Raw genomic sequence first — 288,358 nt, forward strand, 5'->3', positions numbered from 1 at the left:
TTGCGCGTACAAAAGTCTGGCCGCTGCTGTCATATAAAATAGCAACGTCCTGTATTGTGCTGGAATGTCCTCAATTCCCAAGTTCAGTAGCAGGAGTTCTGGGTTCTTATTAACTTGAAATTGTAAAATCTCACTTATTACTCTTATTACTTCCCCCCAGTACTGCCTAGCTACTTCGCAAGTCCACCACATATGATACAAAGATCCTTCATGTTTTTTACATTTCCAGCACTTATTAGACGTATTCAAGTTCCCTAGCGCAATTTTCTTTGGTGTCAAATACCAACGATAAATCATTTTATAGACATTCTCTTTAATATTGGTGCATGTCGTGATCTTCAACGTATTTTTCCACAAGTGTTCCCACACCTCCATTGTTATTTCTTTGTTAAAATTTATAGCCCACTTCACCATTTGCACTTTAACTGTCTCATCTTCAGTGTACCATTTTAACAACACCTTGTAGACCTTAGAGATTTCCTTTTTGTCTTCTTGTAAAATTACTTCCTCTAATTCCGAGTTCTCCATTCTTATCCCTCCCTTTGCACAATCGGAGTTGTAAAGATCTCTAACCTGTCTATATTGAAACCAGTCATAACTTAAAGACAACTCTTCTTGCGTCTTTATTCTTAATTTAGAAAGATCTGTTCGTGTTATTTCCTTGTACTTTAAACATTGTTGTTCATTATCAACAGTTCTCGGGTCTATTACTTCGTAAGGAACCACCCAGGAGGGAGTTCCTTCCTGAAGGTAATCTCTATACTTCTTCCAAATTGTGAAGAGGCTTCTCCGGATGTAATGGTGCAAAAACATAGAATCTGCTTTTACTTTTTCATACCACAGATATGCATGCCATCCAAATATTTTTTTGTATCCCTCTAAGGCCAGTAATTTGCGGTTTTTCAGTGTCATCCAATCTTTCAGCCACACCAAGCAAATTGCATCGTAGTATAGTCTTAGATTGGGCAGTTGCATTCCACCTCTCTCTTTTGCGTCCTGTAATACTTTCATTTTCAGCCGAGGCTTCCTGCCTGCCCAAACAAAGTTCGATATTTTCCTCTGCCATTTTTCAAACTGCTTAGAGTCCCGGATAATTGGTATTGTCTGTAACAAAAACATCACTCTTGGCAACACATTCATCTTGACTACTGCAATTCTTCCCAACCATGACAAATTCAATCTATTCCATTTAATCAGATCTTGCTCTATTTGAGTCCACAATTTCTCATAATTATTCTTGAATAGATCTATATTTTTTGCAGTCAGTTCAATTCCCAAATATTTCACCTTACTTGTTACTTCACAGTCTGTTATTTCCGTTAATAACTGTTGTTTTTGTTTAGTCATATTTTTACATAGTATCTTTGACTTCTTTTTATTTACATAAAAACCTGCCAGATCTCCAAATTCTTTGATTTTTTCTATTACCTTAGGCATGTTCTCGATTGGATCTTCCACAATTAACATTATATCATCTGCAAATGCTCTGACCTTATAGGAAAAGTCTTTTATTTTTATTCCACGGATCGCATTATCTTCTCGAATCTGTATCATCAAAATTTTCAAAATCAAAATGAACAACAATGGAGACAGCGGGCAACCTTGTCTTGTACCTTTGCCTATAGTCAATTTCTTAGTCAGCTCGTCATTCACCACAATTGCTGCACTCTGGTCTCTGTAAATTTCTTTCACTGCTCTTATGAATCTTTCTCCCATTTGTAGCTGTTCCATAGTGGCAAACATAAAGTCCCAGTTCAAATTGTCAAATGCTTTTTCAGCATCCACAAAGAACAAACCAACCTCCTTATCACAACGCCTATCATAATATTCAATAGCATTTATAACTGTCCTTAAATTGTCTTTGATTTGTCTATTCGGTAAAAAACCAGCTTGTTCTTCTCCAATAACTTCGGATAACCATCCCTTTACTCTTTCTGCCAAGATCTTCACAAAGATCTTATAATCATTATTGAGTAAGGAAATAGGTCTATAATTTTTAACATTAGTCAAGTCTTGTCCTTCTTTGGGGATCAATGTTATATTAGCTTCACTCCAAGTATCTGGAATTCTTTGATCTCTCAAAACACCATTGATCACATCTTTTAGGAATGGTACCAGTTCATTGACCATTACCTTATAAAATTTAGCTGTAAGTCCATCAGGTCCTGCCGCCTTTCCCAGGTTTGTTGACTGTATTGCCTTCCTTATCTCTTCCTCTGTTACTTCACTATTCAATTTGTCTCTCCAATCTTCCGAAATTGCTGGAAGCTTCATTTTCCCCAAATATGTCGCTATTGAGTCTTTATTCACTTCTTTTTTATTGTACAGTTTAGCATAAAATTTGTAAAAGGCTCTACTAATAGCAGTCTGTTCCAAATGTGCTTTATTGTCCTCACATATTTTATTTATTGTCTTCTTCTCCTTTCTCTTCTTCAATTGCCATGCCAGGTATTTCCCAGGTTTATTTGCACCTTCAAACGACTTTTGGTTCATTCTCTTAAGATTCCATTCCAGTTCTTTGTTATTCATTGCCATCAACTGCTCTTGAAGGATTTTAATATCCGGATAGATTTTCTTTTTCCCTGGTCTTTTCTTTAGTTGTATTTCTTTGGCTTTTATTTTCTCCATAATCTCCTGTCTATTCTCCTCTCTTTTTTTTCTGGCTCTTCCATTTAAGTCCATTAGTGTGCCTCTAATTACTGCTTTGTAGGTATCCCATACCTTATTGGTTGGTACTTCTCGATTCATGTTATGTTGTATGAAGAACTTAGTTTCCCTTCTCAACATCTCCATATTTTCTCCCTCTTGTAACAAATCCTCATTTATTCTCCATCCTTTCCTCTTAGTTCTTTTTCCGAACTTCCACATAATTGGATTATGATCTGAGCCTACCATGGGCATTATTTCCACATCCTTAGTCCAAAGCACTAAGTCCTTTGAGGCCCAGATCATGTCAATTCGTGATAGAGTGGAGTGTCTTGCGGAGAAAAATGTATATTGTCTACCTTTGGGATTCTGTATTCTCCATACATCTTCCAAAGTTTCCTGTTGCATTAATGCGAAAAAAGTCTTTGGTAATAGTCCTCTTTTCTTTTGTGCAGTTGCTGATTTTTTATCCTGCTCCAAATTTGTGACTCCATTGAAGTCTCCTCCAAGAATTATCTGGTCATAAGAAAGTTCATCTAATTGCTTCCTCAAATCCTCAAAGAAGCTCTCTTTTGCTCCGTTAGGTGCATAAATTCCAATCACCAACACTTTCTTTAAATTCCATGTACATTCCACTGCTAAAAATCTGGCTTCCACATCTCTAATCACTAGCTTTGGCTGTAGCTCCTCTTTTATATATAATGCCACTCCCCTTTTTTTCTTTTTTGAGGCCGCTACAAAATCATTGCCCAATTTGCTCGATTTAAGATATTTTACATCCTGTTTTCTAATATGAGTCTCTTGCAAACACACAATATCACATTTCTGTTTTAATAGCCAGTGGAAAATACTTTTTCTCTTATTGGGTGAGTTAAGTCCATTTACATTCCAAGATAAAACTTTACACTCCATATTCATAGCCTTGTTGCTGGTAAGTCTTTTTCATTGTCTCTCAAAAACTTTTCCATTTCAGATTCAGATCTGATGCGCTTTTTCACTCCTCCAAACTCAAATGACAATCCTTCCGGTAATTCCCATCTGTACCTTATTTTCATGTCCTTCAGAATCTGGACTAAAGCTTTATATTTTTTCCGGTCAAGCAACACCGATCTTGGTAGCTCCTTCATAATAATAACCGTCTTGCCATCAACCTCCAATGGGTCTTGAAATTGCTTACTCACCATCATTTCTCTTATATTTCTAGTTGTAAATTGCACAATCACATCTCTTGGTAGTTTCCTCTGGGTCGCAAATCTTGAATTTATACGGTACACCACATCTAGGGTAGCCACAGTTTCCTCCTCCTCCTTCCCCAGGTATTCTGCTAACACCTCGGCAATTTGTTCTTGGGCTATCTTTCCTTCCACTTCCGGCAAGCCACGAAACCTCAGCTGCTTCTCCATATGTTTACTCTCCGCAACTGCCATTCTTCCCCTCATCACCCTCATCTCTGTTCGTTGCGTGTCTGCTAGGTTCTCCACCGCATTTTCCACTACCTTGACTCTTTGCTGTGTCACCTGCAGGTCATTTTGTATTGTTTCCATACCCTTCTTCACCTCTGCCAGTTCATTCTTTACTGTCTCTTTAACCTCTTTCACCAGCTCAGGTTTCATGTCCTTGAGCTCCTTAATCGCTTCTGAAAGTTTTTTATCCAAGTTCTCTATCACCATTTGCCACTCTTTTTTCAACATCGTGGGGCTTGCTTTACCTCGCTCCCACGAGTCTGCTCGCTTCCTTAACTCCGTGGCGTTTGGCTTGGCGTTCTTTTAATTTAATTTAAATGTCCCGCTTTTATAAGGAAAAAAAAAACGTTTAAAGAGTCCAAAATGTCGGGCATCTTTTCTCTATGATTTTTCTATAGTTTTTGTAATCCAATATGGCCTACTTCCTCTCCTGCTGAAGTCGAGACTCTTCCCTTTTCAAAGATGGCAATTCCCTTCTTCCTGTCCTCCAGTAGGGGCCGTCTATCTCCAGCAGCTCTATTGCTGTTACGTACTTCCTGTTTCCTGACTCCCCACAGCAGCTCTCGCGATGGTAAAAACTTTCTTACAGCCTACTATCTCCTTGTGACCACAGGTATGAAAAACAATAGTCCAATTTCTTTAATAACTTCGTTTAGCTTAGTCCTTTTTCTAATACAATTCTTGCCGAATCTTCCCATCTTTATAATCAATCTGTTGCAGTTTAAAAGTCCACTTTAATACTTCGTTACTTTAATTAATCCATCCCATTTCAAGAGATAGTGATCTTTACCTTTTTAAACGTCTTTCTGGGTTGTAATCACTGTTTCAATCTCAGATTCTCCTTCAGCTTCTTTCCCCCTGTTGAAGCTTGGGCATGTAGGTCTTATGCCAGCCGCATTGGCTCCAGGACTGCCGCAGAGATTTTAGCCAACCTGTCTTAGGGTGGGACCTCAAGGGTCGGGAGAGAGTCCGTTGCACAGGACCCCCCCTTGCCCGAAATCAACGCGCCCTGAGGTACTTAAGCGTTCTGTGCCTGTTCTCCGCCTGAGAACAGTTGGCCGCGAGCGTGTGTTGCCCCGCCGGCCGTTGAAACGGCAGCCCGGTCAGCTCAGCACTTAGAGCTGCGTTAGACCTTCATGGATCCCCAGCCGGAAGTCACAATTCAGACATAATCAAATCAGGCCCAGGGGCTTTCGCTGGCTTTAATTTCCTGATTAATGTTCTTATCTCCACAGGCAAAACTCTAAGCCAAGCTGGGAGCGTCCCTTGTTCCCACAAAGGCTTTTTGTTCATTAGCAGATGTCACAAACCCTTGTCTCAGGCTTGGGCTGACCTTCCCCTACCATGAAGTAAAACTTCTCCTCTCTAAGCCTATACTGGGCTGGGAAGCCTTTAATAGCATTTTTGATGTTAAGCTTCAACTTTATTTCTTATCCCACCCTTCAGTAATATATAAGTAGTATGGTTACCCAGCCAAGTCCTAGTAGGGGAAAGATCAGAGGTTTTGCGCTTCCCATAAACAGAAACTAGCACACAAGGCTTGGGGAGATTCAAAGTGTAACAGAAGGTTTATGTTATAACGTAAGAAGGCAGGTAGGCAGGTGTTTGAACTGAAGTAACAGAAAGGTTTTTGTACAGAAACTTCACTGGTGTGAGACACAAAACACTTGTTATGATTCTGGGTTGCTGGCTTCTTTGAGAGATATTGATGTTATTAGTCTTAAAGATGTTAAAGTGAGTTCTTTCAGAGGTTGGGAGACTCCTTTCTACCCACTTCCATGGCCCACTATAATTCCCAGATCTCTTGAGTCTACACAGGATTTAGTGCTGTCTTTCCCACTTTAGTCCAAGGACTAGAAGTTCTTCAGGAACGTACTGATTTCACTTTTTAGGGAACGCCTTCCCTTCCTTCCTCAAACAGAGGACTCTCTGGCTGACCCTTTCTGGTCAGAAGCCAGACTCCAACTCCCTTCACTCATCTGTTTACTCCAACTGTCAACCCCTCAACATTCTATCACCAACTGCCATTTCAGGCTAGCCACAAGTGGGGGGGGAACATGTCAATTATCCTCTTTACTGTCTGGCAATCCCAGCATTTGAAGCTGAGTCCATCACAGCAGACCATCAAGAAGATTAGCGTAATATTCTTTCCAAACAGCTGAAGGAAATCCATCCCTTTCCTTCCTCCCATAGTACCAGAATTCAAGGACCAATTTTTTTTGAAGCATGTTTTGAGAGGCAAGAATTAGATAGTGTATTTATTTATTTATTTTATGTTATTTATAGTCTGTCTTTCTCACTGAGACTCAAGATGGATTACATAGAGTAAGATTAGCGCAGTCAATATCAAGGACATTTCAATAAAAAATGCCATAGGATAAATAAATGCAAGTTGATTTTTTCATACTTTTTATCGCTGACAACATGCTTGAATTTCCTTTTTAGCTGATTTAGCTCCATGTAGCTATAGGTTCTCCTCAGCTTGCAATGGGCTTGAGTTATTTGACATTTGAGGGGTCAACATTCCTTGTCAAACCAATTATTACTACCAGACAAAAGTTGTTTCATATTCACCCTTAGGTCTCTAGAAAGGACTGGTTTTAGTAGTTCCACAACCTTATTCAACATTCCCGAAAGGAATTCCAAGGAAGCATCCTGATATGTAATACATTTCAGAAAATCTAGAGAGTCTAAAAGAGCAGCCACTTTTCCTTCCACATCTGCATTCCATCGGACTGGTCTGGGTATATTCTGGGCCCTCAAGCCTAATGTTCTGGAAATGATTTCCCTGACAAATCCACCAAGAAGAGTGTAACCGGCAGGTGGTCACTGCCAAGGTACGGCCCCACCTCTAAATTATCCGCAAAAGTGAGTAATGCAGGGGAAATAAGAAAATAGTCAATCAAGCTACACCCTCAAGGGGAAAAAAGTATAGTCTCTAAATTTATCTATTCCCCTTCTACCATTGAGCTCTACCAGACCATGTCCCAATATTAAATTCAACATCCTCAGTCCTCCTGACTCCTGACTACTTGATTTTACAGTCCTTAGAACTTCTGTCTTTAAAAAAGGGGTATCCTATCTCCAGGAAATCTAGTTTTTCCATCTCTCCTTTCAGCAACCAGTCCTTCTTCTTTAAGTGCAACCGGTCCTTTAAGTGCATTAAAAAAATCTCCAGCAATTATTAAATTAGCCTTAGGGAAAGATTGACTTAAAAAACTTTAAAAATTCCCCATATTAGTCGAACAGTTTTTCAGCCTATCATTACTCAAAAGGGGGGGAGGTAGGTTGATACTACAACAGGAGGCAGTTCTAGGATCTCGAAAGATACACTACAAGTACCAGAGGGGGGAGTTCAAAAACCTGGATGCCTCCTAGGGCACATCCCTTCTTCACCCAAACCTAAGTGCAAGTCTGGATAATTAACTTCGAGAAATTGATTTCCACAAGATATGTGATAGCTTTAAAAAAATGACAAATTAATGCAGCACAGAACAATCAAAACCTATTAAACGTGTTAACTAACTGTAACCTCCATATACAGGAAGAGGTACATTTCCCTAGCTCCCTAGATGCTAGGATAAAGAATAACTGACGAACATCATTTTCATGCTCTTCTTGTTAATTCTGGATGGGTAGTCTAAAACAGCACAATAAAAGTCACTTTAGAGACTAACAATTTATTCTAGTTTAAGATTTTGTGAATCAGAGCTCACTTCTGAGTGGATTGATTACTTTTTTATTGCATCTTGTTTTAAACTGGCCTTTCTAACATCTCACCCACCCCATCCCCCACCTTTATATTATTTGCAGCTTTTAATATAAATTCATCAACCTTCATGCTAGGGCTGCCAACCCTGGCTTGAGAAATCCCTGGAGATTTGGGGGTAGTGAGTGGAGAGGGATGCCATAGAGCCCGGTCTCTGACACTGCCATTTCCTCCATGGCAACCAATCTCTGTAGTCTGGAGATTTGTTGGATTTGAGTCCAGTGGTCTTAGAGACTACCAAGATTTTCAGGTGTAAGCTTTTGAGAGTCAGAGCTCCCTTCTTCAGACACCAGATCTGTTGTAATTCTGGGAGAACTCATGTATCAGATGAAGTAAGCTCTGGCTCGTAAGGAATAAATTTCTCATGCTGGAATAAATTTCTTTAGCGTCTGCCAATGGTCTCCTGTTTTATTTTGATGCTCTTCTTGTGAGCTTCCAGAAGGTTTGGCTGTTGAAAAGAATTTTGGGGTCCCTAGATGTATACTCCATAAAGAACATCTTTCCTGTACTCATCAATAGCAGGCAGCAAGCCAGACATCTTTGCTTGAAGCTGTTTCTGTTTTGAGTTTTTTTCAAAAGCCCTCTCCCCCAGAATTTTAGAGCATTCATTAGTACTCAGAGGAATTTAATAGCCTTAATACAACTAGTAGTCTGAGATGAAGAAGTTATCAGAGAAGGCCATAAAACATAGTAGTAATGTTGACTTGCCCTGACCTGGATATTCCAGGTAAGCCCAATCTTGTCAGATCTTGGAAGCTAAGCAGGGTCAGCCTTGGTTAGTAATTGGATGGAAGACCTCGAACAAAGACTAGGGTTTCAGAGGCAAGCTATGGCACACCACCTCTGTTAGTCTCTTGCCTTGAAAACCCCATTTTCCACCACAATGTCTATCCAAAGCTCATTGCAGAGAGGATCCAGAGAACCTGATACATAGCCAGGAGAAGAATAGGGCCTTAACAGAATTGCAAATGATGTCAGGAAAATCTCAGGCATACAGACAAGGTTTCTGGGTACTCTGCTCAATATGAAAAACTCCTGTTACTAAGTAAATGGTAATTTGAGGATATTCGGTAAGTTCACATGGGGCTGTTGGATACTGAGAGAAAGAGGCTGGATACTACTGTGAATACTGGTTTTAATTCCAGTCCTCATTCCAGTTGTCTACTTTTATGGAGCAAGAACATCAGAGACAGAAATAGGTCTAGCCTATTATTTTCATAGTTCCCAGTATGTTTCGAAGCAATTTGATACTGGAATTCAGACTAAATTTTTCTATTATCATTTATAATATTGTTAATTATTATTTTGCTATTACTATTCATTATTGTCTACTATTCATTTTCAAAAATACATGTCATGCCCCAAAATATCTGAGTGCATTTACATAATTTAAATCACAGATTTATTACAGACACAGGAGACCTCATGCATTCCTAGAGATTCCTTGCTTCTCCATTCATTTCGATGGAGACTGTACAATCTGTACATTTCTGCATATGGAATGTACTGCTGAGGACTTTGCCATGAGTACAGGCAACATATGACCTCTGGAATGAAGCAGTACTGTGGATTATGAATACAATATACTAGAAAAGAAAAGCTTAAACCAGAAGGTCCATTATCTGAAGTTTATAAAAGACCACAATGGATTTGTGCAGGCACAGAGTTCCAAAGATGTGATCATTTATCTACAGCACCCCACTTCCCTTATCAAGAAATCATACCTGCAACCATTTCCTCCCGTGTTTAAGGGAGAAAAAGCACGGCAGAGTAACATGCATCACTAATATGCTGAATCATGTACTTCACCTTTCCTGCAAGCCATAAGGGATGGTTAACAAAAAGAGGGCCTCTTAAATGTCTTTCTGTGCTATATAAATAATTAATAATAATAATAATAAATTATGAACGGTGTGTGCTGAAACCTATTGACTTGTGGGAGTAGGCCTAACAGAAGAATGAAAAAAATAGTTAACCAAGCTAATTATATGCATGGAATGGGGGACATTCTGAGTTATGCTAATAGCAGCATCTGGGGAAATTACATCTTCATTAACAGGTCTTGATTGCATTGCATGGGTTGTATTCCTGAATCCTGACATTAGCCCACAGGACAGCAGTGGAATGCAGCTGATGTGCAAACACTCAGTGGTCAGCCTAATTAATTCTCCCAGGAGCTGATAGGGTAGGACTGGTAGGTCTATATTACCTTCCTCCCTGTAGCTGGCACAGTGTTGTTTCTTAGTGGAATCATTCCTTTTCCTTAACTGTTCAGTTATCATTAATATTTGATTTTAAAATTGACACAATTGGAACAGGAAGGTCACACAAAGAGGATAGATTACCCTCAGCTTGTGATAAATGAGAAATTCACATTGATCGGCTTCACAAGTGTTTATGCATTCTCACATTTTTCTTCTTGTCTGCTGTTACAGTATTTTCCTCAGTTAATTTGTTGAACCCAAAGGGTTTTGTGCTCCTCCTGTTATCCAAACAGTACAAAGTTCCAAGGACAGCCTTTTATACAGGGTTAGTTTCATTGTGAAAAGAGATTACTGGAGAATTGGTATGTGTGTAGTATCTGATTATTCTCATATACACCATGAACAGTGGGAAACAATGGATTCTTAAGAATGTTACTGTTATTGAAACCTCAAGATTATAAACATTGTCCTGGCTGCATTTTTACTCTTGCATGAGAACATGATGAGACTGGTAGATTTCTTGAGCTATCGGTGCAACCCAAGATTTAAGGTGTCACCTGTTCTGGACAGGGTTGCACTCCTCTTGAAGGAACAGATCTGAAGCTTGGAGATGCTCCTGGACTAGGTTGCCATATGTGGCTGGTGGGAGAAAGAAAAAAATTGCCGTAGGTGATGGCATGATGTCACTTGCAGGAAAATCAGGAAGTTACGCCTCTCTCTAGTAAAACCATAGCATTTCCAAAAATCGCTAAAGAGGTATGATATCACTTCTGTGCTTTCTAGCAAGTAATATCAAACCATCATTTCAGACCACCCCCAATCCCCACCTGGGCCTAGGAATATGGGTGGATAAGCAAGTGATAGCTGCATCTAGAAGTACCTTTTACTAGTTTTGACTGGTTAGCCAACTGCTGCCTTTCCCGGGTAGAAAAGATCTGTCCACCATAGTGCATTCCCCAGTAACATCTACATTAGATTACTGCACTATGCTCTGTTGGGGCTGCTCTTTAAAAGGGCTAAGAAACTTCAATTGGTACAAAATGCTGCAGCTAGAATGTTGACTGGAGTGGATCAAGGGGACCATATAACTCCAGGCTTGGCCATCTAAACTGGCTTCCCGTTTGTTTCTGGGCCCAGTTCAAGGTGCTGGTGTTGACCTTTTTAGGGAACTTGCAAGCATATCTTGTGACCAGCATATCTGATGGACTGCATACTCACAAACCTACCTAACTTCTAAAGCCATTTCTGAGGACTTCTGAGATTAGGTGGGTAGCAATCTGAGAGAGAGAGAGAGAGAGAGAGAGAGAGAGAGAGAGAGAGAGAGAGAGAGAGAGAGAGAGAGAGAGAGAGAGACTTCTTGGCCGTGTCACAAAACTATGGAATTCTCCTCAGGGATATTCATCTGTCCCCTTTGATCTCTGTCGCCTGCCAGCAGATGAAAACTTTTTTGTTTCATTTGGCATTCCTTCAATAACCCTCCTTCTTTCCCTATGTATAACAGTTTTATGTCCTGCTCATATGTATTTTACTTTTTGTTTTAACTTTTTTTGCATCAGCATTCGTAGAAGAGAGGCCTTCTCCATCTTTGTATGAATCTTTTTCTCCCCTTATCACTAAAACCAATATGGCAACCTAACCCTCAGTATGAGCCAATTGAGCAAACAAGGAAGCAAACAAACAAACAAAGCTAAACAATTTGGTCCTCTTGTGAGTTTCTAACTGCATCCTGATCCATAGAAATTAGTTAAAGCTTTTCACAGCATGCAGATAATCATCATCACCTCCTAAGTTTTGTAGCATAAACTATTATTAAAGGCATAGGAACAGAAAAAATTAAGAAGTTGGCAATTCTAAGCATGAGGAGGATTTAAGTCTATGACATGTTTGAATGAAGACAAGCAAAATCAAAGAAAAAAAGAGGAAAGCTGTCAGCAATGAAAAGTGGGGTGGAGGGAGATGAAGAATGATTTCAAAAAGACAGCTAGCTACTCCATACTCTGCTGACACACATTTGGACAAAGCATGTCAGGGAAGTGCCCTCAAAGGGCCCCTGTGCCTGGCCACCACTGAATGCCAACAAGAGAAACTTAGTGATTGTAGCTGAAACCTTGGCGTCTCTTTCAGTTTCAGTCAATGCAGCCATGGCTAAGGAATGCCAGGATGTTTCAGTGAACTACAGCTACGTGGAAGAAAGTGCCAATTTTAACTAGGGCAGGGGTCCTCATGTTTTTTGGCAAAGCTCTGAAGGAAAATGCAATACAGCAGGATGAGATAACAGTGTACCATGCCACAGGAAATATGATAAAACTGACTCAACATGTGGCAGTTCTTAGAAACTAGTACATTGGTATTTTCTTGTTTCAGGCTGCAATACAGCTCCTGCTGCTGAGCTCTACACTAATACAGCACTATTTTTCATTTGTGTGACAGTTTTTTAGGTAGTTCAGCAAAGCCTTTTTACTAATTGGATTGAATCTCTTTGCCAGAAAGAAAACAAGTGGAGCTGTTAGCTTCAGTTGAGGGTGGGGAAGCCATATTCTCTTTCCTAATGTTCCTAAGTATATCTGAATAGCTATCCCATGAGAGGGGTGGGGGGAGGTGAAGGTCACTGCAGTAAGGATATGAGAGGATTTACTGCACAAGAGTAACTTAACTGTTACCAAGGAAACACAAATACATTCTGTTAATGTTGATGGATTCGAGAAGGCAGCAAAGGAGAAATCCTTGTTAAGAGACAATTTCCTACTAGGTCAGGCTTGCTGGCAATTGCAGGATGTTCTCTATGGTATATATTAGGTTAACATGTGACTTGAATGCTCCTTGTTTAGATTAGGGGTGTGCAAAATGAAACTTCTGAGCCGAAGATATCCACAGAAATTGTTTTTTTGAATCATTACTTTGATTCTCAAGAACCATAGCACAAATCCAAGAAGCTTGGGAATAGTGAAACCCCCTCCCCCAAAAATAAGGGTTTTTTCCCCTCCCAACTTCCAGCGCTTATCACTCAGGGCGCATGAGCACATGCTTTTCTTTGACTATATCGATTTCTTGGAAATGGCATCTCTCCCTTCCAATCAGACCCTTGCAAAGGAGGAGCACAGACCACTCCCAGCCAATCCCAAACTACTTCCCCCCCCCTCTTGTGTGGGGTGAAGAGTTTGTTCTGGAGCCCATAGAATTTAAACATTTTGTCCAATTTGCTTGAAACTTGGGCATTCTTTGAAGGACAGGGGCAAGCCACTCTGCTGCAATTTTGATGATATTTGGTTGAAAAACAACAGCTCTAACCTCCCTGAAAATGTCACTCACAAGGAATAATGGAAAAATACCAATCTCATTCCTTCCTTTAGTAAACAAATAGTTTACCAAACTACTAGGAAGCATACCAAACAGATAGTTTTCAGTGGAAAGGTAAAAGTTTTTTATTATCACTGTAAGAGTAAGAAAACCAAATGAATGAAGACAGGGGTGGGGACAGCAGTATGCCGATGCCTAGTGTGAAGCTCTCCTGCTTGGCTGCTGCATTTAAAAATCAGTAGACCTAATTCCAACTGTGCAAGAGTCTATAAAATTAACCCCCTTTGTTCAATCTGCTTGAAATTTAGGAGAGCTTTAGATTAGAGGGAGGACTATATTCTGTGCAAATTTGGTGCCATTATCTGTATAAACAGCTGCCCCGGACCCTTGAATAGATTTCTTATTGAAAATAATGGTCCCATAGGGGGGAGGGAATGGATTTGACTTCTAAACCAGTAATATCTTACCTGAAAATAAGTAATCACAGTGAAAAATTTCCCCTGAAATCCAGATCAGAAATTATAACACAAATTTTCTCATTGCATATCTCTGGTATAGATCCAAATAGGCAATATGGCATAAAAAAGATTGTCTAAAAGATTGTGTCTTCCCATAGGCCCCCTTCCCGCCTTCTTGTTGTTCCCTTATTAAAGTTGGCCCACCTGACCTCAACAAGTGCCCATGGTTTGTCAGTGGCTGCTTCCGTTTTATGGAAGAGGCTCTCCAAGGAGGTGAGGGGAGCATCATGCTTTGAAAATTTCAGGAGGCTCTAAAAAGCTTTTAGTGGAATGCAGATTGGAGGCATTTTATTTACTTTTTACTTTATTACTTTACTTATCCTTTATTAATACTGTGTTTTCCTCACTGAGACTTGAGGCAGATTGCAAAATTTAGCAATGCAGTAGGAACAATATAAGATATATCAGAAACACTGTAATACAATTGGAATACAAAATCAGAAAACAATGTAATAAAAAGACATAACACATGATACAAGAAATGCAAAAACTGGATTATAGAAATTAGAGAACAATATAGTAAAAATAAGAAACTACGCCATGAATGCAGCTCTTGTCTGTTTGTAAAAGTGTCCTGAACAATATAGTAAAAACAAGAAATGCATGCCATAAACGCAGCTCTTCTCTGTTTGTCTTCTTGAACAATTCCATTTTACTACAGTCCCATTTCCTTTCTAAAGTGCCCTTCTGAAGATTCTGTTTTACACATTCTGCAGAACAACATAATTTTGAGTGCCTCCCTGACCTCCTCATGCAAGCCATTCTAAAAAGTGGGAATCATAACAGAGAATACTTGGGTACAGGCAGCTGTTGATCTTACCCATTTGCAAGGTGGCACCTTCAGCAGACTTTGCCAGATAAGCACAGCTGTCACAGTGAGGCATATGAGGAGAGGCAGTCTTTTAGAGATATGAGTTCTAGCCCATGAAGTGTTTTGTAGTTCAATATTTTGAATAGAACTTGGAGGCTAATTGGTAACCAATGGAATGATTGCAGAACAGATATAATATTCATACTTCTCCTGTTTTATGGTAATAATCAAGCTGTGGCTTCCTGTACTAGCTGTGGTTTTCAAGTTGTCTTTGATGGCCGACTCATGTTGAGTGAGTTACAATAGTCTAGCCTTGAGGTTGCTGTGGCATGGACCCACATGGCCAGCTCAGCCTGCTCAATGAAGGAAGCCATCTTCTGAGCTAAATTAAAATGACAGAAAGCATTTTACAACAAAATTAACTTGCTTCTCCCACAATTATGCTGGGCAACTGAGTCAGCAAGGGTCCTCTGAACCCCATACCACGTCTCCAAGACCTTCCCAACCAGTATCTTCTCCTCTGTTTTGTCCGGATTCTGTTTCAGCTTTTTCACCTTCAACATTTACCACAGCAGCCAGGCACCTCTACAGCACTGATGGCAATTTGAACAAAAAAAAAATAGAGAGCTGAGTGTTGTCAGGATATTGATGATACCCAATTCCCTAGCCACAAGTTATTTCTACTAAGGCCTTTACAGAGATTAAATTGCATGGGGGACCAGACTAGGCCTTCAGGAACCTAGACCAGGACTAGGCCTTCAGAGAACAAGTCCCACACTGATGAAAACTGGTATCCAAGAGCAACCCTCTGAACCCTCTAAAGAAAAATTTAAACCATCCAAAGTACATCTCCTGATACCTACTTCTCCTTGAAATGTCTCAACAAGATAGTACAGTCCACCATGTCAAAGCTAGCAATTAAATCCAATCTGAGCAAAAAGAAGCACAGCCCTTCAAACAGAAATCAGCTAAAGCCACCAGTGCCATCTTCATCCCAATAGTCTGGCTTGAAACCAGACTAAAAAGGGCCTAAGTTCAACAAGTCAACCAGGAAGACCTGAAGTTTTTCTGTAAGCTAACTTCCAATCATGTTGCCTAGAAAAGACAAATTAGAAACTGGACGATAGCTGCCAAAACATTCTTCTTTAGTGATGGTTTTTAAAGTACTGGATAGGTAACAGCCTCTTCTAAGGACTGAAGAAAGTGCCCTGAGTCAGTGACTGATTTATGATAGACATCAGGGGTTCATTTATATGATACTTACATTTCAGCACCAGGATAGACAGGGATCCAAAGTACAAGTGGTGGCCCCAAGATCCCATCAATGTCTCTTACAGTAACTGAGTCCAAGTGATCTATAAATGGAACAATTGGTATACTGGACACACCTACTGATTCAGCTATGTTACAACTAGCATTCAAATCAGTATATATTTGAGAGATTTTCTTGGCAAATTGAGTTTTATTCTTGTTTGATGTTTTATTTAATGTAAGCCACCTTGCGCCATGGGAAAAGACAGGATACATGTTTTGATAAATAAATTTTAAAAACCAAGCAGTTGTACAAATCAAACCTGCATTTACATCAGAGTGTGTGTTGAGTATCTGGGTTCCATATTAATTTATATGGAGACAGAAAGGTGGACATGACTCTTTTATTAACTATTTTCTACCTCCTCAACCTTCCCATAATAAGGACCCTTCTTGAGGCACCCTGAGATGTATTCCATTACTGATGAATTTCAAGAATGCTGCACCACTAGCACAGTGTGACTTCATGTTCTAGTGGTTTGTAGCACACAGTCTGGATCACATAATATCCAGAATGTGTACTACAAGAATATTAAGCATAAAAGGAAAAGACTATCCAGAATATTAGGCATAAAAGGAAAAGACTAAATAATGTTGTTGTTTTGTTTTCCCTCTTCCATACTGGTTTTCTATACACCTTCAAAGGAATAAACAAGGGAAATTATGACTACATCTTTGCTATGTCTTTGCTGGCCCCACATACCATTGCTAAGTGGCGTTATGGCACTTAAACCCACACTTAAGAGTAGTTTAGATCACTTTTATTTTGGCTAATTTGATACAGTTTACAGTTTTAAAACCCTAATGCCTTACACTGCCATATTATTATCCATCAAAGCTAAAAATAGTTAAGCTGTTAACACATTTAAAACAAACACTTTAGAATCCAGTTCAATTTAAACAGAGCAAACCAAAAATCTACTTTAAAACTCTAGGTCAAATTACTGTGTCTATGGTACATCAAGTCTAACTGAAAAAAGGTAAGTCAGTTAATGGGAAAGTCAAAAGGGTCTGCATCTGTCTACCTAGCCTATTTTTATCCTGCCCAAGGAGCTCTGGTCAGCTTATGTGGTTCTCCCCTGCCTTCTCCTCCATTTTGCACTGAAAATAACCTGATGAGATAGGCTGAGAGACTGTGAGTGACCCAAGGTCTCATGCAGTGCAAACAAGGTTGTCACCTCCACCCCTGCTTGGAGCAGAAGGGATTCACGTCCCGTCCCCCCACCGGTCAACTGGCCAGCAGGAGGGGAGGTGTCAGGATGTGGGCTGGAGCCACCAGAGCACGCACCAAAATGGCATGTGTGTGCTCTGGGGGCATTCTGCAAATATCACTTCTAGCTTAAAATGGAAGCAAAGGGGCTTAATGGAGCCAAATCCTCCTGATGCATGGTACAACTGTGACTTAAGGTTAACAGCATGAACTCTGTGCCTGTGAGTGTGAGAGGGAGTACTTGGAGATGACACCACTTTTTCTTGTAAATGCCAGCTGCATCACTCACCCCAGATGGCATCTACTGTATGCTTCTCAGCTGGGAGGGGGGAAAGGAGCAAGCTGGGCAGTGGCCAGGTGAAGCCTCTTCTGTCCAGGAAGCTGTCATAGTACAGCCTGAGCTTGACGAGTCCTCAGAGGAGGAGGAGCTGGAACAGCTGATGCTTGCTGACAGCCTTGCTCCTCCTGAGGAGGAGCAGCCTGTCTCCCAGCAGCCGACCACAGCTGAACGGTCAGATGCTGAATCCCAGCCAGAAGCTCCCCTTCCCCACCCAGAGCCACCAGCCCAGACGCAGCCAGCTTCCTTATCCCCTCCAACATCTCCAGACTATCGAGAGCAACGTTGGCGTAGCAGGGACAGAAGAGACTTACAGACCCGACGTCAATCTGCACGCCTCTGGGCTCTGAACAGGCCAGCCTTCTCAGAGGAAGGAGGGGCTTCAGAGGAGGAGACTTGAAGCAGCTGTGTGAGCTGACCGAATGCTCTCAGAGTATAAAAGCCAGAGGGAGGGCTCCTATCAGTGTGGCTTCAACGTGTTCTCTGAGCTGCTACTGTGCTGCCTGCGTTTGGTCCTTGGAACTGTCTCTCTGACCTCCGACCCGGCTTGTCCTTGACTACTCCCTTGATTTACGGACTTTGCACATTCCTCGCCTGGCCAGCTGGACCTTGTTACCTGTCAGCAGCACTCTGCAGACCCGGCAGCTGCTTGAAGCAGGACAGAAGTAGGGATGCTGCTACAAGCTGCAGAGCAGCTGGCAGGTGAACAAACATTCATCCTTTTAGCAGGCTTGCAAGTTGTCCCTCGCTTCAGGTTTCAGTCTAATGCCCTTCCAACCAAGCCATGCTCCTCACTCCAGTCATAATGCCACAGAACCCAGCCTCCAAAGTAGTCATTTTCTCCAGGGGAACTGATCTCTGTCATCTGATAGAGGAAATCTCAAGGCCCCACCTAGAGGCTGGCAAGTAGCATTCCCTCCCTCTACCTGTGCAAATAGCTTTTCTACCCTGTGGCCTGCTGCGTCATTGCTGGGGCTGCTGCTTGTAGTAGCCCCCTCCTTACTATTGCTGACCCTCTTGCTATGCTATGCCCACAAACATCGACAGTCCTGTGGAAATTGGAAGATGCATGCCCAGCAAGATGCTGCTAAGGAAGAGCTGACTATTTTCCAGCAGCATATCATCTGCAATCCTGTGTGCTTACAAAAAAGAGTAAATTCCGGGTGGAAAAGACGATTTCTAAAGTATATAAGATTTTGTTGAAATGGTTCACAGAAGAGGAAGTTGTGAAAGTTCAAATGGTTAAATGGGCAATAAATTGTAATAGAGATATACCGACGGAAGCCTGGGAAAAGTTGTGGAAAAATACAATTAAGATTTCAGCATGTACCACTGTGAGAGAGAATGTATATAAAATGATGTATAGATGGTATCTAACACCAAAGAAATTAGCCAACGGTAATAGCCAAATGTCAGATAAATGTTGGAAATGCAAGAAACATGAAGGTTCATTTTATCATATGTGGTGGACATGTGAAAAAGCTAAACAGTTCTGGGGGGAATTATAGAGGTTATGTCAGATGTTTTACAGAAAAATGTGATTAGAACCCCAGAATTGTTGTTATTATGTATGAACCTAGAAGTGTTTGACAAAATGGATAGAGAAATGGTGTTTTATATGATTACTGCGGCTAGAATGTGTTATGCTCAACTATGGAAGACTCAAGAGATACCATCAGTGGAAGATTGGATTTTGAAAATATTGAACATGGCAGAAATGGACAAGCTAACGAGGAAATTGAAAGAACAAGATACACTGGAATATGCTTTGAGTTGGGAGAAACTTAAGAATTACGTGAAAAAAACGTGGTACATGAAGGGTAAAATGTGGTCTTTGGATAGCTGTTAAGAGGGGAAGATAGATCTTTACTTGATATTAGTTAGAGATTGAATTATGATATTGTATATTTAAGAATGATATAGTATATTTTATAGTAATGTGGAAATCTAAATAAGAGATGTATTTCAAAATTAGTAGATGTATACTATATATTACAATGTAGAAATAGGTGTTAATAAAATAGGAGATAGGGAAGTAGTACATATAAGGGGAATGGAAAACTGTTGGAAGTCAACTGAAAAGGGGGGGAATTGGTGGGATTATTATAATGTGATGGATATTGAAGTTATGTATTATGATTGGTGTACTTTGACCCATCCAATAAAAATTCTTTTTAAAAAAAACAAAAAAGAGTAAATTCCTTTGAAATAAGTGGAATCTACTTCTAAATATACCTGCTTAAGAATGCATTGTAAACGTTTTCTGTAGATGTTCTATGATTGCATTGGTGTAACAGCCCAAGTGGCTTCCCATGGTGGCGGCAGCCCCACCCCCCCGAAAATTCCTAGTAACTTTAATGCCAAATCCACCTTTTGCAAGAATGGTAATAATTTAATAAGCACGGGGACATTGATTATAGATGATGAATGGTCTTAAAGTTGGAGCAAGAATAGTATGTTTTGATGCAGTGGGAAAATACCCAAACCGGAAAAGAATATTTATTTTATTTACTTCATTTATGTCTCAACCTTCTCTCCAGTGGAGATCCAAAGTAGTTTATATACTTCTCCTCTCCTTCCTTTATCCTTACCACAAAGCTGTGTGATAGGAGGTTAGGCTGAAAGTGTGGGACTGACCCAAGGTCACCCAGCGAACTTCTGTGGCAGAGGGGCATTTGAAGCTGCATTTCCCAGATCTGAAACTCAGATTTCCTAGTCTGAAACTCTAACCGCTATGCAACACTATGATGAAAGGGATCACATGATCAGCTTACAAGAACCATCCCTTGTTGCTGCATGTTGCAATTGTTTATCAAAGAAAACTCCTGCTTTGCCACAGCAATATTTTCAGGAGCCTTAACATGGGATGCTTAACATGGGATGCTAACAGCATGGGTCCTAAGCAGAGTCTCATCCTTTTAAGCCCATTGATTTCAATGGACTTAGAAGGATGTGACTCTGCTTTGTTTGTACTAGAGATGGGCATGAACCAGAAAAACAAACAAACCGTGCAGTTTGTGGTTCGTCACATTTCACGAACCACAAACTTTCATGAACCTGTCCCAGTTCACGAACTGGTTCGTTTAGTTTGTGAAAATGTCACATCCGTGTCAGCAAATCGTTACTTCCAGCTCAACAGAAGGTCACTTCAGGGCCAGCAGAAGGCCACTTCTGGATCAGAAGGACTGCAGGAAGTCCATCCCCTGTTGCTTAGGAAACTGATTGATCGGCGCCAAGCTGTCCGCAGTGACGAACCAAAAAACAAACCAAATGAACCAGCCTAAAATTCGTGGTGGTTCATCAGAAATGGGCTCTGACAAACTGCTGGTTCACGAACCACAAACCGGCCCGGTTCGTGCTGAACTTTGGTTCATATTTCAGTTTGTGCCCGTCTCTAGTTTGTAATATAAGATCCACTGGATATTTTTTTCTTGTCTGCATCACATTTTGGGTCCCCGCAATGACAATTTTATTCAAGGAAAACAGACAATGAACTAAGTACCAGTTTAGATTAAATGGAGAATTTGGCAGCCAGTTGGGATGGATTTTTAAAAAATTTTTTAGAAAGCCATGTAGATGAATGTCAGGACTGTCAAAACCTTCATTTTAAATTATTCCAACCAAGCTTTATGGTACGAAGCAGCGCATAGTAGCTTATTAGCCAGCTAGAAGTAAAGGATGTAGCATTAGCTTTCTCCATAAAAGGCAATTAGAGCTGGGTGAAGATTCACATTGCCTTTATAACATGCCTGCCAAACCTATCTTTATGGGGGTGTGTGTGTCAGAACTGCTTCATAGTAAAAGTAAATCCCTGCTGAGAACCTTTGATTAATTACTTGTGGGTAAAAGAAACAAATGCAAATGAGACCATAGAAGAATATCACAGGAGCAAAAATTAATTGGGAGACAACTAATTTATAACATGAAATAAATCTTAATAAGTAAAGTGTTGTATCTTCATGGGAGCAAAAGGTATACAAAGGAAAGGGGTCAATTCTAATAGATGTGAATTTTATCAAAATAGTCATAAGCCAGCAGGGAAGTTTAACTGTTAGGATAGAAATTAAAGTATTGTTTCTCTCTGAGCAGATATCTGAATTTAAGCAGTCATGGGCTGCCTTCCTAAAAACTCTTTTCTGAGACTAAGGCCCACTGAATAAAATATTACTTACTTGTGAATAGATCTGGTTAGAATTGCTCTTATAACTCACTGTTGCATGTTAGATTTCTCAAATAATGGACAGGAGATTCAGGCCATATATTCACATATAACCCTGCTGGAATGGTCTAATATGGCCTGAGGATTTTTTTTTTTGCTGAAATCAATATATGGAAGGGATTGCATATGCTTTGACTAATGGGCGGGGGGAGAAGAACAGAAAGGAGGAAAATGGCAGACATGCAGGTAGAGGAAGGCAAAGACGGTGTAATTAATTAACAAAAGCTTCTACCTGAGAAAACTATGGCCCAGTTGTGCACTGTCAGTTGCAAAGTCAGGCCCTGTACATGGTGGGGATCCTGTATCGCCTCCCTCCAAATATTTCCCTTTTCCTTCCTCCTCCTGGTCAACCTCCGTACACTCACTTTTCCTTGCTTCCTTCTTGCCTTCCCACCCACTCACCCACCTACCTTTATTGGGTCCCCATGTTCGGCTATATTTATTATTTTTTTATACCTGTCTTTCTCCACAATAGGGATATGAAGCAGCTTATACCATTCTCCCTGCCACCATTTTATCAACAAACCTGTGAGATAGGTTAGGCTGAGAATTTGTGACTGGCCCAAGGTCACCCAGCAAGCTTCCAGGGCAGAGCAGGGAATTGAACCTGCATCTCCCAAATCCTAGTCCACCACTAACCACTACAGAACACAGCCTTTCATGGGAGGATGCTATTGAACTGTTGTGAGCAGTGGAGCCTGGATGAGTCTCACAAGTCCTGTAGTAGTAAGTTGTTGCCAGGCTGGCCATGATTCCTCTAAGGAACAGACTGGCCATTACTGGTACCCAGACACCTCCCAGTAGGCTAATGCCCCCCAGCTGAGCCAGTTCAGCTGAGTGGCAGAAGGTATTTCTCTGGCTCACTTGAGCTCTACATAATCTAGGAAAAAGTAGTACCCAAGCCTCACACAAAGTGAGGGGGAGTGGTCTGGCCTACCCTAGCCCCACATAAGGTGAGTCACCTGGCCCAGCCCCACTCAAGGCAATGGCAGCTGGTGCCCAGCCCATCCAAGGTAAAGGAGATAGTACCCTGCCAATTGGTGGGTGGAGCAGGCAGACTGTCTCTTTCTCTCCACCTCCCTCCTTGGGTGGGGGTTGGTCAGGATGGGCCAGAGATGGGGCCCTTTCCCAGGGTCATTTTTTCACTCCCATTCTGCCCCTGCTTCCTCCCTCAAAGCAGCCCTGGGAAGGGCCCTGTTTTTTAATGACAGAAACCAAGGCTGGCAGGCTGGCAGAACAGTACTGTGTGGCTGTCTAGCAATGGCCACCGTGGGCATTCATTTCTTAGAGCCACAGGCACTGCTTCTATAATTTGGGCTTTTTTAACCCCCAATGTGGGTGTGTGTATTTATAACCCCCAATGCATGTATTTATATGTACACTAGATTGATGCCCATGCTTTGCTATGGTATTTAACTACTTTAAATCCAGTTATAATATTTATGGGTATGTATCATTTTTTAGTTTGTGGGGGGCGGGGTTGAGTTGGTTTTGTAGTATAATAGCATATCCAAGCTTCACAAAAGTGTTTGAATAAAGTGAAGCGTGTTCATGCCGAAAACTGATGAAGTGAATTTCAAAATGTAACATTTATTGAAGAGATTTTAAAAGGAAAAGATTGTAGTGCAATAAAAAAGTGAAAAAAATACGTACAATCTTTTTTTTTCTACTGAAGGACCTCTTTGTAGACCTCATTGGTGGTTTCTCCCTCAGCTGCTAGGATCACCAGGCTACTGGGTGAGCTCACTCTGGAGCAGGCCACATAGAACTGCCCATGTGAGAAGCAGTCCTCCCTCAAGTCAATTCTTACCACCTTCAGTGTCTGCCCCTGGGACTTGTTCATCGTCATAGCAAGACTAAACCTAAATGGGCCCCACTAGATAACACAGTCAAATACTACCAGAAAAATGCGGTGTTCAGGAACTCAAAGGTTCCACAAACAAATTCCAAGAAATTAATTTTATGTATTTTTATATATATTTTAAAGTGCAAGGTGCTAGTAAAGTGCAAGAATCAATAAATCCAATACTAATTAATTACATATAACAACAGAATCAATCAATATTCATCCAAGTCCAACTGGTGGAGTTCATCAGTCAGTGTTCAACAAGATCAGTCAATACTTATCAACGTCCAACCAGTGAAGGTAAAGACTCCAATATTTCAAATAAACTTCAAGTCGATGACATCCAGTTCCATTATTCAGCATAAGAGCTGTAGCTGAGCGTTTCTTCAAACCATCAGCCTACGGGTTCCAGTCAGCACATTCCCAATACCCGTTTCATACTCATAACTTCCTCACAGGTAACATTGTCTAATGGATGGTCACAAATTGCACATTAGCTCATCACTCAGTTGGCGTATGCAGATGGAACAATGCCATTCACTTCATGATCTGGGGGATCAGAATGGCATGCTTGCACAGCCAGTCCATGGACTTCTCTGTGATAGTGATGATATCAGGGTCTATTAGGTCTGCTAGGGTTGTCAGTACTGTGCCCAGGCCTGCAGGGATGGTCACCTTTCCTTTGGACTCAGGATACGCTCCGTCCCCTATTTTTAATAAGAGTTCTGAGAATTCCCCAGCAGACACCTCATCTCTCAAGTGGACCCTCATGTTCTTTCTTAGTGAGAGTTTCCTGATGAGGGGAACAGATACGACACCTTGACACACATGGTAGCCTCGTCAGCTTGAGTTCCCCTTAGGACTACTGGCAGAGTCTGCCAAAAGTCTCCAGCCAGCAGCACTGTGACTCCCCCATCGCTCTCTCGTTGCCCCTGACATCTTTGAGGGTTATGCTCAGTGCCTCAAAACACCCCTTAAGTGCCATGGTGCTCTCATCCCAAACAATGAGTTTACAGTTCCACAGCACTTGGGCCATGTTGCTTTGTTTTGAGATGCTGAACAGGGGTGTTTCTGCATGGATGAGGTTAAGAGGTAGCTTGAAGGTAGTGAAGGATCATCTGCCATGCCTGAGTGAGCCTTGACCTTCCATGGAAGTGAGCAGCTCTCTAGTTGTCTTCCAGGATTGCTTTGCTCATAGACTCTGCAGGTCTGTGCACCTTGGGGTGATCTTGCTGGTATTTGGCCACTGCTGTTTGGTGCACTGCAGGAGCAGGACGTGCAGATTTCCTTGCCACATCTCTAAGTTGCTTACTCTTTTTAGTGTTGGTGTATCTTGCCCGACATCTGCCAGAAAGCTTCTTGGTGGCAGTAAGAGGTGATGGCTACAAGAGGTGTGAGGTGAAGTTGGACTGAGGGAGGGGTAGTAAGGTGTGCACTTTGGCAGGTTCATGTGAGAGGCTCGCATTGAAATGGCCCCTAGAAAGGTTGTGTACCATCTCCCCATGAACATTTAAGAACTCAGTTGTCATACTGACTTTTATATAAAATCCCTATTCAGGAGTCCTGTACTGTCTTTCTTCAACTGTCTGCAGTTTCCTTTACCTGATTTTTACCTCAGAACACAGAGTTCCACAGCTGACCCATCAGCCTGCCAGCCACACAGGAAAGCCAGGCCCCACAGGGAGATTGGCAACCCTAGAAGGGCAGACTGGGAGGTATATTTTTACCTCGGAACACATTCAATCACTGGGAGCCATTGAATGTGTCCTGGGGCACTGCATGTGTCCTTCATACCGTTTAGAAAGTTGGGATGGTGACTAATCAAGGCCGCATATGCAAATGACCTCAGGGAAGCAGAGTTTGCAGTTGGCGGGGGTGGGGGAGGAGCACCCTGCCAGCCACACAGGGAAGCTGTATTCCTATGGGGAAACACATTTTACCCCTTTTTACCCCCTTAGGGGGCAAATTTCTTAAAATCCCTTCTTAGTGAGCCCCTACATCACAAAAGGAACGTCCTGCCCAAATTTCACGTTTCAAGGTCCAGGGGTTTGGGCTGGGCGTTAATGAGTCAGTCAGGACACTTGTCTTTATATATATAGATAAGATTTCAGATTTTTCAGCAAACCTGGGAAGTTTTTCAGATTTGTAGAAAGATTTTGTCTGTTCACAACTCTGGATTTAAGTATCCATAGACTTGGCCATGTTGAGGATTAGATATATTGATCAGTATTAGCTATGTACAGTAAACATGGCTTACTCTGGACATCTGGAAAATTTATTTCAGGCTACAACCACAGGAGCATGCCCCACTTTACAAAAGGGTATGCACATCATGGTACTCTTTTTTTTACTGGGAATCCCATTTAAAAAGACTAGACCCAATGGCCCCCACAATCCAATGCAATGCACTATGATGCACATTTAAGTGCTAGTGAAATCAACAGGGTTGAAGTATGCCTAACTTCGATGGCAGCCAGCATCATTCTGTACTGTTGCTGCAGGTAAAGCAAGAAGTGTAAAAAACTGCAGAGGACTGTAACCGTTTCTTACTGCCTTGTATAGTAAGGCTTTTGCCAAGATAATTCAGCAATATATCCCCTGACAAGAACAACTAGTAGTTCACAGGACATTAATCCCTTACCCTTATCCTTCTTGACAATTAATTCAACTTCCAAAAAAAGGGGGAGCAAACCCTTGTAAGCCAGAGACCATAAAAATATGTGCCTATTTCTTCCACCCATTGATTTCTTCCCACTTTCTCTGGTGATTGGCCAGAGTCATTTATCAATGAAACCTGAACTAACCAGTAGAGTGGTAAAAGATTTTCAGACCTGCTATGTTATAGACAGCATTGGATCCTACCAGGTGTGTACAGAAAGCCTTCTTATACAGTTGATTTTTAAGGAGTTGCTTTGCAAAGACCCTCATCAAGCAAATGCCAATGGAAGGGAGATATGAGTTTTTGTGTGTTTGTAAACACATTGTTTGGTGCTTTTGAGAACAGATGTGTTTGTGAACAGATGCACATAACAAACTCCGGGGGTAGCTCAATAGATAAACAATATAGTGCCTACAGGGAAAATGGTATTTTTCAGCTAATTAGCATGACACAATTCTTGTGTTGCTTTTTATCTGTGTGGATAGAGGAAATAGGTATATGCATCAACATGTCTGTAGCAGTAAGGGATAACTAGATTGAAGTGATTTCCTCTAGACAAAAATCAAAGCCAAGCTTTTGGGATGTTAGCATCAAACTAGAAGCTTGGAAGAAATCTCTACCATCACCCTCCGAAAACTGCTAAGAACAAAGTAAGCAAGAGTTCTATCATACCATTTCCTTTGTGAAGATATTGTGGTATATGCTAGTCTGATTATAGTTGCCTTCTGATGTGCAGATAGGTGGGGAAGTGATACCAGGCATACAAGCCTTGGGAGCTTCAGGGGTGCTCAAGGAGAACATCTGATTCTGGATTAAAAACACCACCACCACTCTGTGCTGCTGTGCCCTGGATTTCTCTGAGTCATCTATATTTGGCATGTCAATAGGTTATGTGGGGGATATGACAATACTAGTTTCAGGTGGGTAGCTGTGTTGGTCTGTAGTTGGAGCAAGATCCAGGTCCAATAGCACCTTAGAGGCCAACTAAATTTCCAGAGTATGAGCTTTTAGGAGTCAAAGCTCTCCTTGTCAGACAGTGTTAATGTAGTATAATGGCTCAGAACATGAGCTATAAACCTCTCGTTCAGACCCTGGCTTAGCCATGAACTTCAGGGATGGTGTCTCTGCATCAGAAATACGGGAATAACAACAACACTGACCATTACTGCCAGAAATATTATGTGTGAAGTGTGATGTACACTAAGTGTTATTACCGCTGTATAATTTTCATATGCCTTCAAAGTATGGATGCTATTGAAGCACTGACATACTTTGCTGCTATGCTGTGTGAAAACTGAGTTTTTAGAAAATGCTACAAGTCTATATTTAGTATGGGAGCTAAAAAACCTCGCAGACTACATTTCTCATTAGGTCTTTATTTTCAAGACGACAAGTATGCCGATGCTAAACAAGCCTCACTCTCTCCAACAAAAGCTGAACCATTAAACTGATGACTTGTGGATTTAGCACACAATCTAGCAAATCATTTGTACAAATGACTGCTTGTGTGGAGCCGGCAATACCGCCTGGATCCTTCAGATCTACAAATGCTGCAGAATCGTTATTCAATACAGATGTTGTCCCTGTGCAGTGCAATTCTCCAAAGTGTCCTTCAGTTTCACTGAGAAAGGCTTTGTAGTCAGTGGTTCCTGTTGGGTTTGTTTGCTGAGACTGAGGCAAAACCTTAAAGAGATTTTGTCCAAAGGGGATTTTTTCCAACTTTTTTGTTTTGATGACTGCAAGATTAGATTCATAGGGCATCAGTTTGAAGCTCTCTTCTGCATTCACTTGGACTTTTTTTCTTTTATGTGAGTCTTCAAAAGTCCTCTCAGTTTTATGAGTTCCAGGGACTCTGTGTTCGATTTTATTTATCTTCTGATATTCTAGATATGCAGACATAGCTGCATTTAAGTATTGAAGATTGGTTTCATGGGATGTCACTTCAATCTGTAATATAAAATATTAACATATTCAGACATCAAGCTAATATCCTAGTATGCTTAGTACTTACTTGTACATTTACTCCTCCTCAACTATGTTCTTTGCTTTTACTTTATTTGAATACCCTTGCTGTCCAAATCATAATGTCTATTTCTTTTTCTTAATTTGGGAGGTTTTACATTAGGGTTTACCAGCAGACATCCAGTCCATTCAATCTTTCCCCACTTACAGGAAGTATTGCCAGATTCTCTTCAAATAACATGAGTGTATCAGTCATTCTTGTCCTTATTTCCAATTTACTTTTTCTTTTTCTGCTTCCTATTTTATTTAGACTATGAGCTAGTAGGTAGAGGGTTGTGTGATTTTAAAACTTTTGCATGGTGTCTGGCGAGCCAGTTTGGTGTAGTGGTTAAGCGTGTGGGATTCTAATCTGGAGAGCCAGGTTTGATTCCTCACTCCTCCACTTGAAGCCAGCTGGGTGACCTTGGGTCAGTCACAGCTCTCTGGAGCTCTCTCAGCCCCATCCACCTCACAGGGTGTTTTGTTGTGGGGATAATAATGACATACTTTGTAAACTGCTCTGAGTGGGTGTTAAGTCATCCTGAAGGGTGGTATATAAATCGAATGTTGTTGTTGTTGTTATTATATAGTTGTAGCCAAAGAACTATGAACAAAGAGAAGATAGTTGCTACTCTGCTTGCACTTATGCTTGGGCAAGAGTTCACACAGTGAACCTACAATAGATAAATTCTACAGCAACCTTACTGCTTTTGGAGACTCTTGGGAAAGTAGAAAAATATCTTCAGTTTTATTTTCACTTTTCTACTGCACTCTTCTAGCAAAATGTGTTCAACAAGGCTTCTATGAGCAGAAGACATTTTCAGCTTATAGAAAAGAAGAATTAATATGGCTGTCTCCCAAAGTGCTATCCTATGCAGTTATATTTTTCTAAGTCCACTGAAGTTAATGGGTTTAGAAAGGTGTAACTGCTTAGGATTGCACTGCTAGGTAAGCAAATCTTCATCAATTAATTGTATGAGTTTTACAGTGCAATCCTAAACTGAGTTACATTCTTCTAAATCCATGGGTTTAGAAACGTGTAGCTTTATTTAGGACAATAAATCACATTTGCACACAGAAAACAATGATCACAGCAAGTGTTCTCTTGAAAGAGGCATTCCTTACTTCCTTTATTCACAATACTTTTTTTATAAAGATGTAATGCTGAATTAATTAAGGATACCTTTTTAGTTCATCAAAAGTTTTAAAAATCAATTAATCTAACAGATTAAATTTTCAACTCTAATTACTATTATGAGAGGCACAGCATGCCTGATAAGGAAAATCATTAAGGATTTTAACTCAGGTTCTCTGATAGCATGAAGCCCAGAAATATGTAATTAGCTACATACACTGACTTGTTTAGAACTGGCTCAACATATTAGTATCTTCTGTTGTCCAGAAGTTATTTGCAGGTGCAGGATATCCCATGTGTACATGCCGTTTCCATCGTATAATACTTTCCTATTCAACTGATATGGCACACCCCAAAAACCACCACATGGATTTTTTAATTTCACAGAAGTAAATGAACAAGCTGCTTAGGCAAGAATTTCATGAGCACCCTGTTGTTCCTATGGAACTTTGGATGCAATGTGTCTTAAAAGTGCAAAATCCTAATCTCCTTGAAAAGTGTCCCTATACCACAGTAACATGTAAAGGTGTTCAGTCAAATCCAGACGGTTCTTTTTAAAATGGATCAAGAGTGCACTAGATGAATAGCTTAAGTTCTTCATGACACATGCCCTGAGGTCTTCTTAATATGATATAATTCCCTGTCCTCCTCTCACTGCCTCAATATTCCTCTCCCTAGGTATCTGTGTCTATCTATCCATACATCTATAGAGACAGAGAATTGCAGTCTACAGCACTGAATTTGTGATTTTGGTGCAGGAATAGACATGATGCTTCCCTCCTAGATTTATGGTTTTGACCTGAAGAGCCAAACCAAGAAGATGGGGAGCAGCCATACAGCATTACCTAGAAATGCTTTAAAAATAATTTTAATACTGGATGTTTACCAACCATGAGAAGCAACAACAAAAAGGAAACCTAACCTCTGTGGGATTGAGCCAGGACTCGGAAGCACTGAGGCGGTCTGCAGATTTGATTGCACATATCAGTGTTCGAGTTATTGCCTCTTCCACACGAGCCTCATGATCTGTATCCTGTACAAAATGAAAGGTAATGAAAACGTGGTAATCAGCACACATCCTTGCAGAAACAGGGTGGACTTAGGAAAACTCCTACACATTGCACTGATGAAGGAAACAATATTCAGCACCAAAGGGGGTTTGGAGCTAAGGTGTGCGTGCATTTTTATTCCCCCCACCCAGATCATGTTCCTCACAGGTTACGTGGTACCATTGCTTGACTAAGATAGCCTGCATAGCGAGGCAGAATTGCAGAGTCAACACAAGTGATGAAGCTGACCATGTATACAAGACACAACCCACTGACAACATGGTATATTTCATTTTATGGTACAAATTTCTGGACTTAACAGTTGTGGAAAACTTCCCTTGTGGGAGATGTTCTATGGATGGGGACAGGTGTCAGTCTTTCTAATTCTTTTTTTAACAACCCTCCTTTCTAAAAGAGATTTCACAAATTCATACTCTAAGGCGGAACAGACATAAACAGTAAGTTCTGGTTTGATGTCATCAAACCAGAGCAACTTATTTAAGTTCTTTGCAAGTTTATAACATTTTTCATGAGAGAGAGGGAAAAACACTAAACCATACTTGGAGACCCTGCACTGACCTAGAACAGTCTCCCTTCCAGATTCCTGCACAGGAAACTGTCATAGGAAACCATCAGAGCCTTTGTGATATATGAAGCCATTATAGCAATCCTCACATTCCTTTCAGATCTATATGTATGCCTAGCAACTAACATACATATCATACAAAGAGCTGAATTTTCTAAGTTTAGCAGGCACGGAAGCAAGAGGTCAGGATCAGGAATCCATATAGGCATCCAGAGGTGAGCAACAACCTGTGCAGGCATTCCATACACTTTCTACCATTGACTTGAAATTCTGATGAGATATAATATCTCACAGTTCTGAAGAAGCATGAACTAGTTCCAGAGGCTTCATAAGAACTGTATCATATGAACATTAAGTGTTCAGGTAAAAAAATTCTCATTGCAAAAAGATCCTTAAAACAACTGGTGTGGTGGTGGGGGGGGAGAGGAATTAATGTTTCTTAGTATTATAGCTGAGCTTTTATTATATAATATACCCATAAAACCCCTATGATCAAGCAATTACATTTTTTCTAATTGGTCGACAATACATTTTATTAGCTCCTTGTTAATTGAGGCTTGTGGACCTTAATTTATACCACAGGGATGCTATCTAATATATAGGATCTTTAATTTAGGAAGATCAAAAAGGCATGTCCGAAATTGTTTCTTCAAATGATTTAAGATCTTAAAACACAAAGGATATTACTGTCAGGCAGCAAATGCCTTGGGAACTATTACTGATACAAGGCTAAATTATTTTAAATTCTAGGGAGCACACTGTCATTTGACAGTAATGCCAGCCCACTGATGTATTATTGCAGTCTTAAATAGCAACAGAAGAAAAAAGCAAATGTTGTCTTTAACGAAGGATACCAGCACGCAGCTTTTAAAGATGAAACAAGTATCCCATAATTGATTCTTACACATTACAAGCCGTCATGCCTTTCTTGGTGCCTTCAGGCAGTGAAACACAAAGACTAATTTAGAATTTCATCAGGATGAGGCAAAGACAGAGCCTTCCTGTTGGAATGAATGGCTTGGATGTGGGGACTGTTTCAGAAGCAAAGAAAAACAGATCCACAGTGTGACATGATGCTCAGGCACTAGTCACTTATAAATTGAAGATGGCTGAAGAAACAGGGCTTGTTTGCCTGAGTTAAGATACAAACTTGGTTACATTCAGTTCTTTATAACTTCCCCAAGTCCCCCTTTCTCTACCAACAGAACCAGCCTGGTTCTCTTCTGCTGTTTTATCATTCCACTAAAAAAAAAGGATGCACTACAAAGAATAAGCTGCCAGAATTGCTGGTGAAGCCATGTATGTACGTATTTATTTAAATTATTTGTATGCTGCATTTCTGCCCAATTAGGGCTCTCAAGAGAGCGAACAAGTAAAAAGATATTTAAAAACAGTTTTTAAAAACAAACAGCAAAGAGGATAAAACAAAATCTTCACCTGCTGGTGAAAGACAGTGATTGGAAGGGAGGGATGAATCTCCCTGGGGAGATAATTCCATTCCAAATCAATCATACTTGATTGATTTAATTCAACATTATCAAATTATATCTCCACCGTTTATTCTGCTTCACTCTCCAAGATGTAGAATCTTGGTTACAAGGTTTAGCCAGACCACGGATTCCTACATTCCTGATTCAGCAGTCTGAATTCCTTTATTCCCAGGAATTCCCACAATGAACACAGAAAACCTGTAATACAGGCAGTATAGCCCATGCTGGTCCTGGCTGGGTCAGTAACTATCAGTCATATAGGTCAGCTCAGGATAAAACACTGAAACAATGGCTTAGACCCACAGAAACATGTCTGCGGATGAAGGAAGGTAAGGATTTCTGTGAGCAGAAATCCTTACCTTCCCCCTTCTAGCTGCAGCCCAAAATGTCCCCGCAAATGCTGCTCCTGGGAGGAAGTTTGGACTGCAAAGAGAGGGGAAGAAAGTTTGCTCCATGGGCAGAAATGCTTCTGTTCATGGAAATGCTCTGGCCGATCCAAATCAGGGTTTTGAATCCTCAGCATTAAATATAGTTCCTTTGGGTGTGTGTCCTTAATTAACAAACATAGGAGACACTACTTTAATGAGCTCAGAAGCCCTAATAATATAGAGCAAAATCAAAATTTTGGACTCATATCAAGGCAGCAAGATTTGAGTCCAGTAGCACCTTAATCTTAAATCTTGCTGTTCTCCTGCAGACCAACATGACTACCCACCTGAAACTATCAAAGCAGGGTAGTTATTCATAGGATTTCCATGGGACTTCAGGTTAAAAGTCCATTATGCAGTCTGACTGGAAGTGAAATAGACCTGCAGGAAAATATCTCTGATCTGTACCAGAAGCAATCAGAAAGATGGGTATTCCACAGAAGTTGGTATTGACCTGGGACAAAGGACTTCCAGATGGAATTCCTTCTGAGGTTTTCACACATCCTTAAACTCTTTAACTTTCAAGATTATTATAACAGAGCATCACAAGACTGCAAGACTTTTGGTTTATTTATTGCTGCCGTTTTAAAATATGCACATTGAGGCCAACTTACCTTGAGTGTATGAAAATTGTTAAATCTCAAGGTGTTGCAACCCTGGGAAGTTCATTTAGCCTCATGGAATACATGAGCAACATCAGTCAAAAATTAGGAAGCAAGGTGGGAGTACGTTGAAAACAAATTAAAAACCTTTCTCCTCTTATTGTAAGGTCTCCACAAAATAATTAATTATGTCAGTAGGGCTATTGAAGCTGGCAAGACAAAAAACTCTCACGTCAGCATGATGACAGCTGGCTGTTGCTGGAAGCTATGGAACTGCTTCAATGAATAATGAAAATGTTCTTGATACTGTATTTTAACATCCGTATCACACATTATTTTCCCAAGATGGATAGCCCCACATCTAAAATGTAATGTCGCTGTCATCTCCAGGGATAATAGGGTATAGTCAACTGTCACCAGTACCACAGAGGTTACACCCAGGCAACCCTGAGGCTAAACATAGCCACACATTCAGTTTAAGAGCTCAGATTTTCCACACTGTTTATGAAGCTTCTAATTTGGGGAGATTGCTTCATAACCTATGTCCAGCATACTGCCCTCCAACAAGGAATGGAAATGTTAGAACTCTAACAGTAGGCTATGAAGAAAAAGAAGGATCAACAAGATGACATTCTGTGAAGAGCACAATCATGGTTTCAGGTTTAAAGTATAATAACACTTTCAACTCCAACTCATACCTAAGACATCATTCAAGATAAAATAGTTTTTTTCATATTTTGTTAAACTTAAAAGAATACACTGCTTCCCTGTTGCTTCCTTCCATTCTATACAACCAAGGATCTATCTATACCCTTTTTATCCTGTCCTTTCTCCAAAAAGCTCAAGGTGGTGTGTGTGGTTCTCTCTTCTCACAATTTTATTCTTGTAACAACTTGGTGAGGTAGGGTAAATTCAGAGACGGTGCAATTCTAAAAACACTTTCCTGAACAGGCCTCAGTAGGATTCTGAGTAGATGTGCTTAGGGTGGTACTGAGTGACTTGCCAAAGCTTGATGGACAAATGGATATTTGATCCTGTGTCTCATTTTGAGTCCTACTCTGAAACTTTAAACATGATCCACCATATTGGCTGCCACAAATTCAATCTTCTGATCCAAGAGCACAGCATTCGCATATTAGGCTGCTCTGGTCTTCTTAAGTAGTTTCAGGTTCGTCTTAAGCAGTCACTGTGAGAAATGTCACGAGATGGCTGAAAATACACGTATAGCTTTTTAACCATACAAGGACCAAATTTATAGCAATTTCTAGCTCTATTAAGTTTGAATAAGTGTACACTCTGCTTTAGATAAAGTAAGTATCAACATTAATCTGTTATATCAATAAGCTTAAATGTAATTTGAGCCTAGCAAATGGCTAGTTAGCTTTCCACATGACCCAGGGCCAAGCTACACATGACGAATGACACTTGAATGGCAAGTGTATTTCTCCCTGTTCACTTGCCCTCCACTCAATCCACTTGCCGTTCAAGTGTCATTCATCATGTGTAGCTTGGCCCACAGTCTTTCAAAGATGATCATGCCACCCAGAAGTCAGGCAACCCACTGACAGATTTACTGTACTTGACTCCTGGTTCAGCACTGGGGAAATTGAAGAAAACAGGCCAAGCAGTGAAGAAATGGAAGCCCAGTGTAAAAGTTTTCAGTTCTGCAGTTTCCCTGATCTTGAGCACAGATCATCATTGTCAATGGGAAGAGCCATGCTATTCTATGCTTAGGAATGTGCTCTACAATTTTAACAGATGAACAGCAATAATATCATGAGGGGGGTGGAGAGAGTTACCAGTTCAATCCAGGAGTTTATGCTCACAGTGATGGGGTCAAGGGATTCTACGTAATGCCACCAGTGCCTGGGAACAAACAGGATCTGAAATTACAGGAGGAGAAATTACAATTGTCACAGCAATCCTTCTACTGCAAAAATATTGCATGTGATTGAAACATTTCCATTACATTTTTAAAAGCCACAATTTAACGGTTCTACCCTTCTACACTAGATCTCCCTCTATATTTTGCTGCCTGTTGTACAATGTGTTTAGTCTGTCTGACCATGATAAATTTAGATCATCCTGATTTTCCATTACTAGGTTGAAAATGCAACCCCATTCCCATACTTTTAATGATTTGCCAACAGGCCCACTGTGAAAGAGACCATGTGGAAGATATCAGAATGCAGCACAAGGGAGAAACTCCATCACAGCCTACATTTCTTTTATCTTGGAAAGAATGAGCATAGGGACATACAAGAATAGATTAGGTCAGGTTTCAATCTCTTGCGGAGAAACTAAATTAATTCTTTGCATCGATCTTCACCATGGAAGATTCTGAGCAGATACCTACATCTGAACCAGCCTCCCCCCACCCCCCACACACACCAAGGGTATCTGAAAAATCAGATCAGATGGTAATAGTAAGTCAGCAGAACCAGATAGTACACACCCAAGGGTTTTTAAAAATCAGCCTCCCTATTGGAGTACTGGAAAATAGCTAATATTACACCATGTTTTTAATAAAGAGATTGGAGGGTATGGACATTATGAAATTATAGAATCATTAGTTCCAGTAATTAGGTGGAAAGTATCAAGTGACAGAAGAACAAGCCTCGCTGAGGAAAATTAGCATGGCTTTTTAAAAGGGAAGCCCAGCCAGCTTCTATTCAATCACATACACACCTATGCTTGAAAGCTATGTGGCTTCTGGCAACAAAGGATTTCAAATGCAGTCATTCCTGCCCTTGCCATCCCTTCTTTGCAACCTGTACAATTACTGCCCATAATACTGTCCTACCCTTCTTCTACAGATTGGCCATAGCTAATACCAGTCCTTTATACTTGCTGTTCTATGCCCGATTCTTTGTTTTTCTTGCTTCTCTCACCACAATACCTTCCCTAGTATTGTTCATTTGGATTAGCAATAGTGGCTAAACCTTGTTTTCAGACTCAGCCTGCTTTTTCCTGTTGATCATCTCCCTTTGGTTACCATTTTAAGATAAGCCAAAATTATATTGAACACTGTAATCTCAGGTTCCTTTCCCAAAATCTTGTTTCTATAAGGACTTGTATTAATCTCTCCCCCTTCTACTGAATGGAAGTGTTGGTCCAAACTTAACATGGGGGTGCCAGGTCCACCAGAGACCAAATCAGGGTGCAGGGGGTTGGGGGGGGCAATGCCATCATTTTCTGGTGTACAATATCCAAACAAAGAGAGAAACATGGTAAATAACCTCAAAAGCAAGAAAGACCCACGTAGACTTACTAAGTAAGCTCTTATGTAAGTTGTAATAACAATCTTGCTTTTGAGATCATTTTCCGGTGCAACATGGAAGCTACGGGTTGTGGCAGGGGACAAGCTACTAAAATTGTTCCCATTAGTGTTGATACTATTTTGAGAAAACAAAAATCTTATTGCCAGTATCAGTTTCACCTACAAGTATGCAAACATTTGCAGAACTTATATAAGCAGAACTTATATAAGCAATGTCAGCAGCAATAGTCACAGGAGCAAAATTGAGGTATGATTTGACCTATCAGATTATAAATTGCTGTCATAGTTTACAAAAGTAGCACTGAGAAGTGGAAGGAAGAATGTTCAATAAACTTTTGGGCAGTATCTGGCCTTTGAAAATTAACTCTTACCAAAAAAATTTTTTTACAAGGTTTTATTCTAATTTAGTTTGGATTAGAATTCTGGATGCTCGACTTTACCTTGGTTTTTCTATTTCTTAAGTAGAATTATCTCAAGCCTAAAAAACGCCCATAGCCTTGTTCTACCAATATTTATTATAGAGGGTGAACAGTTCTTGATAGCTTTACAGCCAAAATCCTCTTATCTGGAACAGAATGACAGGACATAACAGAACTATTTCACACAGAAGTAAGGATTAGAAATCATTAGAAAAAAGTACATAGCCTGGAGAGGCAGGGTAAACTTTTAGTAAAGTATTTTTTTTCAGCAAATAAAACAAATCTAGTCTGCTCTGTTCATTACTTGTTTTCAGTAGTTTTTGTAATGCAGCAATCCTTTCTTATCCATTAATAAAGAGCTGGTTTCAATACATTTTGTTGTGCAGAGTTCATTTAGGATTGTTCACATGAAGTAAACACATGGAAGAAATTATGTGCTGAAAATCCACAGGGATTTTTCAGGAAATATCCATGAGCAATATATTTGATTCCTGCCGGATCCAGATAATGTAAAATTTTTAAATGGTGTTTTCTATTAAGTTTGATATCCTGTTTTCCATATGTTTTCTTACACGGATATAAAACAAAACTCAAACATTAAAGCCACAATTCACCCCAAATTAAGTAGTTTTGGATTCTACCATATTCATAGAAAGATACTTCTTCATTTCAGTGAGTTGTACTTACTTGAATCTCACCCACAGAAATCAATGAGATTTTGTGGTACATACATAAATACAATACTATTCTGAGGCACTGATCTCTAACCAGTCATCAAAATCTCATACTTTTAATACTTTGCCTAGTCCTGTTTACAATGCACAAGGTGACTTAGATCACAACAACAACAACACGACTGTATCCTATTACTGTGCTCAGTTAATAACAGCATCTTCATGTAATTGATTAAGATACTGGTAATTCCGAGCAGAGTAATAGGATATAGCCCAACACCTCTTCAACTAAGACAAAGAAACTATAGTAGGGCACTCAATTATTTAACTTTTAATGTCCCTTGTTCAATAAAACCTCGTACATCAGTGGGCACTCTGCTAGCAGAAGTTAAAGGAGATGTGCTATCTCCTGTCCCATTGTATTTTGTTCATTGTTTGTTGTATTTTGTTCCTGTGTTTCTGAGTATCAACTTTTTGGATGTCTCAGAAAGCTACTGAGGAAAGGGGGAGATGGGAAAGAACCATGTCTGAGAGTATCCTTGTTTTTATGGTATGTAGGGTCTTATTTGAATATAAGCATGATGTGTGAGCTATGTCAAGTGTAATGACAACTACAACGAAGCAGTATATTTCTGGATCTGGTACAGGCCTACGTAACTATTCCTTATACAATTCAATACTCTGCTGCTGGAGGGTTCTGATTTATTTATGATGCTTGGTTTGCAGTCAAGAGAACATCTGGGCCTAAAAGTAAGTGTGTTAAAATAAGAATTTATATCAGCAAGGAATATAAGGTTATTGAAAGGTGAAAAGGGGGGAAATGGGAGGGGGATAGAACAGACAACTAAATACCAGTTCCTTCCCCGCCCCCAAGCCCTAACCAAAAAAGCCAAGTCAGCCACCATCTGAAAAGGGACGGGGGTAAATCATTTCAGGATATATCACATCATTAGAAAGCTGTAAATATTTCTAAAAATAGAAACTGAAATATTTACAAAATCAATTTTAAGTATGAAACAGTGTAGAACAGAGGAATTTCTTCCCAAGCCCAAATGCTTCAAAAGTAATTTTTTTAAAAAATATCTTTGGTTATGGTAAGTTTGCAATCTTAAAAACAGTTCTATCTTGGGGAATAAGTTTTGTTGAATGCATGTAGTCAGATGTATGTCTGTGTAAACGCATGCAAAAATCAAGCTGCAAAATAGAGAAGCCCAAACATCATTTTTTAGCAAAGAATCAATTGCTGCATATAAGGCTTTGGCATGGAGTACAATCAAGAAAAGTTAAATACTCTGAAGTCCCATTGATTTCAGTGGAAGAAATTTAGGCACATAATATTGGAAAATGTGCTTAAATTGGGCAGAAACATGCCTAGCATTTGAAAAGTGACGATCCAACGACGAAGCATTTATTTTATTTTTATAGATAATATAAATATTTTATATAATGGTTGTTGTGGGTTTTCCGGGCTGTATTGCCGTGGTCTTGGCATTGTAGTTCCTGACGTTTCGCCAGCAGCTGTGGCTGGCATCTTCAGAGGTGTAGCACCAGAAGACAGAGATCTCTCAGTGTCTCTGTCTTCTGGTGCTACACCTCTGAAGATGCCAGCCACAGCTGCTGGCGAAACGTCAGGAACTACAATGCCAAGACCACGGCAATACAGCCCGGAAAACCCACAACAACCATCGTTCTCCGCCCGTGAAAGCCTTCGACAATACATTTTATATAATCTTGTTTGGCATACCGCTCAGTAAACTCTTATTGGCCTTCCTCCTTGTGTGTGTGTTGTTTGTTTATAGGTTCATATGTTTATTATTCTATTTACATACACATTTTAAATGTTAATGTTTTAAGGCACACTGCCTTGGGGATACTGTTTGGTTGGAAACAGTTGGTTTTAAATAAATAAATAAGGCATCTTGACTTCAATGGACTTAGAAAAGTGTAACTGTTTCAGAACACAGCATGAGCAGTATATAAATATATTAAACAAACACATCCAGAATAGTTCTATGTTTATTTAGGGGACAGGCTGATTTTTGTGATGTTAAAAAGACATGTCTAAAGATATGAAGTTAAACTTTTCAAAGAGTGAGCTGAAAATTGATTACAGTCTACCTCAGCGCCACACTTTTTTGGGCAACACTTTAATTACCACATTTTTTATCCTGCTTTTCTGCCCAGGAACTCAGGGCAGTGTACATTAGTTCTCTCCTGTTCTGTTTTATTCCTCCTCCCTGCCCCGGTGAGGTTGTTAAGGACAGCAGGCAGTCCGAGGTCACCCAATGAACCTCATGATTAGGTACAAACTATTTCCTCTGAGGGCTCTACTAGGGATTTGAACCTGACAGCTGTGGGCAAATGGCTGAAAGCTAACAAATTGAAACTGAACCCAGACAAAAGAGAAGTGATCCTCATTGGGAAGGCAGAGATCTTGAAGGCCATTGTGCTCCCCACTTTCGATGGAGTTTGTCTGACCCTTGCAGTCTCAGTTAAGAGCCTAGGGGTTACACTGGACCCAGCACTATTGGTAGAACAGCAAGCTAAGGCAGCTGAAAAATGCTTTTTACAACCTCAGACTAGCCTGGAAGATGGCCTCTTACTTTATGTATGTATGTATGCCTGCATGCATGTACGGGGCTTTTTTTCAGCTGGAACGCAGTGGAACAGAGTTCCGGAACCTCTTGGAAATGGTTACATGGTTGGTGGCCCCGCCCGCTGATCTGCAGACAGAGGGGAGTTGAGATTGCCCTCCGTGCCAAAGGGCAGAGGGCAATCTCAACTCCCCTCTGTCTGGAGATCAGGGGGTGGGACCACCAGCCATGTTACCATTTTCTCCGAGGACAACCTACTGAGTTCCACCACCTCTTTTCCCAGAAAAAAAGCCCTGTGTATGTATGTCATTTATAGTCCACCTTTCTCACTGAGATTCAAGGCGGATTACACAGTGTGAGATTAGTACAGGGAGGAAGGTGGTCCTGTAGGTATGCCGGACCAAGGCTGTGAAGAGCTTTGTATATGATAACCTTGAACTGAGCATGGTAAGCGATAGGTAGCCAAAGGAGTGATTGCAGAATGGGAGTGAAGTTCATGTTCCTGCTCACTCCTGATAACAGTCGAGTCACAGCGTTTTGCACCAACTGGAATAGTTAACTTAGACAAGAGACAACCAATCTGGACTCCTGGATCCATGCCATGGCAAGACTTGATTACAGTAATGCACTGTAGATAGGTCTCCCCTTTAAGTTAACTAAGAGATTCCAGTCGGCGTAGAATGCTGCAGCTTAGTTATTACCGGGAGCAAGGAGAAGCATGAATATTACTCCCATTTTGTTGTCATTGTTATGGTCTCTGACCCAAATAAATTCATTCATTCACTCCCATTCTGCAGTCACTCCAATAGCTATCATATAAGTTACTGGCCCAATTCAAAGTATTGGCTATCACATATAAAACTCTTCATGGCCTTGGCCTAGCATATCTATGGTACCGCTTCTCTCCCTATGTTCCACCATGACTGCTTCACTCATCTGAACTGGGCCTCCTTCAGGTGCCACCTTGCATATGGGCAAAATCAACAGTACACGTTAATTATCTATGGTGGCACCTACCTTATGGAATGGCCTACCTCAAGAGGTCAGGATAGCTCCCGTTCTCCTGGCTTTCCACAAACAATGCAAAATTGAATTATTCACAAGGGATTTTTACTCAGGAGGGCTGTACTATATGGAAGTGGTCTCAAACAGATGCATTAATAAAGAGATAGGGCACATAGATTTTACTACTATGTACTATCTGTTGCTTTAAGTATGATCCTACTGGGAAATTCTATATGACAGGCTTAGAATTGCTGATGCTCTGTTTCAGCATTTCTTCAACTCTGTATTTGATTTCTGCTGGTTTTAAATCTTTGCAAATTTGCACTTATATACCCTCTTACATTGTTTATTGAAATGTCCTTGAAATGGACTGTACTCACACTGTATAATCTGCCTTGAGTCTCAGTGAGAAAGGCAAACTATACATAACATAAATACATAAAATAAATAAATAAAGCTTGGATCTCCCCAGCCTTAGTCCTATGCTCTGACCACTATATCACATTGAATGTATATGAATGGTATAAATTAGTAAAAATAAACAGACTTGGTTTGAAAAGAAATACACGGGCAGCTCTGCATATACAGGTTTTTTTTTTTGCTTTTGCATTCTTTTTAAAGTCAGGTAGATAGCAGAGGCCAATTTGCTAAAAGTAGAGACACACAAATGGATCTCTCAATTTACTCCTGTCATTTTGAACACGCAATTATACTCCTCAAATCCACAGGCTCAAATTATCGCTTGCAGGTGCAAGTGCTAGACAGAATTAATTATCCAGTAACTTGGCCATCACTGATAGTATGACATTTCAAACATTTAATTGCAGATGCAAGATTTAGGGTGCCATGTTAAATCTCCTCAAAAAAGTAGCCTACATCAAACTAGTTAAATATTTCACAATGAACTACATTCAATGCAATGTCTAGTGCTGTTTGTGCAGGGTTAAGAGCTAAAGACCAAGGTTGCATTAAAATGTAATTACAATATATATTGAAACAGTTATCCCAAATGTCTTTAATATAACAGAAAGTGGTGGAATAAGACCCATCGGCCAGAAGATGGCATTAGGCACATTAAGTTTCTTTTAATATTCAAAGCCAGCATCCAGCCAGTAGGCAGCTGCTTTCCTGAATACCAAAACACACCTTTATCTTTATTTTTCAATTCTGCATTATTACAACATCTTAATCCAAGGCATGTGGTTTTTGGCTGAGCAAGAACTGGAGATTACTATAAATTACCTCAGAGCGAAACTGACTGCAAATCCTCAAGTAATTGTATTTGCAATACATGCTCAATCTTTGCTTTCAGTTAGAACAATGCCTATTAAAGAGGTGCCTTCCTCTGCTATCTAAAGGATTCTCTTCAAATTGCTTTGCCACATCCTTCCCAATACTAAACAGGCTTCACTACAGCCAGTAGGCATTACTCTTGCATAAAGCAGAGACAAATGGGACCTGTCCTAAAGGGGCTTAAGCATTCAGCGTAGCACTTCTTCAGCATTCTATATTCAGAGGAATCACTCAATACAGTCCTCCTGAGACTAGAGCACTTCTGAAGAATAGGAGGAGTAGGGCATATGACTGAATGCTCTTTCCAAATTAAATACACAGAGAATTAGCATGTCAGATGGAAGGCTAGGCTTTTCACATTCCAGCTACCTCTGTGGGCAGGGATTTTTCATGCAGAAATTATCTCCACAAGCATTCCCTCCACCTGTGTTTTGAAATGGTTCAATCTTAGGAGGGCTTCTGAACATGTAGTCTGCCTTCAAGTTACTCAAGTGGGTATTTGTTGCGAGAGATCAAAATCTATATCATTATCCACTTTGTAATAGTAGTACCTTGGAGAACTACTAAAAGTGGTCTTTTTTATTCTTAAGGTTAGACTTCTATTGGTTTAAGCTTAATTAAAAATAGTGATTGTGTTACTTCATTATCATCCCTAATCTCTGGAACTGAGTGCCTACATTGAAATCCCAAACTTAATTGAAAAGTGAACACAAGAGAATGCCACATTATAATAGTAGTAATAGTTGTAGTAGTAGTAGTAATCATTCATCATTCTGTTATCATCATTATCAATATTATCATCATTATGAATGATTGCATCAAGCGTAAGAAAGAGAAGATGATGGCTGACATTTACAGAGAAAGAATAATTAAAGTTAAGGTTAATATAGGAAATAAATGTTGAAAAACCTAATGGAGGCATGGCAAAGCAAAACACAGCATGGCCAAAATACGATGAATACTGATGGTAAAGTTAAGAGTAACAACTGGAAATAGCTAATGCAAGGGATATTAAAAAAAAGAGAGAAGGATTTATATTAGCTGCGCAAGAACAGGCATTAAGAATGAAATATGAAAACTGAACAGACCCCAAATGACAGTAGCTGTAGATTATGTAACAAGGTGGACGAAACAGATGACCATGTCATCAGCGGGTACAGTAAGGACCTTAAAGGACCTTAAAAACTGCCATAATAAAGTAGCTGCAATACTACATTGGAATGTATGCAAAAAGTACAAGCTATTGTCCACAAAATACTGGTAGGAACATAAGCCCAAGAAAATTGTTAAAAATGACAAAGTTAAGATCTTGTGTCTTACGATCTTAAAATCTAAACGATAAGAGGCTAGAACATAATACTCCAGCTATTACTGTGGTTGAAAATAAGAAAGTCAAACAGATTGATGTGGCAGTCCCAGGTGACAGTAGAATTTAAAAATAACTCAATAAAAGTAGCATACTGTTTAGGGGGGGAAATTGTGGATTCAATTAATTTAATTTTTGGCATTTGTAAGACATTCACCATGCGGTACAGAATATTAATGTGCAGTATCATGCAATGTATAATGGCAACAGCTTTAAAAGTCCCTTAAATCTGAAAAAAACCCAGTCAATTTAGCTATATTTATAACAAAGAAGTAATTAGTTCTGGTGAGGAGAAATCACATTTGAATGCATTTGGAAAGAAGTGTGTTAGTGGAATGGTCCGGGAATTTTGATGTCAAAGCAAAACGAGAGAACCTTGACAGGGCTACTAGTTGGTCACCTTCGCCTCCTGCCCAGTAAAATGTGATTAAACCAAGTTCTGCACGCTCTTGTTATAAGACTTTGATATCCGCTATTGAAATACTAATGCATATTGTAAATACTAGTGATGCAGCTAGCTGCGCAAATGTTTCCATTATGGAAGGTAATTCATCACCATGAAAGCATAAATAAGATCTATTTGCTGGCTCTGCACACTTATTTATCAAGTGCACATTGTACAACTTACTACTGGCAACGCTCTGATGGGTTGTACCGCCACTCCAACATGCTCTGTAGACGCTTGTATATTCATGTGTAAGAAGTCAAACAGACTGTTAAGATGGTCCCCTCACAGTTCTCAGGTAAGTGAAGCAACATGCATTAGGAGGCTTTCACAGCCAGAGAACTGAGTTAAACATAACAAGGTTTGGCAATACTTGAAGGGGTCAATATAGCTTCTCCCCAGCCCTGGCCCTACTTGTTTGATACTGCTCCCCTCACTACATCATGTTTCATTGAAACTCCAAGCTGAAGGAAAGTACTCATTCTGAAATTACCTGTCCAGGATTGAGTGTAACTGTATGGGCTTGTGCTTTCTTAAATTGTGGAAAGAGTTTCAAGTCAGGATTGACTACATTGACTTTGCTGAACACACTGGATTCTTCATAAGGAATTCTGGTAGGATAAAGAAAACTTGAGTCTTCAGGTGGGTACAGATGCCACCTTTTCCTGGAAGAAGAAATTATATCAATTTACTTCCTGACATTTATGTTGAGCAACTGAAAACAATGAGTTGTGAAGAATAGGAAAACAGGTAGTTATTATGTAGCCTGAGTCATAAACAGTTACACAACACTTTAAAGAAAAAAGAGGTTTAGATTTTTTAAAAACTCTGACTAGATTTGCCTGGATTTTGCTGGGGAACAACACAACATGCACAACAAACTTCAGCGGCTTATTTAGTGCCTCTACTTTTTCAGGAACCACCTCGGTCGGCATCATGGCATATGGTTAGCCAGATGAAAGTTATATTATTTTTATGTACACAATGCAAACGATACAGGGTAATTCCTATGTTTACTGTAGACACATACAACATATTTTCAAGAATATGTTTATTGTTTAAATGAGAATAATTTTGGCACCAATTAATATGTTACAATGTATTTAATGATAAAACAGGGTTGCACTTACCTGTAATTGTTGTTCATCTAGGTCTTTGTGAAGGCAAACATGAGGACTGTACTTGCGCACACTGGCCACTAAAAACAGGATTTTTTTTAGTTTTTAGGCTACTGAGGGGGTGACCCCGCCCCCCCCAGACCACTTCAGAGCAGTTTTCCCCACCAAAACGATCATGTGGTATAAAGAGGTCGCCCCCTTTGCCTTCATTTCCCCTGCGCCCCTGCGAAACCCTTGACAATGTACTGCAGAGAGCTCACAGTGGGGCACAAGGGAGGGAATGTGTGCCTGCACAGAGACCCAGATGAACAAGTTACAGGTAAGTGCAACCCTGTTTTCATCCACAGTCTTCAGTGCAGTCCCACATTGGGAGAATAGCAAACTACTTACCAAGGAGATGGTGTGATGTTCTCAAGTGAAGACAGACCATAGGACTGCTTGACCCACAGCTGTCTCTCTTCTAGAGTTAACATCCACTGTGTAGTGCTTGTGAAAGTATCCTCCAAAGACCATGTAGCTGCCCGGCAGATGTCCGTCAGCGGCACCCCTCGAAGGAACGCAGCAGTGGTAGCTTATGCTCTTGTTGAATAAGCATGAAGAGTAAATGGACAAGGAACTTGAGCAGACTTCTAACATATTTTAATGGCCAGTACTACCCATCTGGATATTGTCTGAGATGATAAAGCCTTTCCTTTAATGGGGCCAGAACGGCAAATCAAAAATGCAGAGTCCTTATGAAAGGATTAAGTTCTGTCCATATAAAATAAAACAGCACTCTTTACATCTAATGTGTGTAACGTGCGTTCTTAAGAAGTTGTTGGATTGGGAAAAAAACATCAAGAGGGTTATGCTCTGGAACACATGAAATCTAGACACGAACTGCAAACTAGTACGCATTACCACTTTATCAGGATACAGCTGCAGGAAGGATCCACACTTAACACCCTTAACACTTGGAGCTCACTGACTCTCTTAGCTGATGAAATAGCCATTAAGAAGACCACCTTAGAGGAAAGGAGAGGTAAAGGGCATGTTGCCAATGACTCGAATGGCTTTAACATCAGTCCAGCTAAGACCAGTTGAGGGATCATTGTAGTACCACAGGAGCCTTCAGTGGGTGCAAATTATATAGTTCTTTCAAAAACAACTTTGACAAACAGTGTGAAAATATTGTTTTCCCATCAATACCAGTATGGAAAGTGGAAATGGCGACTAAGTGGATTTTAACAGAAGAAGAAGCCAAAACTGAGGTTTGCAGGGATATTAAATAATGAAAGATATTAAAGAACAGGTGCCAGGAGCTATTCCTTTAGCATCAGCCCAAAGCACAAGCCTGTTCCACTTAAGGGTATAAGATCTTCTCGTAGAGGGTCTGCAAGTATTTAGTAAGACAAATGTAACCCTAATGTTTGAAGAACCATACAATCAGGTGTAGCCTAACTAGATTGTGATGCAACGTCTGACCAAAATGAAGAAATTCTGGTACCAATGCTAAGTGAATATAATTCCCCTTGGTCAAGCACTCAAACACATGGAATCAGGATTGCTGTGTCCGGAATGGAGCTATGAGGATGTACCTCATTAGGTCTGTCTGGATTTTGCATATCGCCTTGTGTATGATTGGGATGGGTGGGAGGGGGAGGGCAACATTCCTGTCCACTGAATCTGAAAGGCATCTCCTAGCGAAGCCCTGCCACTTCCTCCCCTTCAGCAGAAGCGAGGGACCTTCGTATTGTCCTGTGTGGCAAAAAGGTCGATTTCCAGGAAGCCCCTTTGCCAGAAAAATTGATGGATATGTCTTTAATGACCCACTCGCGGTGGGAACTGCCCAATCTGTTGAGCCAGTCTGTCCTGGAAGTTTGGGATCCCACAATATGCAGGGCATACAGAGTAGTACCATGGGATATGGCCCACTCCCAGAAGCAGATAGCCTCTGTGCAGAGCATCTTTGAAGCTGTGCCACTTGGCTTGTTTATACAGAACACACCAGTTGTATCGTCTGTCAAAAACTGGACTTTCTTGTGGGATACCATATCTGTGAGAGTTAAGTGCATAATAAACTGCTTGTAATTCAAATACATTAATATGGCAAGCCTGACCAAATACCATTGAAAGAAACAGCATCACAATGAGCTCCCCACCCTTCCAGGGAAGCAACCGTAAGGGTCACTTCATGACAAGGTATACCAAAAGCAACTCCTCTTAGTAAATTACTTGCTTCTAACTGCCACCACAACAAAGAGAGCAATACCCACCTTGGGACTGAGTCAGGGGAGACTGGCAACTAGGATCAAAATGTCTAAGAAACCAAAGTTGCAAAGTTCTCATCTTAAGATGAGCAAATGGAATTACCACCCTGGTGGAGGCCATGAGTCCTAACATAACTTGAATAGATATGTGCAGACTGAAATCTATTTGCGAGAAAGTGCTGCACCAAAGTTGTCAGCCAGACAATCCTATCATTAGGCAGTTGCACTTGGCCTCCTCCCAGGTGAGATAAGGGGAGGAGTATGAAGAGAGGTGGAAGAACTACCGTTCACAAAGAGAAGGGGAGCAGAACTTTCTTGCTTAGCCATTTCCACATTGCTGAATAAGTTATCTATGTTACACTGAGGTCCAAAGGCTACATGGTTTTGCAAGGAGAGTTGTTTTCAACTGTTAAAGAAAGACCCCAATACTATCAAGTTCAAATTTTGCACCATGTGTATCTGAAGGCTAGCTGATGCTGCCAACAATGCACCTGTCTGCTGTGCACCCTGTTCTCACCTAACTATACATGAACACATGCAGCGGCCTTATACTGAGTCCGACCACTGGTCAGTCTATCAAGGTCAGTACTATTTACTATGACTGGCAGCAACCCTCCCTCATATCACCTACTGCCTGTTCTTTTAACTGGCGATTCCTGACTGAACCTGGGGCCTTCTGCATACAAAGAATATGCTTTACCACTGAGCCATGTTTCCTCCCCGACCATGTGGAGGTTGATTCATACCATGTGGGTGTGAATCAAACTTACCTCTCACCTACATGATATTGCAACCTATCTGTGTAACAAAAACCCATGAGCATTCCAGCAGTTAAAGTGTTGGGGAGCGGAAAGAAAAGGCAAACTCCTTGTAACAGTGGGAATAGCTGCAACGAAAAGGTAGATTTGCACAAACTGTAAAAAGGTAGAAGAGCCTAATGTTCATGTTGTGGCTATTTTGCAATCTTTCTGCATGGTTACAGTTCCCACTTTTAAGAGAGGCTGAATCATACTACATGGTCTCTACAGATGCAGGTATACTAATGCCTTGTATTCATGATCATTGCTTACAATAGCCCTATAGTGAATGCGTGTCCATTCTGCATATCTATGTGTGTAACATGAGAATTACCTAATGCACATTTTAAAAAATCAAGTGTACACTATACACAGATCCAAGTACTGTTACATCTGAGAGACCAACTAGATTACCAGGGCAGCTGGTCTCTATGGTGCAACTGAAATCAAAAAGAGTCCAGTAGCACCTTTAAGACTAACCAACTTTATTGTAGCATAAGCTTTCGAGAATCACAGTTCTCTTCGTCAGATGCATGCAGGGCAAGAAGAAACTGGTCAAATATAGAGGAGGAGAGGGGAGGGCGGAGTAGATGCAAACAGCTCCTTCTGATATGTGTCAGGTCCAGTGTGTATTTAAACTGTACTGACTCCATTTTCTAATGTTTCTAGTGTCTAAGTGCTTTCCCCGCAGGTGCACCAGTTCCCAGGCAGCTTTCCCACCGGAGGAGACTGTTTTGTCTAACACCGTTCCACCAGGCATTGGCCTTGAAGGAGAGCAGCTTCCCAAGACTGAAAGATGTTGTTTTGAGAACTGTGGGGGGAGGCTGATGCAGATGGGAACTGTTACTCTGTACCTCATGCTTTGCCCTTCATTGGTAACAATGACTGTGTACCATCCTGAGTCTCCTATTCAGGACAGTGGACTATAATGGACCTTTTCTGCAGTAAAGTTTCCTTATTCAATCAATGGACTCTTGTTTGCTTTTGAAAGGGAACCTGTAGGAAGAGCCTTATCTAGCCACAAGCTGACATTTTGTTACCAATCATGCCTGAGTCGGGCCCAGCGGAATCCAAGGTAGTCCCGGACAGGGATCCTTTGTTTGATCCGTATGCGTCCCCCGACAGTCAAACAGCGCAACCCCAAGAATCTCAGGTGCCAGCCGGGGCCGGAGCTTCGACTTCTACACCGCCTCTCATCGACCTCGGCAGTGAGGGGACAAGGCCGACGGCTGCCGCTCTCCCCTTGATCTCGCTACCCACCCCGTCGGAGTGGGGAGCCAGACCCCGAGAAACGCGAGAGCGCCGGGCCGGAGGGCTACATCCAAGAGTTTCGATGGACGGACGCCGAAGCCTAGAGACGGTCCCTGAGCTGGATAGCAGCCAACCGTGGCTGTTTTGGAACAGGACGGCCGAACAGACGGACGGGAACACATCCCGCCGCGGCGCCCTGAGTTGGGATTATTCGGAACTTGCCCCATGGAAAGAGCCAACGGAAGTTCCTGAACAAAGTTGGGTGCAAATGCAAAGTCGCACCCATGCTGTAGATTCCGGCATCTCGGCAGTGACGGGTCTAGCCAAAGGAATTCTAGCAGCGAGATCGCGAGTCGATCAAGGAGATCCTCCGCCTTGGGGGCCGTTTTCCCCGGTGAGTACAACCGAGGGAGGTTCCGTGATGGGGCAACCGGGTCCTAGCCGAATGCAACAGTTGGAAGCTAGGCTGATCGATATGGAGGAAAGTTTGGCTCATGCCATTCACCTAATCTCAGCGATGGGGGCAGGAGAGAGAATCTCACCTGAAGAAATGGCTGTACAAATCGCCACCCTCCAAAGTGTTATGTCCTATCCAGTGGAGGACGCCCCGCAGCAGCCGCTGCCTTCGGGAGAGGAGAAATCCTACCCTGGAGAACCGGGAGAATCGCCCGCGGAACTCCCTAGAACAGACGAAATTCCGCCTAGCGGGGATACTCCAGCTGAGGTGCCTGGAGAGACTCCAACGGAACCCCCTAAATCGGACGGGGATCCACCTCCCGAGGAGACTCCAGCTGAGGAGCCTAGAGAAGGGGAAGAAGGGCCAACCCGTCCAACCGAGACGACGGTGATACCCCCTCCCGCTTCTCCAATAACAGTTCGGCCGGATCAGACGGAAGAGCCTCCGGCCCCTCCTGGGGAGGAATTACCGCAACAACCGCTAGAAGTGGGTCCCATTCAGCAAACCCCGAGGGACGGTCTACCGGCGCCACAAGACCAGCCTCTGCTTCCCAGAGTCACGACGCCGGGAGGGGCAAGCCCGCGTGGCCCACCACCCATCAGGCCTTCGCCGCTGCGGCCCCTTCCGCTTCGACCGCAACTAACCCCTTTGCAGCAACCGATACGTTTGCCACTTGATCAGCCCGTATTACCACCTCCGAACCAACCGGTGGGGCCTACACCACTACGACCCCACCAACCCGCCCCTCAGCGGCCGGTCATCACTCACCCGCACCGGCCACCTCCACCTCAACCGCTACTGCCAGCACCTCCGGTATTGCCACCACCAGCCCGACCAAGGTTGCAGCCGCCTGCCCGACCACGGCTACAGCCACCGGCCCAGCCGAGGGCACCACCGCCAGCCCAGCCGAGGGCGCCACCGCCAGCCCAGCCGAGGCCACCACCCCCAGCTCAGCCGGTGATGCCGCCGCCAGCGCAACCAGCGCCGCTACCACAACCGGGTCCCCCCGTACCTCAAGTGCCATTGATGCTTCCGACGGACTTCTACCCAGCACCGGCTCCGAGGCAAGACCTCCCGATGGGCTGGGTGAAACTGGAAGCTACTTTTGATGGGGATCCCTCCAAACTGGGATTTTTCCTAGTGCAAGTCGTGCAATTCTTCAACCGGTGGGGACACCTCTTCGGCAGCGAGGCCAGTCAAATTGAACATCTCGGCTCCCGCTTACAAGGCAAAGCAGCGGACTGGTATGTAGGACTATACAATATCGGGGCCCCGGAACTCAATACTCTCCAGGGGTTGGTGGATGCTATTCGAGCGCAATATGAAGACCCCTTAGAGGAAACCAGGGCCCGAACAGAATTGCAAACCATTAAACAAGGCAGCATGTCGGCGAGAGACTATATCACGAAATTCCGACAATTGGCTGCCAAATGCCCTAGGTGTGAGGAGTCCACCAAAATCATCCTGTTCAAGCAAGGGCTAAACCCGAGACTTCTGGACAGAGCCCTTATGCAGGACAATCCCCCTACGTTGTTAGGTTGGATCCAACTTGCATGCGAAGTTGAAAATCGCATTTTGGAAGTCCGTTTGGTTGAACAACAACAACAAACGGGACAAAGAAGACCCTTGACTTTACAGAAGGGAGGACGGGGAGCTGGGTATGCCACTCGTGGAGCGAGAGATGCTAGATGGCAACAAGGGCTGTGTTTGCAATGCGGACAAGCCGGTCACTTTGCAGCACAATGCCCCTACCGGCCTGTGCAAAGACCTCCGCTTCAACTACGGCGTCCAACCCTTGCTCCATTTCCTACTCTCCAACGCCCGATTCCCGCGCCACGCGCGAACAGAGGCCGCGGCGCTTCCCAAAGGCCCGCCTCAGAAAGAGGACTGGAAGCGGAAGAAGTTATGGAATACGACCCCGCTTCCCCAAACGCAGAGGTAAATCCAGAAAGCCCCCAGTCGGGAAACGAGATGGATCTGTCGTAAAAGGGCCCAAACGACAGATCCGCCCCAAGCCTGTCCCTGCACGGAACCGGCCACCTGGGTCCATCTTATTCATGCCAGTGACTTTACTTAACCCGGAGAGGAAGATGCACATCCGAGTGCAAGCCCTTATCGACTCGGGTTGCTCGAGAGACATTATCGCCCCGGCCCTAGTCAACGGACTAGTTCTACCAACTCGTGAATTGCAAAATCCAGTGATTTTTGAACAAATGGATGGCACCAATATGAACCCTGTTACCACTGAAACCATCCCAATAATCACCGGCATGGGCCAACACTGGGAGAAAAGGTCTTTTGTCATCAGCTCCACTGCCAAATACCCGTTAATTTTAGGCAGCAAGTGGCTATGTGATCACAATCCCTACATAAATTGGGCAGAAGGGTGCATCACCTTCAGTCACTCCAACTGTAAAAACCATCGCTGGAACCAAAACTGGGGCAGTGATCCAACTCACACCGAAAAGGCTCTTCTCACCCAAGAAGAAATAAACCAAATTCCCGAACCGTACTGGCCCTTTCTGAATGCCTTCTCCGAAGAAGAAGCTGATACTCTACCCCCGCACCGACGAACTGACTGTGCGGTGGAAATTGTACCTGGAGCCTCATTGCCCAAAGGACGACTCTATCCCATGAGTCTCCATGAACGAGAGGAGCTCCGAAAATTCATCGACACCAATCTTCAAAGAGGGTTCATCCGCCCAGCCAATAGCCCCCATGCCGCTCCGGTACTCTTCGTGAAGAAAAAAGATGGGGGACTTCGACTGTGCACGGACTTTAGAGGACTTAATGCTGTGTCTACCAACAACGCCTATCCCATCCCACTCATCCGAGATCTTCTCAACGTCGTGGCCCAAGGTAAGATCTTTACAAAATTGGACTTAAAAGATGCTTACTTCCACGTCCGTATCAGGGCTGGGGATGAGTGGAAAACCGCATTTAATACACCCCTCGGACAGTATGAATATTTAGTTATGCCCTTTGGATTGGCGGGAGCCCCGTCTGTATTCATGTCCATGATAAATGAAGTTCTACACGAATTCCTCTATAAAGGTGTAGTGGTGTACCTTGATGATGTATTAATTTATTCAGACTCGGAGGAGGAACACGTTCAAATGGTGCAAAAAGTCCTGTCCACTTTGATGAACAATAAACTTCCCATTAAGCTGTCCAAATGTGAATTCCACAAAACTGAACTCACTTACCTTGGGTACTGTATCTCCCAAGAGGGGTTAAAAATGGATCCAGCCAAAATACAAGCGATCCAAGAATGGCAAACTCCCACCACCCGCAAAGAAGTGCAGTCCTTCCTGGGCTTTGCCAACTTCTATAGAGACTTTATAGCGAACTTTGCTCAAATCACGCTCCCCTTAACCGAATTGTTAAGGACAAAAAATAAAGGGGACCAGGCTAAAAAACCCTCCTCCAAAATACAATGGACATCCGATTGCCAAACTGCTTTCGAATGCCTAAAAGAACAATTTGTAACGGAACCCATCCTCTGCCACCCCAACGAAAATTACCCTTTCGTAGTGCAAGTCGACGCCAGCGATGCGGCGATAGGAGGGGTATTATTGCAGAAGGGGGAGGATGGGAAACTACGGCCTTGTGCATTCCTGTCAAGGAAATTTTCAGAAGCAGAAAGGAATTGGAATGTGTGGGAGAAGGAAGCTTTTGCAGTGAAAGCGGCCCTCACTAACTGGAGACATTGGCTGGAGGGGGCGCGATATCCCTTCGAGGTCTGGACAGATCATAAAAATCTGGAGGCCCTTCGCAGCCCTCGCAGACTGAACGCCAAACAATTGCGATGGGCAGAATTCTTTTCCAAATTCAACTTCACTTTAAATTACCTCCCGGGCAAAACTAACTTTCTTGCAGACGCCCTATCGCGCATGCCCCAACACAAGAGCAAACGGGAGGAGACTGTAGACACGGTCTTCTCCCCTACGCAATTGGGAGGCGTGGTAACTACCCGCAGCCGCGCAAGACAGCCCCTCCCGCATAACCAGGAGTGGAAATCGAAACTTAAAGCTGAGGTGGAAAAGGAGGGGGGTAAAGCGCCTAAAAGCAAACTGGCTCAATCTCCACAGGGGGACTGGCTAGCTGGAAGCAAATTTTATGTCCCAGACAGCCTCCGACGGGAGGTATTACAACGATGTCACGATGCCCCCACTGCTGGTCATTTTGGGTATCTGAAAACGTTGCACCTAATACAACGGCAATTCTGGTGGCCGGGCATGCGCAAAGACATTTCCCAATACGTTAGCTCCTGCCCCATTTGCCTCAGCGCCAAAACCCGGAAAGGGAAACCTCCAGGCCTCCTACAACCATTGGAGACGCCTGACAGACCGTGGGAAATAATATCTATGGACTTTATCACTGATTTACCCCTTTCGAAAGGACATAATTGCATTTTAGTCGTGGTAGATCTGTTCTCCAAACAAGCTCATTTTATTCCATATACTGCTATACCCACCGCTCGAAAACTAGCGGATTTATTCTTAAAACACATCGTAAAATTACATTCTTTTCCGTCCAAGGTGATTTCGGATCGCGGCGGACAGTTCGTTGCCAACTTCTGGCGGGAGCTTTTGCGAATGTTGAATATTGAGCAAGGAATCAGTTCAAGCCACCACCCACAAACCGACGGACAATCCGAAAAAACTAATCAGATTTTAGAACAGTTCCTTCGTTGCTACATTAATTTCCAACAAGATAATTGGGTGGACCTTCTTCCTTTAGCCGAGTTCTCATACAACAACAGTGTGCATGCTTCCACTGGGGAGGCCCCTTTCAAAATTGTATATGGAACTCACTTCAATCCCTTCCCGTTGGACACTCCCCCCCTCCATTCCTCTAATTCGCCCAATGTATCTTCCTGGTGGGGGGAGGCCAAGCAACAATGGACTCTTATTAAAAAACACCTCGAGAAAGCCAAACTGGATTACAAAAAGTACGCAGATCGCCATCGTGTGGCCGAATGGGATTTACAACCTGGAGATCATGTTTATATTTCCACCAAGAACCTGAAATTAGCTCAGACAAGCCGCAAACTAGCATTAAAGTTCCTTGGGCCTTTCCCTGTGCGCAAAGTAATTAATAAAGTGACTGTTGCTATAAATTTACCCAAGAACTTGCGCCATGTTCATGATACATTTCATGTCAGTCTCCTTAAAAGAGCTCCCACCGACGACAAGTGGCACATCAAAGCTCCACCCATTCCAACTTTGATAGACGACCAAATACACTACGAAGTGCAACAAATTTTGGACTCTAAGATCAAACGGAATCAGCTTTTTTACCTCATTAGGTGGAAGGACTTTGATTCTGGATACGATGAGTGGGTGAACTCTGTACATGTTCATGCTCCTAGATTAACCAAAGCTTTTCATACTCGTTACCCATATAAGCCAGGGGGGGATCTATTTTAAGGGGGGCAGAATGTCAGGTCCAGTGTGTATTTAAACTGTACTGACTCCATTTTCTAATGTTTCTAGTGTCTAAGTGCTTTCCCCGCAGGTGCACCAGTTCCCAGGCAGCTTTCCCACCGGAGGAGACTGTTTTGTCTAACACCGTTCCACCAGGCATTGGCCTTGAAGGAGAGCAGCTTCCCAAGACTGAAAGATGTTGTTTTGAGAACTGTGGGGGGAGGCTGATGCAGATGGGAACTGTTACTCTGTACCTCATGCTTTGCCCTTCATTGGTAACAATGACTGTGTACCATCCTGAGTCTCCTATTCAGGACAGTGGACTATAATGGACCTTTTCTGCAGTAAAGTTTCCTTATTCAATCAATGGACTCTTGTTTGCTTTTGAAAGGGAACCTGTAGGAAGAGCCTTATCTAGCCACAAGCTGACAATATGGAGATCAGTTTATTTCTGTAAAGGAAATCAGTTACTTTTGATAATGAGATAACCATTCATAGTCCCTATTCAGTCCCAGCTTGACAGAGTCAAATTTACATATGAATTCCAGTTCAGCAGCTTCCCGTAGTGCAACTGGACTCACATCTTGCTCTTCTACTGCAGATCAACATGGTCACCCACCTGAAACTACACAGATCATAGGTGTGTTCACTGAAATTTGCAAACAGGGCTAACATGAACAACCGCACTGGAGGAACTCAACAGAGCAATCCTAAGCAGAGTTACAACCTTCTAAACCCATTGTGGACTGCTTCTCTCTCTACCCACTCTCATTTGAAAACATTTCTGTTTCTTAATAAAGAATCCAGATCCCCTAGATCTCTAAAAAGCTGATAAAAATTAAAGCATCGTGGTCAATTTTTTAAAAAAAAACAACTCTCAGGAAATCAGTCAAGTTTGGTTGTAGAGATGGTAACTGCAAATTACCTTCCTTGCAGTTGCAACACTAAGTTGCATCCATAGGAATCCAAATGACAAGGAGTGTTTGCTCCCAATGAGCCAACCCACAGAGTGCTCTCCCTTCCGTCTCTTCCAGGAAATCCAAAGTCAGACCACCTCACGTCCTGTTGGAAAGAAACTTCAGGTAAAACTACCACATCATGAGTATCCTATTAACCAGGCCACAGCCAACCTCTCCGATTCTCTCTCCTTCTCTGTTTCTTCTCATCCTTTCTGAGTAGCAGACACAAAAATCTTTGATCAATGAGGTAAACAGAAACTTCAAAATTAAGGTAGGTAACTACCCATAAAGGAAACAGCTTTGAAATTCTTTCTCAGCTAAGAGCCATATACTTTTTGAGATCCGATACTGGGTTGGCCATTTACCAACTTTCCACAATGGGCATTTAACTACTTGATAAAACTGGCTTCTTGTTAGAAAAAACAGGTGAGGATGGTGGTAAAGAGTACATTTTTCCCCAGCTTAATCTCGCGTGAAAAGTGGCTCCCTTTTTAAGACTCAGCTAGTCTTACCATACTGACCTTGAAGTTAGACTATTCTAATGTGCACTATATAGAACTTTCCCTGAAAGCCAATCTGAAAATTTCAGTTGGTTCACAATGTGGCAACTTGTTGGTTAAATGAAGCTAGCAGCTACATCCATATTAAACCTCTTTTAAGATCATCACATTGGCTCCATGTTAGTTTCTGGGTCCCATCCAAAGCACTGGGTCCTAGGCGATGAAGGACCTATGCAGTCCTTCATAGCCTAGGACCTATATACTTGCAGGACCACTTCCCTCAATATGTACCCAGTTGGCAATTACATTTATTCAACCAGAATTTGTTCTTATCCATTTCTGCAGGCTTATCAACTAAGCTTTGGTTCATGCATGGGCTTTTTGGCAGGGACACTTCCGTTGCAGAATGGACTCCCTGATGATGTTGGGGGGCATCTACTATGTTGCATTTCCACATGCTGTGCAAGGCCGAGTTAGTTAGGTATGTCTTTAACTGATCATAACATCAGATCATGCTGTTGGGCAGGGGCAGCACTCACAGGGCAATCCTATGCAGTTACATCTTTCTAAATCCATAGACTAAAGGACTTAGAAGGTCAGAACTCTGTTTAGGGCTGCACTACTGTTGACTGATCAACTACTGCTCTCTTAGCTTTTTATAATGTTGTTATTACATTTTAATTGTTCTCTGCTTTGAACATTGGATTTAAAACGACTTAATTAAATGTGTTATCCTCCATAATCTCCCTCCCTGTATCTTAGATATGCTTCATTTAAACAGCTCTTGCCCAAAGAAAAGTTCTTGATGAACTCCCCTCCATTTTATTTCCCCCATTGTGAGTGTTAGCCTTTTATATCCTAATACTCGACTTCCTATCATTTTAATCAGTGACTAATCTACAGTAAATTTCACCCAAGCATCTGTGGCATCCCATGGCGAGAAGAATTTTTACCACGTCCTTGCTTCTTATCAGAAATCCAGACAGACAATATTCTTCTGTTCCTAGGGCAGCAGCCTCATGGGGTTATATATCCACTACTGCAATTTACAACTTGAATTTTATTTTCATTGCCTTCCATATAAAAATGGACTATTTTATTAGAGGACAACACAGGACATTGGTTGCTACTTGATTCTAGAAGCATATAATAAATTAGATAATCTAATATTTCTTGCAGAGGATGGTTTAATATTTGAATCCATCAATTAACAATATGCTGATATACAGTCTCATTTCCTATAATCATGTTATAAAAGTCTAAAAGCAGAACCGAACTTTTCCATTTGCTCACATGAATTTGGAGAAACATTCAAATATTTAAATAGCCACTCACTGTAGTTACTGGGGGGCATTTGTATTTAGTAGGCTAACCAGAAGAGGGGACATATCTTAATTTTTCCAAGGAATGTCTAATCATATCTGCAAAATGCATAATATTTAATGCATAAATCTTTTTTACATTGGAGGAAGCCATAATTCTAAGTTATTGGAACCAACCTGGTGCCTATTTGAATGGAAACTGTTTGAACTGTCAGCTTTTGCTGTGCCTCAGATTTATAGAAGCACTTCTGATATGTTTAGGTTGACTTTATGTGCTTAATTTACATATCTATTAGTTCTTGCGTACCTGGGCACTTTTCATTTCGTTCTGTGCTATCCTAGCTAATACAATTAATCTAATGGATGGTTGGTTCAATGCCAAATCGCCTAAAACAATGCCCACAATTTGTCCTAAAGGACAGGTAATCAATTACCAATTTATTCAACAGGATAGTCAAGCCAGTGGTAAATAATTTCAAAAAGAATAAAAAAGGGTACGCCTACCAAAATGTATGGACCTTATTCTCTCAGAATACAATCACACCCAGCATCTCCTATGAAAAAATGGAGTTTCTTTCACAGGCCTGTACTGGGGAAAGGATGATGTGTGCTTCCTCTATTGCACATCCAGAATGATTTTGGTCAGTGGGTACATCTTAGATTTAAATATCATGGGGAAGAATTTTAACACATGGATCAGTGCCTAGTGGTGGTGGTGGTAGTGGTGGTGGTAGTAGTAGTAGTAGTAGAGACAGGACGTTGATTGAGAATCCAACAATGTAAATTGTTAAACTTCAGCTGTGATGTTGATGAGGAAAAAGGGGAGAAGCAACATTAACAATGTTAATATTTATAAATGCAGCTATATGTCCTTAGCGTTGTATCAATTTGGGATGAGCTAGATTCCCAACGACTTGAGGAGATATGGGATGTTTCTTGTGCTACCTTACAGAGAGTTTGCATAATATGACCCAAAGAAAAATTCGGAAAACAAAAGCTACTTCATTAGGACCAACCAAAATAGCACAAAAAAGTGTGCAAGCTTTTGAGTTCTCCAGAACTCTTCATCAGGCTGTATGTTGAAAAACAGAAAAAAGGTGGTAGATGGGAAAAACCTGTTTCAGGTCATGATATTAAGGCTTCTTATCTGTATCTTGGGTAGAATATCAAGTAAACTTGAACAGATATGTCTTTGAAGGAACTTTACAGGCAGGATCCAAAAGTGCTGCCTTAGAGTTCATTAACAAGTTCAAGACAATTATCTGAAATCGATTATATTAGTCTTTAAGGTGCTACTTGACTCCTGTGTAATTTTGAATATAGTGTGTTTGGAGGCTTGGATTGTGTGGCAAAATAGAGGGAGTCCCAAACATAAAGAAGTTGCCCACATCTGCTGTATAGAAAGGCTTTTCCTAATTTGCTTAACTCATCTACAAATTCTTCTTTATTTATTTTAGTTACAGTCCACCTTTCTCACCAAGACTCAAGGCAGTTCAAATCAATATAATGTATGGCTGGGACATTGAATAAACAATGCAATAGGGCTTGGATCACAGAAATCTGAAAACATGCTGAAATCTGATGTAAAGCTGAAACAATGCTGAAACGAAGTATAAATAATTAAAACATGACATGTTAAAAGATGTATGCAGAAGCATACTTACAGCAACAGACAGTATACAGTAGTATGTTCTATAGTTCCTATCTCTTAAGCAAAGCATCTTTCGGAGCTATTTCCTTACAACAGTTAATAATATTAAGTTTTGACAAGCAGGAGAACTCCAAGGACTTGTGAGAGGGCATCTCATTTTCTCTCCCCCCACTTCATTTCCCATTTCCTTTTCCTGAAAGCCCCAATAGCCTCTCCCCTTTTCCTGCTTCCCTCTCTCCTTCCCATCCATCACTCAATCTGCTCCCCTGTCTTCAGCTTTCCCTCCTTCCTTTCCCCTGGCAAGCTCTACCCAGGACAAGTCTGGCCCAGTTGCATGATGCCAGCTGCCGGGCTGAACCAAGATTTCTGGCACTGGCCAGGCTGGACCTAGTTGCATGGTGAGGAACTTGCAAAGACTTGCGGGGGGGGGGGGGCAACTCACTTTCACCTGTAACTCCCTCCTCACACTATTTCTTCTCTCACTTCTCCTGGCAATCCACATATCCTTTTCTTGCTTCCTTCTTTCTTTCTGACCAACAAACCAATCAACCTACAGTTTATCTCCCCCTCATCTTCAAATATATTATTTATTTATTTCATCTATACCCTACCTTTCTCCACAATGGGAACCCAAAGCAGCTTTCACATTCCCCCTTCCCTCCATTTTATCCTCACAACAACCCTGTGAAGTAAGTTAGGCTGAAAAATGTGACTGGCCCACGGTCACCCAGTCTGAAACTCAAACCACTACACTATACTGGCTGGGGGTGGGGGGGAGCTGCTGTTGAATAGTACCAACCACAACAAAGGGGGTTCCCTGGACTAGCAGGACTACTATATACACACAACCAGGGGAAAAACAATTACAAAATGTGTGGATTTTATAAGCATGCAAAGTGCAAAGTGCCAAAGTCAATAATTTAAGTATACACACAATCTAATCAATCAATGCATAATAATGTCATATCCAACAGGTAAAGTCAAAGGTCCAGCCGATGAAAATCCGATGAAAATCCAACTGGTGGAGAGTCATACAAGAGTCAATAATACTTGATCATTTCTTTCATAAACAAAATTTTCCTTCAGTTCATTAGCAAATTCCTATGTATTGACCATCATACAGTCTAGAAGGATTCCCAATTTGGTACGACTCTGTCATTTTTCCAACTGTGGAATGTGTGTGAACTTGATTGGTGACCATCTTTAAAAACTTTGCCTGAGAGGAAGTGAGAGTATGAAACGGGAATTGGAAATCTGCTAGCAAAAACCCGTAGGCTGTCTGTTTGAAGGAACGTCCAGCACTTTCCTTCTAGACTGCATGATGGTCAATACATAGGAATTTGCTAATGAACTGAAGGAAAATTTTGTTTATGAAAGAAATGATCAAGTATTATTGACTCTTGTATGACTCTCCACCAGTTGGATTTTCATCAGATGGACCTTTGACTTTACCTGTTGGATATGACATTATTATGCATTGAGTGATTAGATTGTGTGTATACTTAAATTATTGACTTGGCACTTTGTATGCTTATAAAATCCACACATTTTGTAATTGGTTTTTTCCTAGTTTGTGTGTATATAGTAGTTGAACAGTACCAGGCAACTAGTCCTGAATGAGTCATGAAAATCATGTGGTATCAAGTCACCTGGTGGTTGCTGATGTGCCTGGCCCCAGCCATGGAAATGGCCCTGCCAACTCCCCCTGCCTTTTACTGACAGAAGGTTTGAAGGCTGACAATACTGTTGTTTTCACTGAGATGATTTGCATCTTAAAGATGTTACTTTTAACACCTCACCCCCATTAAAAAAATAGATTCCAGATTTTTCTGGAAACTTGGGGTGTTTTCAGGTTTGTAGAAAGAACTGTCTGTCTGTTCAAGGCTCAGATCTCTGGATTTAAGTATCCAAAAACGTGCCCATGTTGAGAATTAGATATATTGATAGGCTCTAGAGATTTATACAGTTGCACTTTGATTTGTTTTATTTAAATTGTGTTATTTTAGTTTTTAGATTTTTCTTCAGACCAATTCAGCTAGCTGCCTCTGTCTGTTTTGGAAATACTGAAGTTAGCTATTAAAGGAAACTACCATATGCACATTTACTAGGGAGTAAGCCCCAATGAACATAACTGAACTTACTTCAGAGTAGATAAGCATAAGACTGTGCTGAAAGAGAGATTTTTGAGCTGGAGGAAGATGCCTGTGCTTTTGGAGTTTCTTGCCCCCGCTACTAGACAACATTACCCAACCTGGCTTCCATCATCTAAATAAAACCTCCATTTTGTTAAGTTATAAGGATACTATGCTTTCTCTTCACTTTTGGCCTTTTAAGGAACCTGTGTGTTACATTTGGTGCTAGAAAAACATTTGATCAGCTACTGGTTTTTCAGTTATTTTCAGTTGGAAGCTGCCATTTTTTCTTCTTTTACCCCAAAGGCTGAAAAACAGCTCCAAAGAGCATCTAGGGCATTACACACTGGATGCAGACAACAGGGCTTAAGCTCAGGGCCTGAACCATCTATCTACCCCCTGCTTTCTGCTTTAAAGATTTCTGGAGCGCTCAAAAGCCTGTATGCTGTTCTATATTATTTTGGTGAAAGGTATCTGGGGGGGCTCAACATGATTACTGGCAAACTTTCTACAGGGTAGCATATCTTTTTCTAAGATTCAATACTAGAACATCATCAAGCTGAATGATAAACTTCCAAGTGAGTAAGAAAATACTAAAAGATGACTTGATTTATAGAAAGAAATACAAAAGCCTAATGAAAACATTTGTCAGAAACTTCAAGAACCCACAAAAGAAAAGTCGTTCTAGCTTTCCATAATCATAAAATTTAAAATCCAATGTAACTATTTCAGTGATAAGGTTAAGGGTAATAACCATTCCTGCACTTTAATCTCACACCTAAGTAGTTTCTGTATTCTGTCAACTTAAGTAGAAAGAGAGAGAACATAATATCAGATTTAAAAAGAGCTTTGTGAAAATGCTGCAGCCTCGATAAGTACCAAATGTGATTATGGGCAAAATAGTTTTTAACCAATGAACTGAAAAGAAATTGGCAAGTACTGAAATCCTGGCACAATGGGCTCCTTTTTTACATTAAAAAAACACAAATCTGAAAGAGAAGCAGTTTAAAAGTATCCCAACCATAACAGATGGCACATTACTTGTGAATTACATTTATTTTGCTTGCTGCTTACAATGGAGCTAATATACCCATATGTCAATTTAAGAGGTCTCATTTCTATTTAAGCTTCATGCATATATCATGCCTCTGATTTATAACTCAGAATTCTGTAATGCAATATCAAGTTAACAAAAAAACCCTGTAAGAATTGAGATACTACTCATATGTTAAAATAATGGAATCATTACGTTAAGCCACACAACTGTAAATGATAAACAGTGCAATCTAAATTTCAAACAACTTCTAAATGGCTCTATTAATCACGATAAATAAAAAAAGCATAACTAGTCTTCTTTTACCCTTCAAATCACCTTAAGAAAAAATCCAAATAAAATCTAAATAAAAACAGCAGAGAAGCACAAGAATTTATAAGGAAAGAAAATCAATAGATGCAAGTCACTCAACACATACAGCAACGTTAAAAAATCTCTTAGGGTCTTGCTCTGACACTTGAATGGTTCTCTGTGGCACAGACAAACAAGTTTCCAGTGTCAGAATATAATCTGTGAGTTACACGCTCAGTGGTAATAATTCTGGCATGCTTTGAAGTTAGCTGTAGTATTATCCTGGTCTACTACTGAGGACTATTTTGTGAAGTATGCAATTACCAGTGTTATTCATCCTCTGGAATAAAAGACTGCAGATCCAAGAGACAGATCTGGGCCAGAACACATGCAGCACATCAGTGATAGTGAGAGAATATTAATACCATATGGGTGCCATCTTCAGCCCATAGCAGGGGAGGGAATTCTTTTAGCAGTAGTTCATTGTTAAGGTGTAACATCTACAGCTAGATTTCTCACAGATCCTTGAGGCTATACGGATATTTATTTGTTATATCTGTATTCCATCAAAGATTTTTATCTAAGTATTACCTTGGTCCAGATCATTTGCCTTGAGAAATGGAATATCAGTACGGTGCCTTTAGAGCGCTACCCATATGGCTTGTGTATGTGTGTGTAGTTTCACACAATACCTCCAGTACTCCATAAAGTGCCAGAAGGATACAAAGGAAATATTTCTCTTCTGTCTTTAAAAAAGATTTCACTCTTACTTTTTATGAAGGGTAATGAGGATGAAAGCACAGTCTTTCTACAAATAGTGGTTGGCAGCACCCCATTTCCAAATATTCATGCTGGCAGTTCTGCAAATGTATCTTTTTTATTTCAAACAATCCAGCCTCTTCCTAAAGATACTGGCTTGGATCCCAACAAAAATTTCCACTGATGAAAGGATACCCATCAGCAAAGTATGCTTTCCTCATTTCTTCCACTCCCACACTGCAGCCCAATATGTCTCCCAAATGTTGTTCTTGGGGGACAGGAGAAAGTCAGAGGAAAGACAGAGAACTTGACCAAAATCCATCCCCTTCTATTAGTAGAAATCCTCCACTGGAGCCAAAGCACTGCACATTTATTTAGTGCTTTTTCTAATTAATAAATTAACACAACCCATACATTGTCTATGGATAGTCCCATTTCACTGCCCTACTGACAGCCATATTGATAGAGCATGGTTTGCTGTTAGGAGCCTGTAAAAAAAAGTGTGTATGAGGGCAAAAGGTGATTAGGAAATTCCCAAAGCATAATAGATGAATAGGTTCCTATTCATCTAGTCCTCACAACTGCAGTCTAAAACCATGCCTCAGCTGCCAGGACTACTAATGTTTGGAGCTAGGTAAACAGGAAGCTACTCACCTAGCACCTACTACTACTCACTAGCTACTCACCTAGCAGTTGCTTCGCTAATGAGTTACGACCATAGACTTCACTACGTTGCCTTGCATATTATTTATTGCTCTGAATATGTACTCCTATATACTACCCGTGCTTCATGTTATCTAAAGTCAGCCCTAGAACTGATTATGTTCTGTTTCAGCAGTTCTTCAACTCTGTATTGGATCCTTGTCTTTGTAAAATCCTATGACATTGTTTATTGAAATGTCCTTGATACTGATTGTACTAATCTCACACTATGTAATCCACCTTTAGTCTCAGCGAGAAAGGCGGACAATAAATAAATACATACATACATACATACATACATAAATAGCATGGTGTATGCAGTTCAAAGGAAGGAGGAAGTCTTTTTACCTCTCTATCCCCCTGTGTTACGGGAAAGTCTGGGCGGGGGAAATTGGAGCTTGCAATGCCCATCTCATGGAACACATTCCCTCAAATTTCACTGCCCATTCCAGGATAATAAGCTGTTTCAGGTGCTAATGCAGGATGTTATAAGGGCTCTGGGACCCTCAAGTCTACTATTAGAAACAGTGATTCCAAGGAAAGACTAGTTTTATTGGTTTTCATTGCAAATGTATCATGAATTAACTTCCATCATATTTTGTTGTAAGATATTCTGTGTGTTCATTTAATCATGGAAACACTGGATATACATTTCCAATTACAATAATACATAAAATAAAGAAAAAAAGAACATGGTGGCTAGGGGATTAAGCATGAGAACAGCAGGTTGCTGTAGGGTACGGTTCATGACTGTAGGACTGGAAGGGTGAACTTTCCACCTCAAACTCTTAGCCAGTATGGAATAACAACTAACTCTCCACCAAAACATCATCCAAGAATAAATATTTGCTCTAGGGAGAGGTTGGAAAATGATCAGCAGATTTCTTGGATATTCCTACCCTGTTTTGAGAAGATTAGAACATGTTAATAATGTACCTTGAATTGTTCCGGATTGTCTTCAAATAGTTTAGCAATATACTTATAGTCAGCGTAGGTCCAGTATTTACATGAGTCATAACCACTAAATGGTCCAGAAGAGCAAGAAGGCTCTCTTAAACTCCAGGCCAGAAACTCTTCAAGCGTAGCTTCCACATAACTGCACTCAGTTTCAAACTGAGGAGCTAAAGCAATATAAGAAGAGACAACATTACATGCACACTGAACACAACACCAATAATAAAGAAGAGATACAGAGCCTAGCAGTTTAGCAGAGAAAACAATAACTTTCTGTCATGGCTCAGACTGCTGGTTAAATGCAATATAAAACTACAAATGAAATTACAACAGCTTGGTTGTCTTGGCTGAGAAACCTTCTTACAATTGATTGTTATTTACAGCAAAACCATAGCTCAGGTGGTTAGCATTTCATTTATGAGATACTAGGATAAAACATCATATGAAGAAACAGTGTAAAGATCTCTTAAGTGAAACATTCAGATACTACAAGAGATAGTGATTTTCTTTGTACTAAATTTCACCACCCCAAACCTTGAATTGTGTTTAACTGGCAGGAAAGAAGCACAACATTTTAAAATATAACCTGATGCTTAAAAGACTATGCTGATGGATGGCCCTTTTCTCAGCCTAATTTATCCTATAGTGTCACCATTTCTCAGCCGAATCGTAGGGTTGCTGTTGGATATCAGCTATCTTCAAGGTGGGAATTATCTTGCAAGATTCCACAGGGTGCAATCGTATCCCCCAACAGTTATTCAAGCTTTATTTAGCATTGGATTTGGATGCTATCAATATGCAGATGATACTCAGCTGTGTCTCTATCCAAATCCCTTGGTGATGCAACAGAGATACCGAGTTGCTGCTTGACAGCTGTTGTCAAATAGCTGAAAAGCAACAAATTGAAACTGAACCCAGACAAGTCAGAAGTGATGCTGATTGGAAAAGTAGAGATCTTGAAGGACATTGTGCTCTCTGCTTTTGATGGGGTTCAGCTGACTCTTGCAGACTCAGTAAAGAACCTAGGGGTTATATTGGATCCAGTGCTGCTGCTGGAAAAGCGAGTTAATGCAGCAGCAAAAAATGCCTTGTACAAACTCAGTCTAGCCTCGAAGATGCCCCCTACCTTGACATGGCCAATCTAGCCATCTGGTTCCATGGCACGGTAACACTGAGACTTGACTACTGTAATACATTGTACATTGGTCTTCCCTCAATTCAGAGACTCCAGTTAGGGCAGAATGCCGCAGCAAAATTATCATCAGGAACTAGGCGGAGTATGCATCTTATTCCCATTCTACAGTCACCCCTTTGGCTACCCATCAGTTGCTGGACTCAGTACAAGATTTTGGCTATCACATTGAAGCCCTTCATGGCCTTCGTCCTTCCTGTCTACAAGACCACCTCTCTCTTTATGCTCTGCCATAGCGCCTTCATCTGAACTGCCACCCTAAAAATGGGCAAAATTAACAGCTGCCTGCACACATGCATTCTCTGTACTGTTCCCCATCTTATGGAATTTAATATATCATGTCAAATTGCTTGTTTTGTTTCAGCATCGTTTCAGCTCTGTAGCAGATTTCTGCTTGTTTTCAAATTTCTGCTATCCATACCCTATTGTACTGCTTAGTAAATGTCCCAGCTGTTGATTGTACCAAATTACACTATGTAATCTGCCTTGAGTCTCAGTGAGAAATACAGACTACAAATAAAAACAACATTAAAGATTGTGAAGATAAAATTAAGGGTGAGAACTGGGTATGCCACCTCAAGTTCCTTGCAGGTATCTAGGAGGCCAGATGGTCACCTAAAAACTATGATTATTCTCTGTCTTAATATGAATGTACACATACTATGAATTCATATTATGTACACATAATATGAACGTACACATATCAGGAAAGGGAGTGTATGAAGGCATGAGCTGGTGCTAGGATCTTGTGACCCTTTCTTATATGCCCAGGGTACTGCTGATCGCCACTTTGACATCAGGAAGGAATTTTCCTCCGGGCCAGATTGGCCATAGAACCTAGCGTTTTTTTTGGCTTCCTCTGGGCATAGAGCAGAGGTCACTGGAGGAGGTGAGGGGGTAAATAGCTGTGAACTTCCTGCATTGTGCAGGGGGTTGAATTTGGGGTCCCTTCTAGCTCTCTGTTTCTATGTGCACCCAACAGCTCAGCATGCTTAGTCAGACTCAGTTTCCCTTTACCTCATAAATGGCTTTTGAACATTTCTTGAGCTTCAAAAGGGGTTCATCATGCTGTTGTTTCAGAAACATTTTCAAATCCCTCTTGAGTACACAGAACTAGCTGCATCTCTGTATACAGAATCCTGAAAATGCTCCATTTTATTTGTTCAAAAATCCATGACAAGGAGTGGCAGTGGGATTTCTGGAGGATCAGGCATCAGTTCATACCCAGCTCATTTATTCTTAAAGTTGCCAAGTGACCTGGAGAAAATGTTCTGTTCCCAACAGAAGCTCAATGAGATATTATTTACAAGGTGATATAATTTAATCTCATACTGTGACAAGCTGCAACTGCCCACTTCCACATTAAAGCCTCTATTAAAGGGACAGGGCATCTTCTCCGTGCCTTATGGCAATCCTATTTATTGCTTCTCCCACATGGCCACAGCAATGGAGTTGGTTCACATGGGGGATCTTTTTAAACATGCAAACTAGGCCTGAGCTCAGATTAGCAGAGGAATCTCATCTTCCTAGGAAACGTATCATTTCCCTGGTTGTAGTGATTGGCAACATGTAATATTAAACTTGCAGCCTGAGATGCTTAGGATGCCAGAATTTTAAGTGCTGGGATTGTATGGATTAAAAAATTCTGGCAGGTTAAACATATCTCGTGCCTGTCTGAAGGCGCCCTATGTCTGATGGTCCTTCCAAAGAACCATCTTGCTGTATTCAGTGCCAGTTACATATGAATTCAATGCCTATTGCTTCATCTGAACCAAGCACTCATTTCCCAGAAAACATATTACAGAAACCTTTTGGTTGTATACCATCACAAGAGATATCTGTCTGTTTGTGAAAGCAATTTAATCTCAAAGCCAATTTTTAAAAAAATTAACCAAACACATACAAAAACCCTAACAAAACACATACACAGAACACCATGAAACATACTCTGAGATATAATGTTAGCAATTTTATTGTAGCATAAGCTTTCGAGAATCAAGTTCTCTTCGTCAGATGCATGGTACAGAAACTGGTCAAATATAGAAGAGGAGGGGGGAGGAGGGGAGGAGAGAGAAGATGCAATTAGGGGGGGAGAGGGAGGATGCAACCAAAACATTCCTTTGCTAGTACATGTAAACATCTCCTCTTGGTATGGAGATTAATTGGCTTGTGTGAGGCCTCACACAATTGGTTAAAGGTGCGACTGGACTCTTTTTGATTTTGCTACCACAGACTAACACGGCTAACTCCTCTGAATGTTAGCAATTTGTTTTACATATATTGTTGAAGGCTTTCACGGCCGGAGAACGATGGTTGTTGTGGGTTTTCCGGGCTGTATTGCCGTAGGAACTACAATGCCAAGACCACGGCAATACAGCCTGGAAAACCCACAACAACCATTGTTTTACATAATTTGACCACAGGGATCCATGTTTTAAACATTGCAAATACTTCAAAGATGTGTAACACATGATAAAAACATGCACATTAATTGGTGACTGGGACTTCAGCAAAGTAATTCACATAAGAGAAACTCTTTGAAATAAAAAGGGTAGAATGTGTTTTGGGACCCAGTAAGATAGTTTAAAACCTATACCAAAGATTCTTAAAAGTGGTTTGCTCTATCACATTTCTTGCACTAAAGTTTTGTCTCTTTTCCAAAGGTTATTCCCAAACTGAAATTATATGAATGTTAATATGTATTTTATAGATTGGATCTTGAGGACCACAAGTAGAGCTGTGTTCCCACTGCACCCTGCTGTGCTCTTCATATAGCTCCTGGAGCTTTGGGAATACCATGGTGTATAATGTATCTGCTATGGAAGAAATATATATAAAAAAGAGCTAACGAAACCAAGACAAGATTTTTCTTCTCCTGGGATTTCTGGCTAGTCACATACTCCTCATTGCATCAGACAGATAGTAAAGTGGCTGGATCCTGTACCAGTCATGAATACAGCCAAACTAGGCCACAGACAAACTCTTTACAAATTCAGGAAAAAAATGACTTTGTAAATTAACCAAAAAAGTGGGGGAGTCTCAAAACATCTTGATAAGGATGGAATATTGTAGGAAATTTGACAGTGGAATATACATTAGCAGGAACAGACTCTGTTCTAGGTGAACAGATGTAGCGAGTTAAAGCAGGAAGAGTAGGAAGCAGCTGAAACAACTTTTCTTTCTATACACATCCCTGTATGTGCCCCAGAGAGCACTTCGTTCAACCGGAAAACATCTATTGGTGGTCCCTGGCCCTAGGGAGGCTTGGCTGGCTTCTACCTGGGCCAGGGCCTTTTTGGTCCTGGCCCCAACCTGGTGGAACTCTCTGTCTGAGGACACTCGGGCCCGCCAGGATCTTGTAGCATTTAGGCGGGCCTGTAAGACAGAGATGTTCCACCAGGCATATGGTGGAAGCTAATTTTAGTCCATCATTGCCGAGCCTTCCCCCGGTCTCCCTCTACAAGGGGTATGGAGAGTCCAGTCACGCTGGCTGCCCCGAAAGGGGTACAGTATTTTATCTGTTGCTGTTTTTATGATTGATTTTAAGTTGTATTTTAATCAATGTTGTACGTCGTCCTGAGCCCGCTTGCAGGGAGGGCACGTTAAAAAATAAAATAAATAAAATAAAAAATAAATAAATACTGCACCCAAGTGGCTGCACACCACGATCCTTTGCAATTATACTAGGGCCTAATTCCAAATCCAGTGCTACTTCACCCATAACATTATTGCTGTCCCAAATGCTTCAACAATTGGACTATCATTCTCTTTCAGCACTATGTTCCTAAGATCCCTTCGATCCATCTCTGGCTTTGCTTGCCACAAGTTGGTTCACACCTATTTTACTAGGAAGGAAAGATTTGTTTGCTGCTTCATGTTAACTGCTTTTATGCATATGGCTATTTATTAAGATAGTAGAACCACTTGCAACTGAATGATATTGCTCAAAGGCTTCAGGTATTTTGGTGATTCATCAGGGTATGAAAGTATGTCAAGATTAAATGCTGGAGCAGTGCTGATGATTGTGTATCATTTAAAACCACTTGCAAAGAAAGGGGGGCGGGTTAGAAGCTGCCATGCTCTGGCAGCTGTATCTGCTGGACTGATTTTTTTTCTTTGACCAGTTAAGAATTTTAAAATTCTGAGGTTTTTTCTCCCAATCTGTTCCTTTCAACTCCATCTTGCTCCTCATAAGTCCATTTATTCTATGATCTTACTTTTTAAATTTTGAAGCTGCTTTGAAGACTCCAATTAGAAAGTGGGATATAAATTGAAAAATAAAATACCATGTTAGGATAATGCTGCATATGATTTGTGGTTGGATCCCCTGCAGTGATTGAACTTGTTCATTTTTAGATTGTTTTCAGCACTAAGACACTATGTAGTTTTGTGTTCTTTGAAATACAGAAGGCAAGACATTAACAAAGCTACATTAGTATGAACTCAACCACCACCATTTGTTCCTGGTACAGTCAACTCTGGCTTTTCATTATATCACATTAGGGTGGAGGTGGAGATATGGCAGTGCTTTTGCCTGCATTGTAGCACATATTTCCTGTGTCTAATCAGAGACCTTCATTTGTCATCAGAGCTAGTCCTTCCACCGAAAAACATAATATATAAAATTACATATTGGACCAAAACCATTTTTATTGGAGAAAGAAAATTGCAAGGGACTGCTTGAATGGTAATGACAGAACAATCATTTACCCTTCATTCTGCTACTCATGTGTGGCTGCTTAAATATGGACGCCTTTCATTCTTATGCGCCAGGCAGTGCTCCGAGGGCATTCATTCCTCACTGCTTTGACTCTGCACAGGAATTGCAGCCATCATGATCTCATACATTTGATCTAATTTCCTTCAGGCAAAAGAACAAACCCTTATCACTGTCATTTTCTATTTGACCAGCTTGGATATCAGTTCCTCTATTGAGTTCACCATCAGGTTTATTACTAAAAATGTTAGACGAATGTGGTACTCAGCAGTGCAAGATTCAGGCTGATGCTGTTTTAAGATCAGCTCCACAAACCACATCTCCATCCCAAATAAGATATGTACACAGAAATTCACCTAACTTTTGAGATGTTTAATACATGCCTCAGGTATATAGGCAATACATAATGGTGGACATGCTCCTGTATCGATCATATTTTTATGTTGCCCCATCTCAGTGCATATTTATTTATTTATAATCTGCCTTTCTCACTGAGACTCAAGGTGAATTATGCAGTGTAAGTCAATAAGATCAACAGCAGAGACATTTAATAAACAATGCAATAGGGGATGTGAATTCAAATTTGCAGAAATTTGATTACAAAAAGAAATATGATACATAGCTGAAACAATCCCAGCAGTAACACAAAGTATGCAAGGAATGCCTTTGTACTCTTGTTGGAACCCAATCCTTAGTTCTACTATTAGAGAAGACTCAACTGTATATTATACTAATTTTGTGGAAGGAGCTCAGTGCAGCAACTACACTGGCTTTTCTATCACTATGCTTGCCTTTGCTGCAGCACTCCTTGGGTAACTTTTAATACAGGTGAATACTGTTGTTAGCAGACCCCCTATTGACTTGATCCATCTGCTCCAAAAAAAGGTTGAGCAAATTCTTCTACAAGCATCTACAGGGCCACCTCTCCCCATATGTGCCCCAGAGGACGCTCCGATCAGGAGATAAACAACTATTGGTGGTCCCTGGCCTCAGGGAGGCCCACTTGGCCTCAACCAGGGCCAGGGCCCTCTCGGTCCTGGCCCCAACCTGGTGGAACTCTGTCAAATGAGATCAGAGTCTGACAGGATTTGCTATCCTTTTGCTGGGCCTGTAAGACAGAGATGTTCTACCAGGCGTATGGTTGGGGCTGAGCTGCGCATCCACTGGCCGAATAAAGGAGATCAGGATTCCTCCCTATTAGAGGCATCCACTGTCTAGTCTCTTTTTAAATGATGGTTTTAGGTGGTAAACTGACTGTCCCTGACTGTCTGACTGCTGCAATTTTTGTATTCTTTTAAATATTTATATTGTATCGCTGTGTTAAACAGTTTTAAAGTGTGCAATTGAATGTAACATTTTTATTGAATGTAATATGCCCTGAGCCTGCCTGTGCGGAGAGGGCGGAATAAAAATCGAAAATAAATAAATAAATAAATAAGCAGGTCTGAAGCGTGCTCTGATGTATTACCAAAAAATCTGGGCTATGTGCAAACTGGCATTTAAATTCTGGCACCCAATTTCATATGTTGCAGCCCAGCACTGCCCCTTGATATCCAAACATGAATGAAAGATGCATTATTTTGCTAAAACATGGAACCGATTAGACAAAAAATGTGCTAGTGAAGGAAATTCAAACACTTGAATTCTTTTGAGAAGAACAAAAGAATGCTTTTAGCATTGTTCCTGAGATAAGGCAAATATTTGTAAAAATCAGGAAATATGATCTCTCTCACTTGAATATTTTATTCATAAAATTCTTACTATTAGTAGAGGAGGCAAAAGGTTGTACAGCTGGTTCCTTGATCCTCAGAGCATGCACTTTTGATTTAATTTATCTATGATTCAGCAAGAAATACAAAATTATTCATTGGGCTCTTAGTGAATAATTAAAAGCTATCTCCAGCACATTCAGCCGATGATAATGGAATAAGTAAATCAGAAAAATGTGAGGTATCTTTGAAGCATCAGCTCATTTAGAAAACTGGAATGAAAGGAACCAACAGGGCAGTGCATCTTTCACAAGAGCAGTGCATAAGTATATTGTGCCAATTTAGCCCTCTTTAAGAAGTTTTTATATTCTTCTAGTGTAATGTTTTCTTGATTGCAGAAAGGCACACCTAATGACTTCTTAAGCTCAGGCAGGTTTTCTCTGAAAATGTCTTCAAAGTATTTTAGCACATAATGGTGTTTGCCCCTTAGACTGGATTTTTCAAATAATAGACAGAAGCCACACAAATACTTTGACCTGAAGATATAAACCTTTTTCCTCAGTGGAACCCATCATTGCGGACTGAAGGCCATTTTTATCAGATGGCTGTTATCAAACTCACTGGATGTCACTAGTAATCTTTTTGTTGTTTTCTTCAAACTTTATTTGCAGTTCTTAAGAAAGATACCTATAGGATATCCAAGGCTGGGTACTGGAAGCATTCTTCTCCAATCCCCCCTTTCACACCTCAAAAGTATCAATGAACTCCTACATTACTACTCACAATTATACATGAGCGGATAGATGCAGTACATTACCATGTCTCAGAACACTGAGGGTGGTGTTGGTGGAAGGCAGACACAGCCTAGATCACAATTTGCTCTCCTGTCTGCTACAAAAAGCATGAGTGTGCCTGTCAAAGCCATAACATCCCTCAAACAGTTTGGGATCACATTTTGGGAATCGGGTATCCCACATTTACTCTACGTAACTGTCAAGCTGTGGGAAGTGGCATATTTGTTACAATATTTTGGAGTGAGAGATTAATCTCTATTTTCTTATCAGAGCTCTGATATCCTAAAGTGAATCCAGAGGATAAAAGATGTTATTTATATTGCCAATGTCAAGTGTTTCCATGAATGCTTTATGCAGTATCTTCCATCAAAATATTTTGAAGTATTTAAAAGCTACATAAAATCTCTAAGAAACTGATGAGGTATATTTTTAGGAACAGAACCGCCACTGGCTAGTTAATGATCCTCAATCTCTGTCCACAACTATGCTGCTTCATGACAACATCCTCTCATCCTTCAGTGACCCATGTGTACCCGGGGTCCAGAGACTGCCTGGCTCAGCTGCCATGTAACAATGAACAATAATTCTACCACCACTGACTAGTCCTGTGAGTTCTAGCCTCTCCAGTTCTGACTACTCTGGCCGATCATAGCAGCAGAGGTGATTGTTTTACAGAATCGTACAGTCTGCCAATTCCAAGTATGCATGAAACCCACCAATGCTTCAGCTGCTTGTGCATTGGTGAACTTTTGTGGGAATGTGGATTAAATCCTCCTAATTAAAGAATATTCCCTCTGTTATAAACAAAACTCTCAAAATATGAGTAAGTCAGAAACATTTTGAAATGTGACAATCCCATTATTGGAATGTCTTGTGAGAAAGCATGATTATCTTTTTTTTCCTGAATACTTCCTGCATTCATGAAGCAATGCACTACAAAGGGAACTGCTTTGTGGATGTGCCCTAAACCTGTAGTACAACAGTGATACATAATAATTGGCCTAGAATGCAGAAGACTGATTAGTTATTCATGTTGTTCAAAGGAAACACTTGAGTCAAAAAATCTCTTAAGAGATTTCCAAATAGTTCCTGGGTAAAAATGTAAGTGCTGATTCTAACCTATAAAGCCTTGAATGGCCTAGATATTTTCAGATGAATAACACATCACCATGTAAGATTCTGCTCTGAATGCCTCAGCAATCTCAAATCAGGTTTTTGGCTACAAAAAGCAGGATTTTCTTCATTCCGGCATTCATTTTGTGTATTCTTCCCAGGGAAGCTCATCTGGTCTACTCTCTTCTATCCCTCACTTCAGGGACTGGGGCTCAATAGTAAAGACTTTACATATAAGAGATACCAGGTCCTCCTAACATCTACAGTGAAACAATCCAAGCTTCCACTACCACACTCACTGGGCAACACAAAATTTGTTACTTACGCTTTTTCAATACTCTTAACTACTGGCTTGTATAGGTTTTAAGGTTGTCCAATGTCTTTAAAATTAGTTTAAGAGATAAGTTTGTATTTTGGTTTTGATATAATCATGAAGTGTTTTGTAGGTCCTATCATAAGACAAAAAAGGGAATATTAATGAAGATGAATAAAAGCTGCAAATGTAGACAGAGGTGAGGGAAAAGATTATACATTCTACCTGTGCCTGTGTCCTTCATCCCTACCCTAAAAAGGATTCTTTTTCCTGTCAACAGCTTGGCAAGGTAAGTAACATTCCAGTGAAGAGCTGGCCAATCAGAAGCCATGTTGTAGAATACAGCAGGTTTCTGCATAGACATCACAATTTCTTTGGCTTCTTCTGGTGTAAAAGGCTTGACTACTTCACCTAGAAAAAAGGAACAGATTGTGAAGATGATTAATCATTTGAGAACAATTATCTGTCATCTCTTGCAGCGCCAAAACATGAATTACTAAACTCTTCTGATTAAGGTTGATTTTTTCCCTTCCCTATTCATTTCAAACATTTTGTTTCATCACATTTTTGCTATAGTAGTGACAGGTTCATTTTTTATGCTAAACAAGATTTTAAAGCAGCACATTACCATCTGGAATACAAATAACTTGGTAAATATTTATGCTTTTAATTCCCCAATGTGCAGGATAGCCCTAGTGATTTAGCATTAGTTTGACATTAATCACAAGTTCCCTAATTGATGAACATTTAAAGGACACATTTGTGGTGAACTGAACATACATTTGATTGCAGAAAAAAATTCACCCCACCCTAATGCAAGAAAAGGTTTCTTGCAAAGACAAGACATATAGGATATTACCAAGATATGGACATGGCAGAATATGTCTGATGCAGCCAGTTTTAGTTAATCAATTAAATATTCTTTGTGACGCAAAGTGAAGATACCTATTTTTTTTAAAAAACTTTTTTTAAAATTAAAAAACAAGAAACATTACAAACAAGGTGTATGCTAATCTCACATTTCAATTTATCCCTGAGATTTATAGGCTCCACTGAAATTGTAAAGGTGGAACTCTGTATCTACTGATTGTAAAACAAACAAAAAACCCTGTAGCATTCATTCATTATCCCAATCAGTGTCTAATAAAAGAGGAAACAGGTCTTGATTTCAAGCTTGGACAACTTTCAGAAAGGGGCTGTGTTTCAGTGGTAAAGCATTTGCTTTGAATACAAAAGGTCCTAGGCTCAAACTTGGAATCTGTAAAAGTATCAAGCACTACATGGCGCAAAAGACTTCCACCTGAGCCTTGGAGAGCTACTGCCAGAGTAGACAATATTGATCTTGATTAATCAATGGTTCATGTATACTCCGATAGTTGAGATAAAAAATAAAGGTACTAGAAAGTAGTCCTATCCCCCTTTCCGTACACCAGGAGTCCCCAACCTTTGCTGAGCCTGTGGGCACCTCTGTAATTCTGACACAGGGTGGCTCGTGCACCCACAAAATGGCTGCCACAGGAGCCAGACCCACAGGCACAGAGGAAGCCTAAGTGCTGGGAACAAGAGAGATAATTTTAAAAAATACATTGGGAGAGAGAAGTGAGAGAGAATAAAACCAAAACTCTGGTGGTAGCTGCCATGGAAAAATGTTATTTTAATCTGGCTCTGTCCAGCCATTTGGATTTCTAGTGGCCAATCAGAAGCCCTGCTGCCCCACCCACTTTCTAGAAACACTTGGTGGGCACAAGGAAAGATGTTGGCGGGCACCATAGTACCCATGGGTACCACGCTGGTGATCCCTCCAATACATTTTTCAGATTCCTGTAGGAAGTAGACAACAATAAGTGCTTATCATCTGCAAAATATATTCACTATCAGAGCAGAATCTAATGCTTAGACTTATTCCCCAAACTTGGCATCACAAGCACCAGGAAGATCCCCTGAAAAAGTGGCAAAACTATACCAGGATTGTGGCTAGATTAATATGCTATTTAATAATCAGTGCATAGTAGACCTACTATTCTACTTGAAATCCATTAAGCTCAACAGCATGCAATTGCTACAAGAAATTCTATGCAAGCATCAAGGAGGTTTTCATTAAATACCCATGGTAGAGCTACACTCTGATATTCTCACTGAATCCAAGACTCCTTTAAAAAGTTCATAAAGAAGGATCCTCAATCTTGTTGTACCTGTGTGTGCTTCTGAAATTTTAAGGACAGGGAGAGGGTGCCATCACAAAGTGAGTGCTATGGAGACCAGGGCCAATCACAACATATTGGTGGGTTACAAGCCTAGCATCTTTTGTCAAGAAAAGAATAATTTCTGAAGGAAAATCAAAAAGAGTCCAGTAGCACCTTTAAGACTAACCAATTTTATTGTAGCATAAGCTTTCGAGAATCAAGTTCTCTTCGTCAGATGCATGATACAGAGTCTGGTCAAATATAGAAGAGGAGGGAGGAGAAGGGGAGGAGAGAGAAGACGCAATTAGGGGGGAAGGGGGAGGGTGCAACCCAAACATTCCTTTGCTAGTATATGTAAACATCTCCTTTTGGTGTGTGGATCAGTTGGCTTCAAAGGAGTTTGCCCTGTTAGTTTGTAGCAGCCAAACAGCTAGACCATCCAATTCCAATGCAGTATGGGCCTTCGATAACCACAGCTCTCCTTGCCAGATGCATCTGACAAAGAGATCTGTGGTCCCCGAAAGCCCACGCCAGGTGCCACTGAGCTCCCCCAGACCCCGCCTCTGTAAAGGAAATCTGTTACCTGTGATAATGTGATAACCATTCATAGTCCCCTCCCCCCTAATTGCCTCTTCTCTCTCCTCCCCTTCTCCTCCCTCCTCTTCTATATTTGACCAGTCTCTGTATCATGCATCTGACGAAGAGAACTTGATTCTCGAAAGCTTATGCTACAATGAAATTGGTTAGTCGTAAAGGTGCTACTGGACTCTTTTTGATTTTGCTACCACAGACTAACACGGCTAACTCCTCTACATTTCTGAAGGAAGTTATAGCTTTTCTTTGCTCTTTATATTTAACAACAGGTGCTGGTTATACCTTTAAGTAGAAACTGGTCATTCCATGAATTCATTCCATGGTCTCTTAATTGGGCATTGGTTGCAGCTGGTATGGATGGGAGGGGGGAGTTGGCTTTTGGAGACAAGGTGATGATTGGTGGAAAGGGCTCAAAAGCGTTACGGCCAACGTTTCTATAAATGCTGCTGTTTGCCAGGTCATGGTTGCTCCATTTTCCTTTGGTCATTCCCCTGCTTTTTTAAATCCTTTGTTATGATGCTGGGTATTTGCAATATTGAGAGACAATATTTGTGCTGCATAAGTCTTGTCGAGTAAGTGTATTTAGAGAGTTAATGTTATTGTTTTTGTGCATTTCAATTTGCCATTATTCTATTGTTAGAAATTCTTTATTAAAATTTCTTTTGATAAAGCTCTTTTACTTTAAGGTAATTTTGCTGTGAGCTTGCTGGTCAAAACCCACAGTAATTTAAACTATGTTAACAACAGAGAGGTTTGCTTCTGAGCTCTGGGTTGCGGGCAGGGGAGGAAACCTCTCAGGTGAAGGCAGGTTGCCTTGACCTCCTTCTACAAGGGTACTTCTAAATGGCTATCCTTTACCAACACAAAGGTGATACCTCTTGGTTTTTCTGAAGTATCTTCAGGTCCAATAAGGTGAAGAAGAGGCAGGAAACTCTTTGCTCTGGAGAAGAAGTGAATGGGCACCAGGAAATCTACAATGTCCTAAACCCTCTGAATTCTTTTCAAAGAACTTAAAATACTAGCATGAAACCGTTTATTTCAGCAGAGCAGGCCCAGAATAATCAGAGCCAGGGATCTTCATCTTTAAATGACCTTGTGACAGACTGCACTTAACAGGAGGTTTCCACAGTGCAGCAATATCAGAGAACTGGGAAGGGAAGGGTTAACTGTTTCCTAGAGCAGAGAGCTTGAGTGACAGCCTGCTCCCTCTTCTCTGACTGGTCAGTTAGAACCAGTCTGAAGGCAGTCAGTTGGTTTCTGATTTGGAGTCAGGAAGTTTGACAAGAAAAAGTCAGACAGGTTCACTTTTAGAGTGTAGGGAGAAGTCTCCTTTGCTTTAACTGTAGTATTACTGTCCTGAGGGAGACTTCTATCAAAGAATTCAAAGTGTCAGCATAAGCAGACACCAGAGAACTGGGAGTGTGTTTTGGGGGAAGAGTGATTGGGCAATGGGTTGAGACTCCCTTTCAAGCCAAAAAGAAGAGGGATGACATCTTCTGAAGGGTTTGGCTCTGAGAAAGACCACAGGTCTGTTGTGAAGGGAAAACAGTTCTAGACTACTCAGGAGATGGAAATACCTCTAGTTTCAGGAAAGGAGCATGTTAGGTACACAAAGAAAGTGACTCACTCTAGAAAACCTAAACTGTCATAGGACACTTCCTGAAGAAACATTGTTGCTGTCACTAAATTTACTAACTAAAACACCTCTCACTGTTAAGAACTAAGAATATAAGCAAATAAGCTTCAAGGATACTATTTTGTCTGTTACACTAAGTTAATTCTGTAATACCAACAAAATTTTACCTCTGCACTTCCATCCCCTGCCTACACTTAATTCCTGCCTGTTAAATGATGTTATTTCTTTTTTAATGTTAAACCATCTCTAGTGCCATTTTCAAGCACACAAGGAAGAGGGCTCCTGCTTTCCCCCATCAAATTCCTAGGCTGGGCTAAAAGCCAAAATTATATCTGCATGTCAGGGTGGGTCAAACAGACTTTCTAAACCATAAATATTAACATGCTACTTGAGGCACTTCAGTCAAAGCAGGGAAACTGTTTTGGTGGGAAAATCTGCCTCACAGTGCAGAGTGTGAAAGGGGATCCATCCAAGACCTCATTCCATAAAGTTTGCCCAAGATCTTCCACTCGCTCAATGCAAATGAATATAAGCTACTGATATTTTTTAAAATGTAAGCCTTTTACCCAATCATTTTATAGGTCAGCTTTTATTTTTATAATCTTTTATGAGCAATTGGCTACTTGACAGCATGACATTTCTAAAATGGAGGAAAAAAATGGGACTTATCCTTTAGCTTTACCCTCTGCTATCTTATATGGCCAAGGCATATGGAGGTCTCATAGGAGCAATATCCTTTGCTGTATGTTGTTTCTTAACAAAGGGAAAGCTATGGGTTATCAGCCAACAGGCTGAACACACAGAAAGCAAGATCTGCAAGTGTATCCAGCTGTGAGCACTGATTGCAGAAACAGCTGACTGTACAGGAAAGCTGACTTTCAGGATTGATTAACGGGCACCTACCGATCACATCTTTGCAATGACCATCAGTCAAGGATCAAGGATATTTCTTCTATTGCTACATGGGCCACAGATGATAGATCAAGAGTTGTGTGGACTGAAAGAAGCATTTCAAGTCCTGAGTCCTTCCCTCTGAATGCATAAATGCCTAATACAATTTTTTTAATTACATATCGTGCTTTTCAGCACTCATTTATTTTAGTACAGTAAAGCATGGAGTTAGCCTTCTAAGACCTGACAGCTGTGCTGGCCTGCTTCTTCTTTCATATTTTCAAAACACTGAATAAAACATAATTTCTAGTTAAACTATGTTGATCGTTGCACAGCTATTCTTTTGCCCATTTTAGTTCAGAAGCCACCAGTAAATCTACAAAACATTCATACTTTTAATTTTAATTTGACCTTCAAGTGGGCACAATCAAAAGCTCCCCATACATGTCTATTCTTTGTGGTTGCCCCTATCTTATGGAATAGCCTGCCTAAAGAGGTTAGGAAAGCTCTTACTCTCCTACCTTCCTACAAACTGTGCATCAGGCTCAGGCGTGTCCCGCCCCTCACGTGTCTCTTTCTGCAGTGGTGGTGCTCACTTGCCACCTGCCTGACTTCTGCTTCTTGGCCTTTGGGTCTACTCCACCACTGTTGGCCCACTGACCCCTCTTAGCTGCAGGGATATTGTCTCCTGAAGGTCTCAGAAACAGGGTGATTGGGCCCTCGGTACTTCCCAGGGGGCTCTCTACAACCCTGAGTAGACTGACCTCCACTCCAGGACCGACCGACCGACCGACCGACCGACCGACCGACCGACCGACCGACCGACCGACCGACCGACCGACCGACCGACCGACCGACCCTCCCGCTCACCCCACACCTCCACTTGGGGGTGGACCTCCCTTTTATCCCCTCACCATTCCCAGGCACCACCTCCTAGCCCCACCCCCCAACAGCTTAGCTGCTACCCTGGCTGCCTGAGGTAGTCACAGCTGTGCCTGTTTTGCCCCCAGCCTCTCCTGGCCCTTTTCCATCCCCTCTAGCCTGTTTGCTGGGTTTCTGGGCTGTAGCTCTTCCTGTGCCTGCCACTGGGTTGGGGTGCGGCCCTGTGCCACAGGTGCTGCCCATGGTGGCATGGGCTGGCTGTCTCTGCCCCCTGTGCCCTCTTCCTCCAGCTAGGCTGGGCTGCTCTAAGGGCCTGGCTGGGAAGCAGGCAGTGGCTAGGACCCAGGAGCTGCCATCTAGCCTGCCTCCTGCTGACGAGAGCTTGCCAACACCTTGGCCCTCTTTGGCGGTCCAGTTCTCTGTTGGTGCCTTTGCTGCCTGTCTCCTCCTTGCTGCTGCTTGTTTCCTCCGTGTCGGGTGAGTGCCAAGGGTGGCAAGGCTGGATGGTGGAGCTGCCAGTCTGGGTTCTGGGTGTGGCTCTGGGAGGGTTCCCAAGTTCGGCCTGGGAGGGTTCCCAAGTCCGTCCTGGTCGCTGGACACTGTGCAAAACTAAATTATTCAGGAGGGCTTTTAAACACAGATAATAAGGCTGTGCTGTAAGGAAATGGTTCAGAGAGATGCTTTGATAAAGGGATAGGAAGGGACTGTAGACTATACTGCTGCCAGTAGGAACATACGTACAGTAATTTCCACGTTGCTTAATATGTCATGTCAAATTGCTTATGTTTTGTTTCAGCACTGTATCAGCCCTGTATCAGACTTCTGCTTATTTTCAAATCTCTGCAACCTATACTCTATTGATTGCGTTCATTTACTCTGTGTAATCCGCCTTGAGTCTCAGTAAGAAAGGTGGACTATAAACAACAACAATAGTAAACACTATGCAAATATGTATTAAAATGGCAAGTGAATTGAAACAAGTTATTTGAAAAAGTAGAGTTATTTTAAGGCCTTTTTTCTTTCTCATAGGCCAGGATCCTGCCCCTGTTGACTGCAACTGCAAGATGTAGACTCTCCCACAGATCAATATTCTCTGCACTGGCAAGCATGACAAGTACCTACCCCTCTTCTGATGAGCTTGAAGCCAGGGAGGAAGATGGAGGGAGAGTCGACCCTGTGCTCCTACAATATGGATGATCTTGCCATTCTACTTATCTTGGAGTAGAAGAGGAGGTCCTCGTGTTGCATTTCAGAAGTGCTCTGAGTATCTTTAACACTGAGCACAATGTCAGATCCCACCTCTCTCCCAATACAGTTCTTTATACTCAATAAAGCTCCATATGTTGAAGTACTCAAGTAGTAGTTCAAAAAGGAGATACTTGATGAGGTTGGAAAGACAGTTGCTTTCTATGCACAGACAATGGGCAAGGGTCATCAACCTGTACCCAGTATAAGCCCTATTAAACAAGCTATCTGAAAGGTGACTTCTGCAAGTTTAATAGCCACTATGCCTCCAGATAAAGAGGTAGTTCCAGCATGAAAGTGATTATCGTGAAGAATATTTTCTGGATATCAGCTTGAAGGGTAATGGAATATAGTTCAACTATAAAAGGTACAAAACTAGTTAATATGTCCATGCTATCCATATTCCCACCTGGCCATTTTTAGTTCAGCAGAATTCACTGGAAAGGTTCCAAGAACACAGGAAATATTTGATAGGGATGCAAGTGCAGTATACCATATTATAGAGAGAACTTAATATATAGATGAACATATAGTGTCAAGACAATATGTTTTGTACATTCCTGCTTATTCATTCACTTGCACCTTCCTTCTATATGTAATATTTCTATATGTAAAGCTTTGTATCCTGCAGTCGCACCAGAGCTGGATGGCCTTGAATCATGAACTCTGCATCTCTAACCAAGGAATTCTTCCTGCTCAGAGGCAGTGCTTGCCAGAAAGTGCATTCACTAAAGCTGCTTCCAAGATGTCATAGAAATATAGTACTGGAAGGAATCCCAAGGGTCATCTAGTCCAGCCCCCCGCACAATGCAGGAAATTCGCTGCCGCCGCCCCCCCCCCTTGCCTCACCCTGCTCTATTCCTAGAGGAGAGCAAAAAACCTCCAGGATCCTCAGCCAATCTGGACCCCAAAGTGGTGATCAGCATTAACCTGGGCATATAAGAAAAGGCTACAAGAGCCTAGCACTGGCTCATCCCTTCATGTCCTCCCTCTCACAATCTGAGTACATTCATATTGAGTCATAAAATCCTCATTGCTGTCAGGTGACCATCTAACCTCTTCCTCAAGAAAGGAGAGCCCACCACCGCCTGAGGAAGCCGGTTCCACTGAGGAACCACTCTCTCAGGAACTTCTTAATGTTTAGCCGAAAACTCTTTTGCTTTAATTGTAACCCACTATTTCTGGTCCAACCCGCTGGGGCAACAGAAAACTCTGCTGCATCTCTATGTGGCAATCCTTCAAATACTTTAAGAGGACTATCATATCAGACACCTCCTCTTCAGGCTATACATACCCAGCTCCTTCAACATTTCCTCATAAGACTGAGTCCTGTGGACTTGGATCAGTTCCTACTTCCTAAATCAAGGATTCCAAGTCAGAGCAAGGGCCACACACAAACAACAGGCAATAAAATCACTTCTTGCTACTTCTAGATTACTTCCCTATATAGTCATCAGTACTCACTGGGCTGTCTCTGTTGTCTCTTCCTGTTGGTATACCCAGCTGCTTTGCTCCTTCTTATAGAACTCCAAATCGCTAGATGGATCTCATGATGACTGACTTCAAATTATACTTGATTTAACTAAATTATTAATCCATACAATTGATTTTTCAGGTTCAACTTGCTCTCCCTTACCCAAGCTGACTCCCTTAGGGCCCAATGCAAAGCCAGAGCCTTTTACATAAAGCCTCTCTTTTGATGCTTCTTTTCAATCTACAGTTCAGGATAAAAGGACAATTCACCAGTACCACTGCTGCTGCCACTGTACCCATCCTTTGCCATTTATTTAGCATCAACACTCAGTGGGATGCTACGGAAAACACAGAAGGGACAGAGTACTAACCCAGTCAACAAACTATATTAAGTAAGCAAAACAGGCTGAAGGGAGAGAATAAGGAGATGGAACATAAAGAGATGTCTAAGCAAGGAAAACCACTGACAGCAACATGCCTTTGGGCCACTACATAGCCAGGTTTGCCATAAGTTCTACCTAACTGTCCCTCTAAGAATGGAGCAGAGGAAATACAGAAAGGAATGAGGCCACACAGCTACAGTTATTGCAGTCCTCTAATAAATTCACCCCAAACTGGATAGTCCAGGCAAGCCTGACCTTGGCAGATCTCAGAAGCTAAGCAGGGTTGGCTTTGGTTAGTAACTGTATGGGAGACCTCCAAAGACAACCAAGGTTGCAGAGGCAGGCAATGACAAACCACCTCTCTTAGTATTGCCTTGAAAACCCCAGCAAGATTCACCATAGATCAGCTATGACTTGACTGCACTTTCTACCAGCAATAAGTCCACAGGCCACACAGATTGTAGCAACAGATCTCGCTCTCACTGTCACTTTTATTGGAGAACAATTAGCCAAATGTCAAAGATTATAACTAGTATATTACTGTAATAGACATTTCCAAACTGAATCATATCTCTCCAAGTCAAACACTCATCAGAATGGTTGATAGCATTAGAAAAGAACCACACTGCATACATGGAGCACTGGGACATATAGCTTCTAGGATGTCTGATGTCCACAAGTAAGGACTCCAGTGCACAGAACTACACTGCCAAGGGTCAGTGGTCCCTGTGACCTGCTTATACAGTGTTCAAGATGTCAAGGAGGGAGGGAATAAGAGAGACTTCATAGAGAACAAGCTGACTTCACTTCTATTCCCGCTTTTAGACAAATCTGAAGGGAAATAAGGAAGTGACGGCCAGCAGACTGTGAGGTCTTAGGGAAGGCATTTGTACTCTGTCATTTCCCCGATTATGTGCTTGCAAGATAGGATCCAACTGGTTCTGGGAGGGGAAATGAGCAACTTTTTGATTCCTGCCCTCCCCTCAAATAAGTCCATTTGCCGAGCCCAATTACAAGCGGAGGAGAGTTTGCTCATCATCAACTAAAATACCAGTTATGTTTACAAGATGACTTGATAGCTGAAGATTATTTTGACTGTCACACTGCGAGCAAGTTCAAATGGGTTCCAATGACTGCTCTGCAGCAGGCAATACTGAGTCTGATTTGAGTTAACCTTGCCTCAGTGAAAGAAGTGGTCACAATTCGAACAAGGAAATAAAGGCAATGTACCAGTACTTGAATGACCACTTACTATAGTTTCACTCTGAAGTATTATATCACATGGAATGCTATGTGAGGTTTGGCCAATTTCTACTGGAAATTAGTGACGGGCCTAGACCCTCTTCTGATCTGCAAACATTGGTATGTAAGATGTCATCCTTCCATACTTTCTCCAGGAAATTCACCTCATGCTATGCTAATCTGTTTCTTCTAGTCTGGTCAGAACAGAAAGGGAGGAAGGAAATAAGCTGATGGTAAAATACAGAACAGCATTCTCAATTAATTGCTGGGTGTTGTGCAGCATTGGGGAAAATAAAAAATGTAGCACAGCAGGATTTCTGTAGAAAACTAGACTTGAAATTGTTAAGAAGTTAAATGTACTGTCAATTATTTAGAATAATTTAGCAAATTAGAAGAATTCATTAGATGTCAGCAGTTGTCTTCTGCAAACATATCCTGCTGATTAAATATGGGGTTTAATTGAGGTTTCAAAATTATTTTCCAAAGAAAGAACCAGCCTTACTAAAATAACAACTTATTTTTAGTGTATCCCCCATCCAGCTGTTTTTCTAACAAGAGCATAATAATTTATCAGCCTAACATCTTGAGGCGAGGAACAAACATAGACAACTCTTCAGTTTTTCTTTTCTTTTTAAGCTGGGTTTCTTCTTTTAAAAAGAGAAGAAAGGATCTAGTGTCAGCCACAGGGCTACTAAGAAACATTAATATCAGATATATGACAGTGAAAAGGTAACTGTAAATCTTCCAATAGATTTGGCAATGAGCTTTCCACTGAGATAGAAGAATCTGAATGCTACCTATAGAACTTAATGTAACAAGCAAAGGCAATCCCCGGTAAAGGCTAGAAGACAGAATGGAAAAACCACCCGGGGTTAACAGAACAATATGAAAGTGTACTAACTGAAGACACTAAATAGTGTTTAAAGTGGCAGTGCTCCGTTAGGGAAAAGAGCTCCGAGATCATAAACGAGGTAAGTCTATAATATCAATGTTCCAAATATATTTCTTTTCTTTGTTGTTGTAGGTATCTTCCTATTTTTCAAATTGGAGATTCTTCAAGGTGGTAGCCCTAGCTGAGGCCGGCTGAACGGCAGATTTCGTCACTTGGACTTCATCAGGGGCTGTAAGGACCACTCTGTTTAGTCTCATTATTTCACTGAACCCGGAGGGTGACGCAGATCAAATAAACCTTGTGTTAGTCCTCTGACACAATTTTGAGAGATACTATTGTATGAACTATGTTTATGTAAATTGTATTTATTGAATTTATTGTGAGCATTATTGAATATGTTTACATAGAGCACTGTCACTTTAAACACCATTTAGTATCTTCAGTGAATACACTTTCATATTGTTCTGTTATCCCCAGGTGGTTTTTCCATTCTGTCTTCTTACCTATAGAACTTAGGCAAAATTCCATTTCTGCAAATTATGCCCAACATGGAGGGTGCTTTTTCACCATGAGGCCGTAACAGGTTTTCTTTCTATCTATGGTCTCGAGGGTTGTTTTCCATTTGTATGTCTTGCCCACATATAGTTAATATAATTTTCTTGCCCCTGCACCAATCTAAGCTTGCTACCGCAAAGTAATCCATATAAAAACATTTAAAGGCATTTCCAGAAGATGGTCAAAGGACCTAGAATACAGCACATCAAAGCACAAAAAAATCCCACTGTTCTAAATAAACAAAATGACTGTAAATGGGCAGAAAGCATTCAATTATGCAACTATAGTTATCCTTAAACATTTATTTGTCCTAGGGAACCAACTCTTCAACATTAAGATATGAAATCCCACCCTGTAAAGCAACCAAGGAAGACAGGCTTATGTTCAGATAGAAATGAGAACAGCCATCAATTAGTTTAGAAATGTAATGCAAGCTCATTTCAAATTGTTTTTTTTATTTTGCAGCAGGAGAGAAGCTGAAAAGCATTTCAGGTGGCCTGCATGAATTCAGTCTTAACAGAAGTTGGTTCTCAGCACTGGTCCCTGCATAAATCAGCCTGGCAGGGATTGAAGAGAGAGATGCAAATGCTTCTTTGTGTGCCTATCCCTTTTCTTTCTCCAACAGATCTTTGCAAAACACTGTAAGATCACAACCACTATCTAGTCACCCAAGTTGATGAGAGGCTTTCCTGGAGAGTTGCCACTTTTTTCTTGAAGGGCCTCAATGGTTTTAATAGTTGGAGGCAACAGCTGCAATGTCTCTATTATTTAATCAATGACATGAAAAAGAATTTCTGCTTGTTGTGCAGCAGTGATTATTTATATAGATAAAATCCAATGGACCAGGAGAGCTGAAGCAGAACTTCCCAAATTTCCCATTCTTCCTAGTAACCCTACTGTGAATCCCCAAAACCCTCGGGGCTGGGAGTTTCTCTTAAATAAAATGCCTTGTGGCTTCAGGGCTGGGGGTGGGGGGAGGCTTCAATAAAGAGGGGAAATCAGGCAAAATTGCTGCCTCCCTCTTCTACTAACAGAAAGCTTTCTCCCTCGACTTCCTCTACTGGTGACAAGGGAGTCAATATGCCCAGTTTCCCCTCCTTACTGCCAGCCATCCTGCCTTTTTCTCTATGATGGTCCCCTACCTCACCAAGGGGAAGGCAGGAAGATTCAGCTCGACAACCCCTATGCACATACATTTTTACATTTGTAAGACCCAAGCTTTCCTGACAATGAACACTTGTAGGCTAGGAGTGGAGCTTTCCATTGTACCACCTTCACTATTCATGAGATGTCAGGTGAAAAGCCCTTATGTGTTATATTTTCCTTCCCCAGTGGTGCTAACCTCTGGGATTACAGTGTAAAGAAGTGTAATGTAAAACGAGATCTCCTCCCATTAATATTATAATGTCAATGAGAATGGTAAAAATGTCACCCAACTAAAGTAGGTGTGAAATTAGCATATTGAGATTTATTAATCCCATGAGTGAAACAATGCTATCAGCTTGCAGCAAGATAAAACTAATTTGACTTGCATTTATCAACAATGCACATTCCTACACATTAATTAATTTACATGTCTCTGTATCTTGTAATTTACATGGAATGCTATACCATCTTCAATTAACTGGGGAGGAAAGGTCACATCGCTACAGAAATCTGTGTAGGCAGACACTGGTGCTATGAACCAAAGCAATCTAAGATATTGTAATTAAAATAGTTATTTCAATTATGATTTTAATTCATAGGAAGTTAATGCGAATAACAATTTCCGTCCTAAAATTTTAATTATGAATGAAATTATGTAATGCCAAATTCTATTAAAAATTAAAGATGGCTTGCTCTAAATGACAGAACAAGTATTAACTTATTTCATTTGAATATTTATGTTGCTTTTTTCTTTCTTAATAATAGAGTATTTATGGCATGGCAATGGAAGGTTTTACCATTTTTCATATTTTCTTCACTGTAACTGAAAGAGATTGGGTGGGTCCAAACGAGAACCTGCTTTATCAACAGATGCACATCAGAAACTACATCAACCCCCACCCGCCACCCCCCACAACGGATGAGACTAAGCAGGCTGTGAATTGTACTGTGTGGATGTTATGGATTTCTGGAAATCACCTAAGGAATTTGAAGTGTTACATCTATACAACTGGATCTAAAACCAATCTCTATGTATTAGTCTGTACAGAACGCTGCACTTCATCCAAACATATGATGATGGGAAAGACATCATAATGCCAATTAATCTCAAAAGAAAAAAATAAAAATAAATAAAATACAACTTGTCATGTACACACACAAACACACACAGTGCATGTATTTATTACAGAAAAATATAAAAACGATTACAGGGCCAAATATAGCCTTAATTCAGATTAAAAATCATACAAAAAACCTCAAACAAGAACTTTATGTTACCCTGACCAAACACGTTTCAGCCATGTGGCCTTCTTCAGTGGTCAAGCATAGTTATTACCAGGGCTCATTTGGAGGGGGGACGCATCGGAACGGCGTTCCAGTAGCTCTGAAAAGTGATCATGTGGGTTTTGGCCCTGTGATTCCTTTTCCTCAACGCTGCCTCCCTGCTGCCCGTCTCTTTAGCAGCAGGAAGTGGAGGCAGCAGCCGGGCTGCTGGGGCTATCTTTGTAAAGGAGGGGAAGCTGCTTTGATTTCACTTGCTTTACTTTCATTCGTGACTCCTGTGTGAGTGAGTGAGTGAGTGAGTGAGTGAGAGAGAGAGAGAGAGAGAGAGAGAGAGAGAGTGAGTGCCTGCCTGCCTGCAAGCCAGGCTGCTGCTGTAAAGGAGGGCAATCTGCTTTGATTTCACTTGCTTTAAGTTTCATTCCTGACTCCTGAGTGAGTGACTGCCTGCAAGCCGGGCTGCTGGTGTGAAGGAGGATAAGCTGCTTTGGTTTCACTTGCTTTACTTTCATTCGTCACTCCTGACTGAGTGAATGCCTGCCTGAATGCTGGGCTGCTGGTGTAAAGAAGGGTAACCTGCTTTGATTTCACTTGTTTTATTTTCATTCGTGACTCCTGAGTGAGTGAGTGAGTGAGTGAGTGAGTGAGTGAGTGAGTGAGTGAGTGAGTGAGTGAGTGCCTGTAAGCCGGGCTGCTGGGGCTGGCTTTCTAAAGGAGGGTACACTGCTTTGATTTCATTTGCTTTACTTTCATTTTTGACTCCTGAGTAAGAGTGTGTGGACTGGAGGGGGAGAGAGAGCGGGGGAGAGGGAGAGAGAGAAAGAGTGTATGTTTGTGTGTGTGTGGACTGGAGGAAGAGAGAGAGTGGGGGTTGGTATAGAGAGAGAGAAAAAAATCAATCCACAGAACATGAATACAAATATCCACAGATCTCGAATTCATAGGCTCAGCTCTACTGCTTCGGTTATCTACCTAGCGTGCCACTTTCCTTCTTGAGTTGCCCAGTAGCAGTTGAGGTCTGAACTGTGTTAGAAAGCTCTGTGCTGGCCTAGCAAGTGCACAAGGTGGCCACTTAGAGAGGATTGTAGAGTTAAATGACTTACAGTGCAATTTTAAGCAGAGTTACTGCAGTCTAAGCCCATTGAATGGACCTCTCCCGCAGTTTGATCTTTGCCACTGCAAGGACAGGGTTGTTCCTTAGTGTGTTCCACTGTGTAGTGACTTTTTTCCTCTGAGGTTATTTTTTGTCATTTTTTTATTGTTATCTGTTGATTGTCATCTTCCAGAAGGGCCCTAGGAATACATATCTGTATTCCTCTGGAGGAAGAAAAAGGGCACTCTGGAGCGTGATAAAGCCTCCCCCAGTGATGACAGGGGGTGGGGCATATGCAAATCAGTTATGCCAATGACACTTCTGGTGATGGCAAGGGGTGTGGCCATATGCTAATGAGTTATGCTAATGAGTTCCTGCAGTTCTTTTTCTACAAAATGACCCCTGGTTTTTACATAGTAACTCCAGACAATGCAGTAATAGGACAATAATTAATAAATAATAATATAGAACCAAGTTGGAATTATGTCCCAATTAATATCAATGACTCGAAGAAGGGATGTGCTTAAAAAGCCTCATTTGGAATCACCTGTCCTAGTCAGGAGCATGTATCTTGAATGGTAATTAATTGTGTGCCTTCCTGTTCTGGTACAAGAAAATCAATGCTCCAGACACATTCAGTCAATTAATGGAGGTTGTGTAGAGGGCTACTGAGTCAGACCACTGGTCTAATCTACAGCAGTATTCAGAGAAACTTCATGCATAATCCATACCTGTGGCATTGTGTCCCACTAATTCTCTGCACTATAGACATCCCCATTTCAAAATAGTCATTTAGCCAAGCATAGCACAGCCTTTGGTTTAACCAGTCTGTGGCAATCCATGTCAAACACAATCATAATAATAATAATAATAGGATGGCACAGTGGGATATGCATGCTCAGCATACTATTTTATGTCCTGTGTCTGAATAGCAAGTTTACTGTTTTTCAAAGTGGGAAGTAAACCACAAAATACAATTATAATACCTTCCAACAGAAAACATGATGAGCTCATACCAATCAGCAAGCCAGCAAAACTAGGCCTGCTGCAAGTAAAGCAGGGATTTCTGCAGATTCTGAGCCCCTGCCCAATTAACTCCCATTGCCCCCAGTTGTGGCCATTGCCCTCTAGAAACCAAGAAATTTTGAGAGCAGTTGAGTGTCAGTTAAATTGGGCTGGTGGGGAAAACAGATGAAGAGAAACTGGCCTCATAAAATCAATACTGGTGAAGATATTAATTAGAATGTACATGTGCAACACTCATACATGGACTCCCTCATTATCCTCTTGAACACTGAGACATCAGGATGAAGACTGGTGCTCATGCTTAAGAAAGCATTCTATTTTTCAAATGCAAAACCACTGCATAAAGAACATATCTGTTTCAAGGGGGTCAGGAAAGAAGCAACACAAAACACATCATATCTTCATGACAGACTGTGAAACTGGAATTAAAGTTGCTCTATGTTAGAACCTCATTGTCTGTTTCAAAGAACAGCTTGATTGATGCACCAGTTTTCAAAGGGGAGAAGAGAATGCAAAATCAATTGTAAAACACTGTACTTCACTATTAATTGATGAATGAGTTGGTGGTGAAAAGGAGAAGAATGGATGAACTGATGATACCGATAAAATGTCATCCACTGTGTACACTGAATATAGAATATGCCTTTAAAACAACCACTTAAGAGACATCCTGCAGAATGCGCACAATGAACAGAGGATTGCATATGATTTTGCATGCTTTCCAGACAACGTGATAAGCCTTCAAACGATATCAGGTAGCATCCAACTATCAACAATTTATGTCATACAATGCCTTTAGGATATATTTATCCTTCACCTGGAAACTGCACATTCGTTGGAAAGGTGTTCGTGTCAGAATATAAACTCACTTGCACATGTGTAAAGGCTGTCCACTTTACTCACCCTGTCCAATGTAGACATTAACCAGAAACATACACAACTCCTTCTTCATCTACACAGTATTTGCATGTTCTCTATGAGCTCATATGAATGTGCATTTAATTGACATTAACCCCAGCACGCATACCCCATTCAGTACCCTGACAGTCAAAGAGAAAGGTAGGAATTAGTATGGAGGCATTCTCCTTTCCTTATGACCAAATTATGTGACTACTCATTAGGTTTGCCAACTCTAGGGAGGAAAATTCCTGGAGACTTGGGAGCAATGCCTGGGGGGGAGGGGGAATGGAACTCAGTGGGTACATAGAGCCACAGAACCCACCCACTAAAACTGCCATTTTTTTCCACGGGATTTGATAGCTGAAATATGGAGACGAGTTGAAATTCCTTGAGAACTCCAGGCCCCACCTAGAGGTGGGCAACTTTACCGACCATTGACTAGATGGAGCTCCATACTAATTTCTGCTAAGTTTGGCCAGTCTCCTATTGTGTTCATGAATACATTCGCCGTGCCTTGTATTTTTCCATCTCCTCCAACATAGGAGGCTTATTAGGCTCACACTCATAAGCATGTTTACTTTGCCGTAAATTGCACTCACTTCAATAGAACACTTCCTAGTAAAGTGGCTTAGGGCTACAGCTTGAGAGACTTGAGTTTTATTTCACTTAGTGCAAGGTGGCTCAGCAACAAAGACGATTATTTATCTAATTCGTCATTTGCATGCCTGCCCGTGTCGATCTAGACGTGCTTGTGCAAAACTGTACACAGATGCACAACACGCCAGAACAGCTTCAGTCCTTGGGAGATTGAAAGACAGACACACCTACCAGGCTGTGAAAGATCCATAGCTCCTGCTGACTCTTGTGCCATTTCGCTCCCTTAATCCTTTCTATTCCGAAAGAGAAACCGGGATAGCCCTCCCCAATTTAACAGCGTCCCATGTTTTTGGCGTCACAACAACCAACCGTCCCCTTCGCCAGGATCATGTGAGAGACCAGCTGAGCGCAGTCACGTGGCTATTGTTGTGTGCGAGTATAGGAAGCGTGGCGGTAGATGGGCTGCGTTTCGGGTTATGCGGGGACGCGCTGGGCAAAGCAGTCGGCGAGCTGCTTGTTTACTGTCCTCGTTTGGTCGGGGAGCTGCGCTTCCGACACGATCGCGGCTTCATTCCGAAAGAGGGTGCAGCAAGGCTCTTACTGAGTCTAAAAGAGCAGACCTGCCTTTGATTTTAATGGATCAGAATTCTAGTTCGGTTTTTATTGGCAGGAGTACAAGAAAAAGAATTTTCTTCTCCTTACCAGAAGAAAACAGTGAACTACATTAAACTAAGGGAGTAAAATGATTGCCCTAAATAAAAATGGCTTTCTTTCTTCTGTGGGGGTAATAGTTCCGGTGCAGCTCTGATCTGAGAGTGTTAAAGAGTGTTGCTGTAAAGGTGGCATATCAATTGACTAAATAAATAACATGGAGATTCTTCAGAATACATTCTGAATAATAGATCTCTTTGAAAGAAAAACTTAAATTTTATATGTAACATGGAATTGAGTAATATGTTTATTGCACAATCTGTTTCCAAAATTGTGGAAGAGACTAGTGATGGAACAGTGACAACTGTTTTTCAAGCCTGTGTGTCCAAGGCTGATGTTTCATGTCTAGGGCTAATGGTAACCAGTAGAGTGTTAATCAAAAACAAAGGAGATTTTAACAAGGAGAGTGTTAAACATGTTTCTATAAACAATAGGGGCATGTTGGGCAGATCCAGACAATACAGGTAAATAAGGTTTTTTTTAAAAAGCTGCACAAAGGTTTTTCAATATTAAACTGAAATCTTGTGGCACCTTAAAACACTAAAAAGCTTTCACTCTAGTGCAAACTGTAATAGACTAGAACCCACTTTGTCATAAGCATGTAGTATTTTTGATAGTCAGAGACATGTTCATGAGTTTGCGCATATGAAATCATGAAAAATACTGTAAACTGCAAGTTCAAAGTACAGGATGAGAAGTAATGAAGTAAAATTCAAAAGCAATCAAGGAAAGTCTAGAAATCATTCATAATAGCAGAAAACTGTAATGGTGCCACCTCCCTTGTTTTATTAAACTGGTTTAACTCCTGTGAGGAATCCACGGCCCCTCTTACGTCTTCAGGAGATGGCATCAAGCTTTTTGTAAAACAGTTTTATGCTGTAATTTCTCTGATATTTTTGTTTGCTGCTTCTGTTGCTGGAGAATATTGACTTTTAGATCAGTAACTGTGTTCTGTTCATCTACTTAAACAAGACCAGTGTGACCCGAATGGTAATGGAAAAGTTAAGATCTCAGGGGAGACAACTTTAAGATACTCCTTCCCAAAGGAAAAAATGCAAACAATTGCCATATCTGGTGCTGATTTAGTGATAATATTTGTTACTTTCTTTTATATTTCTTATATAACAATAGTACATATATTGTTATAATCATTCTGTTTATGTATGTTTTGTTGGTCTTTTAAATCAATGGGCTTAAACTGGATTTCAGTTAAAGTGTTTGGTACTTAGAGGGCAGCTAGCACTTATAAATACGTCTTACAGAGTAATCAGAGATAGAATTTGCTAATGTGCATGTGTTATTTTGGTATCTCCCATATGAGCTTGATCATAATAAACTGAGATGGTCATCCATTCAGATGAATGTCATCTAGACCTGGTCTAAAAATGCAAGGTCTTCAAGGTATCAAAGAAAGCTTTGCATGTGTGAGTGTGGTAGAACCAACAGAAACTTCCTATCACCTCACACAGTATGCTGCTACTTCTCAAATTTAGTTGGATTACAATACACACGTGTGCATGAGCAGACACCCATGACCAAATCTAAAATGTTATATAATCAGGGGATGAGAATTTAAGGCTACATTTATACATGCAAAATAAAGTGGCCATGCTCAGACTCTGAGGTGGTCGAAGGGACACTCCAGGCCACAACTGATGGGATTCCATCTTTGAATGTTCCCTAGCATTAAAAAAGGAGAAGAAAACAAGCAAAGCAGGGAGAAAAGATCTCTTTTTATCTCTATCTCTTTCCTTGCTGAGCTGATTTTCTGTTTGTAGGTCTTTCTTTCTTTCTTTCTTTCTTTCTTTCTTTCTTTCTTTCTTTCTTTCTTTACATTCTAAAATGCCCATTCTGTCATGAGTTGTGTCGCCTCATTCTTCAGGATGTGTGACTTTACAGGGCTTCAGTCACAAGTGAACAAGCCCTGAGGAGACGAATGCAGTATCCATTGACTCCCTAAGGTGTAGCATTAAGAGACAGGGCGAAGCTGGAAGGCCCTGTGGCCATCTCTTCCGCCGAGGGATGCGGGGTCTGTGGGGAGTGAGTCATTATCATCATCAACACCGCCGCCCTGTTCCTTCAGCCGCGAAGACTGAGGCAGCCAGAGGAGTTTTGACGGCGGGTGAGGCCCGATTGAATCGCGCATGCGGCTGGGCAGGGCTTCCCTCGGCTGGCTTGCCTCAGCCGCGGCGCTTGTTGTGGGTTAAATTAGGTTAGAGCGCCAGGCGGCCTGGACTTCTCTGCTGCCGTCTGGCCGGCGATGGGCTTAGACTGGAGCAGCCCGGAAGAACGGGAGCCCCTCTTGCCACAGCCGTCGCCCGCTTTCCCCTCGCAGCCTCACTATCACCAGCATGCCCAGCTCCGGAGGCCGGCGGCAGCGGCGGCGGGCGCGTCTCGAGTCGTGCCCCGCGGCCGAGCACTGCCACCGGCGGGGCCCCCTCGCATGGCCCCGGTGCCGGGCCGCGTCTACGGACGGCGGTGGCTGGTGCTGCTGCTCTTCTCGCTGCTCAGCTTCGCGCAGGGCCTGGTGTGGAACACTTGGGGCCCCATCCAGAGCTCGGCCCGCCAGGCCTTCGCCTTCTCCAGCATGGACATTGCGCTGCTCGTCTTCTGGGGGCCCATCGGCTTCGTGCCCTGCTTCGCCTTTATGTGGCTCATGGACAAGAAGGGTAAGAAAGGCAAAGCCGGGCAACCAGCTGCTTCGCCGGTCGGCCCTTTAGCGTCGAGCGCTTGAAATAGAAAGGAGCGCTTGACAAAGGTTTTCCATCTATTTGCCGTCACAACGAACTTGTGAGGTAGGCAGACCGGAAAACGGAAGCCTGTCGCTACCTCTTGTTTACAGCTTTAGTCTCTCTCGTGTCTTGCACATTTCCAACGAGAAAAACGCTTATAAAGTGAACCAGTCTGTGAAATCTTCCCTAGACCAGTTTCCACATCTAGCATGTGTTTATGTAGTTTTTACATTCTTAGGAGGCGTCCTTGTCAGATAAAACTGCCTGAAGGCTTGTTGTTGTTTTGTTTTTGCTGTGTTTTTGGCATCATAGTATTAATTTTAAGAAGAATATTCATAAACAATGACAGAACTCGGTAAGAAATTCAAGGAGCAATCCTAAACCAATCTGCTCAGAAATAAGTCCCATTTTATTCAATGAGGCTTACTTCCAGGAAAGTGGAAGTAAGCACTGTCACTTTGATTGCTTGTATCTTTCTTAGCCATGATAATGTTAGGATGTCAACAAAGTTTTCTTGTTTAACCCTTGTTGGTCAAATTTAGTGTAGTGTGATAATAGTGACAGAAATAAAATCTACATAATACTTCTCTTCCCCATTACAAATATTTTATTTATATGTGGAAGACTGCACTGATCTCTTCTAATATCTGTATTTTGCAATAACTATTTTCCTTGGATATGTTAATGGCTGTAACATCTTGATATGACTATGATTTAGGAAGAGTCCACATGTTGTTGCGTATTGTACTGTTACAATTTCAGGTGGGTAGCTGTGTTGGTCTTCAGTTGAAGTGCAAGAGCCAGGTCCAGTAGTAACTTAAAGACTAACTTGATTTCCAAGATAAAAAACAGTAAGAGTGCAACAAAAAAAAACCAATAGAAACAGCAATAAGTAAAAGTAAAGTTGCAACAATGAAATAAAAACAAGCAAAACAGTAAGAAGAATCAATAAAACATCAATCAAAGTCTAAAATTGGAAATATCATGGCAGATAGAAACCAGTTATTCAGAACCCCTGCGAAGCAACATAAAAAAAATCTCCAGAAGAAGACTCATAACATACTAATCTTTTTTTAGGGGGGAAACTAGTGAACTAACTTGGGGGATGGCAATGAAAAGGCTCTTTCTTGGGTGCCTGCTAACTTCCCACAGTGAGGTTTTTCCTGCTGGTCCCACCTAGATCCTTGCATGTACTTTGTACTTGAGTTATTCAGGACTTTAAAGGTCAAAACTAGCATTTTGAATTAGGTTAGGGTATAGTTCTCTAAACGCTGGCCTTCTTTGTTGATTTTGTGAGTGCTGGGTTTACACCCATTGCAAAAAGCCAACAACACAATCCATGTAAAACTTTTTACTAGGATCAACCCAGTGACACATATCAGTGTGCAAGGTTTTGGGTTCTGCAGAACTCTTTATCATGCCAGATGTTACAAAATAAAAGGGGAGAAAAAATCCAGGCCATGATTTTAAGATCTTTGTCTGCCAGAACATCCACCATATACTGGTATGAAAAGGTATTATGCGGTAATAAAATGTATTACATGGTAACAAAAGGTCATCAAAGATATTACATGGATTATGTTCTTAGCTTTCTGGATTTTACTTTTAGACCAATATGGCTATAAACAACTTGTGTTCATTGGTCATCCTAGTTCTAGGTTATTTAAAAGATTTGGTAGCCAGTAGACTCTTGTTTGTCTAGATGTCACAGTGAAAACCTGCCTTGCTTCATGTTGGAAAATTCCTGTGGGTTCTAAATGAACCTAGAAAACATTTGGTAAAAAATGTGATTTTAAGTTAGTTTTTTTGCCGTAATTTGGAAGTTCAGAACAACATTTATTGTTTTCATCATTTGGTCATTCTCTTTGTGCAATTATTTAAGCATGTACATTGCATTAATTTTGAAAATAGTGTCTCTTTACACGTGCACTAAACACGAGTTTGATTGGGGGAAACCCCAACTCAAGTTGCTTTTAACATGTGACCAAACTTACATTTAAAATAGGGGGGGGAATTGCCTCCCATGTGCACATGGAGGCAGGAGAAGCAACTTCATTTCCTCCTTTCCATCCTGTATGCTTTAACTAGCAGAGAAAGACCATGGCGGGTGGGGGGGGGGTGTTATCTGTCTTGCTACCAGTTACATGATTTGCTCAAGCATGATTAGATGATAAGAGCAGATCCTGGGCAGATGTGTAGAACCAGCTGTAAGACAAATAGCCTTCCCCCATGGCACTTCTCTGCTAGTTTAAAGTGTGCAGGTGGAAAGGAGGGAATGAAGACACTTCTGCCTCCCTATGTGCATGGAAGCCAATTTGTCCCCTTCTCCCCCATTTTAAAGGTAAACTTCGAGTCACATTTTAAAATCGAGTTGAGTTGGATGTTTATCTCAAACTCATGTTTAGTGCACGTATAAAGAGACCCACAGTTGTTATATCTTCTTAGCATGCATAAATGCAATGAGACAGATGTAGTCAATCAACTATCTTTGTGCTTTTTTCCTGTGCAAAAGTCCTTTCTGTGCAGAAAGTGTGAGCATGGGTGCTGCATGGCTTATGAAGGAGTCCTGTCATTCTGTAACCCAGCAGATAGGACCTACGTGTCTCTTTTGGTGCTAATGTGGTTATAAATGCCTTCCAAACGTAGATGTATGCAATATATTCCACCTCTGAATAAATTGATGGTATTTGTGGTTTGCAAAGCTAATGGGGTTGAATCTAGTGATCTTCGCTTATGAAATGGAACTTTCCTGTCTCCCCGTCCCCTTTCTTCTGTAGCTCTCCAAAGCATCCCTAGGATTTGGGAGACCCCCATGAATAGTGGTAGATGTGATATGGGAGTCTGTAGGGGGAGTACAAAACTGACAGAGTCTGTCAACTGAAGTTTCTTTGAGGTGGTGGGAAATGTCCATAGAAAATGAAATGTTTGAAATGCTTGCCCTCTCCAGAACCGCTGATTTCGGGAGGAGTGTTGAAAGACTTGAGTCAGATTGAGGTGACAAGAGAGGAGGTCCTACGACTGATAGACAATTTAAAAACTAACAAATCACCAGGCCCGGATGGCATACATCCAAGAGTTCTGAAAGAACTCAAATGTGAACTTGTGGATCTCCTGACAAAGTTATGTAACCTTTCATTAGCATCTGCCTCCATTCCTAAGGACTGGAAGGTAGCTCATGTCACCCCCATCTTTAAAAAGGGTTCCAGAGGAGATCCAGGAAATTACAGGCCAGTCAGTCTAACGTCAATACCGGGTGAGTTGGTGGAAACCATTAATAAAGAGACAATTAGTAGGCATAGTGATGAACAAAAGCTATTGAGGAAGACTCAGCATGGGTTCTGTAAGGGAAGATCTTGTCTCACAAACCTGTTAGAATTCTTTGAGGGAGTGAACAAACAAGTAGACAAGGGGGAACCAATAGATGTTGTCTACGTGGACTTCCAGAAAGCTTTTGATAAAGTTCCTCATCAGAGGCTGCTAAGTAAGCTCAATAGACATGGGATAAAAGGACAAGTCTTCTTGTGGATCAAAAACTGGCGAACGAATAGGAAACAGAGAGTGAGTATAAATAGGCAATATTCACAGTGGGGTGTGGTAAGCAGTGGGGTACTGCAGGGCTCAGTATTGGGTCCGGTGCTTTTTAACTTGTTCATTAATGATTTGGAGTTGGGAGTAAGCTGTGAAGTGGCTAAGTTTGCGGATGACACTAAATTGTTCAGGGTGGTGAAAACCAGGGAGGATTGTGAGGGACTCGAAAGGGAACTGTCGAGGCTGGGCAAGTGGGCGTCAACGTGACAAATGAGGTTCAACATGGCCAAGTGAAAAGTAATGCACATTGGGGCCAAAACCCCCAAATATAAATACACAATGATGGGGTCCAAACTGGCAGAGACTGACCAAGAGAGAGATCTTGGCGTTATGGTAGATAACTCACTGAAAATGTTGATACAGTGTGCGACAGCAATAAAAAAGGCCAAGGCTATGCTGTGGACTATTAGGAAGGGAATTGAAAACAAATCAGCTAGTATCATAATGCCCCTGTATAAATCAATGGTACAGCCTTATTTGGAATACTGTGTACAATTCCGGTCACCACACCTCAAAAAGATATTATAGCACTGGAAAAAGTGCAGAAAAGGGCAACTAGAATGATTAAAGGGATGGAACACTTCCCCTATGAAGAAAAATGCTTGGGGCTCTTTAGCTTGGAGAAACGACAACTGAGGGGGTGACATGATAGAGGTTTACAAGATTATGCATGAGATAGAGAAGGCAGAGAGAAATATTTTTCTCCCTTTTTCACAATATAAGAACTCGTGAGTAGAGATGGGCACGAACTGCAATATGAACCAAAAAAAGCCACGAACAGCCCAATCTGCTGTTTGCGAACAAGCTGTTTGTTAGACCCCATTCTAAATGAACAGGTGGTCGTTGCAAGCCTTGTTTGTTGCTGTTCGTCTTGCTGTTCGTCAAGCCAGACAGTCTGGCACCTGCAATCAATTTTCTTGGCAATTTAGGCAGGGATTATATGAACTCTGTCTGAACTCCTGCTGTTGCCCTGGAAACCCCAATCTAAGCCCAATTTAGCTTGATAGGCAGGTCTTCCTTTCAAGTGTGGAGCTCCAAATTTGTTACAACAAGGGAGCAAAGAGCAGGGGGGAGGAGGGCTCCCAGCTCTGGCTTAGTTTGCAGACAGTGAACAGGGAGAGACAGTTGCTGTTGGCATTTTGATAGAGAGAGTGCACTGGAGCTTGAATTTTCTTTGTGTGATGAGATAGGGATCTACCCCTTCAAGTTCCAGGGCTGCTGCCAGGCTCTGGGCCAAGCTATTATTTATTATTGGTACCTTTCCTGCTGCCTGCTCAGGTCAGGTTTCTGGGAGTGGTGCAGTAAGGATCTACCCCTTCAAGTTCCAGGGCTGCTGCTAGGCTCTGGGGCCAAGCTATTATTTATTATTGGTACCTTTCCTGGTGCCTGCTCAGGTTAGGTTTCTGGGAGTGGTGCAGTAGGGATCTTGACCAAACTTGGATGATGGCTGGAGGAGAGCCTGCTGGCCCCCACAAACATCCAACCACGAACATGTTCATGAACAGGGCCATGTTCGTAAGTCCCTGTTTATGGATGGCAAAGAACAATGAACATCATGTGTGTGTTTTTTTCTGTTCGTGCCCATCTCTACTCGTGGGCACTCAATGAAATTGCTGAGCAGTTGGGTTATAACGGGTAAAAGGAAGTACTTCTTTACCCAAAGAGTGATTAACACGTGGAATTCACTGCCATGGGAGGTGGTGGCAGTTTCAAGCATAGGCAGCTTCAAGAGGGGATTGGATAAATTTATGGAGCAGAGGTCCATCAGTGGCTATTAGCCACAAGGTATAGATGGAACTCTCTGTCTAGGGCAGTGATGCTCTGTATTCTTGGTGTTTGGGGGGGGGGCAATCAGTGGGAGGATTTCTAGTGTCCCTTCCCCACTGGCAGACCTCCTGATGACACCTGGGTTTTTGGCCACTGTGTGACACAGAGTGTTGGACTGGATGGGCCATTGGCCTGATCAAACATGGCTTCTCTTATGTTATGTTCTTAAAATGTAACTAAATTTAAACTAGACATTTGATGTTTAGAGTCTTGTCAGTCTTGTTCATGTTATACCCTTGTTGAAAAGTTTCTTTAACATAATATTTCATAATTTTTTTATCTATTCTGATATGTATGTATTTATTTAAAATATTTATATACCTCCTTTCCACCCAAAATAAAATCCCCAAGATGGTAAAAAACAAATATTAAAAATTTAAAACATTAATTTAAAACAAGATGGTAAAAAACAAATATTAAAAAATTTAAAACATTAAAATAACATTTTAAATGAATACACACACACACACACACACACAAAAGACATATAAACAAACTCACAAAGAAACCAGAGAAGAGGCCAATAAAAGTTTACTCGGAATTCTCCAAACAAAACAAAAAAGCCTCCACCTGCTATTGGAAGACAATGACAGAGGGAGACAAGCGAATCTCCTTGGGGAGGGAGTTTGGAAACTTTGTCCCCACAACTGAGAATGATCTCTTTCTGGTTGCCATCCATCTAGCCTCAGATGGCAGGATCACCAAGCAAGGTGTCTGAAGATGACTGGACTGGATGAGTATGTTCAAATGGGAGAAGGCGGTCCTAAAGTTATAGAAACATTGATACATCTGGAAGGCACCCCAGGTGTCCTCTTGTCCAAATCCCTGCACAATGCAGGAAATTCACAGCTACCTGTCTCCCTCACTCCTCCACCCTTCCATGACCCCTGCACTGTGTGCAGAGGAAGGCAAAAAAACCTCCAGGATCCTTGAACAATCTGGCCTAGAGGAAAATTCCTTCCTGACCCCAAAGTGGCAATTGGCATTACCCTGAGCGTATAAGAAAGGGCCTCGAGAGCCTAACACTGGCTAATCCTTTCATGTCCTCCCTCTCCTGATCGGTGTACATTCATATTCAATCATAGAAACATCATGGCTGTCAGGTGGCCATCTAGCATCTTCTTAAATTGCTCCAAAGAAGGGGAGCACACATCTTACAAGGAAGCCTGTTCCATGGAGGAACCACTCTTAATTGTCAGGAAGTTCTTTCTAATGTTTAGCCAAAAATGCTTTTGCTTTACTTTTAACTTTTTATTTCTAGTCTGGCCCTCTGGGGCAACAGAAAATAACTCTACTCCATCCTCAATGTGACAGCCCTTCAGATACTTGAAGAGGGCTATCGTATCACCTCTCAGTTGCCTCCACTCCAGGCTAAATGTGCCTAGCTCTTTTAGCCTTTCTTCCTAGGACTTGGTCTCCAGACCTTGTTAAATTGTGGTGCCCAAAACTGAATACAGTACTCCAAGAAGGGACATTTTTTCATATGTGGTGGACATGTAAGAAAGCAAAGAGTTTTTGGTTGCAGATACAATCATCAATTCAGAAGATTTTGAAGATTAAACTTCAGCTGAAACCAGACACTTTTATGTAGGGAATAACGGACAGCCAGTTGGAAAAAAGCTTTAGGACACTGTTTTTATACTTTATTATAGCGGCAAGAGTACTTTATGCACAAAAGTGGAAAACTACAATATTGCCTACAGTGGAGGAATGGTTGACAAAAGTTTTGGAGTTTGCGTCAATGGCAAAACTTACTGCATTGATTAGAGAAAGGACATTAGTTAACTTCTTGACTGAATGGAAACCGTTAATAGACTTTTTGCATGAAATGGATAACAAGGATTTGATGACATCTGCATTTATGGATTAAGAAACAGGAACAATAGAAAAAAGAGGGGTTTTGTGACTAACCTAGAATAAGTGTGACTCTAGAAACGATATATACTTGTTGCGGAGAAAATCGGAACTCAATCTGTAGTGTAATCTAGGTTTTTTGTTGTTGTTTTTTTCTTTTCCCTTTTGTTTTTAATTATATAGATACATGTATTGTTAGTGTGTCATGTTTAGAATTGTGTGTTTTTTCTTATTCTCTATGTTTATTGTTTATTATGTTATGGTGTATAGTTTATAGTTTAAATAAAGAAAATTTTAAAAAAGGAATGTGACAGCCCTTCAGATACTTGAAGAGGGCTATTGTATCACCTCTCAGTTGCCTCCTCTCCAGGCTAAACGTACCCAGCTCTTTCAGCCTTTCTTCCTAGGACTTGGTCTCCAGACCTTGTTAAATTGTGGTGCCCAAAACTAAATACAGTACTCCAAGTGAGGTCTAACAAGAGCAGAATAAAGCGATACCATCACTTTGTATGACCTGGACACTGTACTTCTGTTGATACAACCTAGGATCGCATTTGCCTTTTTAGTTACTGCATCAAAATGTTATCTCATGTTCAGTGTATGATTTACTAAGACCCTAGATCCTTGTCACATGTGCTACTGCCAAAACAGGTCTCTCCCATCCTATAGTTATGCTGGTCCCAAGCCTTATAGGGCCTTAAAAGTCAATACCAGCACTTTAATTTGAACTCCGAAGCAAATTGGGAGCCAGTGTTTGAAGCGATATGGTCTCTATGACCCACTCCAGTCAGTACTCTGGCTGCAGCATTTTGTGAAAATTGCAGCCTTCAGACAGTATTCAAGGGCAATATCACATAAAGTGCATTGCGGTAATCCACTCTGAATGTTACCAGGGCATGCAGCACAGTGGCAAGATCTTTCTTGCCACGGGCCACAACTGGCTTACCAACCAGAGCTGGTGAAAGGCATCCCTGGCCACCAATGCTTTTCTCTGCACTGGGACCCTAAGCAGGTCTCAAAGCCATTTTATAAACATGCTGAATGGCTATATCAGTCACAAATCTAAGAACTGTATGACTTGCTCTGTGCAACACTCTGTGCTCTGAGGTCCGGATTTATTTTTCTCTTGAAATATTACCTAATGTCACAAGGTAAACTGCTTTTAAAATGAAAGTCATGTAGTATCAAGCCATGTGGTGGTGATTTCTGGGCTAGCCACAATGAGACCTTGCTCAAAGGCCAAAACAGCTTTGGAAAGGACCTTGCCCCCTCCTGGCTGCCTTTTCCCCACAGAAACCAAGCCTGGAATACTGAGTCAGCTGTTACTTGGTTGTCTAGCAACAGCCACTGAGGCCATCTGGTTAAAGCTATAGGAGCTCCTTTAATCATTTTGGTTTTTATTTTAATTCCCCAGGGTTTTTTTTTTAAAGCTTTCAGGACATTCAGTGAACAAATGCAATATGATCAATAGCTAGAACATTCAGTGAACAAATACAAAGGGTATGGATTGCAGAAATTTGAAATGGGCATAAATCAGAAATATAGAGATGAAACATTGCTGAAACAAAATGTAAGTAATTAAACATGACACTTTAACCATGCAGAAACTACTCAGTAGGACCATATCTACAGTACCCAGTAGAATAGTCTACAGTCCCTGTCCTTATCCAGGGCGTCTCTCTGAGGCCATTCTTATGGCACAGCAATAAGATATGTGTGTTTCTGTAATGAGAGCAAGCAATTTAACTGTCCTGCTTGCCAAGTACTGGATGCTGCTGTGTATCATAGCATTTAAAGCGGCATCAAAAGGTGTTAGATGATTAAATAGTAGCAGAAAGGTACTTTAAAGCTGAAAAGAGTTAAGTTGATATTGCAACATGCTACTTTCCTATCTAGACCAGTGTTTCCCAACCTTTTCTCTATCGAGGAACCCCTTGTTAATTTTTCGGAACATGAAGATTACTGTTAACTTATTATCAAGATAATATATTTGGAAAGAACTGTTATACACACACACACATTTTGGAATTTTTCACAGTATTTCAAATTTTTTATTTGTTGCACAATTTCTTGCAGAATCTCTGTCCTGAGGAAACCCAGTGTTCCGCAGAACCCTGATGGGGAAACACTGAATTAGACATTACTGCTTCCACCCTCTTCCATTTTCTTCCTGTTGGGAGGGCTGTCACTCCTATGTCTCCAAACTTTACAGTATATTTCCTATTCTTACTGTCTGTTCCATCTACCCCAGATTCAGTAATAATCTCTTCTTTAAGAACAGGCAGATGGTATAGAAACAAAAAAAGTAGTGTGAATTATTAAAGCTGGAATAAGCGGTATGCAACTACCTTTATCTAGAACTTCTGGTTTGTCTTTTGCAGCAAAGGATCTCCTGGCCCTGAAGAGTTTATATAAGTTCTCTTGCACATGAGTACTAGAAGCATTCTGGCTAACTTTGGAAGATAGACCAGACAAAACAATCCTGCATGGAATATTTCCTTATGTTGCTATTTCTACATTCACATTCCATATTCATTGACAGATTTATCTTTATCAGAAGAAAGCAGTTAATTGATTTATCCTGGGCTGTATGTGGGTAGGTAACTCTTGTCTGTCTTGACTGTAATTCTAGGGGGATAAATAGAACAGAAGTTCAGTTGCACGTTTTAAAGACTATCAACATTTATTCTAGCATATGTCTTTGTGAGTCAGAGCTTGCTTGGTCAGATGTATGGTGTCTACATCCACAGGAGATATAAAAGTTACAATCCTCAGAAAGGTGGTGGTGGGGGGGAGATATTACAAAGAGAGGACAGTTAGAAACAACAGTCATATTTTTCTTTCAGTAACCTTGGGTGGCAGGCTTACAACCCCCTCACCCAAACACATAGCTTCTCACTTACAACAATGGACCATGCAGCAGAGAGACAAGCCCAGGAATCAAACCATACAACAAATTTAGATGCCAACTGTGGGCTCATATATACAGGACCTAGTAACAGCAGGTGCACCATCTGCTTAGGCTCATCAACTTGCTCACCCTTCAGTGCAATATATTGCATCTTGTATTAACAATTAAACATCCCTGCGCAAAAAAATAGATGGACAGACATCTGACATTAAAAATGGTAATATCTAGAAACCAATGGGGAAACACTTTAGATCAGGAGCAATACATTCTGGAAAGTTAAAGCTATTCCTCTCCTACAGGATGACTTCAAAGGAAGAAACCAACATGGAAGTGCTAAATTAGAATTCATCAAGTGATTCAAGACTTCACCAGGCTTGCAAAGGGACTTGAGTTTCCTCACTCACTATAGGTGAGCTCCGGTAGCTCAGTATGAACCACCCTCGATAGTAATTAATTCTGCTTGTCTTGTCCCATGCTACACCTTCCTTGATTAGATCTTTTTTCATGTTTATCCTACTCTGCATATCTACTAACAGTTGTGAGTGATCCTCACCCACTTCATTGGTTATTGTTTCTAACTGGCCTCTTAGTAACTTCACCCCACTTCCATCTTTCTGTTGCTTGCAACTTTTCTTGACCATCCACAGGAAAGTTTAGCTTGTAGAGAAGAGACTCTCTGAAGTGTAGAGTAGAAAAAGAACTGGACTGGAGGGTGAAAAATTGGAAAGGGATTTAGACACTGAGAGCAAAATGCTCTTTTTATTGGGTTCTGTCTCTAGGCATTCAGGTAGTCAGTTCTGAAGAAGCTCAAGGATTTAATGAAAACTGAATAGAAATAGGGAAATATATGCCCTGCCTTGCCCAATGCAATAGATTCAACTTTTATGATGAAAGTTTTGGGAGAATGCTGATGGTTTGGTTTAAAGTGCAGGGGGGGGGGCGGAAACAGTTATGCTAGAAACATCTTGGAACAGGACATTCTTGTTCATCCTGTAGAAATAGCCAACAATATTTAATAAATTTTAATTGATAAGGTTATCTTCCCCTATCTGAAAGGCTTCAGGTGGATTATGGCGTTTAAAAAGTAAACGCTTAATAAAATATAGTTAAATAACCCTAAATGCTTTGAAAGATTATTAGAAATGGGATTATACTAAATTTTGTGGAAGACATTAACTTCACTAAAATAGGACATCTTAAAAGAAATGAGGTTTCTTATGAGTTATTAAAGAAACAGTTAAATAGGTACATTTTAGTGATTCTTCTGGGCTGAAGGTAGCTTGACATCTTGGTTTTGCATTTTTATGTTGATTTACTGTATAAAAATATTTTTATGTGACTATGGGAAAACATGAAAAGGGCTCAGTGCTGAAATTTGCACATGTAGGAAGGCATGTTGGCAATCTCCCTTTAAGTGAAAACATCCATAAAGCTCCAGTAGATCTTAACTGAACTGCATGATGATTGTTTGTCCATTGGTTGTCAGTAATGTGAGAACTAGCACTCCCAAACAGGCTCTTTGTTGCATGAATTTTATATAAACTGGACTTCTCTAAGATCCTGGCCCTAGAAGACTTGCATTTTAAGACTGAGATACGCTTTTATACAAGCTAGAAAAAAATTCACTGGAAAATTCACAAAAATAGATTAATAGCATTCAACCTTTTCAAAGCAGGCCCTATCAATCTTAATAATATTTGCTGCTCTTTATTTATTTACTTGACTTATACAGCACTTTTCAGTGGGGACCCAAAGTGCCTTATAACACACATCCTTCTCCGTTTTATCTCCACCAACCCATGAGGTTGATTTGTTGAGAGTGTGTGATTGGCCCAAGATTACCCAGCAAGCTTCCATGGCAGAGTGGAAAATCAAACCTGGGTCTGAGTTCCTAGTCTGATGTTCTAACCACTATACCATATTGGCTCACTGAGATGTCTTATTCAGCATGCTAGAGAACATATTCAAAAAATTAATATCTTATAGGTATAGAACTTTAAATTTGTTGTGCAATTGGAAATCCAGAAAGAAAGTAAAATAATGAAATCATGTTAATGAATAAGGCTCAAGAATATTAAATTCTTTATACTAGTAAATCCTTCCCTTGCTGGCCCCCAGATAAATGCTGAATGTTCTGCAATTTACCCTACTATTCTTGATAATCCCAGGTTTCTGACCCATTTGCATGCGTGTGTATACCCGCATGTACACACACATAGCCCTCTTATGGCCTACTTCTATCTTCAGAGCAGGACCTTTGGGCCCATGGTCTGGGGAGAAGCTAAAACTACAGGAATATGTTAACTTGGAATTGCTTAGTGTTCAGGGCACAGTGATAGTATGCTAGTTATGTCCACCTGAGGTCAAACATGGAAGGAATGGACACAGCTGAATGCTTGCTTGGATCCCATCTGCCCATGGAAAAGAAATTTTATGCTCTGTATCTTTAAAAGAAGATCATACAAAAGTGGAATGGAACTATTAGATACAAATATGGGCTCTGTTAATGTGTGACTGTATTAGGAAGGACCAGTACTAAATAACAGCCCTACTGTAATAAGATTTACTTTATCTAAATCAACCAGGAAATGAAATTATATTTGACTTACGATAGCAGGAGATGTAACATTTCCTATATTAATATTCCGGTACATCTTAGAATTTTTCATCTTAAAATTCATGGAATTTCCAGATTTTTAACATGAGCAGAAGTGAGAACAAAGACAATTTTGTCACTTAATTTCACTAAATCAGAGACCATTAATCTTAACTTGGTCCTATACGGAATTTAAATTAGGCTATTTGGTAAAGCATTATCAGGAATTAAAATTAGGCAGTTACAGGTACTAGTTATTTGGTAATAAAGAATGTTCAGTTTGTTTGCAGTCTGTAATCTAACTTTAGAGAAATCACATTAAAATAAGTATACTTTTGAAATTGAAAAACTGCACAGAAGTGCTGTTGAGCAAGTCAGTTTTTCATTATTAGAAACATGCAGTATATTACACTTAAATATCCATGAAGAAGTGCTGCAGCATCCTAAGACTGCTTGTAGTCCCTGTATATTCTTCAGTCATAAAAGGAATTTTATTCCATTTTGTTTTGCAGTGTTTGAGGTTAATCCGACTCAAACCCAAAAGAGAATGTGTTTTGAAAGGGAGAAATATGGTTTTGGAAAACTTGTTGAACAGCTTTATTAATCAGTTACACATAGAATGCTTACTTCAAGCTACCACTTTATTTTATTATCATGATTTTCCATTAAATTCTGGAAAGTAGTGTTCAGGTAAGAAATGTCTGTAAATGAATGAAGTGGGTATAGAAGGCAAGGGTTGTATATATCAGCCTCGAAGCTAACACAGGGTAAACTGGAAGCTCAAGTACCAAGAACGTTTCCTGTGTTGACATGTACCTGATTTAAATGCTGCCAATTTTTAAACAATGGTTAAGAAAAACAGAAATGCGTCATGGATTTGTGTACTCCCTCTTCTTCTTTCCCATGTGAATTCTCCTTCCTTTTTCTTCTTAGCAGTAGCCATGGTTTAGCATTACTTCTGCACTGGTGATAATCATAGTTAATGTTAACTGAGTTCTCTCTTATCCAGGATTAACCAACCCTGTCCAACCTCTGATTTCAAATTTCTGTTTTGTGAACTAGAATGAAGCACTATACACATGATCAGCAGGGTTCAAAAGTTTATACCCTGGAAACTCTTTGTTGATCTTTAAGGTGCTACTGGACTCAAACCTTGCTCATCTACTGTAATGACTATCCACCTCAAATTATACACATGATCAATTATTCTAGGGTGACATCTTCCTGAATTTGTTTTTATATTATCTGTGAAACTTTTCTTCATTGCTCAAAGTGGTTTACACTAAAAACAGATTCAAAACCAACCAGAAACCTGACGTTTTAAAACGAAGTTGGAAAAAGGCCTTCTGACTTGAATGAGAGACAAAGATAGCCCTTAGTTATTTTCTGATTTGTTTTCACTTTCAAAGAAATAATGGGGGCGGGAATACTCATACTACACCTAGGCATGACAGGGTGGATTGATTTATATGATTTAAATTTGCCTTTTCCCTTGGTGTTTTAAATCGAAGATTTAAATCATGATTTATTTGAATAGAAAATGTCCAATTATTGGCCTGTATTGGACTCTTTTATGACCTGAAGCCAGCTTTCTTTTGGCTGGGTTGGGAGGAACATGACAAGTGCTGGTTAGAGAGTTAACTAGCATCTTGTGCTGCTTTTTTCTAGAGTTTTCAGCTTTAGTTTGCACCTTACCCTTTTTACTGCCCTGCTCCACAAAAAAAAAATCTTAATCATATGTAAGGGCTGGTGATGGTCATATTATTATTATCCATGAGATGGAGGGTAAATATTCATGGTGTTTGATTGGTAGGTAGAGTCATTAATATTTTACAGAGTACCACTGAGCCATTTGCTGAGGTCAGGTAGCTCCCAGACATAAAATAGTTGTATAATGTCACCTGGTTGGATCAGTGGATGATATTTGGGGTGAACTGCAAATTAAGCCATAAAAAATTTACATAAATGGTTATGCTGTATGGCGACTAATAAAACTACTTTCCCCACAGGCTTTCCTTACAAAGAAAGGGAGCTTTTAATTGTAGAACCAATTGCATTAAATTTAGATTTCATTTTAAATTAGGTTTACAAGAAGAAGCTTATTAAAGCTGAAACTAAAAAAAGTTTCAAAATATTTTTAAAAATGATTTTTATTAGACAAATAATGAGTTTGTACTGAAGAGAGAAATTTTAGAAGTGGTTGCAAGTTTTGAGGGAGGGAACAGTGTGAGGAAAGCTTTTTAGCCAAGGGCCACAGAGAGAAACAAAAACAAAGTAGTGGACTGACTTGGCCAGATTAGCAGTAAAGATAAAAATAGGTGTTCTGCTTCACTTGATTGCTTAATTCATTGCATTACCCAACGTACCATCCTGCTTTCTCTGGGGCATTAGCTACTTCTGAAAAGAGATCTCATATTTTCATTAGAATCACTGGACGTATTCATAGTATGTCAGATTGAATAAGCAATTTAAAATGTATTGGTATTCTCTGCAACTGAAACAATATTAAAGATTAAAGACTGAAAGATACAGATTTTATTGAAAACAATAAAAATTGTTGTGAGTTTAGCATTTGAGTTGATTGATTCCTACTACTTAGCTTTGTACATTATCCATGCAACAGAATTTGGTTTCTGGAATAATGAAAAAAATTTACAATGCTTGCAGTAATTTGTGATTTAGGAATGAATTTTTTTAATAGGCTTAGCTTACTGCATGTTTTATAAGCTGCAGGTTCCTGTTATTATTTGTATACCAGAGGGTTATGGGATATTTAGTGGAAAAACAGAGTAACTCCGGTGCTTGTAAATGTAAAATTGTATGTTTCTAGAGTCTTCTAATACATTAATAATGTACTTTAAAAGTTTAATAGAGTGTTACTTAAATGCTAAATTTTCTTTTACAAATTAATTAAAATGCAATATATAATTTATATTTAGTAAGTGAAGTGAAATGTTTTTAGCATAGCCTATAGGAAAAATCAGTAGTGTGAAATTATCTCTGGGTATTGTTAGTTGAAGTTGCCTTTTGCCTCTGTAGTAAATGTATTTTGTTAGCTGAGAGCTGAAAAGTAGCGACTTAAAAGCGTGCCTGTAACCAGGGGTCTGCTAATTGCGGCTGAGCTTGGTAATCAGCAGTTGTTTTCTACTAGCCAAATCCAGAGACCAGTCCCACCCCAATGTTATTTTTAACAATAAGATATTTTCTAGACTAATCAGACCTTATAATAACTGTGCTAATTTGTATTTGTATTTTTTAAAAATAGGAATGTAAATTTTTGAACTTGTTATACAATTTGTGCTTGTTGTTAAAAATACCGGTACAGTGCTTACTGCCCCAAAGAATTTACAATGAAACAAGTTTTCCAAGAACAAGATGTTCTGAGGCACTTTAAAGGCAGACACATTTTGTTGGCTAGAGTTCAAAGACTAGAGTCCATTTTTTCAGGTACAGTTTTTCCAGATAAGGAGAGTGACTGTAGCTTTGTATAAAGAAGGTCCTTGGGTTTAGACACAGACATTTCCAGGTAAAAGGATCCCAAGCAACAGGACTGGGAATTATATCTGATTATGACCTTGAAATCTACTGCTGTTCCCATGAGAGAGTGCTGGACAAGATAGACAAATGGTTGGTATAAGGTAGCTTCATATAATCGTGCATAGCCTTAAAGTGTAATCCTATGTACAGCTGTGTGGGTGTGAGCACCATTAAATCCAGCCTAGCTTGTTTCTTGCACAAGCTCTGACTGCACATCACTGAAACTCTCTGGCCGCTGAGTTTAGAAAAGCATTTTAACAGGAATCTTTTAAAAAAGAATAACTCTTACCTTTACATTCTAGATACCACAGAAGCAGGGACAAAATGAGTGCTATTAACATTGATGCTGGATGAGAAACTCAAGAATCATTGGGAGCTGTCCCTGACCCCCAAAAATAGATAGCACAAGAAATCAGTGTGACTGACTGGGTCAGTTTAGCTGCTGCTGTATTCACAGCCCTATCAATCTTACTATCCAGCATTTAATGAAAATGGGGGTTCTTTCGACTTGTAAGCCCCCTGTTGTTGCACAAGAATCACTACCTGTAGTATATATAGTTTTGTGTGAAGTTGAAAGTATTTCAATTATTTGTACAGTAGAAATTAAATTCACTCCAGAATGTATCTGTAAAAAAACCCCTTAGATTCTACTGGCAATTATCTGTACTTTAAAAAGTAAAGGACTTGAAGCTTAATGCCTATAGTAGCAACGTAGTAGTTACAAAAGGATAAGAGTTGGTGGATCTGTCATCATAATAATAGTAACCGCTTGAACAATTTAAAATTTAATGCGGTCACTTCTAATTATTGGGGTGGGGCCAGGAATTGAGGTCTAATGTCAGACTTCATATCTAACAATATACCTTTTAAAACCCACAAACACAAATTATGATGGCAAACTTCGTATCTAACAATATGCCTTTTAAAACCCACAAACACAAATTATGATGGCAAACTTAAAGCTAGGGCATTATTTACTTTAATAAGAACTGTAACATCCAAAGTTATGTATAAATCAAAAAAAAAATCAGTTCTGCAACTCAGGAGACATAACTGAAGTTGATTAATGAAAGAAAGGGTGATATTGGTGAGAACAAGAGGATTTGCACGAAAGGAAGCTATCCAGTCTTTAAGATTGCAAGCCTGCACTTGTTACGTAATTCAAAGAATGCTCACTGTTCCATATTCATAAACATTAATACAGAATAGTATTCCGTCAACATGCATGTTGATGAGCCAGTTTGGTGTAGTGGTCAGGAGCAGCGGGACTCTAATCTAGAGAACCAGGTTTGATCCCCCACTCCTCTGTTTGAATCTGGCTGGATGACCTTGGGTCAGTCACAGTTCTTTCAGAGCTCTCTCAGCCCCACTCAGAGCTCTCTCAGCCCCACCCACCTCACAGGGTGATTGTTGTGGGGATAATAACATACTCTGTAAACTGCTCTGAGTGGGTGTTAAGTTGTCCTGAAGGGCAGTATATAAATCAAATGTTATTACAATATTATTATTATGTAATGGGAAGAAAAAAAATCACCCTTTTATTACTTTGTTGGAATGTATTAACTTGGACTCTCCACCCCCCTTCATAATAATTAGTAGAGATTTGCTGTTCTATTTAATATAGGCACTGATGGTAGGTTCTGTATATAAAAGGAATAGAAGGCACAGAATATTATTAATTCTCTAGATAAGGTACTTACTGTCAGGAGGTGTGAGACAAAGATTGGAGAATAAAGAGGTGGGGTGGAGACAATAATTGAGGGAGAATGAAGGTCTATCATTTTATTTGTTTATTTATATGAAAGGAAGAGAGAAGAAAAGGAAAGATGTGGGCTAGAGGGTCGAACAAAAGGGGGAAGTGAAAAAACAGAGCGACAAAGGTATAGCAAGAAAGGGCAAGGGGTATCTGGGCATATAAAGATAAGTATCTAGGTGAAACAAAAGGAAGAGGGAAGCAACAGATTATGCCTCACTATAATCAGTGTTCACTTGAACTTTAATTGTCAAAATGCAAATTCTGGTCGCAGCAATAGCGCCAGAAAAAACATTAGGAGTTAGACCAGACTAGAGGAAGAAGAGAAATCCTGGACACACTAATGGGTTTGCATGAGTCTGTTGCCAGTAGTCCTGAAAGGCATTGCAGCTGGAGGCAGTAGTGTGGCAGTCATTACTGTAGAAGCTTTCAGCTGTGATGTCTCACGTTCCTCCAGTGTTGAATAGGAGCTTGTTATGGCTTGGTTTTTCTAGCATTTTGTCGTAGAACCCTAGAGCTGGAAGGAGCCCTGGGGACATCTAGTTCAGTGGTTCCCAACCTTTTTGATATGGTGACCCACAAGTCCATCCAGGGCTGGCCCAAGAGACTGAGAAGGTGGGAAGGGGTTGAAAAGATGCCAGAAGATGGCAGATGTTGGCGAAGAGGTGGATGGCAAGTGGCTCAGTGCAGTACATCCCCCACAGCAGGTAGAGGGCAGTGAAGGACTGCGGGGGCCTGCTCCTCTTCTCACTTTTCCATGTGCTGAACAGTTCCTACCTACTCTATAGAGATGGGCATGAACCGTGAAAAATCCGAACCATGCGGTTCATGGTTCATCACATTTCACGAACCATGAACTTTCACAAACTTGCCCCAGTTCACGAACTGGTTTGTTTGGTTTGTGAAAACATCATTTTCAGCACAGCAGAAGGTCTGCAGAATAGGGGTTTGCGCTTCCAGGTTCCCCCTTTTAAATACCTGCCACTTTTCAGCTGATGGGAGGGGGATCCCCCATCAGCTGAAAAAAGCTGCCAGCTTGAAAACAGCAATATTTGCATGGCAAGAAAAGTGTTGCTGCTTTCAAATGCCCACTGCTTTTTTCAGCTGAGGGGAGGAGCATCCTCCTATCAACTGAGGTCTTTTTCGCACTGAGACTTTAAAGCGTTTCAATATCAGTTCTGCTTCCTATGTTTGCTTATTCCCTGCTGGCTTTAAAAGCCAAGAAAGGGTTAAATGGCTGGTTTTTCCCTTCCTCCTTTGGAGTATACACTCTCTCTTTTTTTTCGAAAGCAAGGAAGGGTTGTACTGTCGTAACGTTTCAACATTGTAATGTTACTGCACATTCCTCCTGGCTTTAAAAGCCAGGAAAGGATTAAATGGCTCCTTTCCCCTCCCTCCCAGGCATGTTTCAGGCTTTGAAAAAAAGAGAGAGAAAGCAAGTGTTTTGTTTCCAAAGTGCTGGTGGCAGGCATTATACACATAGGAAAGCAAAGCACAGTCCTGATTACAACATTTTTTCCATTTCTCCGTTTCACCCTTTCAACAACCATGTTAGGTAGATTAAGAGAGAGTGGCTGGCCCAGAGTCATCCTACAAGCTCCCATGACTGAGTACAGATTTTAACCTGGGTCTCCCAGATCCTAGTCCACCATTCTAACCACTGCTACACTTTGCCTTGAGTTTACAGATTAGTACAAGAGCCACGTGGGAGGGGGAGTAGAAGAAGAAGAAAAAGATGGAAATCAATTTGTTAATACTATATCAAAGTGATTGGATCCAGCCACCCATCAGTGGAAGATATGTAGATTTTAGCTGTGTTCACTTGTTCCTCCTGTCTGCAGAGCTATAGTGTTGGAAGAGAGGAGTGCCTTCCTTTTGCTGATAGGTCACTTGATGCACCCCATTCCATTGGGATTTAGGGGTGTGTGAGTCTGTATTTCCCAAGCCAAATATATACCCGAAAAATGCCTATTTGGTATTATTTTGGTTTATCGGATATATTCGGGTATTTATATTCCTGAATAATCAGGATTTATTTGGGAAAATCTAGGAACCTCATTTTAAAGATTGTAACACCCCCATAGGCTTCTCAGGCAACAGGAGGAAGGCAGAGGGTGGCACCATTACTGTGCGTCTGCATCTGCATCAGTGTTGCTTGCTTGCCGTGTGGCATTGCCAGGTCTCACTGCTGCCTTGGTATTACTGGCTTGCTAGGTTGGATGCTGGGATTCTGTGGTTTGATGTTGGTTCTGTTGGGCTTTCATTGGCCTTGGGTTCTGCCTGGTATCTTTGGATGACTGATTCTGTTGGGCTTGTAACAGACTCCCTGTTTTTGGTTTGGCTTTGCTGGGATTCTCTGGTTTGATGTTGGTTCTGTTGGGCTTGTTGGTTCTGTTTGCATTAGGATGCTTTTGGTCATTGGTTGCTGTTGTGTGTTGGGCTCAGTCTTCCTGTGTCCTGGAGAAAGCCTTGTATATCTTCCCCTACAGGAAACAATGGAGAGTGGTTGGGACAGCCTGTAGAATTTGGTCCCATTCACTTAAAAAACTTGGGGAGTCTTTAGCGGACAGGTAGGACTAGCTTCCCTGCAATTTTGGTGTAGTTTTCTTGAAAAATGGCCCCTGCAACCCCGTAGAGAGATTTCTTCCCAGGGAATAATGCAGCCAAATATAGTCAAAATTCCAGAAAAAAAACCAAATTGAATTCTATACCAGTATATTTTTAACCAGATATTTGGAATACTGAATATATATGCTGTTCTGGTACCCAAATCCAAATAATACCACTTTTTAAAAGTGCCGCTGTTGGGATTCATTCTTTTTCCTGGATTTCCAAGCTATTATGATAGTGAGGGGGGTGATGCTAGCCTCACTCATATGGACAGAGATTACAAACATCTCCCGTATGGCAACAGGCATCATGTGGCAATTTTTAAATTGTAATATGTTGGGGTTGTGTTGATAAATTATAGCCATGCTACTGTCTGCTTAAAGCAGAATGTACTGTATACATAACTGTTTCATTACCCTTCAGGCTTGACATGCTAGAAATTTATCATAGACATATATAAGTAGAAATGAAACATCATCACCATAGAAATGTATGATGGAAGAGACTGGGAACAGAATGTTTTGAAAGCAGAATCCAATATTTAGGTCTCACTTCCTAATCAGCTTAATTGTGGATGCCTTGGTGAATGAAGAATGTGTAGTTTTTTAATTCCTATGAAGTGTGGTGCATTGTGGGAGGCAGCAACTATAAAGAAAAATACTGAACCCCATTGGTATTTGAAGTCTTAAATTTAAGGCTTTAGTCTGATGAAGAGTACTGGAGAATTTGGAAGTCTGCACACTTGTTTTGTATTATTTTGTTTAGCCCTAATTAAAAGATATTACATGGCTTTTGTTTTTGAATTCTTCATGTTGTTATTAGGCATAATTTTGGCAGAGAGACAATTTATAAATACAATAAATTTGCCTTCAGTTATTACTTAGTATCACAAGCCTCTTTCAAGACCATTATATATTTGAGTGGTTTTACACAATATACTATATACATATACCTTTTAAAAGATTATGGCACATAGTTATACTGCATGATTAATCTCTTGTGTATCATTAATAACCCTCCAGTTTAATCACTATGCTTTCTCTGACAAATGATACTTTCTATTTCTTATACCATTTATACACTAAATTCCAAATATTATGATTAACCTGTGCTGTGCAGTTGTAATCTTCATGAAGAAAACATATTTCTCTTTTTGTAGTATTCATCTCTAACCAAAAGGGCCTTTTAGAGCTTTTGTATGCCACTTTACAACAAAACAAAGCAATGATTTTGACTGCATGATGTTCCTGAATTTTGAAAACCGTGGAAAACCTTTGAATATACACACACACACACTGTATGGGCACCTGAATTTTCATGTTATGGTGGACTGACCTTTCCACACCTGCCACCTTCCCTAAACCACCCTGTACAAGTTTGGGGGCCTCCCATGCAGTAAAGGGCAGTCATCACACATCACCTGTCTAACCTCTATTATCAGGCAGAGAGTCCTGACCCAAATACACACAGGGTCTCCTCTCTCAGAGGCTCCACCAGGCAGCCAGCCTGTTCCTTCTGTTTCCTCTCACTCAGCTACAGCCCAGGACTATTGGGGAAAAGTAACTTAGAGTTTACTTTCCCTTATATATGCTGCCATCATTTATTTAAACTTTGTCCATTTAATGTGACCAGTGTTTGAGGTCTATTTGTGTGTTATTTTCTCTAAGCCAACAGCTTCAAATTAACCAGAGTTAAACAAAACAAAAATAAACTTTATTTACAAGATGGAACATAGAAGTGAATGTTTTAATTGAATTGAATTAAATTTATTGCATTTCTAGCCCGTCTGCCCGTAACAACATTAATAATATTACAATGACAGAAAATACAATATAAAATCAATAATACAATATAAGATATAAACATTAAACCAAATCCAAGCGGCAATGTGTGATGTTAATACACCTCATCAGGAATTCACTAGGGTAGAGGGGGCCGGTTTCAGATGTCTCAACAGTGAACCAAGGCCACAACAGAGAGGCCAACCAAATAACCTGCCCAACCCTTAACCACTACCACAGGCCTGGCAGAACATCTCCATTTTACAGGCCTAGTGGAACAAGTCCTTGCATGGCCCTAGTCACGACATGTTCTAGGGCCGTGTGGATTTAAAATTGTATTTGAGTAAGAACCAGGCAGCTGCAGGTTTCTTCCATGTACCTTTTCTACAACATCCTTCTATAACTTAAGAGGTTCGGGGTTTCAGAATGTAGAACTGATTCAGAAATGTTTCAAGTGTAGATTATGTGAAGGATCAGATGCTGTTTTCATAATTTAGTCATATGTCTTGTCATTCTGCTTGGCTATGCATAATCCTGTTTAGATTTTGGTGGTTGTTTATTAATACTCAGCTGAAATCACACCATGGGCTACATGCCATTTGTAAGGAGTGGTGGAATGCCTCTTGTTTTTGTTACTTAAAATAACAGAATGAGTAATAACCCGTGTGATCTGAAGTTTATTCAACTCTGTGTTGTGTCATTTTTTTTAAATGTCATTAAGATAGGAAGGAAGGAAGAAGATCAATATTCCTAAAGTGTGTTATGCTGTTGGTGTTTATTACTTCAGCCAACAAATACCTTATGTGTTCATTACATCACATATGTGTCATGCCCTGTGGAATAGCAGTAGTTTTATCTTCAGTGGGAAAGTTTTGTTTTTCCATTCACTATCACCATAAGAACTGAAATTAGAAGTCCTATAAAAAGGGTTCTTTTTGATTAAAATGCTTTAGTTCCTTTATTTCTTTAAAAGTAGCCTCTATAGAAGTAATATCTTTTTTAAACTACACAGATGCAAAAGGTCTATAGATAGAACATCGTATATCATAATTAGAGTAATTGATAGGTCAAGTATTTCTAAAGCTTTAATTTTATTAGATCAACCAAAGAAGATACTGTAAATAAACTGGCTACTTTTGCTAATTACACAAACAGATTAATTAACTGTTGTGAAACTATAGATAGGATCCAAAATAGCAACACTAACTTCTATGCAGTTCCCAAGAACTGCATCGTTTTGGGGTTGATTTTTTGGGGTGGGTGAGATCCTGCAGAAGATAGTGCAAAGTACAGAAGATGTTGCAAGAGAAGAGGTCCATTGTTTGTATAAATGTGAATGATCACAGAAGTGTTCTTTTCTTTTACTTTCATTTTGGAGCGCCAAGGTCAGCCTTCAGTTTCAGCATTAAAAAGTGAAATAAAAACAAAGGTACCAACTATTTAAAAAGAAGTACCTTTTAAAGGCAGATATGCCAAGTAGGCAGCAGTCCATTTATTTCAGAGATGCCAACAGTCACAGCAGATGGCTAGGAGAAGCTGCTAGGCCTAACCTGGCTGTTGCAAGGTTCATGGGCAACCACTGTCCTCACTAACAAATTACACTCAAATGAAAATCCTAAAAACCCTCGCTAAGTATACATTGGCATACTTAGCTTTATTTCCTCATGATCACCTAATAGGCAGGCAGTTAACAATATTTAACAAGTCAGTTGAAAGTAGTGCCAGGCTTCAAGTCTTTTCATGCTTATAAATACTAGACATTTTCTTCAAAACTTACATAGCAACTTACAGGGTTTCCTACAGCTTTGGTTTTCATGTCACAGTCCAAGGTCTGGTAATGTAATCTAAAGGCAGGTCCAAAATCATCATCTAGGGTCAGGTAACACAATCCAAAAGCAAGTTTGGAAGGCAGTCCAAGGATCAGCCAAAAAGGTTCCAAGACTCATCAAAGCCTATCAGGCAACTGGTTAACTAGCCGGCAAAATTGTAGACAAGTTAATTTCACAGTAGATCCAGCCTCACTGTAGCCTGTAAAGGGAGTTTCTCCTACAGGTGCGGCTGGATTTCTCATAAGGCTCCTTTCTACAAACTGGGTCATCTCAGTGGCTCAGTGGAATGATAGCAAATCCATCTGGGCCCTGGTCTCCTTAGACAGAGCGTTCCACAAGGTTGGAGCCAGGACCAAAAAGGCCCTGGCTCTGGTCGACGCTAGGTGGGCCTCCCTGGGGCCAGGGATCATTAGTAGCTGTTTATCACTAGATCGAAGCATCCTCTGGGCCACATATGGGGAGAGGCGGTCCCAAAAATACGCAGGTCCCAGTCCACACAGGGCTTTATAGGTTAATACCAAAACCTTGAATTTGATTCAGTACTCTACTGGCAACCAGTGCAGCTGGCACAATACCGGTGTGATGTGTGCTCTTCTAGGCACTCCGGTGATGACATGCGCTGCATTAAAAATTCAACTGGTTTTGAATTTCTGCTGTATGACTGCAGTCCTGATAAGCCACTCATTAGAGAGTGTGACTGATACAGCATCTCTTTTTGGCCTTGGGAACTAACTCTGACCTTTCTGTATTATGGCTTTAATCAAGCTACCTGCTTGACATTTTAAAAATGATTTTTCTCTTCATGGCAGTTCTTGACTTGTATGACATTATTCTTTAAATATAATTTTCTAGGTATACGTGCATATTAACAAGATACAAAAGGTTGTAAAAACCATCAGTGCCCCCCCCCAAAGCAGTTTTATAATATGTAGCGTGGAAACCTAATGGCTTACACTGAAAGAGCTAGGCCTGGAAAAATGGTCAAATAAGTTCATCCTGATCTAGGAGGCTCTTTGATGTGTATTCTGGCTTACCTGAACAACCAGCCAAAACACCTGGCTTGAGAGATTAAACTGGTACAGGGTCTTTGAACATCACACAAGCCAGTATGACTGTGGAGGCAAGCCCCTACGCTCCTTATCAGATGATAGCTGCGTAAGTAGTGCAGGGGGAGGCAGCTTCTCCTTGTAGAGTCTTGCTGCCTTCAGAGGCTCAGTATGAGGTTTTCTATTGAGAGTTTCTTTAGGAGTAGTTCTAAGGACTAGTTCTTTAAGGGGAGACATCATTTCACTCCCTCAAGGATGATTGTATGGTTTCTTGTACCAACAAGATCAGTTTTGCTGGCTGTTCTTCTCTAGCCTAATGTTGAACTTATGAAGCTGCCTTATATTGAGTCAGACCAAGGTCAGAATTGTCTGTTCTGACTGTCAGTGACTGTTCAGGATCTTGGGTAGAGGTCTTTCATATCACCAACTACTCAGTCCTTTTAACTGGAGGTTGTTTCTGAAACCTTCTGCATGCAGTGCTCTCCCACTGAGCTGTGGCCTCTCCCTATCTTGTTTTTCTCGCAAAAGACTTGTTGTTGTTGAGGGAGCTATGTGTATTTGCTTTCTGGATCAACAAAAGTAGCATGTTAAGAGTCTGTAAGTATATTTATTGAAATGAAATTATAGAAGATTGAATGTTCTGTATCTACCTGCTTCTACTTTCTCAGAAGCAGTTTGTCAGGAATGCGTAAGAATTCATTGAATGGCGCAGTAATATTTTTTAAATGCTATGCACAGCACCTGGCAATTGGACTGATATAAAGCAATTGTTTCTACTCCTTTGCAAATCCTTCCAATGAAGAAATCATTTTTTGTTATTAAATTAAGAACATCACTTTAAAGCAAATCATAGCTTTAACTGTTTCAGAAAAGAAAGCAAAATACACCCATTTGTCTCTCTGAGAGAGGCTAATACTCAAATTTTGAGTACCTAGATTTAATACAAATATGATTGTTCCTTGATTTCTTGTAGATATTTATTGCATTTGTCTTCTGCCTTTCTCCCTGCAGAAACACAAAGCAGCTCACAAAATGAAAACCAAATCCAACTGATTTCAGCAAGTATAATAAAATCAGAGCACAAATCTATTTGGGGCTATTCTTATTTGGTGACACTTCCTTATACATAGGCACTAGACTGTTGAGCTCTCAGCAAAGAGCCTTTTAGCTCACACCCAAGGGCTTGCATCTCTGGACCTGCCTACTCTATTTGTACCTACAGGAAAATAAGAACAAATTCACCCCCATGTAATTCAGCTACTACTAGCTTGCTGCCTACAGGGTCTCCCTTACTTCTTCCCTGTGTGTCCACAGTGCACACAGAGCTTTCTTCTTTCCCGAACCCTGACTTCTGGTTTCAGTATATGAAACTACTCTCTGTGCTTGAGGACTATCTACATGAATCTGCCTTCTCTATCATAATGAGTGGGGAAGTCTGCTTGTGTACGTAGCATAATCTGGTACTTTTCATGTACAGTAAAGCTTCAGTTCAGCATATCGCCCTTCTTTTTCTTTTAAGCACATATAGATGAGTGCTGAAACTGAAAAGAATTTGGTTAATATCTCTCCTGCTAGATATCCTTTATCAAAAAGAATTGTTTGTGTTTGGCAATAATTAAGTTTTATGTTCCATGTTTCTTTTCTGCAATGTCTACTTTTTATTGTAATGGAATTGCCCTTCTGTTTCATTTAGGCCTGAGAGTAACTGTGTTATTAACGTCATCCCTCATGGTGTTAGGAGCTGGTCTGAGATGTATACCTGTGACAGACCAAACAACAAGGAAATGGTAAGAAAGAGATTCGTTTATTTGTTCTGTGAAGAAAAAAAGTTTCAAAATTATTTTATATCAATTTAAGCAGTGGAATATTAAAATGTTTTAGCCATGCTGTGCACCAATAGTTTTTTGACCACTGTACTAAATTATAAAGTCAAACCTAATGATAACTGCTTAAATCTAATTTAGTTTGCAGGTCACTTTTTCACTTTTAATTAGCTGTCAACTGAAAAAGGTTCCTTTTATGTTTTCAGTGTTTGATTTTAAGATTTAAGAGGTTATTTTTTTAATTAACATTTTCAACTGCTCTGTAATGCTAAGTGTTGCTTCACACATGTCTGACTATGCTGGTTTGTCATGCTCAGTCATCCTGTTCCAGGCAGAAGGTTGGAAGGGGTGAAGACAGCAAGATTCCTTTTGTGTGCAGTTGCCAACCACTGTTTTATCCTTGATGCCTTCAATAAGGAGTATTTATAATCTGTTTCAAAGTGTTTAGGCCTTCAGTGGCTAGCAGTAACACTCTGAATTGTGTCTAGTATACAGGGAAGTAACTTTGCTATTAACATAGGATATTAGTATGGTTTCGCCATCCTACTCTTTCTAAAAATTGGGTAACCTAACTTGAAGTCTGCTGAAGCGTCTTATGATTTTCACAGAAAATTCTGCATATTGTTTACTGTGGTTGTCAAATCACACAAGCATGATGAGCTTGCAGCAGAAACAAAACTATTCCCTTTCTTATTAACACCTGAGAATTTAGAGATAACAGGAAGTTGAATTCATTTGACTGTGAACAAAGTGAGTTCTGAACACTGCCATAAAATTTTCATGTACTTATGGAGATAAATGTCAAGAAGAACAGGAACCATTTGGAGATCTTGTCAGAGGTGGGGAAAGGATAGCTTTTATTATCACCAACTGAAAGATCTAAAGATCAGTGGTGCAAACCATTGTGTGATTGGGTTGTGCAGCTTTTCCAGGATTTGGAGAGGCCCCCCCCCCCAGTAAAGATAGGTACCACAAAGATCCTCTCAGCTAGGAAGGAAAGAGTTAAAAACAGTCTATTTGTTCTAGGTGGACTTAGAATGTTATTTTTATTTCAGACAATCCCAGTTTTGACAGTGGAGGCACCATTTAAACCATGGCAGAAAGATATATCTAGATTTATATGCCAAGAGAAAAAAAAACAAGTTAAATATAAGATATTGCAGGATGCAAAGGAAAGAGGAGGATTGGGTTTACCCAGTTTGAAATTATACTTTGCTGCCTATTGTTTTGTATGGATGAAGGAATGGGTCTTATTAAGAAATAGAAGATTATTGGATTTAGAAGGACATGATTGAGATTGGATGGCATGGGTACCTGTGGTATGACAAAAGGTTAATGCAGAATTTAATAACCACTATGTTAAATGTGCCATTTTGAGACTGTAGAATAAATATAAACTTAAGATCTGTCCAAAAATACCTTTGTGGCTCTCGCCACAAGAAGCTGACTTCAGGAGGGAAATGTCAAGTTTGCATAAATGGTTAACATACAAGGGCATGTTAGAATTTTCAAAAGGGTGAATATAAAATAAAATTAAGAGAAGATTTGATAACAGAGAGATATAATTGCCAATGGTTCTCTTACTTGCAAATTTTGGAAAGGTTTAAAATAGAAGGCATTATGATTTTGAGCAGTCCAAGACTGAATTTGAGACAGAATTATGTACAAATGATGAACATGTTATTGCCAAAATGTATAAACTTTTATAGAAATTTGAGACAGAGGAAGAACAAGGGGAAAAAAACCTATGATTAAGTGGGCTGAAATTTTGGATATGACATATTAATGGAACAATGGGAAAACTTGTAATCAAAAGGGTTGAAATTTACATTTAGCTCTAATCTTAAAGAGAATTTTTATAAGATGATGTATCATTGCTATATGACTCCTGGGAAACTGGCCAAAATGTACAAATGAAACTGGGCAATATGCTGGAAATGCAAACAACATGAAGGAACATTTTGCCCTATATAGTGGACATGTAAGAAAGCAAAAAGATTTTGGATACCAGAAGATTTTAAAGTTTAATATACAATTGAAACCAGAGTCTTTCTTTTGGGATTGATTGACACTCAACTGGAAAGAAATCGTGGGACTTTGAAAAGAGAAAAGAAATCATGGGATTTTGAAAAGAAAAAAGACAATAAGTTTGTTTATTGTTGACTGGAAATCCCTTATAGAGTTTTTGTATGAAATAGATAATAACGATTTGATGATCTCTGGGTTTGCAGAATAAGGAATTTGGACATTATAGAAAAAAGAGAGCTTTTCTTTGTAACAAAGTGTATGAGAAAATTTGACAATTACATTTGTCACAGAGAAAATCGGCAGCCTCTTTTTAGCTTGTATAGTTTTTGTTATTGTTGTTCTGTTTTGTTATATCTTATGGTTTGTTAATTGTCATTCTTTGCTTTGTTATTCTCTGTGTTGTTGTCTTTTTTGTTAGTTTTTTCCTTTATATAAAATACTTATTTTTTAAAAAAAGTCAATTTGTTTGGAAAATGCAAACCAAGAAAGAGGGAGATAGGTACTTATTCTGGTTTCAAAAGGGCTACTTCCAAGGTCTTTTCAAAAGGGCTACTTCCAAGATCTTTTCTCAGACTGGTAGAAGAATATAAACTGATGCTTGGAGAATAAGAAACCCAACAGGAAGAGATTATACATTCTATTAGGATTGTCATAAGTCTTGGTACAGAATAGATATGTGTTGGATCTCACCAAGCCTTCTGCAGGAAGTCAAAGATGCTGATATACTTCCCAGGACATACGCGGACCACAACCCCTTATTGCTGAAAAGAGCAGATGTACCAAAGAACCAGAGATTGAATGTACAGCTATTGAAGAATAAAAATTTTTTGCAGGATGTCAAGGAAGAAATGAAACATTACTTCCAGCAAAATATAAACCCTGAAACACACATGCATATTGTTTGGGATGCAAGTAAAGCATATTTCAGAGGACTGGCAATAAGATATGCAGCCAAGCGAAGACGAGAGAAGCAACAACGATATAAAGAGATAATGTAAATCTTGGATAAGAATGAAAAAGATTTAAAAAGAGACCCTTCAAATGCAAATTTAAAATGCAACATTAAGGCTGTACAGAACCAAATAAATCTGTTATTGACGGAGGAAGTCGCACAAAATATTAAATATGCTAAACAAATCTACTTCGAACATGCAAATAAATCAGGGAGATGACTAGCCTACAAACTTAGAAAGGAAAAAGAAAGGAGACTCATTCACTGCCTGTATGATGATGCAAGGAGAGAAAAGATGCAAAAGGATGAACTAAAGAAAATTGTGGAAGCCTTTTATAAACAATTATATGGCAAAGTTGAAATACCAGTAGAAAATCAAAAACAGTACCTACAAAAACAAGAGCTACTTAAGCTATCAGAGGAAAAAAGGAAATGTCTGAATGATCCAGTCACGGTGATGGAAATAGTAGCGGCCATACAGAAACAAAATAATGGGAAAAGTCCTGGACCAGATGGACGTCCAGCAGAATACTATAAAGCACTAGAAGATGTTATTCTTTTACCTTATAAAAATATGATTACCATAGCACTAGAAGGAATATCTCTGCCTGAATGGAGGCGACGATTTCATTAATACATAAAGAAGGAACAGATATGAAGGAAATTAAGAACTACCGACCTATCTCTCTACTTAACTGTGATTATAAAATATTTGTTACAGTATTAGCTACAAGACTGAAAAAAGTACTACCTGATATAATACATCAAGATCAGAGGATTTCTCCCCAAAAGACAACTGAGAAATAATATTAGAGTTGCCTTAACCTTACTAGAATATTGTGAAACACATCCTGAGAAGCAGATGGCCATGGTGTTCCTGGATGCTGAAAAAGCCTTTGACAGTGTTAATTGGGAATTCTTTATTGAGCAGATGAAAGAGATGGAATTTGGAATGGGATTCATAAAAGCTATTGAAGCCATTTATAAGAAGCAGAAAGCAAAAAAAAAAGTCATCATTGATAACTGACTTGACAGAAGTGATATGGATTGAAAAAGGAACAAGACAGGGTTGTCCCCTTTCACCACTAATATTCATTCTGATGCTGGAAATATTGATGAGAACTGTAAGGAAGGATCCTGCAATTAAAGGAACATCTGTTAAAGGACATAAATATAAACTACAAGCATTTGTGGACAACCTGTTATTTATGTTAGAGGGACCTTTGGACTCAATAGAGCAATTAATGCATCATATCAAGGAATATGGCTCGATGGCTGGAATGAAGATTAACTACCAGAAAACTTTAATTGTTTATTAGTCAATGTTTGGTGAATTGTGATGGCCTATGGCTATAGACAATAAACTCTTTTGACTTTGAAACTACCAGAAAACAAAAGCGATAACGAAAAATATAACAACACCCCAAAAATGGAATTAATTAGACTGACAGGATTTCAATTAGACAAGAAAGTAAAATACGTAGGTGCATACTTAACCTCGAAATGTAGCTCGTTAATGAAAGACAACTATATGAAATCGCTTCAAGAGATCAAGAATGATTTGGAGAGATGGAGAGGCTTACATCTCTCGCTGATGGGAAGGATTGCAACCATTAAAATGAATATACTACCACATATTACATTTCTATACCAAACCATTCCCATCAGCATCAATAAATCCTTCTTTGAAGAACTAAACAAATCAGTATCCAAATTTATTTGGCAAAGGGAAAAGCCAAGAATCAAACTGAAAACACTCCAAAATTTGAAAGAAAACGCCGGTTTTGCCTCACCGAATTGGGAAATTTATCACAAAGTGTTTTGCTTAGTCTGAATGAGAGAATAGATTCTATTAGAAAATCAAAGACTTTTTCCGCCAGAAGGACATGATTTACAGCTAGGATGGCATGCATTTGTATGGTATGGAAAAACAACTGGCCATAAATATTTTAAAAATCAACTGATAAGAAAATCTCTTATAACAACATGGGAAAGAACGGTATCGTCAATATATTCTAAGACTCCACAATGGGTCTCACCACTGAAAGCGTTTTCACAGCCAAACATATTCTCTCTAGACAGAATTGTTAGATATAAAGACCTTTTGGATGATAAAGGAGTATTAAAAACAAAAGAGGAATTACAGAGAAAAGGTATTAACTTAGATTGGTGGTCAAGGGTTCAGATCGAATATAGATATAATAAAGATAAAAAATTGGGAGGTTTTTACCTAGAACAAAATGCTTTTGAAAAACTGCTGTGTGATTCTGATGAAAAATGGATTTTAAAAAGTATGTATTTTTAATGCAAATGAAGACGAAAAATGAGGAGGTGGAAGAATACAAGACTAAATGGTCACAAAATTTAGGATATAGTATTGATCCAGTACAATGGAACAAGATATGGAAAGTGAATGTTAAAATAACTAAGTAAGTTGCATTTAAAGAAAATTTATACAAGATGTTTTATAGATGGTATTTAACTCCAGACAGACTTGCCAAAATGTATAAAAATATGTCAAATAACTGCTGGAAATGTGGAACAAATGTGGAACAAGAACATTCTATTACATGTTGCAAAGAGATATATAAATTTTGGACAATGGTACATACAAACAATTTTACAGGCTCCAATTCCTTTTAAACCAGAGATATTTTTGTTAAACTGTGTACCAGATGAACTGAACAAAGACCAAAAATACTTCATAGTACATGTAGTAACAGCAGCCAGAATTTTATTAGCGTATTATTGGAAACATCAAATAATACCCCCGCAAGATGAATTAATAGCGAAGATAATGGAAAATGCAGAAATGGAAAAACTGACTTCATTAATGAAAGGACAAATGGAAGAAGACTTTGCTGCCCCATGGACCCCCTTCTATAGTTGGATTAAAAACAAATATAAAGACCTGAATGTAGTAAATATATGAAGGCACTATTGTAATTTGTTATTAACAATCACAGTCGAATGATTTGTAGTATGAAAAGTATGATCTGTAGATAAGTAGAATGCTGATGCAAGCAGACTATAAGACTTCTTGTACCTTTTCCTCTCCCATTCCTCCTTTTCCTATTTCTACTTTTATGAGAAAACTAATAAAAATGTTCACAATAAATAAATAAATAAAAACACTTGGTGGGCACCAGAAAAGGTTTCAGCAGGCACAATTGTGCTTTTAGGCACCATGTTGGGGACCTCTTCTATAGAATACATTCTAGTTAAATAAAAGCCTTTTCCTTAAAGGGTGTTTTTGGACTGCACTGATTTCTTACCTACCTGTCTGGGTACTTGGGTAAATTCTATGCATCTCCATTCTTGGTGACTCAAGGCACTAAGATTATTTGGGGGGAGCAAATCTTTGAGTAGTGGCAGATACCTGAGACCCCAGAATCTCAGAAAGAGTTTAGGGGAGGAACGGGAATCCCAAAATGGATTCCTGCACCTTGAGCAACTCTGCTTTCTCAGCCATCCACTGTTTTTAGAACAAATAACAGAGAAAAAAGAGTGAGGGACTCTGGGTAACTGTGATGGTGATCAGTCTCTGTTTCTATTATACTCTTACCTAATAGATAGAAGTGCAACAGCATAATATTTTCCCTAGTTTCTGGAAACGAAACACAGGCCGAATCCACACATCTCAAGTTTTCCGCTTTTTTCCCTCCCATTATTTGCTTCTCAGAGGGCTGTTCACATTCTCTTACCTCAATCCCGCCATTCTCTCGTGTCTTTTGCGTTGCGCCTCAGACAAATTTGTCATGCGTTCAAACGCTTCTCTTGTGCAGTTCTCACCGTGAATGTGGACAAATAGAAGCGTTTCACAAGGAGACCGCCCCCTTCAAACCACCCCACTTCCATGTTTGCAGCCTTTCTGGAACAGCATCCCTCTTTGCCTTGCAATTATCAAGCTTTCCCACTCTCTCTGCAGCATGCCTGCCTACCCACCCTTTCCCTTTTTTATATATAAAAAAGGGGACTTTCCCAGCATTATTGCACAATCCTGGCCATAAATCTTAATGGGGGTGCTCCAAAATCCCCGCGGAGACATCAAGGGGTGGCGTCATTTCCATTTCCGTGTCATTTTTAGGATGCCGAACAGTTGGAAATATCGGTGGCTGTTAAAAAAATTTTTTTTCTGTTGAAATTACCGTTATAGCAGAAATCCGTCATTCTAACATTACATTCAAGTGTCAAATAATTAGTCTGCCCGTTTGGAGAGTTTGGATCACCCGCACCTTAAATATCAGTTCAAATTAGCCCGCCAGAATAATGGTCCAATGGATTTCAAAGAAGAAGGCATAGAATAATATTAACCAATCACAGGCATCATAGGGGTGTGGCCTCGCCATAGCAATTTAGCAAAAAAACCACTATAGTGGAAATCGGATGAAAAAATGAAAAAAAATGAGCGTGATGTCGTCATTGGCGACGTCGGATCTAAACCCGCCCTGTATTGTGCGATTCTACCAGGGATGTGGACGAAGTATAGCACAAGGCAGCGGCAGTAAGAGAAGAGACGTGAACACAGACTGGGACATTGCGGGATAGAATCCAGCGCGATTAATGCACATGAAAAGTGGACGGTAGGGAAGTGTGGATTCGGCCACAGTTTCTCACATTTGATAGACCCATTGCAGTGAATTCAGGCGTGATGTAAAACTGCAGCTGTGATGAAAGAGATCTTAATGCCTTAAATAAAATATTGTGTGTGTGTGTATTTAAATGATCAACAAATTATTTTGAAGGGTATTTGGTCGGGGGAAGCCACAATAATATTTTAAAGAGTTATGCTACTTTCTGTCAGAGACAGATGGATCTTAATGTTACTGTATAGGTGGTGGTAGATAGTGCCCTCAAGTCATACCTGACTTATGGCGACCCCTGCTGGGGTTTTCATGTCAAGACACTACCAGAGGTGGTTTGCCATTGCCTGGCTCTGCAACCCTGGTCTTCATTGGAGGGCTCCCTTCCAATTACTAACCAAGGCCTACCCTGCTTAGCTTCTGAGATCTCACGAGATCAGGCTTACTTGGGCTATCCAGGTCAGGACTCTACAGGTATTCAGCAGAAGACATTTGAAGAATGAAAATAGCTAGCTGAATGCTGAATGCAATTTGGTGTAGTGGTTAAGAGTGCAGGACTCTAATCTGGATAGCCGGGTTTGATTCCCCACTCCTCCACTTGAAGCCTTGGGTGACCTTGGGCTAGTCACAGCTCTCTGGAGCTCTCTCAGCCCCACTCACCTCACAAGGTATTTGTTGTGGGGATAATAAAAACGTACTTTGTAAACCGCTCTGAGTGGGCATTAAGTTGTCCTGAAGGGCGGTATATAAATCGAATGTTGTTGTTGTTTTAGTAGGCATGTGCTATCTTTTTATTTTTAGATTGTTCTCCTACACATGTTCACGGTTCAAACCCCCCCCCCCCCCCAACTCAAAGACAGTTTCAATTTCTTGGCTACAGGAAATGTGTCACTGAAGTTTGGAAGAACAGTTAACCTCTGAGGTCTGGGAATGGGTTGATCCAATATGATGGACACCATTAAACTGACTACTTTGGTCAACTGATACATAAAATTGGGAAACAGTAGTTTCCTCCCACAGAATTTATAGTTAAGTTAAATTATAAATAGATATTCTCTGATTGCAAGATCTTTCTCCTGTTGCCTTCTGTGTGACTTTGCCACATTTTGTATTACTCAGTAGACAAACATGGTTGGCTTTTTGGGTTGGTTCAGGTGTAGCTCTATATAATTCTGGTTTGATGCTCTGTATATACACTCACCCTGGCATTCTGAGAGTCATTTAGTGTCTTTTACTTCTGCACAAACCACGGTTTACCATTTTGGATGTAATGCTTTTCACTAACTTAGAAGTCACTAATGTATTGTGACAGTAAGATCGGTGAGGCAAGAGATACACAAGGAAAAATATACAAACATGGCCTTATTCTTGTACTTAATACTTAATACTTATTCTTGTCCTTAATACCTGCTTTTCAGCATCATGTTTTTTGCCCTTTGGCTATGGAGCTATATATTCTTATAATCCCTGCTGGTGGTGAATCATCTAATGCATTCTTTTTTAGTGACAGTGTTACATACTTAATTTAAAAAACAAACCTAAAAAGGGAGGGGTGCTTGTGTCAAAAACTGGCAAAGTACAGACGCAGCAAGATCAGTGTCTAAATTGCCCGGTTTGCCAATTAGCAGTAAGATGTTTAAATTATCAATTTAAATATTGCCAATTTCAATTACTATCTTGTGCTATTTAGTGACTTAGAGCCAAGCTACAAATGACGCCTTACACAGGTTGGACACTTGTCATCTTCCCTCAAGTTTTGATGGGAAATGTAGGCGTCCTGATTTTACAGCTTGTCTCTCCCTTACAGCTGCAAAACTAGGATGCCTACATTTCCCATCAAAACTTGAGGGAAGCTGACAAGTGTCCAACCTGTGTCAGGCGTCACTTGTAGCTTAGCTTTTCGTGGAAAACATTGGCAGTTTAATTCTAGTTTTCTGTCCTTTAAGAGCTGTGTGATAAAAAATTGCCATGAATGCAAACGCAAAATACCATTTGCGTCTGTGTGTCTATGTGAAGTGCCGTCAAATCAGTTCTGGCTTATGGCAACCCTATGAATTAAAAACCTCCCAAATGTCCTCTCATTAGTAGCCTTGCTCAGATCTTGCAAACTGGAGGACGTCAGTTCCTTCGTTGAGTCAAGCCGTGTCATTTTTGGTCTTTCTCTTTTCCTACTGCCTTCAACTTTTCCTAACATTATTGTATTTGCCATTGAGTCTTATCTTCTCATGATGTGACCGAAGTGCGATAGCCTCTGTGTTGTCATTTTAGCTTTGAGGGAGAATTCAGGCTTGATTTGCCCTAGAACCTACTGTATTTGTCTTTTTTGTCCATCCGTGGTATACATAAAGCTCTCCTCCAGCATCACATTTCAAATGAATCCATTTTCTTCTGTCAGCTTTCTTCACTGTCCAACTTTCACATCCATACATAATGACGAGGAATACCATAATGTCAGTTATCTTGATACTGTTCTCTGGAGACACATCCTTTTAGTTCCCTCATGTTGCCCTTCCGTGTCTCAGTCTCCTTTCAGTTTCTTGGTTGCAATCTCGTTTTTGGTTGAAGATTAAGCCAAAGAACAGAAGATTTTTAAAAAAAAATCAATTCTTTCACTATCAATTTGAAAACTGTGTAATTGCTCAGTAGTTGTTACTTTTGTCTTCTTGATGTTCAGCAGTATTCCTGCTTTGGCACATTCTCCTTTAACCTTCATCATTAGTCATTTCAAGTCTTCTCTATTTTCTGCCAGTAACATTGTGTCATCTGCATATCTCAAACTGTTAATGATCCTTCCACCTGTTTTCAGTCCTGCTTCTTCTAAATTAATCTAGCTTTCCTTATATATGTTCTGTGTATAGGGTGAACAGATAGGGAGATGATATACATCCTTGTCTAACACCTTTACCCATTGGAAACGATTCTGTTTCCCCATATTCTGTTGTAACAGTAGCCTCTTGTCCAGAGTACAGGTTGTGCATCAAAACGATCAGATGTTATGGCATACCAATCTCTTTTAACACCATCTATAGCTTTCCATGATCCACCTTTGCTGTAATATATAAACCTTTGCTTTCATATGTAAAACACAGGCTGATTTTCTTCTGAAATTCCCTCCATTAGCTATCTTGAATTTGCAATACAATCTCTAGTGCCTCTTCCTTTTCTGAATCCAGCTTGAACATTGGCATTTCTTGTCCCATATATGGGTAAAAGTCTTTGGTGTAGAATTTTGAGAATCACCTTTCTGGTGTGAAAAATTAATCCAATGGGGCGATAGTTGCTGCAATCTTTGGTATCTCCTTTTTCAGAATTTGAATATAGATTGACCAGTCTATGGGCTATTGTTTTGTTTTTCATATTTGTTGACAGATTCTTGTTAAGATTTGATGTACTCAGTTTCTGTAGCTCGAAATTGCTGTATTGGTATACCATCTACTCCTGGTGATTTTCTTCCAATTGCTTTGAGTATAGCTTTCATTTTACTTTTTAAGATTTCAGGTTCTTTGTCAGAAGATACTTCTTTGATGGAATCGGTCACCCTTTCATTTCTTCTGTATAGTTCTTTAGTGTATTGTTTCTCTTTATTTTGTCCTGATCAGGTACTATATTTCCGTGTTGTTTTTTCAGCAGCCCTGGCAGTGGTTTGAATTTCCCTTTGATTACTTGATTTTTGTGGAACAGATGCCTTGTTCTTTTTTTGTTATTCTCTCTCTCTTTTTTTTTTTTTGCTCTGGTTATTTTGATAGTTCTGTTTGTCTGTGTGTGCAAGTAGCTGAAAAGCTGCATTTAGGATTCTGTTTCTATTTCTATCACTTTTAAACTTTTGCTTCATGTCTGTCTTTGGCAATTTTAAAGTTTAATCAGTCTATGGGGCGTGTGTGATCCAGGTCCAGGATTTAGCGGGGACGGGAGATGGATTTTTGCCAATCTGCCTAATTCCAGCTTTCCCCAATCAAATCAGAGAATCTTGGATCTCATTTGGGAACCTGGATCCAGACCCATGGATAAATCAGGGGTTAATCCAGGTTTATCTGGGAAACATTGCTTCAGCCTGGGCTGGCTCCTTCCTGAGCTTCTCCCATATTTTTTTTCCAAGAGGGGAGGGGTAGAAGGGAGGGGGGAGTGAGGCAGAGGCAGGAGGAATGGGGAGTGAGGCAGGGAGGGGGGAGTGAGTGGCCAGTCTCTGCAAGAGCTCACCTGTCTGCCTGGCTTTCCGGGAGTAACACTGGTTTAGCTGGGCTAAGTTGCAACAGAGTCCCTTGCTTCAGTTTGATTTGTGGAATTTGCTGCTTTGACATGATTCTCAATTTGATGTTGGTCCCCTTGCTTCACTTTGGTTTTGAGAGATTCTGTTCCTTTGTTTCAATTTGGTTCTGTTGAGCTTTCTCTGGGTTGAGTTTGGAGCTTGGATAGTGTATGGGGACAACTTGTTCAGGGGCCCATAGAATTGAATCTACAATCTTTCTGAAACTTGGGGTATCTTTAGAGGACATTCAGGAATAGGTTTCCTGCAAATTTAGTGGGGTTTGCTTGAAAAATGATTCCCCCCACAGCCCTCTGGATAGCCCCCAATAGGTTTCCTCATAGAAAATAATGGCTGAATAAATCTGGGATACTCTAATCTTGCCAAACTGGATTAAAGAGAATTACCCAGATTTCAGAGAACCCGGATTTTTGTTTCCCTGAAATCTCAATCTAGATTTCCCGGATTTTTTGGGTGCACACCCCTACATTAGTCATCCCTCTAGGCTTCTCCTTCCTTTTGGCAAAAAAAATAGCCTTTGCACATTCTTCCATAATAATGTTTCTGGTTTCATCCTACAGTTTTTCCAGTTCACAATCAATTGAACCCTGTAATGCAAATCATTTGTTTACACGGTTTTAAAATTCTTCACGAATGTGATTTAGATTATATTTTGACACTGGGATTCTTTTAGTATTTCTCTTCATTTTTATTCTAATTTTTTATATTAACAGTTCATGGTCTATACCACAATCAGCTCCTGATTAGCAGAGAGAATAGAGCTTCTCCATCTTCTGCTTCCAATTATGTAATCTGTTTGGTCCCTATGTTGGTGTTCAGTGATTTCCACGTTTGTTCAGTTGCCTGAAGCATGTGTTTGTAATGAACAAATCATTGGCTTCACATTTCTGTGAGTCACTCTTCTGCTTCATTTCATAATCTTAGTCCAAATTTTCCAACAATGTTTGATTCTGCTCTGCCTCCTACTTTTGCATTCTAGTCGCCTCTTTAAGGTGTTTTTGTCTAATTTTGCTGCAACAGACTAACAGATTATCTGCCAGAATCATCTCTGTTGACAATCTCTCCTGGACATCTGGGGTTGAAAGGACTATGAAGCCCTTACACTGGTACCTTTGACAGCCTTATTTGTCTGAGGTTCAAATGCACATAGGTCATGGTACTGAAGTATTTGGGGGTGTTGCTCACAATTTAGATAATTTAGCAAATATACTTTATTTGGGACATGTCAAGCCTACAGAGTTCTTCACTGTGGGAACTTAAATATTGATGGATTTGTAATGGTTTAAAGCAGTGGAAGTTTAAATGTGCATTTCTATATCTGATAGAACCCTAAAACTATCCTGATTCTAAATATTTAGTGTAACTGAGGGTGTAATTACAGCAGAGGCAAAGCATTTCTTGCATTTTTATCACACTTTTAATATAGGCCCGTGTGTTCTTTTAAGAAACTGAACATTAACTTTTAAAAGCAGACTTATAGTGTTATTGGTGGCAAAAGAAAGTCTGACATTTTCAAACAACGTTTGTGACAGTCTCAAGAATGTTTTGGAGAGAGACTTTAATGGGAACTTCACAACACGTGCAGTTTTTATCCTATCTTATAACTCTTGTTTATTATCCAGCCCTCTTACAGTTCATTTTCCCTTCAGAAATTCAATTCTTGACCAAAAATGCCAAATGCTACATCTTGACGTATTTTAATATAAATGAAGCTTACACAATTTTCAATTTCTCCTGTTATTTTGGTTTATTCACATTTCTTTTGTGGGCCCCAAAGGTAGCAGTTATTGACAACTGCTACCTCTGGTGTGATATGTGAAATGCCTTTTATTGTTCTTCCACCATAATTTAAACACAATAGGCATGAACTTTCCTCATGTGAGAACATTGCCTGTGTGCAGAGGGATCTGTTTCTCCCCTCTGTGCCTTAGTACTGTGCACAGGTAGATCACTGGAACAGACTAAGGAATGGGAGGCCTATCAAATTACTGCAGTAACTTGACTCATGGGCAGTATGTTGTGACTAGATGTAGGTTATGGGAGGCATATATAGAACTCTAATTTTATAGCATCCTGTTACACCAGAATTTTTCTACGTACAGATATCTTTTGTGCCCAGTAGGGACAAAATGTCAGTGGACAAAAACGTTTGTAGTAAGTGGTAAATAATAATAGTATTTCTTGTAAATGTTATGTTTTTATATAACATGAGAGCAGCCCTCTTGCTGGGTGTGAAACTTGAGTTCTAAACTGCTGAGGGGAATTTTTAAAGGCAGCAGGACAAAAGATCTTTCTTAAAATGTTTGATGTTATTAAATGTATCAACATGTCCAGTAGAAACCATTCCACACAGAGCATTGTTACAGTCAAAAGCAGGAGGAAAAGAGACACGTGTTTCGCATCCAAAAAAAAATCTAAGGTTCAGTCCTTGGCATCTTCAGTTAAAAGTGTACTAGGAAGTAGGTGTTGGTAACTGGTAAGACCACTGTCGAATTCTTTGGAGAGCAACTGCTGGTCAACATATACAGAACTGAACTAAGTGTGGCAGTCATATGTTCAAATCTGTTCAGGGGTAGTGACAGCTACCCCTTCAGATCTGCCCAGGAGAGAGTGAGTGACCCAGTCCTAGTAAATTTTTATTTTCTTCCTGAGAGAAAATATGAGTTAGGAAATGTTGGTAAAATGGTAAGACAGAAGTCGGATTGCTGTAAAAGGTATATCTTTTTCACTGTGTAATTTAAGGAATGCTTGAAAACCAGTTGGTCAGGGAGGAGGAATGTAGTTAATAAATTTAAGCAAGAAAAGGAGTTCAAGGCTCTAACAGGTGTATTTTGTTTCAGAGTAAAAAAAACTCAAGAATTTAATGAAGTGGGTACGCAGAAAGTGGAAGCAATAAGGAGACTAACAATCTGAAGCCAAGAGCAAGGTGGATGAAGCAGCTTACATCCCCTAGCCCTTCTACCCATTTGTCACAGCCTACAGTGTTACACCTGTATTAAGTGATGTTTTGTCACCATGCTGGTGGCAATTCATGAGAGCTTGGGGGTAGCATCCAGATCTCCTGATTACCTCCTTGCTGCAGACTAACTAGAACGAACTGTGCTCTGTTGTTTAAGATTGGTTGATTTAAACAAAGCTGAAGTTTATTGTGACCTGGATCACAGCCTCAAATATAGAAAAGACAACTAGCCGTTGCCTTGCTACTGTCATAGAAAAATTACCTTTTGTGATGAAACAAGTTATTTATTATGGGATTTATAGAATGGAATGCCAGCATTCTTATTGTTTTCTTTCTGTTACATGTTTTGTCTAAATATATCTGAATTAAAAAATGTAAGATACGGAACTGAATTGGGATCTAAATCAGTCTTCTGGTCGCAACAGGTTAAAGTATAGTGGACATAGGCCAGTAACAATCTATATTTATGTGAGGCACATTTACCTATGAAGTGAATATAAAGCATTATCTTAGGGCAAAATGCAGTCTTTTATGGACATACAGCAAGTATTTGTCTTCTTTTCTGACAGAAATAAGATGCTTACCATAAAACAGCAAGGTTTTAATGACCTCGTGAGTAGCTTCTAGGTTGAAGCTCCAGTGTGAGGTGATTCATTTGTTTCTTAAAGTGGTTTGATTTTTTGGATAGAAGCCTCCAGTGAAGCTCAGATTATTAATAATTTTATTATTTGTGAGCAGGATGCAGTTCATTGGGTTGTTCTCCCTCATATTAAAAATCAATAAAGCATTTGGCAAAAACTGCTCACTTGCCAAGTTCTTATGTAGAGAAAGAAACAACTGGGCTGCCAGTATATGTACTTATCAATGAGTAATAAACCTTCAAGGAGAACTATTTTGTAATGGAATTTGTAAATGGAGTTATTAAACAAAAGTGCTTAGTAGCCAAACCAAAATTTTAGCAGGCCATTTGGCCCAATTTGGGAAGCCCTTATGAATTGCTGACTCGTTTCGTACACGCTAAAAAGTATTATGTGGTACATTGCTATTCTGAGCAACAGCTCAGAACTGAGGCACCAAAGATGTGTCCTTGACCTGGCAGCATATAGCTTTGTCTGTGGCCCACTTGAAAAAGACACATTCTATGAACCACTTTTACTTCGATCTTGTTAGTATTGCCCACTGCTCAGCATAGTAAAATCGTAAGTCTTGTTAGGTCATGTTTCTTTCAATTGTAATGTGGCTTCCATTTTAAGTAGCTTCACTGATCCAAAGAAAAGGACTAGAGAACTGTATTTGATTCTGATAGAAAGTCTTTCAACGGCCACTGCCCAACTGATGTCTGAACAAGCTAGGCCGTGTTTGTGGAGGGTGATGGGTCAGTTTGTTTATTTTGAAAATTCTGTCATCTTTCCAGCAAACCTGATTGAGGCAGCTTATGTTTATGGACAAATCAGGTGGTTCCTAGCAACATGTTAAGAGAAGTGTGGTAGACTCATTGGATCTGAACAGGGCAACACACACAAGAACAAAGTGCCAGCTTTCCCTGCGCTGCTTTCTTCCACATAAAGCTCCACATAAAGCTCTCGTGATCTATCAAGGTCAGTGCTGTCTAGAGGTCTTTCATATAACCTACTGCCCGATCCTTTTAACTGGAGATGCCAGGGATTGATCCTGGGTGGAGCCATCATCTCCACAAATCCATTGTGCCTTTTGGTTGAAGGTATTTAACCCATCCAGGGTCTTGGCTTATGGAGAACTAAAGCTCCCGCTACTTCAATATCTTGATTGTTCTGGAGTTTCGTACACCTTCTTCAGGTGTCTGTACCACCTCCCCTGAGATGTCTAGCCTGTAGGCCTCTTTAGTACTATTTTGAATTTGTGTTTTTGGTGCAGGAAAGTCAGTATATGGTAGGATAGCTTGTCCCCTCTCCCCCCAAACTGAAGTAAGACTCAACCCTTGCAAGCACATAGTGTAGGCTTAGGGTTTGCAATTTTATCAGCCACCTCATCCTTTCAAAACATCTATCCTTATTCTTCCTTGAGTTTTTTCCCAGCCTTTAAAATTCATTTACAGAAATTACTAGCTCAGAAAAATATTATACTAGGCCATCTGCCAAAGAATACTCGTGTTAGTTGTATAAACTAAGGGAGGATGAAAAAACAAAACAAAATTTTAGCCTTGCTTTCTTCCAGTTTACAAAATCTTCCTCCTTGCTTGGTTGCATGGCGTAATTATTGCACAGCACAGGCAACCAGGCAAAGGCTATTTACACACTTGTCCTTTTCACCTGATGGCTCTTTCATCTGTCTAATATGTATCTTATCCATCATTGGCTCCTGTAATAAGCAATGGTTTACTTTAAAGTGAATGTGCATATTATCCTAAAAGATAAATTTCTTTATTGTGTGATGTTCTGTAAGTGTGACATCATGAAAGAAATCAACAGTGTTAAGAGAGGTTCAGTTTTGTTTTTCTTACCTTAGTGATCTCTTAATAACACATGTAGCCTATGCTTCTCTTTGCCCTTGTCTTTCAAACTTAGATGAAGCTTTGACCGAAAAAGCATTCTCAAGTGTGTGACAACTCTGATGGCTGTGCAATAACATGGTATTATGATGTGAGGATCTGAAGGAATTTGTCACTGTACTGTCAAGGGTCTCACTGTATTTTTATGCTGTTGCCTTTTAACTGTCAGGATGTCTGATCGAGATGCTCCCGTCTTGGCCTGGTATTGTGCTGTTTGTTTCATTGCAAATCTTTGTTTCTTGTTTGGCAGGCTTTTGGTTAAAAACATTTTTAAAATAACTAGATTTCCCCTCCAATTACTTCAGAAATCAGAGTTCATTGGGTTCTAAAAATGCTTTTCTTTAAAAGCAGCAGCAACAAAAGCCCATACACATAAGTGAGAGCAGTACCAAATTCAAATTAAAAAAACCCTCTGGACTGACTTTGGCCATTTTTACATTTGCTTGTTCTTTTGTAGTTAGTTGTAGGTTATGTGATGTGAAATATGTTCCTAAACAAACTCTGTGGACAACATCTTCATAAAGGTCCTATTTTCTTTACTGTTCAGCAAGAAGCCCTATTTTGTGGCTTCACTTATTTTTCTCTTTTCTATCAGGAATATGTTTCTTTTTATGGAGCCAAATGGCTTGTAAATTACCCATCGTGCACTGGTAACTGTATATATTGAAAATGAAACCAAATATAATACTAACCCAAGTCCATAAATATTCAGTAAGCATAAAACTTTTCAGTAAAAATAAGTCATTTTGCCGTAATAACTCAAAATAAGTTCCCATTTCCATACAAATAGCCTTTTTTGGTATGCTTATATTAGTAGGTAGAAATGTTAGGTTCTCAGAAGTAAGTTATTTTCCAAGGCTTTTATCTAGGTGTGAACATTAGTTTTCTGACCATAGCCATATCAAGGTCACTGTTTTAAGTGGAGTATTTGGTACCACCTTCTATTTATTTGTATGTCTTTGTATTTACAGCTTTTAAAAATCATATTCACATGCAAGCTAACAGGGTGATAAAGGTTTTTTTCTCCATTTTGTGTATGTTTAAAGGAAAGGTAACCAGGTCCATAAAACTATAATATAAAATTCATTAATATTGCAGTTTTTGAAAGCTGGATTAAGTTAATATTCATTTTCATACCTGCTACATTTACTAACATTTTGATTTACGTATTTGTAATCATTTTGTCTTGTTCATTAATTTCAACAGTAATGAGTAAGAACAGCAGTTTCCTTAAGCTGTATGAATTTTGTGATTCAAACTAAAGTCACTTACAAATGCTACTCCCAGCAGTGAGTGAGGAGTACTGCATGTACAACCAAACTGGCTGGTACAACTCACATACCAGCATTCCTTATAACATAAACTTTTAAAACCATATGTACACAACACTCACCAAGAGTTGCTTTTCACTCCATGCTAAAGCTTGCATAATAAGAAAATAAAATGCTTCCTTCTTGCAGATTGCACCATGATAAAAACAATGCATACACTAACTTCTTAATTTGTGAAGTAACCTAGAAGCTCTTCTCTGTATCTGATGATAAATGATAGTTTGTTGTAGAGCAATGACAAACACTAGCAACAGTGCAATCCTAATCATAGTAACATCCTTCTAAATCCATTGAAGTCAATGTGACATAGAAGGATATAACTCTGTTTAGGATTAAGCTGTAAATCTACCAGGTGTGAACTAACATTTATTCCATGAATGTTGCCATTTCATTCAGGAGGCAAGTACTTAAAATGTGATGAGCTGTTGAGCTGTTAATTGTAAATACTATCAACAATAGAATTAATGCATCACTGTTATTATTTTATATGTGTTTTAAAATGAATGATAATACCCAGTGGAATGAATTATATGCAGTGCTTATTTATGTAGGAACTTAGGGTACATCAGAGTAAAAGAATAGACAGTATACACTGCCTTAGTTGGCCAGCTGTTTTGAAGGTGAATTTGCTAGGCTGTTTACTAGTTCAAAGCTGTTAATCCAGAGTTAATGCTAATACAGGACTGTGTTATGGCTTTCAAGCATGTTTTAAAAAATCTGAAGTTTTAGTTTGGCATTCATTGACTTCAGTCTTGAGGCAGAGACTTGGTAATTGATTATTTTGTAATTCTCTGAGTTAAAATTTTCCTTCTGTATTCCCACCCTACCCCATCCTTTTTATAGTTTTTTTGCAACTTTCTTATGAAAAGCCTTGCACTCAGGGTTTGAACTCTCAGTTCTCACTACATTGTGTGGTACCTGAAAATAATTAGCTGAATATTGGAAAAATAATATACAATCCTAAGAGCAAAGCGCAGGATATAGAAATCGATCAAAATGCAACGCGTAGTTTAGCCAGGCTTGAAAATGCTTTCCAACAGGGCAAAGCTCTGAACGAAATTGTCTTGCTATGCTCATCTTTCATACAAAAGACATCTTGCATTACAGAATCAAACTTAAATTACAGTATGAGGCATTGGGGGAAAATGCAGTTGCTCTTTGCTCCTTCTGAATAACTGAAACAAGGAGAAAATGGGGAAATAACAGGAACAAATGCTTCTAATCTCAGAGCAATTTTTAGAACAGATGATGGTCTGCAAGGAAGAGTTCTGATAGTCCTTTGTGGCCAAAATCTGCTACAGTGATAACAAGACACTATAACAAACAGCAAAATGCACTGATACTGTTGTGTTCATATTTCTCTGTCATCTGTATTAGCTGCAGAAAATTTGTCTCCTAGAATAGCAGTAGATCACTACATGTGGACCACATTATGAGTATCTTGTCTAAAAAGATAAGGGACAGATACACAGAAAAACAGTGAAAAGTAGCTTAGAGTTCATGAATCAATGAGTGAATATGAACATATGGCAGAGAGATTTCAGCATGGAGTAGTTTGAAAACATCTGTTCCAACATGGGGCTGCTATACCTGGTGCTTGTTTCCCAAAATACAAAACATGGGAAAGTGTGGGAAAATCAGGTTGTAGGTGGTTCACTTGTAAGTATTTTTCAGAGTGAATTTGATCACAAGTTTACTACTTAATATATCTACATTCCATGATTACTGTTTTTATAGAATGTGAATCAAAATATACTTAGATTAGAACAGTCTTTCAAAAACACTTTAAACATTTACAGTGCTCAAAGTATTTTGTTTGCCTATGTGAACTTCCCTATCATACAGTATAAGTGCTTGTTCTGGCAAATTACTTGCACAGAACAAATTACCTGCTTTGGTAAGATATGTGAGAACTTCAAGTCTTCAGACTAAGTATTGAACCTGTAAATCACAAATCTATGCAGAATAACATTAAATGGAAAATGTATTGAGTGTGTGATACCATCACAAGTCTTCCCCTTCCCCAAATATGTTGTATTAGTTAGGAAAGAGAAATAGCATATGGGCAAGGGAAGGTGGTAATAGTAGTCTTTATTTGAAGTATAAATGATTTTGAAGTTGTATGTGTGTTTTGCGATCTGAAGAATACATTGGGCTTGTGGGATTTTTAGATGGAAAGGTTTTTTTTTTAAATGTTGCCTTATAACAAAACTTATCAAGGGACCTTAAATACATTAAAACGAAAGCACAATAATTAAAATATAAACAAAAAGCATTAAAATTTGAACCCTAAATCTCAAACCAGGTAGCAACAGAATAAAAGCAGCAGCTTTTATACAGTGATTGCCCAACATTTGGTGACAGTTGAAAATTGTGTGAATGTCATTTTCTGTTACTGCCTGAAAAATCACTCTGTTGAATAATAAATTACAGAAAGGTAGCCATGTTACTGTGTTGCAGCAAAAAAAAAAAGGGCTTGTGGTACTTTATAGACATAAAAGCTTTTGTAGATGAGGAGTCATTGTAAGGGCATGCACTTAGAAAAAAATTGTTATAATTTTGGATCTGGGCTTTGGGAAGGCTTAATTGCTTATTTCCAGGGAAGACAGTAGTTTGAATTCAAATCTATGAGTTTTTTGAGGGTTCTGGAACCACTATTTTCAATGAGGAATGTATATGAAGTTCGGGGTAGCTTTTTGTAAAGATAATGACACCAAATTTGCAAAGAACATGATCTTCCCTCTAATTTAAAGACCCCATAAATTTCAATCAGATTGAGAAAAGAGGGTGTGTGATTTTACAGACCCCAAAAGTAGGTTCCTCTCCACGCAGTCTCACTTCTCTCTACTGTTTTCTAAAATGGTGGTTAAGTGAAAGCCTAGAAGGAGAGTTCCAGCCAGCCATCAGCGTTTGAAAGAGAAAAAAAAAAGCCCTGTCTGCATTTTGACTGACTGACATTTTTTTTACTACTCTGCTGAAAACTGCATTTGTCAGCTTTCCTTGTTGTGGTCTTCCATTTGTTTTCTCTCACAAAATGAGGGAGGCTTCCTTTGCAGACTCTCCCACCTCCACTGGTCTGCCATTATTCCCTATGGGGAACTTTGGAGCAGTTTTTCAACTAAATGTCACCAAAATTGCAGCGGAGCTTCTTTTGCCTGTCCACCAAAGAACCCCCAAGTTTCAAGCAAATTGAACAAAGGATCTAAATTCTATCGCCTCCTGAACAGGGAAAAATTCTCTCCACACCACAAAGGTAAGGGGAAGGAGAATGGCAGCTCTCTGAAGTTTGGGGCTGGAAATGCTCTGTGCTTCTCCTGCAAGGATCCAGTTGGAAAGGAGAAATGCCATTGCCCAGGAAATCAATAGAATTAAAGGGAAACATGAGCTTATGTTGCATGGTTGGTAAGCCCTAGAAATCAATAAAAAACACAAAAGTTTTCAGGGAGTAGATTTCATGATTCCCAAGCAGTATGGATTAGTGTTACATAGCAAGACCCAAAACCAATTATTTCTGTTTTTTTCTTGCTTGGAAATTTTGTAATGCCACCCCTAAGTCATCATGCATGAATGTAATGCCTGTAGTGTAAGAGAAACCTTTAATTTCATTGGACACTAAATGGTCAGCGTCAAGCTTACTGTTGAATTCTGCAGTTTTATGCTGGAAACTCTCTTTGTAGTTCTTTGTTGAATAACGTTTTTAAAATAAGATTTGTTACCACTTTGTCATTTGTATACAGACTGACTTTTTATCCAGTATAAATTATTGGGTTGTATCCAAAGGACCATGACCAGAGCTCTGCTTGTGAGTAGAACTTGCTGTTTCTTTGTCCTTGCTTCAGCTACAGTTCTGCCCTTGGGGTTCAGTGAACCCCAGGAATAGTGCTGGCATGAAGAAGACACGCTGTGGGAGGAAACTGGCAGCTGTCCTCCCTGCTGCCAGGGGATGTGACCTTCCACTGGCAGAAAATGAGTGTTGGATCCACTCATGGTTCACATGTGATATTATATACTATGCTAAAGAATGAGCAGGTACATGGGTCCCTGATCTAGCCGTTTTTAGGCCTTCTCGTAGTGTTGCCTCAGTGAATATAGGGACAGAGTATGTTGGTGAACATGATCCCTGGGCCTGTGTATCTGTCATGTGCCACACACTTAGGTGTGATTGTCAGTATTCATGAATGCATATTCCAAAAGAGGAATTCAAAAATTGCTGACAGTTCCAGGTTATTCACACATGAATTTCACAGAAAAATATTACTTTGGAAATTCCAGTGGAAGATAGTCCTACTTGTGGCCTGATAAATATTGGGGGTGCTTATTGTTCTTCGGTGGTGGTGGTGGAGAGTGCCCTCATATTGTTCTTTAGGAGCTTCAAGATGTGGAAAGGCAGTGAAAAAGCTCACCTAAGGAAAAGGTGGCTTCTCAGATATACAGAAAAAAAGAAAATAGAAAATAGAAAAGACTTTCCCAGTGTCCTGAAGAGGACTGAGCATGAGTGTTGCCTCCAAAATGGATGTGTAAGTTTTTTTTAAAAAGTAACACATATACTGAAATGCATACGTTGCCTTTCATACTAAATGTACATTTCAAAGGTATCACAAACCCAAAACCCACCATAACCCAATGTTCTGCAGCTACTGCTGAGTGCTCCTGCTGAACCAGGCCCAGTTGCATGGTGTGGAACTCACAAGGAATTGTAGGGGAACTGAAAATTGCATCTTCTGGAGGGGAGCTGCTGTTGAACAGTAGCAAGCCACCAGGCCTGGGTTGAGTCATGCATGTCATGTGGTATCAAGCCACCTAGTGGTTGCTGGAGGACCTGGCCCTGATTCCTCCTCCCTCAAAGGCCAAAACAACCCTGGAAAAGGCCCTACCCCCTCCCCTCTACCGTTTCCCGACAAAAAACAAGCCTGGAATACTGATCTGTTACTTGGTTGCCCAGCAACAACCACAGATTAAAGGCAGCTCTGACGGCCAAACACAGACAGCCAAACACAAACACAGATGCCGCCGGCATCACCCACCGTTCTTTTCTCGCCAGCGCACTCCTTTTTGGCCTGGCGGGCGGGCACATGAGGGGTGCTGCCAGCGAGTGGCCAGACCCCCTGCCCCCTGAGGGGAGGCGGCTTGTCGCCGTCTCCCTGTGCCTGCCGGGCCCGGGGGCCACTGCCAACACCCACCTTCCCACATAGCTGGGAATAGCAGCGCGCCCCGCTTTGGCCTCCACGATCCACGATTCACGGATCGGGAACAGGAGATGATCGGTGTGGATCGTTTAGTCAGGATCGTCACCAGCGCCGATCCACGATCAGCTGGATCGGCAATTTTTTTTGGATCATGGAGCCGTGAACAGACAAGACAGCTCTTATAACAAACCTGAGAAAAGCCCTAGATTTTCAGGGGGGGAAACCCGGTTGGATTTAAAAAACCTAATATAATAAAAGCAGTGCTTGTACCTTTTAAGAAGTGAATGGCCTCCGAGATCTCAGTGTGGAGTGCTGGGCACATGTACACACATGAAGCTGTCTTATACTGATTCAGACCATTGGCCCATCAAGGCCTCATTGTCTACTCAGACTGGCAGCAGCTTTGCAGGGTCTAAGGCAGAGGTCTTTCACATTACCTACTGCCTGGTTCTTTTAACTGGAATTGCCTGAGATTGTACCCAGAACCTTCTGCATGCACAGTAGAGGTTTTTTCAGTGAGCCACAGCACCTCTCCAATCACTACAATATCACCAGCCTTCAAACCTTTGTTTCAGTCAGTAAAAGGCAGGAGAAAGGCCCTTTTCAGGGCTATATTTACTCATTTCTGCACTGGAGGGAGGACACATTAGAACCAAGCCCAGCAGCAACCTCCAGGCGATTTGCTAACATACAACTTGCACAACTCACCTCAAGTCCAGCGATGGCTATTAAATGACTTGATACCACACAACTCACCTTGGTCCGGGGCAGCCTTCACACAGCTAGTGTGACTTGGCTGAGTCTGGCAGTGACCACCATACAAGTCACTTGAACAACTTGCTATCACATGATTTTGCAACTTGTCCGGACATTACCTAGGGAGAGGGAAGGAAGGGAGGAAGGAAAGCTGCGAGCCAGTGGGTGTAATGGTTAGAGTAACAGACTAGGATTTGAGAGACCTACATCCCATGGAAGCTTGCTGGGTGACAATATTACAGGGTTGTGAGGATAAAATGGAGGAGAGGAAAATGAAGTAAGCAGCTTTGGGTTTCCGTTTGGGAGAAATGTGAGGTATCAATAAAGTAAATAAATAAATCTGAAGAAATAGGGGGCAGGTGAAAGAATGGTTGGTTGATAAGTGGGAAGGAGAGAAGGAAACAATGAAGGGGAGAGAGGATACGGGGGCTGCCAGGAAGAGAGAAGGAAATAGTGTGAGGAAGAAAGTACAGGAGAAAATGAAATGATGCCCTCAAGTCCTTGCTTGTTGTCTTATAAAAGCAACCTCCTGAGTTGTTCCATTCTACTAATTTTAAAGATGTTCTCCTGAATATTTTCTTTGGACACCCTGCATAATAGTAAAAGTGTGGGAGCCTTCCTCCCCTTCTGAGGCAGGTCCTTCCACAAGGTGGGAACCACCACTGAGAATATGCATGAACAGGTAATTGCCAATCTTGCCCATTTACAGGGTGGCATCTTCAGAAGCCTTTGCTAAGATCAGCAATAGTGCATAGCAGGGGAGGCAGGTATATGGGTCTAAGGCCATTAAGGGTGATAAGTACTTTGAGTGGAACCCAATAACAGGTCCGTCACCAATGGAGTGACTGTAGAATGGATGTCACAGGCATAGCTCATCTAGTGCCCAACAGTTGACTTTAGTGGCAGAACGCATATACAGTTCATTACAATAGTCAAGCCTCAAGGTAACCATAGCATGGATGTGGGTAATCAGATCAGTCAAGTCAAGGTAGGAGGCTATGGGAAAGGAACAGGATTTGTGTGTGTGTGTATACGCATACATGCACTTAGTGTTCAGGCAGTCATTGGATGGGGGAGAACGATGGAAGTTGTGCTCCCTGCGTTTGGCAGCTTAATGTGTTTTTGTGGCCGGAGAGTGTTTTTCTAAGAAGGTGTATATTAGCTTATTTGGTAACAGCAGTAAGGCTTCTTTTATCTCTTCTAACCTTCCCCCATTCCTGTCAACCAAAAGGAGAAGTGACTTTATTGTGCCACTGTCATTTTTCTTTTTTTATGTTATCTGTTTCTTTCCTATTTCCCAAGATATTAAGTAATCACATACCTCCTTATATGATGCTGCAAAAACAGTGACAGTTGCAGCTCTTCGATATACTCATTCTTTGCTAATGATAATATTTTGATGGAAGACTTTGAAACTTCATAATGCACAGTTTTACCTACATACATTCCTCTTCCTTTTTTATTCCTTATACAGTATCAGTAATTCTTTTCAATGTGATCTGATAATACAGCCTTGCACATCCATCATGCAAAGAATCCAGTTTATACATACAATGTAATTTGAGTTGTATTTGCAGCTTCCTGATGTATCTGGCAGTATATGTGGTTGTTACTAGGAAACAGTTTTCTCTACTAGGCAATAACAGAGCAATTGCACCTCTCAGTCCATAGTGATTTTGCTTATTCAGGTTTTGTTTTTTCTAAATATCTCTGAAATACAGCCATTGCTTGTACAATAGAACATTGCCACATCCAAAGAGAGACATGCCATTCTTTATAGGTCCAGTATGAATAATACCATGTTGTTAAGCTTCCTATGGGTTTACTCAAGAAGCAAGATATTTTACTACAGTTGGAAGCAGACCAATGTTCCTCTGTTGGAAAAGTTACGTAAATGTTAAATAATTGTCAAGCATTTAGGAGTTTAATTTTGGATCATGATCCAGGAGAAGCATATGGCTCCTTAACACCACACAGGCGCGTTATTTCAGCAGCTATTGCGAGGATTATGAGGCCTCTGGAATTTGTCAGCTTTCTGGGCTTTCTCTTGGGCTTTTCCATCTGTCAGACAAAAACCTTTGGATTGCATCACTGTTCAAAATGCTTATTGCTAAGTTAGCGATTTTTTTGTTGGCTTACTACAGAGATCTCAACATACAGTACCTGGGATGATCTCCTGTTTCTTGATGATAGAATGTTGTTCCTCTGATTTTTATTTTTTTTTAATCTTTGATTGTATTGAGTTTGTCATTTTTACCTAATATAAAAAGCAGTGTACAAGCTTTTAAAATGTAAAAATACAAACGTTACCTCAAGCAGAAACTTCAGTTAAACAACATATTCAGTTTGTTTTAATTTTCTATGTTAGTTGTATTCTCTGTGAGAAAACTCTAAACATACATATTTTTTCTTTTCCTGTAATTTCAAATTTTTCCTATAGTATCCACATTCTATACTCCCCCCCTTGTCTATCCATAAATAATGGTCAGTATTAGCTGTAGTTTTCGTGCCTCAAGAACATTTCCTTTTTGCAAGGGTATAGCGCCCCAGAAAAGGAGGGGAAAAGATGTTTCAAACTGTGATGGAAAGGCCCCTGGACTGCAGGCTTTACAGTACAATCCTGTGCAAAGTTATTCCTGGCTAAACCCAGGGAAATGAGTAGAGTAGAGTAACTCAAGATTGTACTGATAGAGCTTCAGAATGGAACAAGGATGTGTTGCACAGTCAAATGGATTCGATGGTTCCTGAAGTATGATTTCAGGAGGTTCGGTTGCATGATCAAAGTCTTCTGGAATAAAGAAGGGGAAAATGGCAGTTTCCCTCAACTGTCTCTGTAGTGCCGAATAGAATACACAGGTCTTTTAAAACGTTGAGAGTAGAAGAAAATATGTTACCTAAATTAATCAATTTATTTCTGTGAGGCACTAGAGGCAATGAAAGCCATAAGGTCTACATAGTGTTTGGAAGGAAAGAAGTCACGATGAACAAAGTATCAACCTAGATGGTCTTCCAGTTGAAGAACCTTTCTCTAATGACTAAACTTTGTATTTCCCAAAACAGATACCGGTTATAGGTATCTAGCTATTCTAAGGCTCTGTAAGCTGCAGGCCATAGACATTTCCACCATGGCCTTGGGCCATCTTTCTCCCCTTCCATGCTTTTTGTGGGGGAGGGGTTCATTTTTTGTTTGTACTCAGCCTCAAGCCTGATGAAAAGTTTGGAAAATACTATTTTGCAGTATTTTGGTTGATATCATATGACTTTTGATTTGATAGGATTTACTTCTCCAAGTAAGGGCTACTGAGAGAAAGTTGATAGTCATTTGGAGGAAGGAGTGTTACAGAAGAGTGAGATGAGCAAGCAACATAAAGAATTGTGTCTTGAGAGAAGAAAAAAGATGTTAAGTGGGTAAAGGAAATGGCCATTATGGATAGAAAAAGAACTATTAAAATAACACCTAAAGTATAAGTCTGAGGAAAAGGTAGATAATCTTATCAAGGAAGATGAAGAATTTATGAGGTATAGTTATGCTTAGTTCTGGAGTGGTTATCTTTAAGGAAATGAGGTGCCATCCAACCAGGAACTTCAGAAACACAAGTAAGAGAAGAATGGAAGATAGAAGAGATGGTTGAAAATTACTATTATGGAAGTGGCAGTTAAGGCTGAATGAATTACAGGAGTAAGAAGGATGATGTGGCTTTTTTAAGGGGAACCAAGAAAAATGTTATTTCCCCTCTTCTTTTTTTCTGATACATTATTTGAAACTTTGAACTTGGAGTATCTGCGGAGTTGTGTGTATATCTGTGTTGTTTTTCTTTCCAGGATGATTCATGGCGGGCAGCTGTTGAATGGATTGGCAGGCCCAACTGTAACAAGTGCTGCTCCATTCCTCTCCACAACATGGTTTTCCCCAGATGAGCGTGCCACTGCTACAGCTATAGCATCATTGATCAGTTACCTTGGTGGAGCCTGTGCATTCTTAGTAGGACCACTGGTGGTTCCAGGGCCGAATGGGTCATCAGCACTTCCACTTGCATCTGGGAGCAGCCCTGAGTATATCAAGGACCGCATTGAGGCTGTGCTGTATGCAGGTATTAAAGGAGCCCTTTAACTTCTGTCAAATATATAAGATGCATCTATTATGAGTTGGTTGCTGCCCTCTAGTGACATGTATAGAAATAAATCTTGGTCATAATGAGCTTTAAAATTATTTGCCCTACCTCTTGAAGTACCAGACCAGACTCCGTGTGTGCTGTATGGCTGTTGATTTTTCTCTTTTCTTGAATACCACAAAGAGTCTTTCCAGAAGTAATAACTTTTTAAGATATCCATATCTGTACTGTCCCTAGGCATTGTTTTTACTCTGGAATGATAGTGTATTAAAACTGAGCACTTGAGTAGAGATTCCTTCTCTTCATTTCAAAAGCTGATCAGTTTAGCAAGCATTAGTAAGATTCAGAAGACCCTTTAAGAGCCACTGGAATTTTACTGAATTTTACTAATACTTGCAAAACTGAGCAGCTTTTGAAATGAAGAGAAGGAATCTCTACTCAACTGGTTTGTTTTCCATTATAAATCAGTTTTAAGCTATGTGAAAAATGTTGTTCTATTTAGATTTTAATTTGCTCATTCTCAGGGCCCATGGTAGGTAACAAGCTTAAAACAAAATCAGATAACGCTAGTAGAATGAAACACCCAATAAATGTATCTTTATCGTTACCCTGCACCTGTTCAGCCCCAGTCACTTTCACCAGTTCAGCCAAGAAAATCTTATGCTGAGTTTGGCAACACTAGTTGATTTTAAGCTGATAATTACCTCATAATAGATTGGTAATTCTTTAGCTGGAGATGCCAGGGATTAAACCTGAAGCCTCCTGCATGCAAACCTTGTGTTTTATCTCTAAGCCACAAGTCTGCTCCATTGATTTGTGTGTGTTAATATGAAAGAGCAAGTAAATTGATTTCCAGTGGCTCTGAATTAGTTTAAACGCTCTTCTCTCTGTTACTTGGCACATCTTTTAAAAATGTGGCTATGGCTAAGCTTTCATTTTGGAGTCTGGACCATTATTCACAGTAGTGCCTTCAGTGCTTTGGGGTTGTCTTAGAATTCTGGCTTTGTGTGTGTGTACATATATATATTAATTTTTGTCTTAGAAAAAGGTCTTCTTTCATCACATGTGTTGTGATCTCTGAATTTGTGCAATACGTGTTCTTCATTGCCACCACTTGACAACCTATAACATTGAGATGCACTGTTGCATCAAGGAAAATGTCTGGAAATGTGCAGCACAATGTCTTGTAATTCTCACTGTCCCAACAGTGAGCTATCATGTTCTTATTATGTGTGCCTAGCTCAGTTTAGATGTTGTGCAAAATCATGCTTTACAGTGAAATCCTAAGCAGAGTTGCTCCAGTCTAAGCCCATTGAAATCAGTGGGCTTAGAGTGGAATAACTCTATTTAGATGGTGGTGCAAAATACCCTCAAGTCATAGCTGACCTATGGTGACCCCTGGTGAGGCTTTCATGGCAAGAGACTAACAGAAGTGGTTTGCCATTGCCTACCTCTGCAACCCTGGTCTTCACTGGAGGTCTCCCATCCTTGTCTAGGATTTCACTGTTAATCTGGTGTGACTTTTGAAGTGAGTTACCAAGAATTCTGGATTTTTTTTTAAAGTGCTCAGGAAAAAAGGAAGAAACGTTTCTTCCACTTTTCCCATTCCCCCACCCTCACCCCAGGCCTTCACATCTTTACTTAGATAGTCTTGCTGTGGTATGAAGTATACCCTTTGAGACCTGATCCTACTGATATTTGGCATGCTTGGTTTTAGGTATTTAATTTCTCATTCACATAGAATTGTTTGCTTCTTATTCCTTGAGTATGTTGGAGTTGGAATGTTATGTATGGCTTCATATAAATCTTTCTATAAATCTGCATATTGAGAAGCAGTGAATCCTGAATGCAGCACAATTCTCTTGGATGTCCCCATAGTTGGGACAACAAGAGGTGACCTGTAGTGTTTTTATAGATCCTGCTTGTCTGTTTCGGTTCCACTTTTGTGGATCTTCTTTCATATTGCATTTCACCACCTTTGTTGTCTTTTCTTTTCAAATGTATTACTTCTACATTTCATCTTCTAAAATGTCACTATCTGCTGGTATATCCCTCCTCACCCTATTCTTTCATTTAACTCCTTGTTAATTCTGAGATCCATGTTTGAAACTTCCTTGTATCTAATACTTTGGTTTGCTTCACTCCATGGATAGTCAGTCTTCTTTCCAGTCTCCAGTATTCTATATCCCCTTTGTTCCTCTTGTGCTCCATTTGCTCAAGAATTCATGAGGGAGAATGTGCTTCTTGCAGGTTCTGCCACCATAAAGGTTTTTTCCCCTGTAGTTCAATGATTTTTCTGCTACTTTTTGTTTATTTCAAAGTACTTTTGTAATTAGTCTCATCCTACTTCTAATAATGCCCTGACCTGGATAGCCCAGGTGAGCCTGATCTCGTTAGATCTCAGAAGCTAAGCAGGATCGGCTTTGGTTAATAATTGGACAGGAGACCTCCAATGAAGACCAGGGTTGCAGAGGCAGGCAATGGCAAACCACCTCTGTTAGTCTCCTGCCATGAAAACCTCACCAGGGGTCAGCATAAGTCAGCTATGACTTGAGGGAACTCTCTACCACCACCACTTCTAGTAATATTGATAAAAATAATATTTAGAATTTATACAGGTCTTTGGATTGTCTTCATATGCATTACTTTAGTCAAGCTTCAGTTTATAGATTTAACTCAGAGATTCAGTTTGTTACATGTCTTCCTGGCTTGAAATGAATAGCAGTTGCTCCCAGGCCAGTTGCTTATTGGAAGGAATAGCATGGGACTCATCAGGTGTTTATGCCTTTTTAATCGGGGACATGCTGCGCCTGCTAGTCAGGGTGCACAGAGAGAACTGAATCTTGCTAAGGTATTTCTCCTTTAAACCAGAAGCAAAAGCACATGCAGCGTCCATAATGCTGATTGTCCCAGCTGCTTGGCTTTAAAATGTACTGGCAGGGTGGGAGTGAAAAGAGACTCTGTGAGCCAGCAGTGTTGAAGGCTTTAGTTAGTTGTTAGATATTTCTAGGTTGCATTCTGTCCTGTTCATTCAGCATCTGATTTCACTTTTACAGAAGTTTTGATACAATTTTCCTGTGGATCAAATAGTATGTTTCATGCATATCCTCTACAATAATGCATTTCTTATTTAGTTCTTTCTTAATTGTTTCCCCTTAGAATTTGGCATTGTGGCTTTGATATTCTCTGCAGCACTAGCCTACTTCCCGTCCCGTCCTCCGTTTCCTCCTAGTGTCGCTGCAGCTAGTCAGAGGCTCAGCTACAGAAGAAGTTTTTGTAGGTTATTAAGGTATGTATGGATGCCATGGTGTTAGAGATTATAGCAGCTTTTGGCCTCGCTAATGTTAAACAATAAAACAAATCATTGATGCACCCTAATAAGGATTGTGTATATGCCACAGAGAGAGAAATCATCAAGTTTTTTTTACCGGTAAGCTCAATTTGTGCAAGCAGAATAAATTGTGAATAAAATTTATTCTGCTTCCAAAAACTGTAAAGGATTAAGATTTTCAGATGAGGTACAGCACTGATGAACATTTTCCATAAGAGCCATGCCTGTTTGTTTGGGCATCTCAATATGGTATTATAGTGTTTATGACAGAAATATTAAACCTGCTCAGGCAGCCTCTCTTTCCCTGACTGAGTGTCCTTTCACAAACATGCTCAGTTCAGGTTCCACACAAGTTATATTTCTGTCATAAACACTTCAACATATTCAGGCAGCACACAGCTAGCCTGCTTTCTTCTGACTGAAACCTTTCTCCCTGCACTCTGTCTAAACTGCATTCACTCCGCCCACAATCTCAGTCAACCAATCATATTGCTCACTCATTCCTCTCTTTCACCCCCACTCTTCACCTAGCTCAAACCAAGCATTTAAAGACACATGCACAGATTTACTTGGAATCATTACAGGGGGAGAGACAGTTCATTGGAGTGTAAGATTTGGATACCATGGGTTGCAGGTTCATTACACAGCATCTCCAGTTAAAGACCCCAGGAAGAAAACTTTTCTGTCCCTGAGACCTGCTGTCAGTAAGAATAGACTGTACCAATTGTTCTGATAGCTTCATATGTCTGTATAAGTCTGGATGCGCCTCCCCCATCCATCTGTGCTTTAGAAATGGATAAAACTGGTCATTTAGCATGCTCAATTATAACAATCTGTGAGAACTCTTATTTCACAAATCTTAGAGTTGCTTCTGCTGTGTTCAGAGCTGTGTATGCTTTCTACTTAAATGCTTGTGCACAGATTTTTTTTTTACATTTTAAACATTTCTAATGCACAGTTTTCAGTCAGAACAGAAATTCTTTGGCAAGGAAAGCTAAACTCTGTGACCTGTTTAAATTATGCAAATCAATCTGCATGATATGTTACAAAATTTATTGTGTTTTGCTAGTAATGGTGAAGGATCAAGAAGCTATGAAGGGCTCTAAAAGCACTAGCTGACCACTGGAAACTTTGTTCAGCCCCCCTTCAGCATCTTATATTTTAGGTAGCATGGTCTACACACGTTTAGGTACGTTTTTGCAACAGTGTACTTCTCTTTAAAATAGAAACTGAGACAAACTTGAATTTTGTAACGTGTCAAAGTTTTGCACCCTGTGTCAAATGTCCCTCTGAAACCAGAGCATGAACATAACCCTGGTTATATTTTTTTTAATGAGTCTTCATATATCTCTCTCATAACCACCTTGAAAATGCAAGGCAAGATTATCTCCCAAACGGGTCCTTTCTGGAACACCAAGGCTAGATAATGTAATTCTTCTGTTAAACGGAACCTGTTTTGTATCTCTTATTTTCTGTGATCAGTGTATCCATGCACTATATCAAAAAGTATGGAAATCATGTTTAGGACACTTGTTGCTTGCAGCAGCACTGTCATTTGAGAATCTGCCTGTGGGCTGTATATTAAAATGTTACTGTCAAATAAAAATCTGAATAACAACAACTGGATCTGCAGGTGGAGTATAAAATGTCAGTTGATGGGGCTCCATCTGAGACCTGCGTTAATAAACAGGATGCTTGTTCACAGTACTCTAAACAGCGTATCTGAGAACCTTGTAAAGTTGAATGATGAGCTACAAGGCTTTGAATTTACTGTCCTTTTTTTAAAAAAAAAACCCTTTAGAAAGAACCTTGACAGTTAAATAAATAGTGACTATGTCTTTAAGATTCTGCTTTAAAATCTTGAATTGATGAATACTCTAAAAGCAACCTAATTCTTTGGTACCCGTTTTCCAGCTATGGTGCCCTGATTTTTGTTTTCACTGCTTCACCTATGAACGCCTATCAATATCACATCTTGCAAATACTTCCTTAATGTTTTCCTTCTGCATAGCCTTTCAGGATAATCCATCCAAGGAGAAATGCTTTAAGATGGTTCTAGGAAAAATCCAGGCCGTGCATCACAGAAACAAACCACATTGCTTGTTAGGGTGCACATAATTTTTTAAAAGCCAAAAACATACACAGAACTCACTCATTTGGCTCATTAAAGTGGCTTCCAGAACATAGAACCAAATCCAAGAAATGAGGCTGTAATGACTCCCCCTCCCCCCGCTGAAAAGTTTGTGTGTTTCGTTTTGATCCTTCTGGCGCAGAGACCACACAGGCAGGCCTGGCATTCAGGCGCTGTCTGGCAGCATCTTATTTTCCTTAATGGAAAGTTAGTCTGCACATATAACCAGTTGGCTGCAAACGGGCTGTTAGCGTTAACTCTATTGGCGGGAAGGGGATGGGCGTGACATGCATGAGTACATTTTTTCAGCATTTCCTGGGCAGTGGCATTGGCATTGAGTGGCTTGTAGGGATCAAGGGTTTGTTTTGCACTAGGTAGGGTAGCAGAAGCTGCCATGGTGCCATCACACCAGTGTCGCCTTGCCATCACCATCTCCTTCTGTGCACTTCTATGCACAATGCAAAAAAAGGCCAGCCCAGCAACATCCTCGCAGGCATGCACATGTAGGTTTGAAGAGGGAGGGGTCTTCTGACTGCCAAGGCTCATGTGATGCAGATTGGGGTGAAAATTGGAAAGAAAAAAATAATTAAAGGAGAGCCAAGATTCCAGCCAAGTGGAGCTGGTTCATGCCCATCCAGTGGCTTTCTGCTGATGTCCTTCACTTAGGTGCCATAGTGCCCTGGCTTAAGAAGTCATCCACAGATAGTGGGTCGAGGAGCACCAGGAGGAATTTTATCTTGCCCAGAAAGTCTTCTGGCTTTGGGTTTTTTTCTATTAACCCAGTGTTAAATGACTGGGAGGTAGCGGGCCTGTATAGCACAATCACACACACACACACACACACACACAACCCCAAGCCTTTCCAGATCAGTATTCCATGTTGGAAGGACCAATCCGGTCAGATTTTTTAAATTTTGGGGTTATGAGGTGTTATGAGCCTGAGCCTAGTGGCTCTGGGGAAGCCTGCACTAAAGTGACTGCAGAGTCTACATTTCCCAGGTTCCCTTTGATTGGGTAAGAAGGGATTCTGAGGGGGAAATTGTACCAATCGGAAAGTAGGGAGATGGTGCCTGAGAGAAGGGGGAAAAGGCCTCACCACAATGGGAGAGTGTTCACTCTTAGAAAGTAGAGCTGAGGAGAGGCTGCTGCAGATGGAGTGATCCCTCATCCAGAAGGGGTGAGACAGTTGGAAGCCACCCACCAAGAGATTGTTAAGAACAGTCTAGTTAGAGGCGATAGGGTGTGTTAGTTTGTTTATTCACCAACCTTTACTATTCTTTATTTTACAAAGTTTTTAACACCTGTTATAAATGAACCTTTTAAATAAAATTCTTTATTATTCTGCCTGAGTCCTCCTGCCTCATTCGGTCACATCAATCAAACCTACTGGGAAAGAGTAAACAGAAGGGATTGGTTGGGTGCTCTGGACCCTTCTGAGGAAACCTGTACCAGCGTGGTGGCAGCCTATAGAAAGCTTCTCTGGGTCTCAGTCAGCTGTGACACAAAGGGACTCCTGCGGTTTCTTCTGTAATCCTGTTCTTTCATTTTTCCTTTTCATTCAACTCTGGGTAACAACTTCAGTTAGAAAGGGAGACTGGCAGCCAGCAACCTGTTCAGTCTTCCACTTTTACTAGTAAAAAATAGGGGGGGAGGGCTATCCTCCCTCTACTTCCTTTCTCGTTAAGAAAAAACCCTAGCCCTCCCTTTCTGTGCACTTTTACTCACAGTGCAAGGAAAGGTTGGCAGCCATGAGTCCTGGCTCAGGCTCCTGCAGCAGATTAGGTAGGAGGATTCACCCTTCTGGCCCCTCATCTTGGATACGAATCCAGAAGACACAGGAAAATATAGTATAACAGCACAATTCAAAGGTAAAATGTATTAGCTTTGTCACTAAAGCGGAAGTGTTTTGTTAAACAACATTTTGCTGTGCTGGACTGGTTGGCAATGGAATGCTCTACTGCTTCTGAGTAGAGATGGGCACGGAACAACAAAAAAAAAAAACCCGCTCGGTTTGTGGTTCGTTAATTTCCATGGAACACGAACTTATAGATTTCCGAACCGGTTCGAGATTTGAGTGGGGGGGCAGAACGGCCTCCTTCATGCTCAGAGAGCCCAAACTCGCAGGGAGTTTTCAGTAGGTTCTCCTCCAGCCACCCACCAAGTTTCATGAAGATGCAATACAGATCTCCGAGTTATAGAGCCCCAAAGCGGGAGGGGGGGTGTTTGAAAAGCTAAGACTAGGATGGGGAGGGGAGAAAGGGAAAAAAAACACCATTTTCCAAAAAACCTCCTCAGTCAGTAAGAAAAATAAGAAAGCAAGAGAAAAGAAAAAAGACACTTCAGCCCCTTTTCCAGCAGTCAGAAGTGCAGGCCAAAGATCTCTCCCAAGTTCCCAACACTACAGCCAGCAAGCTCTCTGTTCTCTCCCTCTCCCACTCTGGAGAAACTGAAACCAGGAATCACACGGCTTCCCCTATTTATGGAAAAAGCCAAGAAGATTGAACAACATAGGAGTACTCTGGTTGGCAGAAAAACCTGCCTAACATGGTTTTGGAAGGAAGAGATTGGTGTTACCATGGCTGCTGAAGGCCCATCTCCTCAGTTGCCTTGGAGATTCTAACCCTCCCCCTGCTTTTCCTGGCTTGATAGGCCAGAGGGGGAGCTATCTAGTTGGCAGGGACAACTGCCAATCAAGCCTGAAGGCCTCAGATTGGGGGCAAACTAAAGACTGCCATGGTTGCCTGGGTGAGGGAGTGTTTGGCGCCAAAAGTGTCTGAACTGGCAACAGAACGGTAAGAAAAGTTCATTTGGTTTAGAAAAACGTGGTCCTACGGAATGCGTGGTTCTTTGACTACGAACTGGCCGTTCCATACAGAATTTTGTTCCGTAGTTTGTTTTGTGCCTATCTCTACTTCTGAGCCATCCTGGCACCACTTGTTTCCTGCCATTGTGTGAGCCCAGCCACCGCCAACCTTCCTTAGGAGGTCCATTAGTTTTCATGTGCTTGAGAAGAAACTTGTTTGATCTGGAAAGAACAGTGAGTGCATCCGTAGCTGTGCAGCACTCGCCTTGATGAGTGCTTTCCCCATTTCTTGGGAACCATAAACACAGAACCCTGTTGTTGCTTGCGCTCAAATTTAGTGAGTCTATGGTTTAGAGGGAGGACTGTGTTTTCTGTGTGATTTTGGTGCTGTTGCATGCAAAAATAGCTGCCCCAGAGCCTCAATCCCTTGAAGAGTGTGCATTTGCACATGCGGCCAACATGTGCGCATAGGGCCAAAACTCCTGAAGTGGAAAAAAACAAACAGATCAGTTCCAAGCTGGCAGAATAACCCGGTAATGAGATGCGATTGTTCCATAACCCCTGGAACAAAAACGGAAATGCAAACTTTCTAAATGCACACCTCTGTTACTTTTGTATTGCAAATTTCATTATCTTTAGAGTAGACACCTCTTTTAAAGATCATATTCATTTGTTGTGGAGATGCATCCTTGACAAAACTGATGTGGCCAATTATCGTCCAGTCTCTAATTTGCCCTTTCTGGGCAAAGTGATTGAGAGAGTAGTAGCTGATCAACTCCAGATCTTCTTGGAAAACTCTAGCACTCTAGACCCTTACCAGTCTGCATTCAGACCAAGTCATGGGACTGAGACAGCCCTATTAGCTTTAGTGGATGATCTCCATCTGAATATAGACTAAGGCCATGCCTCTTTATTGCTCCTCCTTGATCTATCCGCAGCCTTTGACACAGTAGACCATGCCATCCTGTTGATGCATTTAGAAACAGAAGTGGGCATCAAAGAACATGCCTCGGACTGATTTAAATCGTTTCTTATGGAACGGACTCAAAGGGTTGCCGTTGGAGATCAGCTGTCTCCAGAATGGGAACTATCTTGTGGGGTTCTGCAAGGCACAAACTTATCTCCCATATTATTCAACCTCTACATAAAACTTTTAGGAGAACTCATTTGCAGCTATGGAGTTGGATGTCATCAATATGCAGACAACACCCAACTCTACATCTCGCTGTCCAGGTCCCCACAGGATACAGTAGAAATTTTAGATCGCTGCCTGACAGCCATAGTGAAATGGCTGAAAAAATAACAAATTAAAATTAAAACCAAAAAATACTGAAGTGATGCTTGTTGGGAAGTCAGAGATCTTGAAAGATCTCTTTCGATATCGAAGTGAAAGATCACTTTAGATAGAGTTCATCTGACCCTTGCAGACTCAGTTAAGAGCCTGGGGGTTATATTGGATCCAGCGCTACTATTAGAAAAACAAGTTAAGGCAGTTGCAAAAAATGCTTATTACAATCTCACTCTAGCCTGGAAGATGACTTCTTACCTCAGCCAACTTGGCCCCCGGATCCATGTTATGGTAATATAAAAACTCGACTATTGTATTGGTCTCCCATCTAAGTTAATTAGGAGGCTACAATTAGTGCAAAATACTGCAGCTTGACTGTTAGCAGGAGCAGGAGCATCACTCCCATCCTACAGTCACTCCATTGGCTACCTGTCAGTTACCATGCTCAATTCAAGGTATTTGTTATACATACAAAGCTCTTCACAGCCTTGGTCCAGCATACCTACAGGACTGCCTCCCTCCTTATGTTCCTCCACAGCAGCTTCACTCATCTGAACAGGATGTAATTCCGCACACATTGGATAATGCACTTCCAATCCTCTTTAGAGACCATTTGGAATTGAATTTTTTGTGTGTGAAACAAAAAATCCACTTCTAAACGATTGCTAAAATGCATTGAAAGTGCATTATCTAATGTGTGCGGAATCAGCCAGGGTCTCTTGCAGGTGCCAGCCAGCACATGGGCGAAATCAACAGTAGCCCGTACACAGACTTTCTCTGTGGTGGCCCCTACCCTATGGAATGGCCTGCCTGAGGAGGTCAGGAGAGTCCCCACACTCCTGGCTTTCCGCAAACAATGCAAAAACAAATTATTCAGAAAGGCTTTTTTCTCAGCGAAGAGGGCGGTATTGTAGGGAGTGTGTCTCATGTTTCGCTAATGAGTAAGGAACCATAGACTTCACCATTATGCTGCCTTACATATTATCTGTTGCTTTAAATATGTACTCCTATATACTACCTGTGCTTCATGTTGTTTAATGTCAGTCCTACAATTGATTATGTTCGGTTTCAGCAATTCTTCAACACCATATTGGATCCTTGCTAATGCTATGTCTTTGTAAACTTGTATTCATTTACCTTATGACATTGTTTATGTAAATGTTCTTGACACTGTATGGAAATGCTTGCCCTTGTTCTTGCTACTGATTGTACTAATCTCACACTAAGTAATCTGCCTTGAGTCTCAGTGAGAAAGGCAGACTACATAAATAAATAAATTAAATTAAATTAAATTAAATTAATAAATGTGTGTGGAGGTGCGATGATGATGATTCGTACTACTGTTTAGATTTTTTCCAAAAGAACAAGGACTATTGTAAGTTACTGCATTGTGAAATATTGCAATTACTGAAAAAGAAACAAAAGTTGATGAGGCCAAATTTATCTGCATTCAGTAGAGAATAAGAAAATGGTTGCAAGATGTAAATCATATGGCAACAAGAATTGTAATAGGCCATTTACAATCAACATATCTAATTCTCAGCATGGCCTCATCTATACATGCTTAAATCCAGAGACTGGGCCCATAGACAGACAAGTCCCAGGTTTGCAGAAAAATCTTGTATTTGGAAAAAAGGGGGGGGGATTGAAAACTGCAGAATGATAGAAGCTGCGTCTGTAGTTTTAAGAAAAAATGCCCTCAGTAGCTGTTTTGGAAACCACGGCTGTACTTCCAGTCTTAAAGCCAGTGAGGTAAGACTCATTGAGGCCAGGCCTGGCAGCAGTCCCAGGCAACTTGGTATGACTCACCTAGGCCTGAGTATTTGCTTCTGTTCGACATCAGCCACCCTATGAAAGCCAGTGTGTTGTCATTTCATACTGGAATCTGGGAGACTGAGGTTTGAATCCCCATTCTGCTGTAGAAGCTCCCTGGATGATCCTGGGGCAGCCACACTCTCAGCCTAACCTACATTACGGGATTGATGTGAGGATAAAATAGAGAAGAGGAGAATGATGTAAACTGCTTTGAATCCCCACTGAGGAAAAAGGTGGGGTATAAATGAAGTAAATGATAAATGTAGCTGAAGATGGGGGGGGGGACAAAAGATAGGTTGATTGGTAGGTAGGAAAAACTGAGGATGTGGGGGCTGCCAGGAGGAGACAGTATGTGTGGGGAGGGGAATATAGGGGGAAGTAAGGTACTCCCCATATGTCCTTGCAAGTTCCCCACCATGCAACTCAGCCCAGCACAGTGGCCAGGCTGGCAGTGCATAAATGGAACTGATTATTCCTTGGGAGATGCTGCCAGGATAGGGAAAGAGAGACAGCTGAAGTTGGGGGTGGGGAGATAAAGGTAGGATAGCTGGTGGGTGGGAAAGAAAGAAAGAAGCAGCAAAAGGGGAGATGGTATTGAGGCTGCAGGAAAAGGGAAAGAAGAAATAGTGGGGGAGAGGAAAACAAGATGCCCCCTGCAAGTCTTTGTAGGTCTTTCACATTAATTAACATTAACCTTTTAAAACAAAACGCTTATAAAACATGTTGACTTAAACATGTGATTTGTTGATATCTATGATACCTTTCTTACAGTTTTCGAATGAGTGTTTGGATCTTAATTTATATTCTATTCTAAATATTTGTTAAAATTTTAACTGATTTGTTTGTATTCTGATTTAATCGTAAGTCATTTTTATCTTTGTTGGATGTTAATGTTTCTAAACTCAGTTTTATTTATGTAATATGCTGCCATCACTGATGAAGACGATTTGGTTTTAGCGTGTTTTTTAATGTGAACATATTTTATCTCTAATAAATGTTTTGTTTGAAAAGTTGATAATTATGGTGCTACTGTAAACTCCAAGCTATACTTATTTTGGGATGACTTATAATCAGTGTTCTTGTATTCAATTGGTTGTTTTAACTATTTGGACACTTCCTGAACTTTTTGCTTGTTTTTCTATTCTGGCTGAAGGCAATTTCCTCTTTTTTGTGTTATATTCTAATTGCGGGGCAATAGATAATTTTAAATTGTCCAATGAAAAAGCATTGGCCCATTAAAAGTGTGTTCTAGGTTATCAGCAGAAACGTCTCAATTCAAAAAGTGCATTTATTTATTTATTTATTATTATATTATTATATTAAATTTTTAGTCCGCCCTCCCCACCAGGCAGGCTCAGGGTGGAGTACACCATTTCAATTTACATAAATACAGTTAAAAACAGATAAAACAGTATACAAATAACATTAAAACAACTTTATACAATACAGCTTCTCTTCAAATGGCAATGATAAAATACTTCCCAAGCCCTGGCTCATATGTAGGGTGGTGGACAGATCTTTAGTGTGGTCAGTGGGGGCCCAACCTAGCCTCCACCATATGCCTGGTGGAACATCTCTGTCTTACAGGCCCGGCGGAAAGATAATAAATCCTGCTGGGCCCTGGTTTCCTCAGACAGATAGTTCTACCAGGTTGGTGCCAGGACTGAAAAGGCCCTGGCTCTGGTCGAGGCATTTATTTTCAAAATGTCAATTAATTGTCCTTTGGCAGTGGTTGATTAATTGTCCAATACTTTTTTCTATTCTCCAAAGCATGCAAGAGCCAGAGTGAGATCTCTTAGAAAATGGCTGCTGAAGTACTTGGCCATCTCTGACTCTTCAAGTTGAAGATTACTTCTGAGTAGTCTCTGCAAAAGCTGCATTGTCAATGTGGCAAACTTGTTTTACTGTTATTTTTAATTCTTAAATTTTGTGTTATAGTGCATGACCTATGGGCTGTTAAACTTGACTTGTCAGTTAATTTTCTTCATAGATTATCAACGACATTAATTTTCATAAGAGGAGAATTAACATGTCATATATTTAATCCTGAATCAGGATTTTGGCCCTTATCCAGGCCTAAATGGGCTGGAAATGGCCATTTGGGGCCCATTTTGGCCTGGATCAGGGACAAAATGGCTGGGATCAGGTTGGTGCTGGGCACCAACCCATTCCAGGACAGTTTGGCTCGTATTCGGGCCATTTTGGCCCCATTCAAGGCCCAAACGGTCCTAAAGTCAGGTGGGCAGGGCCACCTGACTTGGGGGAACTGCTGGAATGCCATTCTGGTGCATTCTCCCTCGAAATGAGCCTGTAGATAGTTATCCAGGGGATCTTCTATTTTTTTTCTAGATAACCACAGCTTAGCAAATCGTTTCCTTTGCAGGTGGAAATTGCAGTCTCAGCTGTTACCAAAGATCCATGTGACAAAGGCAGAATAAAGTAATAGCCTCTGTACCTTTAGTTCCTTAACGACATTATGACTTTGTTATCATGTGGATATTCTTGGACTCTTAACTTCTGGGGTTCCTGAGTAGTGTTGTCTATACAACAAAAGTCTACAGTGTTTGTTATAATGCTAAACATTTGGAAGAACCTTCAAATAACCTTACATAGAAATTGCCAGATAAAATGTGCATTAGATAAAGCTATATGTTCCTCTAGAATTCAGAAATTGAAGCACTTTAAAAAGAGCTCTGCGCCTCTTAGCAGAGGACTGCCTTTTGTTTCCTTCATTTACAGTAAAATTGTTTCTTTTGGGCTTTTCTGTCAACTCCTGTTTATTTGATGGAATGAGGATGATGACGCAGCTTGCATGGCTTTACCTTCAGTGAGCAGTGAAGGTGAATTGTTTTTTAAAAGAAGAAAATCCTGAATCCCTTAGTGCAGTTTCTTGGGCTCCTCTCAGTCTTAATTGAACACAACAATGGCTGTCTCACATTCCTTTCTTCTTTCTCCTCCCCTTTCCAAAGGCTTTCTCGCTGAATAATTTGTATAGCTTTCTTTGTTCTCAGGCATATTTGAGCCTCCCTCTCCTGTGGACCCCAAGTAATTTACTCTTTTGCAGGATGGGAGTTGGAATTTGGACTAGTATATTTATACAGGAATCTTAGTTGCTGTCTCAGCATTTTTTCTTCCAGCTATTATCTGCTTTAATACTTAAATGGCATTGCTTAGCTTCAAGACACATAACCATTCTCCTTGGGAGATGCCATGAATGCTTAAAGTGACCCTTTAAAAAAAAAAGGTTGGGTGAAAGTCCCTGGCTTAAATGAAGCTATGATTCTTTCCTTCTCACATGGTTTCTATAGGTCAGAGGCATTATTTATTTGAGAAAGGTTAAAGAGTTTTCTGCATAGGGCATTTTCACAGGTAATTTGCTGCTTAACTGTGCAATCCCAAACAGAGTTACACTCTTCTAAGCCCACTGACTTCCCTGATTTAGGAGGGTGGAATTCTGCTTAGGATTGCACTGCAAGCACATACATGGTTAAATAGCTCTCAGCCCCCAAAAAGGCTATCTTGGGACTGGTTTTAATTGTGCGTGTACTAATAAGCACACAGATGTTGGGGGATAGGTGAGTGAATGAATGTATTTCACAAAAATTCCCCATCTGTACATTGATTTTTTCACTTTGCTTCCTGTCATATATCTGAACAACAACATTAATAAATGCAGTACCAAGTAGCTTCTTGGATGTTTTTAATGATAGCACAAAGTTGCCATTCATTTTTTTTAAGTAATTAATTTAATGGAGATAAGCAAAAACCAGGGGAAGTAAACTGCAGATTACTCCTAGCATAATGTTGGAACAGTCCTCAGGGGTTGTGATTAAAAATAATTGTCCCACTGTGTGCTGCAAAAACACAATTCCCGTTATGGTATACAAGAGTTTCAAATGCCCATAGTTCGTAACCTTTTTCCATTCTTTTGTGTGAAAAGTCAGAATCTGCCCAAGCACATTAGAATCAGTGGGAATGGAACTGGTAAAACACTAGTTTATATTGCTTGTTTTGCCAGCCTGTTTCAGCTGACCATACTAGTTCCACCTGTGACCAAGACTTGAATTGTTGGGAGAATGGCATCCTAGTGTAATATTTCTACCCAACTTGGTGAGGAGGACAAATAGAAACAAGGGGCTAGGGCAGAAACTGCAGGGAAGAAAGGTTACTGAAGGGTAAAAGAGAGAACAGATATGTAGAAAAACCTGTCATGGTAGAAAACAGTTATATAGGATACAGGCATACCTGTGAGATGGTGAAAGAGAAAAGGGATGGTTGGTAATGAGAGTGACATTGGTGCAGGAAGGGGAGCACTGTAGTATGCAGAAGCAAAAATATCAGGTAATCTGCAGAAAGAGTTTTGAAGAGAGACATGGAAAAGGCAAGGAAGTTCCTACCTATAAGTAGTGTGGAGTAAGATGGTTAATTAATGGAGAACATTGAAAAACTTGTGGCTATTTCAGTGTTATCCTCATATGAATTAGTAAACTGGGACTCTTCAGAGAAGATTCCCCTTTCCTCCACACAAACCTTAGTGCCCCTGTCACTAAGGGGAGGGGCAGACCTTTCTAACCCTTTATGTGGCAAACAGTCAAGTTCTTCTGAACATACTCGAATTCCATTTTCCAGCTGCAGTTCCATGAAACGCGATGAGATACCTGTAGTACTGGACAATCCTAATTATCAATAATAAGGGAGTGTGTGTGTTTGGCAGGATTTATATTCTCTAGATTCTACTTTGACCCAGTTATTTGTAACTGTGTTTTTAAAAATTTATTTTACAGCAATTCCAGGTTCCTTATGATTGCTCTAGCTTATGCTATACCATTGGGTGTTTTCTCTGGTTGGTCTGGAGTTCTTGATTGGATATTAACCCCAGTTCATGTGAGCCAGGTATGTATGTATATGACATTTTGTGTATCTTGCTTATGTGTGGCTGATAAGTTATTGTTTTTGTTACTGTTAACTTCGGTAACTTATTTAAGCAGGGTGAATAAGAAGTGATGCCCTTATAGAAAGAAGTATGCTGGACAATAGTGGGACCAGTTTAGATTCAGCTGATACTAAAAAGGTTCCCAAGCAGAGAGCAGGGAGTGAAGAAAGAGGACAAAATTGGTGTCTACTTTACTGGAAGAGCATACTTCATCGGAAAAGAGACATTTATTTGTAAGTGTTAAAATCCAAAGGAGAAAGGTGGAGAAAAATAGTGTAGAGCAGTTGTTTTTCTATTATTGTAAGTCGTCATTGAGTTAAATTGATTAGCATTAGATTCAGGAAGGTCAAAATAAAATAATTCTTCACACAAGACAACTTCCAGAATTGTTGGTTATGGTTACTGGCTTAGAAGGTTTAAAACAGGAGGAGGAGAAATCATAGTTTACTAGCTGCTATTAGCTGTAATAGTGGAGAAACAGGTTAGCACTGTTGCTAGGATTGCCTGCAGTTTCAGTGCCATGTAACTCACAAGCTGGCCCCTTATATAGACTCTGAGGACCTAGTCATGCCAGTCCATGCCACCATAATCTCGATATCAGTACATGGGTCTGCCTTTGAAGTTATCTCAGAAACTTCAGGTGGTCCAAAATGCAGGAGTGAGATTCCTGTCAGTGGTCAGCCACTTGAAACATATCACTCTAGTGCTATCTCAATCGTACTAGTTGCCTTCTTGCTTCTGGGCCCAATTTCAATTGCTGGTTATTACCTTTAAAGCCCTTCATGGTCAAGGCCCCTCATACTTACCAACCTGTTCACTCCCATGTGTCAGTTATTGTCCTCTACTTGTGGTGCCCTCTCTTAGGACTGTCCATGCAGCAACAGCTAGTTCACGTGCTTTCTCTTTGCTGGATCTGGTTCTCTGGAGTGGGTAGCAGAGGGAGTGAGGAGGGCACCTTCATTGGCCACATCTAGGAAGGCATGAAAGACAACTCTGTTTCAGGGGCATTTGGAGAGGGGTGAACTGTCTTAACAGACATAGGGATGTGTTTTTAAATCTTTGTGCTTTAAAATCTGTGAGTATTTATTTGTCAATTGATTTTTATGTTTTGTGTTCTGCAGCTTATTGTTGCATTGTTAGCCACCTTGATTTCAAGGAAATAAGACACAGTATACATATTTTTAAAATAAATAAATGGAACCTCCACATTCAGAGGCAGTGTACCTTTTTTAAAATTCAGTTTTCGTTTTTAACAATATATAAAACAAATATAACACATATAACTTTCTCAACATCATGTCTAACATTTACAATAAGAATTGTTTGTAATTTGTGATTTTAGTTTCGTCAAGAGCTTTTTGAGAAGTAGAATTCTGTGCTATACTGTGTTAAACTTTATTTACTTGGTTAGGGAGTCTGGTTAGTGAAACCTTTTTCATCTTGAGTAGTATTATTTGATAAGAGTGTATACTTTAATAAATATGTGAACGATATATTTGTGTTTCTGGCTGTACCTCGTTGGCTGTGATGAATTCAAAGAACGGGTACCATTCCTCTGTGAAGTCGGTTGGTTTGGGGTAGATCTCAGCTTTAGTGAGGCCATCTGTTACTTTTTCAATTATGAAATGTTCTCATACTTTATTATACCAGTTTGTTAATGTAGGTGTTTTTTGTGATTTCCATTTTTCTGCTATTGTTGTTTTGGCAGCTACTCATAGGGTTCTTAAAAGGTCCTGAGAGGCAGTGTACCTTTGAAAGCCAGTTTCTGGGGTCAAGCACAGTGGAGGTCTGTTGCATTGCCAAAGCATCAGTCTAGATCAAGGGTCCCCAACTTTTTTGAGCATGCAGGCGCATTTGGAATTCTGACACAGTATGGTGAGTGCAGCAACAATATGACTGCTGCAGGAGATGGAGCCAGCCACAAAATAGCTGCTATATCTTAGCTTCAGTCACACAGTTAAGATCCTTGTGCTGTGGAAGCAGTTTATACCAAAGCAATGTTTTTAAAAGTCTGCACAGCCAATCAGTTCTTCAAAGGCCAATCAGAAGTCATACTCGGCAAAAGCCCCACCTGGCCCCACCCACTTTCTAAAAACACTTGGCAGGTACCAGAAAAGGTGTTGGTGGGCACAAGTATGCCCACAGGCACCATGATGTGGACCCCTGGTCTAGATAAAGAGTGTTGGATGTAGGGGTATGCACTGCTAAAAAATTTGGGTTTCCTGCTTTGGGTTTCCCCAAAGCGGGGAAAAAATCTGGAATTAACAAATCTGGTATGTAGCTTGCTTCGGTATGCTCCATAAAGATTCGGAGCATACTGAAGTGAGGGGGAGCAAAAAAACCCCACCCCCACCCCACTTACCTGGCAGGCAGGGAGAGGGGAGGCTGATCAGCTGGGTGGTGGGGAAGCACAGAGCTGGCTCCACGCTGCCTCCTCTGCTGCCGCATCAACAAACTGTGCAGCGGGGAAGCACAGAGCCAGCTCCTCTGACCCTTCCTGCCCCTCAAATGGCTGCCGCAGTAGCCATTTGAGGGGTAGGAAGGGCCTCCTCCGCCTCCGCTGATGGCTAGAGGGAGGGGGGAAGAGCTTAAAGGGTAGAAGCCTCCGCACCCCGTTTGCAAATGGTGCGCGGAGCCTTCTATCCTTTAAGCTCTTCCCCTCACCAGCTGGCTGGAGGCATAGGGGAAGAGCTTAAAGGGCAGAAGGCTCCCCGCACCATTTGCAGATGGCGTGGGGAGCGTTTTTCCCTTTAAACTCTCCCCCTCCAGCATGCCCATGGGCCAGCTGAAGTTTAAAGGGCTCTGAAGCGACCTGGATCGCATTGGGAAGCTTTAATTCGGATGTTCCGAAACGTAGCCAGCATGCTGGCCCTGATTTGGAAAACCCAAATCTTTACTGATCGGGTCTGATTCGGGCATTTTTTCCTAATCGGGATCCTGAAGCACACACCCCTAGTTGGATGTGTACCTTAGATGTAATCCAGTGAGGATAAAGTTGATTTTCTGTGATGTTCCCTTGCATTGACTTTTTGTCTGTTTTTGTGTTGTTTCCAGATGGCCTATATCATTCAATTTGCTCTCCATTTTGCTTGAAATAACATCTTATTTATCACTATTTAATCTTTCCTAGGTGGATGCAGGTTGGATTGGTTTCTGGTCCATTGTAGGAGGCTGTGTTGTTGGCATAGCTCTAGCAAGGTAAGAATTACAATCTTCCCATGTAGCTTTATTTTTCTTCAGTGGAATAGTTCTTTAGTTACTCTAAAATGATACCCCTTAAGATCATTTTCTGTTATCAATGACAGTTGTAAGAGAACAAATGTACTTCTCTGAGTTGACAATATGTTCATTTTCTAGAATAGTCATTTTGTATTCTGTGGGTTTTTCAGCCTGTAAGTGCTGAAAATTCCATTTGCTCAGTCATCAAACTGAGCAGTTCATACTATTGTGTTTGTCAACTGCTCTCCCACACCATTCTAAGGTGGGAAGAGCCACTTAGGTAGAATAATCAAGGACCATCAATCCTTTCTTCCTGTTCCCTTGCAACTTTTTATTAGAGATGTCATAGCTTCCTCATCTAGAATCATTAAAGAAATTTACTATCCTGAATTCTGAACTAGATATTAAAGGCCTTGTTTAAATGTCACAATGAGTTGCTTTCTTGCATTCCCAGTAGTCAGAATTGTGAGAACCTGGCCTCAGCCCTACCAAGTCCTTGATATCAAAGATAAAGTTCAGACATTGTGGATATTACCATGACAAGTGTCAGTGATTTTCACACTTTACCTTATTCATTTACATGAATAACCTGAATGACCCAAAACAATTGCTAAATGTGCTCTGTACCCTTAAGCCAGCATGATGTAGTAGTTAGAATGTTAGGCTAGGATCTGGAAGACCTAAGTTCAAATCCTTGCTCTGACATGGACGCTCACTGGGTGATCGTAGGCCATTCACCCCTCTCTCAGCATAACCTTCCTAAGGAAAATACCCTTTTTTAAAATGTGCTCGTCCTATCATTATGGTTACAAATTTATGCTTAAAAGTGTTTGGGCCATACCTGGTGAAATAACAAAAATCAAGAGACTGTGGAATAAGATACATAGCAGTAGATAGCAAGCTTCATAATGCTGATTTCAGTGGGGTTAAGGAAACAGAATTGCAACTGTAAATATGCCAAGCTCCACTCCATTTTTAAAAAACAGCAATCTTAAGCATTTGTGATGTAAAATCATTTCTAGGCTCTTACAGGACGTGTTATATACTGCACAGCAGCAGTGCCCAAATTTTCCTTCTGCTCTTAAATTATATTGCACTATTAAATTGGAGTCTTCTGAAACTTGAGGGCCATCCGTTACTAACCTTAAGGCAGCTCTAGCACAGATTTGCTGACTCAGCTCAATCATGTAAATCTTGACCTTTTGTGGTAATATTAATTTGTTTAATATGTGGCCTAGTTTCAACCTCAGAATATCTCTTTCAGTATCTTCTCAAACTGCTACAAAATTGGTTTCAAATTCTGTAGCAAGGTGAAGTGCCTTGTGGAACCTGGTGTAGCTTTGTAGTATAGTTATTGGTGCGTTTTGTGAAAAACTAATACTCTGACTCCAAATATTCCTCTCTGTCTGAGGGATTATATCATTTCAAACACAGAGTTTTGTGTGCAAAAGGAGTGGTGATTTGTCAATTTCTGATGGATAATTCCCCTTTTTAGGCTTATTCAGCAGTTATCTGTGTGGAGTTGAATCAATGTCTATGCTGACTATAATCTGCTGAAAGTTGTAATTAGGAAAATTAGGTCATGAATCTTGTCATGTGTGACAGGCCTGGGTATTTCATTGTCAGCCTGTGACTTACCAGGCGGCAGCCTAGTACCTTTTGTAACTAGCTCAGGAAGGGGATGCCGTTTGTATTTCTAGCCGCTAATTTTGATAGAACCTGAAGTGTTTCCATTTAAGAACTATAGTTTAGTTTTACTTCCCCCGGTCAGTGTTTCCTCCGTATACACCCGAACACTGCAGCTAAATTGCAATATAGTTGCATGCTATTTGCAGACATTATTTACTTCCTAAACACCGTATTTAAAGAGCCCTACACACGTGTGTTGTGCCAGTTTTTAGTGATGCAAAAAGCTATCGTTTGGTTGTCAAAACTATCTCTATACCCAGTAGAAATGTTTGTGCCTGTAGTACAAAATTAGGCCTGTCAAAGGAAGGCACAGTTGGAAAATATGCTCTTAGATTTCATTATTTTGTTACCTGTGGTATACAGTGCCTTCCTTCCCATGAGATTTATGCACTCAATCTTGCTACTCTCCTAGCCCAGACCAAGAGCATTGAGATAATTTATATGAAGTGTGTTTATGATTGAAGAGCCTTGGATATTTGGGGCAGCTGGCAGGTGTTGTACCCTTTTGTTGCAGTTGTAGAACAATACTGGTTTGAGGAGAGAAGTGGAAGCAACTTCAAACAGTGACATTGTTTTTTATTATTATTACACAGCTACACAAATCAGGGTTGTTGTTTTTTTGCCCTTGGCATATTTCTTGAAGGGTTTACTAATGACTGCAGATATTTTTCATATTTTGTCCTTCACAGCTCAAAATTCCCTTCATCTTTTAAACTGCAGTAAAGTCAAAACTAACTGTGGATATAATTTCTGTAGCAATTGGCTGTGGGATCAAGAGCAACAAATTATGGCTTATCACCATTGTAGTCTCATACCATGAATTTTCTGGATCATAAAGCACTGGGCCAGGCTTTGGTGGGGGAAATAGTTTTCTGGATATCTGTGATAAAGAGCTGCTGTAGCAAAGTGGTTAACTGGTTCATCTGCATATCAGAACTCTACTGGTTTGAATCTCACTACTGCCTTGAGCTTTGGACAAGCCACTCCTCTCAGCCCCAACTCCCTAGCTGTATTGTGGGGGTAATAATAACACTAACTTGTTCACCGCTCTGGGTGTGGCACTAATCTGTCTAGAAGAGCAGTATATAAGCACTGTTGTTGTTGTTGTTGTTATAGGAAGAAACTAATCTAATGCTCTTCTAGCGGTAGAAAAGGGCAAGAGTCCAGTAGCACCTATAAGATTAACAAAATTTGTGGTAAAGTATGAGCTTTCGTGAGTCACAGCTCATACCATACCACAAAAGCTCATACAGTACCATGGACTTCCGGCTTGGGATCCATGGAGGTCTAACGCAGCTCAGGGAGCTGGGCTGTCCAAGTCGCTGTTTGTAGGGCTGGAGGGGTGCAAACTGCCCGCAGCCCCCTGTTCTCAGGCGGAGAACAGGCAAGTACGCTCAAGACGTTGAGGGCGCGTTGATCTCGGGTGTGAGGGGGGTTCTACGTAATGAGCCCCCATCCACCCTTGAGGTCCCACCCGAAGAGAGGTTGCTGAGATCTCTGCAGCGACTTTGGAGTCAAATTTTGGCATAAGACCTACATGCCCAAGCTTCAGCAAACTAAGAAGGGAACCTGAATCGATTGGATAATCGAAGCAGCAATTACAACCCAAGAGAAACATCTAAGAAGGTAAAGATTGCTATCTCTCATTACGGGACTGATTACAATAAGAAATAAAGTGACAAAGAGATCTAGAAAACTGCAAAAGACTTGATATATAACTGAGAAAACTCCGGCAAATAAATTATTAAAAAGTGACATTGTAAAGAAAAGTTAGAGCGGAAAAACGATTATTGTTTACATACCTGCGGCTAGAGAGAGATAGTGGACTGTGAGAAACTTTCAACATCGCGAGAACTGCTGTGAAACGGAGAGGAACAGGAAGTGTGTCAGAACCATAAAGAGCTTGGCGAGAAGTGGCTTGTAAGCAGCGGAAGTGGAATATCGCCATTTTTGAAGAGGGCAAAGTTGCGGCTTCAAGAAAAACGGAAGTAGGCCATCTTAGACAAGGGTAAGGGCGGTTGCCTCAGAATAAAACCATAGAGAAAAGAAGCCTGACATTTTGGACCGTGTAAATATCAGTTTTTACAAAAATAACCTAAATTTTGACTTTTAAAAATAAAGGAAAATAATAAAATCGCGCCACGGAGCTAAGGAAAAGAGCAGACTCGTGGGAGCGAAGTAGAGCTAGCCCCACGATGTTGAAGAAGGAATGGCAAATGGCGCTGGAAAACCTAGATAAAAAAGTTTCGGAAGGGAATAAAGAGCTTAAAAATATGATACAAGAGATGGTGAAAAATTTGAAAGACTTTAAAGAGACATTTAAATTGGAGATGGCAGAATTAGCGAAGAATATGGATCAGGTTCAAAAAGAAATGCAAGTTACACAGCAGAGAGTTAACTCAGTAGAAAAGGCGGTTGATACCTTGGCAGATGTGCAGAGAATGGAGCTGAGAGGCATGAAGGGAAGAATGGCCGTAGCTGAATGTAAACAAATGGAAAGACAAGTGAGATTTCGTGGAATCCCGGAAGTTTTGGAAAAAACAGCCCAAGAGCAGATTACAGAAATTTTGGCGGCATACCTGGGAAAAGAAGAAGAGGAGATTGCAGCGCTTCTGGACGTGGCATACAGAATTAACTCAAAATTTGCAGCTCAAAAGAAGTTACCAAGAGATATGATTGTGCAATTTACAACTAGAAAGTCAAGAGAGTCAATTGTGAGTAAGCAATTTCAGGACCCATTAGAGGTTGATGGGAAAGTGGTGAGAATCATGAAAGAACTGCCCAGATTGGTGTTGTTGGAGAGGAAGAAGTATAGAGAGCTGGTCCAGATGTTAAAAGACATGAAAATCAGATACAGATGGGAAATACCTGAAGGACTGGCTTTCGAATTTGGTGGTGTAAGGAAAATCATCAGATCTGGCCAGGAGATGGAAAGGTTTATCAGGGACAATGAAAAAGACTTACCAAAAGGAGCTAAAATTTGATCATGGAGTGTAAAATCATATCTTGGAATGTAAATGGACTAAACTCACCTTTTAAACGTAAGACTATTTTCCACTGGCTTTTAAAACAAAAATGTAATATAGTGTGTTTGCAAGAGACACATATTAAAAAACGGGATGTGAAATATTTGAAACTTGCAAAACTTGGAAATGAATTTGTAGCAGCTTCCAAAAAGAAAAAGAGAGGAGTTGTATTATATATAAAGGAGGAGCTACAGCCAAAACTGGTTCTAAGTGATACAGAAGCTAGATATATTGCAGTGGAAATAATTTGGAACTCTAAGAAGATTTTGGTGATTGGAATTTATGCGCCCAATGGGGCAAAAGAAATTTTTTTCAAGGACTTACAGGAACAATTAGATGAATTGACTTATGATCAAATAATTTTGGCAGGTGACTTCAATGGAGTTACAAATTTGGAAGAAGACAAATCTAAAAGTGCACAGAAAAAGAGAGGACTTTTGCCAAAATCGTGTTTTGCAATTAAGGAACAAGAAAGTCTGGAAGATGTGTGGAGGAGACAAAATCCGAAAAATAGACAATATACATTTTACTCTGCAAGACATTTTACACTATCAAGAATTGACATGATCTGGGCCTCCAAAGAACTGGTGGTATGGACTAGAGATGTGGAGATAATGCCCAAGGTAGGCTCAGATCACAATCCAGTTTTGTGGAGATTTGGGAAAAAGAAAAAGAAAAGAGGATGGAGGATAAATGAAGACTTGCTGCAAACGGAAGAAAATATGGCGTTGTTACTAAGAGAGACCAAATTTTTTATACAGTGCAATTTGAATAAGGATGTACCAACTAACAAGGTATGGGACACATATAAAGCTGTTATTAGAGGAACGCTAATGGATCTGAATGCAAGAGCTAGGAGGAGTAGGGAAGAAAAGAGACTTGAAATTATGGAAAAAATTAAAGCCAAAGAGATACAACTTTTAAAAAGACCAGGAAAAAAGAAAATATTTCAGGATATGAAAATCCTGCAGGAACAATTGACGGCAATGAACAATAGAGAATAGAGAATAATAGAGAACAATAGAGAATTTAAAAAAATAAAACGGAAGTCGTTTGAAGGTGCAAATAAGCCTGGGAAATATTTAGCGTGGCAATTTTTTTAAAAAAGGGAGAAGAAAATCATAACTAAGATTCGAGAGGAAGATAAAACATTGACAGATCAATCAGCCCTTAGTAGAGCCTTTTTTAAATTTTATGCAAAGCTGTACCAAAAGAAAGAGGTGAACAGAGATTCAATAGCGGAATATTTGGAGAAAGTGAAGTTTCCAGTAATTTCAGGGGAATGGAAAGAGAAGTTAAATAGGGAAGTGACAGAGGAAGAAATAAAAGAAGCTATACAATCAACAAAATTAGGGAAAGCACCGGGACCAGATGGAATAACAGCAAAGTTCTATAGGATGATGGCCAATGAGCTGACACCGTTTCTAAGTGAGGTAATTAACGGAATATTACAAGGCCAAAAGATCCCCGATTCATGGAATGAAGCTAATATATCATTGATCCCGAAAGATGGACAGGATTTGACCAACGTTAAGAATTATCAGCCAATTTCGTTGCTGAATAATGACTATAAAATATTTGCGAAAATTATGGCGGAAAGATTAAAGGGATGGATGTCGGAATCTATTGCAGAAGAACAAACTGGATTCCTACCCAATAGACGAATTAAGGACAATTTAAGGACAGTAATAAACGCGATTGAATATTACGATAAGCACTGTGATAGGGAAGTTGGTTTCCTTTTTGTAGACGCAGAAAAAGCATTTGACAATTTGAACTGGGATTTTATGTTTGCCACTATGGAAAAGCTGCAAATGGGAGAAAAGTTCATACAAGCAGTTAAAGGAATTTACAAAGACCAGTGTGCAGCGATTGTAGTTAATGATGATTTGACTAAAAAATTGAAATTAGGTAAAGGTACAAGACAAGGTTGCCCATTATCTCCATTGTTGTTCATTTTGATTTTGGAAATTTTGTTGATTCAAATTCGAGAGGACGATACAATCCGTGACATAAAAATAAAGGAATTTTCCTACAAAGTCAGGGCATTTGCGTATGATGCAATGTTGATAGTGGAAGATCCAATAGACAATATGCCAAAAATAATGGATAAAATAAAGGAATTTGGTGATAAAATAAAGGAATTTGGTGATTTGGCGGGATTTCATGTGAACAAAAAGAAGTCGAAGATATTGTGTAAGAACATGACGAAGCAAAAACAGCAAGAATTAATGGATATAACGGACTGTGAGGTAGCTAATAATGTGAAATATTTAGGAATTGAGTTGACTGCAAAAAATATAGATTTATTTAAAAATAATTATGAGAAACTGTGGCAACAAATAGAAAGAGATTTGATAAAATGGAATAAATTAAATTTGTCATGGTTGGGAAGAATAGCAGCAGTGAAGATGAATGTGCTACCACGTGTGATGTTTTTGCTGCAAACTATTCCAATTATCCGAGACTTCAAACAATTTGACAAATGGCAAAGAAAAATTTCAGACTTTGTGTGGGCAGGCAGGAAACCCCGAGTGAAAATGAAGGTATTACAAGACTCGAAAGAAAGAGGGGGGCTGCAACTGCCAAACATAAGATTATATTACGAAGCAATTTGTCTGACATGGATAAAAGATTGGATAACGTTAAAAGACCGTAAACTGCTGACTTTGGAGGGACACAAAAAGTTGTTTGGATGGCATGCCTATTTGTGGTATGATAAAGTTAAAGCGGACTCTGTGTTTTTGCATCACTATATCAGAAGAAGCCTTTTCGCAATCTGGAAGAAATATAAGAATTACATGGAAAGTGGTATCCCTTCATGGGTGGTACCATACGAAGTAATAGATCCAAGAACTGTTTATAATGAACAACAATGTTTAACTTATAAAGAGATAATGTCGATAGAACATAGAATACCAAAAATAAAGACACAAGAAGAGTTATCTCCTCACTATGGATGGTTTCAATATAGGCAAATTAGGGATCTTTACAAGTCGGACTGTCTAAAGGGAGGAATAAGACTAAAAAACTCGGAGTTAGAAGAAGTGATTCTACAAGAAGGCAAAAAAGATATTTTGAAAATATACAAAATACTTTTAAAATGGTATACGGAAGACGAGACAGTCAAAGTCCAGATGGTGAAATGGGCAATAAACCTTCATAAAGAAATAACAATGGAATCATGGGAATACTTGTGGAAAAATACTTTGAAGATTTCAACCTGTACCAACATTAAAGAGAATGTATACAAAATGATGTATAGGTGGTATTTAACGCCTAAGAAGAGTGCACATGGAAATGCAAATATGTCAGATAAATGCTGGAAATGTAAAAAACATGAAGGATCATTTTATCATATGTGGTGGACTTGTGAGGTAGCTAAGCAATACTGGGGAGATATAATAGAAATAATTAATGAGGTTTTGCAAACCCAAATAAATAAGAACCCAGAGTTGTTGCTACTGAACTTGGGAATGGAAGAAGTTCCAAGGCAGTACAGAACATTGCTATTTTACATGACTACAGCAGCAAGACTTTTGTATGCACAGAAATGGAAAGTGCAAGAAATACCAACTATAGAAGATTGGATTTACAAATTGCTGTACATGGCTGAGATGGACAAAATGACAAGAAAACTTAAACATCTTGATCCAGGAGAATATATTGCAGACTGGGAGAAATTGAAACAATATCTAGAAAAAAATGGGATGTGAAAGGAGGATTGTGGCAGTTTGAGAATTATTAATATGTGACTTTATAAAGGGGAGAGAGAAGTAACTTTATCTAAGCTAATATTAGTAATAAGGAGATTGTATTAAAAAATAGATAGTTTAAACAGTGAAATGTAGATTGATATATTAGAAAATTGGAGATATAGAAGAATTTGAACATGCTTAGAATAAGTGATATAACATATATAGGATTTAGAAAAATTATGGTTAAGAGTAATTGGAGTAATAAGAGGGGTTTGGGGTTGGAAAGCTGTTGGAAGTCAGTAAGGAGGGGGGAAAGGGTGGGGGCTGATATAATTTAGATAAGACAGGGAATTTGTGTATTGAATAATATTGTATCTACTCACCAATAAATTTTTTTTAAAAAAACAGCTCATACCGTACCACAAAAACTCATACTGTACCACAAATTTCATTAGTCTTAAAGGTGCTACTGGACTCGTTCTTTTCTACCGCCCAGATTATAACATGTCCTTCAGGAGAGAGACATACAATTACCTATGAGTTTTTTCTGGAAGAGGCAAACAGCAGCTTTGATGCAGAGTAAAAGAGTCAATAGCACACTTCTTTTCTCTCTAGCATAAGGGTGCCTGTACACATGCACAGAGGGGGAGGAGAGGTAGATGGGAAAGGATGCTGGTGCTATCATTTTTCCATCCAGAGCAAAGTTGTGTGGCTTCTTGTCCTTTGCATGAAAGCAACAGAAGAGAGAAGCTGCTGAAGTAGCTGTAAAGGGATATTGATTGATTACAGCAGCACTGGAGACAGAGAGCTACTTTTAATTGTTTGGAGAGTATCAGGTCATTCCCCAGTGACCTTCTGGCCATCTCTGCTGTACAAGGTATAGTTATAAACTCAAGATTAAGGGTTGTGTCAGTTGCTCAGTTTTTGCTAATTATGAAAGGTGCTGCTATCCATTCCGCATTCCTACTTTCTTATTCAAAGGTCTTGGTGCATCACATGGAGCTTTTTATTACTTTTCTCAGTTTGCAGGAAACTGAAGTACACTGGGCAAAACATAAGGTCTGGGCAGTTAGTTTTATAGTGTCATGATTGGATGCAGTGTCTTGAATTTTAGACGAAAACATAAGAGGCTTGTTGGATTAGACCAGCGGTTTAGTCCAACATCCTGTTGCATGCAATGGCCAACCAGTTGCCCTGAAGGGCCAACAACAGGGCATAAAGGCCAAGGCCTTCGCCTGATGTTGCCTCCTGGCATTGGTATTCAGGGGTTTACTGCCTCTGAATGTGGAGGTTCCCATTAGTCACCATGGCTAGTAGAGACACTGATAAACCTGTTTTCCGTGAAGCTGTCTGACTCCCTTTTAGGCTATCCATGCTAGTCTCCCTGACTGCATCCACTGGCAATGAATTCCACGGTTTAACTAATCATTCTGTAAGGAAGTACTTCTTTTACAATACTGATGAGAAACGTTTCAAATGAAGGTTGTTTAGATACTATTGTCTACTATTAAAACAGTATGACATTCAGAAAGGTAATGCTTAATAATGTTGATGTGTGCTGCTTGGCTTAAATTTCAAAATATCGCTTCAGCAGTCACCATGATAAATAACTTTCATGGCAATTCAGGCTAAAATGTAATGCTCTTGTTGAAGTACTTGTAATGTGTGACTTATCTTTTTTCTAGGTTTGCAGATTTCATCAGAGGAATGCTAAAACTTATACTTATCCTGTTACTGTCTGGAGCAACTCTAGCAGCCATCTGTGTAACATGTGTAACTACCATCATTCACTTGCCTTTAACTACAGGTATCTATCTATGTTCATATTTAGCATTCATTAGCAGCTGTGGTATTAATGGTTCATTAATATGGGATGTTATGAAAGTAATTTTTTATTACAGGTTAAATATTAAAATTATTTATACTCTTAATTAAAAATAGTGGCTAGGCCTAGCAAATGAGATTTTTTTGCAGCCAGTTCTGAACCATATCTTCCCCTTCCCTAAGTGCTGCACTGCATATAAAGCCAACTTAAAAATCACCCTCTTCAAACAGAAGTTTGCAGATATAGCAGTACAGCAAAGGGAACTGAATTTCCAGATTGACAGTATATGTCTAGCTACATATGTGCAAATCTATACAAGCAATTGATGGAATTCTGTGGCTGGAGTACTTTTATTCATTAAAGTAAACTAACTTTGAACAAAGATTGCTAAATTGAAGCTTTTCAAACTACTGCTATTTCATTACAGATATTGGTTAAAGAGATATTAGATGCTTGAACTAGTTGAGGAAGGCATGGAATAACTGTCTTACATGAATTTCATCTTTTAGCCTTGCTTGTCTAGAGTTATAGTGTATAATTATAAATCAATGGCCTACTGTGGAATGAGATATAGCATTTATCAGAAATCTGGGGAAACAAGCAAGTCCAGAAATACAAGTTTTTAAATGTCTATGGCAAATTGCTTGCAATAAGTGAGATTAATGAATTTTGCAAATTGTGCTTTGCTGATTTAGTTGCTGGAGATGGGTACGAAACAGGAAAAAAATAAAATGAGAGTTTCACGTTTCATCGCGTTCCATGAATCACGGAACATGAACTTCCACGAAATTGTCCTTTTTGCGGTACGATTCGTTAGTTTCGTGATTCGTCAGAACCCGGGGCACTTCAATGGCTCCCTTCATAACCAGAGATGCCAAACTCACAGGGAGACTTCAGCAGGCTCTCCTCCAGCCACCCTCCAAGTAGCTCTCTTCAGGCTCTCTTTGCTGACTTTTCCGTCCCGTTCTCCTGGCCTCCTGCTTTCTGCTGCTGCTGGAAGAAAAGTCAAGCGGAGCGGATCTGCTTGGGTTTTCCTCTCTTCAGGTTCTCTTTGCTGATTTTTCCTTCCCATCCTCCCATCCTCCTGCTGCTCTGACATGCGCCCCCCACCCCCGCCTTCAAATTCTCAAAGGAAAAGCTGAGCAGAGCGGATCAGTTCAGGATCTGCTCTGGGGAGCTTGGGGCGGGGTGGGTGGGAAGGCATGTCAGAGCAACAGGAGGACGGGAGGAAGAGAGTCAGGGAAGGGTTTCTGGCAAGCAGTAAGCAGCGGCAGAAGGAGCTACTGAGGCTGCCGCCACCACTGCTGCTCCACCATCCCATTCTTAAAAATAGAGAAGGGAAACAGAGAGGGGAAGGAGTCTCTGACTACAGTTCCCAGGTAAACTTACGCAGACCCACATTGTTCAGCTCTCAGATTGGCAGGGAGAGCTGCCTATTAAGGTAATGTGGGCTAAGATTGGGGTTTCCACGGCAACAAAAGGTCTGCAGACATTCTGGGCCTATGTTGCCTAGGGAATCAATGGATCAGCGCCAGCCTGTCTGGCGGCACGAAGCATTCACAAATCAAATGAATCGGCCCCAAAAGTCATGGATTTTGTGAAAAATGTGGACCCACGAGATGCGTTTTTGCGATACATGAATTGGCCCAATTTGTCAGAACATTTGATTCGTATTTCGATTCGTGCCTATGTCTATTAGTTACATCAATTTTTTTACATTCATATCTTACATATGGGCTGTTTTCACACTGTCTATAAATCGCGCGCCACTCACGGAAGGCTCCCGGCTTTCTCGCGTGATTTTTGACGCCATCTGTTTACAAAATGCCACAAACAGTGATTTACGGCGTTTTGTAATTGGATAGTGTTAAAAATGGCACGAGGAAGCCGGCAGCCTTTCGTGAGTCTTGCACGATTTATAGACAGTGTGAAAATGGCCATGGAATACAGCAGGTCCACTGTAATGTTATGTCACATAGAAGTAACGGTTTGAGCTAGACCGAGTAACTTTTCTGGAATACCTTTCCTTAAGTATCATACATTTCTCTCACTGTCCTGTATTTTTCTCCTTCACATTTTGTTTTAGGTTTGCATGCAGTCTCCTGTCTGTAGCCTGTGTTTTGTTGATGCTGGTAGGACGCTTGGGTTAAGAGTCAGACTAGAGTTTTAACCTTTCTCTCTCTGTTTGGGTGTCTATATGTATGTGTGTATGACCAGACCTTAAACCATGTATGTGTTGGGTGTTTATATGTATGTGTGTATGACCAGACTTTAAACCACTATTTATTTATTTACTCACTCAGCAAGCTAGTTTTGCATTTGTGTTGATTGTTAAGAAAATTTGCTGCTACATTGTTTGCTGTACTTTTTTGCCTCGAATTCTTCATTCCTGTTTCACACTGCTTTTGGGGGGAGAGATGCTCTGTTACTTTTCTGTACCTTATCTGCAGTTCTTTCCCCTTTCCTTGTTTCTCCTTGGTAATTCTCCATTTCCTGCTGTCCCTGATTCACATTTTGCTGGTTTCCATTCAATTTGCTAAAAGAGCACACCAGCAGTTAAGTCTTATGTGACGGCATTTATTGGACTTAATACTCTGGGACACAGGCAGCTGGAGAGCTCGTGCCTTGGTGACCACTCTCTGAACTCTGTGTAAATTTAGTCATTTGTTAATACATCAAATCCAGTTCTCCTCCTATGAGGTGGGAGGCTTGGAATACTTCAACTTAAACCAAGAGGTATAACAACTGGAATGTTTCTTATTGGCTGAATATGTACTAAAACCATGTTTGGGAAACTAGAGAGCTTGAAGCTCCTTATTGTTTTACCAACCCTGAATAGGCAGATGGTTGTTGTGGGTTTTCCGGGCTGTATTGCCGTGGTCTTGGCATTGTAGTTCCTGACGTTTCGCCAGCAGCTGTGACTGGCATCTTCAGAGGTGTAGCACCAAAAGACAGAGATCTCTCAGTGTCACTGTGACAGTCTGTGACACTGAGAGATCTCTGTCTTTTGGTGCTACACCTCTGAAGATGCCAGTCACAGCTGCTGGTGAAACGTCAGGAACTACAATGCCAAGACCACGGCTATACAGCCCGGAAAATCCACAACAACCATCATTTTCCAGCCGTGAAAGCCTTCGACAATACATCTGAATAGGCAGGTTTAGCTTGATGCTGTGCTCTGTATTTCAAAGAGCTACATTGTTGGTATGATGAAGCAGATGTGCTACTCCCTGCATTTCAGTAGTGACTGTCCTTCATTGTGGGAAAATCCATTAATGAACTTGGTGCTTTGTGTCCTTTTTGTTGCTGATGTATAGCCATAGAGCATCTCTTCCTTGGCTATGCCATCTGACTTAGTTTTAATTAACAGAGCTTTTGCTGAGTGGTTTCTCTTTCTGTCTCTCTCCGTATATCTATATATAAAGTCTATCTTATTCAAATTAACTTTGAGACTCCAAAATTGTCCTTGGTGCATAGCTATAAACCAGAGATGAGTACAGCATATTGAAATAGATGTCTGGTTGAGCGGAAATAATACCTGAGTTACTGATACTATAAATTTCCCTTGGTCTTTGCTGTGATCTGTTTTTCATATTTAAACTAATCAGCTTTGATTTTTTTAAAGGAAAGTGTTTTTAATGGCTGACAAAATCAAGTTTTGCAGCAGTATCTGATTTTAGGGATAGCAGATCACTGTGCCTCCATTGGAGATACATTGTGCTTGTCTGTTCTGAAACAGGCAGTAGAGTAAATTCTTAAGAAAATTACCCTGTCTGAATTGATGCAGCAAAACAAACTTACAAATTCACACATCCATATAAACATATCTAATAGTCAACATGTCCCCACCTGCAGATACTTAAATCCACAGATCGGGGTCATGTAGAGACTAGGGAGCTTTTTCTTGGGGGGGGGGTGTCCCTCCCCCAGGGCTGCAGAAAAAAATTAAAAGTTTTACAAAATTTGGAGGAGAGGGTTTAAATCCCCCGCCACTCTAACCATGATTAGGAAGTGAGGAGGAGACAGTTGAGCCTGCATGCCTCTGCAACCATTGCCAGTGGCAGTTTTGCACTGCCCCCTGTCTCCTGCAGGCTGGCTGGCAGCGAGAAGGACTAGGACCTGCAGGAGCCACTGCTTGCCTTTTCACTGCCAAGGCAGCAGCACTTTGAATGGGCAGGGGAGGTGGACCTAGAGCCCCCACAGCTCCCTCCTCCATGTAAACCAGGCAGATGGGGATTACAGTGTTGTGGCATTGCTCCAGCCAGTTGCACTGAGTGGTGAGTCTGGCTGGCCCACCAAGTGAGTTGGGGAAGGATGGGCGGCAGTGTTGGGTCTGGAACCAAATGGGAATGAGTGTGGGAGAGGTGAGCGGCCAGGCAGGTAGATCATTAACAGCAGCACTAGTGCGAAGGGATTGCAGCCACAGAGGTGAAGAGGGGACTAGTGAGCAAGTGATGGCACTGCTGTCACAAGGATTCCCCTTCCCCCATGAATTTTTCATAGTTCCCTGCTCATCAATATATCCAATTCTCAGTATGGCCAGATCTGTGGATGCTTAAATCCAGAGGCCAGAGCCATGAACAGACAAGACAGATTTTTCTACACATCTGAAAATCCTCCAGGTTTTCTGAAAAATCTGGAATCTAAAAAGAAATACGTGGGGGGTGGGGAATTAAGCAGCATCTGTCGCTTAGGCCCTTAGTGGCCATTGCTGGGCAACCACAATGGTATTGCCAGATGAAGCCTTGGTTTCTGTCAATAAACGGCACGGGGTGGGGAGTAGGGCCCTTTCCAGGGCTATTTTGGCCTTAGACTCATCAGGGCCAGACCCATCAGCAACTATTGGGAAACTTGATACCAAAGCAGTTCCATGAATCATCCAAGCACAGCTGTTCGCTACTGTTCAACTGCAGTCACTTCATGAAAACTTGTGTGGTATAGTGGTTAGAATTTCAGATTAGGATCTGAACGCCTCAGGTTTCCCCATTCTGCCATGGTGCTCATGGAACATATTCTCAGCCTAATTTTCCTCACAGGGTTGCTATGAGGAGAAAATGGAGGAGAAAAAAATTATGTAGGCATTGTGAAGAAAGACAAGGTATAAATGAAATAATAAATGTAGCTGAAGATGGAGGGCAGATAAAAAATAAGTTGGTCAGTGAGTGGAAAGGATAGAAGGAAACAGGGATTCAAATATTGGGGCTGTTGGGAGTCAGGAAAAAGGAAATGGTGTGGGGAGGGGATACAGAGGAAAGTGAAGTACCCCCAGCAAGTCCTTGCAGGTCCCCCACTGCACAACAGGGGGGGCATCTCACAGCTTGGCCAGAATTTTCCTGGGAAGAGGCTGTAAGGGGGAGAGAGGGAAGGAGGGAAAGCTGAAGGCAGGAAGACAAATAAAGGTAAGTTGGCTGATGGGTGGGAAGGAATGAAGGAAGCAGGAAAAGGGGAGGTGCTATAGGGGCTGCTAGGGAAGGGAAAGAAGATGTTATGGGAGTGGGTTAAATGAGGCCCCCTTCCCCTGATAGCCCTTGCAGGCCCCTGATTGTAGAAAGAAGATAAATTTTCATAATGTCCATTGACCATTTGTACAGCACTGCTTTTCCTTGGAAAGGTATTGTAGTAATGTTGGATAGTTTTTTAACCGTATTTGCTGTTATGTCAATTCTAATAATCTTCTTGACTGTGGTCAGTTAACCACTGTGCTACTCTAGCCATGATAACAAGTGTGTATGCAGTCCTGTTCTGTAATACAGTTGCCAAGATCTTTGACTAGCCAGTAAGAAAGTGGGTGTAGTATAGTGGTTCTGAAAGACACAGACTTGAACTCCCTTTCCCACTTTGTTACGGAAGCTTGCTGGGTGACCTTGGGCCAGTCATTCACTCTCAGCCTAACCTACCTCAGAGGGTTATGGTGAGGATAAAATGGAGGAGAGGAGAATGATGTAAGATGCTTTGGGTCCCTAAAATGGAGAAATGTGGGAGTAAATGAAGTAACTAAATGAACAAAATAAAATTGCATTTGGCAATGTGCATGGAATGAAAGCAGTAGTGGCAGTGGGTAGATCATATGGCCATGCAGAAAAAGAACATGGTATCTTTCTAGCATTACAGCTTTTGTTGTTGTATGTAAACCATGTAGCTGAACATTTTTATCTCCCATTCCTATCACATTAGAAAAATGAACAATTTTTTCTCCTTTGCTAAAAAACTAGCAGTCCTGTGCTTTCTCTCCTGTGCTAAAAAACTAGCAGTCCTCTCAACTATTTCAAACCAGTGCAATATTTTCATGTGTGTGATCCACACCTTGAGAAGGTTCAGACATTAGAATGAAGGGCTGTCACCTGATAAGGCAGGCAGTTTCATTCCCATGGCCAAAAGAAGTCATCTCTGTACGTGACTTCAAAAAGGGCTTGAGTGTTCATGGAATACTTGTGTACTGTCAATTACCCAGTTCAAGTTCTGTCACTTTCCATTACCTTTTGCTAAGGGTGGAAGTAGTGTTATTCCTTGAACTAGGAAATGGTATGTTTAATAGGTTGTCATTGCCCAGTTGTTGGAAAAACAGATTGGGGAAGCAGGCTCTCTTTTGCAAGGTGGCGATCTCCTTCTTTGACATAGAAAGCAGCCTTCACTCTTTTTGCAGCCTTCAATATCAGTGTCTTGAGTTTACTGCTGACATCAGAATGGCAAACCAGCGCAATAAATCTTCAAATTTAAAAGCCTGTTATCTCATTCTCTTATGCCAGTACATATTTTAGCACTTGGCATGAAGTCTTCCAAAATCAGAATCCATTAGTCTTGATGAGTTGCTAAAGGTCAGAATCTTCTTTTAGGTCCAATGTCTTTTCCTAAAGCACTTTTACTAATAGAGTGCTGTTGTTACCTTCAGAATATACAGTCTCTTAAGGTGGTGTGTTATAAAAGGCCTGGGTTACACTGCCACTTTGCGGCATCTTGTTTGTGATGCTCAGACCCTTGATTTGAACATAGTCTTCTGGACTCCTTTAGAATAACTGAGTTGGATACAGTTAGCTTTTTCATTCAATCTTACCCAATTCTCTGCTTTTCTCAACCCCCATCACACATACCTTTTGTTCTATGTAGGTACCATGATCCCCAGCCCAGACTTTTTAGGGGTCAAAAGGGAATCTCCCTTCTGTTTTTCACCAGCAGAAAAGGTGACTGGATCCAACCCACTGGTCTTTGTGGAATTTCAGCTTTTGGGTGGCTGATCTGTTTGTGTGCATCTGAGGATCAAAGCAAATGGTGGGGGGAAAGAATCTGAATCTCTGCAGACTATGTTCAGATTTATCATACTTTCTTTAATGTCTTTTAAAGTTAATTTATTTGTTTGTGTTTTAGCTTCCTCCTGCTTTTTTGAAGCAGGACCTTAATATTTTTTTAAATTGTTTTCTTTGACAAATTAGTTCTTTGTTGTCTTAATTGATGTCTTTGTACCATGAAAATCAGACTTTGCATCCACATGAAATAATTTTTCGAGGATGGAAACACACCAGCTATTTAAGTGCTAATTTATAGGGCTTCATGCAACCTTATTCCTGAATGTAATGATGCAATATAATGGTGACTTCTGTGCTCCAGGGTAATTGAGAGAAGTGGTGCATTTAAATTGATTTGGTTGAACTTATTCTTTTTGGGGGGGGTGATAATTAAAAGTATCAGGTTGTAGTGTATAACGGAGACAAAGTATTGAAGTTCAAATTCAGGGCAGTGTTCAGTGACACTCAGGCTGTGGGGAGGGAATGTGAAATGGCTGCTTAAGTTTCCAGAACAACTTCAGTATTAATGCCAAAGCAGGTCTGCATTGACATCCGAGGTTACAGGGGCATTGTCAGTTCCTTGAATCCAGAAGAGGGAACACAATGTGTATAGCAAAAACGGTTCATCGCAGTGCATCTTTCTTAGCAATTATGGTAGAATACTTTACATTTTCAAGGCAAATCAGGTTCATTACGTGATCATAAGCACTCCCAGTAAATAGCTACCTACCTGTTAAGCATAATGATGCTTGCTGTTCAGCTGGAGGGCCATGTCAAAAACATTAAGGGCCAAACTGTTTTCTAGGTTTTGCTTCCAAAGGACTGCCTTCCAAGATAAAGTGATTAGAGAGGACTGAAGTAAAACAAAGCTGCCTGTTAGAACTGTTAGTACTTTACAGTACTGATCCACCTGATCCTTTTACATATCTTAGCAATTTTTTGCTTTTTACAGTACATTCATTCTTTTACTTCTTATAATATGCAAATATTTAGATAAATATTGCAACAGTGAAACTGCTACTATAACTGCTGCTCTGCGAATGCATCATGCACTGCAAGTGCACAATATTCTGCTGAATTGATCTCATTATCAGAGTAGAATTATCTGATTTTGATTTAAAGAGTCTCAAGGACAAGAAGATCCAGAGGAGTTAGCCGTGTTAGTCTGTAGTAGCAAAATAGAAAAGAGTCCAGTAGCACCTTTAAGACTAACCAACTTGACTGTAGCATAAGCTTTCGAGAATCACAGTTCTCTTAGTCAGATGCGGGCGGGGGAGGGGGGGAGAGACATGCATCTGAAAGACATGCATCTGACGAAGAGAACTGTGATTCTCAAAAGCTTCTGCTACAGTAAAGTTGGTTAGTCTTAAAGGTGCTACTGGACTCTTTTCTATCAAGGAAAAGAAGTTTTCAGAAGGAAAAGTCTGTTGTTTAGAAAGATTTGACCCCTTTTCCCAATCAAGCACCCTAGTCAATCAAGCTGATTCAAAATAGACCTTATTTCTATGAATGCACTAGATGATCAGCACATTCAGTTACCAAGTTAAAAGTATTGCTTTCAGATGAGGTAATGTATTGCCCAAAATTCCTTCTTAATTAGGAAAATGTTAGCATTATGTTGAATATGCTTGTTCCTGCAGTTCTGTACCATTATTTTTTTCTTGGTTAAGGCTTCATCCTTTTGCTGATGGCAGCAATAATGGGTCAAGTCCTAAACTTGATGACATCACCATATTATATAGCCAGTGAGATCTGGTCACTTTCTGATGCCTCTGAAGACAAACGAGGGAAGAAAGAGTCAAACAAATTAGTACAGAAAAACTGGTTATGAGACTGATGAAAGATAGCAATGACAAAGTTAAACATTTTTAAATACAGTTGATTTCAGTACTTTTAAGGCTGCAATCATATATGCACTTACTTGGGAGAAAGGTCCAGTAAGCACAGCGGGTGTTACTTTTAAGTAAACATGCATAGGATTGCAGTGTCATTCTCCTGTTGATATCAGTGGGGCTTAACATTGTTTTGTGGAGGATTGTGCGCAGTAAAAATAAATGTTTATTCTTAGCAAGTGGCATTTACCTTTCTGTTGGCTTCAGACTCTTCCCATAGTTTTCTCAGGGGTGTTTACAGTTTGTCCTGGTCACCCTGTTCTGAAGCATATTGGCTCAATACTAGAGGAAGCAAAGCTTCTTGAGTCTTTTCTATTTTTACTTCATCTGTAAGAAGCACAGTCATAAATTACCCCACAAGCCAGTTAGTGTCCCCATTGAAGAGAACATTTCAGACAATTCTGACACGATTAGTGTGTCCAGTTAGAGCATTCTAATTAACTGTAGTTATTCTTAAACATAGAGCTTTTTGGACATAGAGCTCTTAATTTAAATGAAACACTTCAGTTACTTAAAACCCATAACAATAATGCTTCTGTTAGAATAAACTACTATATAAGTAAGGATACCAACAGAAATAGCAGATGAGTGGATGGATTCTTAGCTCTGAAATTCCTTCTCTGGTGGTTGAGCTCCTCTAGCATTCTTACCTGGGCACTTGAACATACTGAAATCCACATTCTTCTATTTTTTTACTTGCTACACACAGTGTTTGTTTTCAAGTGTGCAATTTTATAACTAGAGAAGAATTGTGTGTGCATTTCCAGCTCAGGCTTGCATATTAGTTTTCCACATGGAGAATTAGCATATGTTGCAATGTTTATTTCACTTACATAGGAATATTTATTTAACAGTCTCATCCATAAGCACCATCAGCACAGGCTGAAATCAGGAACAACCAGAAGTGATCTCTCCTATCTGTGGAGGGGGAAGGAGGCAAAAAATCACTATCTCCTGCCTCTTCCAGCTAGGAAGGGATGATTGAGCTAGGAAGGGATGATTTTGCCCCTTCTCACTATAGCCTTCCAAACCACATTACTATTACTCTATGTGGGTCAGAAATGGCTGCTGGGGGAAGAGAAAGCTGAAAAGAACAATGAATTCAGCTTCCTGATGCATTGTGGGATCCAAGCTACTGACTGGAGAATGTGAATGAAAAGAAAAAAAATATATGTCCAAACAGAATTTGCTTCCATTATTTTCCATAAGCCTGTTTAAAGTAACAGCACTTGAAGTTTTTTTCCCCCTCTTGGTCATAGACATGGAATAATATTGCCTGCTATACTAAAAAATAGCCCGAAGCAACATGTAATTTTTTTCTTGCAGTTACTAAAAAGATACATACTTCCTTTTAAGCAAACTTGGTTTCTTATTATATTATGAGGCCTTTTCATGCTGCTGTTCAGGTCATTGGCAAAGTCATGTTTTCTTTCATTTGATATATTTTGCCCTGTTTTGGGGGTTAGGGTTCTAAATCAATTGATGCAGTTTCTCTTTTGTAAACTATATCAAGCAAATCAAATTGGTTCTCTAACTGCAAGCAGCATTCATGACTTTTTCATGTGGATAAGAATTTGATAAGTGCGTACCAGACTAGGAATCTTTTGAGTAAACTGCACTAAACTGATAAAATACCCAGTGGGGAAATGCATTTTATTTTTGTCCCCCCCCCCCCCCCAGAAATTAATTATGGGAAAACTTGTTTAACATTACACTGGTCTAGGTTTCTTAAGTAATTGTTACAAGCTTTGTTACGTTGCTGCCAGTTTTTATGGTACCTTACCTTTGCACAGTCTAAAATAGTAGGACTTCAGTATAGTAAATATTGTCAAGCTACTCCAAGGTCTAATGTTAAATCCTGTAGGATCAGTTAAGAGGAAAAACAGATTGCTACTGTTGGACTTTTCAGCCTTTGGAAATTACTGTGGTACAAACATTCTTCATACTGTGTTTGGTTTCCCAATTATAATTTGCCATCCTGCATTTACTGTTGTGCTGTAAATTGAAGCAATGTAATGTTGTCTTCCCTTTAGTCCAGAAAGCTTTTTAATACTCAGCGGCTACTTCCTATAGCCAACCCGTGTAAGCTCATCAAATTAGATGCATTTAAAATTGAGATCACTACATGGCAAAGTGGTATTGGAAGAAACCAGCCCTGAAATACACAGGACCTGTGGGGATGGTGTCTAGTGGAGAACAAGATTCAATTCAGCTGACACTTGCAGATTTGGATAAGAGTCTGGGGATTATACTGGATCCAGTATTGCTAGTAGAGAAGCAAGTTAATTGAGCTGCAAAAAACAAAACTGTCTTCCACTTCAATCTAGCCCAGAAGATGGCTCCCTATCTTGACACATCTGATCTGGCTACCTGCCTCTATGCTATGGTAACATCAAGCCTAGACTACTTTAATTCACTCTACATAGGTTTTCCCTTGAAATCAACTTGGAGACTCCAGTTGGTGCAGAATACCGCAGCTGAATTATTATCAGGAACTAGGCGGAGCATGCATATTACTGTCATTCTTCAGTCACTACATTGGCTACCCATCAGTTACTGGGATCAATTCAAGGTTTTGGCTATCATATACCAAGCCCTTCGTGGCTTTGGTCCCTCCTAGCTATAGGACTGCCTCTCTCCCCATGCTCTGCCACATCAGCTTTGCTTATCTGAACAGGGCCTTCTATAGGTATCACTCTGTAAGTGGGCAAAACCAACTGCCCATACATGCACATTCTCCATAGTGGCCCCCGCTTTATGGAATGGCCTGCCAGAAGATCTCAGGAAAGCTTCCACTTTCCCAGCTTTCCACAAACTATGCAAAACTGTGCTGTAAGGAAATGGTTCAGAGATGCTTTGGTAAAAGGATAGAGACTATATACCATACAGTTGGGTACTGTCTGTTGCTGCAAGTATGCTTCGATTGGGTAATTTCTGTGTCATTTAATATGTCTTGTTAAATGATTTGTGTTTTGTTTCAGCATTGTTTCAGGTCTGTATCGAATTTCTGCTGTTTTCAAATTTCTGCAATCCATATCCTATTGTATTGTTTGTTGAATGTCCCAACTGTTGATCATATTGACTTACACCGTGTAAATCCTCCTTGAGTCTCAGTGAGAAAGATGGACTATAAATAATGTAAATTTTAAAAATGAAAAATAAGTTATTTTGCCAACATTGAGAAAATCTCAATAGATCATTCTACACCCTGAGTCTCTATTTGAAGTTCCTTAGTCTGCCGTAAACGTTGCCCAATAACTGTCGTAACATTCCCTTTTCAGAATATGGGAGTAATTGTTGAGTCACAGAATGTGGGGATGATTGTTAAGTTGCATATAGGGAAGGGAAGCAACAAAAGAAAAGTGATTTTTTTCTGTTTGGGATCTTGGGTGAGACAGTCTCTATAGATGTATAGGACAGAATGCTTTAGGAGAGAGCCTGGCTTTGAAGGTAATCTTAGCAGCACTCTGCATAGTCTGGCGCAGAGGTCAACCTGACCACTTCCGAGGCAGAATTTCCCTTCCCTTCTCTTCTCTTCTCTTGCTTGCCATAGCTGTGCTTTAGTGTTTCATCTTTACCATTGCTAACCAGTTCCTGGTTTAGAATCCCTGTTCATCAAAGCTACTATTTTTAAAAAAGCTACTCATTGCCTTTTCCAGGAAAAAACATACAGGCGGGACATGTTATAATTTGAGGGGTGATGGTGGTTGTTTGCTTTTGGGGAAAAAAGAAAGGAAAGGTTTCCTTACCTGAGGACTGCAGACTTGTGTTGCAGCACTGTGATTTTTTGTACATTTTGTGATAGGCACCACTGACTGAGCCACCTTTTTGTGACTTGTACCTCTTGAGGCTCTTGAAAAATAAACAGCCCCATGAAATGTAAATTTGCTCACCCTGTAGCCGTGTTAGTCTGTCTGTAGCAAACAGTCTTTCTGTAGCACGAAAGATCATACCCTATCACAAATTTTGTTAGTCTTATAGGTGCTACTGGACGCTTGCTCTTTTCTACTGTTACTATAAACAGCCTACCTTAGTTAGCACTCTGACATCTTCAGTCTGATTCAATTGAAGTTTACAAACCGCTGTCAAAGGCAGTCTCATAGTATTCATCGTATTCAGTGCTGGTATGGATGTAAGAATTTATTTGAGTTATATCAAATAAGAGAAGAGTGTGAAGGATTCACACTGGAGGTGATAGGGGAGAGAATGGATGTTACCAAATTTGGCTCCTGATACACAGACCATAGATGGCAGTAAATCAGTGTTTCATTTGCATCAGTCCCATTGGTCTAATACAGGGGTAGGTATTCAACCTGTCACATTAATAAAGTTGTAATTAATACTAATAAAATTACTGCTTTGTTGATACCAGAAAATGAAATCTAAAATTTCTTGCACACTTTTTCCTTTCTTGTAAGCTGTATGCTAAGCAAATACGATAGTTCATCTTATGGTTACTGATCACTTTGCTGATTATTGTCTGCTGAATCTTTTGTTGAGGAAAGACAGAAGGAGAAAGAGTAGTAAAACTTGTTTTATTGGCAGTAAAACTCTATGACAAAGTTCTGAAGACATGCTGATAGACTTTTTTATTTTAACTTTATGGAAGATTTATTTTGTGATTTTATTATCTGATGATATTTTAAAACATAAATGTATTATTTTATTATTAGGGTCTATTTTATTAAGGTCTTGATTTGTGTCTGTGTTTGGGTAAACCACAGTACTATTGGGATAAGTCTAGCACGCCATTGCACTTTATGGACTATTTATATTGAGAGTAAACTGAAGAATAAATGAAATGCAAATTAGAAGATTTTGATAACATTTACTGTTCAAACTGCTGTTCCTGAACATGCATTCAGGTTTTTTCAGTTTCACAGAATCCTGTTCTGAAAATAGAGCCCCATTTGTGCTGCTACAGTATGATTCAGTGTAACGTGCAATTTGTACTCTTTGAGGAATAAAATTCAGTCCTACACAGAGTATTGCGTATTGTGGCACCACAGTGCCCAGTGGGCACTGCGCTGCACTGGGGAAGGCAACAGAATGGCGCTGGGAGGTGCACACTTCAAAAAGGCCCAACTGGCATGCCAGGGAGGCTGACAAATGCAGAGCAGTGAGGGGAAACAGTAGCAGGAGTGAGGACAGTGGTGGGGGAGTCAGTAGCAGTAGCTGCGAGAGCAGCACAGGGAATGTCATAGAAGAGGGATAGTTGGAGGTATGCCAGGAGGAAGGTGCCAAGGCTGTTGGCTCTGGGTTAGAGCCGGGAGAGCCAAGGAGGTCCAAGGGGTCTAGTTGCTTGGAGCAGTGAAGGTGGCATAGCTGGCCAAGGGGGGGGGGCGCTAGTGACCGGAGGAGAGCCAATCCAGCTGGGACCAGTAGGGCTATAGCTTCCCCTCCATGAGGACCAAGGTCAACTTAGGGGACTGAAGAAGCTCACAGATGCACAGGTGGTGGTGGTATGGGGGAAATAAGAGCTGGAAGCACTGAGGGAGGAGGCCAACAATGAGAGTCTTGGGCTGCTGCCAGGGGTGCCCTGGCTCTGAGGCCTTGTGGGGGGAGGCACTACATACATGTTTAGAAAGTTACAGATACTGTCATTGCAGTTGAAGGTGTTCATATCTACGTAAGTTGTTTCCTTAGAAAAATACTGTTTTTCTTTTGGGGTGGTAGTAGTTCTATATCTTCAAAAGCAAGTAGACCCCCCCCCCACAAATGTGGTACAGAAGCTACAAAACAAAAAACAGAAACCATGACTACTTCTTATTTAAGAAGGATTAATTGACTCTTGCCATTTAGAACTCTGTTGCTGGCCACAGAAGAGGTCCATGCAACAGATTTACTAAGTTACAAATCTCAGTAAGGACCTTCTGTTGAATCTACGGGTTTTGTGGCAAGGGATTGGCCCATTTTGTTTCTGCTACAAGAAGCAAAATGGCGTTGCTGGCTCAATGACACGAAATTCCTTCCAGTGCTTCCTGAACTGTATTGAACTTAACTTGGAACAGTTCCTCTGCCTTTTATTCTAAAATTGTAATCATAGGACATGGTGGGGATAGAGAGAGTTTAAAAATGCCCTACTTTTTTCTAAACCAATCCTAGTGATGTTTTAAAAACCAAACAAACCTGCATAAAGGCCAACCTAACGTCCTGTTCCAAAGTGATGGCATTTATGTCATCTTTCAAGCAGGCTGTTCTGGGTTTTATCTGTAGGTGCACACCCTTTACAATAAAGAACCTAAGAAGATCCCAGCTGGATCAGACCAGTGGTCCATCTGGTCCTGCATCCTATCTGACATAATGGCCAACTGCCAACAGGGCGTAGAGGCCGAGGCCTTCCTCTGATGTGGCTTCCTGGCAACAGAGGTTTATTGCCTCTGAATTAAAAATATGCTTTTGTGCCTTTGGAAAGACTTACATTGCACAAATAATCTGATGAATAGCTGTTTGAGCTTTATCTCCTAAGCCTCTGTGATTTGTTTTTCATGGCTCCTCGTATATTAGCAAATGGGAGCTTTTTTTTTTTAGTTCTCTTCTTCCAAAGATAGAGACAGAAGAGAATATATTCTAGCATACTTAAATTTCAGGGGAAACCCTTTAGATACACCGGAGGGTAAAAATGTCATCAATCTTTGGAGCAGTCTTCCTGCTTTTCTCCTATCCAGGAGCCATCCAGGAGTTTTAATGTTTACTTCAACCTAGTCCTGAAATATGGTATACATTAACTAGAGTTTGTCATTAACTAAAACAAACTGGGTACCATTAAGGAGTCGTGGTACAAGGGAATAATTTGGAAATTATAATAGGTCCCCAAAATATTTTCTTCTCCAGGATTTTCTATGTTCTTAGGTGCTTGAACAGGCTGATTTCCTTTCCTTTCCTCTCCCCTTCCTTTCCTTTTCCTGACACACAACTATTTTCCATGTTCCATCCCTTCTGGAGCACGTTTCCTCCTCATCACGCTTTTTCTTAGGTCTTTATTTTGGTTAATTTCCAAAGTTATACTTTCTATATTCATAGGAAGTTCTTCAGGTATGTAGATAACTCCTACCTTATCTATGGTAGGAGCTATAGAAAATAATTTGAAAACGGGGGGAGTTTGGCTGGAGGAAGGGTCAACATGATTTGGCAGCCCCACATCTTAACTGTAATTAAAGTGTTGCCAGTTTTAAATTTGAAGTGACCAATGACACCTTCAACGTTCCACTTTTACGCTAGATGTTCTTTGTATAAAATTGTCATAGATCATTTCCGCGCAGATCATCTGCCCCAGGTTCAGTGCTGAGGGGAAACAGGCTTTTTCATGGCTTCCCCACAGCACGTGGGTTTCCCCCCCATTTTTCTCAAACCTGCTTTGCACTAGAGTTTTGGCAAAGATTGCAATAAAGCCTGCGTGACTACATATGGCAGTTACTTTCTCTGACTCTGTCCTGTTGTGGCCATTTCCTACCCTGCCACTGTGAGGGAACTTTTTATTTATTTATTTATTTAAAATCAGCATTAGGATATAATTATATCAATATACCATTGTAAAAATATTTCTGACAGGTTCTCTGTATTTTCAGCTTCTTTTTTTTTTGTTTAAGACAAGTGTTTAGTCCCTACCCCTGCAGAGATACAGGGAAAAGCATACCTCCACAATGGAAAGAATTAGAAACTTTTTAAAAATGAAAGATGGGGATTCACAGAACCCTGTAACACCTATGGTTTCAATGGTATTTCTGCTGCAGCTTCTCCTGCAGATTTTATTTTTTAAAATGCAGAAGCCTCATCAACATAGGGGACGTAGTATGGCTGCTGCTAGAGGCTGGGACAGGAAATTGTAGGGACACCTGCCATGTGGAAGTCTCATTGTTTCTGTGCTTTATTAACTGTTGCACTAGCAACATAAGCCTCTCCTCGTGTGGAAAACCACTGAAGTATGATCATGTCAATTAGTTTTGAAGTATGTTTTGTGACATATAGCGCCATCCTCAGAACATTTTCTTGGGAGTAAGCCCACTGAATGGACTTGAGTAGGATTCTGAGTAGACCTGCTTAGGATTGCTCTTGTAATTACTTTGAGGCAGTTCTAAGCAACCTCATAAAAATGAGATGGTAAAACTATTATATGTGGACTGGGTTTTTTTCCTCTTAGAAACATTTTTGAGGCTTTCCCAAAAATCTTCATGTCTTTCCTAAAATAATTCATGATTTTATTTTGTCTGAAAGATCTTCCTTTTGTTTCATTCTCTGGCCTTTTGGGGAGCCTTTTAAAACTGGTCTCAGTACTCAGTTGCTTCCGAACAGAAATATATATTAGAAACCAAGCTTTTATTTCCATCCCCATCCCAAATCTAGTATCTGTCCTCAATGAATCTGTCTAATCCCCTTTTAAAGCTGCCTATGCAGCCCTTCCTTTCCTGTTGAGCATGGAGCAAACTCATAGTTCATAGGATCAACTTCTGTTAAAACCAGAGGCTTTTGAACCTGGTAAATCATTAGATCCTGTTTTTTCTCAATTGGGAAGACAGAATGTATTTATTTTGACCTTTTGGATCCAACAAAAAAGGTTAATTTAGAGTTCATTCATTATTTAGCACAGTAATTCACTGTAGAAAAATAGTATTTATTTTAAAGGTAAATCAGCAACAGATACATATTTACTTTTCCAAGAGAATATATGGCTTATTTTTGATTTTGATATAAGTTAAGTTCATTGTCGATCTTCTGTGCAGGCACACATGGGATTGTGTGTACGCAGGCCTGCCAATAGGTAGGTTCTGTAGCTTTAAAACTGTAGAGAAGGGAGCCTTCTCCCCAGAAAGCCTGCATGGCTGTTTCCAGCCCAAACAGCCAGCACTCTTGGAGGTGCAATGCCCTCTATCTTCAGTTTCCCTTCTGCTGCCAGTTGAGGAAGAATGTCTGTAGAGAAGCTCTTCCTTTTGAAAGCGTTTGAGTCACTAGCATTGCCTGCAAAGAGAGGAAGAGAGAAGAAATTTGTGAGATTATGGCTGAAAAAGAATTATTTAAAAAGTGCACACAATGTGGCACTAAGATGACCAAAGAGATGATCATTTGTTGTGTCTGATCTGTTTAGAGGAAGGGCATAACGTAGGCGCCTCCAAGCATTGCCAAGTATTCACACCTAAAACCTGTGATGAAAGAGCCCCTCAGCTCAAAGCAGTTCTTTGGGAGAGAACTCTCTCCAGTGCTAATAGACCAGTAGCGAAGTCTCTGCTCTGGTGGAACTTGTATATTTTATTTATTTATATTTCAATTTATATACCACCCATCCCTAGGGGCTCTGGGCAGTGAACAGTTTAAAATCGATAAAAACAAGAAAACAACAAAACTAAAATCAATATACAAACAATGAAACAAATTAATGAAGTGCAGTGGTGGGAGAACCATCCCCCACCCCAAAGGTGGGAGGCCGACATGGCACCGCCCCCTTCAACCACCGAACGCCTGGTGGAACAGCTCTGTCTTACAGGCCCGGCGGAATGATAATATGTCCCTCTGGGCCCGGGTCTCCATTGACAGAGTGTTCCACCAGGCTGGGGCCAGGACTGAAAAGGCCCTGGCCCTGGTTGAAGTGAGGCGGGCTTCCTTAGGGCCGGGGACCACAAGTAAACATTTATTCGCTGATTGAAGCGATCTCCGGGGAACGCACAGGGAGAGGTGGTCCCGAAGATATGCCGGTCCCAACCCACTCAGGGCTTTAAAGGTAAGAACCAACACCTTGAACCTGATTCGGAATTCAACCAGAAGCCAGTGCAGCTGGTGCAGGACAGGTGTGATATGTGACTGGTAAGATATACCAGTCAGGACCCGCGCTGCCACATTCTGGACCAGTTGTAGTTTCCGGATCAGGCCCAGGGGTAGCCCAGTGTAGAGTGAGTTACGGTAATCTAGCCTGGTGGTGACCGTTGCATGGATCACTGTAGCCAGGTCCTGGGGCGCCAGGTAGGGGCAAGTTGCCTGATCTGACGAAGATGGAAAAATGCAGACATGGCAACTGCCGTGACCTGGGCCTCCATCGATAGGGAGACATCCAGGAGCACGCCCAGACTCTTTACCACTGGCGAAGTTGCCAGTGGTGTCCCATCCAGGGCAGGGAGCTGGATCCCAACATCTGGCAGCCCCGTCCCAGCTGCAGGACCTCCGTCTTCACTGGGTTCAATTTCAGCCTGCTCTGTTTCAACCATGCCGTCACAGCCTCCAAAGCTCTGGCCAGATTGTCTGGGGCCGTGTCTGGCCGGCCGTCCATCAACAGAAAAAGCTGGGTGTCATCCGCGTATTGATGACAGCCCAGCCCAAACCTCCGCACCAACTGGGTGAGGGGGCGCATGTAGATGTTAAATAACATCAGGGAGAGTATCGCCCCTTGGGGAACCCCGCACACCAAGGGGTGATGGGGCGATAGATCTCCCCCGAGCGCCACCCTCTGTCCCTGACCCTGTAGAAAGGAGACCAGCCACTGTAAGGCTGTCCCCCTAATCCCCACGTCGGCAAGGCGGCTGGCCAACAAATCATAGTCAACCATGTCAAACGCTGCTGTGAGATCGAGTAACACAAGCAGCGCTGACCCGCCTCGATCCAGATGCCTGCGAAGGTCATCTGTGAGGGGAACCAAGGCCATCTCCGTCCCATGGCCAGGACGGAAGCCAGACTGGAATGGGTCCAGGACTACAGCATCATTCAGGAATTCCTGCAGTTGTACCGCCACCGCCCGCTCAATCATCTTGCCCAGGAATGGGAAGTTCGACACTGGGCGGTAACTGGACGGGTCGGTGGGGTCCAGAGATGTTTTTTTCAGGAGGGGCCTCCTTTAACGCTCCTGGAAAAACCCCAGAGCTCAGGGAGATGTTAACAATGGCCTCCAAATGGTCTCGTAGCCCCTCCGAGCTGGCCTTCACCAGCCAGGATGGGCAGGGGTCCAGAGGACAGGTGGTTGGCCTCATCCCCTGCAGGATCCTGTCAGCATTGTCCCAGGAGAGCAGCCTGAAATGATCTAATACGGACCCAGAAGACGGCCAAGGGGTCTCCAGTCCCCTTACTGTATCAACAGTGGGCGGCAGGCCACGGCGAAGGGACAAGATTTTGCCCGCAAAATAGCTCGCAAAAGCCTCGCAGCCAATAGTTGAATTAAGAATTTGGTGGTATCCCTGAGAGAGGGAGACTAAGGACCGAACTGTTCGAAATAATTGAGCCGCGCGTGAGCCAGCGGACGCAATGGCAGTAGCAAAGAAATCCCTCTTTGATGCTTTCACTGCCACCTCATAGGCTTTCATAAACGTCCTATAAGATGTTCTTGCCTCTTCGTCGTGCCCCCGCCTCCACACTCGCTCTAGTCGTCTCAGAGACCGCTTCATCTAGCGAAGCTCCTTGGTGAACCAAGGAGCTACCCGTTTGTGGGCTCGGAGAGGACGGCAGGGGGCAATAACGTCGATGGCTTCGGAAAGTCGGCCATGCCAATCATCCACCAGCTCATCTAACGTACTGCCAGGGGGCATCGGATCCCGCAGAGCCGCCTGGAAACCAGTTGGATCCATAAGTCTCCACAGGCGAGCGTAAATCTGCTCACCGCCCACCCGGGAAAGGAGTGGCATGCTCAGATGAGCCTTCAGGACAAAATGATCTGACCATGGCACTGCATCATAGGCATCAAGGACCACCATCATCCCTGCCCTAAAATCAAATCCAGCGTGTGACCTGCTTGCTGCGTGGGAGCTGAAACAAACTGGGAGAGTCCTAGGGCCGCCATGGAGGACACCACGTCAATGGCCTGCGTGGAGGCATCGTCGTCAGCATGGACGTTGAAATCCCCGAGAACCAAAAGTTTCGGGAATTCCAAGGCCCAGCTGGCCACCGCCTCCAAGAGACCAGACAGGGAAGATGCAGGTGCAGTAGGCGGTTGGTACACCACGCATATTGCCAACCTCTCCTCGGCATCCAACGCTAGGCCCACACAATCAATGCCAGTAATTTTTGGGGTGGGGAGTGGTCTGAAGGAGAAAGACTCCCGAATGAGCAAAGCCATGCCTCCCCCCCGACCACTTGTCCGGGACTGGTGGAGGACCGTGTAACCTGGGGAGGCTAGTTCTTTCAAAGCGACCGTCTCGCCCTCCCTCACCCAGGTCTCGGTGACGCAAGCCAGGTCCACATTCAATGCTGCAAGATAATCTTGCAGTGTTTTGGTCTTATTATTTATGGACCTGGCATTGCACAGCGCCAGTGTCGGAGAGTGGTATATTCTAGCCCCACAACAAGAATATCTTGGGATGGGACGCAGATTGGAAGGGCACCGAGCCGTACCATGTCTCAATGCCCTTCCCTTCCATAATCTGCTCCCACTACCATACCTCCCATGTCCCCGGATCACTGGGATCCCCAACCCCAAGCCGGCCTCCTCACCAATGATCTTAGTGCTAACCCACCACCCTCGCAAAATCAACAACCCACCAACTATCACAGACTAAGCTATAAAACATGCATAAAATCCCAATACCCTACCAAATTAACAACATAGACTACAATAACTAACACACATGGTATAAAAACAATAAACAGTAACAAGGCGAGCAGTCCCCTAGCAGCAGTCTTATAGGCTGGAGCAGCAAGGGGCGGGGCCGGGCAGATGGAAAGCCCAGCCCTTGATGGAAGAAGCTCCCTTGGCAGCGGCAACAGCAGCAGTGCAGGCAGACCTCTGGCTACAACAACCTTTGTAGGCTGGAGCAGCAAGGGGTGGGGCCGGGCAGATGGAAAGCCCAGCCCTTAATGGAAGAAGCTCCCTTGGCAGCAGCAACAGCAGCAGTGCAGGCAGACCTCTGGCTACAACAACCTTTGTAGGCTGGAGCAGCAAGGGGCGGGGCCGGGCAGATGGAAAGCCCAGCCCTTGATGGAAGAAGCTCCCTTGGCAGCGGCAACAGCAGCAGTGCAGGCAGACCTCTGGCTACAACAACCTTTGTAGGCTGGAGCAGCAAGGGGCGGGGCCAGGCAGATGGAAAGCCCAGCCCTTGATGGAAGAAGCTCCCTTGGCAGCGGCAACCTTACAGATCGATATAAGCCAGTGCAGTCGACCGCCTTGAACCCAAGTGCAAGAGCATCAGATTCAACATACCTGACTCAGATCCAACAACATTCAGCTTTTATGGACCCCTCGGAGTCGGCATCAAGAGTCTTGTCTCTGATCTCAACATGTTTTTGTTTAACCATCCACTGACTGCCCTCTTCTCTTGTTACAGAAGAGATGCAGTCTAGATACAGACAGGGTTCCCATTTGACCCAGCTGACAGGGAAAGTAAAAAGCTGGATGTGCTAGAAAAAAAGGTGTATGCATCTTCGGCTTTCAATATTAAAATGGCAAACTATTCTTTTGATAATGAGAGCCTATCAGATTTTTCTGTGGAAGAAAATGACTGCATTCAATTATCGTTTACCTAAGGATCAAAAAGCACTGGCCAAAATAATCCAAGAGGAGGCAATTTGCCTCTCAAAACAACAGATTAATGCAGGGCAGAATGTAGCTGACTCCTTCACAGGGGCACTGGCATCATCTATAGTACTTGGAAGACATGCATGACTGCATTCTGTTGCACTACCAATAGAAACAAGGAACAAGGTAGAAGGCATGCCAGTCAAGGGCCAGACCCTGTTCTTAGCTAAGACAGATGAGTACCTGTTTCAGAAGCATTAAGATTGTCAGACTGCCAGCTTATACGGAGTCTTGCCTCCCTTACAACGGCCAGGAAACAAGGCCACTAGCAGATACCAGTCACATAGAGAATGTCAATTTAGGTATCAATCTTACCATCAGTACCAGCAGTATCCTCATCATTACTTGTCCCATGGCGTACAGCCTCAGCACCAGAGGAAAAAATCCTTGCACAAGCCAAGACAGGGCACTCTAGCTTCTGCTCGTAAGGACCCATTCCAAACTCAGGAACAACTGTTCTGACTAGGAGGGGAAACCCTAGTGGTTTTTGGTAACAGACTCGTCCATTTTCTTTCAGGCTGAAGAGCCATCACCGCAGATGCATGGGTACTTGAAATAGTTCAATTCAGTTATAAAGTTGATTTTAATTGTTCTTCATGTCTAAATCTCCTTTGTAGGTCTGTGGGGCAATACATCACCTGACCTAGCACATGAGCTTTTTGCACTTATTAATAAAGGAGTAGTTCAACAAATTCCTCAATAAGAATCCCAATTCGGATTCTACTCAAGGTTCTTTCTGGGAGGTAAGAAGGATGGGAGTTCTAGACTCATTCTGGACCTTACAGAACTAGACAAGTGTGTTAAAGTTCAAAAATGTAGAATGGTCACACTCCCCATGGTCCTTCAGCTTCTACCCCCTGGATCATGGTTTGTAGTCCTTGATTTGAAGGATGCTTACTTCCACATTTCAATATATCAGTCTCACAGGAAGTATCTGAGATTCTAATATGGAGGACAAATTTAACAATATCAAGTGTTACCTTTTGATTTAGCCATGGTGTCTAGGGAATTCATTAAATGTATTTCTGTGGTGCTTAATTTACCCATATCTGGACAATTGGCTTCTTACAGTCCAGTCCAGGGAGATTTTACAAAACTACATCACTTTAAGATTAAAGGTGTGTAAAAGCTTGGGCCTGGTAGTTAATGATTGTAAATTGAACCTGATTCCTTCCAGGAAAATACAGTTCATAGGAGCCATCCTGGATGCTTCGCAGACTAGAGCTTTTCTTTCCACCAAGAAGCCTCAGAAAATACAGGCACTGGTTTGCTCTGTCTAATGCTGTTAAGTTTCAGCCAGTCCTAAAAAGCCAGATCTTGCTAGAGTTAATGGCAGCAACTACAGCTGTGATACCTTTAGGAAGGCTACTCATGAGACAACTTCAGATTTGGTTCCTGTCAGTTCACAAGCCTGCAATACATTCACAGGCTAGGGAGTACTCGCTTCCAAGATCAGTGATCAAGTTCTTGAGTTGGTGGCTCTCTGATACTCACCTGATTAAGGGAGTAGAGCTTGGATTCTTGGAAATTGATGTCAGTGTCATCACCAGTGCCTCAGTGGAAGACTGAGAGGGCTCATTGCCAACCAGTGTCAGTGCATGGTACCTGGTTGGAGGGAGAAAAGAAATTGCATATCAGTGTATTGGAATTCTGAACCCTACGTTATGTACTTACCTCCTTTGCAAATATTGTGGAGAACCGAAGGGTCCAAATACATACAGACCAACTGCACAGCTATGTTTTATTTAAACAATCAAGGGGGAACTACAGACCAACTGCACAGCTATGTTTTATTTAAACAATCAAGGGGGAACTACGTCGAAGACCCTTTGCAAGGAGTACATGATAATATGGGACTGTACTGTACTACATGGAGTCTCCCTACAAGTGGTTCACATTGTCAGCACATCAAATGTTATAGCTGACAGACTGAGCAGATTGGGATCTACCATGCACAGGTGGTTTCTGAAGGACTGTTACATAGGACAGATTGGGACTTGCCAGAGATAGATCTGTTTGCCGCTAGAAAAAACAGCAAGGCAACTCTATTTTGTTCCAGATGAGGAACTGATCCAGACTCTCTGGGGGGTGCTTTGCAGATCAGATGGTTAGGACACCAATTTTATGCTTTTCCACCTCTACTACTGATTCTTAGAGTGATCAGTAAAATGCAAACAGACAAAACCAGATACATATTAATAGCACTGCTCTGTCCATGTCAACTGTGATTTTGCTTCTAACCAGAAACAACTATCTCCACTTTCTCCACCACATCTATTACAGTACAGAAGACAAAAACATCACAATATACCCAGATTGAGACTCACAGCATGGTTAATTTCCCCATAGAAACAAATGTTTCAGCTGGAGTAGTAGAAGTAATTTTGGATGCTAGAAAAACTAATTCTTAACCTCTCATATGCTAGAAAGTGGAACACATTTGTGAGCTGGGCTAGACACTAGAGTATCACCCCCCCCCCCAACATGCACTGTTGCCTCCATGTTGCAATATCTCTAGAACTTAAGAAGGTTAGGGTCCATTTAGCTGCTATATCTACTTTTCATGCCTTTCGCACACTACACATCAAAGCTATTCCTCAGGGGTCTTTGCAATATGTTCCCACCAGTGAAATCAATAACACTACAATGGTAATTATTCCTGGTATTTTTCAAATTAATGTCCAGACCCTTTGAACCTTTGGTAATTTCCCCATTAAAACTCTATTAAAGTGATATTTTTAGTGGCTATCACGTTGGCTAGACACATGAGTGAATTAGCCACATTAAGAATGGATCCACTCTTTCTTAAGTTACATCCAGAGAAGGTGGTCCTTAGGCCTAGACTCCAATTCCTTCCCAAAGTATTATCTAAATTTCACACTTCCCAGGAAATAGTATTACCAGTTTTCTTCCCATCTCCCACACTGGAGGCAGAAAAAAAGGTCTCCATACCCTGGATGTGCACAGGGCAGTGTCATTTTATCTAGACTGCACTGGCTCCTTTAGGTCAGAGGTACAGTTGTATATTTCTTATGCAGCCGCTATCAAAGGGACAAAGGCATCTTCTCAAATCATCTCCAGATGGATAGTTCAGGCTGTTAAGCTCTGTTATGAACAGGCCAACTCACCATGTCTGTTGGAGATTCATGCCCATTCTCCTAGATCCCAGACATCATCCTCAGCTTTCATCAGAGGAATTTCCATACAGGTCATCTGTAAAGCAACAACATGGTCATCTGCAGACACCTTTAGCAAGCACTACACCTTGAATATCAATGACACGAGGGAAGCAGCAGTGGCTCAAGCAGTTCTTCAGTCTCTGTTTCCATCACCCCTCCTCCTAGGTTAAGTTGCTTGCTAAATTTCCATGTGGAACTGCACTGAAGATCAACAGTGAAAACAGGGTTGCACTTACCTGTAACTGTTGTTCATTGAAGCCTTCTGTGCAGGCACACATACCCTCCCTCCTGACCCGCTGTATGCTCGTCACTATTTACCTTGGAGAGTCCAGTGGCTTAGGGAAAATTGAGGGTAGATGGCACTGCCCCTCCCAGAGTGTGGGTTGTTTGGGTAGGAAACACCTGTACAGGCACTTGGGGGTGGGAGGTAGAGGGCATCCTCCTCTACAGTTTCAAAGCTACAGAACCTACCGATTGGCAGGCCTGCATACATACAGTTCCATGTGTGTTTGCACAGAAGACCTCAATGAACAAGTTACAGGTAAGTGCAACCCTATTGTCTTAAAATTATAACTTTTAACCCACCAGATTACTAAAAATATAATGCAGTCCATTTTATTGACTTGGCTTAATGCAAATAGAAGCTTTTAAGGGAATGAAATAATTAAATTACGATTTAACAAGATCAGTTAGTTGGCTCCTCTTTTATCCAATTAAACAGCAGTTCAGTGATTGGGACAGTTTCTCTTGCTGGTGCAAAGGGAAGAAGAACTGCCGTTGCTGCTGACATTATGATAAAGCCCAAAGCAATTGCTGGAAAATTGCAGTGAAGCCATGAAGAGACTTTCCCACTCCAATGTGGACCAAGCCCTTTGTTTCAAGGATACATTTAGCCCCGCTTTTCAGCAAGCTCTTCTCTCTTGTAATCATTGCTAGATCTTACTATTGTAGTTGCAGCAGATCATAGTATTTCTCAAATGGTATCATGTATTGCAGTTGTCATTCCTGTATCAGTAATAAGCAGAATTTGAAGAAAAATATTAAATAATACTTTTTCTAATTAAAAGATGCTGAAACTTTCAATCAGTGATGTGTAAACCAAGGGTGGCCTTCAAGAGATTTTTGGAAGTGATTATAGTTGGAAACCATTTTACTCTAGATTGTGTTATAATGAAATCGTTCAGTACAAACAGCTTTCTTTTATACTTGCTGAGGGAGTAAAGTAGGCCATGCGTGCCCTGTATTATCTGTTTCCAGATACACTTTTTGTGTGCTACTGTGGAAGGGTGGCTGTGGTGGCAACCAGGAGGGGATGGGGGGAAGAAGAGAGAGAGAGAGAGACGAGGGAGACTTCTGAGATAAATGCCATATGGACTTATGGCTGTTCCCATCCCAGACTATCCCTAGTCCCTCCTTTTATTTATGTAAACCCCCTCAGTTGTCCACAGTCAGTAAAGAGGGGACCAAAGCTTTTATTTAACTTGCTAGTATGTAAGCTTTGTGTTTACTACAGGGTTCTTATCTGTGTCCCTGAAAGAATAATATGGTACTTAATTGGGAGGTAAGTATAACCTCTTTCACACAGTTATTTGGACTTGAAAGACAAGACACAGGTGGAACTGTACAACAAACATTTATTTACAGAAAATAAGGTGTAACACAGTAAAGGTTTAGTGTGAAACAAGTGAGGACCCACAGGGACTTGCAAGGGGCATCTCATTTCCCTTTCCTCCACCATGCCTTCTTTCCCTTTCCTGCCCCCTTAGCTTCTCCCCTTTTCCTGCTTCCTTGTCTCCTTCCCACCACCTTTGTCATCCCCTTTGTCTTCACCTTTCCCCCTTCCACCCCAAGCAGCCTCTTCCTTGTGGCCTGGTTGCATAGTGCTGACTGAGCTGCATGGTGGGCAATCTGCAAGGACTTGTGGGAGGTACTTCACTTTACCCTGTATTCCCATCCCCACACTACATCCTCTTTCCCTTCTCCTGGCAACCTCCATATACACACCTTTCCCTACAGCCTTCTCTCCTTCAAACCCACTAAGCAGCTTACTGTTGAATAGTAGCAAGCAACAAGGCCTGGGTGAGTCATGCAAGTCATGTGATATCAAGTTGCTCAGTGGTTGCTTCTGGGCCTGGCCCCAATGAGTCTTCCCTCAAAGGCCAAAAGAGAACTGAAAAGGGCCCTGCTCTCTCCCCCTACCTTTTACTGACAGAAATCAAGCCTGGAATACTGGCTAAACTGTTATGGTTGCCTAGCAACAGCCATTGAAAACATCCAGTTAAAGCTGCAGAAGTTCCTTTTATTGTTTGGGTTTTTTGTCACCCCAGTAAAGTGTTTTTTTTTTTAGTTTTCAAATTTTTCTGCAAACTTGAGGTATTTTTCAAGTGTGTAGGAAGATCTGCCTTGTTTGTTCAGGGCGCCAATCTCTGGATTTAAGTATCCGGAGAGATTTGCCACTTGGCTATTATTATATAGGTTAAGTATGGAATGTACAACTGGCTCTCAGCTACAGTATCCAGAGGTTATACATTTTCCCCACTGTGATTTAATATTTTTAACTAAGTCTTTAGTTAAACAAACACGGAGGGGAGGACAGATTCCTTTTTCTCCATACAGCGTTCCTCAGCATTTAAGGTTCAACTCTAACCTTTTTACCACAGCTGAAATCTTACACTCCAGGCCACTCCTTTACTTCACAGAGACCCTTGTCATAGAACCTGTACACAGAACAGGGTGCTGTTTAATTTACTAAAAACAAGTTTCCTTCCCTAACCCAACCCCAAATCTTAACTAAAAGTCAAAATAAAAGCCTGTCTAAGCTTACGCTGTTATCCATAGCTACCCAAATCCCTGTCTGAAGGGGAAGTTATACTTCTGCTCCTTAAGCTGAGGCTAGTTCACCCCTTCCCATCCAGTGAAATTCCAGCGGTTGTAATTGGCTTGCAGTCAATGGGAATTTGCACGAGTCCTAAATCATCTGGATTGGTTCAGAGTCCTGGAGGATAGATAGGAATATGGGGTTGATTGCTACAGCACCGTTGTCACTGAGTATGCATGCATTCTCAAGTAAACTTCTCCATATCTTCTGCTAAATGAAGTAGCATGACAACATCTTTATGTAAGGGATACTTCTGTATGTGCACTATGCATATACTATTGAGTTTGAGTTTGCTAGAGTGTTATTATTTTCTACGATCCACTTGCTGGCTTATTAGAATTGTAAAGATGTATGCTCCCTTGTGGATTTTTATCTCTCTGTCACTGTTGCCTTTGGCTCCAGACCATGAGCCATGCCTCCAGACCATAGGCATGCCCCCTTTTCAGCTCCTCAGTGGCCAGCCTGTGTCTTCTTCCCTCTATCAATTGCTGCTGTGGCTACTTCACTGTGTCCACAGATATATCTTTGTGCCCAACCAACCTTCCCCAAAGGAAGCTGCTCCTAGAGTCCTTGTCATTTGTAGGAGGGGGAGAGGTGGCTTCTCTCGTCTGATCTGCTTCTGTACCAAGTTCTTTACCAAGTACCAAGTTCTCACCACAGATTTTTCATAGCCCTTCTCCAGTCTCGTCTTGAGCCCACCAACCTAAAAGTTCCAAGGCCAGTCAGTCCATGTCTCTTCTGGCTCCCAACTCCAGACCCATTGATCTGTCCAAGTTCCTGCTGGTTCTGCCACCCCTGCCACACTCTGCAGGCTCCTGTTGCCTTCTCGTGGCTCTGGCGCAGGCCAGAGGACACCCCTACTCTATTGGGCTCCTGCTTCCCCTCCTTGTTGTTGGCTTCTCTTTTTAAATCCGTAGCCAGCTTGGATGAACCCTACCCCTCCCTGCTGGGGTTGTGGCAACACTAGGAATGCCTCATTGTGGTTAGATGGCATTTTTATGCTGATCATGTTGAATGCTGTTTGATGGTTTGGTGTGCCATATTTGAAAAAGAAAGGTTATGTGTTTTCATTTTATTATACCGGAAACTACCCTAGTGGCTTCAAGAATGAGGTGTAGACTAGACATCTTTAAATCCATACAAGTAAACTTCTGCAACCCTATTAGTGAGGGATCATGGCTCATTGATGCCCTGATTTGGATAGCCCAGGTAAGCCTGATCTCATCAGATCTCAGAAGCTAAGCAGGGTCGGCCTTGGTTAGTAATTGGATGGGAGACCTCCAATTACTCCAGAGTGGCAGAGGCAGGCAGTGGCAAACCGCCTCTGTTAGTCTCTTGCCATGAAAACCCTGCTAGGGGTCACCGTAAGTCAGCTATGACTTGAGGGCACTCTCCTCCACCACCATGGCTCAGTGGTGGGTTACATACTTTGCATGCAGAATGATCCAGTTTCAATTCCTGGCTAAAGGAGGACAGGTAGCAGATGTTGAGAAAAGCCGCCTTTGCCTGGGACCTTGGGGAGCCACTGCCAATCAGAGTAGGCGAGCCAATGAACTAGGTAAACCAATGGTCCGACTTGGTCTACGATATTTCGTGTTCAACCGTGGGACAACATGCACAAGTGTGAAATAATGGTTAAGAGTGTTGGATTAAGATCAAATTCCCACTCAATCACAGAGGTCATTGGGTGACCTTACGGCAGTCACTGAATTCAAGTTAAGCTTCTTTAGCAGGTTGTTGTGAGGATAAGAGGGGAGGGGAGGCACCATGCGTGCAATCCTGAATTCCTTTGAGAAAGGGCAGGATAAAAGTAGAAATAAATAGAATAGGTAGCTGTTAATGAGGTGATAAAATCATTTTATTCTAGAAAAGAGCAAGAGACCAGTAGCACTTTTAAGACTAACAACATTTGTGGTAGGGTATGAGCTTTCGTGAGCCACAGCTCACTTCTTCAGATACTTCAGCTCACTTCTTCATTTTATTCTCTATGAGCATACTTTGTATCTTCTCTTTCTTCCAAGGACTTCAAAGGCCAGTTCACGCACAACATTTCCACATACAGTGTACCTAGAGATTTGAATTTTCCAGAAATTGTGAAACTGTGGAGAAACCTAATTGCTCCCTTCTCCTGTTTTTTTTTCCTAAAGAAAAAGAGGGGGAAATGCAAAATTGAAATATCTGCACAGTTACTGTTTATCAAGCTTAAACTTATTGTACTGCTTTAAGAACATAACTGCATAATTCACAAATTTAGTAGTTTGATTTAATTAAGTTTTGAAATGTTTATGAAACCAAACTGTAATGTTTTAGCTTTGTTTGAACAAAGTACAAATATACACAGAACTAAAGAAAAAGAGAGCCCTGAAAACTGCTGAACCCTGTTTTACCTAATCACATGAGTTTGTTTTAGTCTGACAGTAAAACTCCTTGAATAAAATAGGATTTACTTCTGAGCATATATGCTTAGGATGTGCCCCCCCTTAGGGCAGTGACTTCCGCTATCAAAATAGATATTAGTCTAGCAGCAATCAACAAATAAAAAGACCTTGTATATTCTTTCATGAAGGTAAGTCCATCTAGGTACAAAGAATCATCCTGGATTTGGGTATCATACTCTTTTGCAGCAGATACAGGAATCATCTAATGCTGTGGATTATATCTTAGGAAGCACTTTGAGTGAATAAAACTGTCTTTAAAAGCATTCAAAACAGAAAACATTTCACAGGATTTTTTCTGTTTCTACATTTTCAGTTTTTCAAACAAAATTGGAGGGAAATTTGGGCTGAGGGATAGAAAAACACTGTCTAGCCACAATTTCTACCAAAAGCATATCTGTTAGCTGAACTGGAATGTTTTTTGGGAAACTGGACCTAAATGTAGGGTATACAATATAAAATATCTGGAAGACCCAAATCAGATATTGTGTTCTCTTCACAGATGCATCCATAAGGGGCTTATAGGTGCATCAACTGAAGAAGAGTTTAAGCATTTGAACTGGTAATTTGTATTATGACATAAACATGCTGTGCTTTTGTTTTGTTCGCAGCTGCATTATACACATCCTGTGTTTTGCTGGGGGTCTTCTTGAACAGCAGTGTACCTATATTCTTTGAACTTTTTGTGGAAACAGTCTACCCTGTTCCAGAAGGGATCACCTGTGGCGTAGTCACTTTTCTAAGCAACATCTTCATGGGAGTCCTTTTGTTTTTTCTTACTTTCTACCATGAAGGTAAGGAGAGTTCCGATGCTTGCTGACTGTAAATTTGCCAGAGCTGTATGTTTCATCTGTGGTCTTATTGTTGGTTTCATTAAGTAGAAGGAACTGCATGCAGATCTTCCATTAATCCTAATGATGTTTATAAATCCCCACAGCATTTGTAGGGGAAGAATAGCCCTCCTAATTGTTTGTCTTTATATGTGTGTCAATCAAATAATGAAATCTTCACATAGAAGAATTCAAAGCCAGTGCAGCAGAATGTCTTTGAGATAAACACTGTGGCAGGATTTTTATAAAGAGCAGCATAATGTTATGACCATTAATAACACTTGTAGCTAGGCAGGCTAAAACAGTGATAAAACTAATCCAATCTTATGCTTCAGGGTCTAATCCGATTGCCTGCTGGGGGTCAGAAAAGGTGTGTGGATTTTTTCCACCTTTACAATCATGTCTTCGTAGTTATTTTTTTCTGTTGTTGCCACGCTCAAGAGCACAGAATACTAAAAAAGTAAATATTTCACTCTGACCTTTTTGAGTATTCTTCTTAAACTGTGTGGCATGATGAGTAGCTTCAGAGTTGCTTCAGTGATTTGGAGAATGAAACCAAATGTTGTAAGTTGTAAGATTTGTCTTAGATGCAGACAAATTTAGAGAAACATTCAAGGTAAAGCTTGCTTTTATTAGAACACCCTTAGTCCAAAGAAAAGTATATGAAAACCTAGAATGTTACATGGCTTTCTGACCTGATCCTGCTTGTGGTCAGAGATAGAAAATGGGGATGACTTTGTGCTTGGGGAATACTCAGATTCACATGGTCCCTTGTGTTCTCTTCTCATTTTGTCTGCTGCTTTGATGCTTGGTAAACAGCAAACAGCAAAACTGTAGTTTACCCTGTTCTTTCCAAACCTTATTTCCAAGCCATGACTTCATTCTGGTTTGGAGGAAAGAAAACAAATCATAGTTTGTAGTTTGGACATAATGACACAGTGCTTTGTCATTAATTCAGAAAAATGTTATTGAGCTGTGTACAGGGATTGCTTTGATCCTTCTCCCTTTCTCATACCCCAAAGATTTCCCTGGATTGTTTACTTAGTGTCCAAAGCATGCCAGAGAGATGGAGTGAGCCCTAAATAAAGCCTGGGTTGGAAGTATTTCAGATTCTGGTATACTAAAGCTATTGAAAAACACTGATTGAAATAGTTGATGTAACATTTAGAAATTTCAACATATTATTAAAAGCAACTTACCTTCAGTGTCAGTTCATTTGCGTCTTATTTTATTTATAAAAAAATTGGCCAGAGAGCAGTTTGAGACACCTTGAATTAAAATATAGCAATAAAACCATTACAATAACAAAACAAAGAATAACTATTATCAAAGAACCAGGCAGGGGCATTTTTAAAAAGGGTAACCAAAGAGATTGAACCAGAAAAAGTGAATTAAGTATAGCTACAAATGTAATACAAATGAATAGAACACCGGTATATAATTTAATTCAACGAATGAAAGTGCAAAAGTATGATTAAAATCAGCAACAGAGTGATTCAACATATAAGTACCATACCCTTGTATACACACATAGTAAACTTACATTTACAGGTATGTTAGTACATTTTATCACCATATCTATATAACCAGAACCAGGATCAGTGGTAAATATTCATACAAAGCACTCTGTCAATATAACTCTTAAATCCAAAATACCTGATCCTGCACAGTATGGACACAAAGATGTTGTGTAAATTGTGGAGTAAATGCATTCAAATCTTCTCATGACAGAGTTTAAAGTGCAGTGTGAGCAGCACATCAAGATGAAAGTTTTTTCCTTTGCACGTAGATCTCCTTTGACCAGGTCAGAAGTACTCAAATCAAAGATGGAGTGCTAAGTCACAACTAGAAAGCACTGCATAAAAGCAATATCCACCACCATAAGATGGCATTGGAATGATTTAGCAGAGGACAGGGAACAGCAATCACAAAACAGCACTTTGGCTAGAAGAAAGCTACCAAAACTAAAAAAGATGGAATAACCAGTAAAAAGCCTGGGTAAGGATAAGTGCTTTAGCCTTCTGCTTAAAGTAGACATAAAGTGGCCCTCAAGTGGTTTCCTACCTTTGAAAAAGTCCAGTCTCTAGTGGCCACCTGGTTCACCTCTGTTAGCAGAGGCACAGAAAGCAAGGCTTGGGAGGAAAACCTTAACTGGTAAAGCTAGATAGCATGTGAGGATGTGGTTCTTCAAACACCCCCATCTGTTTAGGGCCTTAAAGGTAAGAAAGAATGCTTTGAATTGTGCCCCAAATCAAAAAGGTGGTCAAATGCAGATCTTTCAGCACAGGAGTTAACATGATCCAGCTCCTGAAAATAGCATGACTGCCACTTTTGACGTTTCTAGGCAGTTTTCAAAGGCAGCCCCACATAAAGTGCATTACAATAGTCTATCCTGGATGTAATCAAAATGAGTCACTGTGGTGAAATCATGCTTTTCAAAGAATGGCCATAGTTGGTGCATCAGGCAAAGCTGATAAAGTGTGCTATGCGAAATAGAGAACAACCAAGCCTCTAGCTCAGGGGTCCGTGGGCACAATTATGTCCACCAAGTGTTTTTAGAAAATGGATGGGGCCAGGTGGGCTTTTGCCCAGCAGAGCATCTAATTGGCCACTGCAGATGTGATTGGCTGCGCTGAATTTTAATAACATTGCTTTGGCAGAAACAGCTTCCACAGCACAAGAATCTTCACTATGTGACTGGAGGTAAGCTGTAGCAGCCATTTTGTGACTGGCTTCATCTCCTGCAGCAGCCATTTTGTGGCACCCAAAATGTGCAGCAAAAAACCCCCATTTTTGTTGCTGCACCCACCAGAATTCCAAATGTGCTTGCAGGCTCAAAAAGGTTGGGGGCTCTGCTCCAGCTGATGCCCAAGATCCCACAAGCACCCTAAACAATGAAATTTTGGGAGGAGTACAACCTCCTCCAGATCAGGCTGACTAATTTAAGAAACAGGCTTTTAAAAAAGAATTGGTATTGATACAGACCTATCATTGTAAAGAGGTGGGGGACAGTGCGACAGAGTTTTAAATAAATTTTCACTTGTGCTACTCCTTACATTGACCACCTGCCTGCATTAGCATGCTGACTCCCACCTGCTCTTCTCTACAGGCTGCCTGCAAACCCCACCCCCTTTCTTGTGTGGCTGATTAGAGCTGTTACTGCCCCCTTCTTAATTTTGTTTTTTGTAATAATAGTGTAAAGTTGGACGTCTCATGCATTGCAACTACATGATTTGTTGGTGCAATCACATAAGAGTGTGTAAAACCTTTCCTTTGTAGCTCCAGTGCTACAGCAGTTAGCTTTGAAAATCACAGTAGTCAAAATTGACATGACGTTTCATTAGACAGTCTCTGCCACAGTAGAGATTCTTTAGGTTGTTTTGAGGCTCCTTGATAATGTGTTGCCTGTGAAACCTGATGTTTACAAATGAGATGACAAAATCCATGAAAAACAAATTGAAGAGTGAGTGAGAGAGAGAATATTGGGAACTGAGGCAAGTTTTCTTCAGTCTCTGAGAATTGCCTTTTCCTTCAACGGCTGCAGAAATTGCTTTGAAATAGCCAACCTATCCACTCTTCCTTTGGAATAAACCTTATTGAACTTCTTGGGATTTATTTCTAATTAAACATATATGGGATAAAGTTGAATGTATATGATGTATCTTCCATCTAACATGAGGATGCAGTGCAGAACACCATTTTCTTCTGTGTTAGTTTTCCTGGTAGTTTTAAAATGCAGCACTTAAAAAAAATGTTGCTACAAAGTACTGCACATCCCTTTTTTACAAGGCCTGTGGACTAGTATAGATGTTTTAAAAACTGTGTTACTGGCAGGCCCTTGGCAGGCCTTAGAGGCTTATAGGAAGTTTCTCAGTGAGGTAATCTGCAGTAACAGAAAAGTTCTCTTGAAAAGCAGCTTGTCCAACATGGGAAAACTTCCCGTTTGTTGAGTGTGTTCTGGGCTGTGCTCTCAATTCACATGGGGTCAGCAGTGAAGCCCAGCAGATTCTGCAGGAGCTTTGTGTGAGCCGACGTGGCGTCTTGGGACATGTCCACATAGCCTGTATAACAGCCCCTCACTGACAAGGTGATATAGAAAGCATTCCCTGGAGGTAGAATCTTTAAAAGCAACAGCACTGTACTAATGCATATAAGAGGCAGGCAGCCAAACAGCAATAAGGTGCGGCTCTTTTGGTTTCCCTGAAGAAAAACGTAACCTCAGCCAGAGTTTTGTTTCAGGATAAAAATGCCCAGTTAACTGGAGATTCCTCCTGGGTAACTGTTTCTTCTCTCTCGACTTTTTTTTTTAACTTTAATGCGGATCATAGCTATGTGTTCCCAGTAGTATATGTTTAGTCTGCTGCTAGTGACACAGCGTAAATGTAATCATTCAACTCCTAGGTTCTCTTGTTGAGATGGGAAAATCTAGAAAATATAATATGCAAGCATGTGTAGATCCCCTGATACAGGAAATAGAAGGCAAACTGACTTTATTGACACTCATATCAGTGCAGTCTGATTTCATAAACTTTATTTCTTCTTCTAATACTTCAAAGCACTTGTGTTAACAGAAGTGTTGTTTGGACAGCAAAATAGTTTTGGCATTTGGAAGTCTTATGAAGGCAGTTGCTAACTTTAAAAAAAATATGGCACACTTCAAGACTTCCCATTCTCTTTTTATCATGTCATTTTGATTGCAAAGATTTGGGGGCATTATTCGATCGTAGAGAGAGGTAGATTTCTGCAGAAGCATTGATTTCTTAAGCTTTTCTCTTTTTAATTTTGCAGGCTTTGATAAAATTGCTGTTTAGCATTCTTGAATTATAGAATTAAACGAAGCCAATGCTGCTTAATAGTTTAAAACTCTGTGAGAAGAGTGAGCATTCAAAACTGAAGCATATTCTGCTTCAGTCAACCTGAGTCAGAGAGAAAAATACTGATACAAAGAAGGAAACTTGGTTCCCTTTACCTTTAGATCAAAACAGAACACTAGATGCATTTAACTTCTGGTGCTAACAAGCTGACTTCTTGAGACTTTATGTATAAACATGTATAATGTATAAACATGAACTTGGCTCTCTTGTTGACAGCTTACCATTGGCTTCCAGACAAACTAACTGGGCAAATCCAATTAGTTATCATCCTTTTAATCTCTGCATTGGGTGTCTCTTTAGATTTGGAGTCAAATTTGCAGACCAGCCAGTGCTGTTCTGCACCAAACTTTATCATAAATGTTTCTGTGTAAGTATAATTTTCCTTTTGAGTGCTGAGCTTATGGTAAGCTCTGAGATACGTCATCTTTGACCAAAATCTCTTTGCAGAAAAGAAGCTATGGGAAAGATTCTCTCCCAACTCTACATTTCCTTATGCCTGGAATGTAAACCAGCTTGGGGTGGGTGGCAAGGTCAAGAAGAGATGGGTGTGGGGATATCATGACACAGCTTTATTGATTATAGATTCCTTCAATCTATGTCGGACATGGATGGAGAATGAAAGCTGATGCTGACAGCCGTGCTGCTTGCTTGTTGGGGAGGGAGGGACTGAGGAAAGTGGACTGGTATAAGGCGAGAAGCAGCAAACGTCTTTGTTTCCATCCTGTCGGGTGTCAGGTTGACCAGACTTCCCTCAGTCCTTGCTTCCCTGTGCCAGATGGTCAGTCAAGAGGACCAAGGACGTACATGGCAGTGTGGATGTTTCTGGGTACAGTCTATTCAAGCTGATACCGTCCTTCATCCTCTTGCCTGCAGATTGCTGAATTTTTATTTAATAGACTAAAATAATTCTCTATCTCAGCAAATAAAGGTGATTCAAATTAATGCCATTGTTTGGTTTCCGTGAGCGTAATGGTCCTAGTGCAAATGGAAGTACTAAAATTAACTCCTTTGCTTGTGCTAAGTGAAAGCAATTATGTCCCAGCTGTAGTTTCCACATGTGCAGGATGTATCACAAAGTATTTCTTCAAGTACAGTTTCAAAACCAAATTGAATGAAATCATATGAACCATCTGTTGTACTTTCCATTGCTATATATGCACATTTATTTTGTGAACAATTATGGTAAAGTGCTGTGTGTTGTTTCAGCCATTGCACTACTGCTTGTGGAAGCAGCACTGTGCCAAGTACATTTTCCTTTGCCCTCAGACGGTGCTGGATCCCACTCAATATGTTTCTCTCAGAGTGGTTATTCTCACTATATATTGCTTCTTAAATGAAAGCCTTTGGTGCTTCCAAAAATTCGTTGGTATAATAATGGCTGCTACTTAGTTCCGAAGAATGAGAAATAAAACAGGAGAGGCAATGGGTTTTTATTCGCTATTGCTGAAGAAGGGCAGATACTTGTGAGTGCTGATTTCTGTCTCAAGAAAAATTTGTGATGATAAGATTTGCTTTGTCTTTCCTCCAGAGAGGCTGATCCAAAAAAGCAGTGTGTGTCTGTGAAGATGCTGGTGTGCTGGCAAACAGAATTGGCAGGGAGACAAGGGTTCTTCCAGAACAGCGGTGCTGCTACTGTCTCAGCTAGGACTAGGTGGTGGCTGCATGGGCCCAAACAGCAGTGGGGTGCTTAAGCCATGCCTGTCACCTTCTCCCATGTCCGCAGCTCCAGCATCACTGCCAGCACCTCAGAGGCTTGCCTGGGTTGCTTGGAAAGAAAGAGAGCCAACCTGAACCATATGCCAAGCAAAGTGCTCTGGCCTGCTGCAGTTTGGTACATGTATTGGGGGTTGCCTAAAATTTTGACATGAGTAAGCATTGCAACTTTGTTATGGTGGAGACACATTGCATAAATATCTAAGACAAATCTCTTCCTTTTTTCTTCCCCACTCAGAATTCTCCTGGTTTAACTGGTGTCTCCCAGGATCCTGTCTACTAAGTCTTCTTCTTATCCTGTGCTTCAGGGAATCCTATGATAGACTTTATCTTGATGTTGTCGTCTCAGTTTGATAGCACAAAACATAGCAGCTCAAGAAGAGGATGGAATTCAGAATGGTGTTCAGCACATTTTCTTGGAAATTGCACAGCCGAAAGAATACGTCAAGCAAACTAAAAATTTTAACGTGGATGTTTTAACTGAGTTATGAAAGAGGGGCTTTTAAAAAAACTATAATCCCTGATTTGGTATTTTATCATCTAGATAACTGTGAGTGTTGTACTTGAATGGGAATTAGATTTTTTTTTAAGTAAACACAGTGTGTGTTAGGGAGGAGCTCTAATTTAAGAACTGATATTTTATTTAATAAGCTATTTAACAGTGTACACTTTTGGTGCCACTTCAAACTACTATATACCAAGAATAAAATATTCTCATTCAGGGATGGAATCTCCACTCTGCCAAAAACACCTTTTTTGTAACCCAGAAAACTGAATTAGAATTCCAATGATTCCATATTTCTTTTATTTTTTTATTTTTTTATTATGTTTATTTCTCATGGTGGCAGGAAATTAGTTGTGGCAAAGTGATAGCAAAGACTTGTTGAGCAGGTTTTTCCCTTTTTCTTCTAATTATAAGTAATCTACCATCTTTCCAAAATAGACATGAATAACCCTTGTAAAAAATCACATTTTACAACAGGTAATTAAATGTCCACAGATATGTCCTACTATATCCCTTGCACACTACATCTATTTTCTAATGAAGAGATTTCTGATGTGTTATGTTTGGTTCTTAGCCATAGTAAATATCCATTGGATAAAAGTGCTTTCAGTTTTTTTCACTACTTGACACTGAAGGAAATAGTAATTTTAACCATATACTAAATTGGTGCTATAAGATTTATTATATCAATTCTCTGTCATAGTTTAGAAAGTAAAGATGACATCTCGGCTAGCAGGGTATGGTAACTCCTGATAGGTGTCAATGTTGTTACAGGTCATTAGTATACTTTTGTTTCTATCTTCCCTCTTCGAGGAATTCCCTAGTTTACCTCTTCCAACAGGTTGTAGCTTCACCAAAGCTGCTTAATCAAGGTTAATATATATTGTAGCTCACACCTGTTTTCAGATTAGTTTACAATGGAAGAGTACCTCGCCTCTTTTTTATTTAATAGCTGTTTCACTAACAGTGGCATTTTTCAGGAGTTTGTGTGGCAAAATGATAAATCAAGGGAAAGTTCTAAGTGACACTAACAGAGCCACTTGCACTGGCCTTGTGCTGAGGGGCTTCTTCGTTTTGCTCTTTAATTTGTCTTTACTGTCTCACGTTCTCATTCTTAACAAATGTAAAGCAAGTAGTATTTTGCCAAATGCGGAATATGTTTATCGTTGTGGTATGCTCAAATTGTCATCTAAGACTTACTAAACTGCAGCAAGAATAGTTCTTTGTCACCTTAATTAGCTTTCTTATAACTCTGAGACTGATTATGCTTCTTTACCATCTTTGTTTGCTCAATTGGTATGTGTTTGGGGGGGAAATTACACATACATATATTTTTGTTAGCCTTTCCTTCTGCATGGCATATTCCTGCTGTAAAATTGTGAGGGTCCCCCTCAATGGGTACTTCCTCTCGTCGCTGCGCCGTGGCGCCCTCGCAGGTCTGGTGGGTCCATTACCCCAGGCCACCTTGCTATGGCTGGCTTGGGGCCGCTGGCTGGCCATGCCTGGTGGGGGGTTGCCTCTCTTGGCCTCAGAGGGGGTTGGCGGGCAGAGGGCAGGCCTCTGACATTTCCAGTCCCTTAGGAGCACCGGCCCTTACTGCAGGACCGGCCTTCCCTTTCTCTCCTCCCCGGCCAGAGGTCTTCCACCCCCTTTTATCCCCATCGTCCCTCTTCTTCTGCCCTCCCACCCTAGGTCCCTCCCCCCAGGCCAATCCCACCCATCACCCGGGCCACCGCAGGCCACACCAGCCCTCCCCCGCCCCAGGCCCTGGTAGGGCTGGGTGCATCCCTCCCCTCTTCCCTGTTGGCTCCGGCCGGGGCAGGGCAAGGCACTGGCCCCTCAGGCTCTGGCCGGTGCCAGGTGCGCTGGGGCAGTGCCTCTTGTGGTGTTCCTCCAGCCGTTGGCAGGAGCGGGGCCTGCGCTTGACCGAGCTTCAGCTGGCTCCTGGCCCCTCCCCATGGCCCACCGCTCTCCCAGGCCGCGGCGACGTTGTGCGGCCGCAAGGGCCTCACGCCGGTGGCGGGGCGGGCTTTCCGGCTCTGAGCACCACTGGGGCTTCCCCCAGGCCGGCTGGCATACCCTCTCCCTCCTTCGGCTCTGGCACCACCAGACATCAGGCTGTTTCCCCTCCTGCTGCCCATCCTCGGGCCACCCGGCTCTGGGCTCCGCGCTGCCGTGCTTGGCTCCGGCGGCAGCCGTCCCGGGCCTGGCCGTGGCTCCCCCGGCTGTGCCTGCCCCGGCTCTGCTGGGATGGTGGTAAGTCGGGCCCTGGAGTGGGTAGGCCGGGGCGGGAGGCTGAGCCATCCCTGGACAAAAATATATAAAGAGGACGTTCTGGTGACAGATTGGTGACATTATCCCTTAGCAAAGCAGTCTCTTCAGGAAATGAAATTGCTCAGTCAAGTTGTATAAGCTATAGAATTAATATAGTTACGCTGCCATGTAATACTCTGCTTCAGTGAGAACTCTGAATTGGATGTATTTCACTCCAGCAAGAGGTTCTAATCTGCCACTCTTTGATTCATTTGGCCACTGTAACTCAGAAGTTAAATGATATCCCACTGTCACATGGCACTTTTTAGTTTTTGACTTGTCCAGCTATAGTTATTCTATAGATTGGGAGAATACAACTTTAATGTTAACTCAGATTTACAATTGTGAGTTAAAAGGGAATTATTGCTGTAATTTTACAGAGTCTAGTCTTCGTTTTCATCATTGCTGCTTTTTTTGTATACCATAGTGGGCAGTGATCTGGGAGGTGACAGTTTATGAAAGATTAAATCTTTCCCCTCAGACATACTATCCCAACAAAGCAAATGTTCTTAGTTTATGTTGGAGTATAAAGTAACCCTGTTTTTTGATGAAACCTTTAAAGAGTCTGGTCCTGTGACCTTTTCAATGTACTGCAGAAAGCAGAAAAAGGTGTTCAGCCCGTGCAGATCTGCAACTGCCAACGAGGGCAAAGACATGAACCATCTGAAAACTATAGACTGGACGATTTCCCTTCTCTTGGCAGACAAGACCTTTTTTTATTTGTGTCCATCGGGGGCTTGCTAGTTCTTGCTGCACAACTCTCCACTTAGGCTGCAGGGCAACAGATTGTTCACAAAAGTATTCCTTCAGATCGCTGCAGTTTCGTAGAGCTGTTTTTTTATGAAAACAACTAAAGTTACTGTGAAACAGAGGAGGTTTGCTTGATAGCAATTCATGAATTTGGACTGGCGGTTTTATTCATGGAAGGGCAGGATATAAATGATCTAATATTTTAAGGAGCAAAATGAAATGTTCTGCCATTTCATAAATGCATGGTTACTCTGGTGGTGGTTTTCCTACTGAATGCGTCCTTTTGAAAAGTGTTGATGAGAAGCAGATAATGTTTTATCGTGCACAGACTCCCTTGACAGCTGTCATATTACTTATGCTACAGCAGCTTAAGTTGGTCCATTTGATCCAGTTTGAAGCTTAATCTTTATAGAAAGTTTCCCTGTTAGCATTCATTGTCTTCATCAAGGCATTTGTCACTGTTGAGATTTTAATGGGGGAAAAGCTCTTCTACTACTACAATGTAGGGTCTTTATGTACTTTTAATACATTAATAATCAATAGCCCCAGAGCTGTGAGAAATTCAGGTTATTAATCAGCAGCTGACGGTTCATGGCAGTTTTATTCTTGTATTCCTAATATTTGACTAGTGCCCCTGTAATTTGTATTGAATAACAGTGATCACGTATCTGACCTTAATTGCAGCCACAAGGTATAATCAGTTATGGACAGTCACCAATTGAAAATCAGATATCAAGTAAAAATATAAATGGATTCCAAGAAAGAGAAGCCTCTTTTCATTTTAGTTTTAAATTTCACTTTTTAAAAGGTATCCAAAATGATAACAGCTAACCCTGTTATGGCCTCATGATGGTTGCCACTTTCAGATCTATTGTATGTATAGCCACAATCTGGAAAATGCTATCACTAAGGTTTTTTCAGCTGGCTTTCAATCCAAATGTCTTACCTAAAAAAGGTAACTTTTCCATGAAAATACATGGCTCTGGTCCTGTATGCAGTGGAGCCATGCTGGTACTATCCAGGGCCAGTTTTTTTCATGTACTCTTAGTGAATATCTATCCATCCATTGTTAATGGATGGTGAATACAAAGGGTTGATGATATTGATGATGATCTATGATGATCTAAAGGAGCATTATGAAATTTATCTGTTACTGTTATCAAGATTCTTCTGGTTTATTGTTTTAATTTAGGCATTTATGCCATAATCCATAATTAAGCATTTTATGCTTCAATAATTTCAGTTAAAATACATGCTTAAATCCTTCTTATTGAAATCAGTGGTGTTTAAAAAGTACTCTGAATTGTCCAAAAGTTATGTTAAAATATAAAGTTGGAATTAGCCATTAAGCATGCTCGATTACTGCATCCTTTTTCTACATAACAAGGGAATAAATGCCATAGAGTTCCACAAAACTCGTCTTTGCTTTAAAAAAAATGTCTTGTAGATTCTGTCAGAGATTGAGAGAGGCTAAGTGAGATGGAATACAAAAAGTGGGGTGTAGTGGTTAATGTGTTGGACTAGGATCAGGAGACCCCAGTTCAAATGCCCACTGCATCGTTGAAGTTTGCTGGGCCCAAGGTTATTGTGAACATAAAATGGAGATGAGGAGAATGTTTTAAGCCCCTTGGGCCCCCCATTGAGGAGAAAAGTGGGGTATAAATGAAATAAGTAAATAAATAAGCTGATACTGTCACCATTAAGTTACAAAGTTAGTGAGGCTTTACAGGATTAACTTTATTTTATTTTAGTACTCCAGGATTACACAAATCATCTACTGCCTGTATTTTATATAGTGCCGGCATGCCTATTTTAAGAATATGTGGTAAGTTTGACACCATCACAGAATATCTGTTGTGACTGACATAACCCAAAGACCTGTGTTGTTGTTATTTCCCACTCATTTAGACTTCATTAAGATACAACCAATCTCCTGCGTGGTTTTTCTCTAAAAAGGGAAGTATTGATACATATTTAGAGGAATTAATTAAACCTGTTGGTTCAAAACCACCTGTAAAGGCTTTGGCAGCAACAATGTTGATTTGATCAGTAACTTGCTTTGTTTACATTGGATAATATTTTTAGCTTCCAAAGCTATTGGGACAGCAAAAGGTTTAGGGAAAGGGTTTTTTTGTGTGTGTATGATCAGATCTGTTTATTAATCTCTGTAGTCATTTCCCAACATTACATTAATGTTACACTGAAAGCGACTGGGTGTACACAGTAGGAGTATATGAATGGCAATGTAATGGTGAATGAAGCTCACAACCATGAAGTTCTCTTGTGCAGATCTTCCTGAAATGTGCATGAATTTCTGCCAGTCGGATCTTTCCATTGCACCTTAACCCGCTTCTCACCTGCACAGTTCCCAAGAGTCCCAGCTAAAGGCAATGGGTAAAAGAACTGCAGTTTAAAGGGGGAGAAAGCAAAGATCCCTTTGGATCCAAAATAACAAATTCTTGCAGCTACAAAAAAAGAGTAAGCATTCATTTTGCATATTTATGTCATTTTCAACAATTTGCGCATTTTCTTCTGTTATCTTGGGAGGGGCAAGGAGCTGTGAAGGGCTTGGAAGCCCTATGCTCTGACTACTGGAGAGTATCCTTAGTCATTCTGTAGCTTCGGAGATTTCTGCAGGTGTTTCCTCACTCACTTCGGAACATATCTTCACACCCACAAAGTCTATAAAGCTTATGGAGTTTTTTAAAAGAAAGAAAAAGTAGTATTTAGGAAATTCTGAGGCCAGCACCCCATTGTGTGGTTTTTCTGTTCTCTGTAGAACTGGAGCAAACATAAGACCAGACACTTGGTTCTGCACCTTCAGCAGAAGAATCCTTTAGCATTTGCACATTTTTCTTCAGTACAATGAGAGCTAGTTTCGGGAAGGCAAATTACATGACAGATTGCAGATTGAAATACAAAGAACCCTGAAGGGTGGGATATATGATGTAAGCAGTCTACCTAATATGCAAGAATGTGTATATGCAAATACAAAAGTTTCCAAATGCAAATTGGAATGTTTCATTTCAGCTCCCTCCTTAAGCTTAATTTTCCGTTTCTTCAGAGAGCCTAGAGCTCCTTGCTGTGAAATATCAGACTTCATTAAACTGCCTATCCCTTCTCTTTTTAAATGATGCCAAAGCCTTTAGTAAACCATGTTCCATTATTGATGCTTGTACTTGCTCTGCCCTGAGCTATGATGGATGGTCAAAAAATTTCCCATCCATATTATTCTGTAAAATACCAGCAAACCTTTTGCCTCCTCTTAGGTTGATTCTGCTTTGGATAATGTAAATGGCCAAACTTCCTTCAATGCCATAGCATTTAACTCTCCTAAATTTTCCAACCACTGTTGTCTCAATTCTGCCATTTTCTTGGGGACAGTTATGCAAATATTTGCTTTGCACATTTTATCTGCAGTTTTCCAAAATGTGTTCTGAAGAAAGATGTGTTATATAATAGAAAACTTCAATTTTAACCACATTACAGGATTTACCTTGGCCTGCTGGGGTCAACATGTTAATTTTTTTTAAAAGGGGGCTTTGGTTTGGGTATACGAGTTTCTTGTAAATTAGTTCTAAAATTGTAAAAAAAAAAACCCCAAAAACCCCAAATAACCCAGTTCAATTTCATTAGGATTTGTAAGCATTTTACTTTTTGTAATTTTGTAAAAAAAAAAAAAAAGATTTTTATTTTAGGGCAAGTTCTACTTTTGTATATAATATGCTGGCATGGGGCACAATCCATAATAAGCGTATCCTGCGAATCCCTCATGAAGTGAATTACTTGTGGATATTTTTAAGTTGTGCAGGACTTGTTTCTCTTGGATTTTGCCTAGAATGTCTTTTTATTTTTTAATAAAACTTATTTAAACACTGTCTAATGCACCTAAACATGTAAACATCTCTTTGGAGTTCTGTGGAAACTGGAATCTTGCTGTGTAAGTTGCATGTTAACTTGTGTAATATTTGGCACACATTAAAACAGGTTAATCATAGCTTGTGTGTTATCTTTTGTGCTCAGAATGAGATAATATTCTAGAACAAATTTTTGCCACTGGATTTGTCATGAGAGAGACGCTCATGATTGGTTAATGGGGATGTATGTGATTGAGTTTGTTAATGCATGATTCAAACCAATCCAGCAATGCAATGTCTCATCATTTTTGAAATCACTTCATGTAAATGCTCCAGTATGAGGCCTTGACCATCACAAAATGCCACGTTCTGCCAAGATGGTATTGGCTGGGGTTCTGGATAAAACCCTACATACTTCCACTTCTAAATGTATCTGAAGAAAGGAGCTTTGACTCATACCCTGGAAATCTTGTTGGTCTTTAAGGTGCTACTAGCTTCAAGATTGGTGCTTTCCTTTAAATAGAGCAAAGATATGTCTTGATTTCCAAACAAACCCATTTAGAAACATCTTGTGCATGCAAAATATAAAGGAACCTATGAGAAGCCGTTGTCTTGTTCACACCAAGTTTGTTTTTACTGATCTAGTGCCTCTCAATTACTTTCTAATGGGCTGTCTTTAAAATATAAATTCCCATAGGCACACTTGTGAATATGAAAACACTCAAAATTATAGCTTATGATTGACTAGGAATGAGGCATTATGCATGCAGGTATAGCTGGTTTCAGGTTATTAGAAATCCAATCTATTTTTTATGATATTATGGTGTAATTTTCAGCACAAGACCATGATATAAATTTCTAGTTGCATCGGAACATAAACTAAAGTGTCCCTGACTCTTGTCACTTTTCATGGTCTTCAGTTTGATTAATAAATGGGATGAGAGCTATAACATTTTCCAGTAAGAATCTATGATCATCCTTCAATCAAAATGGGCCCATTTTATAGTGATATGTAACAATGACAAAAGATGTTACTTCAGCACCACTGGGACTAGTCTTTCAGCCTTTTAATGTTCATCATATGGCTAGTTTGTAGAGCAAGTAAATAACCTTTTGTGCAGCAAGCACCTACTGCCCTTGGAGTTTCAGGTCCTTTGACTTCCTGTGTACAGCAACAGGCTATAGAGCTGAAAAGAATCTAGTTGATTCCAATTTTAGAACCGGAGACTTCTGGTTGCCTGTTCAAGCTAAAGGCCTAAGAGTATATTTCACTGTATTTGTTAAATGTTATTTTCCTCTCCCAACACTGCCCCAAGATGTTTGGGATAGGGCAGGGTATAAAGGAAGAGATTACCAAACTCTTTGCTTTCCTAGTTTACAGTTTTAATTTAGAAATTAGTTTGGGTTGCTAAGCCTTCTTCGTGTTTAGTTAGATCCCTAGTTTAACTTATTTGAAATACAAATTAATGAATTCAGCTATCGTTTGTTGCAGGCACAAGTTCTACTTTAATTGTACAGTTTTTAATTATCTGCTCTCAACCAAACAGTGGTTAATTATTTTAAAAAGTTACTTAAACTTGAGCTACAAGTTTTGCTCACATAGAACTAAAATAAAAGCCCCAGTGGCTTTTAGTAATAAAAGCAAATATGGCAACTTGTTTACAAATATTGTTCTGAAATGAGAATATTTTTGCGTTAGTTTCCAATCTTCTATTTTAAGAGGAGGTACAAAACAGGTGCTTAAATAGAAAATATTTTAGTTTAAATTCATGTTAGTTCATGGTGTGTCTGTAATATTCAAGGTTGGAGGGAAGAGATGAAATATGAGACTCTAATTGACACCTCTCCTAGTCATATGAATAAGCATTATTATATTTGCTGGAGTTATGTCATTGTTTTCCAGAGAGAGAGCAGATCTTGGGCTGCTTCCACACATCGGCTAACGCACTTTCAATGCTCTTTAGTGATCATTTGGAACTGGGTTTTCATGTGTGAAACAAAAAATCCACTTCCAAAGGATTGCTAAAGTGCATTGAAAGTGCATTATTCAACAGGTGTGGAAATGGTTTTGGTGTGCAAAAGAATATACATATAAATCTGTTTCCATTGAAATGAGTGGGGCAGATCTTGAAGGCCAAATAATTGATGTGCACATTAGAATTTCCATGACTTTGAAATTACTGGAGTTGGGAAAGTATGTTTCTGTTCAAGGTATCTACACGAATACTGTCCTGGATACAATCCCATAGTGATTCATAGGCATTAACTGGAGAATATTCATCAGGCATATACCTTATGCTGAACTAGGGCCTAGAGTGTGGATCAAAAAGGCCATACAATGAGGTCAGGACAGACAGGATTTATCTACAGACATGAAGGGACATTTGGTGTTTACAAAAACCCAAATAGAAGAAGGAAGCTGAAGTGGAGGATAACAAAAGGGCAGGTGTGTGGGAGAAATAAAAGGGGAAGAGGATACCAAAAGGACAGGCGGGAAAGCTGAAAATGGAGAGGGGGTGGCAGATAAAGGTGGGTGGGAGGAAAGGAAACATGGAGGCTATGAGGGCTGCCAGAAGGAGGAAACAGGGTAGAGGAGGATACAGTGGGGGAATGAGATGCCCCCATGAGTTCTTGCAGCTCCCATGCTTGTCCCCTTTATAAGACTGGAGAGTTGGATCAAAACAACAACAGAAGATGCTTTTACCAATAGAAGGGGAGATGATTCCCTCTCCTACTGAAAAAGTATTGTCCCCACACTGTTAGGAGAAACATTATTGGGTGCTCAGTGGGCTACAACAGAAGAGGCAGGAAGCTTTAATTTTTAGTGGACGCCAACGAATGGAGCTTTAGAATCTCACCCACTGTGTTTGACTTGGATGCTTAACTGTGATGCTCATTGGATTGTCTACAGCAAGTCACTTGTTTTAATCTAGTCACAGGATTGTTTTCAGGATAAAGTATCTGATGATCTCAGTAAATGTGGACTACCAGTTGTGACCACTACATATTGTAATTAGGCTAATGAGAAAGAGCTTTATATGCTAATATAGCTGGAGGAATTGGTATGTTAGAAGTCCTATAGAGATGTACATGCAGCGTTTCATACTTAATCATGAATGGCAATTAGTTCTGATAATTTTCAACCTAAGCGTTTATTTCAGTTTTGTTTTTCTAAAGGATTCCTCTGCATAGTATTGAAACAAATACATGTGTGTGCAAAGAAATAGTGTTTTTAAAATTCGTCCATGATCTCCTTTCTACACCCCTAAGAGGCAATACTCAGTCACATAACACATAATCTAACTTGATCTCAGTAACTTTTGGATTATACAGATAATAGGATTTGCTATTTGTGTCAAAGGCTGGAACCAACTTGAGGGTTATGAACAGACAGATGGATATTGATGAATTCCTGTAACAATGTTTTTAAAAAAACAACTCACAGGTTTAGCAGGTTGGGTTTTATTTCTGAAGTATTCTTTACATAGTACAATATAAAAAAATACAGAGAAGCCCAGTCCCAAAATTCACAGTGTCTAAAGGCAGTGGTTATGGTCTAAATCACCTTTATTCTAACAGTACCATTGTGTTCAGTTGCATAGGAAAGGTGATATGCCTTCACAACAGGGTCCAGGAATACTTCACACTTTTTGCTTCATGAGGCTTTTTTTGTAAAGTGATAATAATTATCTCTATATACTGAACAGATCAGATCAGTCTCTTATCTGCTTCAACTGCAAAACTGAGCTGTAGTATCCCATCTTTATCTCCTATTTGGCTTCCTTTTTGTTTCCTCTTTTGAAAATAAATTGGATTATATTTCAAATATGCATGTGAATGGACACTAAGTGACAGAACCTGCTAAGCTGATTGGCTTCAGCATTGTTTTGGCTTTCTACTATTTACTCCTTATTTATGGCATGTTCTTAGTGACTCCTCTGTGTCACATCTCTTAAGGTAGCGGCTTAACCTCTTAAGTTCTCAGGGTGCCCTTCAATAAACACAGTCAATTAGCGTTGTCTTTGCATTGCACAAAGGCTCTGAGCGTTGGGGATCATGTTCAAAATGGCAGACTCATCCATTATTAAAGAAAGAAATGTCCAGAGGAGTTAGCCATGTTAGTCTGTAGTAGCAAAATAGTAAAGAGCCCAGTAGCACCTTTAAGACTAACCAACTTTACTGTTGCATAAGATGCATCTGATGAAGAGAACTGTGGTTTTCGAAAGCTTATGCTACAGTAAAGTTGGTTAGTCTTAAAGGTGCTACTGGACTCTTACTATAAAGGAAGAAAGGAAACTTCTCTGCTTTCCTGCTTGGTTTAAGGGTGAGAATTTCTGAGCTGCTGCTAGAAGTGAAACTCATAGTCAGTTTTTAAGGTCTAGCCATTTTTATTATGCTGCAAGTTAGCAACCATAACTGTAGATACAGGGTGGGGGGAGCTATTTAAGTGGCAGTGAAAGAGGCATTCTGCTCAAAAGCACACATTTCTTTAGATATTCCAGGCAGAGGCTAGACATCAAAAACAGTTTCTGAGATAGAAATTTGGTGAACCTTGACTCAGATTAAATTTTGGAAATTTCTCAGGGCTCTTTTCTGTTATCCTGTACAATAGCCATGATTATAGTGTGGTGATAAATCACTAAGAAATATGAAAGCTTGTGCTTTTCAAGGTCAATTTACAGTTGACTTTTCCCTGCAGCGTATATGTAGGCGGGAGCCCCCTCTACTGTCTCATACATCATTTGTGGACATAATCTGTATTGTATAATTGCAACTATTTAGAAGCTATATTAAAAGATCTGCATTAAGACTATTTTTGTTTTCATGCCCTGTATGAATCGTTCATCCTTCTCTGCATAGTGCAATGAAAATGAGTGGGTACCAGTAGCTTCTGCTACATCCAACGTACCATGTGGAAAACAAAGTTGAAGTTTTGCAATACAGAGACAATGACATGTGAATTATGGGTCCCATAATTATGAGTGTGTTTTGTTATTCCTAGCTGCGACTTCATTTTGCTTTCACACATGCTATGCTGATAATTAAAAACAATAGGACAAATATACTAAGTCAAGTTGGGCTGTTTATTCATAAAATATGAGCAAATACAAACATTGTTTACTTTGCCATTCTTAACAGGAATGGAGTTTTGTGGGCTTGGGAAGATGGAACAGATCTAGCTACAAAAGTCAACTTTCTTCTCCATTTTCATTAAACAAGAACAAAAATCATCGAAGAAAAAGCAAGTGTACTGTTAAAATCTTCTGTGTTCTCCTTTGACATTTGTCCCCAAGTCCCAGAGCCGCTTATATTATTCTAAACTCAGATATTCTGCAGTACATGTATAGTGTGTGTTATAAATACACACAGGCACACACATACTAGTTTATTATACGGACTTTGTAAGCATTACATTTCTATCTTGTATTTGTAAGAAAATCCCACAGTTGGTATGACTAACAAACTGGCCCATTGGCAGTTTATTCTCAATTTTTTAAAAAACTCCCAACATTCAATTTTGTAATGCTAGAACTCCAATCATTCCACTTCTTCCTGCACCAACCATCATCTAATTTTTAAATTTCATTCTCTAAAAAAATAAGGCAGTAGGTATACATGTACAACTTATAAATTGACTGCAATGCAACTCCCTCTTTACAATGGCATGAGACCTCCTTTCTCATGGATTTTTTCCCTATTAAAATAAGCACACTGTTAAAGAACAGGATAGTTTTAAACTAGTTTTCCAGTCATGAATTCTCTGCATACTTTTGACATATACACTAAACTGCTGCTGTTGGTTTACTTCCCTGGCATCTTGGTAACCAGAGCAAAACACACTTGGTCTAACTTAGTTATACTGTAACACCCTAAATCCTACCCTTTTGTGCACCAATCAGCCTTCACCAGACTAAATGACCACACTACAAAAAGCCTCCAATCTAGAGAGTAAGGTGGAATATTGTGTGGCTTATTTGTCTACCGGAGGAAAGTGGAATAGGACAACTCAGCTGGATCATCCGATCAAGCATTCCACTCACTGGATCTTCTTTTCCTAAGAGCCCAAACAAACAAACCAGTCTCCTGCCCATATGGGCTGATTCACTGATTTACATGTACGTGTACAGAGCTGTTTTGGCTGACATTGGAGTAAACGGCAGTTTTTCTGGGTGGGAAAGGACATGTGTACCTGTAAGAAATCACTAGCTCAGAGGGTGGGAGATGAAGTGCAATGGTATTTTCAGCTCCTTGCCATCCGTCTTGTATAATGCTCATGTGACAAGAGAATGATTTGAAATCAAAAGACAAACACAAAATGGAAACTTCACATATTCATATGAACATGTGACAGTTATTATGAACTGAAAGGTAAAAACATGCTGTCCTATCCAGATATGAAAACTTACTCTTTCTAAAGAAACCAAAGGGCTATCCACCCTCAAAAAACTGATATAGAAAATAGAATTCAGAGCTGAGTTCTTATTTAAATCTCAATTCAGATAAAACATGCATTGAGCTCATTGTGTGCCCCCTCCCCATTCTGTCACCTTAGGAATGGTTCACTATAATCTTGCCAAACAATAATGGCTTTTTCCCCCCACAATCCAATTGACAGTATATTTTAGCTTTGCCAACACCATTCACATAAAGAAAGTTGCATTTTGGTTCTAAAAGCTGTAAAGATTGCAAGCCTATTGGGAATATAGTTCATTGCCTTTTAATTGGGGTGGAAAATGGAGTATCTCTTGTTTTGGAAGCTCTGGCCACAATCCAGACTGGCTTGCATGAAGCATGGCTATTCTCTCCATTTACTAGCTTCTTCCTTTGCCATACAACTACTGCTTCTGGAGAGCCATCTCCAAGTTTCAACAGCAGCCTTGCAAAAAGTCTCTTCTTTTTTTAAAAAAATAACCATTAAAATCCTCACTGGGTAGGAGAAGCTTCTTCAGTCAGTCTTCTTTGCATATGGCATCACCCACTGAAGTTTATTCTGCAGCATTTTCACATAAAGAATATGCGTGTCAAGAGCAATGGCATCTTCTCATCGAACAGTAGAACATGGGCTTGGTTTCCTTTCTAAAAAAGCCTAGCAGAGCACTTGTGGCAGAACCAAATACTCTATAATGAGTGAGAACATAAGCAATTGGAGCCATTGAAAAGCTCCAGCAAGAGAACCTTTCCAATCTACCACAGACATGGGAAGCATGATCTCCAAAGCACTTAGTTACCTACTAAACCAGGGATACAAACTTGTCATTAACCTGGCATATGTTAGGGTGCTCATAAGAAAGTCGTCTGCTTTAAGGAACTGCACTCTTACACAAACTCTGACTTTATGATAAGCTTCTATGCACCCCTTCACACACCTTAGCTTTGCATTCTGATCATGTGACACCTATGCACTGACAAAGTGACTGCAACCATGGGTTTTTGTTTTGAATCAGTGGAATTCTTCCCTTTCAATGCTCGGTAAGAATGAATCGGACTAACCTGACTAAGATAGTCTACCGAAACTGATTCGTGGTACTGGAAGAAGAAAAAAATTATAGTACATAATAACAAATCATTTTACGAGTAGGAAAACAACCTACCTTATTTATTAGACTTATAGTCCGCTCTCCCCGCAATGCAGGCTCAGAGCAGATTTCATGGAAAAAACAAAACAAGCAAAAAAGTAATGGAAAAAATAATGAATTCATCATTCATTTATTTATGCTTTTGAAAACTGTTGAAAAATTAATTACGTTTTGCAACATGCTAGAAACCCTCAATGATTTCTTACAGTGGGAAGTGGGAACTGTGGTGTGTAACTGCAGCAAGAGTTAGAAAGCAGATATGCATGTGAATTTCACACACAGACAACGTGAATGGAAGCTCTTCAGCAACGTGAATGGAAGCTCTTCCATACACAACAGTGCCCCTGCTGGTGGTGAGGGGATCTGGATTTGGACGTGTGACTGTAGCAGTATGATTAAGTTCTCAATCACTGTCAGCTAGAAAAAATGACAGTGGCATATCTAATTCCAAAACAATCTAGACCATGCCTCCATCCAGACTACTTCAGCCACTGAAATTATTCACAGTTTAGGAACCACTATTTACTAATATGTTTTATGTTCACTAACATCACTGGGCCTTCTTCCCATTCAAAAAAATTGGACATTTTGGCTCATAAACAGAACAGCTTAGCAGTTCCCATTTCATACTGGTACAAATGAACTTGGATGTGCCATTCTTAGCCACATCTTAAGACCGTTCTCCCTAGTTTTCAAAACAGTTGAAGCAATGAGTTTGTTCCTGACTGCCAGACAGTAAGCCCAATTTTTTAAAAAATGGCTTGAAGAACTATCAAGCCAACAATTGCAAACAGAGATGGTCATTGCTGACAGAAGATGCAGAGCAGAAACCTATGCTCTGGCAGTGCTCTTCATTCATGCATGGATTGGCTCACACTCTTTTTTCACATGCGCTGTAAAGTGGCATTCTCTTAGCACCATGAGTTCATTAAAAATATATATACCAAGGAACACTGAATGACAGTGGCAAACCTGCTTATATTGCCAAACACATTGGATGAGATTGTCTATTAAAGCACAGGTGACAGGTAAGTTTCCTGCTAGACTTCAATGTCAGACAATCATCAGGCCATAGACAAGACATGGCTGCTGCACTGGTCTAACACTGTCACACACATACACAGAATTACAGTTCAAGGCTGGAGTGACTGCTTAATGATGCTACAGACCCCAGGTTAACAACTGTAGCAGAATTACATTTGTTTTCTTGCTCAAATACTGTAGAATATGGCAATTGATGGTATACATTGTATTTTCATGGAATGCTGGCTGGAAGACACTAGCAGAATCTGCAGCAGGCTTTCTGGGTTAGGCTATATTACGGAGACATTCTTTAGAGACATACTGTGGACTCTAACATTTTTGTTGTTCAAGTGAATAAAAAATATAAAAAATAAAATTGGCATTAGCACAAAATCTGGTGATGTCAACAGCCAACAAGGCCACCGATATCACAGTTCCTGAAGTGGCTACTGGAATCCAAGTTAGAATAAAACACGGGTTTCTTGTTCCCTAACAGGATATTCCATGGCTCTTTTTCACTCTATTTTTTTTCCTCCAGTGATTAAAGCCATCTCTCATTTACTGAAAAGCCATGTTAACATCTTGTTACTTTCCCCTCCAAATTATGACTGGAAATGTTTCAAGCACTTCTTCTGTAAATCTCACCAGACATTTTTCATCATAGTTTGCATATATTGCTCCATGTCACATGAAAGTTTGATGATGTGATGATCAACCTTGAAGCTGGAAAACCAAAACTTTTTAGCATGATATTCCATAAGGCTTGTCTTGTGGATAATGTTCATGGTCCCATTAATCTGTAGGCATATAAAGGATGTGTATCAAAGCATTGGTGGGCTTTTTTGTCCATAGAGGTCCACTGATTTTCTGAGGAAGTGGTGGGCGGCCATGTACCATTTCACACAAACCTAGCACATCATGGTTCGTTCCTGGACAATGCTGGCACCCAACAAAAAAGGATAACCACCAGCCATAAATATCCATTGCAGTAAGTGCTATCTCTAATTGTGGACCACACCAAATTCCTAGGCAGGATAGTTCATTATCCATCAACAGTGGGTCCACTTAAAGAGATGTGCTGCTCAAAAGTAAGACCACTGATAAAAGATAAAATAAAAGGCCCACTGTATAATATTTACATCTAGAGACTGGGCCAATATTTGGTCCATAAACTCAATTTAAAAAATAACAATCATACAAGAAGCCATCAAGTTCTAGGAGAACCTTCCATCATCAGCTGTTAGTAAAGGTCCTTCCAGGGGAGGCCTCAGGCCTGTAGTCGTATTTATTCAGTGTGCTGGGGTAATAGGTTGTTGTGTACACATTTGTCTGTTGCAAAGGGTAGAAGTTGGTTCTGTCATCTGGTATTAAATTGTTCTTGTTAAGTGTCTGTGGAGAAAAAACAGACATTTGTAGAGAAACGGTCTCTTTTTGTCCCTTTCACTGATTTCATTCCCTAGCACCACTTTCTGTTAGTACCTTCTCTAAATCTGAGAGATGTGTCTGTTGGCTCGGTATTGAGCCCGTCTGTGGATGGGGCCACAGCTTCTGTTGGCTCTGCCATTGCTTTGAGGGATCTGAGCTAAGCCACAGAGATATAGGGATGTCTCCAGAGACTTGGTGTCTTCTGCCAAGACGGCATGGGTTTGGTAGCCATCACTATCTTTGTTAGGCATTATCGTGCAACCATGCTGGGCCTAATGAGAAGTAACCAAACACACTGGTTCCCTTCTACTTGTTTAACTACTGCTCCCTCCCAGTAGCAATGTACCAAATGGCATTTCTATTCACTTTGGAAGAGCAGGTGCACATTTACCTGATCTCCATCTCCACTGGTAGATATCCAGGTTTGGACCCCCCGATATTAAGTGTGTCACTTCTGTAAGCTACAGTATAAGTAACAAGGCATGGTCACAATTGAGGGGGGGGGGGAATTCTGAAAAAAGTTAGCAACCAACTTACAAGTAGTTGTGCATAGCATGGAGAAAAAAATGGAAGTGAAATGCAGGTGTGTTTTTAATTGTCAGAACTTAAATAAGTGATTTCCTCTTTTCTCTCTTGATTTTCCTCTTTTCTGTCTTGGTTTTCATTGCACTACACTGAACCATACCACTGAACAGAGATGTTTTCACTCCCTCCCCTTCAAATGTAGATATTCTGCAGAAAGAGATGAAGACTGAGTTCAAGAAGCATCGGCTACTGTAAAAGGTTTGGCTGTTGTACAACAAAAGAAAGAGTAGAGAAAGATATTCTAAAGCAAGGTCAAAGTTGTTTGAACCCACATTCACTGACCACCAAAGCATTTGTTTTCAGGGCACAGAATGTGTGTTCAAACCACTCTCACCATATTTTGAATGTATAATTGTCTTCACCTTCAATCAGATCTTGTCTTATTGAAATGCAGCCATGGGATTTCATCACAACTAATTAAAATACTACTTATTACGGTAGACCTTTGCTGAGATTAACTTTTGTTGGATTGTTATCAAGTTCATGGAGTAGATAGGTAACACTGTATATTACATTTTTTAGTCCACTTTCTCTCTAAGGGATATAGAGCAGGGTACATAGGTCTCTCCTCTTCAAAACAACTATGTGAGGTAGGTTAGTCTAAAAGAGAGCATCATTATCGAGAGTCACAGGCAGCTGAGTGGAAATCCGAGATCACCCCTGTCCCACTCCTCACATTGGCTCTAAGTCTGCCAGAGTAAGCACTGAATATGGAACACACTAGCATATATTCTGAAGTTGTCACCAATAGCCATTTGACTTAAGCTAGACGTCAGCTATCTTGATGCACTTTACATAGCTGTTTAAATGGCTCTTAGCCTGTGTGGCCGGTTTACATAGCAGTAATTTATTGCCTAGACAAGAGCTGTTCAGAAATGCAGATGTATAGATATGAGCTGAGGCATGGGCTAAGAGCCTTTCAAAATGTTACCTCCAATGCACACAGTGCGGGAGTGCATTTTGGCAGGCACCCTGTGGTCTTGGTTTCTTTGAAGCATTCATACAACCATCAACACAGTTCAGTGGGTCTTTGCTTTATCAGCACAGGCATCCCTACCTCCCTTCTGCTTCATGCATTACATAGAGCAGATATTTATCCACCTATGCTAGAGGGTATCACACAAATTAATTCATATATTCAAAAAGTCTGAAGGCCAGATTAGCTGAATCATTGATTATAGCTTTTCTCCTTAGATTTCTATTAATAGGAACTTGAGGTGGGGTGGAGAGGGAGAAACTGTTTTTAATCCATCCTTACCCACTTTGGAGTTGCTATTTGCACTGCAAGCAAAGGTTCCTTGTTTTGGCAAATAGCTCTAAAGGGAGGGGGTAATTACAAAAATATCACCAAAGGAAGCTTTGAACAGCCACTCCTCCAGTGCTGCAGCCCCAATGCTCCCCACAAGGAGCGATTAATAGAAACGTAAGAGATCGGGGAGCTGGTCATGGCTCTCCATTGTCTCATCGGGCTACTTACCCCCCTTCAAGTCTAATTTTCCTACCCTCCCCCCCAAATTTTTCATTGCTGCCATTTTATGCAAGGCCAAAATTAAATGACTAAATAAAAGTATGTCAAATAAGAGGCTGCTGGAGGGACACATTTAGCATTGCAAATTAAAACTGCGCACAAGAGATGGCAAGAGCAGAGGAACTGTGCCCATAGCAGAAATAAAGCAGTTTGCTTTTTAAAATCTAGCTATCAACTGGAAATCAAAAAGCAAAACCCCACAAAAATAAGAAGTCAGTCCAACGGGGGAGCATGTCCTTGGAACCAAAGTATGAACATTTTCCAAAGGGAAAATTACTGAAGGCCACAGCATGCAAATGACTGTGGAAGTGGTCTGTGGAGGTGCCTACCACTATGATTAAAAGGTAGAGGAGGGCGTAAGAGAAGTATTAGACTGACAGAGAAGAAAGTTGATGAAAAGCCCAAGTTTTTTACAAGTAGGATCTGTAGAGCATCTGAATAGGCCAGAATGAGATTCTGCCTGGACAAAATGGATTTTTACCTACCATGACACCACCTGAGTAAAAGTTTAGATATAACTTCTCTACCTTCAGGCCCATACTCTGCAGACCACTTCCTAATTAGCTGTTACAAAACCACAGTTCTCATCCTCCTTGGACTTCAATACATGCAAATTTCAGGATAGCCTATAAAGCTCTCAAATCCATTAGGCTCAGTGTTTCATTAGCAAGCTTTATATCTTCAACTCCCCTGTCCACTTTACTGCTCAGTGATAACTCTTAATTAAAGGAGAATTCAACAACTGCTCCTTTGCTTCCTTGTATTCTGAAAGAGGCTGGTGTCTTGGCTGAATCCTGTATAAACACACTTTTCAAAATCTAGTACAGTTAGGCAAAAGAGGAAGTTTCTCAGCTAAAGGTGAATCCACAGAGAAAGCCCTAAACAAGCAGGAACAGTGTGCAAATAATCTTTATGTTCCCTAGCAAATCTACGGTGTAGCTTTTTAACAAATATATCTTAGGCATCCAGGCAGAAGACACTAATATGATCATTTTGTAGCAGGGCAATTTGAATCTGAAGAAATGCATCTGGCAATACTTAAATCTGCTTTATACCCTGATCCTAAAAATATTATTCGGAAGTAGGTTTTATTCTCCATGAAATTTACTTCAACATGATTATGCTTCATTCTCCAGTCTGAAGTTTCATGTATGCTCCAGTGCACATACAAAGCTCTTGCGTACCTAGGCTACCCCTTTAGCATCAATATGGGAAAAGTGCTACATAGAAAGCTTGACTTTAGAAATTAAAACAGACATCATGCCTTCAGCATCGGAATTATGACAACTAGTACAGATAAGTAGATTGAGGTAGTAAATGGCTGCCGTAAATATTTGATCTTTATTCACAGGGTTTTTGGTTTCATTCAGGAGGCTCAAGATCCCTGCCTGCATGCCCACTTGACATTTTAAATGGCATACACACATTCTGGACATTATCTGGGTAAACCATCATTTGAAGAATGATGTCTTTTTCACATGTAGTTTGGGTTTCAATTTGTAAACAGGTGAGGAAGAAGATTTGGTGATAAAGATGTAAGAACCGGCAGCCTAAAAGAACAGTGGCCTGAAAAAAAAGGTTGATCTTGTTATTAGTAAGGCTCTGTCATGCTTATTTCCCATCTCTATCTATCTTGAGCTCTCCAAGGCTAGTTCAGCAAATGACTCTCTGCCCCAAACCCCATTACTCAACAGAACGGCTGTTTTCAAGTTCACACTTTTCTCTCTCCTTTACAAGATTTTTCTTACTGCATGACGTTTGCATATGAGTATCAAGTACCTATAGCACAAAGTCACATGTGCTAAAAATCAGTGGGACACATCTGGATATATCCAGAAGAATGAAGAATGAAGGAAAGCAGCACTGTAAAGTCTTTATTTAAGAAATTTAATTGCATTCTCTTTTATGTAGTTCTTTTTTAATACATTTATTATGGGTTGAATCTGATTATCCTCAAGCCGAGTTCCACTCAAAAATGGAACCTTCTCTCCTACTCACCACATCCCTTGATGAAGTTCTTCCTTTAGGATTTGGGGACCCCAAGGAAAATGCTGGGTGAATTGTGGAGGACTCTTGTGAGAGAGAGGAAATGGTTAAAATCGCCCCCTTCAGCTCTTGTACCAATGGAAAACAACCACACAACCCAACATTACACCCTTCATGGAGTTCTTATCAAAGTTACTGATTGGCTCTAGCCCTCAAGTGCTCCCAGACCATTTAATAAGTCCCTACAATGAAGGGGTTTTTTTCATAATGCTGAGTGTTGCTGCTTATGAAGCACTCAGTACTGCACAGGAGGCATTTAAGACCAGAAACAGACAACTGTTTACAGGAATCATTGTTGCATATGCACAGTGCAACAACTTTAATCTCTTGTCTAACAAATTTTGCACATTTTGAAGCACTACATGAACATGCAAAATCTGTTTAAAAGCAGTAAAGGTATAAGGGGGGAAATGAGTGCACTTATCACTGTAAAACACAAACATATGGAACTGTGTGATACATGCAGCTTAGTATTGTTCATCAGTCAGAAGCTCTCCAGAATGTTCTGCAGGGTAGGGTCTCCCCAAAAACTGACATCCTTTAAGGAGAGATCAAACTTGGAAAATTATTAGGGTTGCCCAGTCGCCCAGCTTGAAAGTGGGGGATGGGGAGGTCGGGGGGGTGTTACATTTGCATGTGTGCTCCTGCGCACTTCTGTGTTGTGCCGGGAATGATGTCCTTCTTGGCATGACACAGAAGTGCTCTGATGCATGCAGGCTCCCTGGTGGATACCAGCACCCCACCCCAGCAGCCAGGTGGCAGGCATGGAGGCTGGGAGCAGAAGATCTCCACCTCCACTGCAGACTTGGTAACCCTAGACCTTATGCATGCAAACAATTTACTGTACCACTGAGCCAATACTCTGGTCTATTATCTCCAATACTCCAAAAAACTATGATCTCCATCCAGCCAGAAAATAATAAAAAGCCCATTCTTTTCTTTTTAAGCTAACAATGAAGCCATGTGCTCTGTTTTGAGATTGCTGACAGTCACCACAGGTTCTTTGCTTCCTATTTCAGCACAGCAGCCTGCAAAGATGCTGAGTTGGTGAAAGAGCTGTTAATATTCCACATAAACTTGACAGAGACAAACATTCAAAGCTTAAGTGGCAGCATCCGCTGATCTTAAATAAGATGCATGTGACTAGCCTGACTGGGTCGCTGCTGCCATAAGGTAATGACACCTCTGTGAGATGCATCAGTGCTCTGCCAGGGTAATCTTCCCTGCATGGGAGCCACACCCCCTAGCATGGCTGACTGCTCAATTTGACTCAGCCCAGTGAATTAAAGAGGGACAGGGGAAGACACTAATAGCTTTTGACTAAGCTGTGCTACTAAATCCTTTTTGTTCCTCCTCAGTAAGCTTTCTTGCTTTCCCTTCCTAGCAGGCTTTATGTAAATTGAGCATCCCTTGAAGTGATATTTAAAGCTGCAGGGAATAATACAGTGAAAAGAATGCTGATCCTCCCCACCCTGCTCCCTTAAAACATCCCTACCCACACATTTCCTTTTCACACAACCCTCCCCCAAAATGAGTATTGCCACTCAAGTTCAAATTCTTAAATGCCATTTTGTATAAGGTAAACAAAAATATGAAATTCACCAGTGTTTCAGTCTGATTTACTATTTTTAAGGAAGGTGATATATGGTGCAGCAGATTGCTAATCTACCTGGTTACCTCATCTAAGGCTGTACTTTGAAATACATTTATAAGGAAGTAATTCCCAATTTAATGGAAATATGGATTAGATCACAATACACTCTACTTATACTCATGTGTTCTAGTGAACTGTGTATGAACTTTAATGTAGTTTGTGAACAGGTTGCATAACCACACAGATGTTCCTTTCATCTTTGACAACCAATTAAAAATAGTGGACAGTAGTAGATAAATGGTTCTTTAATTGCTAGAATGGATCAATCATGACCTGCTTACTTAACTTTCTTGTCACCCTCTAAAGATTTATGAAGTTTATCTCGCATCCGTGACATGGCATCACGTTTGGCTTGGTAGAATGTCACATGTTTGAAAATCTAAAAAAACAGCTAAATCTAAAACTAATCATATTCTTATATTGTTGTCACCATGTGAAAGATTTCAGATGTTTCTATTTATAGCACATACTAATTAGTATGAAAGAAGCTAACGCAGATAGAAGAACAGGGTTTTGATGAAAGAAATCTCATGAAGATCTAGATGAGAAATATATTTGTGTGTGTGCTTATGGAAAATTCAATGCATTTCATAGTATATCTGATTTTAAAACAATCTTAGATTTATTTGAGAGATGTTAAGAGAGTTAATCCTTGCTGCATGTACTTGTTCATCACTTAAAGGTTTTATTTTAATAGTCCTTTATATTTTAGTATCTTGCATAACGGATATATTAGAGTTTATTTCAATAAAGAATAAACATTAAACTTGAAAAGAAGTCTCTGTGTGCCTTGGTAGGAAGAATTAAAACAAGGAGAACCCATACAAATTATTTGTAGTAAGTAACAGGTTCTTCAAAGAGAGTTCTTTGTTTTTAGGTCTCATTATCTAAAGTCTTTGGAGCTGTTCAGAGCTGGGATATAAATCTCAGAACTGGACAGTTTGGAAGTTTTAATGAGGGACAGATAAAATAATCTGTTGAACCAATGAATCAACAAGATTTACTTTTGAGTACACATGCCTATGATTATGCTGTAACTCTTTTCTTTCTGTCCCCTTCTTTCAAAAATAAAAAAAAATGCTGCATTTAGAAAGGCTGTTGAAGTACATCAACTTTTGGTTAATGGCTCGCCTTCATACAATTATTGGCTCAAATAAATATTAAAGGGTTAACAAGAGAGAAGGACATTTTGTGCTTATAGACATATCACTGCTTTTGTCCTGCTGCACACGGGGATAAAGAGTAGAAAAGGGGAAAAGCCAGTGAAATTGAACAAGCAGCATAGCAAATTAAAAGATAGAGGACTGCCATCTTGTGCTTTCTAAGAGATAGAAGGACAATTACTTATAGTACATGTCTGGCCTAGCCACACTCTGCTCCTAGGGGTGGAAAGTTCATTTTGCTATCTCTGCCTGGCAAAAACCAGAATTTTAAAAGTAGGTGTTATTTTCAGTAGCAGTAAAAAATGACCATCCGCAAGGGAACAAGATGTTAAGAATTCTAGTAATGTTTTGGAACATCACATTCCTTTTCTAGTTTTATTTCTCATTTCACAGTTGGAAGGTGAACAGATTTTTTCTAAGATTACCGCTTAATCCAAAAGATTATTTTTCAGGGGGGGAAATGAAGAGACTCTGTGTCCCCATTTTGAACACTAATATTTTGCTACAGCAAAGGATCTTGGATGACCAATGAACCACACGTCACATTATCCAATATCCCTTTTGCCAAATTAGTGCACTCAGCTGATGCAACTCAGACTCACACTGTGACAGAATGAAGGTGGAGTCATTATTGTCCTTCTTAAGCCTCATAGCCATGAGCTAACATTTTTGCATGGCTGAAAGCCATAAGCCCAAACCTTGCACAAAGCCTCCTTGCCTACTACTTCTTCAGTCTCTCCTCCCCAATTCACTGTTGCTTAGAACTAGTAAAAATAGCAAAATGACGCCAGTCCAATATAGTGGGTTGAATGTTGACTTTGACATGTGAGACATGAGTTCAAACATGAGCTCAGCTATCAGCTTCACTGGGTGGCCTGTGGCCAATCACTTCCCTCTTTTCCTAATCCACTTCTCAGTTTATTGTGAGGATAAAAGTTAGGGAAGTGACCACATATGGTAATACATGCTCTGATGATAACTGTTTCCACTTCCATCACCTTCCAGTTTTTCCTTGCTTTTTTTCTCCACTAATCCTGCGTGCGCAAAATCCTGACAACTTCTTTACTTGAAGATTGCACCACCCCATCTCCATTTTTCCTTAAGCTTCCCTACTTTCTTCTGCCAAGCAGGAAAGGGCAAGCTCCCATCCTGAATTGCCTCCTCTCCAAACTGCCTGGGACTCACACACAAGTTTTAAATCTGTTTGGCCAGTCTAGCTGTACTGCTAGGGAGAATTTTGTCTTTTGTTTTCATCTCCTATTGGATCCAACAAACAGAATGAATAATTGCAGAGCTGCGGTTTCCTTCGCAGGTATTCCACATTTTGATGCACAGGTGTTCCTTTACAGAGACATGTCCTGCAACTAACAGCAAAATCCTAAGCAGAGTTACTCCAGTCTAAGCCAATTGAAATCAGTGGGCGTAGGCTAGAGTAGCTCTGATTAGGATTTCACTATAAAACTATAACTAAAGATGTGGTGGTTGTCACCAGCAAGTTGTCTAAATGGAATATGTTCTGTGCAAAGAAGTACTTTTATGCAGGCTTTCGGGATGGCATACACATATTACAGATATGAACATTTCCTAGGAGTACATTTATGTATTTATTTATTTTATCATGCAGATTCAGGCAGTTATACATGGGATTCTGAAGAGGTCTTCCATCTGGGCACTGACCAAATCCAGCCTGCTTACCTTCAGCAGGGCAACTGGATCATTTGCCCTGGACCCTGCCAGCCAAGTGATTTTCAACTCCTTCCCTACCAATTCCTGACATGCATCTCTGGATGCAACAGAATCCTGCCATGAATTTAAGACATGTCTGCTCAGGCAAGGAGGGGTGGGTGCATGGGTGTCTCACCCATATCCTTTATCTGCTGTTTTTGACATGATAGCCACCCTCTAAAGCAGTGTTTCCCAACCTTTTTTCCATGGAGCAACCCCTGAAGAAATTTCTCAAAACCTGAGGAAGCCCTATCTATGAAACTGTTTACGGATCAGAAAAAGTTGATGGTGGGGAGTGCAATTCAATTACAGCTAAATTATTATCAAGAAAATTTATTTGTAAAGAGCTGCTGTTACACACAGACACGGACACATCTGTCTGTCTGTCTGTCTGTCTGTCTGTCTGTCTGTCTGTGTCAGCCATGATATTTCATGGGATATTTGAAATTTTTCACAGTATCTCAATTTTTTAATTTGTTTGTTCCACAATTTCTTGCAGAACCCCTGATGATGTCCTCCTGAGGACCCCTGGTTTGGAAACACTGCTCTGAAGTCACAAGATACTGGTGTTGGGGAGCACCTTACAACAGTAATGTATGAGCAGGGGAGGGAATTTGGAATATTCTGAACCAGCTGAATAAGCCTTTGGCTGAACATCTGTCCCTCCGCTTTTTGCAGGTAAGAAGGTTTGGGCTTGACCAAAGGTATGACCCCAAGAGCTTTTGCCCTTGGCTTTTAGCCCATGTGTGAGCAGTGCCTGCAGAACCAGAACCAGCCCTGGACATCCACACGGCTCACCAGTTTAGTTTGACTGGAGACCTATTGAGTTGTATATTTTTGTTTGACCTGTATTACTATGTATATTTTTGTAAGCTGCTCTGAGTCTACAATATGGGAAAAAATAGGATAAACTTTATAAATCAATGAGGAGATTGCAGGAAAGCCCCATTCGACATATATTGTTAGGGGCCAGCCTGACCCCATTCCAGAGCCGAGTTCTAGTGAGGACTAATCAAATGCAGAGGAGCTTGGAATGGGCCTGAAGGGCTTCTCAGAAGGAGAGGAACCTGGATTCGACATATATTCGACATATATTGTATGGGGCCAGCCTGACCCCATTCCAGAGCCGAGTTCTAGTGAGGACTATTCAAATGCAGAGGAGCTTGGAATGGGCCTGAAGGGCTTCTCAGAAGGAGAGGAACCTGGTATAGCCTCAGACTACTCGGGGGAAGGGACATCCCAGGCAAGCAACCTGGATGCAGGCAACACCAGCAATCAGAAGGAACGGCTGCCAACTGAGCAGATTTCACCAGCAATAGTAGAAGCATCTACACCTCCAGGCTCCAGCACCACTGGTGAAGCCCAGCCAGGGACTTCCCCCTTTTCTAGTTCACCTCCACCCAGAAAGCACTGCAGGCAGCAGCAGAGGGTGAAACTACAGGAGAGACAGCAAAGTGCTCGCCTCCTGAGTAGAGATGGGCACGAACAGGGGAAAAAATGGACACGATGTTCGTTGTTCATTGCCATCCACCAACAGGGATTTACGAACATCAATGGACATGACATGTTCACGAACATGTTTGTAGTTGCAGGTTTGTGGGAGCCAGAACGACCCCCTTGAGACTTAGCTGAACTTGAGCCGGGGAAAGGAGAGTCCATGGGTCTCCCCCTTTCATGTCATTTTCTCTTCACAGTGGCAAAAACTGGACTGTCTGCTGGAAGCTACTTTGAGGGGTTACAAACTGACCTTCCCAATGTCCAATACCCACCAAAGTTGCAGGGGACATAGTCCTCTCTGTCTTCTGAAGACCCCCCCCCAAGTTTCAGAGAGATTGGACCCTGGGAAAGCCATGATCCATGAGTCCCTCCCTTTCCTGTCATTTTCTTTTCACAGTGGCAAAAACTGGACTGTCTGCTGGAAGCTGCTTTGAGGGGTTACAAGACAGAAGGAAAGCCAGAAGGAGTTCAGACAGTGTTCAGACAGTCCATGCCTATGTTGCCAGGGGAATTGATTGAAAGGCGCCAGACTGTCTGGCTTTACGAACGGCATATGACCCTCTGGACTCCTCAACCTTGTTTTACGGATTTGCCCTAGGACTTTGTTACCATCTGTGTGAACTTGGTATCTGAACTGCTCTCACTACCAGGTATCACTGCCTCTCCACCACACACCAGCAGCCCCACCTGTGTCGGCTGGCCCAGCCCATGACATATAGTATTCTGCTCTTGGGATACATCCCATACGTATGCTTTTTTCACACTTTCTGTACATGAAGTTTGCCTTTTCAATTAGTTATCCATGGCCCTGACATCTTTTCCTGGATTGTCACATCAGTTTAGACCTGATTAGTGTTTATGTGAAATCAGGACTTTGTGTGTGTTTGTGCATCTAATCTGCCATTTTATTGTCCAATTGAAGAAAATACTATCTATTACTGGCTAAAAGACAAGAAGCAAAAGGCAGAAATAAATGAAGTATTTTCAAAACTGAGAGAACTGAGCAGCAGGACCCTAAAAGATCTATATTGGGACCGATGCTGTTTAATGTATTTATAAATGATCTGCTGTGTATGGGTAACTGGTAAAATAGTCAAATTTCTAGGTGAATGCATATTACTCACAATAGTGACTATAACAATAGTGACAGGGGGACTGCAGAGAGCTCCAAAAGGACCCTTTCAAGCTGAACGAAATGGTAATCATTCCAGAACAGGCTTAATCTGTTGCAACAAAAAACAAGCAGAAGACTGCCTTAAAGACAAAAGCATAAGCTTGTCAGAGAAAGTAGGCTCTCTATCCTGGTACAGCTTATACCACAACAACAGGGTAAAAGAGAATCAATTTAAGTAACTCACACTGGAACTAAAAATTCTAACTTTCTTTGCACTTACAATGGCAACTGACCAATACTGTCTGCAACTAACCGTGAAAGAGATCTTGGGGTTCTCATGAATAGATCAAAACAGAAAGGATAACCAGAATGAAGTAGCAGAGAAAATGCAGATTCTGTGGTGGGGATTATTTAAAAAGGGATTGAATATTAAGTGGCAGGATAGCAATGCCTTTATGTACATCAGTGGTACAGTTCCGGCTGGAATACTGTGTATAGGTCTGGTTGTCACTCCCTCAATGAGAATACAACAGTATTGGGCACCTGAAAAGGTGAAATAATAGGGAAGCAAAATGCTGGAGCACCTGAGAGGAGGTCTTTAGATTAGGCAACCAATGACTCTCTCTCTCTGTCTCTCTGTGTCTGTGTGTGTGTGTGTGTGTGAGAGAGAGAGGGGGGGGGATTAAACCAATTCATGGCCTATTGATGTTCTACGGCCCCTCTATGTTCAAATGCTTCGGTACCAGATCCTGGAGGGTTAAAAAAAAAGCAGGAGGCTGTTGCCTATATAGGCTTTAGGGGAGCATTTGCTTAGCTACTGCTGTAAATAGGATGTTAGATGAGACAGCTCATACAAGAATAGGGTACATCAGTGCGCATCTTATGTTCTTATAATCCAATGAAGCTGCCTCATGCTACTGGTCCATCCAGGCCCATGCTGCCTGGCAATAATTCTTCAAGCTCTCAGGCAGAAATTTCCCCCAGATCTGCAACATGAGATTCATTTAATGAGAAATGCTGACTGAACCATCCCCCCCCCCCCGCAACACACACACAAAGTGTTCTAACAGCGCTGTGGCTTTTTCTCCCACAGTGTGAAGGGAAACTATTCTTGATAATCTGCATGGGATTTTGCAATCCTGAATGTTTTGGTGCAGAATTCCCAGAATCCTGAATACAAAACCCAACCATGGACTCATGAAATTGGACATGGCTTTTCTTCACATACATATTTTCACTTAGTCATGGGATCCTGCTCCCACTCAGCTGACTTCATAAGAAGACTAACCCACTCAGCCAAGCACAATGGGATAGTAAAATGCTCGTGATTATTGGTGGGGTGGGGAGTGCAGGCCTTTTGGAACTCTCACTTGCAAAAATCATGAGCTAAAACAGCAGGTACTTGTGTTTCATATGCTTGTATTATTAAAATGCAAACAACTTGGCTGAGCTGGGAATGATGCAAGAAACTCTGCCATAATGCGTGGTGTAAACAACTTGTATTACAAAATGCATTTGTGCTGAACAGAATACAATGCTGTCAAAGCAATGAAGAAACCGTAGCTAATTAATGAAACATGAATCGCTTATTAGAGTACTTGAAAAATTCCCTTCCACCCTTGGCTAAAAGATCTGACAAAAGAGCCCAGAACGTAACTGACAAACGCGAAAGGCAGGAGGGAGAAAAAGGGACAAAACTGGGAAATGTATCCTCTCTTAGTCATCAGTATCCTGCCGCGTTATTGTCAGTGAAATGATCAGTGGGCTGCTGCCATCAACAATATTTACATCTCATCTGCATTAATATTCAGATGTACTTGAATGTCCGAGTCACCCTCATACACGTACCACCTCCTTGTCATTAAATCGTCCTTAATTTGAAATACGTTACGGTTAAAAAGCACGGCCAAAGTTATTAAATTAACTGTGAGCTTCTGAGCAGAGAAACTGCAGAAGAAAAAATTAGAAATAAAGATAGCTGCAGAAATCTCCCTGTCATCACAGACTAAATGATCCAGAGAACATCTTTAGGCACATAGTTTGAGAGAGATCTCAGTGTCAAGTTTGACACTGAGAGATCTCTGTCTTTCAGTGCTACACCTCTGAAGATGCCAGCCACAGCTGCTGGCGAAACGTCAGGAACTACAATGCCAAGACCACGGCAATACAGCCCGGAAAACCCACAACAACCAGTTTTGGGATGGCTTGTTGATATAGCCAGAGAGGTTTACATAGTCTACTCCATGACTGGGCTTGGATCCAGACTAATGTTTCTGAGAGTGGAAGCCCTTGCTCCCAAAGCAATGTTAGTCTGGATCAGTGATACTCACTCAGTGGCTTGGGAGCCACTAGTGGTTCTCTGACATGCCATCTGTGGCTCTGCTGAGCACTGTTCCACACTATGGCATCTGCCCCATTTTACAGGAAAGCGAGCGAGGCCAGTGCCTGATAGAGCTTGTGGTTGACAGGTGGTTCCCACCTTGAAATAGTCACTGCTGCAGGAACTGGAGAATGAGTAAGCTGCAATTCTTCTTGAGCTGTGTACCTCATGCTAGGGGTGGAAGTAACACCTCCATCTTTTCCTCAGTCTCTGCCAAGATGACAGCAAGAGCTCTCTGGTGGCAGAGCAGAGAGTTTATAACCACCAGGTTAGCCACCAAGGAAAACAGCAAGCTGGCCACAGTCGGGGTGTCTGCCTGCCTTTACTCCATTTTCTGCACAGCCAGCTTGCTCTCCTCTGGGCCTCTGGGCGATCTCACTCTCTCATCCAACCTGCTGTGCTCATGCTGAGGAAAGAGCAAACAGGCAACAAGGGAAGCCCTCCCCCTCACTCCAGATGCAGAAAGGCTGGCGAAGATTCGTCACTGATGGGAAGAGACTACATGCTCAGGATCTGAAAAAGGGAGCTTTGACTCTCAAAAGTTTATACCCTGAACATTTTGTTAGTCTCTTAAGTGCCACTCACTGGACTCGAATCCTACTGTTCTACGGGAGACCTACATGGTTACCTACCTGAAACTATGCTCAGGAGTAATCTGATAATTACAACGGTTATAGTTATATATTTAATGTTAATGGTTTCGTTATTGTGTGTGTGTGTGTTTGGGATAGCACAAAGGCATATTGTAGTCTTCTGGCTCTTCTGGTTGATGTTAATCGCAAATGTAGTTCTCTGTGAGCTGCAGAATGAATACTGTGAGACCCAGAATACAGATTCCATGGCTAACACTGGTTCCTCACAGAGTATGCTTAATTAAAATGTTTCATTAAATGCTTATATCCTGATTCTAAGTCTGCAGAGTGAAAAAAGTGAACTCTCAACTGCAGGGGTCCCTAAAACTGTCAGTGTATTCCGTGCTGATAATTTCTGAACTCGCGTTTAGAAATAGAGAATGCCTATACAAGAGAGAGAGGGGGAGGGAGCGAGAGAGACGGTGGCTGCAGTCAACACTGCCACGAGTGGCAGAAAGAGACGTAACTACCCTGCTGGTTGAGCTGTGTTTGCCATTGCCAGCTGCCAATGCTACTCTCCTGACCTGCAGAGAGTGGGTGCACAAAGCAGAAAGACCCCTGCGATCAGGCTAGCTGCACCCCAACAGAGGTATCTGCCTTGAGAGGAGCCCTGCCCTGCAGGCGGTGGTGGTGGTGGTGTTAAACTGAAGGTGCAGACAGCCCACCCACTCACCCAACCTTCATTTCTGACAGGAGCCAGACTGGAAGTGGAAACACCACACGCTTGCTACCCCACCTCCCCAGTACCAGTCCAAGAAACATGCACACCCCCTCCTGGAAAAGTAAGGCCAAAAAGGCAGCAGAACTCAGTAATGGTCACACCCACAGTCCCTGGCACCCATCAAGTCTTAGAGACGCAGCTTCTTAGAGACAAACAGCTGAGGGGGGGGGTCTGAAACCAATGAAGAGAATGTCCACTGGAAACAATGGGAATGGCTTGAAGGCACATTGGCTATGACTGGAGCTACAACTGCCCATTGACTTGCAGTGGCTCCTCTGCATTGTAAAAATGGAAGGAAAATGTGGGGTAAATCATGAGCATTGTGCTCTGGGGCTGGGATGATGGCCCCCAGAGTGGAATAGCAGCCCCTTGGACCAGAGAAACTGATCTGGGTGCCATCATCCCAACCCCAGAGCAAGACTCCTGAAGTCCCTCCTTGCCTCCGCAAAGAGCAAAAGGGAAAGTGGTCTAGCTCAGCAGAGAAGGAGCCCCAGAAATCCCAAGACATCACTCCACATCCCCCCACATCCCGGCATCAACCTCGCCCCCCGCATGCAGCAGTCTTATGCCTGGCTTATCAAACACCAGCAGCTCTGTCTGTTGTGAACCGGCCAGCAGCCTCCTCCTCCAAGGATGAAGAAATGGAAGAATCAGACCCTGCACTGGAGGAATCCCCACCTGAGCAGCTGGACTTAGGGGCAAAGCAAGCGAAAGAAGCATTATTATGGCAAGGCATGAAAGACATGGAACAGAGGCCAGAGCATCAGTCATCACTAGCGTCTCCTGAACCGGCTGAGCACAAGAGATGCCAGGAGTGTTTGACAGATCAAGAGAGACAAAGAAGTGCCCAGTTTATTGCACAAGGGCAGTCAGCCTTAGCTCCTGAAGCAGTCGTTACAGGAGCAGGAATGACAAGCCAGTAAGAAGCAACACCTGTGCTTCAAGGATGAGTCAGCTAATAAGGCAGATAAAGGAAACACACTGGGCAGGACATGTTATGAAAGCAACCTTATTTGCCATCCCCTCTTTGAGCTGATTCACTCAGTGAACAGAGGATTGCCTTGCTTGCTTGCTGCCTTGTATTTTGTCTTGGTAATCTGTGTTTGTTTTTCAGCTAGAAATCCAGTCCCTGTCTCCTGTCCTGGCTCACTAGCTTTGGACCCTGAACTCCAGACTTTCCTGTCCCCCCTTTTTTGATGAAATCTTTGGCTTCCTGGCTCTGTACTGGTTTATGACTTTGCTCTTGTCTATTGCTGGCTATATATGATCACATCTGCGCTCCTGGGTAGAGCAAAAGCGTCCAACTGCTGCGGAGATGGCAATTTGTATTGATTGCTTATCATTGTGTTGTGCATTCTGGAGGCTCATGTGCCATAAACACCAGACTCACCCTTGAATGTGACACTATCAGAGAATGAGAGTCCCCACTGGCACACACACACACACCCCACAGGCACACACATGCCACACTTCAACTGTGGCAAGGGAGTCTGGCCTTCCGCAAGCCTTAGCCAGGTCTGCCATGTCCTGGGAAGGTGTCCACGGCCAGGGAAAGTAACGATGGCTCCATCGTCACAGGTGCTGCCAGGAACCAGATGAAGGATGCTCCTCCAGCGAGAAAGTACTCCTCATCTGCATCTGGATGTTCTGCTCCTGTGGCTGCTTAGAGCACTGATTCTGTGCAGTGCCAGGGAGAACTGCCAACATACGTGGGGTTTACACTGGCGTAAAACGCAGATACAGCAACGTGGAAGCTCATTAACTTCCTGACCACTTTCGCCCCCTAATAGGATTAATCTGATAATCCTCTAGATGAATGAACAGATGACTATTTTCCTCAATCTTCAGGAGTTTTTCCTAACCAACCTATACTTTCTTACATACACTAACATTTTAGTACATCTTTACAAACAGCATAATAAAAATAAGGACAACTGCAGGATGAAAGTGCAAGTTTAATGGGGTAAGATTACAGAGGTAACAAGGAGGAAGTAAGAATACTTATTTTCAAAGAATTGCTGGTAAGATGTAATGGACTTTAAATTAGTGAACTGCAGTATGGTTGAAATTTCTCTTCACTTTGCACTGACAATAGTCCGATTACTAGAGGTTCATCTACATGGGAGAGCTGTAATTAGGATCTCCTACAGGTTCAAAAAAAAAAAAAGAACAAATTACCAGGCCTATGTGGTTATTTTGAAAATCAGAGAAATGGCACAGGGGGAAAAGTGCTTATTTTTTTCCTTTTGTGCAGCTCCTCTGATGTAAATCACATACAGACATATATTTTTAACTACAATTAGGTCCAAAGGGCCCGCCTGCCCATGCCCATTTAGAGCTAACTGCAGTTTTGGGGATGGAATGATTTACATCAGGGAAACCGCATGAGAAGAAAGAGTTAAGTAGCCAGTGTGGTATAGAGTTGGACTACGATCTTGGAGACCTGGGTTTGAATCCTCATTCTGTCATGAAAACTCACTGGACGACATGCGGCCAGACACACGCTCTCGACCTAACCTACCCCACAAGGTTGTTTTGAGGATAATGAGAATGATGTAAGCAGCTTTGTGTCCCCACTGGGGAGGAATTCGGGATATAAATGATGTCAACAAACTACCCCAGTGTGACTTCCCTGGATGTCAAAACAGCTGTGTAGGCTATTATAATTTGTTAAAGAGAAGAGGTCACAGATCTTCAGCATATTTTCTGGTGTAGGGCAAAACCCCAACAGTATTTGCTCTAATCTGATCATTCTTTATACTCGCTACTCCTTTCTGTCTGCATTATTATTCTCTCAAGTGTTGACTGGATGTTATTTTATTGCTACTGTAGTTTGTGCAAATATATTAAAAATCTTCAGGCATAAATAATGCAGTCACATTTCAATTCAGCGGCCTTTAAATAATAACTACACTGACCCCCTTTTCCAAAAAAGCATGGTCTTCCCATTTTATTCATTGCTTATTATGGAAAGAGGGTAATTTCCTAATGTCCTTCCCAGTGCTGTCCACAACACCGAGCCTGCGATCATATTCATGTGTAAACCATGCTTATGTCAGGAGCTCCAGCTAACTTTGCTACCCAGATGCTTAGAACACCACTCAAAGTAAGGATAATCCGTTTTGATGGATTTTTCATTGCCATATTTTCCCTGTTCAGCCAACTCAGAAAGTCCATGCTAAAACTGTTTTCTTCTCACTCTAATGCAGTTTTATCCACCTGCACCTTTTATCTCTGCACTTGTTCCAACTTTCTATGCCCACGTTTATAGTTTTCTATTGACCCCATTTATCTCCATCTTGGATTTCTATGGCTTTGACCATGCTTCTCCCTAAAGAGGGGGAAAAAACCTCTCTCTTTCTTTTTACTAATGATCCTGCTCTCCAAAAAAGCCTCTGCCAGTCTCTGCTCATATGCACCTCCATTTTGATCCAATGGATCCATTGTGATCCATTGTGATCCAATTTCTATAGCCACTATGGCTTGTTTTTAATATTGTGGTAATTTTGATTGTAAGCCACCTCAAGCAGGACTCCAAAGAGGCAGCGTAAGAATATAAGCAACCAAACAAATAATAATAATCTGTCAATCCCTGCTCTCTTTAGTTCCATCCTGGTTTTGTAATGTAGATGTAGATGGTAAGATTTTGGGTAGACTGTGTCACTTTAGTTCAGCAACACAGCACCATACACAACACTGTCACTAAAGAAATGTTAGCCTAAAGAGCCCCTCCTCTCCCTGCAGAGGCATTCTGAGGCCCTTTGGGCTCTCCTTTATTTTTTAACAGCCATTCCCCAAGGCTGCTCTGTGGCTAGGGAACTCAAGTTGGGTCTTGGAAACCCAGACCCAACTCCTTAAAAACCTGTACATCTGGCTTGACCCTGAGATCATCTCTTTCATTTTAAGCAACAACCCTCCAACTTTTTAATCAAATACAGTCTTACTGGGTAGGTGGGAAGGGCCCAATGATTTCAGGACAATAAAAGCATCTCAAATTGATGAAATGATGTCAGACAGTTAGAAAAGCTCCAGATTGTGTTTTTCCTTTTTAAAATAGATCAATATTTATTTAATTAGCAGAAAGAATGAAAAGCCAGGAGAAAAGAGGAGAGGAGGGAACAATCTAATTTGCATGACATGGTTTACCTTTCACAAATTCATGCTGACTTGTACTTAACAAAAGTGCTTCTTTGTTAAACCTCCTTTGCCATTGTAATCTTCAAAAGCATTTTCCCTGAGTTGAACTTAGGTAAGCAAGGATCTCACAGAGCAATCCTATGCAGAGTTAAACCTTCCTAAGCCCATCGACTTCAAAGGGCTTGGAAGGGTGTAACTTAGTTTAAGATTACACTGCCAGTGTCCCCTGGGTACTTTGTACTTTATATTGCAACTGGACTCATGAACCCCAACAAAGAAGGGAGCCCCACTTTTAGACTACAAAGTGGATGTCATCAGGACAGTGACAGCATGAGAGAAGCAACATTTCTGCAACTCATGTTACGAGCTGGTAGACCATAAGCAAAGTACACAGAACCATTTCTGAGTTTAAGGTCAGCCGTAACTCTTTTTTCTCAAGCCTTTTTGGGCAGAAGAAAATCTACTTGCCAAATCAAGCCCTGTATAGACATGACTTGCCAACCAGGAGAAATGGACAGGGCTTGAAAGGGTTTCTTTGTTACAGAATTCCAAATATCGTAGCCATGACTATCTTCAGCCCCTGATTTCAGACAACTCACAAGAAGCTTGCAGGTAAAATTATTCTGCTCCAAAGATCAACCCACTGGCCGCTTTGCTTCTGCTTTTCTTTAAACTGAATATGGGAGATTGCAGGTTTGAATCCTCCTCCACATAAAAAGCTTTCACTACACACAAAACTCAAGGAGAAAGTTCTAGCCTAACCTCCTTCCTTGACCTGCTACAGGCTTTCTGTCATCCACAATCAGCCTTCAAATATGCATCCTCCCCCCCCCCTTGCAGCCTAAAGTGATACACTACAGAAAAGTTAACACTTGACTTTGCTGTTTATTATGAAAGGTCCTGAGATGGTAAGAAAGAGATTGGTAAGCCAGAACAATAGAAGAAACAACAGAAGCAGCAATGTTCCTGAGTTCTGATATGGCTGAGAATGAGAGTACTAGAGGTTGCATCAAACATCTGTTGCATGCTCCATTAATGATCTCTCTTTTCCTTTCCCTTTATTATTCAATCATATACAGCAAATTCTAGTCCTCTGTGCGGATACTGGGAATTTCTTCCACAGATATAGCAGGAAGATATGTGACAGAATTGCATGAGTTGCAAGGGCCATCAGATCCAATTCCCTGACCGCCAGGCAGACAAGCAAAGAGCAGAAAGGAAGCTGTGGATAAAACAGCTCCAGATGGCTAAGAAAAAGAGCTGCCTCTACTACTGCTCTAAACTCTGGGAAATGGAAACAGCCCTATTTGCACAGCACTGGAAGCACACAGATAACACACACACACACACACCAGCCTCTAAGGCTCTTTCAACCAGTCTCTTACCTTATACATAGTCCTCTCATTAATCCAAGGGGACCCTCAGAAAACCACACAGTATGGCCTTCTTGGAATTCTATTACTTCTGAAGGGAAGTCGAAAAGGAGAGTAGATTTTGAGAGGCTACAGGGCCTAGTGGTCCGAGTGTCAGGCTAGGAAGACCTTCATTAAAATTCTCATTCATCCATGAAGGTTACTTGGGCCAGTCACAGACACTCTCAGCCTCTCCAAACTCCACAGGAGTTATTATAAAATAGAGGAGTGAAAATTAAGTATGTCAACTCCGAAACACTCTGAAGAAGGGCAGGATAAAAATGGGATTTCTTGATTACTTAATGCAACCCTGCACAAAAAGTTTTCCTGTTGGTTGAAAGCTAGCATGGGGAGGAGGAATTCTGGCCTAGCTCTCTCTTTGATTTGCTCCTTGTTCAGTGCATGAAGTTTTTGAGTGGGGGAGCATTTAGCCATGCCATGACACAACTGTATTCTGACATGGCCCAATGTCCCCAGAAGGGATTTTTCTGAATGTTTTAAGCACACAAACATCTTCCCAGCTATTTGCACTTCAGGGCTTACCCTTTTATTTTCTTCTGAACATGATCCTTCAGTTTTCCAACAAGATCCACATGAGCAGTTCAATGGCTCCTAAAACATTTCTTCTTTTTTCTAGCAGTAAGAATACTAATGCCTCTCTTGAAAATACATTTTTTCACCTAAAGTCAGCAAGAAATTCTACAAAGGAAATCTCTTAAATTATGGAAATAAATTGACTTCTAAATATGCTGGGCATCTGCTTTATTCGTCTAGATTATGAAATTATGATCAATGTGCCAGATCTTGGCCCAGGATTAGCGAGGCTTGGTTGATGCCACTAGCATCACTGCCAATGAAGAGAATGGAAAACCACTTCAAAGGAGAGAGGCCACTCTACTAAGCTTATAGAGCTGCCCTCTGTAGAGAAGCAAAAAGCACTTCCCTGTGGGCAACAGACACCCATTGAATGAAATGAAACCATGCAGGGCTCTGGATCAAGGGGCCTAAATTTTACCTTTGAGGAAAGATACATACAATTGCTATAGTTATAACATGACAGCCATGTCTTTGGTGGAGAGGTGGGTAGATTTATTCCCCATATCTTTGTTGGCAGTTGGTAAAACTTTCATTTGGAATTTGGCAACTGTAGGTCAGGTAAGTCGCTTCTGACGAATGTAGCTAACAGGCTTCAAAATAAAACAAACAGGGCTGATAAGCTGAAGGGTCCTTGCTGGATGCCAAAAACTATTTTTCAGCTCTGAAAGGTATTTTTAAATGGCTTCATTGGCACGCGAATGCTCAAACACATGTTGGCTTTCTTCCTTTTCAGAAATACTATTTTGAAAGCTTTAATTTTTCTGAGGAAGGACTACATTGAGAATGGCCCTAATTGCTTTCTGCTCTGCTTTCTGAACCTTTACCAACTCACTGTTTTTTAAAACTATGAGTAGTAATCTGTGGGCTTTTGCTCTCTGCAAGGTAATTAATTGCTTTTAAGATGTATGATTCCCCTGCTTGCAAATTCCTTTGCAGATTGCAGATATAGGTGCTTTATTATGTATTAATTACTACTGGGATACTTGTTGGTTTGTTAGGTTTGTTTCTTGATAACAGAAAGGTCTGATTTGTACAGAAAAGGTGGTTGCCAAGACAACCAGAACTCTCTGAACATGCATTTTTTTGGACAACCGTATCAAATAAGAATTTGGTCAGGAAAGGACAGTGTTTTTCATAGGTCACACACCCAACCAAGTTTATATTGTTGTTGTTATTGTTATTATTATTTCCAGTATGTCAAACATCTGGAAGAAATCTGGATCAGGAAGAGGAAAGGAAAAGAAGAGCAGATAATTACAGAAATAAATTAGGTAAGGAAGAAAAGCATATTACATATGTTAAAAATACATGCAAATACAACTGAGCATGTCCAGTGGTTCCACACCAGCCTACTGAGCTTTGAACAGGTTGCTGCGCCTATCTTCAAAATTTAAGACATTTATATATCCATGGCCCTTTGGGGTCATGCTCAATTATCTGTTAGCACCAAGGTTTATAAGCGAAATAATCTCATGTACTATGGAAAAACCAAGTGTCCCATCCAAGGGACCACAGCAGAAAATTTCTCTGTACTTAAATTGGGTCTGTCTGCAGGTGACAGCACTCATATTACAAGAATGTCAAGAAGATGGCTAAGTCAGATACACTAAATGCTTCTGCTGTTCGTGTAACTCAGCACCAAGCATACTGTAAAACTCATGCTGAAACAGACTGCACTGACTGGATAAAGGTCAGGAACCACTGGCATGCATGGGTAATATGCAGCATACAACATGGGAAGCCTCCTACCTTGAATTCCATAGGTGTGTATTTCTCATTCTTGGGTGTTGTATTGCCTTTGTAATGGAGATGGTTGGGAGTGGTGGGGTGAATAACAGTAGACTCCTGAGACTGTCTCTGGCAGCGCTGGCAGTAAATGTAGATCACAAAAGTTAAAAGGCTAGAGCCAAAGAAACAGGAGACCCCTGTGGCAATCAGATGGATGAGGCTGAAACCTGGAAAAGGCAGTGAGAAGAGATTCTGTTGTTAGAAACATAAACGGCCCTGTGCCATGAGCAAAGGGGCACTATAAACTGTAAATAAATAACGAAAGCAACTGAAATCTACACTTTCAACTGTAAAAAAATTTATTTATTTATTTATTTTTTTTTAAATTTTTATTGGGTTAGAACATTAATATTTTTACATTCCATTACATTCAATTTTCCCCTAATTTTTCGTTTCTAACCCCCTCCCTTTCCCCCCCTTTTGTTGACTTCCAACAGCTTTCCCACCCTCTGTCCCTTTTCCCTTACTTCTATTAACTTCCTCTGTCTAAAACAAATATATATTCTCCATTATATTAAGCAGTACATCTTTAACTCTTTTACTTATTATACATCCAAACTATACTTCTTTAGATAAACAATTTATCCCATTTTCCAGTTTTAAATATTTCTATATATCATAAACCATAAAAATTTCCCACATTTAAATCAAACAATTTGATTTGTTCTCTATATATTAATCATTTCTTCTTTTTATAGTATTTCTATATAACTCATCACATAATCAGTCGTTTTAACTCTTCTATACATTCAGTTTGGTGCATATAAGTCTTATCAAGTAATAAAAAAAAAAAAATATTGTTAATTACTCAATCCTCATGTTTAAACCGTTAATTATTCTCTATCAATATTCTATCAATTAACCTTTACATAACTATATATATCTCAATCAATTAATTAATCTAACTGCTTATAAATTCACATTTCTCTTCCTCCCCCGGTAAAGTCGCCCCTCTCTTTTATACTTTTATTGTACTTCAGTAGTTCTCAAACTGCCACAGTTTTCCTCCCACCTCCCACTTCTTCTCCAGATATTGTTTCAGCTTCTCCCAGTCTGTGTTAAACTGCCCTGAGTCCAGATCTCTCAGTTTTCTTGTCATCTTATCCATTTCAGCCATATACAGCAATTTGTAGATCCAATCTTCAATAGTTGGCACTTCTTGTACTTTCCATTTCTGCGCATACAAAAGTCTAGCTGCTGCAGTCATATAAAATATCAACGTCCTATGATGGGCTGGAATTCCCTCCATTCCCAAGTTTAGCAGCAGGAGTTCTGGGTTCTTATTTATTTGAAACTGTAAAATTTCACTCATTTCTCTTATTATTTCCCCCCAGAACTGCCTAGCTACCTCACACGACCACCACATATGATAGAGGGAGCCCTCATGCTTCCTACATTTCCAGCATTTATTAGAAGTGTTCAAGTTCCCTAGCGCAATCTTCTTTGGTGTCATGTACCAACGATAAATCATTTTGAAAATGTTCTCTTTAATATTAATACATGTCGTTGTCTTCATTGTAGTTTTCCACAAGTATTCCCATGCCTCCATTGTTATTTCTTTATTAAAGTTTATAGCCCATTTCACCATTTGTGTTTTAACTATCTCATCCTCGGTATACCATTTCAACAGTACTTGGTATACCTTGGATATTCTTTTCTTGTCTTCTTTAAGAAGGGTCTGCTCTAGTTCCGAGTTCTCTGTTCGTATGCCCCCTTTTGCAGAATCCGAATTGTATAAGTCTCTAATCTGTCTGTACTGGAACCAATCATAGTTAGGTGATAGTTCCTCTTGCGTCTTTATTCTAAGTTTAGATGCTTCAGTTTTAGTTATTTCTTTGTACGTTAAACATTGTTGTTCATTATCAACAGCTCTCGGATCTATCACCTCGTATGGAACCACCCACCAGGGGGTTCCTTCTTGTAGGTAAATTCTGTACTTCTTCCAGATTGTATATAAACTTCTCCTTACAAAATGATGCAGGAACATCGAGTTGACCTTTACTTTGTCATGCCATAAGTATGCGTGCCATCCAAAAATTTTTTTATATCCCTCTAGGGCTAATAGTTTCAACTGTAAAAAAATTTAAATGGGTTGGATCCACACTAAATTGACAATTTCCACTGATTTCCCCCTTGTTATTCCTCAGAGTCCCCTACTCCTCAGGAGCAGCATTTCATGCGGATGCAATGGGAATGAGAAAGCACAAAAGTTCCATTCTGCTACTGGAAAATTTAATCTGGATTCAACCCATTATATTTACTTTGCATTTTAGGCAAAACACTACCAAGGAAAATATGAGCTCTCTGCAGTATTGCCACCATTTCTGCACTGTTTTCCACTGTGGTATAAATGTTAATGTCTCACAGGTTCCTTTCCTACTGGTCCTTAGCACCCTTTGTACATCTGACTGACAACACACACCTCACTTTCTTTTGTGGTCCTCCAAACAATGGCTTGGATCCACTGGAGGATTTCCATGGATGGAAGTGCGTGTGTGATTTTAGCCAATTCCCCTTTCTTACTGCAGACAACTCGGCCCTCATACTGTTCCTGGTGATCTCCTGTCTCCCAGGAATGGCATTGCGGGGGGCATTCGGGTCTGCAGCAAGAGAGGAAATTTCAACAGACGTTTCTGTTGCTTCCAAACCAATCTCTGCAAAGCAGACAGGTAAAATGCACAAAATTGAAATAGATGCCTGCCTTTTGTCCCTTTGATTCTAGAGGATTTAACAATGTTTTCACCTGCATGACAAACAGGTCCCTGTAAAAACACCCATAAATTATCACATGAAAAAATCTATGTCTGGATTACTTAGAGGTGACACCAATGGTCTACCAGAAGGCAATTGTCTACTTTCTTGCCACAAGGAAAATGGGAATGCTGGTGGTCTTGCACTGTAATGGCAGTTGACTTGAGCTTCTCTCTGGTTATCATAGTTCTGCCATGGTGGGGCTTAACAAAATCATACGTTGCTTTCCCACATCTGTTCTTTCTCTTTCTATTGATACTGAAACTAAACATTAAGCTGACAGCCAAAGGTATACAAACAATACGTATCAATGGGTTTTAAAGAATGTGCATTTCATGAAAATATTGAGGGAGATGGAAATACAGGATTTTCTAATTAAAGGGATAGAGAAAGGCCTTTCTTCTCTTTTTTTAAAAAAGTTGTTTATCAATATATAAAAATACAGCTCTGTCCATAAACATCAGCTTCAATTAGCGCTTTGCTGCCTATATTAATGAACACATCACAAAATGGTTGTTGTGGGTTTTCCGGGCTGTATTGCTGTGGTCTTGGCATTGTAGTTCCTGACGTTTTGCCAGCAGCTGTGGCTGGCATCTTCAGAGGTGTAGCACCAAAAGACAAAGATCTCTCAGTGTCACAGTGTGGAAAAGATGTTGGCAGGTCATTTATATCTACTCAGGAGGGGTGGGGTTGAGCTGAGTCATCCTGTAAGAGTTTCTCAGGGTGTGGAATGCTAATGGCGGGAGGCTTCACTGTATCCTGAGGAGGTTCTTTTGCATATGGATTGGTACTTGATGTGCTAATCTTCTCTGCAGGGCTATTGTCGTGTATAGAGTGTTTTGTTAGCCTGGTGTTTTTCAGAACTGGAAACCAGTTCTGAAAAACTTTAACATAGACTTTAACAACAACAACAAACTTTAATATAGACTTTAGCAACAAATAAGCCAGTAATAACGAGTAAGGTGATAAAAACCTCAATACCTGTGCATAATGCTGAATGTGAGGTTAATTAGGGACCATACAGCTGAGAAACACACAGGGTAGAAAAAATGAGAGATGCTGAAAGCCAGCGTGAATGATGTCCTAATTCTACTGGCTTCCTTGAAGTCACACACATTAAAAAAATAGACTGAAAGTTTTGCTAACAGAGTCTTTCTTTCTTTTGTAGTTGCTGTCAGTCAGGGGTTAACCTGTCTGGCACAAAAGGTAGAGAAGTTACATAGTTGCAGTTTAGTTTTCTAGTGTTGAAAGGCTGTCTAAGCCAAAAGTTTCCATTCCATAGGAAAAGGGGAGGGGCAAGGAGTATATAGTCAGCACTGTTACAGTTAAACAGACATTCTCAGCAATTGCCTTATGTTAGTTGGTTGTACTGGAATTCCTGAATAAAACCGTTTACCGAATCTGTCTCTGCCTGGTCTGATCAGGGCAGATATTTTGAGAAGATCCATTGAACAGAAACTGACATTTTGCTGAGAATCCTATTTTCCTCCTACGGACCCCAGAGGACACATCGTAGGCCCCTGCGAAATGGCAGTTGAGCCAGGGAAGGACAATCTGGTGAAACCTGAAGGACACCAAGGAACCCAGTGGAAGTAACCCAAGCTAAAGGTGGAGGAGGTGAGGGGGCCTGGGATAATACCGCAGACAGACCTGGACTTCCTAACCTGGTTGACAGCGACTCCCCAAAGCTGGGCTCCTCGTTCCTGAACCACTGTGGAGAGAGAGCTTAGAGACAGGAGGAGAGCTAAGCTCTTCATGCCGAGTTGGGGGGGGGGGAGAAGCCGTCCTGAGTGATGAGAGGGAAGAGAGCGAAGAGGAAACAGAGGGGGAGGACTCCAAAGGCCGTGGCACCCAGGCAGGGGTTTCTCTCGGAATTACAACAGATCTCCAGGCCCTAGATATCAGTTACCTGGCTGTTTTGGAGGGTAGACTCTGGTATTCTATCCTGCAGAGATCCCTCCCCTCGCCAAACCTTGCCATCAACAGGCTTCACCCCCTAAAATCTCCAGGAATTTTCCAAACTGGAGCTGGCAACCCTAATGGCTACCCACCTGAAACAGTCTAATGCATGTACACTTCCTTGAGGGTAAGCATCACTGAACTCAGGTATGACCTCCAGCTTGGTAAACATGCCTTAGTGTTGTCAGCCTTCCCGATGGAGGCTGAAGAGCTCCCAGAATTACCTCATCTCCAGGCTACAAAGATCAGCTCCCCTGGAGAAAATGGTTGCTTTGGACTCTATGACATTATACCCTAATGAGGTATCTCCCCTCTCCGAACCCTGACTTCTCTAGGCTCCTCCTCAGTATCTCCAGGAATATCTCAACCTGGAGTTGGTAACCCTTATAGGTCAATGCTACCCAGCTACCATCCTAGGCATATTTATTTGGACAAAAAAAAGCTATATATTTGAGTAAACCATTTAAGAAGAGTCCTTGCTGTGAATCGGCACCAAAAGTTCTATCGGAATCCTGTTTTCCTTAGAGTCCTACCAGATGTCCCCAAGAAGACCAGAAGAAGGATGTAAAGATACTGTATCATAGATGTTAGAGACCAGACTAGGATTTGGGAGGCCCAGGTTTGAATCCCTACTCTGCCATGGAAGTTTGCTGAGTGACCTTGGGTCCAGTCACTCTCTCAGCCTAACCTACCTCACTGGGTTGTTGTGAGACTAAAATGGAAGAAGGAAAAAACCCATATACCACCACCCTGAGGCTCCTTTGAAGAAGGCCAGGATAAAAATGAACTATGAGATGGCTTGACTCAATACAAGAAGTGACATCCTCCAGTTTTGAAGATCTGTTAATGATAGGATGTTTTGGAGGTCTTTCATTCATAGGGTCACTATAGGTCAGAGGCGACTTGACGGCACATAACACACACACACACACATGTAGATAAATAATAAATACATCACACAAGTATTATAAGCTGCAGGAAAGCTGAAATGTGACTGTAAATCAACTTTCAGAATAGGCATCAATCAAAGCAGTAGACACCAAAAGCAAGACCCGAAAAAGAACTGAAGAAGTTGGTGACATGTCTAAAATTTGGAGACTGCTTTAAAGATGATGTAAGTCCACAGAGCATGAAAATAATATTATTTCAAAGAATCCCGTGTGTTTCTCCCTCTTGAGAGTTCCACCACATCTTTTCCCAGAAAAGAAGCCCATAGTAGTTGTCATATAGCATTTTGTGCTGGGAATGACTAATAAAAAGGGCATTGAGACTCACTAGGAAATCTGCTTATTTGTGTGACAAAAGCTCTATAAACACATTTTGATGATGCAAAATCACCTCTTGCTAGTTACTCATAATAAACATAGTACATTTTGGGAACAGGTTTGCATGGGCAAAACCCCCACTGTTCTGTGATGCAGTTTGCCCTGGGTGGCAAGTAGGAGGAAAAGTGAAAAGACTACCTGGAAAATCTAGCAGTCTCTCTGCAGGGGACTTTGGGAATGGCAGTTTGGTGAGAGCAGTAAGAATTATCTACTACAGAAGTTTATCACTGCTACGGCCCCAGAACAAAATTTAGCTCTCAAGACTCCCTGCTGAGAGGGAATGACTGTTAAACCAATTTAAATCTGTAATGTACATACAACCTCAAAGGGTCTTAGCATGGGGAAAGTATTTTGCATCACAATTAGGTTTTGCTCTACATCACAGATTCTACTAAGGGCCTATAGTATGTTTCCAAGTAATTCTTTACATCAGTTTATGGTAATAAATTCCCTCACAGAATCCAAATTACAGTTTGGTGTTGAGGATGTGCTACATACTTGGTTACCAGTGCTCAGTATAGTCATTGCTGAACTAGAAATCCCAGGGTTCCTTAGGGAAAGGGAATTAATCTAAAGCTAGTTCAAGTCTGTTGTATAAACACGATCTATGAATCAATGGGCAGGAAATTTCAAATGACCAAAGCAAGTTATTTGTTAGTTAGCCTAGGCAAAGTTTCTACCTTCCAAAAACTCCTTGTATGTTAAAAAAAGTTACTTCTACAGAAACTGAACATTTAAAAAGAAAAGGTGCTGTCTACATCTGCAGACAGGAATCAAGAAAGGTAAATTTACAGTCTGCCTCATCAAAAGTCTGCAATTCACCAGGAAAGGCTATGGAATGTTTCTTCCATGTTCCACAGTTTTGATACCAACCTCTACTTGTGGAATGCTGTAGAAAATGGATGTGAAGAATACTAAAGCATCAGTTTCACAAGTGCCATGGAACTGACAACCTTTGCAAATTGAAATAGTGCCCTTAAAAATGCTGCTAGTCTTACTAAACTATTTTTTGAAGAAAGCAGGGATAGAAAATGTATTCCAGCATGAGCTTTTGTGAATCAACAGATGCAATTTCTTTGTTTCCCTCAAAATACTTTAGAAGATTCTCCTAAGTAGGAATTTCCAAATTGACTTACCTAGACTCTTTTTTGCTTGAGTTCGTTGTCTCAAAATTTGTCTCAAAATTGTTTTAGATGGAGTGTGACAGTAAAGCAAGAGTTAACCGAGCACTCAAAATTAGGAAGATAACCTATGCATCTTTGATTTTTCCAGTCCATTTAAAAAAAGAAGTACAGTGGAAAGGACTGTGATCTCCCTGGTATTTAATTATTCTGACAACCTCCCTTCCCAAAATTAAATTCTTAAACCAGAAACCTGAACAGCAAATACTGCCCCCCACCCGCCACTCTGACTCAGACAACGAGACTCCAGTGGAATTAAGACTACCAACAGGATGTGAACGGCACAGATTAATGGTTGGGTTGAGGCTGCCCAGAAAAGAGAAGTCATGTTAAGATAAAAATAAGATCTATAGTTAGCTGTACTCTACCTCCACAGTTCGTGCTCTCGTCAATGCTTGAGGCTGGCAGGATCACTAAACAAAGAGAAAAACAGTGGGGGAAATGTCATTTTGTCATCTGCAACATTGTACAGGCAATTAAAACCCTTTTGTTTGACGCATGGTACGTTAATCTCTGCAGCAGACGGAGGCCCTCCCAGAGCTCTGGCAAAAAGCACAGAACGATACTGAGCAAAAATCTCATTAAAAACACACTCTCTCACATCAGAAACATAGACTACATGTCAAATTACTGAATTGCAACACACTCCCTCCAGAAGTCTAAAGACTCAGAAGATGTGTTTGTGTTTTTCATGCTGCACTCACAAAGCCTTTGAATGTCATCTAAACTATTGCTTTCACAAAACATTTGAATACTGCATAATCCATCATCTGCTTTAGAAACATTAAGCAGTCAGTGACCAATACAATGCAAACCACAACCACATTTCACCACCACAACCAAGCAGGGAACTGATGAAGTAGTTTGTTTAAATACTATGTTCCAACTGTAGCAATTTGATTCCCTTGAAATTAACATGAAAACAATATATAGGCTACTACCCCACACAACTATAAAACAAAAGGTAGACACATTCATGGAGGATAGGTGTATAAACTGTTATGAACATGCAAAGAACTGTTATGTCTAAATTGAACCTCCATGTTCACATATAGCATACCTTTACGTTCCATTCTGGTGACAGATCACTGATTTCTTACCCTACCTATAGGCCTCCTTGGAGACATCTGCCTGGTTTCTATTGGAATCTATATGTAGACTGAATTGTCTAACTCTGCAGATTCAACGTATATTGCTATGCCCTTAATGCCTATGGTAACAGTGCAGAAACAAAGTGTCTATTTAGTTCACAAATCATAGAATGTTGTGATACTTCACAAAGAAATTTCCCGTAGTTCTATAGGAATCCCCTTTCCCCATAAATCTATCATCTAATCCATTCGTAGCTAAGAAATGTGATTGCAAACTCACTGCTTTGTCCCCATTACCAATAATTTCTGGTCTGCTTTGATCCTGAACAACTCCTTAAGTAAGGTATCTTTCCTACTGCATGACATCTTTTCTCTCAATGTCTCTACTATAAAAAAAACCAAACATCAAAATAAACCCACTACCTCCTGTAACATTAAAACTGGTAATCAACTCCTTTTAGAGAAACTTTGGGAAGCCCATCCTATATTCTTACAAATCACGGGACTGTCTGACCCAGGGGACTTCCATGTCTTTTTAAACTGTATGAAGTTGTACTCACCAGGGATTTCATTGTATAAACAGTCTTGGTATTGTGTGCTGTTCCCAACACATTGTGAGGATCCTGGATTGTGGATTTCACAGTAACGACTACGGTACTGGATCCCATCTTCATTGCACAGGCTCCATTCAGACCATTCAGACCAGCCTCCTTAAAAAAGCAGAGGAACAGAACGGAAGGAAGGAAGGAAACCATGCATGATAATCACAGTATTAAGCCAAGAAAAAATAGGTCAGTAAGTTACATAGGTCTAGCTGAACATTTAGAGATATATTTAACACCAATTAGCAGAGAAAGTGTTCAGTGATAAGCACAAAACAGATTTCAGTACAGTATAGCAGGCCATACCAAACTTGTCTCAAGCCCAGCAGGGCTTTCTTCTGTACATCGAAACTTGTACAAATGCTCCAATTTAGTTATTGTGAGTAAGCAGCATTTTTAAAAATCATGTTATGATTAATTCTCTTTCAATAGGATATATTTAAGGACCATCAGTGGAATTATATTCAAAATGGAGTAACAAACACATTATTAAAATATGGATTAAAAAAACCATCTAGTCAATAGCACCTCAAGATCATTTATATTGTGCAATTGTGATTATTGCTGTTATCCGAATATATAAAAATGGTACATTTTTATAAATACATATACCATTTGTGTGTACCTTATAAATGTATAAAAATTGTACATTTTTATCTATTTTGTAAGCGTGAGTACTATTTATTTAGTAGAAATGAAGCATATAAACTCTTCAAAAATGAAAATAATATAGTAATAATGGTATTTGTATTGTGCTTTCCAATGTTCAAAAATTATTTAGCTACTTATACAGTGCTTTTCTCCCCAATGGGCATCATTCTCTCCTCTTCCCACCATTTTATCTTCATAACAACAACAGAGTGAGGTAAATTTGGCTGAGAAGGACTGGGCCAAGGTCACCCATTGAGCTTCCAGGGCAGAGCGGGGCTTCAAAACTCAGAGGCAAGCTACACATGACGAATGACACGAGGACTGCACATGAAGGGAGTTGCAATGTTAGCTGGGAAGCTGAGTTTTAAAAGAGATTGGAAGGCTTTGTCAATTTCCCCTCTACAGAGCCCTGAGATGGCAGCTCAGAGGGTCTGTTAATTTCCTTTGCCTCCCTAAGGCTCTGTCAGTTTCACCTCCCCTTCTAGAAAGGGAAGAGGAAATTAACAAACCCTCTGAGCAGGGATCTCCAGGCTCTGTAGAGAGGGGACATTGTCGAAGCCTTTCAATCCCTTTTAAAACTCAGCTCCCCGGCTAACACTGCAACTCCCTTCACGTGCAGTCCTCGTGTAATTCTTCATTTGTAGCTTGCCTCTGAGTTTCCCAGATTCTCTAACCATTAAACCATACTGGCTTACATTTTTATTATCTTGCTGTAATCCTTTTCACATCCCCCTAAGATATTTAAGTATTAGTATCCCCATATTAAAGTCTGGAGGCTGAGACAAGATTGTGTTTTTTTCTAAGGAATTCTAAGAAACGGCAGAGGCTGGATTCATCTCAGGGACTAAATAATTTACAGCTCAATCTGATACATTCTAAACAGTTGATTTATGATATCTCAGAGTCTCATGCAATAAAACAACCAAAAAACAAGATAGCATTTTGGTCTCCACAATATCCATCTTGGTCTTTAAGCAGTTAACAAAAATGACCTGAAAAGATTTAAAGCACCAATTCTCAAGGCACTTAAAAGAGCTAAAAGAGACCTTTAACTCAGACAGGATATAGCACAGTGGTTAAATGGTTCGACTGCAAATCAGCACTCTACTGGTGTGAATCCCGCTACTGCCATGAGCTCAGTAGGTGGCTTGGGTAAGCCATTCCTCTCAGCCCCAGCTCCCCAGCTGTATTGCGGGGATAATAATAACACTAACTTGTTCACCACTCTGGGTGAGGTACTAATCTGTCCAGAAGAGCAATCTATAAGCGCATTTATTATTATTATTTGGATTTGCCTCATCAATACAAATTCAATGATCAATGAAAATGAACTTAGTTGCAACAGCGCTAAGATTTTATGCATTTAAAAATGCAAATACCTTATAAATACTAAGTTTTTCTTCTGGTTCTCAATTATTAAAAGTTAACTAGAGCAACCCAAAACTATACTACCTTCACACAAATGAGTATTGCATAGTGCTTCCTCCGTGTGCAGCCCAATGCAGATGTCCTCTCCATTAGAAGGTGCTGGGTTGGTGCAGGTTCGGGTGCGCTGGTAATGTCCACCTCCACAAGTTGCTGAGCATTGAGACCAAGGAGTCCAGCAGGACCATGATCCTTTCACTATGGATTATTAAAACAAAATGGAGAGGCACACATCTTGTATTTATTCCTGCTCAGCCAAAAATCACTGGATTGTTGCAAGAATGAAGGGCAGAAACATGGGGCAGAAAGTTATGGTAGAAACACCAGGCATCTTAGGAAGCATCATAAATACAGAGAACTAATATGCTTTGCTCACGCCCCCTCCCTATTACTTCATGGCTTTTTCACCCAACCCAGGACCACATCACTGGCCCTTTTCGTTCTGCAAGGATTCATAGGTTCTACTTTCAATTTCCTTCCCCTCATGAGCATGCCTCTCACAGGAGAACCAAGGAAGATGATCAACAGTCCATTTTTAAAGGTAGTAGTGATACCTCTAAAATTGTTTATGGATTTTTAATATGAAAATTAAAGAAGTTATTAGATATGTTCCAGTCCTGTAAGTAACAATATCATGAAAACATGAGTTAACTAGGCAACAATGTTTGGTACAAAATAAACAACGAAGATGGTTCCAATCTTGAACAAAAGTGAATTACCCCACAAAGAAGGACAAAAGTCAAAGCTGTTTTGTAAAGCTCAAGATATACTAATTTTATGTAGCTTTCTTTTTGCTGTATGTGAAGACAGATTGCATTTTTACCATAATAAGGCCCATTTGGAATCACCCTCTCTGCATTTAATCCAAATACTGGTTCTGTTTATGAATTGTAAAATACAGCTAGCTGTGAAGTCATGGAGCCATTCTTCTTTATTCCCTAAAACAGTTTTCCAATTATTGTTAAACTAAGTCTTCAAAAAAGTTTAAATTAAATTAATTACCATTCATGTTGCACTTAAAAAAAAAAGAAGGCAGCTCACTTGAAGCATGAGATGGGGGGATGGGAGGCAAGAATGATGGTTCAACCAGCATTTAACTTAGTCAGACAAAAGCCTGACTCAAACAGCAGCTGTGGGACCCTCTGTAGTTCCTTTTTAATTACTCTGTCTTGTTTTCAGTCCGAAGTTGCTTCCTACACAACTGCCATTCTGACAGATTAGAAGCTGAAATCAGCAATAGAATGGCACAGAATCACCTTGCAAAAGTAATATTCACAAACTGGTTCAGATTCCTCTCTTCCTTTTTCTGTGCAGCCCAGAGCCTCAACATGGTGCAACTATGATACAACAATATGGCTAAGAAGCCAGTGGACATCTGCCTTGTACAAAAAGTGCTTTTGCAAACATGCCCTGTGATGGCACAGCTTCACAGCATACTTCAGAGCTTACTGACACTAAATAAATGTTACAGCAGGAAGATGAAGACGTTATTATATTCACCTGGACATGGATGTGGATTGCAATCCTGATATTCCATTGCTGATCCTACGCAAGGTAGGCCACCATTTTTAGGTTCAGGGTTAGTGCATGTCCTTTTTCTGTTTCTGAAACCCAGCTCACAGTCTCGGGAACAAGAAGACCAACCTCCCCAAAATGACCAACCACCACTGATGATCCGGATGGAGGTCTTGCCACTTTTCAGAAGGTCATCAACTAGAGCTTGGGGTGGAAGAATAAGGGAATTACTCACATGAACACACACAGACATACATCTAACTAGCCTCAGACAAGGTATCACTTTATAAACTACCTGAATTACAATTTCTTTCTCTTTCGATTCCTTGGCTACTTGTAGACCAAATTCTGTTCTCCCTTGGATGCGCCTGTCCTACTTTCATATTTAATAGTCTTTCTGGTTCTCCCTTAGATAGTTTTACGTTTGGCATTGTGCACAATACTTAGCAGACTACTAACTGTTAGCGAAAGCATCATTTTTGTTGCTATTATTATACTTTCTAGATAAATGTCCTCTAAGTAACTTCAAAGCATACTACAAAATAAATAATATTCCATAAATACAATTTAAAACATTAGAAAAAGTTAACCCAAATACATAACAAAAACTGTAAATCCACACATTCGTTTCACAGACTAGCAGAGCAATATTCTTCTACAATGAGCATTATCACATTACATGGTGGGGATGGTGGCAACAGCAGCTTAGTAGCAACAATTATGAAAAAAGGCAGGATAAATTGTAATGCTATGTTTGGTGAAATTCTTTACATATCTTATCTGCTTTCCGAAATATACTGAATGTGCCAAACATTATGCACATCACAACACCCTTCCACATCTAAACACTTCTTTGAAACTTTACCTCCCCCCACTCCCATCACATCTCCTTCAGATCAAAGAACAATAGCTAGGGCAGCTGAACCAATGGCTGCTGCTCTGGCAGGAGCTGAACACAAGGACATTTGTCCTATATTACATGCTTTTAAAAAAAAAAACAGCAAATCATAGCACCTAACCACATTTTACATAGACACTCCAGGTTGTTAAGAAGGAAAAAAGTTCTCCATCTCTGCTTGAAAACAAAGATTCTTATGCTTGGGGGTCATTCTCAGGATTCACGGTGTATGAAATTCTAATACACTTTTCATGACTGTGAATATAGAATCCAGGAATTGTGGTTAATCTAGGTTAAATAATGCATAGTTAAAGGGTATGCTCACACATTTACGATGCCAAATTACACACTCTAGAGTATTTGGGGAGTATCTAAATTTAGAAAGGACCACAGCAACGCCATCGCATCATTCTCCTTCTGTTGTTGAAAGTTCCTAGATGTTTTCTACTCCTCTTATTCCCTTCTCAACCTTTTAAACTGCTTTTAGGTACAGCTGAATATGAAGTAAAGCATTTGGTCCAAACTGTACACTGTTTTCATTTACTGGCAAAATATTAACATTTTGTAAGTGACACCGCTGAAGTTGTTCAGGCACCTTGGAACTCCCCAAATCAATACAAGCCGTGAGGAAGAAGTGCATTGAGGCGGTGCCCACCTGTCTGCCTCAGCCAAAAGTCTAAATTTTAATTTTTAATTTGAGCATGAAGCCCTTTTCAGGAAAGCAGATAACCAAAAGATCTAGGAACAAAAGTCTTACTAAAATCAAAACTGATCTATTACAGAAAGGTAGCAGTAGAAAGGTGCAAGAGTCCAGTAGCACCTATAAGATTAATAAAATTTGTGGCAGGGTATGAGCTTTCGTCAGTCACAGCTCATTTCTTCAGGTAGCAGAAAGGTAGCAGAATAAAATAGTCCTACAATAGCAATAATTTGAGTTCATTTTATTAGGTTGCTTGTCATAGTTTAAGTAAAACACCAACTTCTATAATGTAACTGTGAATGTATGATTTCCTATTGTTTCCTTCCCTGGGATTTTCTTTGTGTTCTGATTTCCTTGATTTATGTATTCTCTGTTTCAGAGGAGTTGAGTTCTACTTTAAGTATGTTGCTTTTCATTTCAAAGTACGCTGTTCTGTAAATAGTAGTTACACTTCACAATTGATTTGGTATTTGTTAATACAATCAAATCATTACTATTCATTTAAAACAGCAAAGAACAAGGTTACTTAATTAGGCTTCTTCTTACAATGCCTCGCTAAGGAAGGGTGACAAAGCATGGCCTCAAACATTTACAGATTCCACAAAGTGTTTTGTCTCAAACCACTGATTTATTTATTTACTTCATTTATACCCCATCTTTCTCCCTAATGGAGACTCAATGGAGACTCCATTTTACCCTCACAATAATCCTGTCAGGTAGGTTAGGCTGAGACTGAGTGACTGGCCCAAGGGTTCCTAGCAAGCTCCCACTGCACTGCAGAGTGGGGAGTTGAACTGGGATCTCTCAGATCCTAGTCCAGTACTGTAACTGCTATGTCACACTAGCTCTCATCTATCAAAGATGGCATAGGCAATAGTTCCTTGCGCTCCGAACCAGCTCCAGTGTCATCTAAGCAGGCATTAACACAAGAGTGGCATCTCATATCATTTTTAAAACTGAAACTTCATTAAGGACTACAGTGGAAGGTGCTGGACATGTTAATGTATGGATGCAACATTCTATCTCATGTGGTGGACATGCAAGAAGGCAAGATGATGTTGGATAAAAATACATGAAGAGATGCAAAAGATATTAAAGCTCTGCTTTGTGCTGGACCCCAAAAATATGTTATTAAATATTTTACCAAGTAATATTACAAAAAACTACAGCAAACTTTTTAAATATATGGTGACAGTGATGAGAGTAGTATATGCAACAATATGCAAGGCTGAACTTTGTCCAGATGTGACTGAATGGATTAATAAATTGTATGTTTATGCATCAATGGCTAAATTAATCACTTACATACATAATGGAGCAACTTCAGAATTTCAGGAAAAATTGAAAGTGTTTTTTTTTACTATGTGGCTGAAAGATAAGAAAAGTTCTTTTAAATGCTGAATATAAAATGTCGAATATAATGTATTTTACCATAAATAAGTAGGGGGATGGAGAGGAGAAATAGTATGTAGTTTCAATACTATTATATATTCTGTTTATGATATTATGTTTACTGTTTATTACTTTCTGTTATATTATGTAGTTTTAATATTTTGTTATATATTCTGTTTTTGATATTATGTTTACTGTCTAATGTTACTTTTTGTTATATATTCTGCTTCTGATATTATCTCTACAGTCCAATGTTATTTTCTGTTTTAATTGAATAATATTTTTTTTTAAAAACCCTGAAACTTCATGACTGGGCAAAGGATATGCACCCACTGCTGGTGATGTAAACCAATCATTATCGTACAAGTCAGAAAGGAGCAGCCAGAGTCTTAGCTTTGAGGTGACGGGAAATGTATGCTATTAAGAGGTTTCTATCCAAATGAACATAGTGGAAAGATTGAATTTTCACTGCTGGGTGAGTCTGGCCAGACAATACTTTATATACCAGGGCTTGGTAATTTCTGCCTAGTTGCAGACTGATTAACATTTCAACCAGTGATTCTAGGAAAGGATTTATAACCACCACTTCTCTGGGGAATATTGTCCAAGAATTTCAAAAACTTCTCAGATTATTTTAGAAAGCGGATAATAAGGGAGAAAGGGGGTTTTGCCTGCTAAGTGACATATCAAGAAATCTATACAGAGATAAAACAGACTAGCACTGCTGACTCTCACTGAACTTTTTTCTAATGGAGAGCTAGTCTGTAAAGCTGGCCATGGCAAATATGAGCCATAGAAACCGAGATATGGTGGGGGGGAAAGAAAATGAACAATTTCACTCATAGGAGCAAGCCAGATGATGTGGCTCCTCTCTTCTGTATGGAATCCAGTTGCTAGAACTGTTTACTGAGGTGCAGAAATCAATTCGTGTGATTAGATTGAACCACACAGTCCTATCATTTCCCCTACAGCATGGGGCAGCTTTTTGTTGAAGTTTCTCTCACACTGTTGGGGGTGCACTTTAATGGCATCTTCACAAACAGTGAAATTAAAATAAGTATCCCCAGTAATTGATACAAAGCTTGCAAGAGGAGGGAGGCATAGGTTTCCATGATGCTTTTCTATCACAGTCTCACTTAACACAGTCCCATTGTATTGATTTTGAAATCTTCTGCTGCTATCAACAGAGATCAGTATTTATTCAGCCCTATGCTTCATCTCCCCACACCTCCAATAATAAGAAGCTTAGATTAGTGATCAGCTTATCTGCAAGCAGGCAGGACGTACAATCAGTGTCACAAACTGCTGAGCCATCATTTGGGCAGAACCGACTTTCCGTCTTCTTTCTCCCGAACTGGAGATCATGGGGGTCAGAAAGCTGAGCACGACAGGTATATCGGAAGCGTTGCTCCTGGCGGGCACCACTTTGGGTAATATTGGTGGGCATCCATGGTGTCCAAGGTGTATTCCTCCGTACCTCTGGGCAGGCCTCAGGGCTGCAGGTTTTATATTCCTATCAAGGAAAAAAACAGAGAAAACAATCCTTATAAATTTGCTTGAGGAGATGCAGTCTTGGCACTGAACTGTGGTATTGCGTACTAAAATAAGGAATGATAAAATAAATCACTGAATATTTGATTAAAAAAGGAAAACAATTCTGGCAGAAACAAAGCTCAGAAGGCATATAAAACATGGCTGCTTATTGCTCCCAACGTTTTAATTACTAGAATACAACACTTAGATGGTAATCTCGTACAGATGTTTTGCACATAACAAGCACACATACAAATCTGGTAGGCAAAGGCCTAATTTTCAGAGAAGTAAGAAAATTTTGTCTGGATTGTACCACGCAGAAGCTCAGAATACTAAAAAAAAAATTCCCTGCATGCAGAACTCCAGATGTTAGGGGCAAAGGCAAAGCTAGAAACTTTCTTCCTGATATTTCATCTTCTGTGTGGATGGAAACATTTTTGTATGCAGGAGCCTTCACTCGTGTGAGCCCTCAATTCAACTCTGTAGGGTTCAGCTGAGACCAAGGCTTATCACTTCAATGAGCCCACAGGTACAGTGCAACAGTAGCATCTTGGAAGTTATTATTAACTAACAAAATTATGGTGAGCACTGAGTGTGTGTTTGTAGGGCTGGAGAGACTAATGTGTACCATCACCACAGCCACTCTACTGGGGTCCTTCTCAGTGAAAGTATGCTACCTATTGTTAAGGCTGGAGGACAAGGTTTGATTCCACTACTATGCTGCCCTTAAGGGGCACACTTAAGGGCCGAAGCAGATGTGACAGAGATTTCCTTCAGTCTCTTTAAGACAAATTATGCATTGTGCAGCTGCAGTTTGGATCAGGGCTGTAAAGAAGGACGGGATTGAAACCTTCAACTTCCACTTGCTTTTGCTAATCAGAACTGGGTTTCCCAAGCTATTCTTAGGAATTATAAATAGGGAAAGAGTATCCTTTTTTTAAAAAAAAACCTGTTTCCTTTAAAATTGCTAATACTAGTGTGGGAAGTCCAGACAGTGAAACCAAGAAGGGGTTGAAGCCAGTGCAGTACAGTGGGTTAGATGGTTGGACTAGCATTTGGGCCACCCAAGTTCGAAGCCAGGCTCTGCCATAGGAGATCATAGGGTGACCTTGGACCAGCCACACACTCTCCCCCTAACCTGACTATGATGTTGCAAGCTGCTCTGGGTCTCTCTTGGAGAGGAAAAAGTATCTATAATAAATAAATAAAACTTCTCCCCCCATACAATCCTAATCCAAACAAGGCTGCACAAGCACACAATGTGCCTTTAATACAATGATTGAGATCTGTTATCTCTGTCACATGCTTTAGCCCTCCTTCGTCACACACAATGAATCAATGAAATAGTATATTTTATTATCCAACCAGTTTTTTAAATACAAGCCATGCACTGGGGTCATACTAGAGCTGTTTCTCAGGCAATATGAAACATTTCTACGTCTGGAAATTCTGTAGCTGTAGGACAATGTTCACCACATGCCCTTGCTACACAGTTTCCTAAGTCCATGGCCAACTTCCTGTTATCCTTTACACCTTTTCTGTCTCCTATTTCAGCTGTCTGACCATCAGCAACCTGAAGAATAGAGGGGTGGAAAACATACCACAGCACAGCCAGGACAAGTGTTTCCATTTTCACATGACCTCTGCCTTGAGTGTACCCCTCCACCACAATTGGAACTACATTTAGTCCAAGGGCCCCAAGAAGACCAGAAAATTGGTAATGGGCAAGGACTATTCTCATTGCAGAACCTACAGGGGGGAAATTGTAGGGAGGGGGAAAAAAAACAATAATCCAAGTCAATTTCATGGGGAATCCACAGGGCAGAGAAATGCTGACTGTAAACATCTTCTCAGAGAACTATTCACACATGGAAGAAGCCACCTCTTCAGAAAGCTACTACCAGGCTGTCTAGGAACTGAATTTCAGCATCACAAGGAAAAGACTATGTCAGTATCCATTGGGGGGAAGGCAAGGGTCTGGGTATATTTAAAAATGGTGACTTGTTGAAGCAACGAAAGAACAGCACAAGACTAGTATTGTTGGGTGCCTCAACAGAACTTTATTTATGCTTTCTAAGTGTAGGAGACCAAGGTAAGACCCTAGACCACCTATTGCCAAATTGGATGAGCATATAAGCTACACTGGGATGAATCACTCTTCAATGTTGCTAATGCATCCTTTAAAAGAAAACATAGAGCTCTGAGCCAAAAAAATCTAATAGATGGTTAGGGATGGGGAACGACTCTCACCGCTCCTCTCTGCTTTGTCCGACACAGACCCTGCCTCCGTATCGCGGAGCAGGGTTGCTGCACGACCTCTGACGGACCTGAAAGCCAATCCCACAGGAAGTGCTGCAGGGGGCCCAGGACGACCATGGTGTCCAAGCTCCATTCCTGACAGAGGGGAGGGGGAAGGAAAAGAGATAAAACATGGCATCTGGGTTAATTTTTTTTTTCTTTATGCTAAATTCAATACTGCTGGCTGTGAAGTACCAGCAGGTTGCAGAAACTGGCCAGCTCTACAAAACACATTTTACTGCAGTTAAATCCAAGAACCAGATGGAGATTTAGCGTTAGAATTTTGCAAGTGTTTCTATTTCTTTTTCTGATAAACAAAATCCATGGCAATTTCACTCCAAGTGAATTTTTCCACAAAACATAATAAGGACTGGAGAGGTCCAAAACCTGACTCCCAAATTCCCTATTATTCATAAATTTGTATTCTTTGTATAATTTCTGGTGGCATTACAGAAAAACTAGAGGGAGCAAATGTAACAGACACTAGAAGGGAATAATTTCTTTGGGAAGGGCATGAAAGATTAAAGCTGTCCTGATCTCCCTGAAGCCTGGAAAAGATGCCTCTGACTCCAGAATGACTGCCTGCCTAGAATACCAGCACATGATCAGGATTGAAGAGCATCTAACCATTTATTTATGGCACGTGCTATCTTACCCATTCCAAAGTCTCGGAATGGGTCCAAATTTTTAAAACCAAACTAAACTAAAAACTAGTGACCACTGTACAACATCAAAGCCTGAGCATACCACCTGTTTAAAATCTCAGTTAGTCCTACCTTAGCATTAATACTAGATTGTCATATATTTATTTTTTAAAAACTGGCATTTTCATGATTCCACTACCATCTCTAGGATAAGCATCAGATTTTGCATTGCATAGTGTGAATATAGTTAAATAGATTTCTAAAGCCCCTACTCACACGTTCTTTTCATCTTGGCATTTCTCAACCTTTTCAGCAGTTTCAGCTTTTTCTCTTGCCAGAACCTTGTTAAATTTTTGTTCATTTTGCTCCTTTCCTTTGTCAGATGACAGAACACTGAATTCCATTAACTTTGCATAACTCTGAGGTCCATCCAACAAATTGGAGACAACAACCAACCTAGACACTCATACTCTTCAGAGAAAGGTTGTGAAAGTATCTCCTATTCCTTGAACATGTACATGTTTTTATTATAAGAACATTATCTCAGCTGAAAAGAAATTTCATGTACAAAGTTAAACCCCCTCCAAGGATCATTCCTCATAAAGACCCGCTGCTTGTTTGTAGGTCTCCCTCCTCTTTGACTTCCTGCTCTCCATATCTCATGGGTTGGGATCAAGTGATGTCAGCCATTTGCTAAAGTCCATTCCCCTAAAAGGCCACCCCAGAAGTTTTCCTTTCACATAAAAGTTGAGCTGATGAACAGATGTGTTGATTTTCAAAGAACTGACTGAACTAATCAAAGTGCCTGGCAACTGGCTGATTTCTGGCAGGGCACCACTTGTGGCAAAAGATTAAAATTAAAGCCTGAGTAGCCTTCACACTTTTCAAGTTTGTTATCAACTCTCTCATTTTCTTGGCAGCTGACTTTAAAACAGTGGTGGGTGTTTTATTTTCCCTTCACAGGGAGAAGAGAAAATAAAAAGTACTTTGACACCAGCTGCGACTTAACCCATGTTTTGCCTCTGTTTTATTACACAGTTGGAAAGTTATGGTATCAAAATCTTATACTCCCAGAATCTTATGTAAGTGACGTAAGCAGAAAGAAAAACACACACAAAAAGAAACACCACAATCCAAACCCTGGTTATATAAAATACTTGTAAAATTATGATAGATTTGTTGCACAACTGTAAACCTATATAAACAGTACATCTGTTTGTCCAAACATCTGATTATTTAAATGTTTTGGATAGTGGCCAGGGCATTTGCTAAATGATGTTCTGCTGTTTATGTTCCGCTCTTGTTCAGAAGAGTTGATTTGTATTCAAAGTGCAGGCAGTTCTCAATAAGCTTTTCATTTCCAATCTTCGATCTTTCTTGTTACTAGAACTCTTTATTTAAACATCCTAATGAAAACATCACCATGCCATATGAAGTCAGTTAAAATGGAACTTCTAGGCTTGTGATGACTGTAAGATGATAGTATGGCTATTTAGCACTGAACTCATTTCTTACCTACTTTCTAAAGGCTACTCTTGTGCTGTCCTGTTCTTTCGTCTGTCTGACTGAAACACTGATCATTGAAAATATCATGTGTGAGATTAGAAACAGACTATATGAATATTCATATCCCTTTTCAGCTGAACTGGATACCACTCTCTGAAGCAACTGATGCGTAGCTTGAAGTGTGTAGCAAAAGTAGCCAGGAGTGCCTTTTTACAGCTGTGACTGTGCCTGGCAGACCTGAACGCCTTCATGCACGGTACCATCATGCGTGGACTATTATAACACACTTTATGTGAGACTTCCTTCGGAAATGGTCTTGAAACTCCAACTGGTACAGAATTTTATTTTATTTATTTACTTAGATTTATATCCCACCCTCCCCACGAACGGGCTCAGAGCGGCTAACATCAACAAGACATCAATAAATACAGGTTTAAAAACACATAAAACTATAACCGTTATCTCCAATCACAGTAGTTCAATTCCAGGCGTCATTAAAAGGTATAAATTCAAATTTTACAGGATCAGCTATGGAATGGCACCCAGAACAGGATAGAAAACGGGGCATGGTGGTCAGGAAGAAAGATGGAAGAGGGGACAGACGCTGGTCCTCAACCAAAGGCCCAGCAGAACATGACTGTTTTATAGGCCCTGTGAAACTGCAACACGGCCCAAATCTCCAAAGGGAGTGTGTTCCACCAGGCTGGAGTCAGAGCTTAAAAGGCCCAGGCCCTGGTTGAGGACAGGCGAACTTCCCTCAGGCCAGGGATCACGAGCAGTTGCAGAGCACAAGGCCCTGCAGGGGACATAATGGGAGAGATGGTCCCACAGGTATGTCATCCCCTGTCCTTGAAGGGCTTTGAATAACAGAACCAACACCTTGAACTGGATCCAGAACTCAACTGGGAGTCAGTGCAGCTGGCATAGCACTGGATGAATACGCGTCCTGAATGGGGTTCCCATAAGGACCTGTCCCACTGCATTCTGGACCAGCTGTAACTTCTGGGTCAAGTCCAAGGGCAGTAGTCTAATCTGGAGGCCACTGTTGCATGGGTCACCAAAACCGGGTCCTGGGACAAGAGGTAGGGTGCCAGTTACCTGGCCTGCCGAAGATGAAAAAAGGCTGACCGGGCAACAGCTGTGACCTGGGCCTCCACTGAAAGCGTGGCATCCAGGTTCTTCATCAACGAAGGCCAGAGTTACATTCCATCAAGGGTTGGGAGCCAGATCCCCAAACTCGGCGTCCCATGATCTAGATGTAGGATCTCTGTCTTCACGGGATTCAATTTCAGGTGGTTCTGTCTCAATCATACCACCACAGTATTCAGACCTTTGACCAAGGCATCCAGCGCAGAGTCTGGCTGGCCATCCATCAACAGATAGAGCTGCATGTCATCTGCATATTGGTGATAACCCAGCCCAAAGCTACAAATTACTTGGGCAAGGGGGCACACAGAGATGTTAAACAGAATCAGGGAAAGAATCACCTGCCTGGGCCAGAGAGTGACGTGAACATCTGTTGTGGCATCAAAGATACTGATTGAACCATGATGCATGGACCACACCTTCCTCATGCCACAACAACTTCACTGGCTCCCAGTCTGTTTCTAGATCCAATTCAAAGTAGTGGTCCTGAACTTTAAAGGGCTAAATGGCCTTGGACCCGGGTACGTGTGGGACTGTGTGCACCCCTGTATCTGCCTGTATCATAAGATGTTCCAGAGCTGGCCTTTTCTGTGAGCCAAGTTTGCAGGAGTTAAGATTGGGGACCTGGTAGGAGAGGGCCTTCTCCACAGTTGCTCCTGATCTCTAGAACCTTCTCCTGGAGACCTATATAGCCTTGTCATTGATGGCCTTCCAGAGATTGGTTACAGAGGGTCTTCGAAGGGGCTAAATGAACCATCTCCTGAAAGTTCCTTGACAATTTAAAGTTTTGGATCTTATGAATGCTGTTATTATATTATTTTTACCATTTTTACTATGGCTTCTTTTAATGGTTCCAGTTTCAAATTCAGTTTATATGGGCTGTGGGAAGCTTTTAACTGACTCTATACACTGTTGTTTGTTTTACTTATATTATCCTATTTAAATTAAATTAATAGTTTTTATTTATTTGCGATTACTTCTTTTTTTAAAAGCTGCCTTGAATGCTTTTAAGTAGAATGGTGGGATATAAATCTTATAAATACACAAATAGCTTTAAGTTCTGTATAAATATTATTAATAACAACATAACTACATTTAAATAAAAATCTTTGTCTCTTTAATGTTGAAATATGTAAGTTACTTTGAATAAATGAAGGAGAGGGTTAAACTGAATAATAAATATTACAATATACATAATTAATACCAATTGATTTATAATTTGGCTTTATATTATAAGCTAATCATTTTCTTCCAAAGGCTAATATTCTGCTGAGAAAAATGGAAACAGACTCTTCCCCAAAAAGAAGATCAAAGAAGGACTAGCGACAGTCACACGGTTATTGTTGAAACAGCTTCTGCAGGGCAACTACTTGACGCAGTAGCTGAAATGTGCAGGGCTATTCTTCATGTGCATCGTAGGGCAGTTTCCACCTGCCAAAATGTTATGGCAGACGAGTGGGGCAGTCACCTCACAAAGACCCAAATAAAGAAACGGAAGCAATATATCTCATGGTCCACCAGTAGAGCAGCTGCTACACAGAGGTGAGTGGACCAGCCTCCTGAAGAAGATGGGGTAAGATTGATCAGAGGGCACAAAGGATGCTATGGCTGTAGTTTATGTTGTGCCTGTGAGGATATCTGACAGAGGCCAAGACAGTGGGAGAAAAGCTTACATGAACAGTGGTCATCATGATATATGTTAAGGGAACACATAAATATGAAAACAGATTCAAAAAGCCTGCCTTTGTATTCTGAGCTCAGTCATCCTCATACTACCAATATTTTATGCAAAGAAGCCTGACTTTATTTCCATTTTCATGAACACACCACAACACTCAGAAGATTATTTTCTAAGTTTGTAAGTAAAGTATATAATGTAATGACCATGCCTTATTCTACATATGGGGTGTCCCAGTTTTTTTTTAAAAAGCTGTGAGCTGAGTCTCAAATTAGCAGTTATCCAGCATTTGTTGTATAAGTTGATGAATTTTACTGCACTGCTTCTCTGTCCTAGTTTTCCAAAGCTTCAGGAGAAGTGAAGACTCCCAAAATTCCAGTAAACTGGGACTTTAGAGAAACATCATACATGAGGTTTTCAGATCTGCAGGAGGGTGACACTAGGATACATGTATCGGCACTTTGTGGCTATGTTTCTATAATTTAATTGTATGGCATACAGTGCAAAGTAATGCGTTATTTTAATGGCGTTTAATACAATATTCTCAGTCAAGCAGGTTGAAATACTTCCCTAACTAAAATCTGGAAACTATGACGAGATGAGGGTGGGAGAAGGAGGCAGAGAAATCCACCTTTTTAATAAGCTTTAAATATCAGTCTCCTGATTTTTAAAAAATAAGATGGCTAAAGAATGAGTTAACTAATCTGTATTTAATGATTTTGAGAATGCAATTTAGGTTGCTTCCAGATTGAGCAGAAGGAGCAATAGCTCCACAGCGCATCACATTTGGAAGGGCCACATCTCAGTGGCAGGGTACATGCTTTGCATGTAGAAGGCCAATCCTCAGCATTTTTACTTAATAGACAGTAACAGGACAGAGATCGCCTGCAATGAAGGAGACAGACAGGTAGACTGATAGCATGGCGCTCTGCAAGGCAGCTTCATTGGCTTCTATGTATCAGTTTGTAAGGGTCAGAGATGTTGACCTGTAAGCCAGAGAGAGAGAGAGAAATACTGTGCCTATCCCCCCTCTAATCCCTACCCTCCACAGAATCACTTGACCTTAAACACACAATCTTGAGTCAGGTCCCCTGATAAATCTATAGCCATGTTTGAGATATTCTTCCAGTAACCCCATAATAAAGATGTTCAATTCCCCACCCCATCACACCCATTTTTAAACCATTTTTGTGCTCTATGCCATGGGTAATGTTTGGCCAAGAGGCAACCCAGTGTGAGCAGATACCTTAAGGGAAAGGAACAGTCTCTGTTACATGGCACAAACATGCTAAAGTACCTCGAGCAATTTGCAATCTCTATTCTGCCTCCTTCACAGTCGCGTCCACCACAGCGAGGCCGAGGGTTGTCACATGACCGTGATCTGCACATGCAGGAGCCAGTACTGTCTCCATCTGAGTGCTCGCATGGTTGCCAGGGGGACCATGTCCCCAAACGCCCATCCATCATCAGATTTTTCACCTAATTTAAAAGAAAGAAAAAGTCATCATGGTGAGTTTACATATCACAGCACTCCAGAACTGCCATGAGGGGAAAGATAGAAGTTTGATCAAGATGGAACTGTCTGAGAACCTCTTGCTTTTTTTCAGACAACACCATGTCAATATTTGCCTCAGGATTCCATGTTGCATACTTAATTCACACACAGAAGGAAGTATACTCGGGGGTGGGGGAGGGAACATTCACCAAGAACATTCTCTGCTCCTCACTAAACAGATACTTCACCGTAAATGTACTGTAGGTGGGGTTGAATGCATATTCAATGTAAACAGCAGATTGAACAGGCTGCATAGATTCCTCATGTATACATCCGAGCTCTCATCTGAGCTATATATTACAGAGACATAAACATCTAGCTG

General features: G+C 40.7%; 3 protein-coding genes across 4 annotated transcripts in view; 1 reads left to right on the forward strand and 2 right to left on the reverse strand.

Annotated features, from left to right (window-relative positions):
- Window positions 1-27,650: 27,650 nt before the first annotated feature.
- Window positions 27,651-94,455, reverse strand: HSPBAP1 (HSPB1 associated protein 1). 2 transcript variants are annotated; one of them, XM_054972398.1, is made up of 8 exons: window positions 94,371-94,455; window positions 76,346-76,531; window positions 66,265-66,449; window positions 56,884-57,020; window positions 45,151-45,322; window positions 35,408-35,464; window positions 30,349-30,459; window positions 27,651-28,237 (listed from the first exon to the last, which is right to left on the reverse strand). In XM_054972398.1, exons 1-8 carry the CDS (start codon window positions 94,411-94,413, stop codon window positions 27,695-27,697), a joined length of 1,434 nt encoding a protein of 477 aa, XP_054828373.1. In that variant the 5' UTR covers window positions 94,414-94,455; the 3' UTR covers window positions 27,651-27,694. The 2 variants fall into 2 exon arrangements, with proteins under 2 accessions (XP_054828373.1, XP_054828372.1); XM_054972397.1 differs by having other exon boundaries at window positions 35,381-35,464.
- A 2,365-nt stretch (window positions 94,456-96,820) lies between these two features.
- SLC49A4 (solute carrier family 49 member 4) lies at window positions 96,821-229,322 on the forward strand. Its single transcript, XM_054971282.1, has 9 exons — window positions 96,821-97,519; window positions 124,608-124,701; window positions 153,146-153,414; window positions 156,595-156,724; window positions 169,588-169,696; window positions 172,867-172,934; window positions 183,054-183,175; window positions 214,952-215,134; window positions 221,996-229,322. The coding sequence occupies exons 1-9, from the start codon at window positions 97,111-97,113 to the stop codon at window positions 222,109-222,111; spliced, it is 1,500 nt and encodes a 499-aa protein (XP_054827257.1). The 5' UTR covers window positions 96,821-97,110; the 3' UTR covers window positions 222,112-229,322.
- An 8,190-nt stretch (window positions 229,323-237,512) lies between these two features.
- The window catches only part of SEMA5B (semaphorin 5B), a 377,961-nt gene continuing 327,115 nt past the window's right edge, over window positions 237,513-288,358 (reverse strand). Inside the window, exons 13-22 of the mRNA XM_054972564.1 lie at window positions 287,779-287,960; window positions 281,460-281,603; window positions 280,811-280,958; window positions 278,964-279,189; window positions 274,672-274,890; window positions 273,199-273,369; window positions 271,054-271,203; window positions 269,771-269,815; window positions 262,148-262,353; window positions 237,513-239,171 (exon numbers count right to left, since the gene is read on the reverse strand). Of these exons, the coding sequence (XP_054828539.1) occupies window positions 239,016-239,171; window positions 262,148-262,353; window positions 269,771-269,815; window positions 271,054-271,203; window positions 273,199-273,369; window positions 274,672-274,890; window positions 278,964-279,189; window positions 280,811-280,958; window positions 281,460-281,603; window positions 287,779-287,960 (1,647 nt within the window). The 3' untranslated portion in view covers window positions 237,513-239,015. The remainder of the gene's footprint in view (window positions 239,172-262,147; window positions 262,354-269,770; window positions 269,816-271,053; window positions 271,204-273,198; window positions 273,370-274,671; window positions 274,891-278,963; window positions 279,190-280,810; window positions 280,959-281,459; window positions 281,604-287,778; window positions 287,961-288,358) is intronic.

The sequence above is a fragment of the Eublepharis macularius genome, chromosome 2 (assembly GCF_028583425.1).
Source record: "Eublepharis macularius isolate TG4126 chromosome 2, MPM_Emac_v1.0, whole genome shotgun sequence".
Taxonomy (NCBI): Eukaryota; Metazoa; Chordata; class Lepidosauria; order Squamata; family Eublepharidae; genus Eublepharis; species Eublepharis macularius.

Excerpts from the sequence above, each read along its gene's own strand:
- SLC49A4 (XM_054971282.1), top strand. The coding sequence starts at position 97,111 with ATGGGCTTAGACTGGAGCAGCCCGGAAGAACGGGAGCCCCTCTTGCCA. Across the intron at positions 153,415-156,594 it reads TGAGGCTGTGCTGTATGCAG|AATTTGGCATTGTGGCTTTG; the intron begins GTATTAAAGGAG and ends GTTTCCCCTTAG. Across the intron at positions 156,725-169,587 it reads AGTTTTTGTAGGTTATTAAG|CAATTCCAGGTTCCTTATGA; the intron begins GTATGTATGGAT and ends TTTATTTTACAG.
- HSPBAP1 (XM_054972397.1), bottom strand. The coding sequence starts at position 94,413 with ATGGCACAAGAGTCAGCAGGAGCTATGGATCTTTCACAGCCTG. Across the intron at positions 45,323-56,883 it reads GTGTTGCAACTGCAAGGAAG|GAAAAGGTGGCATCTGTACC; the intron begins GTAATTTGCAGT and ends TTCTTCTTCCAG. Across the intron at positions 30,460-35,380 it reads TAAACTCCTGGATTGAACTG|GATACAGATCATGAGGCTCG; the intron begins GTAACTCTCTCC and ends CATTTTGTACAG.